This window comes from Leopardus geoffroyi, chromosome D2, assembly GCF_018350155.1.
Source record: "Leopardus geoffroyi isolate Oge1 chromosome D2, O.geoffroyi_Oge1_pat1.0, whole genome shotgun sequence".
Taxonomy (NCBI): domain Eukaryota; kingdom Metazoa; phylum Chordata; class Mammalia; order Carnivora; family Felidae; genus Leopardus; species Leopardus geoffroyi.
The window spans coordinates 27,270,988-27,559,345 of NC_059334.1; the positions used below are offsets into that span (position 1 = coordinate 27,270,988).

The window sequence follows — 288,358 nt, forward strand, 5'->3', positions numbered from 1 at the left end:
ATTTATGCTTTTTTCTTGTCTACAATAAGGCAATTCATTTATATTTAATTATTTTCCTTCTTGTGCATTTATTGATTCTTGGAAACTTAAAAATTACTTTAGCAAATTCAGAAAAAGAAAAAAAAAAACTGCTGAGCTTCCTAATCAGAATCACACTATATAAATACATTAATTTCAAATATCCATCACTTTTCTATATAATATAAAATGTCTCCAGCCAAATCCAGGCATGTCTTTCAACTTTGGCACTGAGAATTTTGTTGGAGTATAAGATTCTTTCAATAAATCCTGGCTCTTGATGGTATCTACAATCACATTGGTCAATACATAAATCAATTAACTATTTGAGCATTTAATTAATGTAAAGCTCTGGACTCTAAGAACACCTCACTAATGTGAAGAAAATAAATATACACATGAAAGTTTGATTGACATAAAACCATGCATACGACATTAAATGTTTGACTACTGGCAAAGGATGGGCTTAGGCAATTTAAAGCTACATTCTGAGGGAACACGGGAAAGGGAGGCCTTTGAATTAGGTATTTCACAAAAAATTCAGTGAAGTGTTGTTCTAAACTGGATTTTGAAAAAGGATAAAATTTAAATAGGTAAATCAAAATGGAAGAAACTTACAGAATTGGGAAGGATATAAGCAACACTGTGGAGATGAGGCCTTAAATTTATTTACATCAATGGGAGACCAGTTAAACTATTGCAGACTGTGCATGTGAGGTTAAGAGATTGAGATTAGAATAGTATGTAGGTGTTTGCCTTCAGAAGTTTTTGAATCTAGGTTTATCCTGAGTATTAATAGTCAGTCGCTAAAATTTTAATTTATTTTTGTGAACGGGACAAAAGCATTATTTTGCAAAGAATATTCTGGAAGCAATGCTGGAAATGAATTGGATATAACTTAAAATGGAGGTGTGGAGATCAGTATTATTCATTCAAGCTGCAGTTGATAAGAATAAATTAAAGTGTTGGAAGTGGAAACTGAAGGAACAGATGTAATCCTTTCTGAAAGAAAAATTGGGCTTTAGTATTTTTATTAGAAACATTTTCTTTATTATGTACTCAGGTGTGTGAAAAGCTTATGGTTATGTCTGTCTGATGCCAAAACTTTAGATTTAAAATTGGCCAGACAGCCAGATATCATAAAATTATTTTATATGACAGGTGCTGGGAATTATAACACCAACCACATGTTAGATTTTCTAGAGTTATCATATCCAGACATCACATTTCATTCCCGCCCATGCCTCTGTCCCCTGAGATTTTCTCTGTCTGTGCATCCATGCCCAACAAATGCCTCATTCTTTGCTAGAAAATTAGAAAGTCACTCTTCAGGGCACCCGGGTAGCTCAGTTGGTTTCACTCCAGACTCTTGATTTCAGCTCAGGTCATGATCTCACAGTTCATGAGATTGAGCTCCTGATTCTTGAGATCAAGCCCCGCATCAGGCTCTGCACTGATAACACAGAACCTGCTTGGGATTCTATAAATAAATAAATAAATAAATAAATAAATGCCACTCTTCAATGGAAACTTTGTCTACTCTGAAAAATAGTTTTTGCATGAATATTAATAATATAATATATGTTGTTGATGGATTAGAACATAAAGCTGTCGAGCCACTCATTTCCGTGCTACTTGACCAACAGTAATCTCAGAAGATGTATTCATCCCTTGAATGCACCAGTACAGCCTGTAATCTCAGTTTAAGGATAATTTTATTCCAGCTCTCATTCTTTCATGCTGCCTATTTCCCTACATCACCATGTTTTTTTTCCAATCCAAGAGCTGTGATTCCCATAATTCAGATTGGAAATATAGGAAATTAGGTCGAGTCCTGGTACCCATCCAAATTCTATTAAATAGAATTACCAATTAATTTGGTAATTAATTAATTCTACCAATTAATTTGGTACCCATCCAAATTCTATTAAAATATACTATGCAGAAAGAAGGCATGAGGGAAGGAAAGGAAGAGAGGAAAGAGGGAAGGAGGGAAGAAACTGATACAACTTCAAGTCAGAATTTTTACTTTATCAAACATTAAAATTAGTATGTACACAAAACTCACCTATAAAGAGAAGAATTTGCAATGTCAGAGAGCTTGTGAGTCTTCTTTATTAGATTAGCTGATCAACATTTCTTAAAGACTATAGTTCTACCAAAAGATTCTACAATTTATAAGACTGCTAACTCCTTTGGAAGTTTTCAGGTATGTGAGATGCATGAGACTTCCAAAAATCTTCAGTTGTCAGGAAATGTAACTTACTGCATTCTTATGATTTGTTCAGGTTTGGGAGACATTTCCGCTGCATGTGGAAATTATCCATATGAATTCCAACCGCAAGCCTAGCCAAGACACTGATTTATTAGAAGACTTTATATCAACATATAAGGAAGAGTCGATTCAACCATCCAAAAGTGAAATAGAGAAGAGAATCTAAAATTGTCAAGGACAGCAGACTCAGCTCTTCTCCTTCCAAAGAATACATACCACTTATGTTATGCAATAGGGAATTGAAAATTAGAATATATTCACATTTCATACAGAATAATGACATCTCACTAGATGTTGAATGTATTTCCCAAAAAGAATGTAGGAGTTGAAGCACCCAACATAGCTTGTTCATTCCTATATGAGGAGAAAGTTATAATTATTTCTGAAGCAAAGTGAAAATTTTCCATTTCTTTTAAATGTATTGTATATATAAAACTTTTATTTTTCTGTCATACCCCTTTAGCGGCACACTTGGAAATATACTTATTGTACTAAAAATGTACCTTAAAAGATTAAATTTCTAAGGTATACTTTTTATTTCAATGAGACAAATTTATTTTCAGAAAATTCTGAATATGTAAGCAGGACGTTTCACTCCTCATTTAAATAATGGATATCTTAGTTATCATAAATCATCTTTCCAAGGAGTATTTTTTCATTAAAAACAATGGAAGGAATGACTGACTATTTAACAAGTAAAATTACATAAATAAAATTGATAATATAAATTTTCATAAACTATATATCTAAGGCATATTTGTTTCATTGACTTCTGTGAATTTTCTTCCTAAAAAAACAAAGTATTCAACATTTAAAATTATACAAAATAATTAAAATAGTGATCATCTCATTTTAGAGAAAGAAGAATGAGTATAATTGTAATTGTTATTAAAGGGTAAATTAATAGAGGGCTAAATTGAATGATGCTATATGATTTTACTAGTTCAAGATTATGTATGTTGATTATTTTACTAAAACGTTCATTAAACATGGACTGATAGCAGATAGGACAAAAGAGATATTGTAATTTGAGAAAAAGAAAGGTCTGCAATTACCAAGAACATATAGGAATATAGCCTGGAATGGTCCTATTGGCTTCCTATATAGGCATCCACAGTCAGACACCATGTTGTTGCATTTACTTGATCAGCCTGCATCCAGGGGGTTTCTGCATTCTTTAAAGATGGTTCACATTAACTGAGCTCTGAGTCTGATGAGTAACATCGGAATCCAATTTATTAATTTACAACTTAGAGTGTCTCTGTCACAGGGATCATGTATACCAATATGGAAAACCACATTTTATTCAGAAGGTTGTTTGACGGGTATGGGCTTAGAAGAAGACAATTCAGTTACATGATTCCAAAGTTTAATGCCATTAGTTATCCATTCCAAAATAAGGTCACCTGCCAAATCTTCTGCATTATGAATTTGCTTGGCAAGAACTTGCTCTCACATGTAGAATGTCCAGATTTCCAATACAAATGATGCCCTTGTGACTGTCTTTTTACTTGTTCTGTTGGCTGACAAAAACACTTACTGAGTGACACATATTTTTAAGCAAAGTATAGTGTCTTCAGGTTACAGTCTTTAGTGTGTATTAGGTATATCTGTACTCAATTGTATGTGAGACAATTTATTTCTAATTTAGTAAGGAAAATGTCAATGTGGTTCCAATATGTTAATAATAATATAAATAATGATGAATTCATATGGAAATGAGAATCAGAAAACAGATATGTAGCAAAAAGACTTTAATATTCAATTTTTCTATAATAGATAATTATTTTAAACTATATGTGAAGGTTAATTTGTTCAAAGTAGAAAAAAAAATGTATTTTTCAATGTACCAAAATTTCGAAATTCTGTTGAGATCCATGAGAAAATTTGCAAAATAGCAAACATTTTAAGTTTAAATATCAATATCTCTGCTCCTAGCATTCTTAACCATAACTGGGTTCTTCCCTAGCCATCTCCCCCTGACTCCAGGCCCCACAACAATATCTAGGGATCAATCTCACCTTCTCTCTAGAGCTTTTGCCTAAAGACTTTTTCAAAGCCAAAAGGCCCATCCATGCCATTTTCCATCACCCACTTCCAAAAGTAAATCTACTCTGTTCAGGAATTGAGAACCTTGTAAATAACTATTTTGCTTTCGTAGCAATTTGGTAGCAATTGTATTTGCACAGAAATACAAACAATTGTAACAGAATATTATGAGAACTAATATACGACAAATTGGACAACTTAGAAGAAATAGATAAATTCCTAGAAAAATATAAACTACCAAAACTGAAGCAGGAAGAAGTCAAAAATTTGAACAGACCAATTACCAGCAATGAAATTGAATCATTAATCAAAAAACTCTCAAAAAAACAAAAATCCAGGACCAGACAGCTTCACAAGTGAATTCTACCAAACTTTAAAGAAGAGTTAATACCTATTCTTCTCAAACAATTTCAAAAGCTATGAAAGGAAGGAAAACTTCCAGATTCATTCTATGAGGCCAGTATCACTCTGTTACCAAAACCAGATAGACACCACAAAAAAAAAAAAAAAAAAACAAAAGAGAACTACAGGCCAATATCTCTCATGAATATAGATGCAAAAAACCTTTGCAAAATATTAGCAAACAAGATCTAATAATGTATTAAAAAAATCATACACCACAATCAAGTGGGATTTATGACCAAGATGTAAGCATGGATCAATATTTGTAAAACAATTAACATGATATGTCGCATCATTTGAAGAATGGATAAAAAACATACAATCACATCAACAGATGCAGAAAAAAAGCATTAGACAAAGTACAATATCCATTCATGGTAAACATCCTTGCAGAGTGGGCCTACAGGAAACATATCTCAACATAGTAAAAGCCTTATATGAAAACCCACAGCCAATATCATAATCAAGGATGAAAAACTGAGAACTTTTCCCCTAAAATCAGGAACAAGACAAGGATGTTCCCTCTCACTATTTTTATTGAACATAGTACTTGGAGCCCTAGCCACAGTAATTAGAGAATGTAAAGAAATAACAGACATACAAATTGGTAAAGAAGAAGTAAAAATCTCACTATATCCAGATAACATGATAATATATACAGAAACCCTAAAGACTTCATAAAAAAAAAACAGCAACGACAACAACAAAAAACCTACTAGAACTGATAAATTCAATAAAATTACAGGTTGCAAAATCAACGTATAGAAATCGACTGAGTTTCCATACACCAATAATGAAGCAGCAGAAAGAGAAATTAAGAAAGCAATCTCATTTAGAGTTGCACCAAAAACAATAAAATATTTGGGAATAAACTTAACCAAAGAGGTGAAAGACCTGTACTCTGAAAACTATAAACACTGATGAAAGAAATTCAAGATAATGCAAAGAAATGGAAAGACATTACAAGTTCATGGATTAAAAGAATAAATACTGGTAAAATGTCTACAGTGTCCAAAGCAATCTACACATTTAATTAATCAATCTTTCTCAAAATTCCAACAACATTTTTCACAGAAGTAGAACTAGTAATCCTAAAAATTCAAAGTCAAAAGACCTTGAAAAGCCAGAGAAATCTTGAAAAACAAAAACAACACAAAACTGAAGTGTTACAACTCCAGATTTCAAGTTATATTACAAAGCCCCCACAAAAAAAAAAGAAAAGAAAAAAAGTTATATTACAAAGTGATAGTAATTAAAACAGTGTGGTACTGGCATAAAAATAGACACATAGATTGGGACACCTAAGTGGGTCAGTTGGCTAATCATCTGACTTCAGCTCAGGTCATGATGTTGCGGTTCCTGGGTTTGAGCCCCATGCAGGCTCTGTACTGCCAGTTCAGACCCAGGAGCCTGCTTCAGATTCTGTGTCTCCCTCTCTCTCTGCACCTCCCCTGTTCGCTCTCTGTCTCTCTCTCTCTCTCCCTTTCTCTGTCTCTCTCTCTCTCTCAAAAATAAATAAACATTTAAAAAAAAGTAGACACACTGATCAATGGAATAGAACTTAAAACCCAGAAATAAAGTCACAATTATATGGCTAATTAATCTTCCACAAAGGAGGAATGAATATAAATGGGAAAAAGATAGTTTCTTCAACAAATGGTGTTGGGAAAACTTGATGGCCACATGCAAAAGAATGAAACTGGAGTGCCTTCTTTCGCCATACACAAAAACAAACTCAAAATGGATTAAAGACCAAAATAGACCTGCAACACTAAAAATCCTTGAAGAGAGCACAGGCAGTAATCTCTCTGACATCAGCTGTAGCAACATTTTTTTCAGATGTATTTCTGGAGGCAAGGGACATAAAAGCAAAAAAAAAAAAAAAAAAAACTATTGGGCACTACATCAAAGTAAAATGTTGCTGCACAATGAAGGGAGTAATCAAGAAAACTAAAAGGCAACTTACTAAATGTGAAAGGATATTTACAAATGACATATCTGATTATATATATATATATATATATATATATATATATATATAGGATTTACACAACTCAATACCCAAAAATCAAGTAATCTAAAATAAATAAAAATGGACAGAAGACATGAACAGGCATTTCTCAAAAGACATCCAGATGTACAGTACAACAGACACATGAAAAGGTGCTCAACATCACTCACCATCAGGGAAATACAAATCAAAATTACAATGAGATATCATGTCACACCTGTCAGAATGGCTAAAATTAACAACACAAGAAACAAGAAGGGTTGGCAAGGATGTGGAGAAAAAAGAACATTTGTGCACGGTTGGTAGGAATACAGAATACAAACTGGTGCAGCCACCGTGGAAAACAGTATGGAAGTTCCTCAAAAATTTAAAAATAGAAAAACCCTGTGATGCAAGAATTGCACTACTGGGTATTTACCCAGGGAACACAAAAACAGTAATTTATTGGATGCATGCACCCCTATGTTTATTGCAGCATTATTTACAATAGCTAAACTGTGAAAGCACCCCGAGGGTCCACTGATAGATGAATGAATAAAGAAGATGTGGTATGTATATACAATGGAATATTATTTAGCCATAAAATAATGAAATCTTGCCATTTGCAACAACATGGATAGAGCTGGAGAGTATAATGCTAAGTGAAATAAGTCAGGGAAAGGTAAATACCATACGATTTCACTCATATGTGGAACTTAAGAAGTAAAACAAAGGAGCAAGGGAAAAAAAAAGAAAGTGAGTCAAACGAAGACACAGACTCTATACTGTATAACTATAGACCACAAACTGATGGTTACCAGAGTGGGGTTGGATAGGGGAATTGGTTAAAAAGGTGATAGGGATTAACGAATGCACTTGTGATGAGCACCGGATGTTGTATGGAAGTTGAATCACTATATTGTACACCCAAAACTAATATAGCATTGTATGTTAACTAACTGGAATTTAAATAGAACTGGAATTTAAATAAAAACTTAAAAAAATAAATAAGAATAAAAGATGTGAAAGATAACAGTATTTATTGCATCCTATTTAGTGTGACATTGTATTAAAATGGGATCTTATTATTCTACATAGTTTAAAAGTTTTTCCACCAAAATGATATTTTATTTTATTCATTTGGTATTATGCACTAGTTTTGATGGGCTCCCTTTATTATTTGTAAAAGGTGAAAAAGACTAGTATTTTATTAATCTAAGATTATAATGTGTATATACCTTTTTTCAAAAAGATTTGAAAACTTTTATAATGAAATAAAATCCAACAAATTATAGTGAGTCTTCACTGAGTAAGGAATCAAGAAATTGGCATTTGATTCATATTAAAATCGTTGTATATAGCTCATTGACAAACTGATGCATTCAAAACATTAGCAAAACTATCTCAGGTCACGTTATATCACAGCTTTGGAGTTCTTCCAGGAAATTAAATGTTTACTCAGAAAAAAAAATTAAGGTGAGTATAAGTCATGCTTCCAGTGGGTGATCAAAATATATCAGAAATATGAATATTTTGATTCCTTAAGAAGTGAAGTTGAACTAGCTTCATTGTTTGGATTGCCTATAAAATGTGAATACATTTTTGGAAAAGTATGCCTGCTACTGTGTGAGATTTAAACCAAAAGACACAGCAAATAGAAAAAAAAGAAAAAAATCATTACGTGTAGCTCTACATTGGGATATGCAGTCGTTCAAATTCTGCAGGTAAGTCATGTTTACCAGCAGGTTAAGTTAAACCTTTATATTTAATATTAATATGAAGTAGCTCAAGAGTATTCCCTAGGGGGAAATGGCATGGAGAAGATAAGTCCACTCCATTTTAATGTTACTTTAGATAATATTTCTTATTTTCTCCAAAATAAGGAAATTTAAAATACTGGTGCAAAGGTGAATTTACTCAGCTCCTTATCATTTATTTTTATATTTAGGAACATGGGTAGTGCTGAAAAAAATATTCTTAGTGAATATTCAGAAATAAATGATGTGATTCTAGAGCACTGTCATTGCTACCTTTGAAATTAAACAAAAATTACAGAGCTGAACAAAACCAACTGTCATAAATTCACCTAAGATACCTGAAAGCTCAAATATCAGTAACTAAATTCCAACCAAAGCTAATAAATAAAGCTCCATCCTGTATGACTACAGAGATTTTAAAGGCAGTTCTTCAGGATTCAGGATTACAGCAAGACGATCTTCACTTGATCTTAATTTCCCTGAGCAACCCATATAAGTCTTCTATGCAGAAAGTGCTCTTAAAGAAAGAGCAGCAGGTACTAGTGAGAATATCACCAGAATGAGAATTAGGAGGCTATAAATTTTATCTCTATGACCTTCTTTCCTCATTTGTGGAGTCAATTCTACTTCAGTGCTGGGAGCACTGGGAATCACAGGTAATTTTTCTAAAGCACTGCCCATCTCTGGATCAATTGAACACCTGTAAATGGAGTAATGTCTTAAAGACCCAAATACCACGGGGTTCCTACCATGAAAACAACAAGATCTAGGTTGCACCTAACTACTGAACATTCCAGCACAAGTCACCTTCTTCCTGTGAATTCAAGTAGCTTTTGATCTAATTTTTTCATATATAGCTTCACAATTTACATGTCACTTCTTGACAAATGCATTATTCTCATCTCAGCCAAAATAATGCCTTCCTGAGAGCTGGTATTCAGCAGAAATTTATTTGCATGGATAAATGAAAAAATAAGTGAATGAAAACACAGATCCTAAGGTCTGGCAAAAAAAACAAAAAACAAGAAACAAAAAAAAAACAAACCTTTTGAGAAAGAAATATGACATAGTTAGAGAGTCTTATAATAAGTATGAGGTACTCCCTAGATTATGATATAAATCTTAAGAGAAGAAATTACATTGTATGTTGGTCCCATAGAAGACAGTCAAACTCTTATTGAGTGAACGAGAAAGTGAATGAGTGAATGAGTGAATATAATTCATTATTATAATATATGGAAAGCTTAGACTTTGATTTTTATATAATGTGAGCTGCAGTAATTAACTGCTATATCCCACAATCAGTTCACAAATATTACTTTAATAAGCTATATAACATTTGGCTCATATGTTTGCTTTAATTAAAATTTAAATCCCATTTCATTTCTCTAATTTAACAATGCAATATTGTACACAAATTATTGGAGAAATAAGTTTATGTTTTAGAACCAAATAGAGAAAAATAGGAAAAAGAAGTTCAAAACATTTAATCTGGTGGAAAAATGTCAGAGCACTCCTTTCAAGAATTATGCAGAGAAAAAACTGTAGTATGAAATGAGCTCAAATATAACATCTATTATTCAATATCTGGATCATGCATATTAATATGGTGCTAATGGTAGCTTGGGAGCAAAACCTTTGGCCCCTATAATCCCAGAGGTCTGAATTTAGGTAAATGCTGAAATGAGAGATATAAATATTTAGAAAAAAATTAAAACAATATTTTACTTAATATCTTAGTATTTATCAATCTGTATTAACTATGCTTTTGTTTGTTTGTGACTAGGACGATTGTAATGGCTGTTCACAATAAAGCATAGGATCTGAAAAGGACAAAAAGTTTAAATTATATTCACTGTGTTACTGATAAAACATTCCATTATATTGTGTTTCTTTGAAAATGGATAATATTCTGGGGCGCCTGGGTGGTGCAGTTGGTTAAGTGTCTGACTCTTGATCTTGGCTTAGGTCATGATCTCACAGTTTGTTCTCTCTCTCTCCCAAAATAAATAAATAAACGTAAAAGAAAAAAAAAAGAAAATGCATAGTATTCAAAATATGTACATATATTCTCACAAACATAAAATCTTGATTGCCAAAGCATAGAATTTACCAAATATGCTTGAAAATTAAGTTGTCTTTATACACAAATAACTCCTTCATAGGCCTATTCCCAACAGAAACGTTATTAAAAGAGGGTAGATTCAAACTAATATAAATATTCTAAGATCACATAGTAACATTCTCTGAAATAAACCTTCAAACATAATCATGTGAGATTTTCAAATATTATAGGCAAATTAATTTTTTATATCAACACCAGAGGAAGCAAATTCTAAGTGTAGAATATCCTGAACTTCTCAATACAAAGGTGCTTTCTAAAACAAGAAAATTTCTTTTTTTATTTATTTTTATTTTTTTTCAAATGTTTTCATCTATTTTTGAAGGAGAAAGAGAGAGCATGAACGGGAGTGGAGCACAGAGAGAGGGAGACACAGAATCTGAAGCAGGCTCCAGGCTCTAAGCTGTCAGCACAGAGCCCGACGTGGGCCTCGAACCCACAAACCGTGAGATCATGACCTGAGCCTAAGCCACCAGACACTCAACTGACTGAGCCACCCAGGCGCCCCTAAAACAAGACAATTTCTATCTTCACGTTTAAATAACTGTATTCTAATCATGCTAGTGACATTCAAATTAATAGTTGCATAGCTTGCTATGAGTGTAAATATTAATAAGTACTTGATACTTCCAAATGCTGATCATAATTGGCACTCACTGAAAACCGTAGTTAGTTTAATGAATAATTCAGCTATTTCTTAATTTGGAAAGAAAACCAATGTTTCTGAGATGCATGTTCTATTAGGACTTTTACAGAAACACACAGACCCAGAGTTTTCAAAATATGATTCCCAGACCAGCTGTATCAGCATCATTTGTGGACTTAGAAATGAAAAATCTTGGGATCCATCCTAACATATATATAGAATTTTCTGTAGGTAGAAGCCAGAAATTGGTGTCTATGAAGTCATCCAACTGGTTACAATGTGGACCAAAGTTTGAGAACCACTGGAATCAACTTGTCCATAGTTAATATCCTTTAACCTCTTCTGGTAGAGGAAAGTGATGGCTGTCATAAAGCAGGCTGTATCTCCTGGTCTCACAGAGCTCAGGGCAGTCCCAGCAGAGGAGGGACAGGTGCCAAGACAGTCAAGGTTTAGATAGTGTGGGAGGATAAAAATGGGCCCATATTTTGGAGGGGTCTTGAGGTCAGAGCTGGAAAAGGAAGTCTAACCAAAATTATCAATTAAGGTAATTAGAAAAAGGATAAGGAAACTGAAGCCTAGATCCAGGCACAACAAAGGAGATCAAAGGGCCATAAATTCCAAGAGAAAGTAAACTATCATAATCAGATAAAATAGTGGGCTTGGACACAGATTAAGCATATTTGCAACCTTAAGAAAATCATTTCAGCTCTCTAAAACCTCTCCGTCTTTGAAATGATAAATATAATACTACTTGTAGAATGATCATAAGATTTAATAGCAACAGTTGCCATGAAATGAGCACCTGCTATGTGCCAGAAATTTGGCAAGAGCTTTAACGCATTATCTCCATTAATCCATAATTAATTATGAGATTGTCATAATTATCACCCCGAGTCTACAGAGCAGGAAACTGCAGTTTAGAGAGACTGAGTAGCTTTCCTAATTCCATATGGCTGGTCAATCATGGAAATGATATATAAACAGAGGGAAAAGTACTGGCATCTATTCTCTGCAGATAAAGTACTAGTACATTTTCATAAAACAGAGTAAATCCTCTAAAAATTGGGGAAGGAAAAATGTGCAAGACCATCTGGAAGAATCAACTAATAAGACTAGAAATGCCTTCTTACCCATCAAGGTTCAACCTATTTCTATTATCTATGTTTATTTTTAAAGACAAAGATGAAATGGGAAATTAATCTGGATGCTATTGTATTTGTTCTCTTTAGTATCATTCATATTTTGAAATTTCTTTCACTGCATTTGGAAGATTACAACATAACTTATAATTAAATAGTTAAATAAATACTAACCTGCTGTGACAATATACAGTATATTGGACTTGAATATCCATATCTAAGAAAGTGGTTGCCAGAGCTTTAGTTTTGCTTAGTCAAATTAAAAACATGGAAACCAAGAGGCAGAAATAGAAAGGGAATACCATAGAAAGTACAGCTAAATTAGAGGTCAGTAAGGGAATTACTGTTTCTCATTTTTATCCTAACTTTAAGTCAAGAATTTGTAAGACACTGTGCCTCCCTATGTCATACAACTCTTTCCTGATGAACAAAATATGATGCAACCAGATCCAGTCAATCATATTTACGATTAGCTCCCATGGATTAGACTACTGTTAAAGTGAAATGTGCCAAAGATTATTTGGGAATTATTTACCAGGATGAGGAAGATAACTTCCAACTCTCTGTGATGTGTGTCACAGTACTTGAGAACAGCTGGACTATATTTAAAAACAAAAAAGTGGCGGGGGAGGGGGGGCTCCACATAGGAGAACCTGAAATCTTCCTGAAAGAATGTCTGCACAGGAAGTCTGTACAGAAGAGGGCGCTGCTCCCCTGTGACACAACAGAAAAGACCGGGGGCTTTTCACTAGTTGCCAGTGGAAATTGGGCCAACAATTCTGAGGTGTCTTTGGCAGAAACACTTCTTGCCGCGTCTACTGCCATTGTATTCAAGAAGCAAAATCAGAATTTTGATGACAAGTTGGCAATAATTTGCACAAGAAAAGCTCCATAATTTACCATCCTCCTCCACCCACCTCTCCCCCTTCTCTTACTGAGGGAAAAGTACTCGGGGGAGTGTTGCTCAAATTCACAAATCCTAACCTAGATGTGATGCTTACTTCTTCTTTAGCCTTTGGCAACTTACTTAATCTCTTTCTGTCTTGTGTTTCTCATTTGAAAAATGAGGATAATAATACGTTCTTCTTTCCCAGAGTGGTGGTAAAGATTAATGCATTCTGAGGAACTTTGAAAGCAAAAAAAAAAAAAAAAAAAAAAACAAAACAAAACAAACAAACAACAAGCCAGTCACGTACAACACAGTATTGTTTTCCTTTTCATTTAAAAGAATAAAAGAACTTTCTGCCCAAAAGCACCATGAAGAAAAGATGTTTCTGGGCTCCTACTCTTCAGCGGTATTTTTATGCTCAACTATTTGGTTTAGGGGCCAGAGATCTACACTAACAAACAAGGTTAGTGAATATTTGCTGTTTGTCTTGGCTACCGAGCATCAAATTTCTCTTGTTTTCCTACCTGCACTGGGGATTTCTTCAGGGGAACTGCCACTTTCCTATCTTGCTCTCTCAGTGGTGCTATAATTGAATGTGTCCAGCATTCTTTTCTCTTAATGTAAGGCAATCTGATACTCTCTCCTTAAGTACTTTGAATGAATGTTATTCAAAGTTAATAAAAAGCTAATTAAAGAAAATGGAACTATATAAAGCATACACCCAGTTACTTTCTGAATTTTTCCCCTAGTTTTCCAGCTAACTCTGAAATTAACCAAATATCATTCCAATCAAAAACTTGTTTAAGTTAACCAGCATCAGTTAATCAATTTGTATTATTTGAGAACTAAATATTCATAGAAATAAAGAAAGCTCTGGTTATGGCTAATAAGCAGGGCACTCCTAGGAGCAAAACTTATTAACATTCTACAAAAGTAAAAAATATATATAAATTAAAAAAAAAAAACAGTTGGATAAAAGAGGAATTTGCTGAATTGCCAGAATAGAGTTGTATTTCTTAAACCAGCTCCCATCCTTGATTCAGTTCTACAAATGCAGATAGCCACTAAAAAAGAAGTTGAGTGATTCTGAAGAAGGACATTCGTATAAAAATACAAATGCACATTGCCAATATTCTCATCTTTCTCTCCGATACCTATGGCCATTCTCGTATGTTCATGTGTCCCGAGCAAGGAGAAAAGCCAAGTCTTTTAAGAACCACTGGGCTTGGATCTAAACACTAATCCCGGGACAATCAGTGTGCCACTGTGGTTTCATTGCCAGGGCAGGAATTCAGGAAAGTAAACTGACTTTAGCTCTCATTTATATCTTGTGATATCCAATAGGATCAAAACTCGTGTGAGATTATTTTTCCAGTTACTGATGATGGAGTTGAAATTTATAACTTCAGCAACAGGGAAGATCCTTCCAACGAATTCCTGACTTGTGACATTGACATTAAGGATAAAGTATTTATTGAGCACAGATCATTGCCATGACAATAGAGTTTCAAACTAGTTGTCTGAAACTTGAGAGTGCTTCAAAATCACTTGGTGGGCTTCTTAAAGTACAAATTGCTGAACCCACCACTAGGGTCTCTAATTTAGTAGGTCTGGGTGAGGCCCAATAATGTACATTTTTATTTGATGCTCTTACTGTTGGTTCTGGGGACCATATTTTGGAAACAGCTGTGCTAGGTCACGTTCTTGGCAATTTGAATTCAGTTGCGAATTTTTTTTATTCTTGTTGAGCTTACATTCTAATAGGAAAAACAGAAAAAGAGAAAAAATATAAATGTACAATATGATGTCAGGTAGTACTGAGCATTATAAAGGAAAAACAGCAGAGTATGGAATAAACAATAATAGAAAACACAGTGGGGGTGCCTGGGTGGCTCAGTCGGTCAAGCGTCCAACTTTGGCTCAGGTCATGATCTCGCGGTTTGTGAGTTCAAGACCCACGTCGGGCTCTGTGTTGACAGCTTGGAGCCTGGAGCCTGCTTCAGATTCTGTGTCTCCCTCTCTCTCTGCCCCTCCCCTGCTCACACTCTCTCTCTCTCTTTCAAAAATAAATAAACATTAAAAAAAAAAAGAAAACACAGTGTTTGAAAGCATGATCAAGGGAGCCACTCTGAGAAAGTAACATTTAAGCAGAGTTCTGAATTAAATAGAGGAGTAAGTCATCGAGATAAAAGATTTCCTGAGGAAAAACACCCTAAAACAGGAAAGATAGTGTTAAAAAGAGCTGAGTTTCTAACATAAGACAACAGTGTTCTAGCTAGTGCCTTGAAAGATGCACTAAACATAATTATGACTCTATTGTCATTCAAATCTCCTGATTGATTGTGATCAGAACACCGGGGGATCTAATAGAATGATATTTGATTCACATAAGCTTAGTAGAGCGGTAAACTGCTATTCCAGATATGTTCTCCTTATTGCAGCAAATCCAGACATCACCTGAAAACAGATATACTGCTAATGATCCATCAAATAAATTATTCTCCATTCTAATGCGAGTGTGTAAATAAATGATGAATATAGGTGTGGCCAAAGATAAGACTGTAATGCAATGTGTGTTGAAGGACGAACATCATTTAAAAAGCTACAGACATCTTAACATGTGACAAAAGTTAGCACAGCAAAACACTTCTATTTCCTTTCTTGTTCTTTTATTTATATTTATACATATTTTAATTAACTTTGTCCCTCAATTTTCTTTCTTTCTACTGTATCTAAAGTGTGTTGGTGGTTATTCAAGCACTCACCACTTAACCCATAGAGTGGAGAAAACACAGAAAAATGAATTGGGTCAAAAGTACAAGTGAAATGGACAGCTTCTAGACATAAAGTTCTCTATAGTAGCAATATAAGATTTGTCTCATTTTGAAAAGAACCTGGTGAAAAATGGCTCCATTATTTTTGGATGAGAACATTGTGGAAATCATAAGTGTAAGAAGGAAGGGGATGTAAGGCAGCACAAAGGAAAGGCACAATGAACATGGGCTATTTTTGGCACATTCCTAAAAGATACCAATTTTCTTTGGGATAATTATCTTTCCCCTCTTGTGTGCTCAGAAGTCAGGTCACTGTGCTCTGCCATAATGGAAGCCGATATTGTCCCTAGAGTATGCTTCTGCTAGATACCTATTCTCACTTGGGTATGGCCAAGAGGCTGCCTCATAATCCATTTTTGTAAGATGGGACACCTTTTCTCAAGTGGAATGGCAAAAGAATGGAAGAAACTATTGGAAACTATTATTTCTTTCAGTGAAAGAACTCAAGGTGAGTTTCTTTAAAAGATATTCTTAATGCAGATACTGCATTTTGCTGTCCCAAGACTGATAATTCCTCTGCCCTTTTTGCAAAGCCTGTGAGCAGTTTTTCATCTCATATCTTCTCAACAATTTTCTTCTTAAAGTTTTTATGTGATGTTTATAATAAAATTACTATAATTTCATTTGAAAATTATTTCAAATGTGTATTGCCATTTATATTTATTATTTCATGAGTTGTTCACCGTAACATTTGCCTATTTTTCTTATATTCTGTTTTACCTTTTCTTGTTGTTTCAGGCTAGTTCTGTATATATTCTCAACACTAAAATTTATATTTTTATTTCTAAAAGACTTGTTTTTAAAGTTTATTTATATTTGAGAGACAGAGTAAGTGGGGTAAGGGTGGAGAGAGAGGGAGACAGAGGATCCGAGGCAGGTTCTGCACTGACACCAGAGAGCTGGATGAGGGGCTCCAACTCACGAACTGTGAGATCATGCCCTGAGTCAAAGTTGCCCCCTTAACGGACTGAACCACCTAGGTACACCAAAAATTTGTCTTTTTAAATGTAGCAAGTATATTATCCTTGTCTGCTGATGAAAAAAAATGTTTGTAGTATAGCTTTCCTTCAGAAATCACAAGTTCATGACAGTATAAATAAATATATATTTAGACAAATAAATATATATTTTTAGATGTTATAATTTTTAGCCTTTCAACATACCAATGGAAATATTTTTCCGTACTTCTAAAACTTTTGTAGTTTTGTTTTTATACTTAGCACTTCATAGGAAACATATACAATGCGAGGCAGACAAATTTTTGTTTAAATAGATGGAAAATTTTCTCAGCACTATTTTTGAATAGGTAACACTTTCCCAATTGACATAGGATTCCACAGTTTTATCATCTCTTGCATTTATTTCCGCAATAGCATATTCTCCTAATCTTATTTATGTACTTATCTACTTACTATCATTTTGCCCCAAGTGGAATTCAAGCTTCATGAGGGCAGTGAACTTATCTGTCTTCTTTGACACTTCATTTTCAGAGTCTACAAATTGGTGGCATAGTAGCTAACAAAAAATATCTATAGAAAAATTTTTAAAAATACCCAACTGAGCAATTACATTTATTTGAGTAAAGTTTGAATATGTATATACATAGATGTATATACGCATACACAGACACACGAACATCACTATGTATACACACATATGTGCACGTACATACACACGTTTGTGTATATATGGGTATATTATTTAGTCAACTGCTAAATTTGAATATATTTGATCTATCTGGAGGATGAATTAAAACCCCTTAGTGCTATTTTGTTTTTCTCAAGATTCTGTTTTTTTTATAGGCTATATATATTTAAATATATTATATCATTAGTTGCTTAAGAAATAACAATGGTTGGGACACCTGGGTAGCTCAGGCAGTTAAGCATCCAACTTTGGCTCAGGTCATGATCTTGTGGTTCTGTGAGTTCAAGCCCCACTCTGGGTGAGTTTGAGCCCTGCTCTGGTCTCTGAACCCTTCCCCACCCCCTGCACCTCACTCATTCGTGTGCTCCCTCTCTCTCTCTCAAAAATAAATATAGTAACTAATTAAATAAAATAAAAATAAAATTGTATTAAAAAAGAAATAACAATGGTTATTTTTTTTTGAATGGTACCTATATCATTAATACACCTATGTCTCATTAAATTTTTGTCTTAAATATATTACATAATTTACTTCGGTTTCAGGATTTTTTGAGTTTTCTCAAGCCTATATTTTTGGTACTTCTCTGTCACTTTGTTATAGATCGTGTTGATGCATACTATTGCCTGATGTAGGCCGGATGTAGATAATGTTGAATAAGTGAGTAACTACACACAATGTCACTATTCTATTCTGCAGATTTATTGGAAATTAATAATGCTTTCAAGGGTTTTCTTTTTTTATAACGGACTTCCAGCAATCCTTGACATATTATCAGTGAGAAATAGCTTAAATAGGAAGAACTGTGTAACATTTTTCAGTACCACCTTGGGGACTAACCAGGGGTAAAGGTAGGCTGCTTTTTCTGTGCCTTAATTACTATTAATGGACCCACCTACACTTGTTCCTCAAAAATAACATTTAGTCACAGGAACTTCTATCTTCTCATTACCTAAGAACAAACCTGACATGAATATTTGAGAGAAAGTGCAAAATAACAAAAGGCTAATATGTTTGAACACAATACATGATTTACATCCTGAAGGAATTTCACTTGTCGAATTAAGATTTGATGCTTTGATCATGTCTGGTATTATGTAATACTTTTAGTCATTTTTTTAAGTCAGCTCAATCCAAACCATGTATAGTTTTACATGGGTATTCATATTTTAATTCTGAAGTAACTTTTTCAGAGACTTTTCCCTGAATTATTGTGTTGTTTATTATTCAAATGGAAAGGCCAAATAATGAGAAAGAAAAAAATTCAAGGCATTGGTGATATTGAACATGGAGACCCGGTTTCAGGTAAAAGCAAAACTTTATTTTACAATATTTTCCAAGAAAATATTCATCTTTTCTATCCTCATTGTTATAATGGAATTTTGTTAAAGAATGTACTATTTTTTGTGAGGGAGAAGGCCAAAAACATTTTTGTTGAGAGAGGTGATTTTCAGTTAAAAGCATGAGTTAGATTCATTGTTTTGTGGAGTGAACAGTCTCATAAAATATGATGCGAATTATTGTTTGCTTTCAGCAATTTAATTAAAAGCTCAAACAAGTAAAGCCCACAGGAGATTTCTACCAAAGGCTAATTTATTGCTAAATGCTATTCTGAGTAGTACAGCACAGAAAGTAGAATGTCTGCTGTAAATTGCCTGATTTATGAAGGGAATTGATAAATTTAGCAGTTCTTAGAAGGTATACCTTTCTATGTTGCCTGATCTCTTAAATATTCATGTTAGGTCTGTCCTCAGCTAATGAAAGGATGGGAATTCTTGTGATTAAATGTTGTTCTTGAGGGACAAGTGTAGGTGGACCCATTAACAACTTTAACTTTAACTCAGTCTTACACCATTCCACCATTCTGTCAAGCCAAGATGGTGGGGAATATAATGAGATCAGTGAATTACATGAGCCTGGGCCTCTTGCCACCATTCTTCTGGTGTGGAGTGAGCTCCTTGATCAGAAGTAATGCTTTGTGGAACATCACAATGCAGATAAGGTGTTCTGGAAATCCACAAATGGTCATTTTGGCAGAAACATTGCTTTCAGGGAAGGCAGATCCAAACAGAGAGTAAGTGTCTATTCCAGTCCCTTCTATGATGGCAGTGGTCCAGTTTAATCAATCCTTCACCAGAGAGCTGGCTGACCACACAGGGAATGGTGCCATATCAGGGACTCAGGTTGGTCTCTCCTGGTGACAGATTAGCACTCAGCAGGGGCATAGCCGGGTCAGACTTGATAATTGGAAGTCCATGTTGACGAGCCCAGGCATAACCTTCATCTCTTCCACTTTGTTCAAGAGCCTTTGGATGATGACACTAGTAGCTGCAGAAAGAAGCCAACTGGCACCCACAGAATGCGCCACACGATCCACTTGACGATTAAGATCCTCCTCAGCTGAGGTCACACTATGGTGCACATTCTCATAGTATTCAAATATCTTTATGATTTTTGCCCATTCAGAGAGGTCTATCCACTTTTGGTAGGTTTATTAACAGGAATGGAGAAAAAGGCATATGCCAAATTAATAAAAACATACCAAATACTGAGAGACGTGGTAATTTGCTCAAACAGTGAAACCACATCTGGCACAACAGCTGCAATTGGAGTCACTACCTTGTAAAGTTTACTATGATCCACTGTCATTTCCAAGGCATCTTGCCTGTCCTCACAGGTCTCACTGGGAAGTTGAGTGGCTATGTGTTGAAAATCACCAACCCTGTATTTTTCAGGTTCTTTATGGTGTTACTAATCTCTGAAATTCCTCAATACTGCAATCAGAATTACAGCATTGCTTTTGATCTACTATTTTCTCATGTAAAGGCAGTTCTAATATCTTCCCCTTGGCCTTTCCAATTACAGGGAAACAATGTGCAGATTCTGCCAGCTACTGAGTGTGTCCATTTCAATTATGCGTTCCAGAACTGGAGAAATAACCATCTCCAGTGGGATTCAGGAACCCACTGGGCCCACTGTGAGATGAACTAGCTAAAACTCCATTGATCACCTGGCATTCATATGCCTCTTCTCTGAGTAGTGGACCATAGTGACCTTCTGGGTCTCCTGGAATTAGTATCAGTTCAGAGCTAGTGTCCAAAAGTCTCCCAAAGGTCTAATTGTTTTCTTTTCTCTAATGCACAGTTACCCTGCTACAAAGCCATATGTCCCTTTGGAGAAGACTGGGAGGAAGACTATAAATTTTTGGTAATGTACCATGGTCCTTTTTTAAGGAGTTCTTGGTCTATAAGCTGGCTCAAGTCTGGAACTGAATGAGTATCATGGCTCTCTGTTTTGTTTTTCAGGTAAGGCTTTCATTTATTTGACCTAGAACTTGTATGCTTATATAGATCTTATTTCACATCTAAGAACACCATGATCAGCTAGCCAACTTTATGGGTCTGGGTGTTTCAGACCATTGTGACTGCAGCTTTGAATCTACTCTCCAATACAGTAACCATGCACACCTTGGTTTAACAGTTGAGTGCTGTCTTTGGTGCCTGCACCCTGAGATTCGATAACTCCTGTTGCATTTGGGTTTTTTATTAAATAACTGCAATTCCTTTTGTAAGGTCTGACCTACAGAGAAGAGTGATCACAGGAACTTTTAAGAATGCTGAGGCTCTCCTCACAACTTTATTTTTTTACATTAGTGGTAAAAGGTATGTTCTAGACTCTTTCAGCATAGGTGAGTGCCCTTAAATGATATGTCCTAATATTCTTATTTCCCTAAGCCTTTGAATTCCTTTCTCTACGTTAAGCCAGAGCAGATCTAGCATTTCTAATTTGCTCACTGTGGATCACCTCTCAGGCCATGTTTCAGCTAACAAATCAAATAAACTGTTAGAACTCTTTCTAACTTCTCGAACTTCAACATTAAATGCAGAAGCTCTAGTTAGTGAGCATGTATCACTAGATTTGGCCATATCGAACTTTACATGTTTCTTACGTTTATTTTTGAGAGAGAGACAGAGAGACAGAGAGACAGAGTGTGAGCAGGGGAGGGACAGAGAGAGAAAGAGACACCTAATCTGAAGCAAGCTCCAGGCTCGGAGCTGTCAGCACAGAGCCCAACGAAGGGCTCCAACTCATGAGCTGTGAGATCATGACCTAAGCCGAAGTTGAATGCTTAACCAACGGAGCCAGCCACCCAGGTGCCCCTCGAACTTTATGTTCCTTCCACCACTATTCTATACCCTTAATATGCAATTCCACACATGTTCCCTGGATTTTTGTCTGAATGAATTAGAAAACACAAATAGTCCTTTTGTATTGTAACACACCTCCTGGTGGAGTACGTTTTGTACCATACCTTTAGTGATCTGATATGACCTCAATCTAGTTATGGTCCAGAAGCAAAAAGAACTACTGGAGGTGGGCCCTATGGAAAATCTGCATTGTTTTGCATGGTAACGGGTGGCCATCACCATTCCCTCAGGTAAAGCATGGTTAATTCTCCCCAGTGTGTGTAAAGAGGCTGCCACCACTGGGGTGGGGGAGGGGAGCTGCTTTTACTGGAAAGGTGTAAATCACTTCTCCAGGGGGTCAGGAGATTGCTTCCACTAGGGGTAGGGAGGCCAATTATTCCAGATAATTTCTCACATCTCATTGAAATGTTCTGTAAACATAATTTTAATGTTTGAACACTATCTCATTGTATGGACTAAACATGATTGTTTTAATTATGCCTCTATTGTTGAAGATTTTATTTCATTCTTAAATTTTTACTATATAAATAATGCACTATCATAAATCTTTGCCTGAGTTTTGGGTAGCTTTCCCTAAAAGAAAGTTATTCAACTGTAATTACCGGTTCAAAACAAGAGAACATTTTAGAAGCCTTTGGCACACATTTGTAAAGTGCTTTATGAAAAAATTGAATACACTTACTTTCCAACAGGTGGTGGATGATAACCTCACACATGCCAGCCAGCATTGAGAGTTATGCTTTGGCTAACATTATAGTAAAGATCGCACATACTACTAATGAAATTGAATATATTTATGAATTATCAGATTTTGTGTTTTCCCTTTCCAGGTTTTTTATTGGGCTCTGCATGTCTGATGGCCTTGAATGACTAAGTTAGTGATTTTCCATACCTGGTTCAAAGAAACGGATAATAAGACATTTATTCTGGCCCACTGTGTTAGCAATTGATTCAGAAGCATGAACACTGATAGAATGATTTGAGATAAAGAAGTAGGATCCAAATGTAAATATTTTCTTGAATTTCTAGGAATGTTGAGGATCCTGCTCCTTAGTACTTACCCTATCTGAGGATTCCCACACAATTTTCCAAGGGAAGTTTTATCAGTAGCTTCTCAACAAAGTAGGGAAAAGACATATTTTAATTTAATATTAGGAAGAGAATTTGAGTGATTAGATATGAAAAAAGGAAGATGCAATCTTCCCAGGAACTTCTTATAATAAATATTTATGATTATGTAACTTGATGGATCTGAAGCACTTTCATATTCACCATTTCATTCAATATTTATAATAATCAAGGAAGGCGGAGAAAGATATCAACAGATAAAAATCATACAAAATAGGGTGGATCCATCCAGCATATGAAATTATGAAACATTCCATTTCCTATGTTGTGAAATAATAATGGTTCTAGAAGATAATAGCACAATGAAGAGAGATAAATAAAAGACTGAATATATAAACATGACAACATCTGTCTTTAAATCCAATGCTGTACCCTCTTCCTAAGAGAAAAATCAGGTAGGGAGGGAAAATGTTCCCTTGCATTTCACAAGACTATTATTAGCCAGGATGAATAACCAGAGATCTATGCATTGGAAAGAGAGGCCAGTGGAGACGATTTTATCTCAGAGCATCACCCGAGCCAAAAGCTGTTAAATCCCTGCTTGGCTAGTTCTCATATTAATAATGGTGGGACCACTCCAACTTGATGAGGACTAAAGTGATGTGAGTGATGGAGGCTTAACAGAACCGGTAAAGCAAAGTCTTTTGCTGTGGTTGGCACCTCTATAGAATCTACGGAAGCTAGTGGCCCAAAGTCCTCGTTTGGTTGACTCCAACAGGTAACAGTAACCATAACTTTGTTCGTGGACGGGGATAAGGTACTCCCAGAATTATTTGGAATTGCTTCCGAAATTATCTTGGACAGAGGAACTCTGTAAGGGGCCAGTGTTCCAGCCAGCCAGAGGCCTCAAGAGCCATTACAATTTCAGTATCATAGTAATCACTTCATAGAGGATATGCCCCACTCAAAATTACGCCCTTAATTTCTCCTTGCACACATAATGGTTTACCTTAAACCATGGTTTCTTTTTGCTAAGTGGCCCCACTTCTTAGTGTTGATTGGAACAGAGTAGACATCTGACACAAGCTTGGCAGATCATTGAAATGCAAATAATGTAGCCAGGAAACTGGGAGGTGTCCACCTTTATTCACTGTGTGAACTTTGGCTACCTGGATCCCTAGGATCCTGACGGCAATTCGACCCTGGTTCTGGCCTCATTGTAAGTCATCGGCATCCCTGCTCTTGAAACCTGCTATCTTTTGGTGACTTCATCATTTTGGTTTACAGTCTATCTGGTCAGTTCATGATATCAGTTTTGATAAAAAGATATATATATATATATATATATATATATATAGTCCCAACTAATTATATATTGTTAATGTTATAAGAACTTGATGAAACTGGAACATTTGCATCGTGACCCATCATATTATTGGCTTTTGATTTTTTCCGTATCATCATCCTTTTTTACATGATGTGTTATAACAATTTATTTTTTATATTTTATCTTTATGTAATTATATAATATTTTAGTACACATTACAATTTTATTGAATTATCTTCTTGTAAAATAAGAACAACACCTTATATTCTTTAAGTCCATGTTCTGGACTTTATTTCTGAGAACCTAAGTAGTAGGAAACCATTTTATCTGGAATGTTATGAGGTAGTCAAACATTAGTTGGGAGGTGAAATATACAAAATTTAAGATCTGCGTGCCTTCTAACACTCTGGATCTGAAGGAACTACTGTATATCAGATATTAAGCTTTCAATTTTATTTCACAAAAAAAGATATGTGTTGTTATTAGCATTCTACCATAGGACAACTTGCAAAAATATAAACTCCCATAGAAAAGATTCAGTGTTTAGTCCCAGCATTCTCCGTGGGTAGAAGACAGATGAAGGAAAAACAACAACAACAACAACAATGTCTCTTCAAGGCGGGAACAAACATAGACAAGCTAACAGGCTTGAATGAACTTTGATCTGCTTCAGAAGCTTCCTGCAGTTCCTGACTTCACAGAGACAGAGGGGTAATGAGATTCCTGCAGAGGAACACAGCAAACTAAAGGTAGATTCATTGAGCCCAATGTGGTTGCTGTGCATTAATTTTCAGATAATGGAGCATAACTAAAATAGATGCAGGCTGAGGGCTGCAATGTAGGCTTCGACTTTAGAGGAAGTCAGTGGGGCATGAATGAGTGTAGATGGTCCTCCTTGCCGGTGACTTCAAAAAAGAATCCAGGGCTGATGTTATTAGAATCAGATGTGCCACTGTGGCTTATTAGCTGTGTTTTAGGAAGATAAAATTGTATGATTCATTTATAAAAGGACATTGAATATAAACAGAAACACTACTTTGGTGTAGCGTCTTGAATGTTTTCTGATGGTAATTTTATAGGATGTTTATTCCTTTACTCAGTGCATAAATACAATTAAATATTTGCTATATGTCAGGCCCTGTGCATAGAGAGATGCACAAAACATTGTTCCTATCCTCTAGGATAGGAGTCTGCTCCCGTTCAGAGACTACTTAGTGAAGTAAAACACCAGAAGAAAGTGGAGATGCTTGTAACATGCGTATGGGTGTACAGGGTGATGGGTATGGAGGGAATGACATCACTGGGCTCACACAGGGGAAGGGGTTTCCAGAAAAGATTTTTTCATGCCATCTTTGGCCTCAATGTTTCTCATAGCAGGTAAAAACATCTTTTTTTTTCTACTTTATTGCACAGTTGAAATCTGAGAAGTATGATATTTCTAACTTATGCATGTTACTTAACTTCTATGAAACTTATTTCTAGTTCATGTATATTTACTTCAGTGCAATATTCTTGGACTCTGTAGTAAACTCAAAATTATTTTTTAAGAGAAGTAGATACCCCACAAAGGATTTATAGTTGTTTCTCTGTGGCAGCCTTAAGGATTAATAAAAAGGCTTCTAACAGGGGCGGCTGGGTGGCTCAGTCGGTTAAGCGTCCGGCTTTGGCTCAGGTCATGATCTCACAGTTCGTGAGTTCAAACCCCGCGTGGGGCTCTGTGCTGACAGCTTAGAGCCTGGAACCTGCTGCGGATTCTGAGTCTCCTCTCTCTGCTCCTCCCCAGCTCACACTCTCTCTCTCTCTCTCTCTCTCTCTCTCTCAAAAATAAATAAGCATTAAAAAAAAAAAAGGACTCTGGATTATGTCAACTGTTCCTGGATTATGTCAATTGTTCCATGAGATAATTTCCGCAAATTTCAGTGTACCCACATAGGTATGTCAATGTGTGTATATATATGTATGTGTATGTCTGTATACACCCATACACACTTATATATATATGTGTGTGTGTGTGTGTGTGTGTATGTATATATATATGTATACATATATATATGTATACGTATATATATATGTACGTATATATATATATATATATATATATATATCCGTACACACCCCCACACACACACACAGGATATTGAAATTAAGATGCATCTGAATATTTTTTTTCCAGGCCATATACAAGGTAGGCTTGCTAGAAAGAAGTGTGTCATAGTGACAGGTTGTTTTGATCCTCCTGCCCCTTGGAGGTGGATTGAACATAAGATGCGTTCCCAAGGAATCAAGTTTAGGAACGGAAAAATGGTGACTTTATAAGGAGAAAACTGGCAAACACTTACTTAACCAGTGATGTCGTGTGGATATCATGTACACCCTGATGTAATGAGATGAGAAGGACACTTCATTTCTTTGATACTTTTTCTAAAAAACCAGAACCCCTATTCAGTAGTGAGATAAATATTAGACAAATCTAGAGTGGAGGACAGTCTACAGGGTGTGTGGATAGCACTCCTCAAGAATGTTTTTCAATGTTTCCTTGAAAAACAAAGAAAACCTGAGAAACCATCACAGACCAGAGGAGACTGGTGAGACACGATTTATAATACAATGTGGTGTCCTGGATTGGAGCCCATAAGAGAGGGAGGACTTTAATGACAAGATCAGCAAAATCTAAATAAAGTCTGAAGTTTAGTTAATAGTCATTACCAAAGCTGGTTTATAAATTTTGACAAAACTTAGTTTGGACCACAACAATGTAAGGTGCAAATAAAGGGAAAAATTGAATGAGATGTATTTGTGAACTTTTCACTATCTTTGTGATATTTCCATAAATCTAAAAATTTTCCCCTCAAATTAAGAAAAGTCCACTTAGAGAGCTATCTGATAGTGATAATGTCTAATTTCTGATATATCATTTTTTAAGTTTTATTTCAAACCAGTCCAAGAAATGAAGCAGAATGTGTTGTTATTTTATTTAATGAGAATGTATGTTGTTGAGATTTTGTAGCTGTGTGTCAAAAAGAACCCATGATAATAAGTGACAGAAATTATTAATACCCACAACTGAACAGATATAAGCAATCTCACTGAAGTGAAATGTGCCTTCAGTGCCTTCAGGGTTTAAGGGTTTTTTGTTTGTTTGTTTGTTTTGTTTTTGTTTTTGTTTTTTTCCCATTTCTTTTCCCTGTAATTAGCTACATTTAGCAGGGAGATAGAGATAGATGACAATCTACAAAAGTCATTTAAATTTATTACAGAATTTTTTCAGACACCCTTCAAATACTGTCAACCCAACAAATTAAAAAATAAAGTGATATGCACAATTATCCCAAATTTCTGTATTTATATGGGCTGTATTGTCTTAATTTTTTAATGTTTATTTATTTTTGAGAGAGAGAGAGAGAGACAGAATGTGAGCAGGCAAGAGGCAGAGAGAGAGGGAGGCACAGAATCTGAAGCAGGCTTCAGGCTCTGAGCTGTCAGCACAGAGCCCAGTGTGGGGCTTGAACCCACAAACTGCAAGATCATGACCTGAGTTGAAGTTGGCCGCTTAACTGACTAAGCCACCCAGGTGCCCCCTTTCTTTTTTTCCTTTTAATTTTTTTAATGGGTTGTCTTGTCTTAAAAAGAAGATTGGATTTATATGTTTTTTCTTATTGTATATAGATAGTAAACAAAATAGGTTACAAAAAAAATTAACCTATACTGAAAAGCCTGAATGGTATAATTTCATGCAGTTGTACTGTTATATATTTTGGATATATATAATAATATACAATGATATTATATAATATTGTTTATATTATATGTTATATTCTATATGTATGTTTTATTTTTTTAATTGTTTATTTAGCATGAACTGGGTGGATCAGATAGAGAGGGAGAGAGAGAGAATTTCAAGCAGACTCCATGATGCCAGCTGCAGAGCCCAACGTGGGGACTGAACCCAAGAACTGTGAGATCATGACCTGAGCCGAAATCAAGAGTTGGATGCTTAACGGACTGGGCCAAGCAGGTGCTCCTCTATATGTATGTTTTAAATGAACACTTTTGAGATAGAGTTTCTTTTTTCTTAACTTTCTTAACTTCAAACCCTCATTTAAAGCCTCCTCACTATCAGTACTTTGCAAGCATTTTTAGAGGCATCAATATCCAAATTTTTGAGGCTCACAATTGTCATGCACAACTCTATAGACTCTTTCTAGTTTGTTTCAGCTCATGGTTAAAGTCACAGCGTGGATCTCATTATCACACTCTTCTCTTGGACCACAGCAACTAGAAGAAGGGTGCTGTCATAAAAAGGAGTGAAAGAAGATAGTAAGTTGAACTTTTTGAAAGCACTGATATCAACCAGTTTTCATGAAAACAAAAATGGCAATTTCACATGGTCCAGCCTAATACCCAAGTATTATAGCATTATTCTCCTCATATTTTTCTACCGTTTTCTCACCTACTGAAACTGCCTTTATCTATCCTGCTATTTGACTTCTCACTAATCTCAACCTGAAATTAATTTAGAATTTTTTAGCCAGTGTAATGGGAGTATAAAATCCTAGAGTCATGGCTGTTCTTTTCATTTGTGGTATAATTTGGTAACACATTTCTCTGGCTCCCTAAGCTCAGTTTATTCACTGGGAAAACTTTCTCTCTCTAGGCTCTGGGGTCACCAGCAGTCTGAATCTCAAGGTCAACCATTACAACCATTACAGGTCCTCATTAGAAATCATTCTTTTAGCAAGTAATTGATAAGTCCTATGTTTCTGGCACTATGTAGTATTCTGATGATAATTGGTAAAGAAAAAACATTGACCCTCATTGAGCCTACTGTTTAATAAGAAAACCTTTCAGAAAATGAGTAAATAAATGCAAGAAAGCAGAATTGAATTAAACATAAGAGTTTTGAAGAATGCAAACAGGATGCCCTAGAATGATAGACTATTAGTGACTCTGTAGAAGGGGGCCTCTCTCTCACTCTTTCTCTCCCTGTGTTTATTTTCCCCATCCAACCTCTATTTCCTCACTACTGCTTCAGTGTTGGTTAATTTTGCTAAAGAAAGTCAAAATACATGACTGATTGTTTTAATTATAATAGATTCTGTTTGACCTTTATGGCTATTCATGAGCCCTAAATTAAAGGACTGTTAAGGAGCAAAGACATTTTTTAGTGATGATTTAAATATTCTTCCATATTTAAACAGTATGGTTTGGAGAGCTGGTTCACTTCATTCAAGTTCCTTATTTCTGAGGGACTGTTTTGAAGAAAGAGTAGAGGGGCACCTGGATGGCTCAGTCACCAACCTGACTCTTGGTTTCAGTTCAGGTCATGATCTCACAGGTTCATGAGTTTGAGCCCCACACTGGGCTCTGCTCTGACAGCGTGGAGCCTGTTTGGGATTCTCTCTCCTTCTCTCTTTTTCTGCCCCTCCACTGCTTGCTCTCTATTTCTCTCTTAAAAGAAATAATAAAAATTAAAAAAAAAAAAAAGAGGGGAAGCAGAATATGAGAAGAGAGCAGGTACCATCAAGAAAAGGAGATTTGGACATTGCCATAGAGAGAATTGGGGTCTCAGAGAGCCCTCAAAACAACTAACCTCTTCTTTGGTCTATCATTGCTTCCTGCACTTTAAGGGCCACCCCACCCTCCTTTTGCTCATTTTACTTGGTTTGCTTGGTGGTTCTCAGGGAACAATCTTTTGAAAGTTTGCCTTTCCATTATTCTCAGCAGCTAAAATTTTCTTTTTGTTTGGGCATTTGACAAAATACAGCATTCTTTCTTGATAAAAAACCCTAAAGAAAGTAGGGATCGAAGGATCATATCTCAAGATCATAAAAGTCAAATATGAAAGACCCACTGCTAATATCATCCTCAATGGGGAAAACTGACAGTTTTCCTCCTAACGTCAGGAACACGACAGGGATGTCCATTCTCTCCACTGTTATTCAACATAGTATTGGAAGTCCTAGCCTCAGCAATCAGACAACACAAAGGGGAAAAAAATAGCATCCAAATCAGCCAGAAAGAAGTCAAACTCTCACTCTTTGCAGATGACATGATACTCTATATGGAAAACCCAAAAGATTCCACCAAAAAACTGCTAGAACTGATCCATGAATTCAGCAAAGTCACAGGATATAAAATCAATACACAGAAATCGGTTGCATTCTTATACACCAACAATGAAGCAACAGAAAGAGAAATCAAGGAATTGATCTGATTTACAATTGCACTAAAAACCATAAAATACTTAGGAATAAACCTAACCAAAGAGGTGAAAAATCTATACACTGAAAACTATAGAAAGATTATGAAAGAAATTGAAGAAGACAAAAAATATGGAAAATATTCCATGCTCATGCATTGGAAGAACAAATATTGTTAAAATGTCGATACTACCTGAAGCAATCTATCTATTCAATGCAATCTTTATCAAAATAACATCAGCATTCTTCTCAGAGCTAGAACAAATAATCCTAAAATTTATATGGAACCAAAAAAGACCCTGAATAGCCAAAGGAATCCTGGAAAAGAAAACCAAAGTGGGAGGCATCATAATTCCAGGCTTTAAGATGCATTGCAAAGTTGTCATCATCAAGACAGTATGGTATTGGCACAAAAATAGACACTCAGATCAATGGAACAGAATAGATAACCCAGAAATGAACCCATAAACTCATGGCCAACTAATCTTTGACAAAGCATGAAAGAATATCCAATGGAATAAAGACAGTCTCTTCAGCAAATGGTGTTGGGAAAACTGGACAAAACACGCAGAAGAATGAACCTGGACCATTTTCTTACACCATACACAAAAATAAACTCAAAATGGATGAAAGACCTCAACGTAAGACAGGAAGCCGTCAAAACCCTCGAGGAGAAAGCAGGCAAAAACCTCTTTGACCTCAGCTGAAGCCACTTCTTGCTTGACACATCTCCGGAGGTAAGGGAAACAAAAGCAAAAATGAACTATCAGGACCTCATCAAGATAAAAAGCTTCTGCACTGCAAAGGAAACAATCAACAAAGCTAAAAGTAAAGTCATATGATATTTGTCTTTCTCTGACTAATTTCATTTAGCATAATCCCCCCTAGTTCCATCCACATTGTTGCAAATGTCAAGATCTCATTCTTTCTGATTGTCAAGTAATATTCCATTGTTTATATATACCACATCTTCTCTATCCATTCATCTGTCAATGGACATTTGGGTTCTTTCCATATTGGTTGTTGTTGATAGCGCTTCTATAAACATTGGGGTGCTTGTGCCCCTTTGAAACAGCACACCTGTATGTCTCGGATAAATACCTCATGCAATTGCTGGGTCATAGGGTAGTTCTATTTTTAATTTTTTGAGGAACCTCCATAGTGTTTCCCAGAGTGGCTGCACCAGTTTGTAGTCCCACCAACAGTGCATGAGGGTTCCCATTTCTTTACATCCTTACCAACATCTGTTGTTGTCTGAGTTGTTAATGTTAGTTATTCTGATTGGTGTGAGGTGGTATCTCGTTGTGGTTTAGATTTGTATTTCCATGATGATGAGTGATGTTGAGCCTTTTTTCATGTGTCTCTTGGCCATTTGGATGCCTTCTTTGGAAAAGCGTCTATTCAAGTCTTTTGCCCATTTCTTCACTGGATTATTTATTTTTCAGGTGCTGAGTTTGGTAAGTTCTTTAATCTTTTCTCTGATATGTCTTTTGCAAATATCTTCTCCTATTCTGTTGGTTGCCTTTTAGCTTCGTTGATTGTTTCCTTTGCAGTGCAGAAGCTTTTTATCTTAATGAGGTCCCGATAGTTCATTTTTGCTTTTATTTCCCTTGCCTTCAGAGATGTGTCAAGCAAGAAGTTGCTGCAGCTGAGGTCATAGAGGTTGTTGCCTGTTTTATCCTCTAGGGTTTTGATAATTTCCTGTCTCACATTTAGGTCTTTCATCCATTTTGAGTTTATTTTTGTGTATGGTTTAAGAAAGTGGTCCTGTTTCATTCTTCTGTAATGTTGCTGTCCAGTTCTCCCAGCACCTTTTGCTAAAGAGACTGTCTTTTTCCATCAGATACTCTTTTCTACTTTGTCAAAGATTAGTTGGCCATACATTTGTGGGTCCAATTCTGGAGTCCCTATTCTATTCCATTGGTCTATGTGTCTGGTTTTTTTGTCAATACCATGCTGTCTTGATGATTACAGCTTTGTAGTAGAGGCTAAAGTCTGGGATTGTGATGCCTCCCAATTTGATTTTCTTTTTCAGCATTACTTTGACTATTTGGGGTCTTTTGTGGTTCCATACAAATTTTAGGATTGTTTGTTCTTGCTTTGAGAATAATGCCAGTGCAATTTTGATTGGGATTGCATTGAATAGGGCCTGACCCTTCAGGAGGTGTTTTTGGAGTGTGTTACATTCTGTCTGTTGTTGTGACTCTGGTTGCTTTATCTCCCTACTTGTAGTGGTGGTTCGGAGCAACCCTGGAAAAAAAGTTAAAATGGGGGGGTCGTGGAAGAAGCTTTATCCCATATAAAGAAAGAAATGACAGGGGCGATGAAAAAGAAAAGAAAATTGACCGGGCAGAGAAACTACACAGCTTAATCCAGAGAGAGAAAGGAAAATGAAGAAGGAGATACAGAAGGGTGTAAAAAGAATAGATTAAGTACGTCTGCTTAAACAAACCAACAACCAGAATAACCAGACTAGAGAACGTAAGAAATAAGAGGAAGAAAAGGAAGAAAGAAGAAGAAAAATACACACACACACACACACACACACACACACACACACACACACATATCCACACACACACATAATAAAAATTGACCAAGAATTAAATCAGAAAATGCAAAACCACTGGGTGCCTTAGAACCAGTGGCTGCACTGGTCTGGGGGAGGGGCCGTCTGACTCAGTCAGTGTCAATCTTGCTCTGTTATTCGTGCAGTTACCGGGCGCAGAGGGGCGTGGTTTGGTGTAGGCGAGCCCCACCTCCACTCTGGGCCTGCTGTCCCTTTCCTGAAGCCCCACCTTGTTGGTGATGGAGAGAAAATAGTGACACCCCAGTCTCTCCTCCCTGGGCAGGGTGTCCCAAACCACTGTGCTCAGGCTGTTTTCACAGTGCTGCGCGGGCATGAGCAGGCTGGTTTGTTTCGCTCCACAGTCTCCCTTGTCTCTCGGGCTCTTGGCTGGGATTCAAACCCCGACTCTTGAAAGATCTCACTCCCTGCTTCCCAGGTCTGGGTAAGTGCCACTCCGCCCAGCCAGCCGACCTCGGGCCTCCGGCTGGCTGGCCTGTGCAAGCAGTCTTTTGTCCTTGGAACGGCCTTTGCCTCCTTCCCACAGCACTCAAGGCAGGGATTGCTATCTCCCACTGCGGACCGCACCTCTGAGCCAGTTACTGGGCCCGGGGCTGGCTCCTCTCCTCCCCAGGTGTGTGAACAGGGCAGCCGGCCGCGTCCGGAGAAAGCCCCACAGTTAGAAATCGGTTCCTTTTCCGTGTTTTTCTCTTCCCGGTCCGTGATTTTTCTCCTGTCCAAATAGAATCCTACACTTCCACAGCCTCTCTCCCTCTTCATTTTGTCTCTCCACAGAAGATCTCCCCCCTCCATTCCTACCCACCCATTTTCTCTCTCCCGGTTCACAATCACGCACCTATGGCCAGGTACGTTGTCCCCATGGGCCTCTGGAGATGTCTCTGTCACTCTGCAGCCGGGACCCTTGGGATTACAAGTCCTCTGGCCTCAACCCTGCTGTGTTTGAAGGACGAGGGACCTTTGGGTCCCCCTACTTCTCCACCATGTTGACCGGGGCCCAGTAAATTAAAAAAAAAAAAAAATTCAGAAAAAAACCTTTCAACGTTGAGCTGCCATTGCTCAGGTAGAGATACCATTTCCTCCACAAGATTTTACCTCTTTGAGATCAGTGATCATATTTTGTATGGCCACATTTCTCCAAGTGTCTGTCATGTTGCCTTATGCAAGATACACATTCAAAAGGGTGTGAAAGAATACACTTGAGGGGCACCTGAGTGGCTCAGTGGGTTAAGCTTCCGACTTCGGCTCAGGTCATGATCTCACGGCTTGTGGGTTCAATCCCTGCTTTGAGCTCTGTGCTGGCAGCTCAGAGCCTGGGGCCTGCCTTGGATTCTGTGTCTTTCTTTCTCTGCCCCTCTCCCGCTCATGCGCGCGCTCTCTCTCTCTCTCTCTCTCTCTCTCTCTCTCTCTCTCAAAAATAAATAGGCATTTAAAAAGAAAGAAAGAATACATCTGATACAATAAATATTTATCATAATTCTTTACTTTCTTCGCATCAGTAAAAGACAGCAATCTACACCTGAAATTAGTGTTTTCTATATAAAAGAATCTTTAAACTTTCCCTAATAAAGATGCTTCGTTCACGTGTGGCTCTATGTTGAAGTACATAACTTTTAAGATCTCCAATATAGCTACTTTGAGGAGAACATATTCCTCACAAAGTTAAGACTTGATTGCAACAAAGGAATCTTTCTCTGAAAGAACTATAAAAATGGATAATGTTCTTTAACTAATAAAATTAATCTGGACTTGACTGGAAACTACTCCTCAGGTTTTTTATACCTAACTGGTTTCTGAAATAATCAATATGTACCTGTCTGAACAGTGGTTCTCTGGGTACTTATTATATGAAGAGACAGATATGTATCCCTGTCTCCAATGTACCTACCACTTGACTTTCCTCCTTCCTTCCTTTTTGATCCACTTTTTGCTTCCTGTCTCTTTTATTACTTCATTTGTCTTAAACTTGTCATTGGGATGTATGGGGGACATTGCTGTTTAGGTGTACCTTGTTTATGGACCTTCAGTCTGAGTGTTATAGTTTAAGAATACACTTGGCAGTATATTCCTGGTCCACAAAGAAGAATGATCGATAAGTTTCATTTAGGTGCTCTGGGACCTTCTGAAAAGTACTAAGACAATTCTTTCAACACCCTTGTTGCCCTCATTGCTGTCATTGTGGACACCCAATATACTCCTGAACAAGGCTGAAGGATAGATATTATTTGTCCTGTGTCATCAGCTTGCTCTGGGGTAGTATTTTCCTAGTTACAGCTGTGGACATTTTTTGGTCAGTGACTCAGGATAAATAACTGTCCCAATTTATCCTAGTGGAAAAAATTGGCAAATACATCATACACTACCTTTTCCCCCAAATTAATATGAGGCAGCTAATAGAAACATTTATGTAAATGATACACATTAGCAGCTGACCTTGAAGAATAATAGCATTTCCCACATATAAACAAGTCTCCACTTGGCACTTTCACTCGTGATAATGATCCAGAACAGGTGTTAATTCTCAGTTTGCAGGTTCATTATGGATCCGTTGAAGTTTAGAAGTTGAGCATTTCTCTCATGTGATTCCAAATTTTGCTATTTTCATCTATACAGTGGGTTTATGTTCTCTTCTTCCCAAGGAACATATGCTCTGCAATGGTAAAATGTTCCGTGGCATATTCAGTGTTACATAAACATTCTTTGTCTTGAAGCATTTATCTACAAATGTGATATATAGTGAGCTCCCCTCCTCATTTTCAAAGTTCATTCAGATGAAAAACTATGGATCAATTTTAATTTTAAGGTTTTTTTTTTTACTTTTTTCCAATGTACTTCTTTAAAACTTTGTACATATTTTTATCCTGCATTCTCAAGAATATTTATTTCCAACAGCACAGGGAAATATATTGTTGTTTATCTGGATTTTGTGTTTTGTGTTTTATGAAGGAGGGAGCTGTCTGAAAACAAAGTTGAATTAGTTGTAAAACAAAGTTGAATTAGTCACAAAGTTGAATTATTCCATTTACCAAAAATGGAAGTAAGTCACATATTCATAAATTCGTTGTTACACTTTGAAATGGCCAGCAGTAAGCGCAAATCTTATTGAAATATGAATGATAAAAATGTGTTAAAAGAAGGTGTTTCAAAAGAAGTCATGGAAAGCATAATAAAGTTATCTGGTGAATCTTCAAAAGGTTGGAAACTAGAAGCCTTTAATGGAGTTAGTGAGAGAAATATTGGACCCAATATGAGGTGCACTGAAATGTGAGGAGGTAAGTGTATTGGGAAATATAATCAACATGGAATAGAAACAGAATAGGGTAAGACATATGACAAAGCCAAGAATATTAATATAGATATCAAGTCTGCAATACATATAAGTAAAACTCAAAAATGAAATAATTTTTGATTCAGAAATAATAGTATTATAGTTAATAATGAAACATTTGGGTACTTGAAATGTTCTCATACATTTTCTTATTTTAAATCCATTCTCAATATTTTAAAATCAGAGTTTACTATTCAATTAAAGGTACAGGAGAAGGCAGCATGTTTTAATAAAAAAATAAATAAGAAAGGTACAGGAGAAGTTATTTCAAAAATGCACGAGCAACAACAGAAGAAATAATGCTAACTTTTATTAAGTGCCTACTGTGTTTCAGATACTCTGTTAGGAATTTTCACGTAAGTTTTTCCAGTCAATTATCACAAATAGTCTGACAGGTTAAAACATTGTCGTTTCACAGCCAAAGCAATTGAAAGTTGAAAATTTGTACCTCAGTGCACACAAGCACTGAGCAGTGGGGTCAAGAATCAAACTCATTTCATACTATTGTCAGAGAAAGCTTAGTGACATCCAGTTGTGCAGAAATATATGTGCTTGCTGATAGAAAGGATCAGAACCTGCATTAAGGAACAGTCTGAAGCCATTCATTTGGAGCAGCCATAAGGCAGAGATATTAGATTTTTTGTGGTTATTAGTTATAGTAGGAGAAAGAGCTGCTGTATTGCAAGAGGTTTAGTTCAGTAAGAGCTGCTCATGGCTGAAAAAGAGGAAACAGTGCAGGAAGAGTCTGCAGACACAACATGAGTGCTTGTTTCCTGCACATTTGACTCCTGGATAAAGGCTCTCATCGATGGTAAAGTATGAAGAACAAGTAAGACTTACTTATAGCCTGAGGACAGGAAGGAGATGTGACACCCAGTTTTCACATCCTCTCACAATTAACATTTGGGAAAAGCACATTTTAAACATGTTTGTTTGCGCCCTTTTTTTAATTGAAAATAGTAAGTGCAGAAATAACCTTGAACTCCATGATCCGCAGCCTGAAGATTTTTCTAACACAAAATAGCCTGAAGCCTTTTTTCTCACACAAAAGCTGACAATGCTTATAAAAAATATAGGCCTGCTCCTCAAATTTATTACAGGATGAGAGTTATGAGGTTAACAGAAAAAAGAAGTTTCGATGATAAGCAGTGAATATTAGAAAACTGATTATAAAACAGTTGAGGTCTTACAAAGGTGGCTTACAAATGTCCTACCTCTGGGACTAGGAGGAATCTACTACTGTTAACAAGGCTATTGTCACAAATTCATCTTCCACCTGCTGGGCCATTGGCATCAAGCTTAATGGAAGATGATTTTCCCATATAATCGCTCATCTCATGGAGGGGCGAAAAATTATTTGGAGGACATCTTTTAAAATTAAGACATTTGTGAAATTTCTTTTTTGAGAAATTTGGAATTCTCCAGTAACATCAAATATTTCTATCTTTTATGAGCAAGCATTTTCACACTTAGTTATGTATGCTTCAGAAAAACTCAAGCGCATAGACATGAGGAAAAATATTCCTGATAGTAAAACTCAGAAAATAACTTAAATGACCATAAGCGGGAAAGTGGGTGTATTTATATGACGGAATGCCTTACAGCAGGTAAAATGAATAAGCTAGACCTTAACTACCAAGAGTCGAATCTGAAAAAAACAAAATGTTGAATGAAAAAAATTATGTGGTGATGTTTGATGACACTTAGAAAATTTTAAATGTGCAAAATTATATTCTATATTATTTATAGATATATATTTAATATACATTATAGGCTTCTAATTTACATTCTTTATAATGCATCATTTACATCATAGATATACTTAGTAATATTTATATTTATATGTAAATATTAAATGTGTTATATACGGACACAGATCTCCTTCAGGAATGAACTTACCTCTGGATGGAACATAGATGGGATTAAAAAAGAATATGAAAGCGGATCTCAATTGTATCTGTAAATGTCGCGGTGTGTGTACAGGTTGGGGTCTTTGGGCAACGAACACTGATTCGATATTTAGAGAGCAGAATGTTGACTGAGAAGTGTCCTTGTGTTCCATATCTGTTGAAGGAAGAGAATAGAAGCAAGAGCAACGGAGGGCAGGAGGGGAAGTTAAAGTGTGCCCACTGACAGCCTCCATGACTCCATGAGCACCTCGGCCACTAAAATGGCTCACCAGAGCTGTAGCACATTGGGACCAAATCCTGGGCTTTTCACACCTCAACCCGCATCCATCACTGCATGTGGCCATTGCGGAAGGGCTTGTCTTACACAGAGCAAATGAAGCAGAGGCTGTCTATGAGGGGGCTGACAGCTGAAGACTGTCAACACACAGCACTCCCAGCCGTGCCTGGATCAATAAATTCTCCTTCGAAGGGGATATGGGCACAATTATATAAACGAAGTCAAGAGACAAATGAGTAATAAAACTGGGAATAAATATTTGCAAAGAACATGGTTGACAAAGGAATAATATCCTTAGTCCATAAATATTTCTCACGGCTCATGAGAAAAAATAAATCGAACGCTCGAATAGAAAAATGAACACAGAACATAAACTATTCACCCCTGCCACGTATGCATACGCACATGCAGAAAAACAAAAGAAAATGACTTTTAAACAAATGAAAAGATGATGTCTCTTAAGAACAAAGAAATAGCAATTTAACGTATTAATTAATTTGAAATATTTGCTTAATTAAAAAAGATAGTTCTGTTAGCAAGGATATGTTAAACACCCCAGTGATATATTAATAAAAACTGTTTAAAATATATGAAGAATAATCTTGAATATGTATCAAGCTTTTTTAAGTCCAAACATTTTGTCCCAGAAATCTCCTTTTCAAAAATACATCAAATAAATATACCCAAATATATGAACAGAGACTTTTTATTTGATCAAATTTTAAAGCATAAAACACTGGCAATGAATGACCAAACCTCTAACAACATGGAATATATTAAAGCAATTATTCTAGGCCCACACAACAGACAATACACAATCATTTAAAAACAGTATATCTCTTTTGGGTGCCTGGGTGGCTCACTTGGTTAAGCGTTCAGCTCTTGATTTTGGCTCAAGTCACGATCTCACAGTTCAGGAGTTCAAGCCCCACATCGGGCTCTACGCTGGCAGCACGGAGCTTGCTTGGGAGTCTCTCTCTCTCCCTCTCTCTGTTCCTCCCTGCCTTGTACTCTCTCTCTCTCTCCCTCAAAATAAGGACGTAAATTCAAAAAAGTAAATACATAAATAAATAAATAGTATATCACCTTTTAAGTTATAGAATAATTCAAAGCTGAATTTTTTTTGTAAATAAAGAACAGTAAAGAACACTATATATTATAATGCCACCATTTATGCTCTTTCTTTATATAAACACTTATTCAACTCATCCACACACTCATACATGCACAGACACGCACACTCACACTCTATGAATGTTTGTGGTAGAATCTCACTGGAAGAATTCAGTATAGAGACATAACACTGTTAAGGACAGAAATCATGAAACTCAAGGTCAGGGAGAGAAGACTTACTTTTCAAATTTGTAATCAATTATTTTCCCGATGAATTCATGTCTCATTAAAAATCTCAGGTTTTTCAATGACCAAGAAATAAAACAAAAACAAAACAAAATGTGTGAAAGAAATTTTAAAAATCCATAATTGACCTAATTTCTTTCTTATGGTGGTTCAGATTATTTGTTGTTATTCTTTCCTTGCAATGGACATCTTACATAAATATATAAGAATATATTTATGAAAAAAAACATAATTTTTTTCAAATATAACCAATTTTATAGTTTTAGGTATTAGAGAAGGAACCTCGAAGTTTTGCCTAAGTTTAATGTTTCCTTACATTTTATTTCAAAGCATGTTTTCTGTATCACCTGAGGCACTTATATGATTTCTTAATGCAAACTAATAGAACAGTTATAAAATACAGATGAGGTAAAAGAAGGAGAAATGCAAACTTTCACGATATCCACCAATAAGAAATGACTAAAGCATTCATGTTTTTGCTGGCAATATCTTGTGATGTACACATGTATGTATTATACTCATTTTTAAATTTCTATTTTTTTGCATATAATCCACTATGAATATTTCCATATTTTCATATCTTGTGCTCATACTGTAATCAATATTTGCATTTCCTTTTTAATAAAATTATACTTTTGTTTATTTTTTATTTTAGAAAAATCAAATAATTTTGTGTCTCATACAAAGATGTTCATATTTAAAAAGTAGTTGATCATTTTACATGCTTCAAAAGAAGGTACCTCTCACATTTAATGACAACTTCCTGCAAAGGCAAGCACAAGGTAACAATACATGATTGTAATCACTTGAGAAATGGCCTAGAAAATTCAGCTCAATATTAGCAATTGCAAAAATCAAAGTCTGAAAATGTTTGAAGGTAAACAACTCTTATAAGGAATCTATAATGAAAATCACTGTGTAACAAACCTTAGTAATCTTTGAAAATATACCAACAAAAGCACTTCGGAACATTTTGAACTCATATTCAGTGTAATGATTTTGTCTCTGAAAATGAGCAATGCATACAGAAGAGTTTAGGGACTTGGTTTGCATTACAGGGGATGTGCTGATCTTCTGCCATGAAAAGCTTTTGGGCATGTATTCTAGACATTAAATTATGGTAATTGAAATGGGAAAATGTCTGCAGCCTTTCTCAATGTGTTTGGGTTAGTTGCGCATGAACATCTGCTTTCCCGTTATAACCCGAGACTGGAGAATAGCATCAATTTGCAGGCATTAACAACTTCTGCTCACAAAACAGCAGACAACTCTCTGTTGGAACACCACACCATCCAATGTGCTCAGGGAACAACCTCTAACTGCTTACACCAACATCAAGCCAAATAACGCACTTGCCGCAAAAGAAAGGGATCCATGTTCAGCCATTTTGTTTGGATTTTTCCTTCTTTCTCTTTCCCTCTCTTCTCATCCTTGAGTTGATGCAAGGCTTCATATTTTTGCCATTTTGAATCACAAATGGCAAGTTATGAAAAGTAAAGTGTTTGTAATACATTGAAACAGCTAAAAGTTGTCCCAACCTTTTCATCCTATTCCCTACAGAAATCCATGGTATTTTTTTTTTATTCTTTCTCTCTCTGTATACATTAATATATTATTTCTGTAACTGGATTTTCCATTTGTATATATTAGCATATGTGTGATAAATGTGAAAATAGTATATTGTTTCAAGAGACACATACTATTATATCTAGAAGCATAAAATAATTATGTAACTCGTGTTCTATAGAACACAGTTGGCCAATGTGACCAATATTACAATTTTTCAAATGCCTTTTAATCTATCTACAGATGGTATCTACATGATACATTTTTAAAAATTAAAATATTGAGTTAAAGATATATGTGTATTTAATTTCTATTGATATAAATTTTATTCCAACAATTAATTAATTGGCATTAATTAATACTTTAAGTTATGGGCTGTGAGAGTACCTACTTTCAAACATTTCTGACAAAATTCGTATTACCACACATTTTGTTAGATTTGCTAATGTAATAGGAGAAAAACGAAAGTACACTTTTTACATTCGTATTTCTTTGAATAAATTAGGGGATGTAATTATATGGATATTATCCTTTTTTACTTTTATCGGCCTCTTATTTCATGTTCTTTGTCTATTTCTAATTAGTATTGATATAATTAGAGACAGAAAAACTTTGAACATCATATTACTGAATTTTATTCGGGTCATTTGTCTTCAAATTTCTTTAATGATATGTCATAGATGTTTCATAGTGCATAGTCTCAGTTGTTTATTTTTTCTTTTTGAAATTTCAATGGATTGTAAAACAAAACCGTCTTCCATGCTGTGCGAATGTATATGTTCTCTGTGGCTAGTTCATTTATTCATATAATGTTAATAAAATCATGCTTATTATACATTTAGAAAACATTGGTGACAGAATTTTGTTTATTTTCCTGCTTAGGAGACTGGTTGTTGATATCCATTTTTTTAATAATGCGGGTTTACCTCACGTATTTCAATTTTTCTTCTGTTTTATGACAAGTTTGTGTAACACATTTTCGTTACTGCTGCATGTTCTATTCTGTTTCACTGACTTATACTTTTTGGTTGGTTTTTATTTTGTTTTGATATAGTCCTTGATAATGCATTTCCTGATCCAGCAGGGCGACTCTCTTCTATTGCAAACTGCTTGGCTTTGAAAGTAGAGAGGTGAGTTGTTCTTACCATAAATTAAAAGCATAAAAATCAATGTCAGCTCCTATAAAGCCCCTATTTTATCTTGGATTATTTTATTCTATTCTTTTCCCCTTTTATTCCTCCTCCCCATTTTCTTGACTGTTCATGAATGTCCTTACAGTTCTTTCAAACAATTTATTTTGAATTGTTTCCATTCTTTAATATATATTTAGTGTGGCTACTTATACAAGTTTTTTTTTTTTTTAATTTACGTACATTGTATCTTGTTACAAATCTCATCAACTTCTGATTATTTTATTCAAAATTATGCATTTGAGTTGCATCCATGCTGCTTTATGCAAATCTACATTGTTATTGCTGACCTCTGTGGAGGAATCCATTTTGGGTATATTCTAGGTTTTATTTCATTTTTTTATATATTTTTTTCTAAGTTCATTTATTTATTTTTGAGGGAGACAGAGAGGGACACCGGCAGAGAGAAAAGACAGAGGATGCCAAGCAGGCTTTACACTGACAGCGCAGAGCCTGATGTGGGTCTCTAACTCACAAACCCTGAGATCACGACCTGAGCTGAAGTTGGATGCTTAACCGACTGAGCCACCCAGGTGCCCCTCTGCATTTTATTCCTGATGCCTCCGATGATTTACACAAAAGTAGCCCTCAAATCTTTGTTGTGGAAATAGCTGAATAAAATCCATTCTGAAAACATATTTTGAAAATATGTTAAGGATGTTTCTGGTATACCAAAGAAATTGCCAAATCATGGATTGTATGAAGACATATACAAGAGTCCTGCTAGACTGGTTTGAAATTTTTCATCATCACTGAATGAAAGAGGTTCTTATTGTCAGGATTTGGATTTTGGATTTTTCTCTATTTTGGATCAATGCCTAAGATTCTTTGTAGACCAGTGCCATTTTTTTTTCAAACATTGTGTCTCAGTTTCCTCATTTTTATAGTGGGTATACCGATAGAACTTATTGCATAGGATATTACAAGTATCTCAAGACAAATATATTCCAGTTATACACAAAATTTGCAGAGTAGAAAGGAAATGCCCCTTAACATATGTTAGTAAGTCAGAATAAATATGACAGAGACATCAAAAGAAAGGAAAATTAAAACCCATCTCTCATAAACACGTAAACAAATTTCCAAACATCATTACTTCTACTCGACATTCCACTAATGTGGGAAGCTCAATAAGAAAAGATAAACAAAATAAGTGAATAAGGATTGGAAATATTTATTTTTGTGCACATATCCAAATAAATCCATAGGTAAACTCTTAAAATTCATAAATAAATTTAGCAATTTCACAGGAAAATTATCATTACACAAAATGATCATATTTTTTCTCAAATCTATTTTTATATACCAGCAACAATAAAAAAGAAAATTTAATTTGAAGAACCATTACACTTTTATCAAAATTATCAAGAACTCAGGAATAACTCTAAGTGGATGACATGAAAACTACAAAACATTATTGGAAAAAATTGAAAGAGCCCACGTAAGTGTAGGGATATGCCATGTAATTAGATTTAATATTTTAAATACATCAATTCTCCCTAAATTTATCTTTAGATTCAATGCAATCCAACTACAATGCCAGTAGTTTTCCTTTTTTTTTTTTTTAATGTTTATTTATTTTTCAGAGAGAGAATGGGAGAGGGGCAGAGAGGGGGAAACAGGGGATCTGATCTCTCCATGCTGACAGCACAGAGCCTACTACTGGGTTCAAACTCACAAACCATGAGATCATGAGCTGAGCTGAAGTTGGAGGCTCAACCAAATGAGCCACCCAGGCACCCCAGTGGTTTTCTTTATTACTATTATTATTAGTAGTAGTATTAATTGGTAACCTGAGTTTAAAACATATGAAAACACAAGGGACAAAAATTAGCAATGGATTTGTTATTTTTCTATTCCTCTTCAAGTTCACAGGGCCCTAACCTACCTCTGACCCCACACTTGGTGCTAAGACCTCCCTTGCTGCCTGGGTCCAAGGGTGTGGGAAGTGGGATATGGAGGCATGATCATACCAGCATGTTTAGGTTTCCAGCATCCAACCCCTCTGTGCTTGGCTTTCACCAAGAGGGGTACCTACCTTTTCTCACTGCCTTCTTTGGAAATATTTTGTGCTGTGGTCCCTTCAACAACCAGATCTCATAGTCTGGTATCTTTCAAAGAGTATTTGTAATTATTCTTCTACTTTTAGGTTTTCACCTAGAGATTTGGGATGGAAAGGGCCACCTGCAATGGGTAGTCTGCATTTTAATTCAGTTCTCCTAAGTTGGCATTTTTCCTTAGAAACATTTGAAATGAAAACTACATGATGAATACAGTATACATAAATCTCAACACAACAGTGTCCTAAAACAACAGGGTTATTGAGTATTCAAATTAGTAAAATAGTATACTTTTTTTGTCAAAGCAAATTTAAGGCTATAAACAACATGTTGTGTGGATATCTACAGTAATACATCTCAGTGATTTCCCTGACTTCTCTTCAGCTTCAGTCCTACATTCATCAATACTGATGACTTTCTTAAGGACTCCCACTAGACTCACCAAGTAGCTGGCAAAATCTCCAGCTAATTTGAAATAGAAATGTGATTTCCATGATGAATTAACATAGAAATTCAGTTTCTAAAATGAGACTCTAGGCTCAGTTAAAAATATTTTTCCTGAGTCCTATAAATCAACAATCTTTTTGGAAAGAAATGGCTTATAGTTCCAATTATTAGCTTCCCGAGGGCACCAAAATAGTCAGTTTTGCTTTATCAGTTTATCAACTACTTTCTTTTGCATATATCATTTTTATATGTGTATTACTTATGAACCAACCATTTTTTAAGACACTCTGATCCATAAGATAAGTTACATTATAAAGTACGTATTAGCAGTGGGATATCTATCTAGAGAGAAAAAAATTCTTAGAGGTTTAGATAGAGCTTAAATTAAAGAATGTTAACAATATGTCTCCTTTATTAAAGATAGCTCAGAAATCACATGTCAAGGAAAAAAAAAGTCAAAGAAAAGCACAGTAGAAAGAAGAATAATGTTCTGAGCATTAACTGAAAAATTTGAAAGTAAAAGGCAAAAGGAAACTTATGTAAAATGAATGTTTTCAATTTTTGAGTGTATAAAAGAAACGATGAAAATATGTCATCATTCTACATGACTAAGTATAACTCATTTTTACTTGCATGACAGAATTTATGGTCACTTCTGTAAACAATTGTGTCATCTAATGTGTGACTGACAAGCATTTTCCCCTTTGCCAAATTAGAATAAACATGTATTTTAGCTTCAGTTAATTGTACATTGGGGAAAAGATAAAGAGACTTTTTAGTCGTTTCATGTTTTGGCTTCATTTTGCTTTGTTTTTAAATCACAGAACTGCTAGGGTGCCTGGGTGGCTCAGTCGGTTAAGTGTTGGGCTCTTAGTTTCACCTCATGGTCATGGGATTGAGCCCTCCATTGGACTCCATGCTGAGTATAGAGCCTGATTGGGATTCTCTCTCTCCTTCTCTCTCTCCTCCTCACCCACTCTTACGCACTATCTCTCTCAAAATAAATAAACATTTTTTTTTAAATCGCAGAAGTGCTAGTCTTAAAGTAAAAACTGAATAAGATTTCATTTGTAGCTTTCTTATCTCAACAAAAACCATGAAAACAGTCACAATTATTTTTCTGATAATGACAATTTTGCAGGTATGTTATAACCCCAAATTTTAAGTTCCTACTTTTTTTTCAAATTTACTGTTTCTTCAAATACATCACCATGATGATCAATAGGTTTTATGTATTATCAATAGGATAAAATGGAGAATATTTTGGTCTTATAATGCATACATTATTCATCACATGTCATTTCATTTACTCTTGAGCAAAGAAGAATGTGATCTTAATTTTTAAGGTAATGCTGACTTGCTTCAACAAAGAGTACCTATCAAAGTTAACTGTCATCCATTAGGTATAACTTTGTAAGTTACTACTTTTTTTTTTTTTTAGAAAATCTCCAAAAGTGTTTTTTTTCCAATTGTGGCCATGTAATTAACAGATTTTGCTAGAGAAATAAATGCAGTTTACGCCAGAGAATTAAGATGGAACATTCTAGAACTCTAGGTATTACCAACCCTAAATTTATACTGAAAATCTGTCAATAAGTTCAAGTATATAGATTTGCAATTCAACTTACATTACTTTAGTGATAATATAGAATCTAACACAATTCACAAAGAATCTTTACTGAATACGTACACACATGCTAAATTATGTCACTTCATACTTTAAAGCTTCATACAGTAAATATATAAAATTCAGTTTCACATAAAACTTCAAGAGGTTGTATACTTGCGTGGACACAAATATAATTGATAGTACCATGAATCCAGTGTGAGAAAAAGTTAACAACAAGGCATTTACTTTTTCGATGTCAGTAGACCTGTATAAAATTCAACACTTCAAGAATGTTGTGATGAGTGAATTATGATAGTCTCTACCCTTACCTCTTGGCTCCTCCTTTTCAGAGAAAAGGTGTCCCTTCTTAGAGTGGCACCTATCTGTCCACCTGTGCTTGTACTCATATATGACATTCTCCTGGCACCTATAGATCACTGTTTCTTCAGACTATCTTCTTCTTGTCTGTATTTTACCCTATCTTCACTGGCTTCTGCAATAAGATCATAAACATGACAAAGTGCTGAAGTCTTCTGTACTAATATGATTGCTATATGACTATCTCCAATAGGTTTCCTCTGAAGCTATATCCTTTTTTGTACCCTTTGCTTTCCAAATTCTTGGGGAAAAAAAACTTTCTCTCTGTTGGTAATTCCCACTTATTTTTTAGTTTTGTTTTTTTTTTTTTTTTTTTTTTTTTTTTTTTTTTTTTTTTTTTTTTGCAGAATCTACCCCTGAAATCTCATGGTACTGGATTACAGCTACCAAATTTTTTTTTTAATTTTTTTTTAACGTTTATTTATTTTTGAGACAGAGAGAGGCAGAGCATGAATGGGGGAGGGTCAGAGAGAGAGGGAGACACAGAATCGGAAGCAGGCTCCAGGCTCTGGGCCATCATCAGCCCAGAGCCCCACACGGGGCTCGAACTCACGGACCGTGAGATCGTGACCTGAGCTGAAGTCGGACGCTTAACCGACTGAGCCACCCAGGCGCCCCTACAGCTACCAAATTTAATGAATCCTTCAATTTTAATATTGCTCTATCCCACAAGGCATATCCAGTCAGAAACCAGCTCTTATTCTACCTCCATCAAACCATCTCGTTCTCAGTCTTTGCTAGTGTCTGTGTAGTGTATCGGCTTGACTAGGGTAAACTACATTTCCCAGAGCTTCCTTCTCTGTATATTCCAACCATCATGGGTCACAAGAGACATTTTAGAGTTTAGAAGACAAAATATTAAACACAATCAAATATATATATATCTTTTTAATGTTTACAATGTTGGTACGGGGGAGCAGAAAGTGTGATAACTCATGCATATTGTCACTTACCTACTAGCTTGCCTCATTGGCTTGGAGCATCAATCACTCCACCTTCTCTCAGATATTTCTCCAACTCCTTACCCAAGGGTTTGTTTCAGTTCACAAGGAAGAGCATTATTTTCTCCTTAGGACAGCTACATCAAGAAGCTGGTAGCAGTAAGGCACTTAAATAGGTTCCAATCTGTCCTTGCAGGTTCCAGCCCCTGTTCACATTTCTGGTTTACCTTTATTCTCCCCACGCTAATCCATCTTCCCTTTCTCCTGCTTGCCTTACACCTTCAGAGCTCTAGGATCTCATGTGAAGACAACAGTCTTACATACTCTTCAATCCACTCCCACAATTGTGCAAGGACAAATCCTTCTAATAAATTATGTAAGTATATTTATCTCTACCTCAACTACCTATTTCTCCATCTATCTATTCATCCTTCCATTCATCCTTCTTAGTGGTTCTGCTACAATAATCAAACCTAGACTTATAGAATACCATAATCTTACATTTTTAAAATTCTTGTCTTTTTTAAGTTTATTGCAATCTCCTAACTGGTCTTTTTGTCTCCAGTCTTTCACCTCTTCCAAGCATTCTCCACTGCTGTAAAAGCTAAAAATTATTATAAAAAATCTCTTAGTGTCACTTCCTAAAGTAAAATCCTTTAGTGGCTTTAAGTTGCTTTTATAGCACAGTACGGATGTGTAGATATGATCTCCAAAGTCTTATGAGTTCTGGCATTTCATTATTTCTTCACTATTGTTGTTTTTCACTTCAACCTCATCGCCTAGAAGCATTATTTATACCTTTTGAATCCAGCCATACCTAAATATTTTTAATTCCTTAGGCCCTTATTGGTTTTCCACATATTCCTCCCTCATTTCTGTATTCCTAATGAATATGTACTCATCTTCATGACTTAGCTCAAGGAACATCCTTATGGAAAAACTGACTGATCACCCTTTCCAGTGGATAACCTATTCTTCCCTAGTTATTTGACTGTGGATGGAGATTATGTAAACCCTCCCAATGGTAAAAGGATAACTTACTAATATCTGTGATGCTTTACCTTTCTAGTGGTGACCTCTTAATACATTAATTGAATTGGAGGGAGTGTGTCAGAGAAGTAATTTAGAGTAACTTCTCATGCTACCCCTTAGTCAATCAGTGCAAGATGCAGAATATGTTGAACTCCATGCTGGGTGTCTTTCTGTCTGACAAACCAATAATAGTAAGTACACTTTGCTACACTGTAGTCAGTATTTCAGTTCCTTTGATCAGTGCTTCTGACTCAATAGTTTTGGTTTTATCCATTTTTATCCATTTTTTAGCTTCCTATTTCCTATATGGTAACTATATGACAAACACTTTTTACTAACACATTTCAATGTTGTTTTGTTTTGTTTTGCTTATTTACTTCTTTGACGCTTTCTCTAGATTCATAGCTATCACATTTCACTCTGTACACTCAACATAGCTCCAGCAAATTGGATTATGTGCAAACATACGAAAACAACCACAGATAATTTATGTCCCTGTCCTGCAACTACTCACAGCTTGAGCTCTAATCATGTCAGGTGATGTACATAAAGCTTTGGGATTCCATGTCACATGCCGTGACTGATGCCCAAGGTGAGGGGGTTTCTGTCAGAGGTGTCAACTATGAGAGAATCAGTAAAGGTAAGACAGGGCCTTATTCACTAAGATACTTTAGAATTGTGGCCCTAAATAATGTTAGGATTGACTCTTTTTCTCACAATACGCCATATGGCATTTCAATATAGAAAACTGGTGCCCATTGAGACAGTGGAATCTCATGTGAAAACACAGGGGCTGAGCCAGACTGTCTGCTCTTGATTCCTGGCTCCACTGCCTACTTACCTATCGTGTGACTTGGGCAAGTGTTCCTCTTTCCCAGAGTTTGAAATTCTGCATCCAAAAAGTAGGTATAATAATATTACCTACTTCAGAGGGTCATAATGAATAATTAAATAGGTTTGATGCCAAACTTAGAATACTGTGGAGAATGAAATTTCCTATAAAGGAAAATGAAAAGACTGTGACCTGGAAATCCCATGATCTGTTATTTGATAAATAAGTAAGTAAATGAGTCCTATGAATAGTTTCCCATCCTTCCTCTCTTCCTCCTCCCTCCCTCCTCTTTTAATTCTTTCCAGTTAGACATTGCTCTGCCTTTAATATTCATAAATGTAAAAAAAGTGTAGCACGTTACTGGAGACACTTACCTGAGACCCGGGAAATGGGGCAAATCAGTTTGCTATTTTTCCCAGTAGGTTCATTGGACAAATCCACAATGGAAAGATTCAAGAGAACTGTTTCTTTGGTGCCTCTTTGTTTTCCTTCTTTCTCTTGGTCCCTTATCTCTGGGCATCACCACTCTCCCCAAAGGATCCTTCTTTTCTCTTAGCCTCTGAGCTTCTGCAGTATTATCTTCTATCTGGTTTCACTTTAAATATGTGTGTAGACATGGGAGGGTTGAGAGCTTCACAGCCACTGAATGGGTGTAAAGAAGGTGGGAAAGATGCACTCCTTCTTCGACCAAGAGAATAGTCTACAACAGAAACAAGCATTTCTAATGTTGAGACTTAGTACCATAGAACAACTCCAGTTATTTGGGGGGGGGGGGGATGAAAGGTTCTCTTTCTTCTCTCTCTTTCCAAAGCTCTTTAATATTACTTTATTTTTTATATGGCCCAGAGTACCATAGTATGAGTATAAAACTTGCCTACGGGGTAGAGATGAATTATCCTTCCTTATCACTTGTTGGTTTGTTTCTGTGTTTGTTATTCATTTCTTTCTTTTGTTTGGGTTTTGCCTTGATGGCAAAGGCAGAGGGGAGAAAAATGTTTCTATTGCCTCTAGGCAGGATATTTGTTTATGGTGGACATGATAGTGAATGTTCAAGGACAGATATGCCGTATGAGCATGAGGACCACCTTCAACTTCTAGGGCTTAGTACAGAGCATTCAACAAGGTAGGTATTAAGTAAATAATCATTTGACAACTGAATAAAGTTGGCCTTGATGGGACATTGATGACAGTGGTAGCCAAGTCAGTACCGTGTTGCTGAAAGCAGCAATCCAGGCAGCACTGATGACTTCTTTCTGGTCCACTTGGAGCTACTGAAGCTTCTAAGTGTCCACAGTGATGGCTATGACTGACTTGACCAAGACTACCCTAACTCTCCCCTCAGCTTGACTAAACTTCATGCAGATTTCTTTCTGACTCCAGACCCCTGAAGTCCCTTTGCTTAGAGCATTTACTGTAGAAAACTTGTAATTATAAATGCTTTCTCTGCCCCTTTAAAATATATGTAAATATTCCAGGTTCTTGCAAGTTTCACAACCCAGGACTGTGTATCTCAAGAACCTGGGAGCCATTTCTTGAAATGTAATCATCAAGGAAGATGGCACCCCCATTTCTTTCTTTCTGTGCCTCTTCCCAAGTTGTAAAACTACCTTTCGTCATGAAGATAAAAGAAAATTTACTTTTCCTTTGGGTAAAGCCAATTAGAAAATACAGATGTCCTAGGATCCCACTCCTCCCACCCCCACCCCAGCCTCAGCTTTTAAAAATTCTGCAGCCTTTCAGGTCTGGGGAGCTAGGTATTCAGACTCGGTCTGTGCGTCCTCTCCTATCACTGGCAACGCTATCAGAATAAAATTTGCTCCTGTCTTCTCATCACGGCCAATGCAATTTTTTTCATTAACAGAGCCAACCAGGAGAGCGTAATGTATACAACTTACTCAGTTACAAATCTGTCTTCAGGAGCAAAAGCAGGTGAGCAAAGCATCTGAAGCAGCCGCAGACATAAACAACAGATAGCAGAGAATTACGTACACACATTTATAACTGGTGGAAAAGACACAGGTAAATAGGATTTATTCAGTTAAACTGCATGTGGGGTAAAAAGAACCAGATCTCCTGAGAGTGCCCATATGCATATATTTCTAAAAGAAGGAGATAATTGGAGCTGGATACTTAGAAGAGACCCCTCCTGCCTGTGAGAACTCCAAACTGCAGAATAATTTGGAGTTCTTAATGGGAAATATATTGGGCAGCTTTTTATTCACAGCCTCAGCTTGCTGTTAGCTAAACAGGAAATCTCCACTTTAATTCTATTAAACCTTCACAACAAAATCTAGGAGAACCTTCTGCCATGCTTCCCTTGCCTTCTCTTCAATATTTTAGGCCTTGGCATTTTTGTCTCCTGTTCTCCTGAGACTGCATTGCAGAAATTTTATTTTTCCTCTTCTGTCATTCACCTTACTCCCCGACTTGCTTCTCAGTCTTCAGTTATTTCTTTTTTCCAATAAAAACAGTCTCTGCAGGATTTTCTTCTGTGACTGCAATTTCTGGGGCAACCACAGAATTAACTAACTTGGAAAGAAAAGAGAGAGAGAGAGGAGAGAGGAAGTGTGGGTGTGAGGCTAGAGTTATAAATTGACCTAAACTTCAGATCGACAGAGGGCGTGAGGCAAGTAGGGGAGAGACACACACGTGGACCAGTCCGTGTGAACAAAAGCATAGGCATAGACAGGGAGGTTGCTACTTTTGGAAGACGGCAGAGGCATAGTTCAATGTCAGCTCCCATCGACTGGCCCGAAGAAGTTTATAAGCATTTAAACAAACTTATTCCAACCATACCTTCTTTACTCAATGAAAACATAAGGCTTTTGTTTTGTTTTGGACTAATCAAATCCTTGCCTCAAATCTTCGCAAGATGACTAAAGAGAGTGGGGTTTCAATTTTCAGTATTATCATGTTCAAAATTGGCAATTGAAATAGGTTTTTTAAATGTAATATTCAGGGGCGCCTGGGTGGCGCAGTCGGTTAAGCATACGACTTCAGCCAGGTCACGATCTCGCAGTACGTGAGTTCGAGCCCCGCGTCAGGCTCTGGGCTGATGGCTCAGAGCCTGGAGCCTGTTTCCGATTCTGTGTCTCCCTCTCTCTCTGCCCCTCCCCCGTTCATGCTCTGTCTCTCTCTGTCCCAAAAATAAATAAACGTTGAAAAAAAAAAAATAAATGTAATATTCAGTCAAAAAATAGGAAAAAGTCTTCATCTTGCAGAAATTCAATTTCCTAATGCCTTCCTGGCTTCTTTGCAGGATGGCATCTGGGTGTATGGAGGATGGGGAGAGTGTTTTTGCTTTTGCAGTGAAAGCTTGAGGCACCTGGGTGGCTCAGTCGGTTAAGCATTTGACGTCATGATCTCACTGTTCATGGGTTTGAACCCCACGTTGGGCTCTGTGCTAACAGCCCCTCCCCTGCTTATACCCTCCCTGCCCCTCCCCTGCTTATACTCTGTCTCTCTAAAAAATAAATAAACATTTAAAAATTAAAATAAAAATAAAGTGGATGCTAAGACTCTATGTGTTAGTGGTTGGCAAAGCTGGGTTACAAAGTAGGACCGAGGTGACACGCTTTGTCCACCTAGTTTTCTCTTGCCTGATAGCATTTGCCATTGAGGCATGTGGCTTTATGACCTTCAAGTGTGGAACTTTGTTGGTAGCTCAGAGCTCAGAATTGCTTCCTGACTTGTGGCTACTTTGGTCCTGCTCACTGAATAATTCAGTATTCATTTGGATACATGGCATGCATAGATATCTAAAGAGGTATGAAAAATATTGCCTAATGTGGTGTTTTGTGTTCAGGACTTTGCTGGCTACATGAGATTAGTGGAAAGATGTTTATAAGATGTAATAAGCTTCAGGAGGGATGGTTGTTTCTAAATCATGAAACAAATTTGATTTACATGTGCACCTGAGTTTGCAAAAGAGACAATGTTACAAAGGCATAACCAGAAGCTTTAGTTATAGATATTTTTACAGCCAGATTGCACTAACTTCTCCATTGTTTAGCTGTCTGTCTTTAGGTAACTGACTTAACCTCTGGCCTTCATTCTCCTCACCTGTACAATGAGTATAATTTTAGTACCAATCACATATGATTGTAATAGAGATTAAGTATGTTTTGTACAGCATTTAGTGCCTTTCATCTTGTAAGTGATCATTGTTAGCTACCAAATTCTCCTCCTCATTATCACTGTTATTGTTATTATCTTAATTATTATGTCTCAACTCGTAGTTGAAGGACAAGGAACTCAGAAGGATTTTCCTTGTGTACCTTTCCACGTATGCAGAGATCACATATGACCAGAGTAGTGAAATATTTAAAGTAAGCTTTTGAAGACTAGTGGGCATCTGCTTAGAACCCTCAATTTAAAAGCCAGACTCCCTTGCCCATACTCAGGTAAACATCTATAGTGTGTTAATTCTTGTCCTCGGGAAGAGATAAAGAATTCAGGGTAACCAGTAGTGGACTGGGGAATGAGAAGTTGTAAATCCAGACTGATCCTGCTTCCTGTTAATTGAGCATTTTTTGGAACCTTCATGAACCCGAGTTATTTTTCTCAGTAAAATGACTATCTTCCCTGCCACACAATTTTGATAGGATCAAGTGAGATGATGTATGATTACCTATTGTAGATGATAAAGTCCTATAAGGATTGCCAGTATTCATTTAAAAATCATTCATAAGGTTCTTACTTTATTAAACACTGAGGATTATTTTTTATGGTTTTTTTTTTCCTTCAACACAATCTAAACTGTTAATCCTATTTACTTCTGATGAGATTTGGTAATAAAGCTTTAAAGAGAAAAGATCCTGAATTCTTTCTTTTAATTTTTTTTAATGTTTATTTATTTTTGAGAGAGAGAGAGAAAGACAGAGAGAAAGAAAGAGAGAGAGAGAGAAACAGAGCACAAGCAGGGTAGGGACAGAGAGAGAGGGAGACACAGAATCCGAAACAGGGTCCAGGCTCTGAGCTGTCAGCACAGAGTCCAACGCGGGGCTTGAACCCACAAACGTGAGATGGTGACCTGAGTTGAAGTCGGACGCTCAACCAGCCGAGCCACCCAGATGCCCCGAAAAGATCCTGAATTCTTAAAGGTCGTGGATACATTTTTATTAAGCAAAGGAAGAAATTTATTGTCGGAATTTATCAGCAAGCTTCATGAAGCACAGAAAACCACTTTTAAATCAGGTTTTTCATCCTCAGCCTCAAATCTGGAATACACAGAAACGGAAACAGACAGAATAAGCTCTTCAGAACTTGCTCTGTCCTAAGGGGGAGAACAAATTTGTTCTGGTTTGTTTGTATTTTCCTGGAAATCTGCATATAATACATGTTTTAATAGGGTACGGAAGGATTCTAAGAGCCTGTTACAAAAACAATGCTGGTAAACTAAATCTTGCTTGTTTCTCTTCTATGTGTGTGATTTATGTGAAATCCTAGGGGTTTGTGGTGGTTGTTATTGTTGTTGCTGTTGTTTTAAGAATGGATTTTCTTTTACCTTGTTTCTGGGAGTCTTTCACATAAAATAAAGAATAACATGTATTCAACGTGTATGGCAAAGTCCTGTTCCTTTTACAGGGGGCAGACTCCAAGACTATGGATTTTAAGATTGTGCACACACGGCTATTATGTGGCATTTGAAATAGCTCAGTGGCTCTAAAGCTCAGTAATTCTCGGGACTACATACCTCCCATATACAACTTTGTCATCCGCGGCATCCTGGTGAGAATCTAAATATCCAAAAACTGCAGTAAGAATAAGAGTTACAATAAGTGGATGCAACACACTCCTTTCATTTATCAGAAAATAGACACCCATTGTGAAGTTTTTTAATGTTCTGGAGATCAATAAAATATTCTTATAATGTAACATTAAATCAAATAAAACCTAAAAGTGGTTTTAAAAATTAGTTTGACAGAGTTTATTAAAAAAAAATAAAACCTAACAGTCCCCTGTGCCCCCCACCCTCCTTCTATTGTTTATGTAACATGCTCCTACTACTGAGTGGATTTTTATTCAAGTGTTGGCACCATCTACTAATTTTGTATTTCATGGTTTAAATACAATAACTATTTGCCATTACCCAGATTTTCATTTTAAAATATATACCTAAGTTGTGTTAAGGTTATGTCATATGTCACTAGATATTTCTTATTATTTTTTTTAATTGTTAAAGTTTATTTTTCTTATTCAGAATGGGCTCTGTTTATTTCTTTTCTTTTTTTTTTTTTTTTTAATTTTAGAGTGACAGCAAGAGAGAGCTCAAGCAGGGGAGAGGGGCAGAGGAAGAGAACGAGTACTTTAAAAAAATTTTTTTAACGTTTATTTTTGAGGCAGAGAGAAACAGAGCATGAATGGGGGGAGGGTCAGAGAGAGAGGGAGACACAGATTCAGAAGCAGGTTCCAGGTTCCAGGCTCTGAGCTGTCAGCACAGAGCCTGACTCGGGGCTTGAACTCACGGACCGGGAGATCACGACCTGTCCTGAAGTCGGATGCTTAACCGACTGAGCCACCCAGGCACCCCAAGAGAATGAGTACTTTAAGCAGGCTTCATGTTCAGCTTGCAGCCCAACATGGGGCTCGATCTCATGACCCTGGGATCATGACCTGAGCGGAAATTAAGAGTCAGACCCTCAACCCACTGAGCCACCCAAGCACTCCTGGCTCTGTTTATTTCCAATTCCCTTTTCTGCTATTGTTTTCGTCTGTATGTCATGCCAATTTTTTTTCTCAAGTATCTGGCAATCTTTGGTTGTCTAATAAATTAAAAATGAAGCACTGAAAAGCTGGTTGGAAACTCTTAGTATATGGAAAGAATTTCTCAGTAGCAGGTGGCACTTTAATTTGACAAATCTTTCATGAAATTGTTGAACGATGACTGATTTTCAAAATCTATAAGTTCTTTTTCCCTTGGACTAATAAATTCCTCAGAGAGAATTCTCCAAGCTCAGGCTTAAGAGAGAGAGAGTCTTGTCAACATTCTGAGAGCAAAATCAGGACAGGGCTGTGAGCCTTGAGGATTGGAATATAGTCTTTCAATTAATCCCCCTGTTTCAGTATTGCTTCCATGTCCTAGTAGTAGTGGGTGTCCCTGAATTCAATTTCTTGGGTTCAGTAACTTCAGAGAGGAAGCTGCCAGTACTCTGCTGAAGTAAGGATAGGCTAGTTCTTTGCTATGTAGATTGATGGGAAGAGATCTGTTAGGCTAAGTGCTTGCAATTCCATTGGCACTCTCAGAGCTATTTGGTATTTGTTAGTATTGAAACTTTCCCGGTTTCTGCAGGTAAAGCCATCTGATAATTGGAGTTTTCTCCACTATCAGCTTTGGTTTCAGATTTCTTTAGTTTTGCTAAGTCACTTAACACCTTTCCATCTGCTTTTCAATTTGTTGCTTCTCCTTTTCCTTTTACTACGGGCATATTTCCTTTGAAAATCTCTTCATCATCATTTAGCGTTTGAAAGGCAACCGAAGCAAACATTTTTAATAGAGCACGTTTAAACAGAAGTTCACCAAGCCCTGAGATCTACGCATGATCATTCAGGAACACTATGGAAGATAGACATTTCCAAAAAAATTTAAAAGTTACAAAGCAGAACTACCTTATTTTGGTCTCTAAGTCTTAATATTTTGAAAAAAACTTTTTGCCATGTCACCAGTAGCAAATATATCATTAGTTTTTACTGTCTTCATCTAAAAAGTATTCTGCCATTTCTATTCACACAAAAAAATATTTTATACAAATCCCAGGTATGATACTAATTATCAAATTATTTTTATGGACTCAGAGTATCTACTCTGATGTTGTATTTAAGGGGTTGCCTTTGCTACTCGAACTGACTCACTTGTGCTCTATTTTTTTTTTCTTTTCCTAGACTGTGAAACTAGTACTCCATTATTGAACCATAAAAGACTGTGAATATTTGTTTATTAATTTTAAAAGCCACCGGTTAATCCAACAGAGAGACTCAAATAAAAACTTGTAGAGAGGGTTTTTCTACTCCCAGATTAGATGACAGGTACTAAAGTCAAGGAAGTGTAAGGCAGAGAAAGAGGACGGGAAGATCGAGTCAGAGGAAAGTTCGAGACCAGTAAGCAGAGGCCATCTATGGCGCCCATCTCGCTGCTGCCTGGTAAGAGGTGCCCATGGGGCATGGCCAGAGTGCCACTAGCCTGCAGTGACACTGATCTGTGAGGAGTGACAATCCCACATCAGTGGCTGATGACACTCAAGAGACTCCTGGAACTGAGATACCATCATGTGTTATACAAAAACAGCGTATATGGACACTGGACAGGGACCAAAGCACTGTAAATGCATCGTTCTGGCAAAAACTGTATTAAGAATTAGATTCTTGGGGCGCCTGGGTGGCTCAGTCAGTTGAGCGTCCGACTTCAGCTCAGGTCATGATCTTGCAGTTTGTGAGTTCGAACCCCACATCAGGCTCTGTGCTGACACCTCGGAGCCTGGAGCTTGTTTCTGATTATGTGTCTCCCTCTCTCTCTGCCCCTCCCTCACTTGCTCGCTCTCTCTCTCTCTCTCTAAAAGAAATAAACACTAAAAAAATTTTTTTTCTTAATTTTTTTCTTTTTTTTCTTGGCTACTTTCTTCCAGTGACAGATTCCCAAAGTGTTATTCATGAACTCTGACATCAAAATCATTTAGTGTCGTCTAGATTGTTAAGATATATGCCCCTCCATCCCACCCCAGCACAATCCCTGGTGGTGGGGCCCAGAATACCCTTGATTAGTGTTATGTTCACTAAAGTTTTAAAGCCTCTGCTATGATTATTTCTACCTTGAATTATTTTCAGGAGGAGGAATATCACATTAATTAGTGAAATTTTAAATGCTTCTGTTTGTTGTTTGATAGATTTTTACCCCACATTTGCATTAAGGGCCTTCATCATCTGGCCTAAAATTTAATCCCCTATAATTGACCTTTGTTATTCCTAAATACATGTCTATTATCTAATCATCCATCCACCCATCCATTTGTCCATTTATCCATCCATCCATTCATTTATCCATCTATCCATCTTTCTCATTAATTTGTTCATTCATGAATTTTACAGCCGTTTATTGATCAAAATTATGTAGTAAATATTTTAGTAGATGGTGACCTCAAAAAGATGAGTTTAAGAAAATCTAATATAAAAGATAGAGTTTAAATAATGCATACCTGGATATGAATCCTAGATATGTTATTCAGAAACTGTTAATTTAGACAAATTAGTTTAATTTCTGTATGTTTATATCCTCAACTTCAATAGAAAAATGATTTCTACTCTGCAGGGTAACTGAAAATAATAAGTCATACCGTTAACACAAAATATACAGTATATTGTATAACACATAGTGATAAAATTTGTTAGTTGCTGTATTATTATTATAATCATTATAAGCCTTACCCTGTACATCTTGTATCATCTCCCTCTATGCAGAACTACATTGTGGCTGAGGATTTAAGCACAACACATCTTGAAGGCTTTTCCCTGACAGGGATTTGTCCCAGGTGTGGAGTGGAGAGTTTGAGAGTAATTTCTGGAAGGGACACACTATTATATTTTTACTTCGGTAACAAGTAGACATTCAGCAATTATTTTTCAGTCTCTCAACAGTCAAGTATGAAGAGCAAGGTAATGTGTAAAGCTAAAAGCATTGGAAAACAAGGGCATTTGTGGACAATGAGATTCAAAATGATAAAGATCAAAGAAATTCTCTGAACTTAAATTTCAGTATTGGTCATAAGTTGTGTGTGGTGCCATCAACATGGTAGAGAATGGAGTAGTGATGAACAGAACACTTTTCTGGCGTGCTGAGTGGCTCCATCGGTTAAGCAACTGTCTCTTGGTTTCGGCTCAGGTCATGATCTCATGGTTCACGTGTTTGAGCCCCGCATCGGGCTCCACACTGACAGGGCAGAGCCTGCTTGTGATTCTCTCTCTTCCTGTCTCTCTCTGTCCCTCCCCTGCTCACATTCTGTCTTTGCCAAAATCAATCAATCAACCAATTAATAGAAAAGAACACTTCCTCTCATGTTTGCCCAGTGAAAGGAAAACCCATGGAGATGAATAACTAATCCACCACTATTCGAAGTATGATGAAACTACGGTAGAGAAAAGCTAAATTTAAAGACTGTGGATATTTTTTTTTTAAAGATTGTGGGAAAATGCCTATGGTAGAAATGTTAGCAAACTTATTTTCTAATCTTTGATAATACTTTCAAGGCTCAGACAAGAGTACAAATTGAGGTCTTCCCACCATTGTCTAAACATTTAAAAGTTTAAATCAAGCTAACAAAGTTTTACAAGCATCTTTGAAATCCCTACTGTCAAAAACATGGACCCTTTTAACAATATTGAAAGTCAAGTGTAAATTTAACTTAGTTCATCTCCAGTGAGTTTCCTATGGGAACTTGGCGGGACAGGAATAAAAGTCCCTGAGTCACAATCCAGAACCCCCTTTTCTTTTACTACCCCAGGCTTTCTCTAGCACAGCAAAGACCTACAGACATTTCAGACCATCTTCATCACCCAAAGACTCCATGCCTTTGCTTGTACACACCACTGGGTCAAGACCTTAGGGCACGGGAATCTGGATTTCTGGAGATGCTGTAGAAGTGAGGAGGACATGGGCTCTGGTTACAGAATGGTCCCATCCAGAGCAGGGCTCTTTAAAACATAGACCTAGGGCAAGGAACCCTCTTCGTTGGGCCTCAGGTCAGTTTTAAGCAAATGCTCCACAGAAAATGTAAATATTGATGAGATAAATTACAGACCAGAAGAGCAGACAAGAGCTTATCTGAAATAGAAGACAAAGACTTTTCTGAAGGGATACAATGGCGTGAGCGGAGGCACAGAAATGAAAAAGAAAATGGTTTGTGTGGAATAAGTTAACCTGACAAGTGTCGCAGCAGAACGCTGCCTACTCCACAGCAGACTTTGTACACAGCCAGTGCCCTGCATATCTGAAGAGAGGTGGACTCAAGCATCCCAACCCTTATGTGTGTCTACATTCCCAGCCCTGCACTCCATATACAGGCCTCTCATGTGAGGATGGGGAGAGGGATGGTGGGCCTTGGCTGAGATCCTGCTAAGACACCTCTGCTTCCTCCTTAAAGAGGAGATAGGTCATAGCTGGAAAATGCTTTATTCTGACTCAATTCTCACTACCTTTCCACACCTAGTCCCCCTTAATTTCCTCCAGCCTCTGAGTCCAGAAAACGACAGGAGCCTCTGTTGGGGACTTCCTGGTTTCCCCGGACAGTGTTCTCAGTGGCGGGGATGGTGTTGTGCTCTGGCCCCATCCCTGCCCTTGCCCCAGCTTTCACATGCACCTCTCACCCCTGGCCCAAGCCAGCAACCTGACTAAGGAAAATGCTTTGGTAGGGATTCTTCTGGCTTCTAGGACTGGTGAATGCCCTCTTTACCTCCCCCCAATCTCGTCTCTCTTTGCTTGGTAAGAAAGTAGTTGTATGTTACAACATGTTAAAGAGGAATTTTCTTCTGTGTGTTGAGAAATGCTTAAGAAGGAGCAGAGCCTAAAGAAACTTTAAGGATTACTGAATCAACAACTTTCAACCACAGTCTCTGTGACCTCACACCCTGCTTTATAGAAAAAGGCCTTTGGAGAAAACTCATTCAAGTGTCATTTAATGTTCAAGGGGAAATTCAGTAACCAAAGGCTGGTTTCATTTAAGTGTTAATATAAAAGTAAGTGCTATTGCAACTGTAGAAATTAACTGCTCACTATCTTTGTAAAATATAAATAAACAAACAAATAAATAAATAAATAAATAAATTGCTTCACTGTAGAAAAGATCAAAATTTTTATTTTGAAATAATCTTGTGTTGTTCATCGGTAAGTCTGCTCTTGTCTGTTTTTATGGGTATAAACTATAATGAAAACTAAAGGCCCTGATTTAAACATGTAAGTTTTCTTCTGCCAGAATTATTTTATGCTTATTAAAAGTTCCTGATAATAACTAAGCGCCAAATTTTTCATATTCTCATTTACGCTTCATTTCTCTGACTTCCCATCTGCTCTGGTTTCTCTAGTTTGGCAGTATAATCAGCTTTTTTTTTTAACTCACACTCTGATATTCTGCCTCTGTCCTAGGATCTGCAATATACACTCTACCATAAATAAGTGTGGCTTGGGATCATATCCAGTGTAGGCAGGGGGGGAGGAGAGATACGCATAGGTCTACCTAAGAAAATAGAGGCATAACACCCTTAATCTGGACCTCTTGGTTCCAACTTGGCTGACTCAGAGATTTAGACACAAGTTATACACACAAGATCCAGGTGCCAGGGATGATGGTATGTGGGCATAGCTGGGTTTTCAAGGCCAATCTCAGAGTGAAAAATCAGAGAAAGAGGCAGGATGCAAAACAAATGGATCTGGCATATGGGATAGGGAGAAGGAAGGTTTGTAGATAGGAACAGAGGTGGCTCAGGGTCTGCTGGGTTTATAATCCCAAACCAGCTCTCAATGTTACCTATAAATTACATGAGAGAGCTAAAATGTAATCGAGCTTGGTGCTGTTTAGAGCAGTGATCACAAACCCAAAAGCCTACAGAAGACGGATACATAAATGAATGAGGCAGATCCTACATAAGAACATTAAGATCACATTGGATAATTGGTGAAAATTGGCAAAATAAAGAGTCCTTGCATTGTCTAGTGAGAACAGCTGTTACTCAGGTGCTTGCAATCACTGCCATTTAGAAATAAGGCCCCATGTTGCCATCTATATAGATTTACGAGGAGATGTATATCTGCAATTTAAGTGAAATTGCCCATCAAAAATGTTGGCAGAAATTAAGAAAGGAAAACCCATACTCTATTCAGGGTAAGAAAACTAAGTCTGCACTTGGATGTGGACAGCGAGTTTGAGAGATCTACCTAGACAATAGGAAAAACTGAGCTGGCAAGTCAAAGTTTGATCCTGCCCATCTTGGAAAATCTCTGTGGGCATTGGCCTAAGAAAGGCTCAGTAATGTTGAAAGTTATTGAACTCCGTTTTCAGAGTAGGATGGCTTTCCCCCACTCTGGGAGTTTCTGTATGAACAGAATCTTCTTAAATGCACTCCTGCCTTCTATCTGTACCATTACTCACCTTGCCCCAAAGGGTTGTAAAGTGAGATTTGGTGAGTAAGGGGGCAAGAATGTGGTATGCATCACTCTGCTCTTCCTTTCTGTCTCTTGAAGATAAACTGCTCTCAGGGAAAACTTAGTTGCCACTCTTCCTCCAGTATTCTCTTTAACTGAGAAAATTGCTTCTCCAGACCAGTATGGCTTGACACAAGCAATTGAAGAGTTTGCCCAAATTGGGGCTGCTGCCCGGTCAAGACTATTTGTCCATTGTACCCAGAATCATATTCTGTGCCCCAAACATTCTACAAGTTAGGTTTTGCGTCCATTTTCTCCTCCTCCAGTTTACGTCTCAAATGAAGTCATTTAGGGAAGAGACACACTATTCATCAGTTGCTTTTGGAGGGACCGAAGTGAATATGTGCCAATTTTGCTTTATTACCAAATGGCACTTTATTTGAATATCTATTAACATATCATAGAAAACTATCTTTAAAATATTGATCTTATTCAACATCATTTTGTATATACAAAAACCCAGAAGCCAGTATACTCATTTACATAAGCATACCTGGAAATTCTTGTCAAGTCCATGGTCAAAAGTGAGATAGAATTCTAGTTTCCCATCTGGCATGTAAAGAGCTTGGATGTCATCATTTCTGTCTTTACAACAGGAAAAGTTAAATAATTTGTAAAATTATAGCTCTTCTTAGATCCATCAGAGAACTGAGGTCACAGAGTAAGCTGCTACCCTAAAGAGAGAGAGAGAGAGAGAGAGAGAGAGAGAGAGAGAGAGACAGAGAGAAATATGGAGAATCATAGCTTATCAAGGAGTAGGAACCAAGAAGCAGGCATTTATCCCTGAGGACAAGACCAGTAGAAACACTTAAACTGTGATTGATGAATTGTTCAGTGTGGGCAAGCCTGAGCTACATTCTTCAGGAAGTTACATCCCCTCCTCCCTAACACACACACACTTTGATGGGTTTTACCTCCAGGAACCCAAGCAGATTATCAGGGTAAAGATTGGCTATATATATATATATATACACACACACACATATATATATATATATGTGTGTGTGTGTGTGTGTGTGTGTGTGTGTGTGTGTATATATATATATATATATATATACATGTTTATGTGTCCATCACGGAATCACAGGGAGGTGGAAAGTAGCCATTTTCAGTTGTTCTATGAACATTCTGTTCTTCTTAAGAAAAGCTTGCCCTTTTTTTCAGAATTTAAGGAAATTCTTTTGTGAGACTCTAGTTGATGAGTTTTCTCAGAGCAAAAGTCATTCAATAGAGAAAGGATAGTCTTCTCAACAAATGGTATTAGAACAACTGAAATTCCAATGGGGGGAAAAGAATTTAGACACTTTTCACAAAAAGTAACTTAAATAGGTGATAGACATAAATGTAAAATGCAAAAGTATAAAACTTCAAGAAGATAACAGGAGAAAATCATGAGTTTAGTGAAGAGTTTTTAGATATATACCATAAACACCATGGAATAGAATACTGATAAATTAGACTCCATTAAAGATTAAAATTGCCTTGCAAAAGAAATTGTAATGAAAATGAATACACAGGCAATAGACCGAAAGAAAATATTTGCAACACATATCTAATAAAGATTTGTATCCAAAATATACAAAGAACATTTAAAACTCAATAGTAACAAAATAGCCCAATTTAAAAAATGGGCAAAAGATCTAAACATACACCTTGCCAAAGAAAATATACAGATGGCAAATAGTGTATGAATTTGATTTCATTTTTTGGTTTTCTGGTCAAGAATTGCTGTCTATCATAGCATAAACACAAATAGCTACACAACACTCCCCAACAATAATAAAGTGCTAGCCTTTCACAAAATGACTGTAAGACTTCTATTCATTTCCTGATAATAAACAAACAGACATGAAGCATTGTGATGGGCAATAAGCTCTACTCAAAGGATTTTAACTATCTTGTATATCCCAGAAGTAAAATCAGAACTATTCTCTTGAATTCAGGTGCATTTTGCAACCTTTGAGAAAATCATGGCTATATTGAAATCTTTCCTTCAATTTCCATCCTACCTAGGTCACATTTTTCACTTTATAACCTATTTTTTTAAGCTTTGCCAGGCACCATGCTGAGTATTTTTAAGCATTATCTTATTTTATCTTCAAATATTCCATAAGGTAGGTGTAATCATTCCTAATTTCCTGATTGGGAGACAGGATCATAGATATTAATCCAAGATCATCCAGTAAGTGATAAATGTTTAATATGGAGCCAAATCTTTATAAGTCCAAAATCCATACTCATAATCAGTATGACTTACTGCTTCTTTGTCACTGTGCACCTTAATTATAGTACATTTCATATCTAATGGAATTTCCATTACTGAATGGTGAGCCTTCCTATTAAGGAAAATTAAGAAAAAGAGAAAGCTAGAACTGATGGTTGAATATGGAAAAAAAAATGAGGGATGATATGGTCTTTTCCATGAAAATTAGGGCAGATACTGAAAGAGAGAAAATAAGGAAAAAAATAAACTCAGATTGTGAGCACTTTTTTCCTAATTCTGTTTGGTAAGACGTGCACACATCTGTTTTGATAATGCTGTCTGGACTTGCATGGCAGAAGTAAGCATTTATTGTCATAAAGCCAGTCACGCTTTGAAATGTTCACTTATGGACCAGTCTGAAAAAATATTTCCTCTTAGTGTATACTTTGTCTTCAAGGAGTATTGATTTACAAATATCTTGTTGCAATTATAAGAGAGATTCCAAAACCCTGATGTTAAGAATGAAAAAAAAGAACCATATTGGATAAGCTATTACTAAACAAAAATCTAGGAATGCCACTTCTTAGTGTGTTAAACTTAATTCTCTTGCGATGATATTCTTATTCTTTTATTTTTGTGTAAAATAAAATTATAATAACTTTCTTAAAGTCACCGTTGACCTGATTTGTTCTTTAACCTTAGGAGTTAAAATCTTCAATCCCAAGTATTTCTATGGAGGGATTTCCAAAAATTCAATAAACCCTACTAGAAAGGAACGACAATTGCGACACATGAAGGAAAGGAGACTTTAGATGTCATAGTCTGATCCATGAATGCCTTCTGTGATTTTTCCAGAGAAAATTGGCCAGAGGCCACTTATTTGAGTTAGTGACTTGCTCTCTTTCCAGTTTTCTCATGCTCTCATTCAAAGCCATAATTCTCACTTGAGACTGCTGCTTTCCTCCTCCTTGGGCATTTTGTTACCTGTTCCCACCTTCTCAGCCTGCTTTTCTCACCCTAACCCTTTCTCCTCTACCAGACCCATCAAACATGTCCCTTCTATTTTCCTTTCCCTAGAATCTTGTTCTAGAGTTAAAGTAACTTTTACAAAGTTTTTAACATTGGTTTATGATTTCCATAAGCACCCATTATATTGGGCACATTTACGTTTTTATAAATACTTTTTTTTTTCAACGTTTATTTATTTTTGGGACAGAGAGAGACAGAGCATGAATGGGGAGGGGCAGAGAGAGAGGGAGACACAGAATCGGAAACAGGCTCCAGGCTCTGAGCCATCAGCCCAGAGCCTGACGCGGGGCTCGAACTCACGGACCGCGAGATCGTGACCTGGCTGAAGTCAGACGCTTAACCGACTGCGCCACCCAGGCGCCCCTATAAATACTTTTAAATCATAAATCCTAGAAGGTGCCTTTCCCCAAAATTATGGAGTTTGGGGCTGGAATTTGGGGCATGTCAGTTTGAAAAAAAAATCTATGCATGGGGAACATGAAGCAAAGATTGGACATAGGCATTCACTGAGGAACAACGAAGATCTCCCTTCCAGAGGAATTAGAAAACAGTAATTAAAGGGTACTGTAAAATATAAGATTAATGGTCATACGTGTCATGAATGCAGTCAAACCATCTAAGCAGTCATTTTTCAATTATCGTATTTTATTTCTTTTACTTCCCCTACCACTTTCTGAAATTATTTATTATTATTTACTATTAATGTAGCTTCTCCAACTCCAAGGCAAGCTCCGGGAAAACCAGAGTATTATCTATCTTGCTCATTACTTTATGCCCATCACCTAGAACAATGTTTAACGAATTTGAGGCATTCAATATGCATTAGCTTAAACATTAAAAGAATGATACTACTAAAGGGGGGGGGGGATAATGGGGGAAAAAAGCTCCAGGGAAAATACTAAAAAGCTTAGTGCCATACAAATTGTCTAAATCATAATCCTAATACTTTAGCCTGACAGCCAAGCCTCCACAACCATATATCAAAATGTTTTTCCAATCTAATGAAGGCCTTTTATACTTTAGCCATTTCAAACTAGTCACTACTATTTAACAAGTTCCCTCCTATTTGCTGATGCTATCCCTTGCCTCTGTTATGACTTCACACAGATTTCTTCTCTTTAAAAATTTACCGATTCTTAAGTGTCCATCTTAGGTACACAGCCTGTGTAAAGGCCATCTCGCCAGCTGATGTGACTCTATCATTCCCTTGGGTTTCCATCACATACTTGTTTCCTTCCCTGTGTGTTTGTTCTGCTCTGCTTGTTTTCAAGTCTGTACCCATAGGAAACACACTCTTGCAGTTGGGAACATGGCCATACCGCTCAAATTCTTTCTGAAAGAAAATGGGGTAATAAGTTATTCTTATTCATCTTCACATCTCACTTCTATACTAGCATAATGAAGAACCTCAGTAAATGTTAATTGATTTAAATGATTTAAACCCAGACATTTGAAATTCCCCTACTCCTACAAAGAGAGCAACAGAGTGTGTATAGTCACAAGTTACAAATAATAACCAAATGTCTGGCGTTTTTCAGAGTAAATTATCCATCAATCTCTGTTTCTACTAAGCGTATCTCATTTCCACTTTTCCCTTTTCTCTTTCCCTGGTGTTTACTTTTCAAACTACATCAAATGCCACAGTCTTGGGATGGGGTTGAATGCTCTCTATTTGAATAATGTAACGGCCACCTTAACAGAATGCCATTTCCCCCACTGGAACTGAGATCTTTTGAGTAGGCAAATGGCTAATGGCATTTCAAAATGACCATTGCTGTTTCGTGGCCTTTTTCTTTTTCAGCATTGAGATAGCTGTCTCACTCAGTTTAAGCTCATGCAATCTACAATTTGTAGTTAATTTATTAGTGAGGGATTTCATTATAAAGAAATTAAATGTTGAATGTTCAGTTTGGGGGCAATCTAATAGAGCTGATCTATTGTGGTTGCTTCTTAATAAAGATATTAGACTTGATGTTTTCCTCCAGCTATCTTTGTTAAGTATCCCTGAACAGAAAGACCTTTCAATTGTACTTTAAAGTTTTTGTGTTTTTATTGTTGTGTTTGGAAAGTGTTTGAAGCATTCTAACACTAATGAAAAATTGAATGAGAATAACACTGACTTTCTTGCTCCACAGGTATGGTTTAATCCCCCTTTAAACTAACCTTAAATTTCTTAAGTTATTAAGTCCTTTTCCTTAGTAAAATTTGATTTTTGAGCATTCAAATATGTGTTTTTATCATATAAGGACTTTCAGATAGTTGAAGACAATGATGATTGCCTAAATTTTTGCCTGTAATTATTTTCTCCAAAAATAGAGAACAACAGGAAGGAAAAATATAACACTACAGAGAAAGCTCAACATAATTTCAAGGAAAAAAAAAAAAAAAAACACCAAATTGCTTGAAAGTAAAATAGGAAAAAAAATGCCACATTTTAACCCATCCCTCCACCATCTTCCCCTCTGTTAACTATCAGTTTGTGCTATATAACTAAGAGTTTGTTCCTTGGTTTCTGTCTCTCTCTTTTTTTCCCTTTCTTCCTTTGTTGGTTTCTTAAATTTCATATATGAGTGAAATCATATGGTATTTGTCTTTCCCTGACTGACTTATTTCACTTATTACTTGTCTATCTGTATGTTGTCGATTTATTATTTATCACTTATCACATTGTCTATCTCCATCCATGTTTTTGCAAATGGCAAGATGTCATTTTTTATGACTAATATTCCATTGTATATATACACCACATCTTCTTTATCCATTCATCAGTCCATGCACACTTGGTCTGCTTCCATAGTTTGGCTACTATAAATAATGCTGCAATAAACATAGGAGTTCATGTATCCCTTTGGATAATTATTTTTGTATTTTTGAGTAAATACCCAGTAGTACAATTACTGGATCATAGGGTAGTTCTATTTTTAACTATTTGATGAATTTCTCTACTGTTTTCCACAGTGTCCGCACCAGTTTGATTCCCACCAAGAGTACATGAAGGTTACTTTTTGCCACATCCACACCAATTCTTGTTGTTTTTCATAAAGTATTTTATATATAACCAAAATGTCCTTTAAATACAAAGACTACTGGGGGGGGATCAGTTTTCAAAATACCTAGGGAATTCCGCATCCCCACTTTCACCTCGAAGTATCCACTAAAGGAAAAGCTTCATCCACCCAAAAGATGACTAAAACAAAGGAAGTACAAACATTGAATTTATTTTTCTGACCAATCTTGGATAACATAGCAACAAAATAAATAATGACAACAATGGATTATAACCCACAAAATAAAATAAGTATCCATTAGTCCATATTGATATTGAATATATATAATGTATATTATATCTTACCTAGATATAAGAATAAAAACATGCATAATAGATAGGAACAATGATTCTTTACAGCAGACTTGTAATTCATAAATGTAGAAGAATTAATGGAAATAGAAAATCACTATTCGACACTCACCACTGCAATAATTTTCCAGGAAAATATCATGAATGAAACCTGTGATTAGAGAGTTAAGATCAAATGAAAACAGATATCTATCTGAATGATATTTAAAGTATCCCCAGTAAAATATTTATTAAATACAAAAAAAAGTAACTTTAGAGAATCATGATAATGCTATGTTGTATGATGAGGGATGTTAAGAAATCAAAGTTAACATCCCTCATCATAGGACCTAGCATGTATCTCTTGAAAGAGTGCACTGAAAGACAAAGCAAAGCAAAACAAAATGCCATGTAACTTTTTTGCTGTTTAAAAAATGTATAACCTCAACCTAATCATGATACAACATCACACTAAAATTAAGGGACATTCTATGAAATAATTGACTAGTTGTCTTCAAAAGTATCAAGGTCATTACAGACAAAGCAACACCAAGAAACTACAATGGATTAAGCAGACTAAGAAGTCATGATAACAAAATATCATTTAAGTTTCAGAACTAGATCTAGGACCAAAAATACAACATTAGTGGAATAACTGACAATATGGTAGTAAGTAGTAAAATTAGTAGCGATAACTGGAAAAATCCATAAGATATAGATAGTTAAAAGTATACCACCAATATGAATTTCTAAGTTTTGACGACAAAAATCTTAGTTTTGTCAATAACATTCTCTGAGGCAATTATGGAGACCTCTCTGAATTGACATTCACATTTGACCCACTTAAAAAATTGGCACAGGGTTCAAATTATCACCACTATTGCTGGTAAACCAAGTGGGAGATCATTGCTTGGGTCTGTCACCACTTTAAAGATTTCTAGAACTCAGGCCTTCCTTAGAGTTTCCCTGAAAAGTTGAAATTTCTGAGGAGTGCCTGGGTGGCTCAGTTGATTGAGCATCCGACTTCGGCTCAAGTCATGATCTTGGAGTTGTGAGTTCAAGCCCCACATCTGGCTCACTGCTGTCAGCACAGAGCTTGCTTTGGATCCTCTGTCCCCCACTTTCTGCCCTCACCTGCTTGCACGCTTTCAAAAATACATAAACATTAAAAACAAAACCTTGAAATCTCGTAAGTGTTTGCCCCTTTTCTCTCCTGGTGTTAGAAGGCAGAACTGGACCTAATTTTTGTGCTTCTAACAAATAAGAATTATCCTGTGTCTCAGCAAAATATCTACAAAAATAGAGCTCAATAGAAGGGATTGGCTCAAAAGGTCATTTGTTTTCCAAATTTTGCTGATGGGATGAGTCACTTTACCTTGTGGAGTTACTGAGTAAGAGGAGTAAGGAGTAAGGCCAAGTACTCTCAAGAAGATACAATGTATAGGGGTTCCTGGGTGGCTCAGTCATTAAGCATCTGACTTTAGCTCAGGTTATGATCACATGGTCTGTGAGTTCAAGCCCCACATTGGGTTCTGTGCTGACAGCTCAGGGCCTGGAGCCTGCTTTGGATTCTGTGTCTACCCCTCCCATGCTCATGCTCTGTCTCTCTCTGTCTCTTGATAATAAATAAACATTAAAAAATTGTTTTTAAAAAAGATACAGTGTATTTTTTATCTATTAGCAAGAACCTGGGAAGAAAACTGTTACATGTACTTAAATTGGCCATATATCCTGGTTGTAACTCATTGCACAATATTATATCTGGTGAAGACTGCTTTCTTTCTCAAAAGTGTCCTAATTTGAACAAATAAATAATATGGTTACCCTACTCATATATCAATACCCACAGGAATGATAAAATGTCCAATGTTCTGTTTTTGTTTTTCTTTAGGCAGTTTCTCTACTTTTTGCTTTATCTGGAACTTATGAATTTTAATTAACACTAATCAGTGCGACTTATTAACCAATGGTGAAACTTCTTGTCTGGAATAACAATATGACTGAAAATAGTCATATTTCCCCCTGATTCCATACATGTAGTCCATAAGTTGTTTCCATGCATCAGAAAATATTATTGGTTTAAACAATAGAAAACAAAAACAAAAACAAAAGCAAAAAACTGGCGAACTTAGGCAGACAATGAATACAGAAGAGGCTGGAGTAAATTGGAAGCCTGGCCAGGACTGGGAGGCTCCTAAGGGTCCAAACTAAGAACCGCAGCCCTAGAAGGAAGAGTTTGACTTGGATGCTGTTGCTGCTGCAACATATCATTGGTACAGGACACTCCTACTGCTTCTGCGAATGCAACCTCCATCTGTGCCCACCTACGAAGACGCACAGTCCTTATGGGAGTACGTGAAGGGGGGAGACTGGGTTATGCCCCTGTTCACCTCAAATGTAAATGGCATCTGAATGTTGAGCAGCCAAAAACATCAAACGTTCACTGTAATACAAACGTAAGAAAACACACTGAGATCTGGAAAATAATCAGATTTCAAACTGCATGTACTTATCGATATAACTGGTATGCTTTCCAAAATAGTTCTGTTAGCAATTTGGGTGGGAAAAGATTTCATGTTAGGTGTGGGAAAAACTATAAAAGTGATCAACTTCAGGAATTCTTGTCTTATCCCTGTTTCATTTTGTTTGTAATTTTATTCAGCTAGTATTCGTGGAATATCAACTAAGATTCAAAGCCTTGTTTAGGGCCTGGGAGCAACACATCAGTAAACAAATCTGACAAAAACTCTACTATCATGTTTTTATTTTGGATCTCTTTGTCCGTTATATACTCCAATAGATATGTACATACAAAAACACATACATGCCTATGCCTAGTTCTTTTTATTTTTTCTGGTCTAGATATTCCTTTTTCTACATCAATCTGATCTTTCATTACTGTATAACTTACTGTCTGAACCTAGGTAAGTCATTTTCTTTTTATTTCCAGAAAAGTTAAACCAGAATCTGGGGGGGGGGGCGGGGGGGCAGGGAATGGTAATGTAGGAGAACCCACATTCCTATGCCCTACAAAGATCAATGATTACACAGGTATTTATGGACAAAAACTGTTCCAGGAAAATTCTAGAGTCCACACAGGAAGGTTTAGTGATACCATGGAACAAAAAAGCTGAAAAAAGTTGCATAAGAAGAGAAGGGAGACAACTTCATTTTGCTTGCATCATCCTATCTCCCAAGCTGGCATTGTTCAGTACCAAGAAGGAACTTCCCGGCTAGAAAGATTTTTCTCTCTATAAGAAAAGAGAGGGACCCAGCCTCTCTAGCCTCCCAGTGCATTGCTGATGGTCCCACTTAGGTTGCACTGCCCAGACTGGCAAAGCTGAGGTGTATCGAGCCAGCTAGAAACAAGGAAGAAAACCAGAAGGGGCTATTAGCAGATAGACAGCAGGAGTGATCTCACTTCACAGAGACCTGCTTTTCAGGCAAACTCAGTAGATTTCTCCAGTGATGAAGCCTAGGCCAGCACAGCTACTGTGGATTCTTGCAGATTTTACCAGCTTTCACCCCACAAGGATTTGCATTCACTGATGCCAGCCACCTGAGTCCCTCTCTAGCATCCCCAGAGCCTGGGAACCAAGCTTGCAGCCAACTCCAGCTTCCATTACTGCAAGACACCAGCCTAGGCCACCTGGCGTGCCCCCACCTCTGTGCTCATGACTGGGGCTAGGTCCTCCAGCTGTACACCTGCATGCCCCCCTCCCGACCCCCTGAAACTAGTCTCCACTGCAGTGTGTAGGCCAAGGGCAAGACGATGAAGCTATAGGAGACAGAGGATGCTGACAGCCAGGGCCCCTGCAGCTACCAATGAGCCCAAAGTTGGTCCTGGCTCTTGCTATCTGCTCAACATCACTAATCATCAGGGAAATGCAAATCAAAATCAGAATGAGAAAACACCTCACATCTGTTAGAATGGCTATCCTCAAATAGACAAGAGTTAATACGTGTTGGGAGAATAAGACATGGAGAAAAAGGAACGCTTTTGCACTTTTGGTGGGATTGTAAATTGGTACAGCCACTATGGAGACCAGAAAACTTTTAAATAGCAGTACCCTGTGGTCCAGCAATCTTGCTTCTGGATATCCAAAGGAATTGGAATTGATATCTCACAGAGAGATCTGCACCCTTGTGTTAATTGCACCATTATTTGCAATAATGAAGACATGGAAACAACCTAAGTGTCTGTCAACAGAGGAATGGGTAAGAGGGGATTCACACACACACACACACACACACACACATATATATATGTATATATATATATATATATATATATATATATATATATACATCTCCACAGAAGTCAAGAGAAAGCAGGAAATTTTGCTGTTTGTAACAACTTGGATGAATCTAAAAATACCAAACTCAGAGAAACAGACAGTAGAGTGTGAGGAAATGAAGAGATAATGATCAAAAAGTATGAATTTCCAGCTGTAAGATTAACAAATTCTTGGGATCTAATGTGCAGCATTACTGCAATACTGTATTTTATGCTTGAATGTTGCCAGGAGAGTAGATCTTAAATGTTCTTACCACAAAAATTAAGTAGCAATTATATGATGGGATGAAGGTATTAACTAACGCTATGAAAGTAAATATTTTGCCATATATAAATGTAGAAAATCAACACAGCATGCACCTTAAACTTACACAATATTATATGTCAATTATATCTCAATAGAGCTGGGGAAAAAGAAAAGCTAAGCTAACTTGGGGTACCTGGGGGGCTCAGTAAGTTAAGTAACCAACTATGGATTTCGGCCCAAGTCATGGGTATCACAATTAGTGAGTTTGAGCTCCTCATCTGTGTACAGCACCTCCCAAGCCAGAATCTGCACTGACAGTGACAGTGTAGAGCCTGCTTGGGATTCTCTCTCTCTCCTTCTCTCTGCCTCTCCCCACTCACATGTGCACACACACTCTCTCTGTCTATCAAAGTAAATGAATAAACTTAAAAAAAACACTAATTTGGGGTGCCTGGGTGGCTCAGTAGGTTAAGCATCCAACTTCGGTTCAGGTCATGATCTCATGGTCTGTGGGTTCGAACCCCACATAGGGCTCTGTGCCGACAGCTCAGAGCCTGGAGCCTGCTTTGGATTCTGTGTATCCCTCTCTCTCTCTGTCCCTCCCCTGCTCTCTCTCTCTCTCTCTCTCTCTCTCTCTCAAAAATAAATCAACATTAAAAAAATTAAAAAAAAAACTAATTCTGTAGGATCTATAGGGTTCTAATGATAACTAAATTGCACTAGACAGGAGGAAGTGTCTTAATAGCATTTGGAAAATAAGTGCAAAATAATCATATCCATGCCATAATTAAAAAGTATTATTCCATGTGTGTTATATCACATGTGCTAGGATTCATTGATAACTAAGGCACCCATGGTTCTTATAGTATGTGGTTGCAATTATTCTGAACATTTTGGGGCATAATAGAGACAAAGGGTTTGGTGACTTCATAGGAAAAGAAAGAAACACTGGGAGGAAATTTGACCCCACATCAAGTATATATTTGTGATCAAACAGTGTTTAAGTAGGGCTATTTGGTAATGTAATTATATAATTTTGGTTAGTGCTGTCAAAACAATGGTAATCAAGATGCATAAAGGTTTATACTTTTGACTATCAATATTATGGTTGAGGATTTGAAGGTGTCTGCTTAATTTGGTCATCTACCTGTCACTAACTATCCTTAACCTATCATTAACTGAACATCATCCACTAACATCATCCACTAACCTATCATTAACTGAAAAAATAAAATGAGAAAATAAAATTGAGGATTAAAAATATTTCTATCAATGTATTGAAATGTTCATCTCAATACATTAGAAACAGAGAGAGAATGTTGATGATTGAAGCCACAATATAGGATGAAAACTACATATAATTTGTCAGTCTTAGGCTTAAGTATACTTAACTACATAAGCATAATGATACATTAACATGTACATAACAATATGGCAATATTAATTTTCAATCATAATTGACAGAGAACTTCCCATACCAAACTCAAGCATGAACAAGAGTGGGCTCTGTTGCATTTCTAGGAAGATTTATTTCCTCACATTTTCCAGATTTGAATGACCTTTTCTTGTATACTTATCTCTTTTGTTTTCCTTGTCTTGCATTGTTTAATATTAGAAAGAGCACTGTGTTATCAAAGTCTGTGTTTGCTCTCTTATTGTACAGCAAGAGACTTTAACCTACTTTTAATATGTGAAAATTAACCATAAGCCAAGAAAGACCACAAAAAATATTTCATACATATGTTGAGAAAACAGATGGAACTTTTAAAAATAAAATATTTCTAATCTCTCATAATTCAACTTTTACAGCCTCGGGGCTTTGTTTCATGAACAGCTATCAGTCCCACAATGAAATTTGAAGTGTTTATTTTGTATGTTTAAGTAGTATTTGTTATTATTTTCTTCCTTTATAACACAAGCAATAAGCTACACAGATTCTGGCTATAGCAAAAAGCAAAGCCTACGAGTTCATTTCCTTCCCTCCAAACCACAGCTAATCACTAATTTCCTACTAGTATTGAGCAGAAACATTAAAAAGTACAACAGAGAATATTGACTTCCAGAGGGGTATCTTGAAGACCTGAATGGACCATTCTCTGAGAAAATATTGGCAATGACTAAAATTAACTATTTCTGGACTCTGAAAATTAACAAATGAAATATAATAAACTAAATCCTTTCAAGAAAACCTATCAAATCTTTGTAAGAAAGCATTGTTTCTGGCATTTCAACTTGGCTATTCCCATGGCTATTCCCATGCCCTTTCAAATTCCCCTGTTACCCCATCTCTGAGGTACAGTAGCTATGAAAAACTAGTAGTATCACAGCCAATGGTGAGCTGATGTCTTTTGAAGCTCAATTGTAAGACCCACCACCAAACAACAATGAATATTTCCACTGAAATCCATATCCAATGTGTGTGGCTATTTGGCACAATTCAGAGTTCATCTCAGTAGGAGAAGAAAATAAAAACTTATCCCCACATCATTACTAACAACTATAACAATCACCCTGCAACATCAAAATTCTCTAAGGCTGTGATTTCAGTTGTGGTAACCAAGAGTCTGGCACTCCATCATCAAAAACATTGAAAGAAAATGCAATGAACTAGATGATAACAGGATATTTAAAAAGCGACAACATATTCTTTGAAATCTAGAAAGCTACAACTATGTGGAAGATTATGTACATTTCTAATATAGAACTGGGATAGGAAAAGGTCAGTCATTCACCTATGGCTGACTTTGAGACCATACCCAAGCAAGAAGTGAAAACTAAGGCTGTCTTAGAAACTGCCTGAAGTTCATAAGTGTGTCTTCACACGGAGATGTGTTTGACAAAAGATAAAAGGCAAGGCTTTTAAGAAAATTATCTGACCAATTAATAACTGACCAAATTGTGGTAATCCAAGGTAAGCCCTACAAAGCCAGTCTTAAATAAAATAAAACAAAACAAAAATCCTACAAATATTAAAAAAAAAAGCTAGAAGAGTCTCAGTCACTGCATACTACCCAAAATACAGAATCTACAGAAATCATTCAGAAGAGTGAATAGAAGAAACAAGAAAAATAACAATAGTGATAAATATTAAGGGAAGGGAATATGAAGGGAAAATCTATCTAAGAACAAATCTTAGGGGGAAGTGATCTGATAACTAAAATTGGTAAAACGTATTTTCAAAAAATCCAAGTTAAAAAAATTATAAGATATTCAAAGAAACAGGAAAGTACACTAAATGCACAGGAAAAAAAAATAGCCAACAGATGTCCCCTAAAGTGTCCCAAATCTGAAAGTTCATCAATTATATTTTTAAGATGGGAAAATTTTATGGCATTTAAATTATACCTTAATAAAGTTGTTAAGAATATGGTACAACAAATATATTTGGATATTCATACTAGACACAATACACTGCCACCATTGCATCGAATCACAAACATGTCTAAACTGAGGATGGCCCCTGTTATAAAGAATATAGAAATTTACAAGGGTTTATGCAGGTTTTAAAAATTACAAAGTTATAAAACAGATGGATGTACACCAACCCTTTGTCTTCTGCCATCTAGGTGAGCATTTCAGTTGATGACACCTTTCTGCTTAGTTATTTTAGTGATTTTCTAAGAAAGGAGTACATTAGAATGCATTAAACACTGAATATGCATTTCTAGGTCTAGCAAGGGTTAGTCACCCATTTTGTATCTTTAGTTTTATAATAGATTTTTTTTTCTGTACATGAGTGTGGAAAATTAACACACAATTTTGATCCACTTGTTTTTGTGTGTTTGTTTATTTGTTTTTAGAGAAATACATCAGTTGTAAAATGTGCCACACTCTGTAAAATAGAGTGAAATCATGTCTCGGAACAATTACCAAACTTAAAGTTTGTGGAGTTATATTTTCTGCTGATAAAATGACATTGAAAGAGTTAGTAAAATGTAAGAGAACAACAAGAGATAATGTAACATGTTGTAGGTACATTGTGAGAAAATTTATGTTCTCCTTTCACCTCTGCCATGTAGTCGGTGATTAGTGTATCTATCTATCTATCTAACTATACTAATCAGAGCCATTTGTCCAAAAGGCAAGAAGTCGACTGAGGTGAACACATGCCAACCTGCAGAGGTGTAATCATAGTGAATCCAGATAATGTGCTACATGATGCATAGTTATTCAGGAGCCATTAGGACAAACGAATAACTTCTTTAAAGGAAAGAAAGTCATTAGGTTCACTTCTAAATTATAAAATAAAAATTGAAGCTTGATCCTTGCATTTGAAAATATCAGAAATTATTTCAGACACCTAGAAGTCAGACAAAAATATACCACAATTCTCCAGGAGTACTGAGCAAGTATTTGTAAAATGGAGGCAGCAGTTTGCAAGATATCATTTTAATGGATTTGTAAAAGCTCATGTCTCTAAGGGACATTTCTTTGTTCAAGAAAATGTCATGGAGATGTATGTCTCAGACACTGTTTATGAACAGTAGAGTTATTCATAGTTTACTTTGTGTAATTCCTGTGGTCTATGTGTCAAACTGCCTGTGTGCATTTATGATAGCTTCCTGCCATATGAAGCCAGGCTGACTTAATATATATAAACTTGTGTTACTCATACAGTTTTCACCCACCAACTCACTGAAAAGTGTCCACAGTCCAAAAGGATACTGTATAGTTATTCAATTAAAGTTTATAAGGAAAAAGAATAGTAAAACCTTGGTTTGAGAGCATAATTCATTCCGGAAACATGCTTGTAATCCAGAGCACTTGTATATCAGAGTGAATTTCAAGAGCCATTGGCTCAGGTGGAATCATGTGACATTTGGTGTCACGTACTACCGGTATTACAAGACATCACTCGTTTATCAAGTTAACATTTATTAGAATTGTTTGCTCTTCTTGGGCAACACTCCCAGAACAAGTTATTCGCAATCCAAGGTTTTTCTGTACTTTAAAATCAGCCATGGATTGAAAATAAATGCATAGCTGCAATTCACTCATTAAGCTCTTCTCTCTGTTGCCCTCTTGACAGAGTCTGGTGGTTGGATTATGGGGATTAAAAAAAAAAGACTATGTTAATTTGAGTAGAAATGTGTTGATAATTCACCTGAAATTAAGTACAAGAGGAAATAAGAGACAGAGGGACAGAGAAGCAGCGAAAACCACTTAGTACCATGATGGCTTAGATATGCTTCCAAAGAGTATTACTTGAAGGACTTTGCCTTCAGACATTTATGAGGAAAGAACTTAGCCGAGTAATCTCACTGTTAAGACCTACGAGTCTTAGACAAATTCAGTTTGATACTTCTTTCTAATATTTATTAAGTGAATAAAAATTTAACATTTATTAAATTTATTTAAATTTATTTAAATTTCTCCTCACTTCAGTCATTAATAAGATTGTGATAATAATGTCCTACCTGACATCATAGTTGGATGGGTTAATAGAGGTTTGTAAAATCATTGTTAACAGTACTTGACACATAGTAAGTTCTCTAGAGGTGATTGTTATGGTTATTATTAAGATAATTCACCCTTATGTAAGGTGTTAAAATAAATGAGGTTTGCCCAGGTGTCCTCCTATCTCCCTTTCTATCAGCCTTTTCCTGTCTAGTTCCTGCTCCTTCAGCTTTTCTTTTTCATTCCTTCATATTTATTTCAAAGGTATTGGTTTCACTTCCCTTATAGTCAATAAAATTACTTCCTCTACCACCAAAATAATTAAGAAAGCAATCCCATTTACAATTGTATCACAGAGAACAGACTATTAAGGAATAAACTTACCCAAAGAGGCAAGGTATCTGTACACTGAAAACTACAAAATTTTGGAAGACACAAATAAATGAAAAGGTACCCTGTGTTCATGGATTGAAAAAATTAATATTGTTAAAATGTTCATACTACCCAAAGTAATCTACTGATTTAAGAAAAGCCGTATCAAAATTCCAATCGCATTATGGCATTCTTTACAGAAATATATATATATAAAAATATTCTAAAATTTGTATGAAACTACAAAAGACCCTGAATAACTAAAGCAATCCTGAGAAAGAAAAGCTAAGCTGGAGGCATCATATTTCCTTATTTCAAAGTTAGTAATCCAATCAGAATGGTACTATTATAAAAACATACATATTGAACAAAGGAACAGAATTAACAACCTAGAAATAAACCCATGCATATATAGTAAACAAGAGTGTCAAGAATACAAAATAGGAAAAGGATAATCTTTTCAATAAATGATGTGGGAAAAACTGTATGTCTATATGCAAAAGAATGACATGGGACCAATATATTACACCATACACAGAAATCAAGTCAAAATAGATTTAAACAAAAAATTAAAGATTTGAAACTATAAAACTCCCAGAAGTTCCTTGACATTGGTCAACTGTAAAACACATGGATGAATGTTAAGGACTTTATTCTAAGTAAAATAAGCCAGTCATAGAAGGACAAATATTTCATAATTCCACTTATATGTTATCAAAAATAGTCAAACTCATAGAAACAAAGAATGCTAGTTTCCAAGGATTTAGGATAGGAGAAAATGGAGACTTGCTAAACAATGTAAATAAAATTTCAGTTACACAAATGATATTTTTTGTACACACTTCCCCTATAGATAGCAATATTACATTACACACCTAAAAGTGTATTAAGATGGTAAATCTTATGTTAAGAATTCTCATAATAAATAAATAGATAAATAAATAAATAAATAAATAAATAAATAAATAAATTTTAAAACTTAAAAAAATTTGAAAAAAAAATCTAGTAACATTAAAGAACTGCACATAGGGCACATGATTGGCTCAGTTAGTTGTCAGTCTTCAGCTCAGGTCAAGATTTCCTGTCCATGAGTTTGAGCCCCACATCAGGCTAATGGTGAGGGGTCTGCCTGGGACTCTCCACTCTCTATCCTTCCCCTGCTGGCTCACACACACACATGTGCTCTCTCTCACACAATAAATAAATAAACTTAAAACAAAAAGAATTGCACATAGACATGGTTGAATAGTGGTTGAGAGATTCCATCTATGTATTGCAGCAAAATAAATACTGAAAACAAACTGAGGGTTAATAGGGGGTGGGAGAGAGGGGAAAGTGGGTGTTGGGCATTGTGGAGGGCACATGTTGGGATGAGCACTAGGTGTGTATGGAAACCAATTTGACAATAAATTATATTTAAAAAATAAAATAAAAATATAAAATAAAATAAAATAAAATAAAATATTCTGTGTGGTCCTAGTTAACTCTTAATCTTTAGTAAGTCATTTAACTCATATTTCTTCATCTAAAAATAGCATAGAAAAGATGGATTATCTAAGCCCTATTTTATTATAAAGTGAGAATTTGTAAACATTGTTTTTGAAAATTTAAGTACAAATAAGAATCAGAACAATCCTTTTACAGAATATGTTTCCTTGATAACAAATGTTGACATTTTTTAATATTGTTACCAAATACTTTTCTAGAAGAACAGTTGTAGGTAAAGATAACTACCAACCTAAGGCACTATTTTAAAGCCAAGTGAAGCACATTTTCTAAGTTAGAGACCTTTCAAAATACCACTAGGAAAAAATGTGATTTTTTAGTCAGCACGGGGAATACTGAGTATTTAGCAACATGGGAGTTCTCTATCCTGTCACAAGAAAATCCTAGGATAAACAAATAAGGGTAGACAGTAAGTGGCAATTATTACTAATACTGCTAATGATTCGACTTCCCTTCTTTAGTTTATATAATTTCATCTTTTGAAAATGATGATGAACCAGTGAATCTTTCTTGTGTTATGCTTCAGTAACAAATAGCTTCATGTTTTCAGTGTCCTACTAAACAGCAGCTTTTTTTTTCCCCACCCCTATAATATGTCAGATTCAATGAATTGGATGTGGATCAGATTTACAAATTGAGCAGCCTTGATCTTGGACATACTGATCTTGTAGTATAGGACAAATACAAGGCAGATGACAGAAACATGGGTGGCTCTTAATGCTTGTACTTGGATGCTGATTATATCATGTGTGCTCGTGAACTGTTGGCCAAAGTAAATCATGAGGCTATGCTCAATATCAATTGGGTGTCTCATTAAAAAGCACTACAAAAGACATGGCGATAGATGGATATGACCCTTTCAAGTATTCACCTAATAATAATGATCTACGTGGCTGCTTTTTCCCAATTCAATCAATATTATTTATTAAAGGCACATAATTTCAATGGTATCTCATGCATTATTTCATAGGTATAATTTTTTTTGTTTATTAACTTAAAAGATACATACTTACAATATGTACTTAATTTGAAATTGTGCTAATATTGCTATTTTGATATAAATTCAGAAATTTGATGAAACATGTAGTTCTATGTTTAAATATTTATTTTTTAAGATATTTCTGACACACATTTGTGTAATTGACCTATTAGAGAAATTTGTGTATCCCAATTTTGAGGGTTCCTTAAATTTTGTATACTTCAATTTCTTTAAATGGAAGGAGTAGTGTTTGTTCTTGAGAGTGAGGAATGAAGATTAGAACCGAAGAAGAATTTGAATCGTCTCATTGATTGATTGATTGATTGATTGGTTTTTTTAATATATGAAATTTATTGTCAAATTGGTTTCCATACAACACCCAGTGCTCATCCCAAAAGATGCCCTCTTCAATGCCCATCACCTACCCTTCCCTCCCCCCCCCCCCATCAACCTTCAGTTTGTTCTCAGTTTTTAAGAGTCTCTTATGCTTTGGCTCTCTCCCACTCTAACCTCATTTTTTTCCCCTTCCCCTCCCCCATGGGTTTCTGTTAAGTTTCTCAGGATCCACCTAAGAGTGAAAACATCTAGACCCTCATTCAATTTAAAAAAAATAAAGTGTTGAGGTGCCTGGGTGGCTCAGTCAGTTAAGTCTTTGACTTCAGCTCAGGTCATGATCTCACAGTTCATGAGTTTGAGCCCTGTTTCAGGCTCTGAGCCTGGAGCCTGCTTCAGATTCTGTGTCTCCTTCTCTCTCCTCCCCTCCCATGCTCACACTCTGTCTCTCTCTCAAAAAAAAAAAAATAATAATAATAATAATTTTTTTAAGTAAAGTGTGAATAAAAGAAACTATATCCTGGAAATATATGCTATGAATAAGAAAGTAATACATCAGATTTTCATGAAAATTATTTTAATAAGAATCAAAGAGTTAGTGAATTCAGTTTATATTTGCTTTTTTTTTTCCTTAAGGCAATCTCACAGCAGATACTTAGAGTTGTAAATATTAGCCTTAAAGTGTAAATTTCCAAGCAGAGCATGACCAGTTAGATGAATGGATTCCATTAATGTCAGTGGAAGCCATGGAGTTAAATCCTGTTTTCATTTGCCTCAAAAATGAAGCTCTAAGCAAGTTTGTAAATGGCAAGTTTTTTCAAATGACAAGAGAAATAAGTTTAGTCAGAAACCTACCGCTTTTAGTGTTAATGTATTAATTCATTATACCAACTCTTTCTCTGACTAAAGTCATTTTCTAAATGGTTTCTAAGCCCAAATATCTGGCATGATGAAAATCTGGATTTTGGTTGTTTTCTTTATTCCCCTTTCTAAGGCAATTCTTAGAAACAAAATCCTATATCAAATATTTTCCAAAATAATTCTTCCAAATGTATGACAGTTTTATTATTTAATAATTTGCGTTTTATGATTTCAACAAAAGCTGACTGAGCAAAAATCCACAACTGAGTGTGTTACAAATCCTAAGAAAATGCTGATTAAATCAAGTCACTTAACTTAATAGATCTAGAACAGATATTAGTAAAGTCTGACCTGCAGCTTGTTTTTTAAAATAATGCTTCAATTATTTAGATATTAGTTGTAGCCTCTAGCTTCATGGTGCAATGGCAGACAGGAAAACAAGAGAAGAAAGGAAAAGAAAAAAAATACCCAAGGGCTCCTTTGTTTCCGTAGGGCACAGATACCTGACCAATTTGCTAGATCTGAATTATGCAGCAATTCCGTATTCAACAGTCATTGTTTTTCTTTCTCCCCAGATTCCTACCATCCCATAAGATATTGGAATTTCAGCCATTTAAATAGACAGAAGCTTCCACTCTTCCATTCATTGTGCATTGCCTTTTTCCAATTAAAAAAAAAAAAGGCAGGGTTTCAGTCAGCCTGCCCATATTGCTCTTTGTTAAAATCCGAAATCTCTGTTTCTTTGACCATTTGGGGGACACACAGTCTGAGATAAGATCTTCATTGTGGCTGATTTGGAAAGTATCCACTATGAAGAACCAAATTTTCCCACACGTAAGTCCAAAGGTTAATATTGAGGGATAATAGTATTGAACTTGATTTTGACCTTCAGTCCAAACCAAGTTCTTCAATGCAGCTCTATTAGTAATATGCAAAATAGCTGATGTTTTGATTCCTATCAATTTTTATTCAAATTACTCAGTTGACTGAAAATTTAAAGACAAGGAAGGAATGAATGAATCCCTTTCTTTAACTCCTATACTAAGACTTTAACACCAGGAATCGTTCCTGTGCCTCATGCTTGGCAAGGAAGAATTCTATTACCAATTGACCAACGCTTGGTAAACTCAATGTTGCAAGTGAACAAAATTTTGTAGAGAAGAAAAATGCTTCTATTCCTATAGCATACACTGTCCAGCCCACAGAATAGAATTTTATTTTGAAACATTGAGAATATAACTGCTGTAGTCCATCCTATCACTCATGTCTGCCCAGGGGAGTACTTTTTCTTAGTCAGAAAGGAAAAAAAAAAGGTCAGTATTAGTGTGTGGCTTAAGACCTTCCTGGCTCTGTCTTAATGATTTGCTTTTCAGCTCATAGAAGAGATTCTCCTTTTAACTCCCCAATTATACAAACTTTGGTCAGGACACAGACCAGGCCTAGGTACCTTTCAAGCTCACTTGGGCTCAAGAGCACACTATATTTGATGAACAAGAAGAAAGTCAGGAATCCCTCTGTGGTGGCATTAGAAATGCAATCTCCTGACTTACAGATTCTACAATTTATTTAAGGAATGGGGTGACAGGGCCAGTTTCATGGCTGGATGACCGATGCAGTTGCACAGGGCCCCAGGATTAGAGGGGCTCAGTGCTTGGCTTAATGTTCTGTCACCATCTTAAAATTCTTAATTGTTTTACTTTTATTTTGTTAATGTTTATTAATTCATTTTGAGAGAGAGCGAGAGAGCAGGGAAGGGGCAGAGAGAAGGAGGGAGAGAGAGAATCCCAAGAAGGCTCCATGCTGACAGCATAAAGCCTGATGCGGGGCTCAAACTCATGAACCATGAGATTGACCTGAGCCAAAATCAACAGACACTTAACTGACTGAGCCCAGGTGCCTCTCTTAATTTCTTTTTAAACAAGAGATCCTGTATTTTCATGTTGCACAGAGACCCACAAGTTATGTAGCTATCCAAGGGAGAGGTTTTAGAAGTCATATTCTTTTGTCAAGTTCAACCAAAAATAAAGGTCATTTTGTAATCTGTTTTTTTTTCTTCCATGTGTATTTCCCAAGTGCTCCATTAGTCAGTTAGAAAAGACTCATGTTTCTCCCCCACAGGAAGAGTTACCCAGAAATCGCAAGTTAAGCAGCTTGTTCAAGCAGATCATCAAATATCTGTCAAGGAAAAGCTTCCCATAGACTCACATGTGCACAATTACAACATGTCTTTAGAAGTAAAACCCGGTTATTCCCTATATGGTCATTCAAGGACCTACATTTCTTTTTCTTTTATTTTCTTAGTGTGCCATCTCGTAAAGAGTTGTCCTTGATCCAGTGATGAAAGCTGGCACACTGCCATATACACATTCCTGCCCATGGGATAGAAGAGAATGTCTAAGGCAAGAGACTTCATTTTTTTTAATTTTTTTAAAGTTTCTATTTATTTTTCAGAGAGAGAGAGAGAGAGAGAGTGAGAAAGCCAGCAAGCTGAGGAGTGGCAGAGAGAGAGAAGGAGACACAGAATCTGGAGCAGGCTCTAGGCTCTGAGCTATCAGCACAGATCCCAACACAGGGCCCGAATCCACGAACCGTGAGATCATAACTTGAGCCGAAGTTGGACGCTTAACCGACTGAGCCACCCAGGTAACCCAAGAGGCTTCATTTTTTTAAAAACAATTTTAACAATTATTTTTGAGAGACAGAGCGAGACAGAGCATGAGTAGGGAAGGGGCAGAGAGAGAGGGGGTACACAGAATCCAAAGCAGGCTCCAGGCTCTGTGCTGTCAGCACAGAGCCCAATGCGGGGGCTCAAACTCACAGACTGCAAGATCATGACCTGAGCCGAAGTCAGCTGCCCAACAGACTGAGCCAACCAGGCGCCCCAAGAGGCTTCATTTTTAAAGAGATAACCTATAAATCGCATGCGTGACTTTTTCACAAGATATCATTTCCCCAACTTAGTCATGAGACCATAACTATGAGGGAAATTAGCACCAGGATTCCTGTGTCTAACTAAAGCTCAGTGAATTGTCCTAGGAGAGACAGAGACAGAGAAGCAGGGGAAGAAAGAGGAAGAGGAGGAGAAAGACAAGGAGGAGAACGGGAAGGCAAAAGGATATGGGAAAGAGAATGGGAAAAGGAAAGAGGAGGGGGAAAAGGAGGAGGAGGAGGGTTGGGAAGAGGAAGATGAGAAACCGGGTTCAGATTATAATCACTGCTACAATATCTGAAGTGTTTACTGTCAATGGAACACTGTTGTAATAGGGTCCAAAACGCACAATGGGTTAATACATAAAGCATCATAGTTAATTCTTAACTAAACTAAATTAAAGTAAAAATTAGAAATAACTGGCTTGACATCAGTCTTTTATCAAGTTGGCTGCTGACAAATAGAAAAATATTGCAATGAATGTATTTATTCAATATAATTTTGTTCCTTGTTCTTAAATTTGCATTCTTCCAAAAATTTCATGTTAAGATTTTTTTAATATAATGACAATCCTATGCTAGGTCTTGCTTATTGCTGTTAGTTCCATATTTCTACAGTAGAAGTTGACAATCTCGATCTCAAAATCCTCGATTTAAAAAATAAATAAATAAGGATGAACGGTACATATGAGCCAAACACACGGGTCCAATAACATGAGGAGTAAATGGAACTTTTTTCTTTATGATGAGTTTATGAAAAAATATAAAATCATATATCTTTAGAGAATTAAGATAAATTAAGAATCACCTAGTTAAGAAACAACATAGAAGCCGTAAGGGATTTGCCTATGTTACAATTTAGTAAAGGCATTGCTGGCCCAAGATCAGTGGCTTCACGCTCTTTTTTTAAATTATTCTTTCATAATAAAAGTAATGTTTGTGCTAGAATAGCATCATTCAAAGTACATAATGTGGAACATAGTTCCACTGGGCATTATTACTTACAAAATAAATTGGATATTATGTCCAATAAATTTATGAAAAGGGTATGATAAAAATTAAAGAGAAGCTGGTAGGGCTTTCCCCAGTCTTTCCTAAATTAAGGAGATTTGTGAGTTGAAAGAGAGGGACAGAGGACAGAACATTTCACACAGTCCCTGCTTTTGACTTAACGTCGCCTCATCTTTGCTTACGGAGAATACTTTGAGAAATGTTTCTGTCTTGGAAATGATTTTAAGCAGGCAGTCAATAGATTTTCAAAAGCCCATTGTATCAATACATTTCAAACTCACAAAAGCCTTAAGATATGCTACACAACTTGCGTATCATGCATAGCACATGGTGGTACTATTAATTGAAAATCTACAGACACAAGCTTAGGATTCAAGGAGTACAAAGCTGTATCTACTTTTCTGTTGTTATGGAATTCTAGTACTTCAGTTCAAAAATATATTGATTCAAAAACAGTCACCTTTAAGTTTTTGAATAGTATTCACATTGTCATGAGGGCTAAAGAAAGATGTTGCGTGACTCACTTATGAAATCATCTCACTTTGGGCTTTTAAGATTCATCCTTAGGTATTTTAAAACACTAAAGGCACATCTCCCCTTGTTGGTTTATGGAAAACAAAATAAGACAAACCATACACATTGGCACACACACACACGCACACGACACACACATTGTGCTAAGAGGTGATTGGAACTATAAAGACAATTCATAGCATGTAATTCTTCTTCCATTCGTCCACATGGTTGTCTACTTTTCCTGATTGTTTTGTGTGTGTGTGTGTGTGTGTGTGTGTGTGTGTGTGTGTGTTTTGTTTTATAAACTGGGTTCCCATTTTCTGGGACACCTGGATAGCTCAGTGGTTGAGCTTCTGTCTTCGGCTCAGGTCATGATCTCACAGTTCCTGAGTTCGAGCCCCATGTCAGAATCTCTGCTGTCAGCGCAGAGCCCATTTTCAGATCCTTTGCCTCCCTCTCTTCCCTGCTCCCTCCCTCCCCTATTCTCTCTCATTCTGTCTAAAAATGAATTAAAAAAACATTAAAAATTTTTTTCAAAAATAAACTGTGTTCCCGATTTCCAATGCTCTTCATTCTCCACTGACTTTTCTCTTCCCACTCTGCTACCCGTAAACATAACTCATTCTAATTGAGTCACAAATAGCTCCACGGCAGAGAACTATCTTAAAAAGAACAATTTTGAAGACCAAATATTTTTTAAGTCAGACAATTAATATTTCATATCTGGGCTTCTTTCACATTTTACCAGAAGAGAGATGACTATGTGATCAGAGTCAACTAATGAGTATTTTTTGGAAGGTGGTTTGGTGGAAGCTTCACATCTCATCTTAGCAGGCTTGTTTAACATTAAGAAAGTCCCACTACTAGGGTCTGTCTGATGCTTGTGTCATGATTGGACTCAGGTGCGTGTTCCTGGGAAGAAGGCCACAGTAAAGTCCCATCTTCATCTACTTATATAAAAGGCATATATTATCAAGATGACTTAATACAATTTATGTTCCCCCTGCGTAGTGTTCGTGAGGTCTAACCACTTGAAAGTTATCCCTCCCCTTTTTTCACAGTCTATTCTTTATAAAGAAATCACCATTTAGAGCCCATACCTAAAGAAGTGGGGTTCATGCTCTACCATTTGGGTTATAAGCCAATAATTATTTATTTCGTTGTTCGACTTGTCTCTGTTTTCACCACTGGAAATTCTTTCAGCTGGTTTCTGTATCTTTTTTGATATCATTGTGGTGTTTGTGGGATTTTTCCACTTGGTTTTTGTTTGTTTCTTTTTGCACACCTTCTTATTATCTGTTAATAGAAATGCTCCAGGCACATCTTGTACATCTCTGTACAAGATGCCCAGTCCTAGGGTTCATTGAGAATAGTTTTAGAAACCAAGATTTGGGTGCTATATATCTGAGCATTTTTTTAAATAAACCTACTTCTTCCCTACTTGATATCCCATGCAAATATTGCAATAATGATAGATAGCCTTTGATTGAGTTGTTTCTGAGTGCTCCACAGTTTTAATTACTACATATTACTTCACTTTGTCTTTAAAATAATCCTTTAAGGTTGAGACTATTGTTTTCTTTATCTTATCCATAATATGGCTAATTGCTAAAGGTCACACAAAATAATAAGCTGTGTGGTAAGATTCATACCCATGCAGACTAACTAAGGTCACTCTAATCCAAAAATGCTGGACATTTACACCTTTTGTAAGACGTATAATCCTTTCTCTCATTCATCATAGTATTTTGTATTCACACGATCGCCTCCTTTTATCTAGAAAGTAAATTCTAATGCTGTGGAAGCCTTCCCTAAAAACCTAAGTAATAAATGGGAGTTAGGCCCTTTTCTTCTGTTTGCAATAGCTTAGAACACTATATTATAATTGTACACATTTAAATCTCTCTTTACCAATTAATAAACTCTGAAGAGCTGGAATTCTGTCTTTTATGTCTTAAAACTTGTCATAATCTATCAATACATTTTGATGAATGCATGTTGACTTTTCTCCATCAGGATATAAACAACTGGTATATTTGATTCAGATTAACATTTTCAGGACTAATTCATAGTCTTTGGGCCACATTGTAAATGTCGAATAATCACCGAGTAAATGAATTTGGACTCATGAAATAAGTCTTACTGCTCCTCGCGTGGATGGAATTTGGATTATTTTTCAAACACGAATTAAATACAGAAGGGCTAGATCAAATTTCATGTAAGTCTTTATGCTAAGAATTTGCTGTTCCAGTGTGTGATCCTTTTATCATTTCAAATTGTTTCAAGGTTCATGAAACTTTGTATTATTTTGTTTTGTGCTGGTTTAGAATGAATAATTCTTTATTAAGTGAATAAACACAATACTTGACTTCTTGTATATTTTACCCAAGGCGAAAGAAAATATGATTTAAAAAAATTAGGTAAAATGGTGAATTTTTTAAGAGTTATAATACTGGAACAGAGGAGAATTCTTTTTGGACGTAGATTATTCATAATTTCTTGTTTCTGGCAGAAAGAAAAGGAGGGGGATATAAAATCAAAGAGGACTTAACCCTTTACCTTTATTCACCAAATTCAGTGAACAGAAAAATATGAAGGATTTTCTAGGAAAATATTTTGTTATTTTGGAAACATTAAAAACAAATCAAAAGAAAAATAGTTATTGACCTAAATCTATCCAGTGTTAGAATTTTTTTCCCATTAATCAGAATCACTTTGCTAAAATCTATTTAAAAGTTACTAATTTTTGAAGTATTTTTGAAGAATTCATTTTTGATACAACTGAACCAATCCAATATTATTTTAACCTACTGGAAAAATTTAGAGAATTGTGTTTATTAGATTTTAATCTCTGTATGGGAAAGAATTTCTTACTTATCTTTCTGCCAATTCTTACCCCTTGTTCTTGAACTGAATAAATATTTATCGAATGCCTGCATAAAAGGCTGGTTAATGGGCGCCTGGGTGGTTCAGTCCATTGAGCATCGGACTTCAGCTCAAGCCATGATCTTGCCATTCATGAGCTCAAGACCTGCATCAGGTTCTTTGTTACCAGCATGGAACCCCCTCGGATCCTCTGTCAGTCCCACCACCCATCTCCTGCTTGTGCCCTTTCTCTCTCTCAAAAATAAATAAGCATTAAAAAAAAAAAAAGACTGGTTAAAATTGTGTTTTCCAGGAATTTTCTCAGAGGAAAAACTCTGCTTTAAAAATACTAAGTAATCTAATCAAAATAGTTAATAAAATAGTAGGTATTGAACTTTAACATTATTCTATCCTTTATCAGAAATAAATTATTTTGTTTAATTTACTTATGTAACTACTATTGCATTCTTGCTACTTGGGGGAGGGAGTAGCAATTGTAATATGCAAAGAAGTTACTTTGACAGGAAACAAAGGACAGATGGAGTCATGTGGGTTTGTTTTCTAAATTGCATTTGGAGTTTTATTTTCAACATTAATAATGACATTTATAAGCATAGGCAAATGAGTCACAAATAATACTCACATTGTAGCTTATTAACAGTGATGTTGTCTGCAAAATTCTTAGGATATGTCTGTTGCACAAATAAAAAGAGTAATTTGGAAATTTCGTAGTTTATTCGTGCCTACAGTTGCACAAATTAAAAATATACTCAGATATCCTTATATGTTACCACTATGGATACTTTATCTCTAAAATGTTAATTTCATTTTAAGTCCCAGCACACACTCCGCTAATTGGGACATACAAAATAAATATTTGTTGGATTAAATCTTATCCTACATCAGTATCACTTTGGGTAAGAAGGATGATCTACTAGAAATTAAAGGATATTAGTATCATCATTGAATTCTAATCAAATTCTATGCATCAACTTTTAAAAATCATTTTAACCGAACTAAATAATCAAGATATTTTACCCTCATGTATTTTATATTTTTAAGTTTTTATTTTAATTCTGGGTAGTTAACATACAGGGTTAAATAGTTTCAGGTGTACTGTGTAGTGATTCAACACTTCCATACATCACCCTGTGTTGATCACAGAAAGGTCCTCCTTAATACCCATCACCTGTTTTAGCCCCCCCCCCCCCACCCCCAACCAGACCCTCATGTATTTTAAGTCTTGTTCTGGAGACTAGTCAATTCAGTAAAGGCTATTGCTTCACAATCCCAATAAATAAGTTTCCTTGTTTTAAAAAGAAAGACTCTAATTTTTCATACAGATTTACACTCAGTGAAAATCAACAAATAAATTCAATATATAAAATTGTTTCTTGACAGTGTGCCCAGAATGTTCTAATATTTCATTTGTTATTTCTTCCTGTGAGTTGTAGAAATCTAGTTTTCAAATTATTACATTGATTATTAGCACATTATGAGCCTCAACTTTTTCCATCATGCATGAAGAAAAAAACTAAAGTCTTAAAATGAATGCATAAATATGTTTAAAACAATGACTTTGGGAGGAGTGACAGAATTTGTGATTTTGTAAATAGTCCACTTTATGACAATAAACCAATCTTAAATCAATCAAAAATAATTTAAGTTTATGCTTTCTTTGTGCCTAGCATATATATGCATAATATGTGACCTTTTTCTCTGGCTATATATAGATATCTCAGCTATTACAACAATACAAAATGGTACAGATTAAATTCCAACACCGCCAAGTGGCAGGGGGATTTGGATTGCAAGTATGTTATCACACTGGGAAAGAACAGACTAACAATTTCATTGAAAGTTGACTAATTTTAGAAAATGTATCAAATCTGCATATAAAGAGAAGGAGCCAATAATGAAAAACAGGGGCTAGAACATGGAACTATCCCTTAGCCAGACGTGATAAACTATTCAATGTTGAACTGACAGTTTAAGGATAGTTTGAAACAGTGGTTCTCAAACTTTTGGCTTTAGATTCAATTCTAAAAATCATTCAGAATCACAAACAGCTTCAGGGTGCGTGGATGTCTCAGTGGGTTTAGCATGTGACTTCGGCTTCTTGATCTCATGGCCCAAGAGTTCCAGCCCACATCTGGCTCTCTGCTGTCAGCGCACAGCCTGCTTTGGATCTTCTGTTCCCCTCTCTCTGCCCCTCTCATGCTCTCTCTCTCTCAAAACCATATAAACATTTAAAAAAAATCACTAACAGCTTTTGATTTTGTAGGTTAGATCCACTGATTTTTATCATAGTTTAAATTAAGACTGAAACACTTTAAAATATTGTTTCAAACGGGGTGCCTGGGTGGCTCAGTCGGTTAAGCGTCCGACTACCGCTCGGGTCATGATCTCAGGGTTGGGGGTTCAAGGTTCAGGTCATGATCTCACGGATCGTGGGTTCAAGCCCTGTGTCGGGTTCTGTGCTGACAGCTCAAAGCCTGGACCCTGCTTTGGATTCTGTCTCTCCCTCTCTCTCTGCTCCTCCCCTCCTCACACTCTGTCTCTCTCTCAAAAATAAATAAACATTAAATTTTTTTAAATATTGTTTCATTTAAATACAACAATGATAAGCACATTTTATATTAATAAAAATAACATTTTAATGAAAAATACTATACAATTTCCACAACAAAATATAATTTTCATGAGAACTGTTGCATTACATATTGGCCTTTCTCTTTAACATAGAGTTTAAGACAGCTAGATCTACATAGCAACTTTTTCATTTAATCTGTTGTGATATTTTGTTTGCTTCAAGTATACAAAGAAAATTTAGACTCAACACATCTACTTAGGAAAAGGAGAAGGGAATATTTTAATCATCTTATCAGATAATTGCAAATAATATAATTTGATGTTACATTAAACTTTAACAAATGGCAGTTTCTTAAAGTTTAGTTGCAATTTGGAATCCAAAATCATATCAATAAACTCATATTCTGTTAAATTCCATTGGTACATCTCGTACTTAAAACCGATTTTTTTATTTTTTTTTTGTAAAATAATTAGTCATTTCATTTGGAAAATTTTACCGGGCAACATAAACTTCCCAAAGGTTTACAGACTTCTTCAAATCAAATTAATAGTCACGTGTTAGTATCACCATGGAGCTCATCAGAAAAGTTTGTTTTTCATATATTGAGAAGCTATCTGGCTCATGGTGGTAGATAAAGATTTTCCAAAATTCAAAGTGCCTCTTGATATTAAAAATATGTCATTGGCAACACACACTGCTAGTTGTTTTCCTTGAATTAGCAAGCCCTGTTTCTTCACTTTTGAGCAAATTTCTCCTTAAAACCAAATTCTGAATAGCAGCAGTCATTGTTTCTCATAAAAATGGTGTTTAATAACAATAACAAAGAGCTGGTTGAGCTCACAATTCATACAACTGTACAATTGTTTGTCTCCGCTACAAACGTCATACTGAGGTTGGGAGTAGAAGTGTTTTATACGTACTTCCCATTTTCTCACTTAAGGCAAATATCTACTAGAATTAAATTTTCTAGGACATTCTTAGGTGAAATAAATATTGTTTCCACGTGTGTGCAGCAGGGGAAAAGATTACTTTTTGTACATTTTGGCACCACTGTCTTGATTCGTGTTAAGACATCGGCTATTTTATACGCACTTTTGCTTTTGTACTATCAATACAAAGGTCTGCATTTTCAAATATTATCTCAGTATTGTTAAGAAAATGATTTTCCTGCATCAGCTGAAAAGATCTCAGTGAAATTTGAGGGCTAAAAGTCACACTATGATAACCATTGCTCTAAAAATATCAACTCAGAGCTGATGGTATTCTAAGGAATTGAAAGGAAAGTTACCATTGACTAAAGAAATTTTTGAAGTGAAAGAATACAGTATATTAATATAATGACAGATAATATGAATCTATATTAGTAATTGATTTTTATGTTATATATATACATATATATATAATAATTTTAATATTATTTGTCAAGAAATACTAAAAACCTGTGAGTGAGTCACTACTGAACTTAGAGATCCAGAGAATTTTATCAATCACTCATAGGTTTTTGTTCAGTACATAGTGGCTTTAATAAACTCATAGCCAGTTTGATAGTAAGCTATGATATTATATCACTTTGGCCAAAAGGATAGGAGAAATTCTAAAATTTCTAAAAATGTTTAGAGCAATTTCATAGGTTTTATATAAGCATAACTAAGCAGGAGTATCTATTACAATGTAGGGATTTGGGGAAATATACATATTTTTTCTCTATTGTATATAATGTTGAAAAGGGAACATCCATAGTACTGAATATAGTATAAACTAGACATACTATTGTCCTGGTGCTTAATATTGATGGATGATTATAATGAACTATTTCAGAAAGTGTTTAAATTTTAGGGATCAGACTTGTTGGCTATAAGAAGAAAATAGTAATTTACTAAATATGTAAACAGTATTTTAATGACATAAAAGCAACACAAGTAATCGAAAATAATGGGCATCATTATCAAAAATAATCGAAAATAATGGGCATCAAAGGCAGCAATTGACATCAGTGCTGTCAATAGCTATATTATATTATAAAATAAAAATAAAAATCACAACTTGGAAATATAAGACCACATCTTCTCAGAAATCAGAAATACTGAGAATAAACTTTCTTCAAAAGGCTCAGATGTTAGCCAACCTAGATTTTAAACTTGACTAACGTCTTTTTAAACAAAGAAACTTCTCTCTCAATCTATTTGCAACAAACTTCATCTAAAAGTAAATGGCGCCAATTTCTCTGTTGTGACATATATTGTTTTTACTGTATTATTCTTCTATACTTCCATGTATTTTAATTTTGTATAATAATATTTTACTTTTATTAAAAAATGATAAAACTCCAAGCAAGTACACCAAGATTTTAAAAAGTTGTTTATCCTGAACAACAGGAATTCAAAAAATGATAAGGTTCTTTAACTTTTCTGTATTTGTTTGCATTTTAATAATTAAAATGAAATTTATTAAAGTCATTAATCATATTGTTATTAAAAATAAAAAAAAAATTTCATGCATGTGATAAGCCTAGGCACACTATAAACTTTTATACTTATTAAATACTCATAACAACTCTATTCAACTGAATATATTATTATCCTTTTTCAACAGTTAGCAAACTGAGCTTGAGAGATTAATATCTCCTCTAAAATTGTGTTACAGATAAAATTAGAACATAGATATGTTTATTTTCTCTATGAGATTTGCACTTCATCTGTTCCATTGAGTAAAGGGACCAATTAATTCATTCAAAACCAAATCCAGTTGTCTGCTCTGTACAGAGCCTTAGGGTTATAAAACTATTTCTATTTGTAGCCCGTTTCCAGTAAATAGAATTTCCTTTCTCTTTTATACATGCTTAACAAGAATGAAGAAAAAAGGGTTTGGGGAAGAATATTGAGGAAGTATTTAAATATTAGCGTTGGCTGAAGTAAGTGAAAAGATCATAGGAAACATCTAGGTGTGTTTTCACTTATAATGCCTAGAAAAATCGGCCCTGGTGGTTTCTGTGTAGAAGTTAAATACCGTTTCATCTCATCTGGCATGTGTGAATGATTACGGTTAAGGAATAAGAAATTATTTTAGCTAAGGGTGCCTGAGTGGCTCAGTCAGTTAAACGACTCACTCTTGATTTCAGCTCAGGTTGTGGTCTCGTGTTAGTGAGATCGAGCCCTGGGTTGGGACTCCATGCTAACAACTTAGAACCTGCTTGGGATTCTCTCTATCCCTCTCTCTCTGCCCCTCTGTTGCTCTCTCTTTCTCTCTCTCTGAAAAATAAATTAATAAACATTTTTTTAAAAAGAAATAATTTTAGCTCAAGTCTTACTTTTTACAATGGATCTTACACCCTATGAGATCAAGCTTTTCTGCAAAAGAATCTTCTTTTTAACTTTCCCTTGGTATTCTTTTTCTACTCTTCTACTTTCTGAGCTCCTTTTCTTCCTCTGAATGGGTTTAGTCACTGTGATCTTTTGCTCCTAATAAAGGGAAGGACTGTAAGGGTAATCATAATGTTCAGAGCTTTTAAACAGAATCAAGTTTGCACCATTTTGGTTTCAGTGAGAGTTAAGCCTGAATAGGTTTTCAGTCTGTGATCCATAGTCCGTTGAGAAAAGGACATAATGTGGGAATGGTGATTAATTTCTCATAAAACATTCTCAAGTCAAGGTTTTCTTTATGGCATAAGTGAACCAAAAAAGATATAACGGCATTTTCATTTTCTTTATATGTTGTCACATTTCACTCCCACCTCTCATCAACAGAGTTCATGGTCTTCTCATCCAGAAAAAAAAAAAAAATCCTGGGGCGCCTGGTTGTCTCAGTCAGACAAGCGACCGACCCTTGAGTTTGGTTCAGCTCAGATCTCACAGCTTTGTAATATCAAGCCCTGCTTGGGGATTGTGCTGACAATGTGGAGCCTGCTTGGGATTCTCTCTTTCCCACTCTCTGCCGCTACCCTCATTCATGCTCTCTCTCTCTCTCAAAAGAAACATGTAAAAAATCCTTTTATTTAGGGGTGACCTGGGTGGCTCAGTCAGCAAAACATCTGACTGCTGCTCAGTTCATGATCTCCCGGCTTGTGGGTTTGGGCCCCACATAGGGATCTGTGCTGACAACACAGAGCCTGGAGCCAGCTTCGGATTCTGTACCTCTGTCTCTGTCTCTGCCCCTCCCCCACTCACACTCTGACTCTCCTTCAAAAAAATAAATACACATTAAAATTTTTTTTAATTTTTTTATTTAACTTGTTCAAGGTAGCAATATGTTTTGAATCTGCATTTGAAGTGTCACACATCATCTTTTAAAAAATTCTTCCAGTTTAGTAAAATATAATGGATGTATTGTGTAAGTTTAAGGTATACGATGTTTTTATTGATTCGATGCACTTACATATTAAAAAACGATTACCATTGTAGTGTTAGCTAACACTTCCATCACTTCACATAATTACCATTTCCTTTTTGTGGTGAGAACATTTAAGATCTACTCCCTTAGCAACTTCCAAGTACATAATTCGGTATTGTTAATATAATCACCATGTTGCACATTAGACCCCCAAACCGTATTCATCTTTTATAAAATTTGATTCCAGTATAGTTAACATAGAGTGTTTGTTATATTAGTTTCAGGTGTATAATACATTGATTCAACAATTCTACATGTTACTTAGTGCTCATCAAGATAAGTGTACTCTTAATTCCCTCCTCCTATTTTCCCCATCTCCCCACCCATCTCCCCTCTGGTAATTCTCTACAGTTTATTCTCTATAATTAAGAGAGTGTTTTTGGCTTGTTTCTTTTTGTTGTTGTCGTTCATTTGTTTTGTTTCTTAAATTCCACATATGAGTTTAGTATATGGTATTTATTATATGGTATTATATGATATTTATCTTTTTCTGACTTATTTCACTTAGCATTATATCTCTAGATCCATTCATATTTTTGCAAACAGCAAAATTTCTTTCTTTTTTATAGCCGAATAGTATTCCATAAGATTATATATATATATATATATATATATATATAATCTTTATCCATTCATCTACCCATATTTTCACTATTGTAAATGCTGCAATAAACATAAGGGGGATGCATCCTTTTGAATTATTGTTTTCATATTCTTTGGACAAATAATAGTATGATTACTGGATCATATGGTACTTCTATTTTTAATCTTTTGAGGAACCTCCATAGTGTTTTCCACAGTGGCTGCACCAGTTTGCATCCCTATCAACAATGTCAGCCAATGTCTTTTAACATTCTCTTTAGGTGCAGCTGTTTGGCTCAGTCTGTAACATGTCCGACTTTGGTTCAGGTCATGATCTCGCATTTTGAGAGTTGGAGTCCTGCACTGGGCTCTGTGCTGACAGGTCAGAGCCTGGAGCCTGCATCAGGTTCTGCGTGGGTCTCTCTCTGCCCCTCCCAACCTGTGCTCTCTCTGTCCCTCTCTCTCTCTTTCTCAAAAATAAGTAAACCTTAATTTTTTTTATAATTCTCTTTAAAAAATTTTTTTAACTCTATAGACTTCTAGTAGATTTTTTATAATTTTCTTTTTCATCCCAAGTCAGTAAAAGGAATGGAAGGGGAAAATATTAAAGAAAGAGAGGGTAAAAAAAGGAAAGGATACAGTAAGGAAAGTAAAGAGAAGAAAGAAGTCAGAAGACAGACCGCTAACTTTTACTCTTCATTGAACATAAGACCAGATATATGTGTTAAGTCATTTCATGTTCATATTTATAATGGTTGGAAGAATTTCTACTTTGTGATATGTTTACATAAATGTTTGTATTAAATCTTAAGTTTTATATTTTGAAAAAAAAATCAGGTTTCTCAGCATATAGCTTTCACTATTTTCAGTTAAAATACATGATTTGGTTATGCATACTATATATTAAATTAAATTATTCCAAGAGGCTATTTATCTATTTTTTATTTTCAAAATACAATCGCCTTATTACAATTTGACATCATTTTATGCTACTTCATTTTCAATGGCTCTGTTATTAGATCTTCTTACTCCTTAATGATTAATATTTTAAATAATTATAATTATGCATTATCTTCATTCTTTCATTTTCTTCTTCAAATGTTGCTTGATGTTTATGTTGCTGTTTTAGAGATAAACTGAAAGTCAGGTTTTGCCTGATATATAAAATCTTCGAGCCCTGCCTGGGAGGCTCAGCCAGTTAAGCATCTAACTCCTGATTTTGGCTCAGATCATGATCTTCCAGTTCGTGAGATAAAGTCCCATGTTGGGCTCTGTACGAAAAGTGCAGAGCCTGCATGGGACTCTCTCTTGCCCTTTCCTCTTGCCCCTTTCCCACTTGTTCTCTCTCTTTCAAAATAAATAAATAAACTTTAAGAAAAATAAAATAAAATCTTTGAGGTTATGTTTTTTTTTTTTAATTTCCATTGAAATTGGCTGTACTATCTAGATCAGTGTTTCTCAAACTTTTATATGGGAATCATATTGAATGCAGGTATGATTTCCCTGTTTGGATTGGGACTAAGTTTCTGCATGTCTAATAAGCTTCATGGTGATGGTGATTTTACTATCCTGTGGACTGCATTTTGTGTACCAAAGACTCAGACAAAAACGTGCTGTATTTGAATTCTCATATAAAAGCAATCTCTTGGGACGCCTGGGTGGCTCAGTCGGTTAAGCGTCCGACTTCGGCTCAGGTCATGATCTCACGGTCCGTGAGTTCGAGCCCCGCGTTGGGCTCTGTGCTGACAGCTCAGAGCCTGGAGCCCATTTCAGATTCTGTGTCTCCCTCTCTCTCTGCGCCCCCCCCCCCCCCCCGTTCATGCTCTGTCTCTCTCTGTCTCAAAAATAAATAAACGTTAAAAAAAATTAAAAAAAAAAGAAAAAAGAAAAGCAATCTCTTATTGTGTTTTACTCATTGTATTTTTCCTTTAGTCAATTGATTTTTAAGACAGTGTTTTTTGGTGTGTGTGTGTGTGTGTGTGTGTGTGTTCTTTTTTTTTTTTTTCATTTTGTTTTGGTTTTGGTTTTTAATATGGAACACTTCATGAATTTGCATGTCAGTCTTGCACAGGGGTCGTGGTAGTCTTCTCTGTATCATTCAAATTTTCGTATATGTACTGCTGAAGTGAGCACAAAACAGTGTTTTCAATATTTAACTGATATTGGATTTGATTTGTCTGATTATTCTTTTGATTAGCAATTTCTCTCTTTTTAATTTTTTTTTAACGTTTATTTATTTTTGAGACAGAGAGAGACAGAGCATGAATTGGAGGGGGAGGGTCAGAGAGAGAAGGAGACAGAATCAGAAGCAGGCTCCAGGTTCTGAGCTGTCAGCACAGAGCCCAACGGGGGGCTTGAACTCACAGACCGCTAGATCACGACCTGAGCCGAAGTCAGACGCTTAACCGACTGAGCCACCCAGGTGCCCCTCTTTTTAATTTTTTTAAATTCTCATAACATGTCTCAAATAAGCATGCAGCAAAAAATTACTCATTATCTAAAATTAAAATTTAACTTGTAACCTGAGTTTTATCTAACAAACATACTTTAAGCTCTTTTTTAAAAATTATTAACGTTTATTCATTTTTGAGAGACAGAGCATGACCTGTGGGAGCTGGGGGGGGGGTGGTGGCAGGGCACAGAGAAAAGGGGAGACATAAGATCCGAAGCAGGCTCTGGGCTCTGAGCTGTCAGTACACAGCCTGATGTGGGACTCCAACTCACAAACCGTGAGATCATGACCTGAGCTGAAGTCGGATGCCCAACTGACTTTTTTGGTCTCCCCTCCCTAACTCTTGCCATGATATAGTGTGTTCTTTATGTTTTAATGGCTTTAATCAGAAGTTCTATTTCATTTATTATTAAGCTGATAATATTCCTTTTCCTTATGTTTGAGTACGACATTTACTTGTCTAATGATCCATGATAATGCATTCTTAGATTTTTGAAGCTATATTGGCCAGTATACAGCATATCATTATTTTAAGTGTGCATAGGCTTTTTTTTACTTTTAATGGTGGAATTTGTATAATTTATGACTTTAGCTATATTGGCTTAAGTTTATGTCATCTTATTTTATTTTTTCTTAGCATTACTGCTTTGCCCTGACCTTATTAGGGTATTATTAGCGTAAACAGCATATTTGATTTCCTTTTATCTTTTAAGTCAATTGGCAAGGTACAAGCTTACTTAAAAGTTATAATGAACTTTAGGATTTTCCTATGTTTTCCTATTCTCAGGTAATCAGAAATAACTTTGGATTTGGCTATATTCCAAACAAGCAAGTAGTTGTATCCTTTTTTGGGATGTGGGGGCTTCAATGTGTCCCTCCTTTACCTACATTTGCCCATCTCTATCAATTTAACCCCAAATTCAGAAACTCTTTTTCTGTGGTCTTTGTTCTCTTTAAATTCTGTGTCTACTAGCATTCAATAATTAGTTAGATATGTAAAATATAACCTACCCTTGTTAATATTTGTCACAATATTACAAAAGATCACATCTCAAAACTAAACAGCAATATATACTTTAAAATAATTCATCCGAATAACAGAAAACAGTATCCAGAAATTGTTTAATGAAAACCTTGTATATACTCAAATACTTTAGAAGTCGCGAATGGCTTTTTAATTTTTGTTTACAGAGGTAACTTCTGATTGTTCACAACTTTCTTCTCTGACAGACCTTAAAAGTGCTGTTGCATTGCGTTTTCATTTTGGTACAGTAAGAACTTGAAGCTACTCTGATTTGTACATTGTATTATGTCTATTTTTATCTACTTACACTTACAAAATCATATTTCAATATATTACCGAAAAAAATCAAAGGATATATCATATACAGACACTGATTTTCCATTGATCATTTTAATTGGAGCTCAAAGAGTTAAAGTTCTAAATTCAGAACTCATTCCACCAGGTGAAAATTTATTCCACAATATATTTTCAGATGAGTTCCATGAATCTTCTTCTATGTTCTTCCTCAATACAATTAATTGTTCCCATAATAAAGTTCTAGGTTTATTTTATATCAAATATATATTGTGGTAGTACCTTTATATCTATATAACACCTTGATTGAATTTTCTCTTTTGTCATTTCTGCATTTTACTGCTTCCAACATTACCCTGTTAATACATTATTCCATTAATGTATTATGTTTCGGCTTGAAATATGCATCTGTGTGTTCAAATCTACACAACTATTTTTCTCTAATACTCATGGAGCAAGGATTAATATTAGATATTCTTGTTCTATTTTGAGGAAATGTATTTAAGAGATAAATTTATTTCCAAAGACTTATATTCAGAACAAAAATTCATTTGAGCTATACAGCATTTGCATTAGTGTTTATTTTAAACCATCTTCTATAGGGGCACCCAAGTGTCTCAGTCAGTTAAGCATCTGACTCTTGGTTTTGGTTCAGGTCATGACCTCACAGTTCTTGGGTTTGAGACCCAGATAAGGCACTGTGCTGACAGTGAAGAGCCTGCTTGAGATTCTCTCTCTCTCTCTTTTTCTCTCTTTCTCTCCTTATCTAAATAAATTAATTAATTTAAAAAATAAAATGCTTTCTTTAATAAAATGTTTTTAGTTTTAATAAGTTGTCTGTACTGACAGCTGAAAAATTCCTTCATTTTGATGATTATATTTGTATGTTTGTGGAAGAAAAAGAAAGGGTTTGAGGCAAATATTGTTTAACATGCTCCAATGTTGAATGCTTCTTATATACTTCATATTAAACAAAAGTGCTACTGCATTGCATTTTCATCTTGTTACAGCAAGAGCTTGAAGCTACCCTGATTTGAACATTCTATTATGCCTGTAACTGTAAGTTACAAAGTCATATTTTAAAATATTACAAAATATAAGAAAATAATTAACAGAAAATTCCTACCAAGTAGTTCAGACAATTCATCATTCCAAGACAGTGTGGAGTTACGAGATGAGATCAGGAAATGAGGGAAGATCTCGACTATGAGCCTGGCCATTTTTATTTCACTTTTTTTCCAGAGGCTCTTTTATTCCAGAGCCTTCTCTAGAAGTAAGAACAAACTAAGAAGGGATCAGTACTAAAATCATGGCTGAACTTGCAATCATCTACACTTCTAATTGGATTACAATGATCATGGATTGATGAAATTCCTCTGCTAACTGAATGCCAGAAAAAAAGCATACATTCTTTGGAGAAAATAGAATCAATAGAAAACCAATAGAAAAAGAAAATATAATAGAAAGTAGACACTTATATTATTTTTACCTTTTTTATGCATCCTGCTTGAGTTTCAACATCAAATAGCCAGTCAGAAAAGAGAAAGATAATAATAAAGACTGAGAGAGAGAGAGAGAGAGAGAAGGAGAGCGACAAAGACAGATAATAAAAACAGATCTTTAGGAAGTTCAAATGATGAGATTATCAGACAAGCTATGAAATCAATATGATTAATTTGTGAAAAAACTTAAAACACAAAGTAGAAAATTTTGCCATTCAACTTGGAATTGCAAAAAAGGGAAGTAACTGTTTTAAAAAATTACAAAAAGATAATATCTAAAATTAAGAACACTTAAGTTTAATAGCATAATTGACAGAGCTGATAAGAATAGGAGAGCTGTGGGGCGCCTGGGTGGCGCAGTCGGTTAAGCGTCCGACTTCAGCCAGGTCACGATCTCGCGGTCCGTGAGTTCGAGCCCCGCGTCGGGCTCTGGGCTGATGGCTCGGAGCCTGGAGCCTGTTTCCGATTCTGTGTCTCCCTCTCTCTCTGCCCCTCCCCCATTCATGCTCTGTCTCTCTCTGTCCCAAAAATAAATAAACGTTGAAAAAAAAAAAATTAAAAAAAAAAAAAAAAAAAGAATAGGAGAGCTGTGAGATAAGTCAGTATAATGTATCTAGGCCAGCGGGACAAAAGGAAGGAAAACAGACAACAGAAAGAAAAATAGAAGATTCAGGACAAAGGTCAAGCACAGGGGAACCAAGTGCTAAAGAGGTGAGACTGGGTTGGACTAGAGATATATTTGAGGAAGTCATGACTGATAACCTCCCAAGGTGATGAAGGTCACCATCCACCAATCAAGAAGTCCACACATGTGTGCAGAGTGCACATGCGTGTGCACACAGATACAGTTGGTCAAAGGTAAAGAATATTGCTCCTAGTTTGTATTTCTCAAGACACCACAGAATACACTTTAAAACATTTTCAATCCAGCATAACACACATTGAGTCCACACCTTAACACAGTAGTTTGCCTCAGAACTTTTTTGAAAAATTATATTCTTCAAGCAGTCTTATATGGTATAGAGACAAGGAAGATACACATTTGCTTTTCCAGTAAAATTGTTTGCCAATAACATAATTATTTCTCTCTTTCATTAATAATAATCATTTCGTTAGCTCATTTTTTTTAAATTTAACGCTTAATACATTTTTAAATTTTTTTTAACATTTATTCATTTTGAGAGAGAGAGAGAGAGAGACAGAGCGTGAGTGGGGGAGGGGAAGAGGAATAGGGAGACACAGAATCAGAAGCAGGCTCCAGGCTCAGAGCTGTCAGCACAGAGCCCAACGCGGGGCTTGAACCCACGAACTGTGAGATCATGACCTGAGCTGAAGTTGGGTGCTTAACCGACTGAGCCATCCAAGCACCCCTGCTTAATATATGTTTTAAAAAACGTATTCATTTTCAGCTAAGAAGTTACATTTAATATGGAAATAACTGCATCTGAAAATTTCTACAATAATATGGTTTCATCAACCACCTCTTTCAAAGAATTTTATTCTGACCTTCTAAAAATGATTATTTCTGGATACCTATTATAATCTTACATTCAATTACTTTTTCTGTGACTATATTTACCTATTTTTACAAAAGGCTACTAAATATGATGCAATTAAATAGCATTTCTCATCCAGGTTAAAAATTCAGCTGGTCATATAACTGATCGAAACTTTTGATTGGATCAAATCAGGTCATCCGCTTTGGTTTCTTGTTTACTTTGTTAGTTTCTTTGTTTTTGAAACAGTAATAAACTCAGATTTCAAAATTCAACAATTATTAAAAAGAAAACAACAGGTGCATCTGGGTGGCTCAGTCAGTTAAGCATTGACTTCAGTTCAGGTCATGATCTCAAGGTTGGTTGGTGGGTTGGGGCGCCTGGGTGGCTCAGTCGGTTGAACGTTGGACTTCGGCTCAGGTCATGATCTCACAGTTCGTAAGTTTGAGCCCCGCGTGGGGCTCTGTGCTGACAGCTCAGGGCCTGGAGCCTGCTACAGATTCTGTGTCTCCCTCTCTCTCTGTCCCGTCCCCACCCAAGCTCTCTGCATCGAGCTCTGCGCTGACAGCTTGGAGCCTGGAACCAGCTTTGGATTCAGCGTCTCCCTCTCTCTCTCTCTTTCCCCTCCCCCCCATTTGTGTTCTCTCTCTCTCTCTCTCTCAAATAAATAAATAAGTAAATAAATAAATAAAACGTTAAAAAAAGGAAAAGAATAAAAATCAATTCACTTGAGTCCTCCGGAAATGCAGTCACCTCTCAAGACACAAGCAACGTTACAAGATTTTTTATTTCATTGGAGAGATACTGTGCATGGGTGTGTGAATGTGTGTTATGTATAATATAATAAATATAATATAATATGTATAATTTTCCTAACTTTTTGAGAAAAGTGATATCCTGTATTACATCTTTCTCTGTTTCAGAGACCTTTTTCATGCCTTTCACTGGCTTCTAAGCAACTTGTTATACTAGAATGAAACTCATTAAAACTAGTCAAATGAGAAGGGTACATTCTTTCAAGAGTTCCTAACAGATTGCCATATATTATAGTCACAATTTATAAAGTATTCTGTCCTTACTTTGTTCATATTCTGAAAGGTCCCTTTTGTTCCACTATTTACTTTTGCTTTCCACAGTTGAGTTTGTTATACTAAATTACAACAGAAAACAAGGCAGGGTACAGACATCAAACAGAGACAGGATGACAAGGATTTGCAGTTATCTGTTTAATATTTCTAATGTAACATCAAATTTGAGTATTAAAATCAATATCCTTGTGAAAGATATCACCATCTGGAGTGAATATTTGAAATTTGTTTCTTTATCCTCTATAATTTACTAACATCAGTTTTGATATATATGTTACTTCCTTACACACATACTCTTTATATCCTGGAAATATAAAGACCCCTAAATGAAAAATGAGGATGGGATAAGCGACATATTTTAAAAACCTCTACCCCAAACAACTATGGAGATTTAAATAGTGACATGGGGATAGATGAGGTTATTTTAAAATATTTTTAAATATGTGTATTCTGATAAGCTTTTAAATAATTAAAATTCCTCAGAGTAACTATTCTGGGCATCACATGAGCAAATGTGTTTAAGGATCCAGTGGGAAAACAATGAAGCTTGTCTGTGGTTGCTAGCATGGCATAACACAAAACACGCTAAATTCTTAAACAAGCTACTCAGATCCAGCATAGTTTTTCCATGTAAGAGAAAGGAAATACAGGTCTTCTGCCACTGTAGATTTTCTACAGAAACCAGAAATTCAGATTGGTATTGAAATACTCTGATTTCTACATGTCTCCCAATTTAGCTGATACTTAATGATGCGTGTTTCAGAATATATAAGGTTTATTCTACTATCTCAGTAGATTCTCATGACACTCCTATACATCAGGCAAAGAAAGCAACTGAGGATCAGGAAGTATAATTTGTCCAAGGTTCAGTAACAGCCAGTAGTTCAGCAGTAATTCTTGATGCCTGAATTCTGATAACACTTCTCCCATTTGATACATCAATTTATGGTGAGTGAATAAAGAGTCCTTCTGATTTTCTCTACTCTGTCTGAAAACTCCAGCAGGGATTTTTGTTGTTGTTTATGTCCCTTTGCAACAGGTGTCTTTCCTTCATGCTCAATAGTTATTTCAATTAAACTGTCAGGATATGTTTCACACTCACCCAGACCTGGCATCTTACAGCAGTGTGTGCACAACCTTTTACAAGGAAGTTTGGAGAGTTCTCAATGAATGTACAAATGGCTTCATATAAAAGTCTTCTGATCTCTCTCTGTATAGCACTAAACAAATCCCTAAATAGGTTATTGTTGTAAGAAAAATCAAATATTTGGTTCTAATTACACGTAGATTTAAAACTCAGTTTCTACAAGGACTGAAAGTAAAGGACATTAAGTTTTGCTTTGTAAGCTCTTCTAGGAATGAATTGCATTGGCCTCTTGAAATGCCTCCTAGTCATCATTTTCAAAGGCATTTAATGGTTGTACTAGATCTAAATCATAACTTACATGTGCATTGATACTTGGTAGTTGTATTAAAGGCCTGAGTCAGCACTGGCCATGGCCGAGCAAGATCAGTTTATTTGGTGGCTTCCACCCAAGTGGAAAAGGTTGCAGCTTTCACCATGACTGTGATAAACCACTCCGTCTTGTAGCCTGAGAGAGAAGATTCTTCGAACTTATTATATTATTGTCTTCTTGGTTATAAATTTGATATAAGTTGTAAATTTAAATATGGCTTTTCATAGTTAAAAAAATCATAATTGTAGAGTTTTGAATTTGAAGGCAAATGAGAGAACACAGCCCAGTCCCTTATTTTTAGGACAATGAGGCACACAGCAGGATGACTGCTCCGGGTCATATAGCTTGTTAGCAGCTAAGTTGGAATGAGAACACAGGGCTCCAGAATGTAAGGCTAATATTTGAATTCCTGTTCTACGTTGTTAAGTGCTAGGATTTAGTATTCAGCCATGCTGACATAAATGGAAAGAAGAGGAGAGGTGGGAAGTCAGACTTGGAAACAACACTGATATTCTTTGTTAAAGATTTCCTACAAAATGTTTCACAGAGGCTATAATGTTTTCTCTCTTACTGAAAAGCACCTGAGATAATCAACAACTCCACAAAAAAGGCAAAACCACACAGATTTGAAACAACCATGACATTTCACAAGCAAGAATTTCTTCCTAAAGTTATTTATTTTAATTAATCTTTTGATGCTCTTTTGCATTCAAGCTATTCTTCTAGGTGACATGGGCGTAGACAGTTCCCATACTATGAAACTTAGAAATGACACAGTGCAAAATAATTCTTCCATCAAGTGTTATTTAGGATCAGGAGGAAGTGATATCATCTCTGATTAACATATCCAGAATAGATTTATGGAGATAATACATGTGATTTGTCATGAAACAAAAATAAACAAACACTTTTCAACGGGTAGTAATGAAAGCATCAGTCCCAATACAATTAGTTATGTATATTCCCAGCAGAGGGAGTGACAAAATAAAGGTATTGACCTACATCAAGAATGTAGCAAAGGGTACAATTTGACTGGGAGGTAGTATATTTCAAAGATAAAAGTTGAAGATAACCTTGGTAAATAAAAAAATCTTGAATGTTATACTATTGCACGTAGGTGTTATAAATATAGTAATGAAGAACTATAGAAGATGTTTAAACAGAGAAGTGATGATGATTAAAACGACACTTTAGAAAGATCATGCTACTGATAGGATGGATAGCATAGGGAAGGTACTGCAAGGAACGAGAATTTGAAGACCTGCATTTGGATGGAGCAGTGGAAATGTATGATACAGAAGCATGTGACTTTCTTGAAATAAAATCAACATATCTTTATAATTAATTCAATGGGGAAAGTGAACAATAGAAGCAAAAAGTTACCATTGGGGCGCCTGGGTGGCTCAGTTGGTTAAGCATCCGACTATTGAAATCAGGCCATGATTTCACAGTTCGTGAGTTCAAGCCCTGCGTCAGGCTCTGTGCTGACAGCGCGGACTCTGCTTGGGATTCTTTCACTATCTCTCACTCTGTCCTTCCCCTGCTGGCACTCTCTCTCTCTCTCTGAAAATAAATAAATAATTTTTTTTTAAGTATCATTAAAGATTATTTAAAATTTCACAACTTTGAAGAATATGATACAATAAACAAAGATAAGGAAGTCAGTTAAGTGGAACACATTTTGAAAGAAAGGTAGTGAGCTTTGTTTTGAATCCTCTAATTTTAAGAAGACACTAGTCTGGCCAGGTGAATTTTTATTGAAAGATTTAGATATGTGAATATGGCAGGCATCCTTCAAAATGTGATATTGGAAACAAAGGGAATGAAAATCAGCAAAAAAAAGTGAGAATTTCAGGAATACATTCAGGAATATAGAGAAGGTAGAAACAGTGATCCAAGCAAAAGAGTCAGAGAAGATATAGTCAGAATGTATGAGGCAAACTGGTGGGTGCTGAATGATAAAAATAACCAAAGTGAAAAAAAATCCCGGATGAAGTTGGAAAAGATGAGTAACTTCTATTTTCTTTAAACTCTGAACCCAAAGCAGACCTTAGAACACAGAAAGTCTGTAAGTCTTACCACGGAGTGTAAAAACATTACATATATTTCTTATTTGAAAATAAATAGCCTGAGATTTAAAACACCTGTCACACCGTCAGAGTGATATGTGCCATTTTAACACATTATGACATCATTTCATGTTGAAAAGCCTTTTTCTAGATTTTGTTGACTAGATTATATGATGCCTGTCAAACTGACTGAGTCCATCACTGACACAGATAAATGTACATTACGAGAAAACACAGTATGTTTGATATGTGAGTGAAATGTCAAGGCAAGTCTCCTAGATAATCCACGGCTTCTTCCAAAATAAGCACTTCTTTATCTGATGAATCCCTATGAGTGAGCAATACTTTGTGTGTTAAAGTTACATAATATTAATTTTTTTTATAACAGAGCAATGCATGTCTCCAAAAACTAAAACACAGCATTAGGAATTTCACACATTTTTTTTAAATAGTTGATAAAATGACACATTTGGTTTCAAATGACACATTCATTTTTCCCCATTACATTCTTTACTCTTCATTAGCATTACATGAGACAATTTTCCAAAATAATATTTATGAGCAGCACTTTCTAACAAGTAGAAAACTTTTTAAAATAAACTTCACTTCAGGAATAGAGAATTTCGTATTCCAATTGCTTGCTTTTATTGAAGTGATAATAAGTGTATTCAAAAGAATAAAAGGCTACTCTGATGTGTTGAACAATAGTAAGATTGTTCTACCATTATTTAACATTTTGTTGTGAAAAATATTCAGAAAGTTATACAAAATCCATGGTTCGAGTCAATAATAAATAAATGTGACCTGATTTTTCAAATATAAGACAAAGGATATTAAATTAAAAAAAAAAACTGTTGAAGAAAGTTGTATACACCTTTTTGTTCAAACACACACACACACACACACATAACACACCACTGTCTTTCTCCTTATATCATTTGTATCAGAGGATTTTAGCTTTCCTATAAAATAAGGGTTTGGATTTTTGTTTCCAACATTTAACTGGAAATATACTAAAACTTCTCTGCTACAACTCTCTTCAAATTATTGGAATGTGTGTATTTAAAATTGAGATGATGAAAAATTAGTGCAGTTTTTCAGATCATGATTTTTTTTAAATTATGAATCCATAAAAATAAAATGGCTTCAAAAACAGAATTTGTGTTGATTTTATCTACTGAGTTTATCCCTGGCTACTGGAGACTGGGATTTACCAAGTAAACAGGTCAAATGACAAAGCCAGGGCTATGAGCAGAAAAAAAGTTTAAACTGGAGCATCCAAGTGGAGCTAAGACTCCAAAATCACAAAATCCTCATAAGTGGAGCTAGACAACAGGGAAAACACACATGTCCAATTTGGGCTCTGGGAAGAGCAGGGGAAAAAATTTTGTGAAAATTTTTAACCATGAATGTCCATTTAGATTTGGGGTTAAAATCCACTTACCTTTATGATTGGAAACCCCAAAGCAAAAAATCTGAAGAAATTTCTGATTGGTAGGATGTTTAACTCCATGACAAAAACAAAGACAAGAATGTTTTAATTCAAGCCTCAATGTCTTGATTAGCAGACCTTAAGTTTTGAGAAAGTTTATTATGAATTATTCAAATTTGCTTAATTTCCAGTGTTTTGCATTTCCATATACATTTAAATTATATTTAAAATAAAATACACAGTCTGCTTGGATTTTGACTAAGATTACATCAAATGTAACAATATTGAATCTTAAAATCAATTAACATGCTTTATATCTTCAAATTTAGGTCCTTTTTGTTTTCTCTCATCAGGGCTTTCTAGTTTTCAGTATACAGCTTACACACACATTTTGTTCAATTTGTGCCCAATATTTTATTTTTTGGAGCTTTTGTAAATAGTATTTGCTTTATAAATTGGATTCAATACTTCACTGCTAGTATACAGAAATGCAATAGGTTTATTTGTATTATCTTGCACGCTGCAACCTTGCAAAATTCACATACAACTAATGTGTATTTATTGCAGTTTCTTTGGATTTTCTGACAATGATTTCATCTGTGAATTGAAACAGTTTTATTTCTTCCTTTCTAATCTGTATGAATTTTATTTCTTTTCATTGCCTTTTGCATTGGTTAAAACTTTAGACACAATGCTGGATGCCAGCCTTGTTCTAATCTAAGAGGAGAAAGGATTCAGCCTTTTAGTATTTAAGCATCATGATAGCTATAAGGTTTTTGTTGATGTCCCTCATTAGATAAAATTGTTCCATTCTACTTTTAGTTTGCTGAAAATTTTTACCATGAGTGAATATTGAATTTTGCCAAATGCCTCTGCATCTATTAAGATGACCATAGCATTTTCCTCTGTTAGCATGCCGGGAAACGTTAAGATTCATAGAAAATATTATTTTTCAAGGTTATTCTTTTTGTATATTGCTAGAATAGGTATATTAACACATTGCTAAAAATTCTGGAGTCTAAGTTCATGAGTATTTCTGCCCTTATAGTTTCTATTTTTGTTGTTTCTGTGTTAATTTTGATATTAATGTGACCTCACACTATTTGACAGAAAGTATATCCTTCTCTTCAATTTTTCCTTTTTTCTTTTTCTTCAATTTTTCTGGAAGTTTTTGTGTGAAAATACAGAATTGTTCTTTCTTAAGTGTTTGAAAGTTTCTCCAATAAAATTTTCTGTGCCTGAGGTTCTTCGATGGAAAGATTTTTACTAAAAATCCACTTTGTTTAGTAGATGTAAGACTATTCAGGTTATCTATGTCTTCTGAGAAGTTTTCATAATTTGCATCTTTTGTAGAATTAGTCCATTTCAACTATTTGTTGAACTCATGAACCCAGAATAGTTTGTGGAATTCTCTCTCTCTCTCTCTCTCTCTCTCTCTCTGTAGTGGGAAATGACTTTATTTCTTACACTGGATTCCTCTTTTCCATAATCCTTGTTTGTCCTAATATATGGCCCTAATATATTATTTTGGTTCTAAGGGTAATGACAGGCAAGATGAAGAAACTCCTTAAGGGATAAAAATGATTCATTCTGCAACTATTCATGCAGTCCTTGGCATACCTATTCCCTGAGTTAAAGAAAGAGCTTCTTGGCAAGAAAGTGATGTCTAAGGCCATTCAGGAACCGTCCATGTAAAAAAAGTACAGCTGTGAAAGGAGTTGGCCCCAGACCACAGACTGTTGATTAAAAAAAAAAAAAAAAACAAGATTACACTCCAATAAACTGTTTTTCCTTTCACATTTGAGGGATGTAGCCATGTGGCATAAATGTTGAACCTATAGCTACATTGTTGTTTTGAAAGACCAGGAACTAGAACAGCTAGGTGTTTTCTCAACTTTATTGTGGGGGGAGGGGGCAGTCAGGAGGGAGGAGGTGTAGATGTGAAGGTTTTGGGTTTTTCAATGCAAAATAATTTATCTTGTGTTTGATACCAGATGAGACGATAAGAGTCATGGTCCTCCTTATGCCTATATGCCATTTCCAGGTGAAATGTTCCAGGCTTCTGGCCCTGATGCCTAAGAAGGGAGGCCCTTCTAGGCCTGAGCTCTAAAGACTGCTTGTGATTCAGTTTGCACATTACGTAAACAGTCACAGACTTGCTGAAGGGGATGGTGTTCTCGATGCTGCCACCCCCGCTCAAGGGGGATTTTGGAATGCAGGAACGGGAGTTGCAGGCCAGCAGCAGCCTGCATTTCATGGGCATGGTTCCGTCCAGGCAGTGTGGGAGACGTACAGCTGGGTGATAAGCCGGTGGAGCCCTGGCCCAGGATTCCCGAAGTCTGCCAGTTTAGGATGAATCATCTGAGCCTGGCCATCTGGATATAAGATGTGAACCTTCGCAGTACTCTGAAGATCCTGCACATGTTCTAGGCTTGCATCAACATCCAGGGCCACAACCAACCCAGATGTAAACTGCAAAGCGATGTCTGACTTGCCCACTGGCAAGTGGTGGTGGCTGAAGCTTTGTGGATCTGCTCTGGAAGGGGGATGTGCAGGAAGGTACTCTGCCACAGCATGGTCTGTAGAATTTTGACCACTTCTCTAGGTTTGGATGTCATGAGTCAGGGCATAAGGTCAAGAAATTTATCCACAAAGTTGTCCTGCAGGTCGGGCAAATCAGTAATAAAACACCTCTGAAAAAAGTCCACATCGTGTAAAAACTTTGCACACATCCCAAATAAGGGTCACCTCCTCCAATTGTCCATGCTGCTACTATAAATTGCAGTGCTGTGACTTGCAGCCTCATGTGATGTATAATCACCACGTGTTTATCTTCCACACCACTGTACAGGAACTCCATTTTGTAGGTCTCTTCCATGATCTGTTTTGCTGCTGTTGAGGCCAAATCACTCTGTTTCAAATACAAAAGGGTGACCACGTTCCACACTTTTCCTTGCAAGGCCTACACAGACAAATCAGGAGAGAACAGAACACAGAGGTTGCAAAGATTGGCATATCATTTGAGATTTATGTGTTTGTTTTGCTTTTGTGTGAAATCTCTTATGTAATGGGCAGAAATACCCCCTCTCAATGAAAAAAGTCCACACCCTAATTCTATCTTAAACTAACTTACAGGGAAAATTGACTTGACCAATGTGATAAAATTGAGGATTAAGATGGGGAGATAATTTTGGATTATCCAGGTAAGCCCAAAGTCATCATAAGGACCTTTGTAGGAGAAAGAGAAGGGCAAGAGAGTCAGAATTAGAGAAGGTGCTATGATGGCAGAAGTGGTGAGAGAGAAGGCAATATGAAAATGGAAGCAGATGTGAAAGGGATGCAGGTCCCAGTAGAAGATGAAAATGGCAAGGAAGCAGATTCTTTCTTAGAGTCCCCAGAAAGAATGTCATGTGGCTGACATTGATTTGAAAATTTCCAACCTCCAGAAATGTAAGAAAGTCTATTTCTACTGTTCTTAGCCAATAAGGTTACAGTTATTTGTTACAATAATAAACTAGTATCTTATTATACCTTTAGTGCCTGTGTGGTCCACATGGTACCCCCTCTTTTGTTTCTTACATTGGTAATTGTGTCTTCTCCACTTCCCCCCTCCTTTGGCTTGCTCAGTTTGGTGGGAGCTCAATTATACTGATTGATTTTTAAGAAGCCATCTTTTAATTTCACTGATGTTCTCTATTCTTTCTCTGTTTTGATTTAATCGACTTCATTTCAACTATTTAACTTATTCTTCCCACTTGTTTTGGATTTAATCTTCTTTTCTTTCTCTAGTTTCTTAAAATTTTCTTATCTTATTGATTTGAGACATTTGTTCTTTTCTAGTCTATGCAACTGAGAGTCAAAAATTCCCTCTAAGCAATGCTTGAGCTGAATTCTAAACATTTTGATATTGTGCATTTTCATTTTCATTCACTTCAAAATATTTTTAAACTTGTTTTGAGAATTCCTCTTTGACCCATGAGTTATTTAGAAATATTTTGCTTAAATTTTAAATAATTGGGAATTTTTCAGTCATCTTTCCATTATTGATTTTTAACTTAAACCTCTTACTTATTATCACATAGAATACACACTGCATGATTTTTATTCCTTTAAATTTCTATAAGTAGTGTCCCAGAAAAGGATTTATCTTGGTTAATGTTAAATGCACTTGACCAATGTGATTAAATTGAGGATTGAGATGGGGAGATTATTTTGGATTCTCCAGGTGAGCCCAAAGTCGTCATAAAGACCCTTGTAAGGAAATGTATATTTACCTGTTACTGTGGTGTGTTCTATAAATATCAGTGAACAAACAGAATCAATTCAAAGAAAATCTCTCCTAAACATATCATAATAAAAGTGACAACAAGATAAAGTAAAGAAAAAAAAAAAAAACCTTTAAGACAGCTAGAGAGAAATAACACAATGCATGATACATGGGAACAGTGATTCAAGTAACTGGTTTCTCACCAGAAATATTAAATGACAAAACTATGGAACAACATTTTAAAAGAAAAGAAGGAAAACACAGAGTTCTATATCTAATACAAATACCCTTCATATATGAATGACATTTTCAAGTGAAGGAAAACTAAGAAAATAAACAGCAAGCAAACTGGCTATATACAAAAATGCTGAAAGGATTCTTCAGGCTGAAAGGAAATAATGCTAGTGGGCAACATTAATGGTAACTAGCTGGATAAATACAAAATACTAAAAACTTTTTCCTTAAGTTCTTACAATTACTATATATTTAAAATATGTAATATAGGTTGGTAAGTTTTTAAATAAAGGTGTATTAAATACACATAACAACTATAATATAATGGTTGGTGGGAGTAAAAAAACCAAACTATTAACAAACTATTTGTCTTCAACCTTTCTATATTTTATGTGAAGTGACACAATATTAAGTCTAAATAGTTTGTGAAATCTTAGGTCTGAATGTTTCAATTTCTAGAGCCACTTCTAAAAAAATACAAAAAAAGGCAAAAGTAACATAGGTAAATTAGAAAGAGGTAATAAGAAAATTCTAAATAAGCTAAAAGGAGCCATGGAAATGGAAACAATGACAATAATAACAAAACAAATGGGGCAGACAGAACACAAAGGAGAAAATGGTGTACTCAAAGCCAACCACATCAGTTGTTGCATACCAAAAGTTAATGATCTAAATACTCCAATTAAAAAGAAGAGATTGGCAGAGTTCAATAAATAATAACCACAACAGTATTTTACTACATGCCACTTACAGGAGATAAGTTTTAAATGTAATGACACAGACTGGTTGAATGTGAATGATGGAAAATTATACACCATGCAAATATACACATGAGAGGACCAGGGTAGTTATTTAATCAATGATTTAAAAGACTCTAAGACTAAGAGAATTACCAGACATTATATGGATATTTTGTAATTTAAAAATGAGACAGTTCATCAGGAAGAAACAATTATAAATATGTGTGTCCCAAATAACAAACTCTCAAGTTATAAGAAGAAAAAAAAAAAGGTAGAACAATTAGGTAATAAAGGAAATAATGAACAGCAAGTGATCAATGAAATAGAAAATAGACACATAATAGAGAAAATCTACAAAACAAAAACTGGTTATTTAAAAAGATTGACTACATTGCCAAGCCCATATCTAGATCAAAAAGAAAATTAGGGAAGCAACACAAAAAAACTTAATATCAGGGATAAAGCAAGAGATTTTTCACTACAGATTTGACAGAAATTAAAGCAATAGCAAGATAATACTATAAATAATATTATGTCAAGAATCTGATAACTTCAACAAAATATACATTATACATTTCATTAAAAAATTACAATTTATTGAAATTAACACCAGAAGAAACAGATTCTGGGAAGCATAATACCTATAAAAATAAATTGAACTAATGACAAAGCTTTTACAAATGGGAAAGCTCTTTTCCAGATAAGTTTACTAGTAAATTCCATCAAATATTGAGGAACAAGTTAATACCAATCTAACATAAACTATTTCAGAAAACCGTCAAAGAAAATTCATGGCACATTTCTCTCTGGTCACCCAGCTTCATTGGCATAATGTTTTTGAGGGCAATATAACCCTAATATGAAAACCTAACCAATATATTACAAAAATGAAAAGCACAGGGACACCTGGGTGGTTTAGTTGGTTAAGGGTCCAACTTCGGGCTCAGGTCATGATCTCATGGTTCATGAATTCAAGCCCCGCATTAGGCTCTCTGCTGTCAGTGAGGAGCCTCCTTAGAATTCTCTCTCTCTCTGTCCTCCCCCACTGGTCCCCTTTGTGTCTCAAAAATAGATATTTATAAATAAATAAATAAATAAATAAATAAATAAATAAACAAACAAGTGAAATTTTAAAAAATGAAAAGCACAGACTAATAGCACTCATGAGCATAGATGGATAAATAATAAAATATTAATGAATCTAATTTCAACATAAAAAGAATAATATATCAAAACCAAGCAAGTTTTATTCAAAGAATGTGAAGTTTGTGTAATGTCTGAAAATCAAATAATGAAATTCATGATAGTGACAAAATAAAGGAGTACTACATAATCTTTGTTACAGATTCAGAAAAATCACTTAACAAATTCAACACCTATCCATTGAGAAACAAACCAAAAAGAAAACCTCTCTGAACAACTAGAGATAGTAGGGAACTTACTCAAACTGATAAAGAACAGACACAGAAAACCTTCAGTCAACATCATTCTTATTTTTGAAAGTCCAAATTATTTCCCCATGCTTTTTATAAAAAAACAAGAGTACCCTTTTCCACCACTTTTACTCACATTTTCTTAGGTTCGATAGTTATTTGCAATTAGCCAAGAGAAACTAAAACATCAAGAACAGAAGGAAAATATAGTCTAGATATGCAGCTAATATAATTGTTTTCCTAGAAGATCCCAGGAAACCGATGAAACAAGAGCTTGTAGGCAAATTTAGCAAGATCAGAGTTTACATGGTTACTATACAAAAATCAGCTAGTCTTTCACATTAGCAGAAAATAATTGGAAAAAAAATATGAAAAAGAAAATTCAACTTTCAGTAATGCCTAGAAACAAAATGTTTAGAAATAAATCTAGCAAAAGGCATCAATGACCTCTATACAAACATTGTTGCATAATATTTTTAAAGACTTAAATAAGTTTGTGAGATATACCATGTATATGGATTAGGAGATTCAATCTACCTTATGATGTCAATTGTCTCTTAATTGGTCAATACCTTCAAGTATCAATCAAAATTACAGTAGGCTGTTTTGATAGAGATTTTTGAGCTTTTCCTGAAATGTATGTATAAATGAAAAAAAAAAACAACTAGGATAACTATAAAAGCAGTTTTTAAAATAAAGAAAAAGTGGAAAGATTCACTATATCAGATTTAAAGCCTTACCTCTAAATATGCAGGAATTAAAACACTTTAATAACGGTGGAAAGATAGATATGTAGATCAATGTAGCAAAATACATTATCCACAAATGGGTGGCAAGGCAATTCAATAGGAAAAGAAAGTTTTTAACAAATGGTGCAGGGTTAACTGGGTATACTTGTAAAAATAATTGAGGATTTATCCTAATTTCACACCATATTCATCTTATTTATATTAAAATAGTTTTAACTATTTCATAATTCATAACTTGAACTGGAACTAAAAATAAAACCTAAATAGATTAAACCATTTTATTTCAAGTTGGTTATTTCTGGAACAGAGATGGAAATTCTTTTCATAACAATCTCATATTCTACAACCTCTCTTATTGGTACAAATACTATGTCTGCTTATTTTCCTCTATTTTCAGCTACAAATATGTATTGGCTCCAAATAATACTTATGTCTCTTCCCTACAAACTCACACTGTAGCTCTCTTTTCATGCTATTATCTTATCATGCTATTATTATATTTTTGACAAAATATTCTAACGTGATATTAAATAAGAAAATAAAGGCAAATATAGGCACCTTTGCCTTATTAAATGTCTCTCTATTATTTGGTTTTTGCCTTAATAAAACAAAAAAGTTTTAGCATTAATTATAAACTTCATTACAGATTTTGGTGAAAAAAAATAATGTTATGGAAGTTCATTTTTATTCCTTTATTTTCTAATATGCTTATGACAAATATTGAACATTAAAAATGTTTTTTGCATCTATTGAGATGATAATCAGTCCTTTCTTTAGTATTTTAGTGTAATGCCTAATGTTAATGGATTGTCTACATTTAATTGTATTTACTTTCTCTGGATAAATCTAATTCTTATCTAATTCTTTTCTGAAATGTGTTTACCTCAATGCATCTGTACAATATGGGCTTATTTTCTTTTCCAGTACCATGTTTATCCATGTTTGATGCTGAAATTATATATATTATATATTCTTCCAATTTGAACTTATACATCCTCCCCACATTCTGATTTTTTTTCTTTATTTTTTTATGTTTATTTATTTAATATTTTGAAAGAGAGAGAGAGCGAAAGAGAGAAAGCATGAGCAAGGGAGGGGCAGAGAGAGAGGGATAGAGAGAATCCCAAGCAGGCTCCAAGCTATCATCACAGAGCCTCATGGAGGGCTCGAACCCACCCTCCCTGAGATCATGACCTGAGGCAAAGTCAAGAGTCGGATGCTTAACCCACTGAGCCACCTAAGAGTCTTTCTTTCTTTCTTTCTTTCTTTCTTTTGAAATGGAGCTACTAAAGTTACTAAAGCAAGGAAGGGGCATTTTATGAAGATTATTAAGATATCAAAGTCCAGAATGAATTCAAAGAAAATTATGCTACTAGAGTCAGGAAAAGCAGTTAAGAGAGAGGGGTTTTTGTTGTTGTTATTTTGTTACCAAACTGTTAGATTCTTCCTCTGAGGTGTGTGAAGACTTAACAGAAGATAGAAAGGAGAGGGGGCCCCAATGAGCTGTGAACAAAAAGTGGAAAGGAAGAGGATGCACACCACACCGGGTGTTAGCCAGGGTGAAAGAAAAACAAAAGTAAGAAAACCTGTTGCAACTATACCTTTTGACCATTGTGCTCAGATGTCCCTGTTGCCTCACCAAGGACCAGCCTGGAGTCCTCTACCCTTCTCAGGTGGTCTTTGTCCTAAATATCCAGCCTCAAGTGGGAGATGTCTCTCACTCTCCCAAGAGTGAGTCCTAAACTTGTTGCCACTTGTGAGTTTTTACCAATCACCTAGGAAACCTGTTCTGTCCATCGCTGTCCCTCTCATCCATGGCCACTGTCACATGGAGATGATGGTCACAGAAAGGGCAAGCTCAGGCATGAAGTAGGATGGCCCTTAGAGACCTCCTTAGCCAGTGATCCTCAGAGGTTCTCCTCTGGTCCCAACAATGTGACAGGAGTCAGGTGACTCTTGGAGGCCACTGGAGGTCCTCCAAGCTATTGGAGGACCAAGGCTGTCTAGGCAAGCTCACCAGAATTTGTTCCTAGAGTGATAGGTTCTTTCCCTACTCATACCATTCACCAAAAAGTCAAATAGTAAAGCAGTCTTTGACAGCAAGTGGGTAATTTATTCAATGGCTATAGAATGAAGAAGGGAAGCTCATGTTCTAAAAATGCCTTCTCCCCAGTTAGGTCTCATAGTATGGGGTTTTTGGGGGTTAGAGTAAAATGAAGGGTCTGGTAAGTAAGCTGACCTTGGAGTTTTTCAGGGAAAGGGAACAGGGTTTCTTGGAATCAGTCCATCTCTTTCCTTCCTTTAAATACCTCACTCCATTCTGTCAATGTACTGGTAGGTGTGTTTCTTGTTATTACTATTAGACAATTGTGACCTCAAGTTCATCTGGAAGGTTAGCAGGATGTCTGAACTGGACCAAACCTGTGAAAACTAGGTCATGTGGACTTGTTTGGAGCTCATGACTTAATAGGAGCTTCGTTTCTGTTGGCAAACAGCACCTGTAAGCAGGGCTGGAAGACTGGGTTATTGTGGCTTGTTAGCAAGTTCTGGTGACAACAGTTTTATGTTTGTTTGGCTTTGGTAATTTGAGTTTATTTTTTTAAGTTTATTTATTTACTTTTGAGAGAGAGGGAATGCAGGTGGGGCAGAGTCACAGAGAAAAGGAGAAAGAGAATCCCAAGCGGGTTTAGTGTTGTGAGCACAGATCCTGATGTGGGGCCCGATCCCATGATCGTGAAATCATGACCTGAGCTGAAATCAAGAGTTGGACGCTCAACGAACCAAGACACCCAGGTGTCCCTGGTAATTTGAGTTTAAATTATGAGGCAGCAGAAAAAGATAAAGATCTAAAGGTTGTCAGTAAGAAAACATGAGATCTATATACTATAGTGGCCATTAGATATGTGGGGCAAGAACTAATGAAGTTTGGGAACCTCTATGATAAATCCATTGCTTGGAGAGTATAGGACAATATCATGGCCACACAGATGGTCATGATAACTTTGATATGCCTATGGCAATTGATAGCCATTTAGAATTTATAAGTATAGGGCTCTGAAGAGAATTTAATTTTAGAGATTCCTATCTAAGAGGGGCTAGAGGTCATGGTTGTAGCCAGAGAATGAAAATATTCAACCTTCAGTAAGCAATTCGGTAGAAAGCAAGAGTCCTGTGAATTGAGCGCATATTACAGGAGGGTTATGCAAACTAAGATTCAGCCTTCCTTTTTTTTGTTTGGTTTTGCCTTAAGCATGTTACATACCTTCCCTTGAGCTGTATTCCAGACTCAATGCAGTGGCTCCAAATCTGAGGCCTCGAAATTAGGGAATTTAGAGAGTCACTCAAACTCCTTACATCCGAGGGATAACAGCTATTAGACTGCAGTCTGCCCTCCATACTCATACCCCTGGATTTCAGGCTACAAAATGGCACCTTAATAGACTAATTAAGCACCAGTGCTATAGGCTTTTCTTTCGCAGCCCCGATGTGTAAATTTGGACGAAAGTAGTTTTGGAGGGTATGAAGAATTCCAGTCTAAAAGAAATATAAATGCATGATCTTGGTTAGGATTCCCTGCAGCTTTGTACCCCACCAGCTGTCCCTCCTAGGATTGTGGTGTTAGCAGGAAAGTAGAGTGGAGCCTGAGCAAGGCTCCACTGAAAGCCTACGTTAAAGGGCTTAACACCTTGCTATATAAAGAGAACATAGTCCCCATCTTTCCAGAAACGTATCCAAGCAATCCTTGTTCTTGTGCAAGTGAACACTGATGCTTTTATTCTTCAGATTTCACCTACAGAAAAAGTATCATGTAAGTCCCTTTCATTCCCCAAAGTGGCTGCTATGGAAACAAGTTCTGATGCATGCAGGGAGGGAAACCTAGCTGTACTGTGCTTAAACAAAGAGGAGACATTTCCACAAGATTTCCAATTCTATGTGGAGCCAATAAAAAAGCAACTGGGAAGTACATCGCACAGCAAATCTAAGGAAAAGATTGCTAATTCAGTTTTGCCAGTTATACTTTCTCAAGGCCCATAATTAAAAGGGAGCTTCAGGGTACTAGCAGAGAAGTCAGATTTGCTAGGAGCCCGAGGGGCTTATAAATTGGCGGCTTTTGCAAACTGCTTTCACCCCTATAGGTTAAGAGGGGAAGAATTAATGCCTTTGTGTGATGGAATAAATGCTCCCCTAGTGGCTTGGAAGAAGAGATTTGCCTCTCTAACCTTCTAAGATTACATAGACAGGGAGAATTGGCTTTGGACGAGTAGGTTTGCTGTGAAACGTTACAAGAATACTAGATTACAGCACTGTGTCTCGTGTTATGGTCACATGACCCCAGCGTTGTCTTCCACATGCTCTTTACCGTAACCATATAATTGGGAGCTTAACAAACACATTTATTAGGTTTATGTTTAAAAGTCTAGGTCAAAATATCCTGCGGGCAGTAGAAGTTATCTGTACATTCTCATAAAAGAGAGGTTTTCTCAAAATCCATGTATATTTTGGAAAAAGTCTCGGAATCTCTTTCCCTAGGATATCACAGCCTTGGTTTAAATCTAGTCACATTAATATTTATAAACCATGTTTCCAAGGTTTTCATCCCCTTCTGATATAATGGGATCGCTAGCCTCAAGCGATGTTTTACGTGTGCTAATAAACAATGCCTACAGACTCCCACAAAGTCTACTCCTACCCTGGCCTACTTTCCAGATGTCCCTGACAAATACTGCAGGTAGCTCTTGGCTGATGTTGGTACCTAGAATCTAAGGTGCTTTGAATCTGGTGTTGCTAAGGACTGCTGACAGACACCAGTGCCTTACAGAGTCCCAAAGAGCCAAAGTGAAACGGAGATGCCTGTGAGAAACTTGTGTGGCAGAAGCCCTTCATGATCCGTGGACAAGTGGGGGCAAGGTTTCTCTCCCAGGTTACAGTTATATGCAAATACATAATGAAATTGAAGGGAAGCACTTATATTGACTCAGTGTCTATCCAGCACTCTTTCTGAATCCTCCTGTATATAATCTTATTTAATCCTCAGAACAGCTCTATGATGCAGGCTTTTTTTTTTTTAATAATTTAATCTACGTATCTATTTGTTTATTTTAAATGTTTATGTATTTATATTAGAGAGAAAGAGAATGAGAAAGCTGGGGAGGGGCAAAGAGCCAGAGGGAGAGGGAGACACAGAATCCAGAGCAGGCTCCAGGCTCTGAGCTGTCAGTGGAAAACCCAAGGCAGTGCTCAAACCCACAAACTGTGAGATCATGACCTGAGCCAAGGTCTGAGGCTTAACCAGCTGAGCCACGCAGGTGCCCTACCCCAGTGCAGGGTTTTAGGTAGTGGGGGGATGGGTTCAGTCAGAGGGAAGAGATGTGATCCTTGCTCTTCAGTCTCTCCTTTCTGCTGTCTCTCAAATGTCTTAGGTTATGACGAGTTCTCTCCCCTCTGGGATGGAAATGTAATATTTGTCAGCATTGCTCAACTTTGAATGTTTCTGATTTGCTCTAACCCCACATGCCCGGTCTGGATTACCCCTCGCGGGGTCTCACCTTGAGCACCTGTAGCTCAACTTTCCACCAAAGATTCTTGAGAACCCCCCCAAGTTCTTCCAGAACTCAACCTCTGCACAATTCTCTCCTCCATGCTTGCCATCGTGCTGCAGAGCCTCTTTAAAAATCCTGAGCTAATAATTAGTGCTAAACTTGGGTGATTGAAGCAGTTGGTTAGGAAATTTTCCTATGCAGATCATCTGACCAATAGCAAGGCTCATCTTGTGAATGTCCCTTTTATTCTGGAATCCTGTCTAGTTTGATCTAGTTTTCGATGCCTCCGTATTTACCTCCTATATTTTCTCTATTTTACAAATTGTGGAATTGTTAGTCCATTACCAGTTAGTCTTCCTTGGCTGGAACTATAGTCTCTTAATTACATGATAAGAAGTAATTATCCTGAAATTCCCCACCCGTCCCCCCCAAATTGTTGGAGGAATGAAAGGTACAAACTGGGTCATCTGTTAAGGTCTCTGCAGTAGATGCGAGTGCCACGTGGATGCTTCTAAAAGCATTTTTATTTAGGGGGGTGCTGGGTGGCTCAGCGGACTAGGTGGCCCCCTTGATTTCAGCTCAGGTCATGATCTCACAGTGAGATCAACCCCATGTCTGGCCCTGCACTGACAGTGGGGAGCTTGCTGGGGATTCTCTCTCCCTTTCGTTCTGCCCACCCCCCTTAAAATAAATAAATAAGCTAAAAAAAAAAAAAGGATTTTTATTTATGTTCTGTTTAATCATCCAAAGGATAGGGGCTAGGATGTATATGTTGTCAACACCCCCATCTTGGCACAGAGCTCAGCACATAATGCCGCTTAACGTTTGGTGAAAAATTAATTGAATATATAAGTACACTTTTCTCAGATTTTAAAATGTAAAACAAATGTTAATATAATAAGTTCTGTAGCCATTATTTGGAAATAATACTTTTTTTCGGAACTATAAGATTTTCTACAAGATTTTCTACAAGACTGAGGAAGGCAGAAAATATGGCTAAGTGTTAGAAAAAATATTTGGAGTTATTTTCACAGTAAAGAATGCTAAGGGAACTACAGAATCCAGAGAAATTTAAAATCAGAGGATTTAAATCATATTTCCATATTAGGGCTGGAATTGGAAATACCTGTGTAAAGATACACCCCACGTTTTATATATATATATATATATATATATATATATATATATATATATATTTTTTTTTTTTTTCAAGTTTACCTCCCTGTAGGAGATACAAATCAAAACTACAATGATATACCACCTCACACCTGCGAGAGTAGCTGAACGTAACAAGGCAAGAAACAAAAGGTGCTGGCAAGCATGTGGAGAAAGGGGAACCCTCCTGCCCAATTGGTGGGAACGTAAACTGGTGCAGCCACTCTGGAAAACTGTGTGAAGCTTCCTCAAAAAGTTAAAAACAGAACTATCCTGCAATCCAGCAATTACACAACTAAGTACTTACCCCCCCGCCCCCACCAAAATTCAAAAGTATTAATTCAAAGGGATACATGCACCAAAAAGAATGAAGTCTTGCCATTTGCAGCAATGTGGATGGAGGTAGAGAGAATTATGCCAAGCGAAATAAGTCGGTCAGAGAAAGACAAATACCACACAAATTCACTCATATGTGGAATTTAAGAAACAGAACAGATGAACATAGGGGAAGGGGAAAAAAGGAGGGAGGTAAACCATAAGAGCTCTTAACTATAGAGAACAAACAGGGTTGCTGGAGGGAAGGTGGTGGTGATGGGTTAAATGGGTGATGGGGATTAAGGAGTGCACTTGTGATGAACACTGGGTGCTGTATGCTAAGTGATGAATCACTAGATTCTATACCTGAAACTAATATTACATTCTGTTAACTAACTGGAATTTAAATATAAACTTGGAAAGAAAAAAATAACAAAGTTTACCTCCCTGTAGACTTTATTTTCCTTTTATTTTCAGTATTGGCTACAGTTATTTTTTAGAGAAAACTTCAGATTTTTAATATTTCTGTTTAACATTTTTATATAACCAGGGTATAATATTTAATTATTTTCTCACTATATGACAGTATCATTTGAATCGATTTATTGATACCGCTAGCTTATGTTTGTTGAAATTGGTTGGGGCTAAGGTCCTAATGTCCCTAGAATACTGTCACCAGGAGATCCTTTGAAGATGACCCCTGGGGTACCAGATACTAAGACTAAGCTTTAGCAGAACTTTTGTCAGTATGAATATGCAAAGGAAAATGAAGACTTGCCCAAGAAAATGCTTAAGTTTAGATTAATTATATCTTGTAAATATTCAATGCAAAAATAATTCACTGGATGATTACAGTATTCTCTATTTTGTTCAGAAATGTGAAGCATTTACTCTAACACATATCAAGATTTAACTTTTAAAGGCATTCAGCATAAGTAATATCAAGAGTCTACTTTTTGGGGGTGCGGGGGTGGCTCAGTCAGCTAAGCATCTGACTTCAGCTCAGGTCATGATCTCATGGTTCATGAGTTAGAGCCCTACATCAGGTTCTGTGCTCACAGCTCAGAGCCTGGAGCCTGCTTAGGATTCTGTGTCTCCCTCTCTCTCTGCCCCTCTCCTGCTCACGATCTCTCTCTCTCTCTCTCTCTCTCTCTCTCTCTCTCTCTCTTTCAAAAATAAATAAACATTAACATTTTTTTAAATACATAAAAGGTGGTAGAAAGAAAAACTCACTAAAATATTTTAATTTTTTTTTAAATTTCATTTAAGCATTTTGTTTATAAAGGCTCTTTCAAGAGGCTGTAATTGAGACCTTTAGTTAACATTTCCATGAAGTGTATTTGTTTTCTTTACATATTCCTAACAAATTTCCTCTTCCAGTACAAAGCAGATCTAAATTCTATAAACTGGGAGAGTAGAGCATCAAGGTATTTAATTCAACCTGCCTGATTATATTAAACCTCAACTTAAATGAAGTTATTTTCCTGCTCAGTACTTTCCAGTGGCTTATCACATCACTTTTAGGGAAAGGCAAAGCTCTCCTAGTAGCCTGCAAATCTCTATACACACATTTTTCCTTTAGGCATTGCAGAACTTTTGGGCATAAGGACAATATTCTCTATCTTCATTAGGTCCAAGTTACTTGCATGATTTCATGGGTTACAATTCAGCAAAAAAAATTTTCAAGACACATTGATTCGTATGCTTTAAATTCATATGTTTTATTATATAAGCTATATCTTAATAAAATTGAGTAGACAAAGTAGAGGAAGGTTGAGGAGCCCACCAAGCTCAAATACAATTTATTTGGCATTCCCAATGAAAGGTAAAACTTGCCTTTTTATTCAGAGATTCTTGAATAACAGGTAAGAAGGTATATATCAACTTATAAAAGGCATTGTGGACAGTTTGAAAATTGTTAAGAATTTATACAGAATAATATTGAAGTCACACAGCGACAAGCTATTTAAATTTGTTGTATTTTACTTTGATTTTTTTCAGTGCTTTTACTTTCATGATTGTAATGATTCTAAATCTATGCTATGTTCTACTCTTTTCTCCTTCATTTTAGGATTTTTGTATCATTCACAATGAACAGGAGAACACAGCTCTGGAAAACTCCGAATGATCTCCACTTGTTGCCAGCTTTACAAAATATGGTACAGATTGCAATCTGACCACTCAATAGTTATAGAGACCCACTTAATAATCATGAGTACTCATGACTACTCTTCTCCAATTACAGCCACTGGCTATTATCAGATATTACTGGGAAATTGTAACCATCTCTCAATCAACAGCAATATGAAGTTTTGACTTGAGTCTAACGCAAATTCTTTGCATTTGGAAACTCAATCTCATCCTTGGATTTTTCTCTGGAAATTACCCCCCAAAATCTGAGCTATTACCTGAGAGTAAGAGGAAATCCTGCTACTAGCAAGTATAATAGTGAGGAAAGAATTCAGAGAAAACATATACTTACTTTTATTTCTCCGTATTTCCCAAACAGTACGTCTATAACATTTTCGGTTATGGAATCTCATTGCGTTCATCCATATACTAGAAAAGTTTATAGCAGAATTCGACTATTATTGTGATACGGTTTAATTTTTACCAAAGAATTCTAAAATTTCTAAACTAAATCTTTAAATTCTTAATGTATTTTTCTTAACAGCAATTTCTACACATGTTATATAAACACATAATTAAATGTTTATTTTTCAAATAAAAATGAGTGCGTTTCATAGTATATTCTGATGATACTTGTTTTGCTAGAAAAAAATATCCATCTTATACATGGTGTAAACCAGGGAAATGTGAGTTACTGCTAAATTTACTTACATAAGAGATCTTATCTAGTTATAACTGATTGCTCCCTTGGGTTTCCAGTGATTAATATGTCTAATTATTCAGTGATTATTTGGAAAATCACATTTGTTTCCTTTGAGAAGGCAAAGATGGGGGGTGGGGGAGGAAGTTTTCTAGAGTGGAAAAAAAGTAGGAGACAGTTTTGAAATCCTTGAATCCATAAAGATGGAATAAAAATTCCATCTATGTTTTTCTTTTTTTTTTGTTTCCAGAATTGTTTTGCTACCCAAGTACAATAAAGGAAAGAAGCCACTTTACTAAGGCAGACTTACTTTAATTGTGTATCAACAGACTTCTGTAAAATTGGGAGTCGCATCGTGGAATTCCTATTCCCAATGACACTGATGTTTAAGGCGTGTCTAGGCTACCTCAGAAACCATTCTAGAAGGAGGTAGGCATATAGTAAGAAAAATAAGTCTGCCGCCATCAGGAAGATTTACATTCTTCCCCAGGAGATTTCTGTACATTGTAGCAAGTAGCCCGGTGGAAATGAGAACCAAGGTCTTCCAATTCCTTAGTCTCTTTCTCAGCCTGTTTTACAGTGGTATAGTCAAAGCCACTATTAGAACATGAAGGCATTCTAAAGGGTGGGAATTCAGAGATGCCATTAATTCAAGCAATTAAGGTAGTCAGTCTGGGGTACCTGGGTGGCTCAGTTAGGCATCTCTTCATTTCCGCTCAGGTCATAATTTCAGGGTTCTTGGGATCAAGTCCTATAGTGGACGCTGCACTTACAGCAGGGAGCCTGCTTGGAATTCTCTCTCTTCTTCTCTCTGCCCCTCCCCCACATCTCAAAAATAAATAAACTTAAAAAAAAAAGTGGTCGGTCTACCACAGCTCCTTTCTCCCTCCCACTAATGGTTAAATAAGTAGCCCTCTGTTCAGTTATTAAAAGTTTATTCCAAAATATCAAAGAAATGACATATCTCTGAAAACAGTCTGGTGTGAATAGCTGGAACAAATATATAAATATCTTAGTGAATTATTTCTTTGTAATATTTGATATGTGCATATTTCTTAGAATACCATCTCTACCTAAAGTCCATACTTAATAAATAAAACTGAATTAGATGTTTCCTGAAAGTCTTTCCTAATTCTAAAATGCTATGACTTAAAAACCATCAAAAAAAGGGGTGTCTGGGTGGCTCAGTCAGTTGAGCATCCAACTTGGGCTCAGGTCATGATCTCGCCATCCGTGAGTTTGATCCCCACGTCGGGCTCTGTGCTGACAGCTCAGAGCCTGGAGCCTGCTTTGAATTCTGTGTCTCCCTCTCTCTCTGTCCCTCCCCCACTCACACTCTGTCTCTCTCTCTGTCAAAAATAAATAAATATTTAAAAAAAAACTCTTACCTCTAAAATCCATCAAAAAAGTATTGAGAAAGAATTGCTAGTCTAAATGCAATTCCATTAGTACAGTCTTATTAATTAATAAACTTTATATTTTAAGGGCAGATTTTGTTAACAGGAGAAAAGAGAGAGATCCCATATACTCCCTGTTCTCACACATGTACAACCTCCCCCACTATCAATGTCTCAACCCACTGTGGTACATTTATTACAATTGATGAGCCTACAATGACACATTATCACTCAAAATCCATAATTTATGTTATTTTTCACTCTTATACATTCTATGGATTTCGACAAATGTATAAATACATATATCTACCATTTTGTAGAATAGTTTCAGTGCCCTAAAAAAATCCTTTCTGTTCTGAATATAATTAAGTCTAGATGTAATTAAAGCTTCACTGCAATTCCATTAATAAACTTCATGAATCACACTTTAATTATATCTTAAGTTTATCTTATACATTGACACTGAAAGAGTGAACTCTTTAATGTTTGAGCCCTACTATTCAAAAAAGTATGCAAGAGCTTGATAATCCTAATTAACTTGTGTTATATTTAATCATATAATAATAGTGCTATGTAGATGTTGAATATCAGATGGTGAACTCAGTTCACTAGACTTAACACAGCAGCTATGCATTTCAGGCTCATTAGCTATAGCTTGAATACCAACAAAAGGAACAGCTATCATTTTTTCCTCACATAAAATGTTTTTAATCCTCAAAATTTGCTTTCTAAGAAATTATATCCAATGTAGTCCAATTAATTGATAAACTGAAATAGCTTGGAGTTTGCTAATTTTGAAGATGACATAAGTCCAGCTCTTAAGCCATTTGATTGTACCCTGGCTATCAGCCAAACAATGTTATAGCTTATCTACAAGTCAATAATTCTAAGTCACCATCAATTCTTCTTTTGATAATATTAGTAAATAAACTGTCAGGAAACAGGATATCTGTAAATAAAATAATAGTCCCTAGTATTCTCTCACCAATTTCTTTCCCTTCCCCCCCCTCTGATCTTTCCTGTATTTTATTACTCATTGCCATAGTGTAAGGTAAGTCTACATCAAATTTAACCTAAGGAAACTAAATATACTTAGGATATTATAATATTATGGTTTTGACAGCTCTCTAATCAGAGTTAGATCATTAACTCATAGTCTAGAAACATGGCCTAAGTATACTCACATGAATAATGAGAATCTCAGGCTCTGATATCTTTTTTAGTTGGAAGCGTACTATTCAGAAAGGTTGGTTCTAGCATCAGATCGCCTGGATTCACTTATTAGTGGATTCACTTATTAGTTCCATCACTTGATTGCTTTTTACACTTGGGGGAATTATTTCCACCCTCTTTGACTCAGTTTTCTCATCAGTATAAAGATATGATCATAATAGTACACACTTTATAAATTCTCTGAACATGAAATTAGTTAGCATACATAAAACTCTACCTGTCATATCATTGTATAAGTTGTAGCTAATATTATTAATTTATTCAAAAGTTAGAGAAAGCATAGTTTGTTGTTCTGCAAGTTTCAAGAATTCACTATGGAATTAGAGCTTAATTTATTTTTTGTAAGTCAAATATAGGGTTCTGGATATCTCCTGAAGTGCAGGTTATAATTAAATTGCTAATTACGGAGCATTGCTAAAGGTATGCTATGTGAAGTCTTCTTTATCAGTTCTGGATTTTTAGTGTCAGCTACAATCCCTCTAAAAGAGTTGAAGTCAGCCTTTATTTTAAAAGCACGTTAAACGTTTCACTGAAATAATTTAATGTATGGGTATTAATGGAATTCTCATGATACAGAAGAATAAATGGGCTGTTAAAAATATTGAAAGAATTAGAGGGCAGTGGATTTAAAATGCCTTCTTCAACTTTCCTCAGATATTATAAATGTAACCATTAATATGCAGTTTCCTACTAAAGTTCAGCATACTTGAAAGATCTTTTTTTTTTCTTTTATGACTTAGAAATGGTGGTTAAAATATGTTGAAAGAATAAGCTTTGGTTTTTTTTTTTTTATATATATATGAAAGCACTCTGAAATCATAACGGAGACAATTTGTCCTGTAGCTCTAAATTATCTATTTAATTTAAGACCGGAAGAAATTGGCATACAGAACTGGTGTAGAAGTGTCAGTAAATGTTAGAGTGGATTTTGGAAGTCTTTCTGGTATATAATTAGTAAGTATGTATACATTAGGTTGCTTTGGGAGGATATAATACCTTAGAACTCTATCCATAATAATAACCACCACTTATTAAATATACACTATATGTGAGACTATAAAATGTTACATTTTAATCTTATCTAATACCTCAATAATGAGCACTGAGTTGTCCCATCTAAATTCTCCCCAGCTTCAAGAAACACTAGGAAATTGACGTTCATCAAAATAAACAAAAACATCGAAAAGTTTCTTAGCAGTAGTTTAGGATCAGTGGCCCATTTATATCTGTTGCTGAATCATATTCTATTGTATGTATACCACATCTTACTTTCCTGTTTATCAGTTGACGAGCTTTTGGATTATTTTCATTTTTTTATTGTAAATACTGCTACTATATAAATTCGCATAATGTGTTTCTGAGGACATCTTTTCTCTTGGTCAAATTCTTAGGAATAAAATTATTGGGTCACATGAAAAATTTATGTTTAACATCTTAAAAAATGCAAACTATTTTTCGAAGTGGCTTTTATGTTTTTACCTTCTTATCTGAGTTACATGAGGATTCCAGTTCCTCTACTTCTTTGCCAATACTTGCTTTCATCTGACTTTTTTAAAATTTTGTTTTAGAAAGAAAGAGAGTGTGGGTAGGGGAAAGGAGCAGTGGGAGAGAGAGAATCTCAGTCCCACAAATGTGGAGATCATGACCTGAGCTGAAACCAAGAGTCAGACGCACAAACAATGGAGCCATCCAGGTGCCCCTCCATCTGACTTTTATTGTAGTCGTTCTATTGGGTAACAACTATTATTTCATTGTTGTTTTAATTTGCATTTCTCAGATGACTGATAATAGTGAGCATCTTTATTGGGCTTATTGGCCATTTGTGTGTCTTTGATTAAATGTATATTCAAATGTTATGACTTTTGTTAAATTGTTTATTTTATCTTCTTGTTTTTCACATTGTAAAAATTATCACATATCCTGGATATAATTTCTTTACCAAATATATTATTTGAAACTATTTTCTTCTTCTCTATCACTTGTGCCTTCATTTTCATAATGGTGTGCTTAGAGGGAAAGAAGTTTTCAATTCTGATAAAGTCTAATTATTATTTTTTTTCTTATATGGATTGTTATTTTGGTATTATAACTAAGAATTATTTGTCTACCCAAGGTCATGAAAATTTCCTCCTAATTTTTTCATTTCCAGATATTTTTTAATAATTACAGCACTTACATATAGGTGTCTGATTCATTCGTAATTAATTTTCTATATGGTATTAAATACAGGTGTCATATTCGTTTTATTTTATTGTATGCTATTTATTTTGAAAAATGTATTTATTTGAATAAAGATACATAATTTTCCCAGTATCATCTGACAAAACGACTGTCTTTTCCTTATTGTATTTATTTCTATACTTTTAATTCTGTTCCATTAGACTATATGCCTCTCTTGGTGCCAAAACCATATGATGTTGATTACTATGGTGTTATACTTTTTATTTCCTCTTATCATTTAATATATTATGGCTATCATCTCAGGTCAATATATGTGACTTTGACTAGCTTAATAAGTCTTTCTGATATTTTTATAATAATAAACAGAATGAATAAATTATAGTTTTTCAAATAGTCTACTATGGTTTCATAAATATAGTTTCCTATGTTTTCTTTTAAAATCTTTATCACTTGGCATTCAGATGTAGTTTCTAACATTTGGAATTGATTTTTTCATAGTGAACATTAGAGGAATGATAATTTTCCCGTGAGTATATAAATGCCTCTGAATCGTTACTTGAAAAGACTATAGATTTCTCATTGGTCTGTAGTATAAACTTTGTCATAAATCTATTGCTTTGGACTTTTAATTGTTTCATTATATTTTGATAGTTTTTATTTTTTGAACTCATGTTCATCTTTTGTTAAATTTATTTCTAAGTGCTTGATATTTTTCAGATTATTGTAAATTATATCTGTTGCTTTGTAGTTCACTTTGGAATATTGCATTATTAATCAGAAACTTTGATAAACTTTCCAATTAATTCTAAAATTTAATCTTTAGACTCCATTGACTTTTCTAGCAAATACAATCCTATCACACATTGAAAGACTCTGTATTCCCAATCCCTATAATTTTAATTTATTTCAATGCTTTACAACATTTTCCAATATTGAATAGAAGTGGTAATTTCAAATAATTTTTCTTGGCTCTGATTGCATATGGAAACATTTCAATGTTTCACTTATAGTATGGGGTTTTCTATAGTTTTTTTTTTTTTTTTGTCAGTTATTTTTCCTTGTTTATTCGTTGTTGTTTTGAGGGAAATATTCTTTTTCCAATTAGAAATTTCTATTATATTGAAGTAAGAATTTTATGAAACATTTTTTCAATCTATTTAAATAAATGATTTTTCTTCTTAGCCTAGTAACTTGATTGCCTTTATTTTTTTATGATAAATCGTGGTGATGTTGAATCCTATTTATATATTGGTGTGCTATGTTTGCGAATATTTTCTTAAAGATTTTTTAATCTAATGTTTTTTTCATTTAATTCATCCGAAATTGTCAATTATTGTCAGTTTTGGTATCAAGGTCATGATTGCCATACAACATAACTTAAAGGGTATATTTTCATTCTAGTCTCCGAAAAAATTTATTTAAGATTTGAGTTTTGCTCTCTTCAAATGCTAGATTTCTGTACTGAAGATGTCTGATCATGGAGTTTTCATTGTAGTAAAATATGTAATTACTAATCTGATACCTCTATTAGGTATAAGATCATATAAGCTGCCAGTTTGTTTCTGTATGTACATTAGTTGGAGTAAGTTTGCACACATCTTGTTGTCTTGTCTATTGGGCCTAAAGTGAAGCACTAGATTCCTTATTTATTTTTGATATCAGTAATAATACTTCTTTCTCTCTTTTTATTTATTTTATCAGGCTGGCCAGAGTCTTACGATTTTTTTTTTTCTTGGAAGGCAGGAAGTTTATTTTACAACGGTGGGCTTAGAGGAGATCATTTTCCACAGGTCTGAGTCCCAAGCATAAGCAGCGGGGACATTTTATAGTCTGTTAGAGTGCAGCAAGCAGGGTGGGAAGAAAACCCCGGAAGGGGAGTCTTCAGGCAGGGACTGGAATTTCCCTATCAGTCCTGTAGGCTGTCTTATAACAGATTCTTCTTTATCATTCCCCCCTTTGCTGTCCCTTTAAACAGATCTAGACTGTATTAGAGGGCATCATCTGTATTTATTTTGGACTGGTCCTTTCTCTCACTTCCCTGACTTTGGTTGTGACTATTCCCGACTGGTTTATAAAGCAACGGCATTCTTTCCTGAGGAAGATGCAGGTGCCTCTTTTCCCAGCAGTGAGGAGGTCAAGTGCCCATTTGTTCTAGAGGGCAACTCCTGCCAGGGAACTTTTTCTGGCTCTGCAGGGACACTAGGGAGTCGGCCACTCGTTAATCCCACAGAAGAACCTATGCCTCCTATGCCAGTCCCTATCCCCGTGGCTATCCCTGCCCCTAACAAGACCGGTAGTAGCCTGGACCTTAAGGCTGAAGGTTAATCTAAGCACCAACTTTCATCTTGAGAATGATTTAGTCTCTTTTTCCTGAAGCTTGAGGCACATAATTACTGCAAGCACTTCCCCCAAATGACATCGGCAACCTCCTTACTGGCAAGGCAACCAGCAGGCCGAAAGAGGTTACACCACATTTAAGCTTTTAAGCCCCCCGGATTCTTCCACTGAAAGTGCCCTGCTCTTATAAATGGGGCCCAGATTAAAGGCAATTAATACCAATAAAACATCCCGTCCATAAGAGGAAGGTGAGTGTGAACAGGAACCTCTCACTGTTTCCCCAGCTTTCTGGGGCAGAGTCTTATTAATTTTATAGATCTTTTCAAAAAACTAATATTTGACCTTGTTTTGTATATTTATTGTATCCTCTCTTTTGTATATTTATTTTCTATTTTACTAATTTCTTCTCTATCCTTTATTAGTTTTATATTTTTATTTGCTTTGTATTTATCTTACTATGCTTTATCTAACTTCTTAGAGTAGGTATTTAACCTTCTTTCTTTGCCCTTAAGTTTTTTCTGCTTTTTCTTCAATCACTGTATTATACTGTTTATTAACGGTCAAATTCTCCCACTGTAATTGTTAATTTGTCTACTTTTCTGTAGTTCTATTCATTTTTGTTTTGTGTACTTTGAAGCCATATATTTGGGTCCATATTTATTTAGCCTTGTTGTATTTTCCTGGTAAATTAAATATTTTGTTTTGTGAAATAGCCCTCATTATCTCTTGGCAATATTTTTTAAGCCTTCTATATATAGGGGAAAAATTCAAAATTGATGTTTATAGACAAAACAGAGTCACACCATACCTAAAGTTCCTTCTTTATGTTATAACCAATGTTGTTGAGAGTGACAGCTTTAACATCCAATTATATTTTGTGTTGTTCCTTCTCAACTGTGGCTGGCACTTAGTGGGAATCTTTCTATGTTTCTGACAAAACTATTAAAAAAGCAGAAAGCATGCATGATTCAAAATCATAGAATCTTATGATTTTATTTACTCCTGTAATTAGAACTCATATAAACTAGTAAAGGGCTGATAAATTAACTTATCTTTTGGGGGTGAACAGCCTAAGTCCTATTTTGTACTTTGCTCTCTTTGTAATTGTTAATATATATATATATATATAATATATAATATATAATATATTATATATATGTGTGTTAATATATATGTGTTAATATATATATGTGTGTGTATGTATATATGCATACATACATATATACATACACACACATATATATTATATATATATTATATATATAATACATATATTGTATAATGTGTATATATATGTATATATATATTGTACATATATAATGTATATATATAATACATATACACACACACACACATATATATATGTGTATTAATATATATATATGTGTGTGTATGTATATATACACACATATATCTATCCAGGGTCACCTGGGTGGCTCAGTCAGTTAAGGAGCAGACTCTTGATTTTTCCTCAGGTCATGTTCTCACAGTTCGTGAGATTGAGGCTCACCTTGGGCTTTGAGCTGACAGCATGGAGCCTGCCTGGGATTCTCTCTTCCCCTCTCCCTCTGCCCCTCCCCCACTCGTTTACACTCTCTCTCACACACACTCTCTCTCTCTCTCTCTCTCTTTCAAAATAAATCAATAAACTTTAATAAAGAAAAAGAAATCCAGTGTTCACAGATAAAGAATATTTTGATACATGGGGTGAATTTTACCTTAGCTCAACAGAAATTAAGAACAATGTCTGATGACCCTAAAATGCACCTTCAGTCCCAAGAAATGTGTATGCATGTGTGTGTCTATAATGATTGTACTATTAAATTATCTAGCCACAATTTTTTAACCTATAGAAAAAGGCTATTTTTAAGATGCTAGTAGAACTCATATTTTACAGATTACAGTAAGGGGTCGTTCCCCTAAAAGGAAAATTAGTGTGTATCATTTTCATTGAAAAAAGTAAGTTAAAAAGATTAAGTGAGAAGACATTGGCATAAAATTTGTGAGGCTTCATGGGACAGAGACTATCTCTAGCTTCTCCCACAACTTAATTCTTCTATACATTAGAACAACTCTATATCTTTGGCTCAACTCTACCAACATTTTTTTAAAGATATGAAATGAAAAGAGTTAGTAGGAATAATACTGAATTTCTATGACTTGGAATTTAGCAATCATGACTGTGTTTGCTTCACTGATTTTAAGTAATTTAAGTGTATATAAATCAAAATGTACAGCTGACATGAATCTAAAAATTTGTTAGGAAATCTGCAGAAGGCTTCTTACTGAATTAAAGAATTCATGAAGAATGGAAAAGTACTGTAGCTTAAAAACATAAAATAGCCTATGCAGTTTGAATTAACCTTGTCACTAATTTATTTTGCCAGTTTCTTTAATATTATCTGAAATATAAAATAGCAAATATGGACTATTAATATATAGTTAGTTAGCTATAGCTGTTATGATTAGTCATAGATATAGTAGTGTTTGTTGAAAAATACATGGAAAATAAATTACAAAAATATGAAGAAGAAGAAAAACATAACTATGAAAAATCAGAGGCAGATATTATTGTTATCATTTTAATATAATTTATTTTAGTCTCAATCCTAGTAGTGTGTGTGTGTGTGTGTGTGTGTGTGTGTAATTTTACCATGTAAAATTAATGTGTTGTCTCTTTACCTAATTTATTAAATATTTCATTAAACTTTTTAAAAACTTTCAGGGTGGGTGCTGGAAAGATGGCAGAGTTAAGAGGACCCTAAGCTGACCCATCCCACACTTAAAACTAGATATCACCCAACACATCTAGGTCAATGACCCAGAGATCAGTCTGAAGACTGGCAGAAGAAACTCCATTACTAAATGTAGAGAGGAAACCACATCTGAGAGGTTAGGAAAGGCAGACACAGTGGTCTCAGGAGATGCCGACAGGAGGAAGGGACCTGAGGTCAGAGAGAGGAAAGCACTAAGGAGCCCACACAGGGAAAATAGCATCCCCATAATGTCTGGCCCTGAAAACCAGATAGTCTGGATTCCATGAGTTTGCATAACCAGCCAGTGTTAGAGCCTGGGGTCGCCACCCTTAAAGAGAAAACAGCCTGGGGGGAGGGGCTGAGATGGTGAAACAGCATGGAAGGGTTTTTTTGTGTCTCTCATCCCTGAAATGCACCCAGATCAACACTAAATCATCTTGCACACTTAGAAAACTGATTTGAGGATTTACACAACAATCTGCAAAACCTGAACCACAGAACTCTGCAGGTATCCACTGCAGAGAGGTGAACTGGGGAAGAGAGAAGCCGCGGAGTGCAAGGAGCTGTTTTTGCTTGTGGAGAGAGAACAAAGACAGGGGAAGAGTATGGGAAAAAACACCCACCCCCCAAAAGCACCTGAAGAGAAAAAGGAAAATAAGAAACAGCCACAATGTCTGAACAAAAAAGGGAGAAAAGAGAGGGTTTAAATTCCATTAAGACTCTATAAACATGAGGAGCGCAGAGTCTGAAACTCCACGGCTGGAGGGCTGGCAGTATTCTATTGGGAAGGGTGAATCCCCGGGAGCAGAGAGCGAGGACCCCTCGGGTCACACGGAAAGAGGTGGTTTCCTTGCTGGGAGGACATTTGTTAGAGGATGTGCAGCCACCCCACAGGCAAAGGTCCCAGCAGACCATGGAAAACAACCACATTTGCTGGTGCTGGAACAAGGATATTAAGGGTGAAGCATGGTGCCAGATGTGTGTTGTGATTTACCATAAACCCTGAAATACTGCTGCTACATGATCACACAAACATTTTGTGGCGGGCTGGCACTCAGCCACAGTCTCTGGACATTGGCAGCAGCATGGTCTCCCAAATGCACCAGGGGCAAGGCCTGCACCTGGCCATTGCTCAGCAAAACCTTCCCCCCAGAAGGTCTGAGTGGGTCAAAGCTACAGTCCCTCAGAATTGAGGGGTTGGGAAACACAGCCCATCTTAGATAAAACTCAGGGGGAGGTGCTGCCTGGCAGTCTGATGGCTTGGTCACAGACAGCATAGAAGCAGGGAGTGGACAGAAGCTGGAGACCAAGGAGGGGTGCTTGATTGCTGGTCGGGGAGAACACAGAGTTCTGATACAAGAGACTGTGTAGCTGGGTGATGCCATTTTCACCCCTCCCACACTTGGGCATACATGCCTACGCTATGTCACAACAAACCACCCTAGTAAGCTAAGCAGCACCATCTAGTGGCGAATGGAGCCGTTACAATAAGCCCCACCTAACTGGGCAAACAGTGCTCTTGACAAACACCACATGTCTCTCTGCTGGCTTAGTTTATGGACTATAAAGTTCTTCATAGTTTGACTTCTACAGGAAACTAGAAGGAATTTCAATTGTATTTCATTCTTTTCACTTGCCCTTTTATTCATTTTTTTTTTTACTTTTTCTTTCATTATTCTTGAATACAGAAAGAGAAAACATTTATTTCTATTTTCCATTTTTATTAAACAGGTTTTTTTTAAAAAAAAATTCTACTTAGGTGTAAATTTTTTGAATCCTATTTTACTTTAATCATTTCACTTTATTCTATTTTATTGTATTCATTTTTTCAAATTTTCAAAAGGTTTCCTGTTTTCCTTTTTTTTCTTTTCTTATCTTTCTCTTTGTTCTCTAATCTATCAAGCTTCTTTCAACAACCAGACCAAAATGCACCTACGATCTAACATCCTTGATTTGATTTCTTTGTGTTTTTTTCAATTTAATTTTTTTTTTACTTTATTAATTCCTTTTCTTCCCTCAAAATGACAAAATGAGGGAATTCACCACCCCCCAAAAAAGAACAAAAAGAAATGACAGCCAGGGACTTAATCAACAGAGATCCAAGCAAGATGTCTGAACCAGAATTTAGAATCACAATAATAAGAATACTAGCTGAGGTTGAAAAATAGCATAGAACTTCTTTTGTGGAGATAAAAGAAGTAAAAGCTAATCAGGATGAAATAAAAACTACTATAACTGAGATGCAATCTCTAATGGATGTCACAGTGGCAAGGATGGATGAGGCAGAGCAATGAGTCAGCGATATAGAAGGAAAACTTATGGAGAATAATGAAGCAGAAAAACAGGAAGAATAAGGCAAAAGAGGTTGAAATAAGAATTAAAGAACTCAGTGACTCATTAAAAAGGAATAACATCTGAGTCATAGGGTCCCAGGAGATAAAGAGAGGAAAAGGGGTAGAAAATTTATGTGAGCAAATCATAGAGGAAAACTTTCCTAACCTGGGGAAAGACACAGATATCAAAATCCAGGAAGCACAGAGAACTCCAATTAGATTCAGCAAAAACCAACCATCAACAAGGCATATCATAGTTAAATTCACAAAATATACACATTAAGGAAAGAATCATGAAAGCAGCAAGGGAAAAGAAAAGTCTTTAACCTACAAGGGAGGACAGATCAGGTTTGCAGCAGACTTATCCATGGAAACTTGGCAGGTCAGTAAGGAGTGGCAGGATATAGTAAATGTGCTGAATTGGAAAAATATGCAGCCAAGAATTCTTTACTCAGCAAGGCTGACATTCAAAATAGAAGGAGAGGTAAAGAGTTTCCCAGACAAACAAAAATTAAAGGAGTTCATGACCACTAAACCAGCCCTGAAAGAAATTTTTAGGGGGACTTTCTTAGGGGAGAAAAGATGAGAAAACAAACAAACAAACAAACAAAAAAAGACGAAAAGCAACAAAGACTAGAAAGGATCAGAGAATACCACCAGAAACTCCAACTCTACAGGCAACGTATCTTTCAGTACTTGCTGTAAATGTCAATAGACTAAATGCTCCAAATAAAAGACAGGGTAATAGAATGGATAAGAAAACAAGATCCATCTATATACTGTTTACAAAAGACCAACTTTAGACCTAAAGACACCTACAGATTGAAAATAAGGAGATGGAGAACCATTTATCATGCTAATCATCACCAATAGAAAGCTGGAGTAGTCATACTGATTGTATCAGACAATCTAGATTTTAAAATAAAGACTGTAACAAGAGATGAAGAAGGGCATTTTATCATAATTAAGGGTCTATACACCAAGAACACCTAACAATTGTTAACATTTATGCTCCAAATGTGAAAGCACTCAAATATATCAATCACTTAATCATAAACATAAAGAAACTCATTGATAATAATACCATAAAAGTAGGGCACTTCAACACTCCACTTACATCAATGGATAGATCATCTAAACAGAAAATCAACAAGGAAACAATGGCTTTAAATGACACACTGGATCAGATGGACTTAACAGATATATTCAGAACATTGCATTTTTAAAGGAGCAGAATACACTTTCTTCTCGAGTGCACATGGAACATTCTTCAAAATAGATTATACACTGGGACACAAATCAGCCCTCAATAATTACAAAAAGATCGAGATCATAACGTGAAGATTTTCAGACTACACGTCTATGAAACTCAAAATCAACCACAAAAAAATTTGGAAAGATAACAAATACTTTGAGACTAAGGAACATTCTACTAAAGAATGAATGGGTTAACCAGGAAATTAAAGAGGAAATTAAAAGTACATGGAAGCCAATGAAAATGATAACACCACAATTCAAAACCTCTGGGATGCAGCAAAGGCAGTCATAAGAGGAAAGTATATAGCAATCCAGGTCTTTCTAAAGAAGGAGGAAAGCTCTCAGATACACCTTACACCTTAGATAAACTAACCTTACACCTCAAGGAGCTGGCAAAAGAACAGCAAATAAAGCCCAAAACCAGCAGAAGACAGGAAATGATAAAGATTAGAGCAGAAATAAATGCTATTGGAACCAAAAACAAACAAACAAACAAACAAACAAACAAACAAACAAAACCCAGTAGAACAAATCAATGAGACCAGTAGCTGGTTCTTTGAAAGAATTAACAAAATTGATAAACCCCTAGCCAATTTGAGTAAACAGAAAAAAGAAAGGACCCAAATAAATAAAATCAAGAATGATACAGCAGAGATCACAACCAACACTACAGAAATACAAAGAATAATAAGAATATTATGAGCAATTATACACCAATAAAATGGGGAATCTGAAAGAAATGGACAAATTCCTAGAAACATATAAATTACAAAAACTGAAACAGGAAGAAATAGAAAATTTGCACAGACCCGTAACTGGTAAAGAAATTGAATTTGAAATCAAATATCTCCCAAAAAACAAGAGTCCAGGGCCAGATGGTTTCTAGAGGAATTCTACCAAACATTTAAAGGAGAGTTAAGACCTATTCTCTTGAAGCTGTTCAGAAAAAAAAAAAAAAAAAAAAAAAAGAAGGAAAACTTCCAAACTCCTTCTATGAAGCCAACATTACCTTGATTCCAAAACCAAAGACCCCACGATAAAGGAGAACTACAGATCGATTTCCCTGATGAACATGGTTGCAAAAATCCTCTGCAAGGTACTAGCCAACTGGATCCAAGAATACATTAATAGAATTATTCACCACAACCAAGTGAGATTTATATCTGGGATGCATGGCTGGCTCAATATCTGCATAACAATCAATGTGATACATCACATCAATAAAAGAAAGGACAAGAACCACATGATCCTCCCAATAGATGCAGAGAAAGCATGTGACAAAATACAGCATCCTTTCTTGATAAAAACCCTCAAGAAAGTAGGGATGGAAGGATCATACCTCAAGATCATAAAAGTCATATATGAAAGACCCACTGCTAATATCATCCTCAATGGAGAAAACCTGAGAGCTTTCCCCTTAAGGTCAGGAACACGACAGGGATGTCCACTCTCGCCACTGTTATTCAACATGGTATTAGAAGTCTTAGCCTCAGCAATCAGACAACACAAAGGAATTAAAAAGCATCCAAATGGACTACGAAGAAGTCAAACTTTCACTGTTCGCAGATGACATGATACTCTATATTGACAACCCAAAAGATTTCACTAAAAAATGCTAGAAGTGATCCATGAATCCAGGAAAGTCACAGGATATAAAATTAATGCACAGAAATCGGTTGCATTCCTATACACCAATAATGAAGCAACAGAAAGAGAAATCAAGGAATCAATACCATTTACAATTGCACCAAAAACCATAAAATACCTAGGATTAAAGATAACCAAAGAGGGCGCCTGGGTGGCGCAGTCGGTTAAGCGTCCGACTTCAGCCAGGTCACGATCTCGCAGTCCGGGAGTTCGAGCCCCGCGTCAGGCTCTGGGCTGATGGCTCAGAGCCTGGAGCCTGTTTCCGATTCTGTGTCTCCCTCTCTCTCTGCCCCTCCCCCATTCATGCTCTGTCTCTCTCTGTCCCAAAAATAAATAAACGTTGAAAAAAAAAATTTAAAAAAAAATAAAGATAACCAAAGAGGTGAAAAATCAACACTGAAAACTATAGAAAGCTTACAAAAGAAAGTTGAAGACACACACACACACACACACACACACGGAAAAATATTCGTGCTCCTGGATTGGAAGAACAAACATTGTTAAAAGGTCAATGCTACTCAAAGCAATCTACATATAAATGCAATTCCTACCAACATAACACCAGAATTCTTCACAGGGCTAGAGCAAATGATACCAAAATTTGTATGGAACCAGAAATGGCCCCAAATAGCCAAAGAAATCTTGACAAAAAAAACAAAACAAAACAAAACAAAACAGAATCTGGAGGCATCACAATCCTGGACTTCAAGATGTATTACAAAGCTGTAATCATCAAGACACTATGGTCCTGACACAAAGATAGACACTCAGATCAATGGAACAGAATAGAGAACCCAGAAATGGACCTACAAACATATGGCCAACTAATCTTTGGCAACCAGGAAAGAATATCCAATGAATTAAAGACAGTATCTTCAGCATATGGTGCTGGGAAAACTGGACAGCAACATACAGAAAAATGAACCTGGACCACTTTCTTACACCATACACAAAAATAAACTCAAAATGGATGAGAGACCTTAATGTAAGACAGGGAAGCCATCAGAATCCTAGAGAAGAAAGCAGACAAAATCTCTTTGACCTCAGCTGCAGCAACTTCTTACTTAACACGTCTCTGGAGGCAAGCGGAACAAAAGCAAAAATGAACTATTGGGACCTTATCAAAATAAAAAGTTTCTGCACAGTGAAGAAAACAATCAGCAAAACTAAAAGGCATCCGACAGAATGTGAAAAGATATTTGAAAACGACATATCAGATAAAGGTTACTATCCAAAATCTATAAAGAACTTGGCAAACTCAACACCTAAAAACCAAATAATCCAGCAAAAAAAAATGGACAAAAGACATGAATAGACACTTTTCCAAAGAAGACATCCAGATGGCTAACAAACACATGAAGAAATGCTCAACATTACTCATTGTCTGGGAAATACAGATCAAAACTACAATGAGATACCAACTCGCCTCTGTCAGAATGGCTAACATTAACAACTCAGGAAACAACAGATGTTGGTGAGGATGCAGAGAAAGAGGATCTCTTTTGCATTGTTGGTGGGAAGCAAACTGGTGCAGCCAATCTGGAAAACAGTATGGAGGTCTCTCAAAAAATTTAAAATAGAACTACCTTATGACCTAGCAATTGCACTACTATGTATTTACCCAACACATATAGTTGTGCAGTTTCAAAGGGGCACATTTGCCCCAATGTTTATAGCAGCACTATTGACAATAGCCAAAATATGGAAGGAGCCTAAATGTCCATCGATTGATGAATGGATAAAGATGTGATACATACATACAATGGAGTATTACTTGGCAATCAAAAGAGAATGAATTCTTGCCATTTACAACTATGTGGATGGAACTGGACGGTATTATGCTAAGTGAAATTAGTGAGTCAGCTAAAGACAAATATCATATGACTTCATTCATATGATGACTTTGAGATACAAAACCAATGAACATAAGGGAAGGGAAACAAAAATAATATTAAATCAGGGAGCGGGACAAACACAAGGGACTCTTAAATACAGAAAACAACCAGAGGGTTGCTGGAGGGGTTGTGGGAGAGGGAGATGGACTAAATGGGTAAGGGGCATTAAGGAATCTATTCCTGAAATCATTGTTGAACCATATGTTAACTAACTTGGATATAAATTAAATAATGAATAATTTAATTAATAAAACAATAAAAGAGAAATCAGCCTGAGGACAGACAACATAGAAGTGACAACTCATGGATTGGAAGTACAAATATTCTTAAGATGTCTATACTACTTAAAGCAATAAATAAATTTAATGCATAATTTCTCTGGCATCACCCATAATAACATTTTTCTAGATATGTCATTTGAAGCAAAGGAAATAAAAGCAGAAACAAACTATTAGGACTACATCAAAGTAAAAAGCTTCTGCACAAAAAGGAAACAGTCAACAGAACTAAAAGGCAACCTACTCAATGGGAGAAGATGTTTGCAAATGACATATCTAATAAAGGGTTAGTATCCCAAGTATATAAAGAATTAAGCAGCTCAACTCCCAAAAAAACAAATGATCCAATTAAAATGGCCAGAAGATATGAATTGACATATCTCCAAAGGAAACATACAGATGGCTAGCAGACACTTGGAAAAGATGCTCAACATCACTGATCAGGTGGGAATGCAAATCAAAACTGCAATGAGATATCACCTCACACCTGTCAGAATAGCTAAAGCCAAAAACACAAAAAACAAATAATAGTGAGAATGTGAAGAAAAAGGAACCCTCATGCACTGTAGATGGGAATGCAAAATGGTACAGCCTCTCTGGAGGACTCTCAAAAAGTTAAAAATAGCAGTAGTCTGTGATCCAGAAATCACACTACTAGGTATTTACCCCCAAAATACAAAAATCCTAATTACAAGGAATACATGCACCCCTATGTATATTGCAGCATTATTTACAATAGCCCAGTTATGGAAGTAGCCCCGTGTCCATCAATAGATGAGTAAAGAAGTGGTATATATATACACAATGGAATATTACTCAGCGATAAAAAGCATGAAATCTTTCCATTTACAACAACATTGATGGACAACAAAAAATAAGCAAAGGGAAAAAGAGAGAGAAAAAGATAAACCAGGAAATAGTGTACTGACCCTTGGGTGATGTATGGAATTGTTGGATCACTATATTTTAACCTGAAACTAATATGACGTTGTATGTTAACTGTATTGGAATTTAAAATGAATAATAAAATTTCAGGGTGTTTCCATTACTTTCATCACAATAATTAATGTTGAAATGTTTTATTGTTTATGTGTGAACATATGTAAATATGCATTCACAACTTTGCCAGTGTTTCTGAATATTTCCTTTGGATATTGTCATTCATTTTTTTTTCCCTTCAGCTAATTAGAAAGGTATACCATCTTTTTATATTCTAAAAATTACATATGAGATAAAATTACTAGTACAAATCTTGTGAGCATTCTTAAGAATCGTGTTTTAGTCAGTGTGATTTCCAGAAAGGTTGTACTAAGTTTCCCTCACACCACCAATATCTATAAGTGATCATTTCATTGTCCTTTTACAGAATGGAATTCAATTAGTATTTGTATTTCTATTGTTTTATACAAAATGCATTTTATTTACTTGTAGATCGAATGTTAATTAATTTTCTATATTTCACCAGTGACTACGTTAGACACTGGAAAGATAATTAGTAGACAAATATGGCATGGACTGTGAGTTTCTGAAATTTATACTAGAATGAGGAAGATTGAAGTGAATCAAACAATCCCATAAATAAATGTAAATCTATAACTGTGGTCAGTGCAATGAAGAGGTGTACAAGGTGATATGAGATTATAAGAGGGAAGTCAAACCTCCTTGTGGTTTATGTAAAACTGCCACAGTGAACTTGGAGCTAAAGGAGGAATAAGGGCTTCTGGACAAAAAAGCAAATGTGTATAAAGAAAATGTGTATAAAGTCTCTGTGGTAGGAGAAAACATTGTTTTTTGGAAGCAAGACCAGTGCACTTGAAGCAGAGAGAGTGAGATTTGACCATTTTTGTGCATATGAAGGTGGAGAGATAGATAGGTCAATACAAAAAATTAGGTATTACCTAACTTCTTTTCTTGGATCAAAATGAGAAGCAATTTGAAGGGATTTAAAAACAGAATGACAATGTTTGATGCGACTTAAAAACAGAGTCGTGTTTTTCTTTGTTTTGTTTTGTTTTGTTTTGCTTTGTTTTGTTTTGTTTTGTTTTGTTTTAATGTGGAAAACAGATTGAAAGGAGGCCCTTGTGGATTCACGGAAACAAAGTAAGAAGATTTTGACATAAAAGATGGAAATATTTGGAGGTAGGTTTGATGGGAGTTGGAGATGTCTTGGGAATTTAGGATGAAAGAAAGGGTGGGGTTGAGGATGACTCTGTTTTCTGGATTTTATTGTGAGATGGATACAGATGAGGAGGAGGACAAGTTTTGTGAGTGATAGCATCATAGAATTTATTGGATGTGTTTCAATGTTGTTTCACCATTAAGAAACTATGAAAACAAAACAGTTTTCAAATTAGCTTGTTTCTACCCATGCAAAATTTGAAGCATAAAGGACACTTTTCAGGAGGAGATACAAAAATGAAGTAATAACTGTAATAACTGAAATCGTGAATACAAATGCATATATTTAGGGAGAATTTGGGAATGAAATGGAGAGTAGTTCATGGGCCACAAGGCAAAATAATCACCAATGACAACACATTATGTACTTTATTAGCAATTTTTCATCTTTTCCTGAGAACACGTTTTAAAGCCTTTGTTCATTTCTCTATTGAAAATTTAATGATTTTCTTATCAATTTTTAAATGTGCTTAAATGTCTTAACTATTATATATAAATCAAATATTTGTTTCTGACATTCTATTTAATTATACGTTATAGTGCATATTTCCTTTAAAGTGCACAGTATTAAAATTGTATGAAATCATATCGTTTGTCATTTATTATTTGAATAATTATGATTTATTAATAAATTATTTTATTGTATCTGTCTTATATTATTATTCTACCAATGTTTAGAAAAATTTTTATTAATACTTACATAAACATTCTCTTTTCATCTTAAATTTTCCCATTACTTGGTTTGCAAAATGCATGATGTGAAATATGAATATTAATTAACTGATATTAATTATCAAATGCCTACCTAATTCTCTCAACTCAATATGTTGAGTAATCTAACTCTTAGTCACAGAATTTTATTTCTACATTTTATTGATGTGAAACTTTTATATATATTAAAGCTGTTCTAAATTATCTGTTTTGTATCACTGATTCTGTTTGTCTGTATTTTCACTTACCTTATCACTTTTAGGGGATGAATGACCTTTGAAATGTGTGTATATTCATGTGTGTATATCATTTTTCTCAATTTTATTTTCAGTGAAGTCCTTATTAATGGAACAATAACTCCACAAATAGAAAAATGTGAAGCAATTTGATTAGCTAACTGTATTTATAGCATTTAATATACTATTTGTTATTTATAAAAAGCAAAAATAAAATATGGAATATTTAGAATTTTAAAGATAGTAATACAGCATAACATATGATTTATTAAATCTTCAAAATTGTCATAAACAATTTAAGCAGAAGAAAGTTTCATTTATCCAAGATTTTTGGTGAATGCTCGTGGTCATGAATAGATTTGCTAACTATTACTGCATAACTTCTGATAAACAGAATTGTATGTTTGCCTATATAAGTGAGTTCTTTAAATAGTCATGGCATCAGATTATACTTCTACTTAAGAACATTTTTGGAATGAATACCTTCTAATGTCTTTTAAAAATTGATTTTCAGTGCAGAAGACACAGATGGACATTTTTCCAAGGAAGACATATACATGGATAATACACACATGAAAAGATGATCAACATCACTTATCATTAGGGAAATTCAAATCAAAACTTTGATGAGATATCACCTTACATCTGTCAGAATGGCTAAAGTTAACACAGGAAACAGCAGATGTTGGTGACGACAAAGAGAAAGGAGAACCCTCCTACACTGTTGGTGGGAAAATACAAACTAGTGTGGCTACCCTGGGAAACAGTATGGAGGTTCCTGAAAAATTCAAAACAGAACTACTTTGCAAAACAACAATTGCACTACTAGGTATTTACCCAAAGGGTACAAAAATATTGATTCAAAGGGACACATGCACTCCAATGTTTATAGCAGCACTATCAATAATATCCAAATTAAGGAAAGAGCCCAAATATAATATCCATAAGCTGATGAACATACAAAGAAGGTGTGGTGTGTACACACACACACACATACACACACACTGGAATATTACTCAGCCATCAAAAAGAATGAACTCCTGCCATTTGCAATGATATGGATGGAGCTAGAGTATATTATGCTAAGCAAAATAAGTCTGTCAAAGAAAGACCAATAGCATATGATTGCATTCATATGTGGAATTAAAGAAGCAAAACAAAAGAATATGGGGGGAAATAGAGGCAAACCATAAAACAGACTCTTAACTATAAGAACAAACTGAGGGTTGCTGGAGGAGAGGTGGGTGAGGTGATGGAGTAAATGGGTGATGGGTTGGGATGAGCACTGGGTGTTGTATGTAAGTGATGAGTCATTAAATCCTACATCTAAAACTAATATTGCACTGTATGTTAACTGACTGGAATTTAAATAAGAACTTGAAACCAAAAAAATCCACACACACACACACAAACCCAAAAACAAAAACAACAAACAAAAAACACTGGGAACTCTGCCCAGGCTGGAAATAGATGACAGTCACACACCTTTGCTTAGGAGTGAGTTGTCTTTCTCTCATGTTAAATCATCTAATCAAAATCATGGAAGCTTTTACGTTTAATAAGAGTCCTTGGTGGATTAAATTTTCTTTTTCCTTTCCAGTCATAAAATTAATATTTATTAGTGAACTAATCAGTTACTTTTAACATTTTTAGAGTGATTCAATTCTTTTAACTTTACTGAAAGCAGTTAGCTAACCAAAACAAAAGAACATTTAATCAGTTAAGTGAAAAAAGCTTTTGTGTCTATCTTTTAATTTATCAATTAATTGACTTACTTCTTTTAATTTTTTTTGGACAGTTGTGGTGCTCAGATAAGCACAGATTTTCCCTTCTTTTAGTTCTATACACTATAACATGAAATATTTTGTTCATGCTTTGTGAATATTTACAATTTTATACGCCTTACTGTATTAATTTAAAGCAAAAAGTGATTAATGCTAAGGAAATTAAGTTTACAAAACAACTAACAATGAACAGTTTATTATAGTCTTTAATCTCATTCAAACTACAGCTTTTATTTTGGAATTCAATTATTTTTCCAAACTGAATGATATCTTTTAGAATAAGCTTTGATTTTGTTTTATTGTTTCATGATATTTCTAGCTGTTCTGCCTTCAAAACATTCAAGAAAAAAGGAATTTCTAGTGTATAATCATTCTGTTTCAAGTCTATAATCTTATAAATTACTCTCCCACATTCTATGTTAGAGAAATATTGTTAGAAAGGAATAATTTTCCTCTAACTTTGGTTCTGAAGAGTGAGGATTTTGGTAGCTGAGTGGTGGCCAAGAATGCCTTTGCTGAAGTTACTAATGAGGTTATCATTACCTATAGAAGTCTGATGACAACTGTCCTGTGCCCTCACAATTCTCTGTGATTTGAATCAAAACCCAAGAATATCTAATTGCTGAATAAAACACTCATCTCAAAGGAATAGGTCCAGAATTTAACAGAAAATCAATGTGATCTCCTTATGAAAGTGTCTTGGTGTTAAATGGTACTCAAACAAGACAGCAGGCGTGTTTACCCCGACCTCTGTAATCATTTGTAGGGTACTTAGAATAATATAAGCATTCATTCTCTAACCTGAATCTCTGAAGTTGCATTCTGTGACAATGAGTCCCAGATGTCTACATTTCTTTAAAACTCTGTCGAAAGATGATTCTAACACAGGGTGTCATTAACACAAGGAAATGAGTAACACAACACAGCTAAGAGTGCATATCTTTTTTTTTTTAACGTTTTTTTTTTTTTTTTGAGAGAGACAGAGCACGAGCAGGGGAGGGGCAGAGAGAGGGGGGTGCAGAGGATCCGAAGCAGGCTCTGTGCTGGCAGCAGCGAGCTTGATATGGGGCTCAAACTCACAAATTGTGAGATCATGACCTGAGCCAAAGTTGGTGCTCAACTGACTGAGTCACCCACGTGCCCCAGAATACATTTTTTATTAGCATTTAAAAATTTTAATTGAAATTACCTGTTATTTCATTAGCAAGTCTTAGAAGAAATAGGGAGAGTGAGTGTGAAAAAAACTGGCATGCTAGAAAGAGCCCTGGACTCAGCGTCAGAGGACTGAGGGTCTTCCATTCCCATTAAGTGTCTAAGTTCTGCTTTGATTCTGTGTCCCAGTCCATAAACACAAGAGTACACTAGATAATGTAGCAGACTTGTTTGCCTTCCACATTTTCCCTTTTCTTTCCCAATAGCCTTAGACATCTTACAATCTGCATAGTTCTGGGGGAGTTGACCCCGCTACCAGCTCAAGGGACACAGTACAGCATCTCTTCAGAGTCAGTCAGTATATTCAACCTCTCTTGGCCACACGTATCAGCATAAGGCCCAAGCCAGACAAATCAGAATCAATATTTAATATCCTGCTTCAAATGTTAGGGAAAAAGACATTCTGTATTTGTTGAAGAATGTAGCATACGCATAAAAATGCCTGGGATTGAGTCAGGCACGTTTGCTGCTGATAAAAAACTAAATTCAACTGAGTAAATTTTAAAGATCTCAAGTGGCTTTACTCAGCAATTCATAAATTGGGCGGCATTTGATCTAGCAGATAGAAAGGAGCTCTGAGGAGCTGTGCAAAAATGAAGGGCCTTCCTAGGCAGAAAGAAGCAGAAACAAGAAAGTTATCCTAAGCAAAAATTGGGTTGCTTGTTGCAGTTAACTTTCTTCCAGGGGATGACACAGGTCAGGCAGATTACCTAACTAGGGCTGATCAGGCAATTCCTCATTGACTAGATTCCACTTCTGGGAGAGCCAAAACTCCAACTGTTAAGTCTCAGGTTGGTGACCAGATGCCTGTTATCTTGCTTTTAACAGTACCAAAAGAGAAGTCGCCCCAAGAAGAAAGCCAAAGCACAAAGGCAAGACCCAAAGGATTATAGAAAAAGACCTCTCGGTAAAACTCTATGTGAAACCCACTCTACCTCCAGACCAATGATTGCCTTTTATTTTTTAATTCACTTGAATTTGTCTCCCTATCAATTGTAATTCTTGCAACTGAATTGAGTTTGATATAGCAATCCTTAACACCTCTTCCAGATTTAATATTTTTGCTCTTATGATATTTAAAATTTAAAATAATTAGTACCACACGATTTCATTTTGGTCCAGATTAACCTGGAATTCTGTCGCATGCATTAAAAAGTAGGCAATATGGCATATCTTAAAAATTACTAGACCAAAGAGACACATTTCCAATAGATGTGTGATCTTCATATCTTCAGGGAATATGTCAGAAGCAATTCTGAAAAGAATAAAACAATATTTAAATATTCATTAAATATAATGATAGGTTAAGAGGTTTCAAAAATTGCCAGGCTTTCACGCACAGTATTCCTCATCTCTCCAAAACTGTGCATATTTGAAGAACATGTGTAGACACTGTTCACTCCTGATGGGCCCTGCTCACCAGTACTGAGCCCTGAACCATCAACCCTGAGTTTTAGCTGGAAGTATTTGAGTGAGTCTAGTCCAACACTTTGAGATTCCAAGCCATTTTTCCTGTAGCTAATATACCTCTGACTTTGTCTATTTTACACGGGATGTAAGTCCAACTCCCAGACTCTTCCAGGGTAGTCCTAAGTTAACACTGGCCTGACACCGGGATAGAAAAGGGCAGCCTCTTTGCCTTCTGGTCTGACCAACTCTCTGGGGCAATCTGTACTCCTGAGTCCCCGTTGCATCAGGTGGAGGCTAGTGTCCAATACAGATTATGCTCTTTCTTAAATAGTTTCCCCTGCCGGGGCACCTGGGTGGCTCAGTTGGTTAAGCCTCTGACTTTGGCTCAGGTCATGATCTCGTGGTTCGTGAGTTAGAGCCCCATGTCAGGCTCACTGCTGTCAGCATAGAGCCTGCTTCATATCCTCTGCCCCCCTCTCTCTTTGCCCCTTCCCCACTCACGTTCTTTCTCTCACATATAAATAATAATAATAATAAAAGTATTTTCTCCTTCCTTACACATCTTCTTCCCCAGAGAGCTCTCCCTCAATTAATCATGCTAATGGGAATCTGCATCTCAATTCACTTGTAGGTAACCCCTGCTCTCTGTTTTTCCCCTGGTGCAAATCTCTACCCGGGCAACATGACAACTTCTCTAATCCCCTGAAAACTATAACCACTATTGCACTTAACATTTTCTCGTCAGAGACCTAAGGTTCAGAATCTGGTGACTTATCACCTATTACCATGCTTTCCCATGTGTATCTCTGAAACTCCTCGCTTCTGAGTTCTAATTTATCAGTTGATATTTGCCTTACATCATGAGGTTGAAAGATAGGGGAATGTACTAAGAGAGGCTTAGTCCAGAGGAGCCTATTTTTAAAAACATTTCAAATGCCAGTCTGTTCTCTTGGGAAATCTCATTGGTTGTAATATTGAAATGGTTGTAGGTGTAGAGGTAAAGCAATAGATATTTAAACACCGAGATTGCTCTATCTAAATTCACTAACTTTCCATCTGCATATCACATGTTGAGAAAGGCACTTTCCTTCTACTTGGCTTTGTATGGGCTATATACTAGACACATACTAAATGTTTGTCTCCTCTCTGACACCGTTGGTTTTTTTAATTAATTAATTTATTTTTTAATTACTCAGCTTCTTATAGTTGGACTTAGAAAGCACTGAGAGCAATTGCCTGTCTGGGATTCTTCATTTTGTTTGTTTGTTTTGTTTTCTCATTGTGTTTGTATTCCTTTCTCAACAGGACATAAGGATACAGATCGGCCACATGCCAGGATGCTGGGTAGCTGCATTCCTTTCTGTTCTTGCTTCATTTAAATCCAAGATGTGAAACATTTGTAGGAAATAAATGTAGGTCAGTGTAAGCCATAGCTATCCAGTCGAGTGTTTCCAAATTGAAATAATTTGTGTGGGGCAGTAGGTAGGAAAATAAGCCAACATTTAAGAGAACTACAACGAAGGGTTTAAGCCATTTGGAGACAGTGCTGGACTAGATGACCCGAAGGCCCCTTCCAATTCTGAGAGCCTATTATTCCCTAAAATGATAGAGAGTAGAATGGTGACGATTCCAAGTGGTAAAGCATTGTTATTTTTATTTTAAGTTAAATAAATTCTGAACATTTCATCTTTTCATCTTTTATGTTCCTGACAAATAGGAGAGATTTGGTGACATTTAACTTTGACCCAAATTTCTTAAATCTTTTTATATTTTTCTATCATATTTAAGATTTTTTTCTTCAATTCCACGAGGAAGCCGGAACGTTTCTGATTATTTTTCACTTAAGGAATGATGTGCCGGTTGGTGTCTTGAAAGTTCTAATAGAGTGTCTTTCTAACCCTGTTGAGTGTTTTTTTTGAGACAAGAGTTCCCTTTTCATCAGTTCTCCTTGCAATGAAAATGATTGTTGTTGCTTACATAACACTTTGCTACCTACAAAAAAATCTAAAATCAATATAGTTAGGTCACTCTTTTTTTGTTAAGTCACAGTTAACCATTATTTTCTTTTTTTTTAATTAACACAACTGAAATACAGATACATTAAGTGACTTTGTGAGAAGCCACAATAAAATGGGTAATGAATTAAAAAAATCTAACTCATTGCTTCCAGTTACCCATCAAGTTACTTTCTAGGATTAAAATGTGAAAGCTAAAATTCATGTAGGTTTTAAATTAGGCAAAAGACTAATAAACTATACTTTATGTATAGAAAAAGGGTTATTTAATTTGTTCACATTGTGAAATTTCTAAAACTTAATTTCCACTTCTCACTTATATTGGCACAGCATTTGGTTCTATAAATAAATAAATATAGCACGTAAGAATAAACAATCTTCAAGCTATATTACACGAAGTAACTTTTTAATTATAAAATTCTTCCAACCAATATATTATAGTAATAGGAATAACATTAAAAATTGTAATTACTTGGTAGTTTAGAAAATTGTTTTATTTGTTTTATATGTCTATAATATGGGTATTATTTTTCTTTTCCCCTTTACAGATTAGAAATGAAAAACTCAGAATAGTTAAGAGACTGGCATGAAGTCACATGAAATCACCCTCAAATCCAAGTTTTCCCATTCAGTTTGTATTCATTTACTCAAAAATCATATTTATTGAACACCAATACTGTTTCAGGCTTTGGACTAAAGTGTTTGAGGTTACAAAAAGAACACTGTATCTCTTTTATACTATGCACATGCAACTAGAAGTTACAGAACTTGGAAAATAGCAATTTTGACTTCTAGAAAATTTCCAGATGAGTCAAGAAAAAAAGATTTGTAAAAATGAAATAATGAGAAAGGTAATTTATCTCTTGTCCTCATGGTCAGGGCCCCTGTCTGATCGAGGACTTCATGATCACCATGTGACCTATTAAATAGGCTCGTGGTTTGTTTTATTTCTTCTTTTGTATCTCCTATGCAGCTCAATCTTCACTCACAACTCAAAGTTACGTTATTTTTAGAAAAATTAGTTTCATCATAGCACTCCTCTACTCTTGATATCAATCGTTATATAAATTCATTCAGGTAAAATCTTTTAAACTCATTACACACTAATCTCCATCAATTTTCAATACTTTCCTCAAAGAAATGAAGTTGACCTGTTATGATATATATTTTGACTTAAATGACAGAAACTGATCACTAATACTCTCTTTCCTGAGGCTCAGCCACGACAAAAATATATTTTAGATAAAGAAGTCATTTTAAATAAAGGCTATAAAATGCTCTCCAATTAAGTAATATTTATTCTCTTTAACTTTTCTTACGAGTTATCTATAGCATTTATCTTTATAACATAACCTTGCTATCAACAAAGGATATTAGATTTCTCTCCATATTTTTCGAGACAAATTATAATTTGGGAATTATATTGATTTTTATTTACTTACATGTATTAATATTTGTATTCACACATATAAGTAATAATTGACAGTGTATTAATATAAGCATTTAAATTATGATATACAAAACAAAACAAAAAGTTAAACTAGTTCATTGGTTGCCAATATGCAAGACAAAACTGGATTAATGGGAATCAGATCTTTCGACTTCCAGCAATCAAGCAGGAAGCCTTCCTCTTGCTTTTATGAATTTTGTACTAATTTCTTTTTTGAGAAGAAATGTCTTTCTCTTGAAATTACCATTTCTGATGGAAAGGGGATTTTGTTATAAAAAATGTAATTGAACGTATGCAATGAGAAGTTATAACGTAAGAGATAGTTGAGGTTTCCTGCACAGAAGATTCTGAAGAAGACCTGAGTATTCCCAATAAGGAATACAGCAGGGTCTTTGCAGCCTTGGGAAACATACCTTGATTGTTTCTGGCAGACCAGGCCATTGTTTCACCCAAGCAGAGCCTGGGACTTTGCTGAAGCTTGATTGTGTGCTTACCTTTCTGTCTTTCTCAGTCTTCTCTTCTCCACCCCTCACCAGTCATCCCTTGAGGCAATTCTTTAATACATCACTTGACCTTAAATCTCCCAGTCAGAGACTGCTTCCAGAGAACTGACCTAGAAAAGAGCACTGGCAGAACTTAACCCTGAGGAGAAGACAGATGTAAAAGGAAAGAAGAACAGGTTTGAAGGTGACACTGCGTGGCTTTTGAGTGTGATCGTAACCAGTAATTAGTAATTGTGTCCTTCTTCAGGTAAACAGCTGTATCTACATTTATTTTTGACTTCTATGAACCTAATGACAGGATTACATTTGTATTGTTGTTTTTTGGCTATTTGGTGTCTGTGTGTTTTATGTCTCACATTTGTATCAAATTTGTATCCAGTCTGTATCCTTAACTACAATAGTTTAATGAAAAGGGATTTTTTTCCCCTTTATGTGGGGAGCAGCCAGAGTGTAGCAGGTGGAGGTTCATGGGCCTTGATTGTGCCCCTTAAACACATTTCTCAAAATTATCTGTTGTTCTAAAACTGAAGAGTATAGTAAAGGTATTAGAGGTGGTAATTATTTACAAGACCATGATGAATAGTGATAAGGGTATCCTCTCATCCACTGGACAGTTGTACAATCCAGTGCCCCATCTTCTACCCCTGGCCCTGCTGTCCTGGACTTCGTTCTCAGATATTAGAAGATACCAGAGGCTCTGGGAAAAGCCATGTGAAAACTGGGGACAACAACTAGGGAGAGCAGAATTTATGGTTTTTACTATCGGTCCATGTTTCTACTTATAGCCTCCAAATTTGCTAAAACCTGACACTCCCCCAAAGAGATTATACTCTAATATTCTAATTCTAAATCAATTAGTATGTTAGAAATTAGTGTAGTTTCTAGGAAAGTATACTTCACATTGAACGACATTCAAAGAAAGTTGAATTGACCTTCTATTGTGGCATCAGTTTTCAATTAATGGGTTAATTTATTGTGTGTTTATGTGTGTGTGTCTGTCTGAGCTGCCTATATAAATGAATAATGGATAAGGGTAAGTGACAGCAGGAGGATAGGAAGACAAAGACTTCATGGAAACAAGCTTGAGTCTTGTGATTGATGTCTTGTATTGAATCCTAGCTCTGTTCATCTTGTCAGATTACACTAACCAACTGTCTTGACTCTCTGAAGATTTGTTTCCTCCTTATCAAATGGAATGTTTCCTTTCATTCATCAATGTAGGTATGAATTTCTATCTGGCATCTCATCTTTAGCCTGAAGGACTTTGTTTAGCATTCCCTGCAGTGCACATGTGCTGGTTGATAACCTCTCCATTTTTATTTATCTAAGAACATATTTTGCTTTAATTTCTGAAGGATATTTTTACTGGTTATAGAATTATGGCTTGAGATGTGTTTTTTTTTTTCCTCTTTCAGCATTTGAATATTGTTAGCCTGTTATCTTCCAGTCTTTATTTTTTTCTGATGAATAGTCAACTCTCATTTGTATTATTAATTCTGTTTGTAATGTGTTTTGTGTCGAAAATTTCTATTTACCTACAGTTTCTAGCGTTTTGACCATGCTTCAGTGTTATTTTTGCTAGTTTTATCCTGCTTATATTTGTATTTTCAAGAAATTCTTGGATTTCTTGGGGTTTTTGTTTGTTTGTTTGCTTGTTTCTGCCAAACGTAGTAATGTTTAGGCCATTAATTTTTCTGTCATTTTTCATCTGCTCTCAATCTGAGATAAAAATCACACGTATTTTAGACCACTTGATTTTTTCCCCAAGTTTTTCTTTTTTAAATGTTGTGTCCATTTACCATGTAGGATTATTTCTATTAATATATCTCTAATTTCATGAATCTTTTCTTCTGCTCTCTCCAACCTGCTGTTAAGCTAATAAAGTATTCTAAATTTTCAGTTATCATTTTCTGCTCTAGAATTTCTGATTTCTTTTTCCGTTTTCATTTTCTGTTTAGTTTTCTATATTTTTATTCATTAAAATATTTTATCCTTCATGCTTTTGCATAATTTATCATAGTTGGTTTAAGGTCCTTCTCTACCAAGAACTTAATCTGGGTCATCTCAGTGTCAATTTTTGTGAATTGCTTTTTACCCTGACTATAGATTATATTTCCTCATTCCTTTGTATTTCTAAAATTCTTAGACTTTATATTAGATACTATGAATGATATTTTGCAGATACTCTGCATTTTGTTATCTTCCTCTGAAAATTGTTAATATTTTTCCAACATGCATGCAATTAACATCTGTGGACTTAAACACCAAAATCTGGCAATCGTGTGATGCACAGGAGCTACAATACTTCATTACTTCCAGAATTTCAGCTGTGATTTTCATGTGCATAAGCACTTTAGGGGAGATAATCCTGGGGTTTAGTGTAGGCACACACCAATTATGGAACTCACCTGTCTGTAAGTATGTCCTTTCTAAGATTCCCCCACCTTCACATTGCCACTATTCTAGTAGCAGTTAGATGGGGATTTTTGTTTGTTAATATGAGTCACCTTGCACTGTGAATGCTGGCATGTATTTTAAGGCATTAAGTCATAAAAATGCAAAATTTTGCCTGAGGTAGCACCTTTTCATAAATGGTCAGTTCACTTCTAGTTCCTGTCTGCTTTTGTGCACTCTTAAATGCTTTCAAATATGTGTTTTTGTATTTTGCCCAGATTTTATAACAGTTTTCTATGAAAGTTAAGTTCACCACAAGGAACTCCATCTGAAAACCATTGTGATATTTTCATATTAACTTCAGCAACACAAAACCATAACATTAATAATCACTATTCAAAAATATGTATGATTAAAAATTTGATTGCAAAACTCTAAATGATTAAAAAACAGATTGCAAAACACTAAACTTAAGTATCTGGATTTCCTTTGGGAAGCTGTAAATATTTTAAAATACAGAGCAGAATGAGGCAATTGAAAAAATATTTTACACTCTAACTGAGATCATTCAGTTGGTTAATAGCATAAAAATTAGGTGAAATACTCACCTCATGCAGGAAAGTGTGTTTACTGGAGGACCGTAAAGAAATATAAATATTAGTGGGCTGCTCTTCAGACTGTTTACATATGAAATATTCACTTGTCTTTGATTATTTCTTTAATTTAAAAGTTTCATTTTGGCAAATGAATCTCCTATGAACATTTCAGGTCACTATTAATATAATAATATAAACTGAAATTATGAAAACCAAATTTTGTGTTGCTCAAGTGAGTACTGCCTTATATTAACTGTAAAGTATTATAACTCCTGAACTGTGAGGACTATAAGAATTATCACATTTGTACCTAACAGGTTTTGAGCTACCTACATTAGCTCATTACATCAGGTGCATTAGACTTAGAGTTTCTAACAAACCAAAGTACCTCTGAGAGTTGACTTATATTGCAACCTGATTTACCTTAGAATATGATCTGCAAGGCTGGATTTAAAAAAATATATCAAATAATCTTACCAGGCACTATCATATTAAAACTAATTAACTATCATCTAGAGAGATATCATAGTATCTCACATGATAAACCACCAAGTGGATTAAATATGTATACATTTAAATTGCTTAAATAAATCAGAGTATATATGCACCATTTTATTACATAATAACTTGCATTATTTTAAAATTTAGTATATTCTTGAAATGTTCTTTAACTTCTGAAGGTAGTATTATGAATGTGGAAATACACAGAAATGTGTTATGACTGATTTGTATTGATTTTCTGTGACCACACGTTGAAAGTTTTACACTAACATTTTATTTAGAATTCAGATTTATTAAAATATGTCTAAAATCTTCTATTTCACAGTTTTGAAAGTATCTATGCAGAATACATACATTTCTATCACTGTTACTGTTTAACATGTTGATAGACTTCCCAGACAATCCAATGCCAAAGCGGGGGGAGGGAAACAGAAGGAAGGAAGGAGGGAAAGAAGGAAGGAAGGAAGTATGGAAGGAAGGAAGGAGGGAAGGAAAGAGGGAAGGAAGGAAGGAGGGAGGGAAAGAAGGAAGGAAGGAGGGAAGGAAGGAAGGAGGGAAGGAAGGAAGGAGGGAAAGAAGGAAGGAGAGAAGGAAGGAAGGAGGGAAGGAAGGAAGGAAGGAGGGAGGGAAGGAAGGAAGGAAGGAAATATGGTTATATTTAAAAAGACAAATCTCTTTTTATTTCAGACAATAAGATTTCCTCTTAGGAAAAAACAAACAAAGCAAGAACACAAAAAAGGATAAACCCCAAACTGGATCAGGTAATTATCAAAATCAAGGCCATCCCCTCTAGCACACACATCAATTTTGGTTATTTATGTATTCTAAAATAAACTGTGAGGTGGAAATTTTAGGATACCATACAACCTAGGAACAAGGCAAAGGGTTATTCTACTACTACCTTTTTATTCATCAAACCACTTAAACAATACTCAGGCGTTACCACTCCAGTGCTTTTAACCCTTGGTTTGTATGTGTTTAACGCACTGTTTGTGCAGGTAGAGATTTTTGTTTTCCCCAAATATCTAAGTAGGTTTTGATCCTGAATCTTTAGATCAAGAATCCACAAAGTTTTATAGGTGAAGGGCCAAAGTGCAAATATTTGAATCTTCATAAGACATTAGGTCTCTGTTGCAACTACCCAACTCTGCTGTTAGAGCATGAAAGCAGTCATAGACAATATGTGAATAGTGGGCATGACTGTGTTACAATAAAAATTTGTTTATAAAAACAGGTGGCTGGTCATAAAGTGTGCCCACTACTACTTTAACGAATGAAATAAGAGAGATTTTTGATGCCAGTACAACATCTACTTCCAAAGGGTTCTATGTATTTTCATCATCACATCTTTTGATGTAGATAAATTAACAGGAATCATATCCAATTGCTATTTCACTCTTATTCACTTATTTCACTTTTCTTTAAAGGCAAGGTTAATAAGAAAGGCTCTTGTTCTTTTTTAGTTCCAGCCCAAATCATCAAGATGGAATCATTTTGGGAAGGAGACTTCTCTCATAGTCTTGACAAATGCTGTAAGGATTCATCTGTACCAGACTGTGGTATGTATCTGAATGAGAAATGTGTCCAAAGATCCTAGTGTATCTTACCTACAGACTATATTGAGTAGGCAAAATTTGCCAAGAAAATATATAGGCAATTATACAAATTGGGCTTCAGGTCATTAAGGAAGAATTTTACCAAGGGTCCATCTGAACAAAAACTAATAAGAAAAGCCATCAAGATGAGTATCTCCAAATTAATACATTTTTTGAAATAGCAGCAGTTGTTATTACTGGGGAAATTTTAAAATTCATAGTAACAAAGTTATTTCTAAAGGCTTTAAAGTAAACCTAGGATGTGCAAAAGTTATATAAATAAAAATATGAAAATTGACTAGTAGATGTAAGATGTAAATAATGGTAAGATATATTTTTGGGGTTTTTTTTGGTGGCATTGTATCAATATTGAAAACATTTAAATTCTTAAATGTATTACTTAGATTTAAACCACCAATAAAAATCTCATTCAGATTTTTATAAACAGTTGACAAATTTACCTTAAATATTTGCATAAAGAATTTTGAGCATTTGGGGAAAAATGAAACAATAATGGCATCGGTCTAATCTAAAAGACAGCTAAACATACTACAAACATCAAAAATAGAAAAATATATAAAAATGAAGTATCCACAACTCTGACTCATATTTTCACAGTAAAATTCCAATTTATTAATGAACAAAATAGAAAATCATACATAAGAGGTTAATTAATTACATGGAGGTACTAGAAATCTCCAGAAAACAAAAAATATAAAGAAAAATGTTTATTCCCTCAAATATTATGATGCTAATATGATAAACTATTTCAGATATTGTTAAAATGCAAATATAAAACTTGGAGAAAATATTACCAACATATATGAAAACAAAGAGCTAACCTTCAAATTATTTAAAGTATTTTCATAAATGAGTAAGGAAAAGAAAACTAATAGAAAAAAAATGGACAAACGTGAAAAAACAATTTACATGGAAAAAATGGTCACAAAATTTTAAGGAAAAAATACTCAAACTTATCAATCATCATTTATAATAATGAGATAATATGCTTCACTGATTTGACCCACAAATTAGGAAAGAATGATAAACTCAAACTTCTCTTACTTTTGAGATTTCAAATTAATATAATTGTGTGCAGGATAATTTGGCCCTATCAATCAAATTAAAATTTGTGTGAAACATTAAATAATTATTTCATTCCTCTAAATATCTGCTCTAAAAGTAATTAAAGGTATACAAAGAGATATGGCAAAGAGGATTGCTTCAGCATGGGATGTAACAACATCAACAGGGACATGGTTAAATGAATTTTACATCTATCCTGTGGACGGCTACGCAGCAGTTAAAACTATGTGTGGTGACATGTATTAACTAGACTTATATGGTGATCATTTTGCAGTATATACCAATAATGAATCATTATGTTGTACACTGAAACTGATTTTTCTATTATGTTTCTTGTCAGTTATATCTCAATAAAAAGAGTAACATAAACTAGATCTTTTTTGTATTAACATGAAAACATCTCTACAGCATAATATAATATGGAAAGCTAATCATCCTGAATATATATGACATAATTTCTTTGTTAAACAATACATCTAGGGGCGCGTAGGTGGCTCAGTTGATTAAGCGTCTGCCTCTTGATTTCTGCGCAGGTCATGATCCCAGGGATGTGGAATCAAACCCCTCACAGGGCTCCACACCCTCTGCCCCTACCTCGCTTTAAGATTCTTTATCTCTCTCCCTCTGCCCCTACCTCGCTTATACATGCGTGTGCATGCATGTGCTGTCTTGCTCTCCCTCCCTTTCAAAATAAATAAACAAACACATAATATATCTAAAACATATTTCTGCAATTGTGTCAAGTTTTATGGAGTACTACGAATACTAATACAATCAGAACTGATTACATAATTCAGTTAAAAATAATACCATTTTAAAACTTAGAGGGCAAAAAAAATCATGTAATATATCTTATTTGTATAATATCTTACAAAGACTTCATAGAAGAAATAAATATGCAGTCACTTCATACTGTCAAAGACACACAAGTCATTGTCATACATATTAGGCATTCTGAGGAAATGCATACACCTTGGTGTTATCATTCATATTTTACAATCATATTTGAGGTCTGAGTGTTCTGATCTTAATACAAGTTGCTAAAATTGCATTTACTGACTCCTGTGTTTATGGAGACACAACTCAGAAGCTACAAGGCAACCAGAAGAACCTATGGTACCTTTTTTATATGTGGGTATACAACAACTTACAAAAAATTTTCAGAGCTACATCTGTCATGGTAATGAAATATATACCATTGGGTATTGAGTTGACAAGGTAAGACAGTGTCTGGCACTTAATATTAACACCATATAAACGTTTTTATCACTATTGTTGGAGGAAGTCATCAAGATGACACGACCACTGGTTGACCTGCAAGCTGGACCCAGGCAATTAGAAGCTCCTCGCCCCCTCCCCTGTCCTTGAAAGGTACATTCTGCCCACTGTTTGCACAATTGGGGCTGTTTTCAAGGGTGCAGTCTTAAGAGAGCAACGTGTTGTTGAGACCATCTGTATGTTTTATGTGACTGAACCTAGTTCAAGCCTCTAGATAAACTCTTAAGATTCTGGTGGTGGGGGGCGCCTGGGTGGCGCAGTCGGTTAAGCGTCCGACTTCAGCCAGGTCACGATCTCGCGGTCCGGGAGTTCGAGCCCCGCGTCAGGCTCTGGGCTGATGGCTCAGAGCTTGGAGCCTGTTTCCGATTCCGTGTCTCCCTCTCTCTCTGCCCCTCCCCCGTTCATGCTCTGTCTCTCTCTGTCCCCCCAAAAATAAATAAACGTTGGAAAAAAAAAAGAAAAAAAATTAAAAAAGATTCTGGTGGTGGGTGAGATGTACTCATCTTGCTGCTGCCCAATGTGTAAATTCCCTTTCTTGTTAAACTACCACCTTCCAGTCTGGAGTGTCCTGTCTCTTTCTTCAGTCTTTCCTTCCCCTCATGTACAAGGGCCAAGTTTAGTTTGCACCCATGCAGTGCACAAGTTTGCAAGCTGACAGTTACCTATATTTGCATCATGATCATGATCATCAGTTACATTAATATTCCTAAAAGGCATCAAGCGAAATTGACTATATATATGGATGAACTATTCAAATCAAGAAATAACCTTCGCTTTTTTTTACAGCAAAAATATTTAAGCATATAAATCCCATTATTACCCATTAATTGTGGTTAATCTGCTGTGTTCATTTGATTTAAGCAAAGCCAGAAGTGACTTGAGATTTCCCGTGCTTTGAACTCGACTCTGGTTTGAAAAATCCCGAGATGATTTTCTGCAGAAAAGTGCTTTTGATCAGTATCAGGAATGTTTCCAGCAAAATAATAGTATGTAAAATGAGGTCTCCTTTTATTGTGAAATTCTGGGGATTTTTTTGTTTGTTTGTTGCCTCATTTGTTTGTTTATCACAAAGAAGATACAAGTATTTACAGTGAGGAGGGACACTATGATTTTCTATTCTGAATTTATTAGTATATGACCAAAATCTTGAACAGATCGTTGTTTTGTTTTTTGTTTTTTGTTTTTTAAGTATTCCATATTTAGCCATTCAACAATCTGGTTTATTTCTTAGAGAGTTTCTATTAAGACTGCCAGTATGTTCACCCAACACATAAACATTCTGTAAAGTCACTAGCAATACAAATTCCTCATTTCACCTCCTTCTATATCTGTGGCAACTGCAAATTCCATTCTCATTGATCAAAGTCCAAAGCAAAGAATAATCCCTAGTAATTGCTTACTTATTCAATTTGCTTTCTAACTCAATGTTCTAGTGAGATTCATTTTGAAAGGTCAGCAACTTGTCTCCAATTCATTTCATTAAATATGAGAGGGAAAGAAAGGAGCTTTATATTATTTAGTAAGGACAAGGTGCGTAATCACAAAGTGAAAGGTGTTAATATCTATTCTTACCCAAAATGGATTACAGCAGTTTTCATCTTCCATCAGAACTTTAATTGGCATTTGAATGAGAATATCTTATAAAGCCACTGCATGGTAAGGCAGACAATAGTTAGCAAGAATCCCCATTATTGAAGAATTCTTTTCAACATCTGAAAGTGGAAAAGGCTTAAAATAGGTTGTTAAATGGCTATGGTTATAGTTGTAGCAGACCAAGAAGTTATTAAAAACGTTGACTCTTATTAGCAAACTCTACCTAAATTCGATTGAGAGATTAATAAAATTTTATTCATATATTGCTTTTTTTGAACGGGATACAAAATCTCATTTCTATTTTTATCTCAACACCAACCATATGCTCCAGCAAGCACTGGTTAGTGTTCAGAGGTTAAGATTTAGATCTTAGATCAGACCCTTTCTGGCCACAAGATCTTATCAAGTTGTGGGGAATAAATTTAGAAAATTCCTGGGCTTACACCAATGGGTTAACAAGGCATAAAGAAGTACAAAGCCATAGGTTGCTCACATCCAAGTTTGGGTAAATAAGATTAGGTGAATAAGGATTGAAGGGAGCCGCTAAAGCCCCCAGAATAGAGAGGGGGCAAAGGTCTCCAATACAAAGGTATATGAAGTAAGCAAGATTAGGTATTCAGGGCAAAAGTGCCCCCCCCCCAATTTAGTACTATAGCAGAAAGCTTCTTTTACAGGAGGGAAGGACCAAGTTAGGTGAACAGGTGAATAAGGCTATAGACCACTGTGCTGCAGGTGAAGCTGCCCACAGTAGAGATGATTTACAAAAGAAAAGGTGCCTTGTTAATGCTGAGGTTATTCCCCCTGTCTTATCCCCTAGGCTAGCTAAATTAAACAGACATTGGAGCCTCCTGTCTGCTGTTAACAACCATCTGCCCATCCGATTGGCACCAGGATTTTGTTTTATATTGACCCAAACCCCAAACATTGTATATCTTCAAAACCCCCTTTCCCTCATGCCCATGAGTTAATGTTCACATATTCATTGCCTCTTTGTGCATGCTCACCGTTTATAAGCCTTCTGATCTTAATAAATACGGAGCAAGGATCCTTATTCGGGGCTCTTGTCTTTTCCCGGGCTTTAGCCATCACTTGTTTTTCATCCTGCGTCCACTCTTTTGTTGGCCAAGAGAGAACTTTAGACTTAGAGCCTACAACATCAAGTTATTTATCCTCACTGAGCATGGATTTTCTTATACGGAAATGAGATAATGAAATGCACTCTTGTACCTGTTTCATAAAGTTGTAGTGAACACTAAATCATCCATGTAAACTGCTTTGCACAGGCTGGTGATGTAGTCATCATAAAGATGGAACTTATTAGCATTGTTATCCCATAAGCACATCTTTTTTCAAAACTTTCTTCTATGCTCATGATGATATAGAAATGGTTTCCTTGAATGCTCTGCCATGCCTCTCCACTCACACAAATGTTTTCAGCTCCTTTAGTGAATACCTATCTGATTAACCCGCAGTGTTTGTATTATCAATATTACATTCTTTGCAGTCTTAAAAGTCTCTCTCTATTTGGATAGTTTCTCTTCCCATATACATTTACCTATTTCTCTACATTATAACTTTTAAAACTTTCATTCCTTGGAGCACCTGGGTGGCTCAGTTGGTTAAGCATCCAACTTCAACTCAGGTCATGATCTCGTAGTTAGTGAGTTCGAGTCCCAAGTCTGGCTCTGTGCTGACAGCTCAGAGCCTGGAGCCTGCTTCAGATTTTGTGTCTCCCTCTCTTTCTGTGCCTCCCCTGCTCATGCTCTCTCTCTCTGTCTCTCAAAAATAAATAAACATTAAAAAATTTTAAAAATAAAATAAAAATTTTATTCTCTTGTCTTTTAGTTTTTGTTGACAACTTGATGAAAGCTGTGAAATATTTTTTTGGAAAAATGTATCAAAAACATGTATATATGATATATATGTGAGATATATATGTATGTTATATATATATATATGTATATATATATATATATATTTGTACAAGCACACATACATAACTTTTTGCACCCAATTTCATGGGAGTTCATAACCTATATCACATCTCAAATCCATCTAGAAGTCATGTAGGGGTCCACGAGCTCAACCTTAAATATTGTTGTGAAATCTCTTGATTTCTAGAGTTCTTCCAGTGGAATACATCTGATTCTGGATTAGAAGGCTCCAGTTTTTTTTTTGCTTAAAATTACAGAAAAATGCAGATATTGTATAAGATACTTGGAAATTCAATGCAAAGTCAATTTGAGACCAGAGTGGAGTCGATATTGTCTTTAAAAGAGGGAACTAAAGTCTTACAAAGGAGCTAAGGGATGTGAAGATATAGCAAGTACAGACAATATTGTGCAAAGGTTTAAGGTAAGTGAAAAAAGACATACCAGTACCTTGTTCAGAATGGAGATACAAAAGGGTGCCTGGGTTAAACATCTGACTTCGGCTCAGGTCATGATCTCACAGTGCATGGGTTCGAGCCCCTCATCAGGCTGTGTGCTGACACCTCAGAGCCTGGAGTCTGCTTCAGATTCTGTGTCTCCCTCTCTCTCTAACCCTTCCCCACTCATGCTCTGTCTCAAAAATAAATAAACATTAAAAAAAAAAGGAATGGATATACAAAGAAAGAGGGGTCCACCATGGATGCCCAGCAGAGGAGATGGACAGGTTTGGGGATGTTTGTGTGTAGGAGGGAAGCTATCGAAGGGTAATGAAAGGTAAGCATATGCAATCACTTTTCCGTTTCTGTATGTTGGGCCAAGTCAACAAATTCCAACTGTAACTGTGGGCTAATGCATCAGTGGAGATTTACCAAGACTGTTAACTCTTTGGCACGTGAAAACATGTCTATTGGTGGAGATGTTTGCTGAAAGACATTAATTAAGCAAATATTATCCCTCATTTTACTTCTTTTTGTCTGTCCTAGCAACCAGTACATATGAATGCTCATTAACTATTTGTTGAGTGGTTTTACTAAATAGACATGTGCCTGTGCAAAAACCTGGCCGGCTCCACCATATATTAAAAGTTGTCCAGCTTATTTTTGCTTTACAAGAATCTTTCTCATCAAAGAGAGGCCCAGGCTTCTTGGAAATCAGTGTGGAAAGACAGTGAAGAGCCAGAGAGAGTGAAGGAGTAAAGTGCCCCTATGTCTAATGCACTCATGTGGAAAATTAACTGTTCACCATCTAGGTCATTAGAATGACTTGGGAAGACTCAGGTAGGCTTACTGATTAGGCCGCTGTAGTAGGAAATTCAGAAACCTCAATTTTGTTACTAGCTTTCTGCCTTTTGACCTTTTGAAAAAGTAATTTCAGATCTCATTTTCTCTGGCTCTTAAATAGAATCATACTTGTCCATAAGGCAATTTTAAGATACTCAGATGAATGATGTTACACATGTTTAAATGCAATTCTCTACTGATTCACTGGAAGACATATATTTCTTTATTTGGAAAGTGTCTTATATATTTTCTTAGCTCTTGCTATATAAAAACATCTGACATAGGCTACTGGTAGAATCCCCACTTTGCCGATATGTAAACTGAATTATAGGAGTACAGATAAAAGTCTCAAAAATCAGAATCTGAAAAATCATACTTTGTCATTTATCCCCAAAATGACAGTGAATAAAAAACTTTGATAAATCACAACATTGAACTCTGGATAAAATGTCGTCCTGTCCACTATACCTACTTAGGGTTAATAACAATAGTTAACACAAAGCAATGATTATATATGCAGGCACTGCTCTGAGTATTTAACATATATTTAGTCAGGCACTCTCACAAGAACGCCGCAGGATATATACTATTGTTATTCTCATTGTCCACTTAAGGAATCTGAGCCACAAAAGAATTATCCAGTAAATTTGAGATCAATAAGTGGCAGAGCCGATATTTGACCCTGGGAAAAAGGATTCAGAAACTGGCCTCCTACCACTTTGTGCATCTATGCATCTATGCATCTAGCTGGATTGCTTTCATAAATTGTTAGGTCACAAATCCAAAAGTTATTTCTATTTCAACATTGCCTACCAACTCACTTCAACTACTTTAAAACTTGGTTAAAAATATTTTTTTTTAAGCATGAAATAATTTAATTCCTACAGTGTGTAAGGGGATAAGTTGTATATTGACTGAATGAAAAGGTAAATAAGACAGTGTTGATTTCTTGATGTTTTCTACATCCTAACCAGAAGCAAAGGACCCCACTATCAGCAGGAAGAGAAGATAATAGCAGAGTCAGATATTTACTATTAAAATGGACCAAATTACCCCATCGCCCAAGATTTATTGATTGATATAATAAGACTAGGGTGTGAAACTTATGAAACATATTAACAGTTCCATGAATATTTTGTTTTGTTTTGCTTTGGCTTAAGACTAAGTGTTTCGGGGTGCCTGGGTGGTTCAGTTAAGCATCCGACTTCAACTCAGGTCATGATCTCGCGGTTCGTGAGTTCGAGCCCTGCGTGGGGCTCGGTACTGACAGCTCAGAGCCTGGAGCCTGCTTCAGATTCTGTGTCTCCTCCTCCTCTCTCTGCCCCTCCCACATTTGCTCTCTGTCTCTCTCTGTCTTTCAAAAATAAATAAACGTTATAACAAACAAACAAAAAAACACTAAGTGTTTCAACGATTTTCCTAAGCTCCACTTACTTAAGACTCACATACATTTTAAGGAAAACTATTGGAAGTGACACTTTGCATTTTAGAAATATGTGACAATAACCCCAATATTTTAATTGCTGGTGTGTTAATGGCTGATTCAAAACACAGGTGGCCCAAACTTCTGTAACAAATGAGTGTATAATCAAGCTGACTTAGAGAAAGCGTGTTTGGACTCACAGCTCTCAGCCTATAGCTCATCCACTGCCACAGGCCAACTCTACCTAATTAAAACTTGGTTTCAAATTCTGTAAGGTTTGCCAATAGATTTGAAGGAGTATTATTTATGTGAACACATCTCAACAAGTTCTTGTAAATTTGTTTCTTAAACGAGCCCATGACTATCCTTTATTAAAATGCTCATGGAGGGGCGCCTGGGTGGCGCAGTCGGTTAAGCATCCGACTTCAGCCAGGTCACGATCTCGCGGTCCGTGAGTTCGAGCCCCGCGTCGGGCTCTGGGCTGATGGCTCAGAGCCTGGAGCCTGTTTCCGATTCTGTGTCTCCCTCTCTCTCTGCCCCTCCCCCGTTCATGCTCTGTCTCTCTCTGTCCCAAAAATAAATAAACGTTGAAAAAAAAAATTAAAAAAAAAAAATGCTCATGGATTTTCTTTTTTTTTTAATATGCTAATCATAATGGGTGGCTCAAGTTGCTTCATAAACCATATTTTCTAAATCACTTCAGCAGCTGAGAGGTCCTGCTTATGTATAAAACAGTGCATTATTTTCATGTGTTTACTTTTGTTCACAATAAAAAAGATTTTGAGGAAATAATTTCACCAAAATTCTTTTTTAGCTACCATACAAAGTGCATACATTATTTTAGTTTCCAAACTGTGCCAAACTATATTCCTTGGCTTTCCATTTTGAAATCTTGTGTGCACATAAAAATTCTTCTACTTTTTTTTTTTGTTGTTCTATACAAATTATGTGCAGCTATTTACTTGAAATTGTGTTCAACTTGTTAGGAATGAGGTATAATGAATATAATTAACTGAAATTATATGCATATTTTTTCTCTCAATGGCTACAATTTGTGTTTAGGATACTACTTATGTAGTCTGGATATATTTATGTGTTGCTTCTTAGAGGAAAATGAGAGAGCGAGCACCACAATTTCTAAGCAACTTAGATTACAGTGTGAGACAGGTATTGGTCTTTCTAAGATAATGTGGTATATGGTGCATGACCAGTTAGTCTCTTACTTAAATTACAGACTAATCCATATGGCATAATGCAATGGAAGTAGAAGACTTTAATTCAAAAATGGTAATTGTAGAGTACAGGTTGTAGGGGTTACACTCAGTAACATAAAGGCAAATATCAGCAGGGAACACATTATTTCTGTTTTTCTTTAGTAATATCAGATGCAAAGAAATACAAAGCTTTGTGTAATAAACACTCAGTGCCTATAAATAGAATAATGTAATAAGGCAGGTGCAATAGACATAGGTCTGTAATTTAAATAAATAGGAAAACCAATTTGGATATCTGTCATGGAATATAGTTTTGATTTTACAAAGATTGGAGGAATAAATCTTATGTTATAGCACAAAACCAAATAACCATAGAGTCTAAATTCTTAACTGGATTCATAGTTGAAGCAAATTGTTACTTCCACACTGTGAATAAAGACATGTCAGAGTTTTCTATACTGAATCTGGGGAAAGTGGCACACCTTTTCCCTCCTATTAGATGTTACAGCCTCGTACTAGTGGAACAGACAGATGTGCCTTTTGTGGCTTTCCTCTGACAGAATGAATACTATAATAAATACTAATAAAGGAGCTCAAACCAATTCTTTATGTTCCTTATGATTTCCACCATTACAGCTTATCAAGTCTCTTGTTCTTTCAAACTGGATACTACTAGACCCTCAGAGATAATACAGCAGTGTTCTCAATCTGCCCTTTGAATGGGTATATTGAGCAATGTTCCATCAACCACCCTGAGTTATATGGGAAAAAAATTACCACTTCACACAACAGACAAGATTCTTCTTTTGAGACCAATGTATGGGGCTGCCAATAGACCTCATGCTTCTTTGCTACTTGTGCCATTTATTTTATTTCATTTTTTACAAGATGCTTCTGCAATTATCCCATGGGCAGCTTCATTGCTGTGCTACAAATATAGAGTGATGCTGCACAAAGAATGGGCATGCTCAATACAACTGTGTTAAATGTGTTTGGTTAGCAGTTCAGAAGAGTTACTTGAACTTAAGGCACGTGCATTCAAGTCCAGTTCTGCCACTTTAAGCAATATAACATGGGCTCATTTATCTCATCTGCACGAAAAGGATAATGATGCTTAAATATGTTGTTACGATGGCATGATGATAAATGGGGTAGTATACGAGAAAGGGGCCTTGTGAACTCTAACGTGGATCTGAATTTAGCTACTTAAGTGCCCATTTTAAATTCTACATGTAATTGTATTTTATAAAATACTTTGCATTCATACAAATTATTTCATCTATGAGCTGCTTTTATTCATGAACATCATAAAAAGTTTAATTTTTTAATATAGAAGCATCAGTCAACTCTTCCAAATTTTTACTAAGTCAGGAACCAATGAATTTATATAGATTCACTTTGTCTCCAATTTTGTATGTGCAAAAAACCAACAACATTAGTCAAGAGTATTTGTGATTGTAAAGAGCCCAAGTATTAAATGAATTGTTTTCAAAGTGTTAATTCGTTCTAATATAGCGTTATTAAGTTCTTCACTCAAAGAACAAATATGCATGAATAAAGAGACAATTTTTTGAACCATTCTCTGTCACAGAGAATTAATTTTTCAAGACATAAAAACTATTAGCACAGTAAGAAGCAGTCAATAGTCATCCTAAGCCAGATAATACGGCATTCTAAAGAACAGGCAGAATCGTTTACTTTACTTGTTTCTATGTTTCAAGTAAATGTGACTTTGGCCATCACTGTCTTGTTTTGAAACTACAAAAGAAAATAGTGGGCATCACTTATTCTGCTCAATGGGTATTAACTGTAGAGATATCTGTATTTGAGAACAGGACGTGAATTGAACTATTCAATTATCTGGGGTTTAACTTTTGGTTTCATTTTAGTACTGAAGGAATGCATTCAGGCAGAAAGACGATTTATAGGTCTTATAGGTGTCTTGTTCTTAGGACTAGTAGACTCGTATCCAGAGGCAAACGTCTTTTTCCTTGTTTTAAAAAAATATATTGCAATAACCCTGTATGGCGACAGATGGTAACTATACTTGAAGTGGTGAACATTTCATGACGTATATAAATGTTGAATCACTATGTTATACACCTGAAATAATATAATACTGTATGTCAACTATACTTCAGTTTAAAAAAAAACACATGCACATAGTATAAAGAAAAATAAACAAAAATATGTTATTTTATATTTTCCTTACTATTCTTCTGACATTACACGCACACATAAGAGTAAATACTCTGCAAAATTATTATGTGGCAAGCATTTTTTCCCTCCTTCATGCTACTCCTGACTGCTTAGACTCTTCACTACAGTGATATCTTTAGTGTGTCGCTCTACAGAAATAATTCCTGAATCAGGTCCTTCCCACCTTGTAAGTACTTGTCGATCCTGTATCTCCTATTCTGTGCATGGAAAAGAAAAACGATAATATGACATGATTTTTTTTAATTTATTTTTGAGGCAGAGAGAGACAGAGCATGAACGAGGGAGGGGCAGAGAGAGAGGGAGACACAGAATCGGAAGCAGGCTCCAGGCTCTGAGTCAGCCCAGCACCCAACGCGGGGCTCAAACTCATGGACCGCGAGATTGTGACCTGAGCTAAAATCGGATGCTTAGCCGACTGAGCCACCCAGGCGCCGCATAATATGACATGATTTTTAAGGAATGGATTCAAACATTATACTGCTCTGGCACGATTTTTTAGAGGATTTCAACCCTTTCTCCAGTGATCACCAATGTAAACGTGATAATTTGGCAGGAAAGTCAAGGAAATATTCTTGGGAAGGAGGATATATGTTTTTAAAATCTTAATGAAAACACTATCATATATGTACATATCAGTATCATATCTTCTTCTTTCCAATTAAATAATGAACCATTGATCGTAATTTATACTTATGAAGAACAAAGGTTAATTGGCAAATAAACCTTCGCATTGTTAGCTACCCACTTTAATAATACTGGCACAGATTTTTATAAATCATAGATTTTAATTACCATGGAGAGGAGCTATCTAATATTTCGCACTACTGAATATCTTTCCTTTATGTTTCAGAGACACTTTCTCTTTTAGAAGACAAGATACTATGTTGTATTTTAAGTTAACCAGTATCTCACATGGCTCTGATTCATTTGGAATGATTGTACTGAATATGGACAGAAGAAATGCATTAAGTACCCATTTTTCTCTCTGAGTAAATATAATTCAAAGAACTTTCTTTACTCTGTTATCTCTTACAAATTATTTTTGGTGATTTACTATAAATATTATATGTATAGGAGCTATTGTGGTAAAAATAAAAAAGCTATAGTCTGTAGGAAAAGCTAGGAGAAATATTTTAAAATTAATTTTTGAAATCATAGTCTGTGTCATTGATCATCATTGACAATGAAAAGATTGAGGTGTAAAATGTGGGACTGGAAACTAATTTCTAAAGTTTCAATGAAATCCTGGAATCTTTATGGAAACAACAGACAAATATTTGCCATAAGAAGTATATATGTGGCCATCTCAATAAGTATCTAAAAGAGAGATCTCAAATCTAAAAAAAGCAAAAGAAGCCTGTCTTTTTTTCCCACAATGTACATGTTTTAATAAATATTATGGATAAAGTATTATGGATAGAATAATGATCAAATTTTCAGGTATGAATCCTAGTTTGAAATTTCCTATGCACCCAGACGTTTTATGGAAAGGGAAAAGCAAAGGGTGGATTAAGTAAACAAACATACAAAACAATGAACAAAATCAAATGGAAAATAAACAATAATAAAAAATAAACAAATTACCTACCTAACTCAAATTCCTATCTTATTGTTCACTCCCCTTATCCCAGGAGATGTCGTAACAGAATTCTGGAGATTGGTCAAGTACAATAAGATTATTGTATATTATTAGATGCACGGAGGAGATGGTCATGCCAACTATTAGAAGATATAATCCCTGTTATATTGTAGATTAAATTGTTTTGGAACATCTGTTTCTCTCTGTTGTACCCTGGAAATGACAGTGTGATGCAGAAAACACTGTACATGATCCTTCATAACTTCTAGATGAATACACAAGAAAAAAATTGCAAACACAGAAATGTATTTCTCTACCTTTATTTTATTCTATCATGCCAAAGAAGCTATGCAATGAGTAGAAGAAAGTAGTTATAAATACCAGTTATAATACCATAAATACCACCTATGACCATGTCATGAGTTACAGAAAGGTGGACTATAGTAGTTTTGATTTAAGTATGTTTGTATATTTATTAACCAAATATTTTTTTCTTCTCTCCCATTGTCCTCCTACCTAACATTGAATTTTTTATTTTTATTTTTATTTTTTTTTTTAATTTTTTTTTCAACGTTTATTTATTTTTGGGACAGAGAGAGACAGAGCATGAACGGGGGAGGGGCAGAGAGAGAGGGAGACACAGAATCGGAAACAGGCTCCAGGCTCTGAGCCATCAGCCCAGAGCCTGACGCGGGGCTCGAACTCACGGACCGCGAGATCGTGACCTGGCTGAAGTCGGACGCTTAACCGACTGCGCCACCCAGGCGCCCCAACATTGAATTTTTTAAATGGCATTTGTTTATATATCAGTATTTATGTTACAAATATCAAAGAGGAAATGTGAATCAACTAAAAGAATGAATGAACATCACCCATCCACAAAACAAGGACTTTGTATACATTTCTCAGGGAGTTGTTATCATTTCCACATGGTAATTGAATCATGTTAGATGTAAGCATGACTTTGTTGTCTTTCTTTGGAAATAAAACATATTCTAAACATAAATGTATTAGTACAAATTTGATAATGGGTGTAGTGCAGTGACTTTGTCATATATTCACTAGACTAGGCTGAATTGTGTTTCTTAGATTAATTCTCTTTCCTTTAATTTTCCAATTAGGAGCAGAAACAAACAAAAAAATTGCCCGAGACTTGGAAAATGGATAATTCAGGGCAGTTTATGTAGACCCAGTAGGGTAAAGCTATCTGGATTCCCAGTGGATTGGCTTATTGGAATAATATTCACAAGCTCCAGAGCATTCAGGCTAACCATAGTTGTCTGAAATGTGGTCCCAAGGTGGTTAAGGTACAATGGCCCAGAATGTGAGAGTTCATTAATGAAAGTGGTTGGAATATGGACCAAACTAGTTACCCAAGAAGGGGAAAACATCCGCCTCTAGCCAGTGGCTCAACACGGAGTCAAGACAGTATTAAAAACAAAACAAACAAACAGTTACACTGCAGTTGAATCCTTGATGTCTTGAAATCGAATTTTAGCTTGAATATTTGGGATATTTGAGTGGCCAAAATAAGACAGGAGACTTTTAGAGAATAAGGCAGAAGTTGCCTTAAACACCATGGAGAACATCTTATTTTGAAAGTAAAAAGGAAGAACACAACATGTAGAAGTATAAAGAGTCTTTGTAGTCCAACCCATTGCCATGGAAACATTTATACAACACTAGCCAAAAATAAATAAATACCAGATTTAAATTTTTATGGCCTCAAACAGTATCTTGATGGAGTTGTAATGTGTTTAAAGTAGGAGTTAGGCATTTATGATAATAACATATTGGTATATTCCTTAGATCGAGGTCGGAGGTCTTGCAGCTTCATTTTTAGAAGGCATGAACTAAAAGTTCAGTAAAGTATATGTAAAAGCTAGTTGTATTCATAACCAAGAGTAAGGGGTACATGTAGGAAATAGGCAGAACCTCTTGATAGCAAGCAGGAGGGGAGTAGAAGAAGACACAAAGCGATGGGAGGTCCTCTCGTCAAGAGGCTGAGAGATATGCCTATATGAAGAGATTGTTGACTCGGGAAAGCAATAATTTCCACTTAATTTTAGAATGGCTCAGGTAGTGGCAACCCGTGTAAGATTCTTCTCTTAGGCATGGAGCAGAGTGTAGGGGTATATGTTCTGGAAGAGTGCAAGTTTCATGGGCTAAGCAAACAATGAGCTCAAGAATCAGAATCCCTGATATCAAAAGAAGAGAAGCAGTAAATGCAGTAAATGTCTTGTGTCCAAATTTTTCAGTGTCTTAGAAGAAGCAGTTTTGGATTAAGAGAGATTAAGAGCCAGTTGGTGGGTTATTTTTTTTTTGTTTGTTTCTTTGTCTTTTTGTTTTTTTTGTCTTTTTTTCTAAGTTGTTGGGAAGCCAAGTAGGCATCTCAATCAAACTGGATGCGTGGGACCTACTGGAGAAATAAAAGTTCTATTGAATGCCTTTTCCAAGAGCACAGCATTGTGTATTTTGAGAAGTGAAATGTGTGCATGGGCACTAAAGTTCATTGATGTCTGAAATGCTGAAGAATATAGGTAGAGTCCTAGTGAGTCCTTGTATTGTCATCTGACCATATATGGAGACATTTGTGACTTTGATTTCTATTTTGGGCATTGTGAGACAAGAGATTCCCAGAATTCCTTAACCTGAAGGGGACACCTCTTCTCTTAAGCTATAGTCAAGAGTTTGTACAAATGTGCAGATTGCACCATTTGTGCACAAAAGCCTTCAGTTGTAAGAAGAATTCCCAAATTTTCACCAGATGTGCTGATCTAGGGTCCCATCCTCTATCAGGGACACCCCAGTTAAGGGATGGTAAGCTGCAATATTCTACTGAACTATATAAATTATGATGGCAGAAATATCATTGGTACAGTATATTGACTGATTGCTATTCACTCAGTTTGTTCTAAGGGGCCTCCCAAGTAGCTAAGGGGTCTGGGGAAAAGTGATCTCCAGCACCATGATATTTGGCAAGGGACTGAGGACAGGGAAAGCCACTCCATCCTACAGGTGGAATATACCAGTGGCTTCAGATGTGGCTCTGTCCTATTTAAGAAGGCTTTGTTAACCTTGCCAAGCTTGTAAGGTGCAGTTTTCATGACCCAAGGAATAATGATGGAAAACTAGGTAAGGAGGGTTACAGTCTCAGAGTGTGTGACAGCCTCTTTTCAGGACAGCCCAGGCTGTTGCCAGCAATCTGCACTCTAATGGTGCCAACAAGGGCAGTTGATTTTTGTTTGTTTTTTTTTCTTGTTTTTGTTTTTGTTTTTTTGCCTCAGGACCCCATATGCAATTTATGGCCATCATAGGTGGTCCAGAGACTCTACGAGGCAGACAAGGAGGTTGCCAACGTCTTTACAGTGAAGAGTCTCTGAGAGCACTAATGGGAGTGACTGTTGATTTTGATTTGGATGGATTCTAGAGCCTATTTTTCAAGGTAGGTTGATTTGTAAGTAGCACCATTAGTGAAATTAAGTAACATCTGTAAATGAGGAGTATAGTGCTTTCAGTACTCACAAAGAGTTTTTAATGAATGTGACAAATGCATTTCCTCAGTGGAGGATATCATCAATGTGACGTCATATCTGTGCTCCTGAAGAAAAGTGGATGCAGTTAAGATCTTGTCTGCAAAGATGGTGTGCACATACACTATAGGGAGGCTAGTAAAGGTGTGTGTGTCCTCTGGAGGTGAAGGTTAACTGCTGCTGAGAGGTTATTAAGTAAGGATGTAGTAGAACATAAAACATATTAGCCCAGTATGTAATAGCAAAATATTTACTGGCTACTGATGAATAGGGTTAGTAATTTCAATACTATTTGGTGTTGGGGACTTAATGGATATGACCACAGCCTTAAGGTTGTGGTAGTTTACCATGACAAGCCATTTAATCTTTCCTTGTTTAAGAACAGGCAAAACGAGGCTGTCAAATAAAGAAGCAATGGAGATAATCACCCATTCATTAATTAGGTCTTATATAATAAATTCTGATCTTTGAAGACCCCGTTTTGATTTATTTGGGGATGTATTAACCATTCTAACTAGGGGCTCATGGGGTCCCATTTTATCAAGCCAATTTGTAAGTGTCGAAGGCTTAATTTAATTTAAATTTATTACTCAATATGTCAGAGTGTTTATGTCTAAGATGAGCTATTTCAGGGCAAAGGGTACTATGACTATGGGAAATTTAGCCAAGGTTGTAATTAAAATGAGCCATGGCTATTTTTTTGTCTAACTTATATTTAGTTATTTTCCCAAGATTATTTGGGATACCATGTTTAAATTTAGTGGGATCCCAGGTATAACTATAATTTAAGGCCCAGTATTGATTAAGTCCATGAATCCTTGTCATTGATGCATTTTAGCAAATGCAGTTAACCTAGAATCTATGTAGTAGAAACACAAAAACCACTTCCTATCCTTATATATTATTGCTATATACATTTTTAAAATAAATTTTGGATTTTTAATTGGCTCACATTATGGATTTTTATTTTAATGAATTTTGTGCATGTGTATTCTGTTGTTAGTTCCCCCACAAGTATCTTGGGTTTTGGTTCTATTTAATCCCTCTCCCCTATTTTTTTTCCTGTTTTGAACTTCTAGCAGCCTAAAGCCACATTGTTCAGTTTCTGTCTGTCTGCTAAGTCATAGTGAGGACTTTCTGTGTCATTACAAGAAAGGGGAAGGAGAATGGTAGCCTACCTCATAGGCAGCCATCTTTTGTTCCCACCCTTCCCAGTCCGCCTCCCAGGGACTGGGGTCTACACTTAGAGAGGTGCAGCTGGCTCTCCTTGGGACAACACAGCCCCTTATCCAAAGTGTCTGTCAATCCACATGTTGACATGGTGTGGCACTTCGTAAAGCACAAGTACACTGGACAATGCTTTTTTTTTTCATTATTTATGCAATTGGGTAACTTTGGCAGCTGCGGGAGGACAGAGGTAAGATATTCAACTCTGGTCTAAACATTGGGCCACTGACCTAGATGCAACCCACAATACCCCTCAGGATCTGGGCAACATGAAGTTAGTTGACAACAGCAAGGTGTGTAGCAGCACAGAAGATGGGCCATCTAAGCAACATCAACAAAAACAGAGTGTCATTCCTCCTACTCTGAGGAAGTCTGGTCGATATCTTCTTCCACAGGAGTCACCAGAAGTGCATGGATAAACCAGAGTTCTGCCTCAAATAACAATAAAAAAAACAAAAAGAAAAACAAAAACAAAACAGCACTGGTGTTGAAAAAGTGACAAGACCCTGATATAAGCCTCTGCTAAATGTAGGAAATGACCAGGAAGATACTGGAAAACTGCCCCCAGAAGTGCAGCTCAAGTGATCCATCATTCCTACTGCCCTAAGGGAGGACCTCACCTTGGCTGGTATGCAGCCAGTCCCCTGAGTTTAGTCAGTATTTTGAATATTCCATCACCAAGGACATTTGGGTAAAGAGAGACGTGGAAACCACCAATAGACACAGATTAAGTTTTTGATGGCAGGACACGACACTGACACCAAGATAAATGACAGGCAGGACTCTATTATAGACATGTCCAAATGAGAAAATGGTGTCAGTCAGGGTCATACAGAGGGTGTACCTGGGGATGGGGTAAGAGAAAGGTGGAGCTATAAGCGGCAGCTTATGTACGGTAAGTGGGGTGGGGTGGCTAGGTTTCTCTGCCTCTTCTGAATTGGTTTGTTTGAATAAATTTTCAGTTTCTGGGTGTCAAGGCTGTCCCTGGGCGTCTGACACCTGGCACTAGGTCAATGAGCTCAGGTACATAATGACCGAGAGTGTGAAAGCCTATGAATGCAGGTGGTTGGAGTGTGGACTTAACTAGAGAAACTGGCTGGCTTCTAGCTAGGACCTCAGAACTAGGTCAAAACATATTTAAAACAAACAAACAAACAAAAAATTATATTACAGGCCTCATCCAGTCCTACTGAATCACAATCTGCATTTTGATATCTCCAGAAGATGCCAATGCACATTCAAGTTTTAGAAACATTGCTGTATACCATGCCTTTTCAGGAACAGTTGAAACACTGGAAGTATTTGACTTGGAAAAGAACAAGTTTGAGTTGGATACTGAAGAGTGAGTCAAACCACTTAAAAAATTTAAATATATAAGGGCTCTCATGATATGAAGGATCCCTTAGTAAAGAAGGGATATTAATGACCAGTTCAAAAATATAGATTTTGTTAAGGTAAGATCATGGTTAACTGACTGTATTATTTGGTGACCCTGTCTATGGAAGAATTATACACCCTCATTCTGTTTACCTTATGGCCATATAACTTGTTCTGGCTAAGTGTGGAGGAAAAAGACATTTGTTATTTCTAAACTTTAAGAAGTAGTGAATATTTCACCATGATTTTCCTTCCTTGCTTCTGGGAGCATGGTAGCACATGCCAAGATAGAACTTCTCACACCTTATATACCTCAGGGAATGTCAGAAGCAGTGTCGTGTCATGCTGCAATGGGTACATAGGGTGAACAAGAAATGTTTTCGTTTTAAAGGCCTACTTTCCTCCCCTATTTTTAAGCCTCTAAAATTTGGACGGTATTTGCAATTGGTATAGTATAAGTTAGGATGACCTGACTGATACAATGAGGAACTTTCTAAAACAAGAATTATACAAAAATGCAATGCACTTTCTTCAGAGGAATGAGATTAAGGCTGGGCAATCAATTAGACGTGGATTTAAATCTCAGCTCTTTTGTTCCCAGCTGATTACATGTATATGGTAGGGCATCTCATGGATATTTGATAAATGTTATTTTCTCTCCATTAATGCAATAGTTTCCAAATAATCCTATGGAGTTCCATATTTCCAAAGTAGTGCCTGAGGGATCATAGCTCTGAGGGGATGCTAAAGGTACAGAGTTGCGGGTCTTCTGTCACCTATTTAATCAGTGTGACCCTACTTGAATATTTTTACATACCATAGTGGTATTTAAATTTAGCTGACTAAAAAATCCCTAAGGGAGCATAGAATGTAAAAACTGCTGCTCTAGAGAATTCCTTGTGAATGGAAATGTTCTAGGCATTTCAGGTGACTGTAGTTGAGCATAGCTAGAGTGGCCAGATGTCCTAGTTTTCCCAGAACAGGCCTGATTACTTCATTAGTAATCACTCCCTAATTTAATTTCAAAGGTTGCCCAGTTTGGATGATAAAATTATATGGCCACCCTAATAAAAAAGTTGAGTATAATGATATGAGTAGATGATGAGGAGGACAATGAATAGTTAACATTAACATACAAGTTTACAATATACTACAGATTTATTTTTAAAAAGTGATTTTTGGGGCCCCTGGGTGGATTGGTCGGATAAGCATCCGACTCTTGATTTTAGCTCACGGTCTGATTGAGCCCCTGGTGAAATGAAGTCCACGTTGGGCTCCACACTGGAAGGATGGAGCCTGCTTGGGATTCTCCCTGTCCCTTTCTCTCTGCCTCCCACCACTTCCACGTGATCTCTCTCTCTCTCTCAAAATAAATAAACTTAAAAAAAAATTAAAATGTGATTTTTTTTAAAAAAAGCAATTCTTTTCTGTCTGATGAATAAGTGGGCTAGATGTACTTTAAAACATGTTTCAAACTTGGAGATTCTCTCATATTATACATATTAGAAATAACCTAGAATAATCCAATCTCTTTAGAGGATGAAGCAATTCATTGCTAAAAATAACACATTTTGATAACACCAAATAAGCAGAAGCCCTGAGAGACATGAAAATTTCAACTGGACATCATTTTCATACTTGAAAGTACTACTTGGTTCTAAAAGAAGATGTGTCTTACAAGGATGCAGGATTTCATCAAGGTCCAATATCTTTAGAGTTGCAGAAGAGAGTCAATTACATAAGAGCAACAGAAACAATATCCTAACAAAGAGCCAGAGCCATCAGGCACTAAACATGGGTCCCAAATCCAAGGGGCATGTTTAACTTCACCGCTTCCATCTTTTTGTGATGGAGTCACCAACAATTTTAAATAGCGTTCATATGTATCCTTAGTATTGCAGTCAAGGGCTCAGCTTCATCCTAACCAATAGTCCTAGTTCTTAAATACTCAAGAAATCAAAAGGGCAGTTCCAAAAATATTGCTTTAGGAAAGCAGCCTTCCAAGTTGTGTAAGTTGGTATACTTGTGGTGTCAGTGGTAAGCATTTTAAAATTTTATGAAAGTTTAGATTCACACAAAATGTAATTGACTCTATATTATTATATCAGATTAGAAAATCTAAGCTTGTACATTTATATTGATATTTTGACTGTTTAGGACAATATGATCTTTAGAAAAATGTTTTCGATATATAACTCCAATTTCAAATGTAGAAGCGGGAGCTTAGATTTCAAGTTAAAGTCTTGCTAAATTTAAAATCAATGTTGGAGTGTTTAAGGTAACTTTGAATCACTCCATTAAAGACCTAATGTATTGCAATTTTAAGGATCACCTAAGTGTTTGCCAACCAAATAATGGAGGAAGTTAGGAAGGAAATCAAGTATTTCAAAGTATCTGATTAGTAGAGGGACTACATGTGGAACCTATCATAGTTTATTTAAGTAACTCACATTGCCACTTAAATCCTGTGGCCATTATAAATGGAATTTAGAAAATTCATTCTTTTGTAAGCAGCTTTGTTAGTGGAAGAGAAGGCAATAATCAAAAGTAGTTCAAGAGATATCAGTGTGCATTCTTCTAAGTAGCCATGCATCAATTTTGTTTCCTGATAACTTCCAGTCTTACTTTACAGGTGTAAAAATAATGGCATGTGGCCCACATAATAAAGTTTAAGTATTTAAATATCATCATAAAATTGACAGAATAGTAGCCTCTTGTGAGCAATAGGGATTTGGGAATAAATCTAATCTTCTCCATGTAGAACATTATCTCTATATTTTATTAATGGAAATAGACAATTTTCAAGGATTTTCAAATCATAAATGCAACCCAGTATGAAAAGTCTAAAGCTCAGACCTTGAGTTTTTATCCAACGGAAAGTTTAATCATGAAATCAATATTTTGTGAACAAAAATTCTAGTGAGCTCTGTGTGCCTGGGGAGAATATTTTCATGGCTCAGTGATGCTACTTAGTAAGTGAAAATCATTGAGGCATAACCAGAGAAAGAAATTTGTGAAATAAAACATTCAGCTGTTTTTACAAGATATTGGGCAATGCAAATTATTTTGTCTAACCACGGTGATTTTTTAAAGCTTGCTGATGCCTATATAATGGCCCATCAGGGCACTATAACTCATAGTAGTGTGCTTTTCATTCCCTTGAGTTTATTGGTACTTAATGCTCCATTGTAAGTCATTCTGCTTAAAGTTCTTAGAAGAAGAGATTTGGGGTGGAGAATAATAGTGCATCATTTTCTCTTCTCTACTTCTCTTCTTCTCTTCTCTTCTCTTCTCTTCTCTTCTTTCTCTTCTCTTCTCTTCTCTTTTTTCAAAGAGGAAGAGACTAAAAGAAGTTGCTCTGTGTGGGGTCATGTAAGCACTCACAAAGCACTGGGGAATCTATGGGGAAAGAATGGGAAATGTAACCAACACCTTCCCATCTGCCATAAAGCTCTACAGTGATGACTCATTTGGTTGTGCTCAATGTACTTGAATGGTGATTTCCTTAATTCTAGAAAACTAAACAGAGCAAGCAACAGAAAGATGTTTCTTTCCTTGTAAGAGTGAAAATGATGAGGTTAAAAAAATGAAGGAATGAATATGAATATAAGTAAGCAATATAAATGTAAATAATAAATATAAATATAAATAAATATAAATACAAAAAATACAAATATAAATATAAGGGGAAGTCTGGTGAGACAAGATGCAACTTACACAGGGGAAGATAAAATAATTAAAAACTTGGTTGATGCTTTCTACGTAAATCAATGGGTATGTTGATCTGTCACAAGCTTCATTCATCTTTTTGTTTTGGGGTTTTCTCTTTTCTCTAATTGTCCTCACTGTCGATGAATTCATGGTTTAGGTTTCTCTGGTGGGGAAGTAGCACAAACATGTGATGTAACTCACCAGAAACAGAATCTGCGTCAAGTCCCCCAGCAGTGTGTGTATATCATTATCTCATAGAACCTAAGCCCAATTCACTTCTTTTCAAATACAGCTGGTTAATCTAAGTGTGATGGACAGGGGTGTGAGCCACCTAGATCTCCTGCAGAAAGGACAGCAACCTGTCCCTAGTGACCTCAAAGATATATCAAAAACAGGAGGAACCAGAAAACCAGGTAAGCAGAGGCACAGAAACAATATTTTTGAATAATCAGAGGCAATAGAAATATAATGTATTAAGATGACTTAAAAGTCTTTCTCAAGTCTATGTGAAAAACAAAACAAACAAACAAACAAATAAAAACCTCAATTTTGAACTTGTGACTCACAAGTATTTGGAGAACTACGCGCAAGTACATATACTGTTTCCCCATTTTTCATATAGAATTCCCTGTACTTCAGAGCAGTTCTTCAAAGCAAGCTGAAAGACTGTCTCCCAGGCTGTAGTCCTCAGTAAGACGAGGAATAAAGCATTTACTCACCTACTTTGCCATTGACTTTCTCTCAGTCGACACTCCTGAAAACACAAAGACTTACCCAAAACAAGCATTCTAAAATGCAAAGATCCTCATAGCTTGGTAGGCTAGAAATCTTTGCAAATGTTTGGAGGGCAGGAAAGTTTCCCTAGAATCATTTTAACACCCCCTTAGGAGGCCACTCATTCTATTTTTTTTAAGTTTATTTTTACTTATTTTGAGATACAGAGCAAGCTGGGTGGAGCAGAGAGAGAGAGAGAGAGAGAGGGAGAGAGAGAGAGAGGAAGAATATCAATCAGGCTCTGTGCTGTTAGCACAGAACCCAATGTGGGGCTCAAACCACAAGATCATGAGCTGAGCAGAAGTCAAGAGTCCAATCCTTAACTGACTGAGCTACCCAGGTACCCCACTGTTCATTCTTTATCAACCATTTTATCAATACAAACAGAAAGAAACATCAAATAAATCCCTATGAAAAGACAAATGGTTCATTTTTGATAATATATATAATTATTTTAAAACCAACAATGTGTCAGATACTTTATTAAATTATATATATTCATTATCACTAATCCATTCATGGATCAATCTGTAACTTTATATAGATAAGGAAACTGAGGCTCAAAAGAAAATGAATGAATGAATAAAGAGTGTAGCAAAGCAAAGACATAAGCCAAAATATATATCTGAATTCCAAAGCCTATGATTCTGGCTTTTGAGCAAGGGGTGGGGGAAAAGGATAAAATTTGAGAAGAGGAAATAATACTGATACAATTACTAGTTTACCCAGTGGCTGAGAGCAGAGGTAGGCTAGAAAGAAGGAGAAATGAAGTTAAGAGGCCTAAAAGAATTTCACAACTGTTTTCCTTCGAAGTTGCCGTAACCAATGTCAAAACTCCATCAAATTACTTTTGCGTGAAGTTTGACATAAAATAATATAAATAAAATATTTTAAATTGGGCTCCTTATTTGTAAACTAAAACTTTTAAAAATGTAAGGAAAGATTAATATAGTCCTATCAAGACCTTTGATAATCACTGACTAAACGTATGAATAGAAGCTCAGCATCATCACATATTTTTGTGAGTCTCTGGAAAATACCACGTGAAACACAAAGGCGCATTACCTTGATAGCTTTTATTATTTACATGCAGTCAAGGTTTTCATATATCTAATGATAAACTCCTAAAGGCAACACACAACAGGATGGTTACCTTGGCAACTGAGCCTGGCCAACCACAGAAACATTTTAATAAGGCAGCCGTACCATCAGGGATAAAACAGTCCCAGTTTGACAGGGGAGTAAAATTGGCACACTGAACCTGAACAGGGCAGGAACACACATAACATGGGCACAAGCAGATGCTGTAATATGATGTGTTCTAAAATTCCACTTGCAACAAAAATCATTACTGCTCAAAAGCTACACTAGTTACTGAGGAAAGCTTAATATTCTGCTGTGCACTGAGTTCTCCAAGGTTGAGATTTTGGTCTGCCAATATCTTTAACATCATACTGGATGGTCTCAGTCAATTGAGTCTAAGCACACAGATGATATTTTGAATGGAGCTTGCAAGGACACTGAAAAACTTGGTACTGTGCTCCATAAATGCCTTTGAAATAAATAGATTTAGAGATAACTCTAAAAGATCTAGAGATAACTCTAAAAGATCAAAGCTTGGGATGCCTGGGTGGCTCAGTTGATTAAGCATCTGACTCTTGATTTCAGCTCAGGTTCATGATCTCATTGTCATGAGACCAAGCCCTGCATCAGGCTCTTCTGCACTGGGCATGCAGCCTGCTTAACATTCTCTCTCTTCCTCTCCTCCTGTCCCTCTCCTGTTTCCATGTGCTCTCATGAGCTTTCTCTCTCTCTCTCTCTCTCTCTCTCTCTCAAAAATAAAAAAAAAAACAATAAAGGGCCAAAGCTTAATTCACTGATCTCACCTATTAAGTAAGTAGGTGTGGAGCACTGGGAAGTGAGAACTGTGCTCTTCCTCAGTCCCTTCAAGCATATCACATGGGCATTTCCAACACTCTTCCTTTGTAAGTCTGAGTTTTAGTGGATGGTCTTCTGAGAAAGTTAATTGGAATGTTATTTTTTATAGACCTGACTAATACCCTACAAATTCGCTTTGGCACCATAGGATAAGGTAATTCAATACATAGGTAATGCGCCAAACAGAGGAACCCAAATCCTACACTATTATTTCAGTATGTACAGGCAGCTGGGTTGCAAACACCACGCTGTAATTAACATATTCACTCAAAAATATTTCAACTGTTTAGGCTGAATGAATATGTGCATAATATCTTCCAAAAAATGTGCTCTATATTCCTTGCATTGAATCAGTGGGCCCTGTTAGAGGTAGTGAGACTTCCAGTGTGTTCTCTGACCTAACTCCCAAGGCTGCATTGGGTACCCATTTTCCACCTGCTTAAAGAACCCTATAAATAATACTATTTATCACATTATTTTGAATTTTTGTATGCTGGCTTGTGTCTTCTTTTAACTGAAAACTCTTGGAGAATAGTAATCTTATTTGTATAAACGTATATCCCCAGGACTTTATCGGTATCTGGCTCAGCATAAGTGTAAAGTAAATGTATTTTGACTGAATCAGAAAAATAGGAGAGAACACATGTGAATATAATTCTCCTTGCTAGTGGAACCCCTGTTGACTTCTGATCTTTCCCGGATGCAGTTTCCTCACACAGTCACTTGGTAACTTGGGTTTTCCTGATTTACATGGAAATAAATGCAGAGTGAGAGGACAGCTACTATTTCCCCCCTCTTTGTTAGATTAGACTTACTCTGCATTATCGGTTATCTAGTCTTACCTGCTGGAATTTTTCCCTGCCTGAGTACCCCAGATATAAATCTCAGAGTTAAGACCTTACTTTTCAATGTGTCACATATACTGGTGTCTCCTCGTGCTCCCTGTCGACTGGCTGCTTCTCTAAGAAGCAGCTGACTAAGCCCACTTAGGCTGTCTAATCATAGCCCCTGAACTGTGTCTGCCTCCAGAGCTGTTTAACAAATTATTAACATGATGAGCAAGGGTTTTGCTTTTTACATTTTGTGCATTGTCTTTTTGCCAGGAAATGCCTAGATATTACATTTTGCCCTCATGAAAAGCCAATCACATGTAAATGAGATCATACAGTATTTGTTGGTCTGTGACTGGCTTATTTCACTTCTATTGCTCTCCAAGTTCATCCATGTTACCACAGGCTCCTAATGCTATAATCCGTATGAACATGCAGATGTCTCCCTGAGATAGTGATTTCATTTTACTTGGATATATACTTCACTGTGGGCTGAATGTTTGTTTCCTCCCCCAAATACACATGTTGAGATCCTAGCCATTAGCGTGATGATATTTGGAGGTGGGATCACTGGGGGTAATAAGGTCATGAGCGTGGAGCACTCGTGAATGGGATTAGTGGCTTTATAAAAGAGACCCTTAGCTCCTTCATTTTATGTGAGGATAAATCGAGAGGAGTGTTACCTGGAAGAAGTCACTCCATAATGGCATCCTGATCTCAGACTTCTGGCTTCTGGGATTGTAAGAAATAAACGCTGTTTGTAAATCATCCAGTTGGTGACATTTTGTTATAGCAGCCCAAACAGACGAAGACATACACAGAAGTGGGATTGATGTGTCATATGATAGCTCTATTTTCATTTTTTGAGAAACCCCCGTACTGTTTTCCATCATGGCTGTGCCACTTTCGTTCCCCCCGACAGTGTGTAAGGATTCCCTTTCCTCTACCTCCTCACCAACACCTGTCATTTTTTTTTTTTTTTGTCTTTTTGATAGTAGCCATTCTAACAGATGTGAGGTGATATCACATTTTGGTGTCAGTTTTGCATTTCCCTCATGATTGGCGATACTGGGTACCTTTTCATAGACCTGCTGGCCATCTTTATGTCTTCTTTGGAAAAATGTTTATTCAGGTCTTTTTCCCACTCATAGAAGCAGAGAGTAGAATAGTCACTGCCAAGGGTTTGGGGTGGGGAAAATAGTGAAATATTGGTCAAAGATTACAAGTTCAGATATGCAAGGTGAATAAGTTCTGGAGATCGAACGCACAGTGTAGCGACTACAGTTAATGATATTGAACTGTATACCTGAAATTTGCAGAAGAAGAGAATAAATCTTAATTCTTCTCACCAAAGGAAACAAAGCTAACTTTGTAAAAAGTATATGAAATGGTGGATATTTAATTTGATTGTGGTGATCAGTTCACATTATATATGTATGTCAAACATTATATCGAAACATCATGTGTGCACCTTAAATGCACACAAATTTATTCATCAATTATACCTCAATAAAACAGGGGCAACAGGCCTGCCAATCATCTGTTCGAAAACAGAGTGTATAGGCTCACTATTCCATCTTGATCTTTTAAATTTTTTTCAGAGAGTAATATTTACTTGAAAGGTATCATTCAATCTTTACATTAAAGTTGTTGCACATAAGATTAATATTATATCTATTTTTCAGGTAAACAAACTGAGACTGAATGGAAGTTGTGTGTGATCTAGAACTACATAGAGTCTGGACAAAAATCCAGGTTTACTTTCTCTCTGAGAGTCCTCCAGGCTCTGCAAATAATATCCCATCTCAGAAAAAGAACCTAACATGTTTACGAATTCCATGTGAGTCACAAGAAGTATTGTATTATTCATATTGTTCTTAAAAGGAATGCTATGATAATTTGAGAGGATTTAAATATAGTGGTGAAAACTTAGGTGCACGATAAGAAACAAAAAGACTTTTGTATATAATTTGTCAAGCTATTGTGTTGTGGAAAAGTAGAAAAGGCTTTGAGGAATATTTCTCTTTTTAAAAATGTGGCATATATAACTTTGTCCCTGTTGTATATGGCATGGTTTGTATGTGGGAAAGGCCTCCTATTAGACATCTAATAGCTCATTTGGGGGCCACTGTTATATTAGAAGAGCTTACCTTTATATTTTTATCCATTGTCTCATTTCCCTTAGAAATCTGTGCAGTTTCCTTTCCGGGAAAAATATAATCTGATTGGATGAGCTAAGAAGCTATTTCATAATAGGCTTCTTGATAGATAGACTTAATAAACATTTATTTAGACTTACGTCATAAAGACCAAACAAATGTCATATTTTTGGAAAAAAATACAAGATGACCTTTTGAAACAAGGCTAACAATCTCCTACCAAGATGCCTAAGCGATATAGCTAATGTTACATCTCATTTGTCATGATTTACAGCCACACAAATGACATTTGTATTTGAAAAGGTCAGGATGGATGATGTTATTGCTCAGTAAGAGTAACACCCACTACAATTTAAATTAGATATTTTACAATTGCATTACTGGAAATTTTTAATGGCCTCTGGGGACAATTGATGATACTTGCATCTGAAATTTCCCCATTTGAAAATTATCACGGCCGTGTGTAATTATCTGTGATCGAGAGTAGTGAAGATGTTAGGTCTCAGAACTTTTCTTCTGGGTCGTATCTTGGGTCTACGTAAAAATCTCTTTGGGTCCACCTCTGCAGAACTTGCATGGCCCGTGCTTTAAGTGTGTGTCTTAACTTCTAAAGTATCATCACAAACTCGTCTTCCAGTCAATTGATTGTTAAAAATTTAGGATCGATGGTGGGCAAACTTTTCCTGTAAAGCACTAGTTAGTACATTCTGTACGTTTTGTGTTATTCATCTCTAGAGTTGTACTGTGAACTACACAAACAAATGTGTGTCTGTGTTCCAGGAGAACTTTATTTGCAAAACCAATGGTGGCTGCACGATCTGTGTTTTGACTCCTGATGGACTATCAGAATTCTACATAAAAGTTATTCTGAAATCTTAATGTGCAAATTGCCAAATAATCTACCATGAACAAAATTATTCTTAGGGCTTTTTTTTTAAGGAAAGACAGTCCCTCGTTCCTCTTTACCCAAGCTTTTTCTGAAGAGCATAGTATTTCTGTGAAATATCGTTAAGTAGTTTTGTGGTAAGTTTGTGATAATTTCATGGTGAATTTGGGAAATATCGAATTAGAAAAGCATGACAGGTTTCTCTGGAGGAGAATGTGCAGGAACTTTTAATATAATGAAACGGACCATAGAGCAAAAGGAGAAAGGAAAATTTTTTAAAACTTATCTGGTGTGTGAGCCTTTTTCTTTTTTTTGTTTTTAACAAAAAACATTTTTCACTGAATCATCAGTGGGACACAGTTTGCAAGAAAATTAACTTCAGTTTAATTTGTGAGAGAGTAGATAGTAATTTAATTATTTAAAATGTTACCTTAAGGTTTTTTGGTTGATGTTTCTTTATAGAATTGGCAATTATCCATGTTAGTTCATAAGAAAATTGTGAGGTAACTCACGATATCTGTCATATAAATCTTTGCCTTTAAAGAAGGTTTGGAAATAAGAGAAAATAAAAGAATCGAAAGGAAAATTGACATTGTTGTCTTCATACTAATGGTAACTTCACAAGTAAAAGCACCCTACTGGTTCAAAGGACCCCTCACAATTACACTTCCATGTTATAATGTTTGGGGACATTTAGGTAATGGAATCTCTTTATACCTTTTCATTGCAGCCTGTTAGTGAAAACAATTTTAATAATATTAAAAATAATGTGATTTAATGAAAGTATACCCAGAAATATTTAAGTAAATTTTTCTTTTGTTAACTCAATCTCTAAACTTTTAATTTTTTTTAAATGTCATTTTTATTAACAACACAGTAAAAAATAGATGTTGACAAGGATGTGAAGAAAGGGGAATCCTCTTACACTGTTGATGGGAAAGCAAACTGGTGCAGCCGCTCCGGAAAACAGTATGGAGGTTTCTCAAAAAGTTAAAAGTAGAACTACCCGGTGACCCAGTAATTGCACTACTAGGTATTTTTTTTTAATATATGAAATTTATTGTCTAATTGGTTTCCATACAATACCCAGTGCTCATCCCAAAAGGTGCCCTCCTCAATACCCATCACCCACCCTCCCCTCCTTCCCACCCCCCATCAACCCTCAGTTTGTTCTCAGTTTTTAACAGTCTCTTATGCTTTGGCTCTCTCCCACTCTAACCTCTTTTTTTTTTTCCTTCCCCTCCCTCATGGGTTTCTGTTAAGTTTCTCAGGATCCACATAAGAGTGAAACCATATGGTATCTGTCTTTCTCTGTATGGCTTATTTCACTTAGCATCACACTCTCCAGTTCCATCCACGTTGCTACAAAGGGCCATATTTCATTATTTCTCATTGCCACGTAGTACTCCATTGTGTATATAAACCACAATTTCTTTATCCATTCATCAGTTGATGGACATTCAGGCTCTTTCCATCATTTGGCTATTGTTGAAAGTGCTGCTATAAACATTGAGGTACAAGTGCCCCTATGCATCAGAACTCCTGTATCCCTTGAGTAAATTCCTAGCATGCACTACTAGGTAATTATCCAAGGGATACAGGTGTGCTGTTTCAAAGGGGCATATTAAGTACATATTAAGTATAACCAAAGGTCCTAAATAATTGAAAAAATTAATGAACTTGAGAAAAAAATATGATTGCACTTTCTTACAAATGATTCTTTCATATCTCTTGTCCACCACCCATCACACACTGTCAGCTTCTTTCTTCCTTGCTGGTGATTATAGCATAATGCTATCATATTCCATATTATGCACAAACTATATGTTCATGTTCAAATGGCTCTTTACTTATACATACGTACTTTTTTTAGTTCTGCTGATATTTTTTATTTGTAATAATTGTTTGACTTATTTTTTGTTTAGGATGAGATGTATTCTATTTTTCCATAAAATTAATAAAAGTATATTTCTATTAATGATTTTTATTCAATATATTTCTATTAATGGCCTTTATCCATTGGCAGAAGAAAATATCAGAATCGTTGGACTGAGGGATAGATGTGATATGTTTCGTTTCTATCAGTGTTTGTCAAATATTCCTAGTTAAATTGAAAATTCTAGGGGCACCTGGGTGGCGCAGTCGGTTAAGCGTCTGACTTCAGCCAGGTCACGATCTCGCGGTCCGTGAGTTCGAGCCCCGCGTCAGGCTCTGGGCTGATGGCTCGGAGCCTGGAGCCTGTTTCCGATTCTGTGTCTCCCTCTCTCTCTGCCCCTCCCCCGTTCATGCTCTGTCTCTCTCTGTCCACCCCCCAAAAAAATAAATAAATAAACGTTGAAAAAAAAATAAAAAAAAAAAAAAGAAAATTCTAAAATGCGGCTCTTACATCTTCCCAAGGACATAGTATTATGCTGGGTATTTGGTAGACTGATGAGAAGAATCCTCCTCAAGGCGCAGCTCATGAGGCTTTCCTGGGGATCACAATTCTTGAGGAATTTCATTTAGAAAAAACAATCTCAATGAAAAGACTTCTTTATAATGAAGCATTGTTGGAAATTACAGCAACAGTAACAATATGCAGAATGCACAAGGACTTGACTTTAAGTTCTGGCCATTGTGGTTATACTAGTGATATCACCATTCACAATTTAGTTAACTTTCCCAAGCTTCTTTTAGTTAATCTTCTAAACGATAATAATAGGACCAATTTTTCAATATCACTGAGAAACTTAAGTGAGATAATGAAATTACAGAGGTAGAGGAAAAATGTGTCATGTTTCTATGTCCCAGATGGACAAAACAAGCACAAGTCAACAAATAAATACATGAAAAAATTAGTAAATAAATAGCAAACAAAGTGTCAAAGACCTTAGAAGAGAGAAAATTATCTTTAACTAATGGATGTCAATAAAGAAGGAGGTGGTGTAAGAAGTGGGTATCCCTTTACTGACTGTTTTAAATAGAAAACAATGGAATATATATCAAGTATAAAAGAAAATATCTGTATAAATGCAGGTGGGCATGTGATGGGTAGAGAGAAAGACACATTAAGGAAGAGAAATTAGGCATGTGTGGCAAATCAGGAGAGAGTGTTTTGAAGAAAGTTGTAAAGGTAAATTTACATAGATCTGAGCTGATCATGCTATCATAATATTTTAAATTTCATTTAATAAAGATAAAAACTGGATGGTATCAGCTTCTAGTAGCAGAAGCTCTAGGATATAATGATTAACTGGATGTGCATTAAAAGAAGGTAAAATTGGGGCACCTGAATGGCTCAGTCGGTTGAGCGTCTGACTTTGGCTCAGGTCATGATCCTATGGTTTGCGGGTTCAAGCCCCACGTCGGACTCTGTGCTGACAGCTCAGAGCCTGAATCCTGCTTCAGATTCTGTGTCTCCCTCTCTCTCTCTACCCCTCCCCTGCTCATGCTCTCTCTCTCTCTCTCTCACACACAAAAATAAATACTAAAAAGCATTAAAAACTTTTTTTGAAAAAAGAAGGTAAAATTGGAGTAAAGTTTTCTTCAGTGTTGCCTGGGATATATGTGATAGTAATAACAGGAAAGGGAGAACAGTAAGAGGTGCAGATTTTAGTCCCAGAACTGGAAAAATAAAGATTAATATAGAATAGCATATATATATATATGTACGAAACCAAATAATTTAAAAAACACATAGAAATTGAGTAAAGTCATATATTGGGACTTGCTTATTTTTGAATTGGCTAAGATCCTTTAATTATAAACACATTTTGTAATTTCAAGTTTATTTACCCAATGAGATAGCATTTAAAAAGCAAAATAAAGGGGCGCCTGGGTGGCGCAGTCGGTTAAGCGTCCGACTTCAACCAGGTCATGATCTCGCGGGAGTTCGAGCCCCGCGTCGGGCTCTGGGCTGATGGCTCAGAGCCTGGAGCCTGTTTCCGATTCTGTGTCTCCCTCTCTCTCTGCCCCTCCCCCGTTCATGCTCTGTCTCTCTCTGTCCCAAAAATAAATAAAAACGTGGGGAAAAAAAATTAAAAAAAAAAAAAAAAAGCAAAATAAAGCCTTGGTTAGTTGACCCAAGTGATATCTGATGGTAATCCACTGTGTTGAATGGCTGACTCCACCGTATTCTGTTTTGTTAATTACAGTAAGATAACAGCAGCTTTTAAATTTCTATCTCTGAAAGAAGTTAAACAATCACAAAACTGTACAGATGAATTCTCAATCATTCAGTCCCAATTCTTTATTTCACAGATGCCCAGATGACTTACTGAAGGAATCAGAGCATGCTCTCCAAAATGTGAGTTGGTAATCTTTTCAAAACATGATTTAAAACTATTTCATTTTCTTGTAGAAAACATCACAGTATATGGTGATAAAGTGCATAAAATCTGTTAGCATTAAGAGAATTCAGAAATCTTTCCTACCTCCCCAGTGATCCCTTAGGCAGGTTTTCAATGCTGTACCCAGGGTTTATGAAGTTTATGCACTTACTAAAAGACTGAAGTTATGAATGTGTCAGTCTCTCAAAAAAAAAAAAAAAAAGCATCAGTCTCTCTTTAGAGAGTAAAAATCCAAGAAAGAAAATTGGGAAGAATTTTAATGATAAAAACAACAGTGTATATGATTACTTTATGCAAAATATATATGCAAAAATGAAAAAAAAGAAAAAAAATCTGAGTTATCAAATAATCTCCATGGCAAAAAAACCCACAAAAAACAAAAAACAACATGCTCACACATACACACACAAAACAAACAACAACAACAACAAAACCCTGCTAACCTGATTTTAAAATGGGCAAGGAATTTGAATAGGTATTTCTCCATAGAAAACAAACAGGTATAAGAAAATCTGCCTAATATAATCATCAAGGAAATGGATATCAAAACCACAATGAGATATCACCTCACCCTGTTAGGAGGGATACTATCAAACAAAAAAACATGAAAGACAAGTGTGCACTAGAATGTAAGGAAATTGGAATCCTCTACACCTTATTGGTAGGAATCCAAAATGGTATAGTCACTAAGGAAAACAATATGGAGCTTCCTCAAAAAAATAAAAACTAAAGCTACCATATGATTCAATAATCCTACTTCTGGGCATTTATCCAAACAATTTAAAGAGATATTAGCACTTCCATGTTCACTGTAGTACTATTCACAATGGCCAAGATGTGGAAACAACCTAAATATCCATCGATGGATGAAAGGAGAAAGAAAATGCAGCATATACATATAATAGAACATTATTCAACCTAAAAAAATAAAAAGGAAATCCTACCATTGTTACAGTATGGAGCCATCTTGAAAACATTATGTTAGGGGCACCTGGGTGGCTCAGGTCATGATCTCGCGGTTTGTGGGTTTGAGTCCTACATGGAGCTCTGTGCTGACAACTCAGAGCCTGGAGGCTGCTTCAGATTCTGTGTCTCCCCCTCTCTCTGCCCCTCCCTGACTCATGCTCTGTCTCTGTTTCTCAAAAATAAACAAACATTGAAAGAAAAAAAAAAAAAAACGAAAACATTATGCTAGGTGAAATAAGCCAGTCTTAGAAAGAAAAATAATGTGGATTCCCCTTGTAAGAGGTATCTACCATAGGCAAATGCATAGACTCAAATGGTGTGATGTTAGTTACCAGAGGTGGGGGGAGGGGGTTGTGGGAAGTTGCTAATGACAGGTATACAGTTTCAGTTATAACAAGATAAATCAACTCTAAAGATCTTCTGTACAACATTGTACCTACAGTCAACAACACTTATTGTATACTTAAAAATGTGTTAAAGGGCAGGGGCACCTGGGTGGCTCAGTCAGTTAAACATCTGACTTTGGCTCAGGTTATAATCTCATGGTTTGTGGGTTTGAGAACGGCATTCTGCTCTCTGCTGTCAGCATAGGGCCCAGCTGGAATCCTGTCCCCTCTTTCTCTGCCCTTCCCCCACTCTCGCTCTCTCTCTCTGAATAAATAAACATTAAAAAGAAAAGATTTATAAAATGTGCTAAAAGGGCAGATCTCATGTTAAATGTTCTTACCAAAATGAAATTTTAAAAAAAATTAAAAAGGAGTTACCAAATAAATATCTCCATTTTGCAATGAATACTATGTAGAACGTTCACTCTCTTAAAATGGCTAAAATTTGGAGCTATTTAAATGTACTTAAAAAATAAAATGATGCGTAAGAGTAGATCCAAAATTTTCAGTGTAATACCAGCAATGATAAGTAAAATATGTTATCTGTTTTACAATGTCAAATATTTCTTCTAGCTTCATGTTTATCAAATTTTTTTCAATTCATGACCTTGGAAATATATAGACATTTTATTACTAACCTCAATTTTATATTAAAACAATAACCTATTTAAAATTCCATAGAGTTTGGAGGTGCCTGGGTGACTCAATCAGTGTCTGACTCTTGATTTCAGCTCAGGTCATGCTCTCATGGTAGTGAGATTGAGCCCCACATTGAGCTCTGAGTCGGGCTTCGCAGTGGGCATGAATCCTGCCTAAGATTCTCCCTCTCAATCTCTCTCTGCCCCTCCCCCATCTCTCTTTCTCTTTCAAAATAAATAAACTTAAAAAAAATTCTTTACTGTTTTCCAAAGTGGCTATAACAACTTACATTCCTATCAACAGTGCATGAGGGTTCCTTTTTTCCAAATCCTCACCAACACTTATTATTTCTTGTCGTTCTGGTTTTAGTCATGCTTACAGATATAAGGTGATATTTCATTGTGGTTTTGATTTGCATTTCTATGATGATTAATAATGTTGAGCATCTTTTCATGTGTCTGTTTGGCCATCTGCATATCTTCTCTGGAAAAATGTCTATCAGGTCCTCTGCTCATTTTTTAATCGTATTTGTGTGTGTGTGTGTATGTTGAGTTGTATAAGTTCTTTATATATTTTGGATATTAACGCCTTACCAGATACATCATTTGCAAATATCTTCTCCCATTCAGCAGGTTGCCTTTTTGTTTTGCTGATAGTTTCCTTTGTTATGCAAAAGCTTTTTACTTTGAGGTAGTCCCAGGAGTTTATTTTTGTTTTTGTTTCTCTTGCCTCAGGAGACATATCCAGAAAAATGTTGCTATAGCCAATGTCAGGGAAATTACTGCCTGTATTCTTTTCTAAGATTTCCGGTTACAAAATGAACACAACACAAGAATAAAAGGCACAGCACAAGGAATATGGGCAGTGATAATATCATAGCATTGTATGGTGACAGATGGTAGCTGCACTTGTGGTGACCATAGCTTAATGTATAGAGAAGTTGAATCACTATATTGCACACCTGAAACTAACGTAACATTGTGTTTCAATGATACTCAGATAAGAAAAATAAATAAATCAAATTCCTTAAATATTATTTTCCTTCCAACCAAATATTCCTCTCTGGATCTTTTCTGCACTGGAGATATATGGATATAACTATGTAGGAGAAGATTTCCTCAGGGATGAAATTCACTGACTTAGTTGATGGGACAATAACTAAATTAAAGAAAACCTCAGGATATAAGGTAATTTACAAAATTCAATGATATTTCTGTGGGTCAGCAGCAAAAATTGAGATGATATACAATTATTGGAAAATAATAAAAAAATGTTTAACATAAGATACTCAGGAACAAATTTAAAAAAGAATATTCAGTATTCCTACACTAAGAAAAACAAAATATTACTAAAAGAATTTGAAGAAGATCCGAATAAAATATACACACATAATATGTTCAGTGATTAGAAAACTCAAGGATTTGAGAGATGCATTCTCCTCAGTAAGGATACAAAGAAAGTGCCATCAAAATCCCAGTGGTTGTGTAAAGGTGCACATGTGTGTTGGTGTGCGTGCACTTGCACACATCTGAAAATTTGGGCGGTAATTAAAAAACGCACTTGGAAATGCAAAGGATATAAAATAGTGAAGAGTAAAGATGGAGAACTTAAACTACTTTACTTCAAGACATAGAATAATTAAAAACATGTGATCAAAAGAACAGAACATAAAGAAATAGACCCACACATACGTAGTCATTTAATCTTCAACAAAGGCACAAATGTCATTAAATATTTAATGTTTAGTATTTTCAATACATGACGCTGAACAACTGGATACATATCTATGGAAAGACTCTAAGCTTGACCCCTGCCTAACACCATGCTCAAAAACAACAACAATAGCAGCAAACACTTGGAATATATTGTAGACCTAAAAGAAAAGTAAATTACATTGAAATTTAAATCTACTCCTCAAAAAATACTATAAAAAAGAAAAAGAGTAAGTCACAGACTAGGAAAATACATTCATAGTTCATATACCAAACAATAGATTTTTAAACATAATATATAAATACCTCCAATAATTCAATAGTAAAATCAACAAGCTTTCAGACGAGTGAAAAAGACTTGAGAAGACATTTCATTAAAGATTTATGAATATCCAATAAGCTCTTTGAAGTAAGCTTAACATAATTTGTAATCAGAGAAGTGGAGATTTCAAACACTTTGATATATCACTAAAATCTCACTGCATGGGCTACATTTAGGAAGATTGACAATATCAGGTGTTGGTGAGGATGTGAAACATTTAAGACTCTCTTGCATTGCTGCTCAAACTATAAAATGGTACAAACACTTTGGAAATGAAGTTTGGCAGGTTGTGCATAGCTAAAGCACTTATCATGGGAGCGACCAATTCCACGCCTAGGTGTTTTCCCAAGAGAAAGAAAGTATTTTTCATACAAGTATTTCATGTGAATTTCAATAAATCTTTATTTACAATAACCATTAGTTGGGAATAGAAATGTTTATCGCCAACAATATTTTAAAAAAATGTCAGATACTCTCATCACTGATGAATACCAAAGACATCAGTTTAGATAAAATGTGGTTAGGTGGTTGCCTATAGTATAAAATGGTTGACAGAATGTAAAATGCTGCAGTGGAGCTTTCTGGAATGATGGAATGGTTATAATGTCAAGTGGAATAGTGGTTAAGCGTTTCATTTGTCAAAACTCATCAGATTATACATTTAAAATAGTGTGCAATTTTATAGGTATAAATTATATCCATACAAATGCTAGAGAAAATATAAATTGAATGCTATATTACTTTTATATAAAGAAAGTTTTATAATTATGAGTTAAAATTAGATATAAAAAAGAAAGAAGTGATAATTTGGACTTAGTGATGCTGAAAAAAAAAAGCATTGCAGACAGGAGCATCATAAGCAAATAAAATAATAACTAAAGAAAAATAATTAAATTTGTAATAGTTAATAACTTTTTGTCTATGTATCCACTTATCCATTCATCACTTTCTATCATCTACTTAATATAGTTATAAATGTTACATACATGTAATCAGAGTGGTCACAAATAAATATAAGTGAAGTGGCTCCTGATCACATAAAAGATGCTCAACTGTACTTGAAAAGAATTTCAAAATAAACTATGAAGAGATATATATGTATCACATTGGCAGAAATCACAAAACTTGAAAACATATTTATGTTCCTATGGAGAATAGACACTCTACAGATTGCTGTGAGGAATGTAGTAATCACACAGCACCCATGGAAGTGAATCACACAGTACCTAATAAAATTACCTATACATCCAAACTTTGATACAGTGATCCCACATACAAGAAATGTCTCCTGTAGATATACCCAGAAAAAGTTGGAAAGACTTTTCCAGAAAGCTCTCCATTCTAGTTTTTCTGTGCTACCAAAAAGACCACAAGTAGCATAAATGTTTGCCAGTAAGAAACAGTGTAAACATAGTGCTATCCAAATTCTATGGAGTAATCTCCAAAATATATTGTAAGAAAACCAAAGAGGTGTGCCTGGGTGGCTCAGTCGGTTAGATGTCCAACTTTGGCTCAGATCATGATCTCATGGTTCATGGGTTTGAGCCCCATGGGTTTGAGCTGACAGCTCAGAGCCTGGAGTCTGCTTCAGATTCTGTGTCTGCCTCTCTGCTTCTCCCTCGCTGACGCTCTGTCTCTCTCTCTCTCAAAAAAAACATTAAAAAAAATTAAAAGAAATATTGTGCCCATGGTTATTAAAAAAAAGAGAAAGGAAAAAAATAGGAAAAACAGTAGAAGCCAAAGAGAGCCTATATTTCTCTAACTATACCTTAATTTGTGAAGTTGACTTTATAACTTGTAAATACATATATGTATGGATAGATAAAACTATGTGGAACATTTATGACCTCAAAGTCAAATACAGATATAAAAATTAACATATATTTCAAAAAATTAATTGAATTTTAAAATTAAAGCCAAAATGAAATAAATATCCTGTGTATCAAGATGGCAAAAAATCCCAGAAAAGAATATTTCAAATGATTTTACAAAATAGTAATTTGTACTCCTCCTACTATGCACTATTTTAAGAACAAATAACTGGAAAAAAGTTTTTTTTCTTTCTTAAACATTTGCTTAGCTATTTAAAATCCTTTGTACTTCCAAACAAATGTTTTAATTATTGCACATGCACACACGTGCATACACACACACAGGAATACACACTGCTGTTGGGATTTTTATGACATTTCATATTATCTTTATCTTTCACTTTATTAACGTCTCTTTACATAATTAAAATTTAAATGTTTAGGTTATTATGTCATATATCGTTTTACTAATTATCATAAATTTCATAATTCAATGCAATATTATCATCATTAGAGAAAATAGATGCAAACTAAATCAAACATATCAAATACAAAACCCTATTCTCCCAAATTTAATCTTGAGATATAAGTATGAATTTAGGGTATATTTTCTCCAAAACAAACACAAATAGTAGCAAAGAACACCCATAAACCAGACTACGGTATCTGAAAAACTACTTCCCAATAAAAAATACAAAGATGTATGAAAAAAATGGCTGATTCCAAGAATGGGGGAAGCACGCAAGATAAGCCTGATCCCCATAACATGGTGGATTAGAATGCAAAGTAGTTATGAAAATCGACTGAGGGTCCAGGAACAAAGGTAAAGAGACTACTATTGGCCAAAAATAGGACTACTTAGGAAGCAATGAAAGTAAGTCTTAGAGTGAATTGTATCAAATACATCTAAATCTAACTATTTATAATAGTTTGCAGACCAAAACAAAAAACAAAAAACAAAAACAAACAAAAAGAACACCTCATTGGCTACTTTCCTAAAAAATAGTACTTATGGGAGGAAAAGTCGAATTTTTACCCTATCTGTATTGTATGACCTCTGACCTCAGGGTGTTTAAATAGTTAAGTTATTTTTTTTACAAAAAATATTCATATAATAAATTAAGAAAAATAGTTGAATTAATATGTCACAATTTTGTAAACCCCAGCAAAATAATGTAATGGCAACATGGTTTCTTAATGACAACAACAACAACAACAAAGTACAGGGAAAACAAAACGGTAGGGAGTAAAAATGAGATTAAAAAATATTTAAAGTGAGAAAATCTTGATGAGATCCTGATTCAAAGAATCCATTTTTGAGATTTCCGGAGAAACCTGAATCTTCACTGACTGTTAGTGATAATTGTTTAGTGTGTTTTTAAAGATATGGTTATGGTATCATTTTTATGTTGTTGTTAAAGTCTCATGTTTTATTGATACTACTGAACTATTCACAGGTGAAATGGAATGGAAGCCTAGGATCTCCTGGAACACAATGCCTTGCCAGGGAGAAGATGGTATGGGATGGCCATGGGATAGTAGTTGTTGAAACTGGATGATGTGTCCATGGAGAAGAAAGGCTCTATTGCATTCTTTCTCTATTTTTATGTATTTGAAATCTCTCAAAATATTTCTTAAAGTATTCTCTCTCCTTGAAGATAAGATAGTCTGTCCACCCTAGTGCCAAACTCCGTAGATAGGCGTGTAGCTCCAATGTGCTAGTTTTCCATGATGACATGTAATTTGATTCATTGTTACTGATTTTATACAATTTGATGGCAACATTATTTATATTTTTGGCTCTATTCCAGTTTGTTATTTTTTGAGAGAAAGAGTGCAAGTGGGGGAGAGGCAGAGAGAGAGAGGGAGAGAGAAAATCCCAAACAGGTTCTGTGCGCGGTCAGCGTTCAGAGTCCAATGGCAGGGCTCGAACCCATGAAACCATGAGTTCGTGACCTGAACCAAAATCAAGAGTCAATCGCTTAACCAACTAAGCCACCCTGGTGCCCCAGCTATATTCCAGTTTTTACAAAGAATGTAGTATACTAGAAAGAGCAAGTGCTTTGGCTTCAGGCAGTTCTGGGTATGAATCATGGCCCTAACACTTACCAGCTATGTGATTGATTTTTCAGAGTTTACTTAATCCCTGAGCCTCTGTGTGCCATCTGTGTAACAAAAATATAATAAATGGAATGCTGTATGTATTTTGGCAAGATTTCCTAGCTTAACTTCACCTCTGGTTTCAGAAAAATCTGAGAACATATGTGTCTGTCAGTTTGGGTTGCTGTTACCAAAATACCATAGACTGGCTGGCTTCAACAATACACAATTTTTTCTCACACTTCCAGAGGCTAGGAAGTTAGACATCCAGGTGCCAGTAGATTTGATTCATGGTGAAGGCCCTCTTTCCAGATTGTGGATGCTGGTGGTCACCTTCTTCTATAGCCTCACGTGCTGGAGAAAGGAAGTCCTGGTATTTTCTTCTCTTTTTCTAAAGGCTCCACCCTAGTGATGGCATAAAAACTTAATTACTTCCCAAAGGCTCCACATCCTATATCACCACTTTGGAGATTAGTGCTTCAATATGTGAATTTCAGAGGGACACAATAATTCAGTGCATAAAACTATGAAAAATAGAACAGTAGTACATCCAATTTCCTTGCAATGGAGGGTTTGGAGGCACTGCTAAAAGAACATGTTCTTCGGGGAGAAAGAAGTAGCTATGCCAATAAGGGCACTTCAGGTGGCTGGTTGTTGAAGAGGATGGAATTCAGGATGCAGAGAATAGTGGCGGTATATTGAGAGGTCTAAACCTCCACCATTGACCTGGCACATGTGTAAGTAATAACATGATCACAGAAAGAACTATTTTTTTTTTAATTTTTTTTTTTCAACGTTTATTTATTTTTGGGACAGAGAGAGACAGAGCATGAACGGGGGAGGGGCAGAGAGAGAGGGAGACACAGAATCGGAAACAGGCTCCAGGCTCTGAGCCATCAGCCCAGAGCCCGACGCGGGGCTCGAACTCACGGACCGCGAGATCGTGACCTGGCTGAAGTCGGTCGCTTAACCGACTGCGCCACCCAGGCGCCCCCAGAAAGAACTATTTAACGGAAATACTCTCTGACCTTGAGAGCACAAGATGTGATCTTTGAGATCTCCTCTGCAAAACTGTAACACTAAATGAGCAAGAGAGGAAATTCTGCCCACTTTGAAACAAGGTAACTGGCAGTCAGATGTCTTGAGGATATTGATGCGATTATAAAGTGTGATGGCAGAAAGGGGTTGCTAAATGGACCTCATGGTTTTTGTCATTTATTTCACTAAAAGTTATATTTTTATACCTATTGCATACCATTATATTTGTAGTCATAGTGGTGATTTTGGTAGGCTAGAAATATGAAGACAAAAGGTGGCTTCAACCTGCAAAAGCTTACTATTTTACTTGTTATTTTAAAATATTATATCACATTTGAGAAATATTTCTTTTAATGTCAAGGACAAGGATACTATTATACCGCAGGTACTAGTCAAGCAATTAAGAAAGAGACAACATAATGGGTAAACATTTTAAAAAGTTGACATAAAATTATCATTAGTTTTCAATATTTTTGTACGCTTGAAATTCTAAAAATAATTACATGTAAAATTAGTACAAAAAGTGAGATAATTTTGTGAAGTGGCTAGGTATGAAATTAATATGCAGAAAAAAAGAGCCTGCATGATTGTAAATAATAATCAGGAGTTACGATGGATGGAAAACAAGACAGTTTCAAGTACCTAAGAATAAATTTAAGAAGAAAAGCAGAAAATCTGTATGAAGAAGAATGTAAAATACCGATCAAGGGCAAGAAAAAATATCATCATAGGAATGGAAGAGCTTGGAGAAGACATAAAGCTCCATGCATGTGGAGCTCCATTCATTGACTCCATTCATATGACTCTCATATTATTCCAGTTCTCCAGAGAAACAGAAACAATACAATACGTGCCTAAATAGGAGATTTATTGTAAGTAATTGGATCATGTGATTACACAAGTTAATGAGTACAAAATACACAGTGTGAGTGAGCAGACTGGAGATCTAGGAGAACTGATGAAGCCAACCAGCTGTTTTCTGGAGAATTGGGAGGCTCGCCTTTTTGTTACATGCAAGACTTCAACTGATTGGATGAGGCCCATCCACACTATGGAGAATAATCTGCTATACTCAGAGTTCACCAAATTAAACATTAATGTCAACCAAAAAACACCTACTAGGTGGACAAATAAAATTAATCATAACTTTGCTCTCTCTCTCTCTCTCTCTCTCCCTCTCTTGAGAGAGGGGAGGGGCAGAAGGAGAAGAGAGAGAATCTCAAGCAGGCTCCACACCCAACACAGAGCCCAATGCCAGCCTCAATCTCAGGACCATGAGATCTTTCATGACCTTAGTGGAAATCAAGTGTCAGATGCTTAACTGACTGAGCCACCCACGTGCCCCTCTCAGTTTTTGAGTACTTTCCTTTTTTTCAGTGTTTATGAGATATATAATACTGCATAAATTTAAAGTGTACAAAATGTGCTGAATTGATGCACTTAAATGTTGTGAAATGATTACAACTATAGCATTAGCTAACACCTTGCATCAACTCACACAATAACCTTTTTCCTAATGATGATATATTTAAGATTTACTCTCGTAGCAACTTGCGAGTGTATGATACAGTATGGTTAAGTATAGTCATCTGACTTTATATTAGATCCCTGAAAGTTATTCACCTTATAACTAAATGTTTTACCCTTTGACCAGCATCTCCCCCTTTCCTCCACCCCCAGGTTGGCAACTATATCGTGCCCTCTGCATGTAGGAGTTTGGTTATAATTTTTTTTTTAATTCGTGAGAAAAGATCTGTTTACCAACATGATTCAGTACATCTTATTTCACAATTGTAATAGTTCTTTCAAAAGGTGGGAACAAAGACGTCTGTTGTAATATAATCTTGTGAAAAATAAGATGAGAGTAGAAGTCATTGGAAGAGCCTCCTAGGAAAGTCCTTTGTAAGAGAAGCGCCTCTCACTGGCATGCCCTTTCACTTATTCCTAAAATGAAGATGGTGGTGGTAAAGCAGCTGTTATGTAACCATGAGGTGGCAAGATGGAGGATATAAACCACCATCCCAAGATGACTGAGTGGAGGTTTTGACAGTACAGTGTCACTGACCACATTCTCAAACCACCATATTGGCCCCAGATGAAATACTTTTCAGTTCTTGTTACATGAGAAAAATTAAAATCAATTTAGATACGATCATTACTTAGATCTTCTCATACATTCAGACAGGTTGATGTCTAATATAGAAAATTGCATTGCCTTGTTTTAGTTACCTTATTTAGTTAGGTCAATTGTCCTCAACTATCCCTTCTCCATCCTCACCAAGGTTGTCCCTTAGGACGGTCTCAGACAGTCCAAGTCATGGTGACCCATGGTCACCCTGGTAAGTAAGGGAAAGACTTCAGAGTGTGTGCCCCTGCATGTTCAAGGCAAACCTAGACTTATTTCAGCAGTATCCATTTGAAAAAAAAAAAAAAGATTTGTAAAAATCATACGAATTTTTACAGCTTATACCAGGATACTCCTCTGTCCTTTTTTTTAGAGTCTGGAATGATGACTATTGTTCTCATCCCTTCTCCTGTTAAAATTTTCTCCTGGCTGTAATTCAGCTAAACCAACATAGCATAGCTATTTTTAGTTGGAATCGCTTTTATGTGATCCCCCCCCTTCTTTTCACAATGAACACATTAGTGTCCAAAGACACTAATATTTAGGAAGTTTTTCTAAACATTTCACATTTTTCTCTCAGCTTTAGAATAGATGGGAGCCATTCAGAGATTGAGAGAAACCAAAGTTTTGCACATTTTCCAACAAAAGAAATTATAATAAAAAATTGTTATGAGCAGAAACATCGTTTCTTGCCTGTTAATTATCCATGTTCAAATCCAGTTAAAAATACCTCACCCACTGTATTCTTTATTCCTTATTTTTATCCAGAGAATAATTAATGTTGTAATATGCTGTAAAGAAAGGCTGCTGTCCTATACCTTTTTGAAGGAATGAAAGCTGAAAACAGGGGGTGAAAATGATTTGTTTACCTCGGTTCGAGGTGAAATTGCTTTAATTTTTCCAGCTGCATTGCTGCAGTAATTTAAAAGCCTGAGCACGTCTCTCTGTATCATTAAAACAAAACTGGAATTAATACACAGCCCACTCAATCCATACCATAAAGCAGTCAAGGAAATGCTGATGGTGGTTGAGCTATTGATACCTGGTTAGGTTTTATAAACTAATAGAGTATATATCGTCAACAATAATGCTGATAATGAATTGATGATGTTACGCTTAAACAAAGAAAATGGCTTGCCTGAAACATTTGCTATTTGAGAAATCACTGTTTCTTTCACTTCATGCCTAAAGCATGGATATGGGCGGGGAAAATAGTACCCACGAGAGGAGATACTATCACATCAGTAACCTCAAATGCGAAATGTGTCAGCCAGATAGAACATTTGGGTTCTACAAAAGCATTGTTAGAAGATACCTTTTTCTAGTGGGGATGTGTTAATTTTAAGTTCTCGGCATTACAGACAAAGCTCCCTCTCTACAAAACTATCTCTGTTTTGAATAGTGTAAGGAGCCTTGTAGTGTTTTGTACACCTCTCCTTTAAGGTGTGTGTGTGTGTGTGTGTGTGTGTGTGTGTGTGTGTACAACCCAACAATTTCAATTCTATAGATATCTATAGATAATCTGGCATGGGTGCATAGAAGACATATATAAGAATGTTTGTTGTAATATCTAAAAAAAGTGGAAACAGCCTAATGTCATCAATAACAGAATGATTATATTAATAGTCATACATTCATTCAATGAATAGTATGCACAGTGAAAATAAATCAACAAGCCATGCGTGTCAACCATGATGAATCCTAAAAATGTAATATTAAGAAAAGGAAGCGAATTACGTTTGAAACTTTATGGTATTTTCACAAATGCATAAAGTTCAAAAGCAGACAGTTAATACAGCTCAAAAGAATGCTCGACATGAATTTAAGGAGAACAGCTGCTTGTAGGGAGCAACTGTAAGGGATATGATGAAAGGGGTAGAAAAAGGCTTCCAAAATACAGTAAATATTCAAATTTTTTAAATTTTTTTGGTGGAAACAGAAATGTTTCTTACGTACAAAATGGAAATCATATATAAAATGTAAAACACCGCTATTGGCTCTCTTTTCCTCTCTTTTCATGATATCATGAAATAAATTTTCACAAAGTGCCATATATTACTATTATTCCATTTTCTGTAAAGCCAAGCTTAGGCACATATTAATATTGCCAAGGTCACAGAGAGTGAATTACTTAAGGTAACACAGCTGGCAGCCTTCAGAACCCTGATCCAGACCTTCCTAATTTGAGGGCAGAGCAAATGCCTTTAATGCCATGATTATAGACACTCTGCTCTCATTGCCACATCTAAGCACATGCATGATTTTAATGTGGTTGCAATCATGTTACATCCTGAATTTTAGGTAACATTGCATTCAAGAAAGTAGTCTGCATCATGAATAGCTTTTGAAAATATCCATAATATTGGTTACACATTATTTAATCCTGTCCTGCCATACTTTATTTAAATAACTTGTTTATTTCCAATGCCTCAATATAATATTGTTTGGGGGACATCCTTAAACATATCCTCTATTTTTACAGCGTAATTTGTAGAAATGTAATTACAGTAAAAAATACATAATTTTAAAATTCTAATTGCTCTCTAAAGAATCTGTTATCAGTCAGTATTCTCACTAGCAGTTTATGAGAGAACAAGCATTTCGAAAATTTGAGGAGCCTCTGGGTGGCTCAGTTGGTTGAGTGCCCAACTTAGGCTCAGGTCATGATGTCACTGTTCCTGAGTTCAGCCCCGCGTCTGGCTCTCTGTTGTCAGCACAGAGCCTGCTTCAGATCCTCTGTCCCCTCCTCCCGGCCCTCCCCCATGCGCGCGCACGCGCGCGTGTGTGTGTGTGTACACACGTGCGCACTTTCTCTCTGTCTTAAAAATATTTAGAAAAGAGAAAATTTGACACCTCATGATCACATAGTATTTGTTTTCATTTCATCTGCATACATTTAATAAACAACGATTTGGAATTTTTATATTCTTACTGATTCCTTTCTTTTGATGATCTTGGACTTCTTTCTGTAGATGTATTACTATTTGCATTTGTGTTTGATAAGACAATTTTCCTTAAAAAAGATACTAATTCTTTTTCATGGTTGTCTAACTGTTTTGCTATTGTACATATATCATTTAATTTTACTTTTGACTTTGTGTTTTTATAATCTTTAAAAATCTATGTCGCTTTAAAAGAATTTTGATATGTTTAGGAAATACTTTCCTTCACAAAATTCCATATATAGACACATCTTTTTCTTTATATTTTTTAAACTATAAGTTCAGATATAAGATGTGAATGACATTTTTTATATTATTTCTTAATTTTTTGACAATGTTTTGTGCTTTTTTTTTAATTTTATTTTAGAGAGAGAGAAAGTATGAGCCACAGAGAAGTACAGAGGGAGAGAAAGAGAGGGAGAGGAAGAGAATCTTAAGAAGGCTCCCTGCTCAGCATGGAGCCTGACTTGGGTTTAATCCCATGGCCCTGGGATCATGACCTGAGCCAAAATTAAGATACGGATGGTGCAACAGACTGAGCCATGCAGGTGGCCCAAATTTTCAGCAATGTTTGACTATTACTGAATTTAATTAATTTGGGTATTTTAAAACTTATGCATATATATATATATATATATATATATATATATATATATTACATACACATTGGTCAATTTCTGAGCTGTCATTCTTTTCCACTATTTTCTCTGTCAACTTTTGCCCCAAGGACCTTTAAATCGTCAACTCATCTATCCAATACTATATTGTTTTTTAACATATTGGGAGACCAAATTATAATTCTTTGGTAGAAGATTTTATATTTCTAGAATATTCAGCATTATAAATTTAGTAGCATCATCAATTTGCACTGCCCTCCATTTTCAATTCTTCACCTAGCAGCCAGGGTGATCCTTGAATAAGTTGATCACATTTCTCAGTGTAAATATTCTAGCATGTTTTACCTCATTTTACAATTTAAACTATGCGTAGGTTACACATCTTCATGGGATATGACCACTCCACTTTGGCCCCATTTTTGGACCTAATTCTCCTTTCTCTCATTTTGCTATAGTCACTCTGGCCTTCTTTGTATTCTAGTGACAAACTAAGTATATGTCTTTCCATACAAAATACAGTTGAAATTTCATAGTTTTCAGTGTGTCTGTGCTTATGGCAAGAGTAATTTGGAGGAGAATAAACCAGCTAGCTCTTTCAGTACGTTTTAATCAGAAAATACTTCACAAAATTTATAGATCTTAAACTGATGTTGGCATTAATTTAAAATAATACTACTGTTGTTTTCCAGTATTCCATGAACTAAATGTGAAACAAATTTGTAAACAGATAATAACTAAAGTCCCTGGGTCAAAAACTGATCACAAAAATGCTATGGAATTTGGGAGTGACTATATGCCCAGTTGATAATCAGGGACAGGAGAAGCTCAGAAATACGCCTTAGCCCAAGAATTTTGGAGATATTAGCTATATCACACAGGTCTCACCCTCAATTTTGTTATGGCAAAACCTATAATGCAAACACATCCAATAGTCATATTCTATCTGTGAATGGCTCTGTGTGGATTAAGCAGAAGTCACTAGCTAGCCCAAACAGTTAGAATTTTGTTTTTCTTATTAATCTTCAAAACAAATGGAAAAGGAAATTATTATCAGGCTTTGTTTATAGATGAAAAGCGTAACAAACAAATTTTCTATGCCTCAAGTATCTTTATTGGGCATAAATTTTCCTAAGCAAAACCTCAGTTCTTTAAAAAAAAAAAAGTTGTTTAATGTTTATTTATTTTTGAAAGAGGGTGAGCAAGCATGAGTAGGGGAGTGGCAGAGACAGCGGGAGACAATCCAAAGCAGGCTCCAGGCCCTGAGCTGTCAGCCAGAGCCCGAAGCAGGGCTGGAACTCAGAGTCTGTGAGATCATGACCTGTGCCGAAGTCCGACATTTAATCGACTGAGCCACCCAGGAACCCAGCAAAACCTCAGCTTTTAAGAGACATTCTCTTTTTTTTTTTTTTTTTTTCATTTTGATTAACTGAAATTCATTTGTAATTCAGGCTCTTATTCCACCAGAAGAAAGTAATTTAATCTAAGTTAGTTGATTTTTTGTGTGTATCCAAGGATCCACTCTCACAATATCTCCTTTCCTCGGGGCTCATATATACTTCATGGTAGGAGTAGATTACAAAAAGGGCATTTTATCATCATTATCCATGTGGATATGGGCTAGGCACCCAAGTCCACATCGGTTCTGAATTCATGAGGCCAGGCAAATCAAAGCCGTGATATTTGGTCTTAATTACGTGGCTACTTTAGAGCCTGCAATTTTTCCGTTACTTTGATGGTCCAGTAGAGGACATGAAAATGATATGTGACATCAAAAGCTAACATTAAGTGTTGCCATTGGTTGCAGCCGGAGCAGCTAGAGGGGTCACGGGCAACAGCAAACACACCTTCATTGCCATCAAGACCAGTGGGGTCCAGCACAGCCTTGTTAGGGAGATCAAGCGTTTTCAGCAAAAAGGATTCCATTTCATTGCTATGAGATTAATTGAGACTTTTTAAGGAACACTGCATTGACCTAAAGAACTGACCATTCTTTGATGGCCTGGTGAAGTCCATGCAATCAGGACCTGTGGTTGCCATGATCTTAGAGGGACTGGATGTGGCAGAGGCAGGCTGAGTGATGCTCAGGGAGACCAATCCTGTGGGCCCCATGCCTAGTATCATCTGTTGAAACTTGTGCATCCAAGCTGGCAGGAGAAGCTTATCCATGCAGCAATTCCATGGAGATTACAGAGAAGGAGATTGGCTTGCGGTCTCAGCCTGAGGAGCTGGTAGATTACAAAAGCTGAGCTCACAACTAGATCTATGAGTGGCAAGAAAGCAGACCTCAGTGCTTTGCCCATTCCATTCCCTGTCCCTTCCAGGGACAGGCTCTAGCAAATCTGGTTATTTTTTTTTTTTTTTCAACGTTTATTTATTTTTGGGACAGAGAGAGACAGAGCATGAACGGGGGAGGGGCAGAGAGAGAGGGAGACACAGAATCGGAAACAGGCTCCAGGCTCTGAGCCATCAGCCCAGAGCCCGATGCGGGGCTCGAACTCACGCACCGCGAGATCGTGACCTGGCTGAAGTCGGACGCTTAACCGACTGCGCCACCCAGGCGCCCCCAAATCTGGTTATTTTTGATAGCTTCCTTATAAACTGGAAGGGGACTCTTGGAGCTAGAAGTACTGCCTGTATGGTATTATGTGCTACTGTCAGATTAAAATGTTCATCCCAATGTTAAAAAAAAAAAAAAAAAAGCTAATGCTTGATAAATTTTGTTTCTGAATTTTTACAAAGTAGGGATCCATTCTGGGAGATGGGAAACAAGTAAAAGGCAAGAAAAATTATTGAGAACAAAAAGGAAATTCATCAGTCTCCGTTTGAAATGAAACTACTGAAGAAAATAAAAACAAAGATGAAAGCTATTGTTTTTCCAATTTGTGGTTTATGGCATTGAATAAAACTAGCCTGATTGTAATACAAGTGGCCAGAATGTCAACTGAACTGTAGTTGTACTTGCCACCTTTTGAATTTATCTACCTATGTAATCTCAACCAAGTATCATCTTGGATATATGATATCATATATGGTTTCATATGTGGATATATTAATAACCAACAAATATCTACATATAAAACTGACACATCTGAAAATCAAATGAGCTGAAAAAGTAGCTCTCAATACTCAAGTGCCCTTTGAATCCTACTGTCTTTCCTCTAATATCAAGTACATTTCTAAATTTTGTGCTTATGATTCTTCTGCTTTTAAAAATAGTATTACTGGGGCACCTGGGTGGCTCAGTCAGTTCAAGTGTCAACTTTTGGTTTCAGCTCAGGTCATGATCTCATGGTTTTGTGAGTTCAGCCCCACATCGACCTGCTTGGGGTTCACTCTCCCTCTGGCTCGCTCTCTCTGCCCCTCCCCTGCTCATGCTGTCTCTGTATCTCTCAAAAAATAAATGAATATAAATGATAAAAGTATTAAAAATAGTATTACTATAAATGAGTGTTTTTAAATATAATACTGTTACATTTTGTATGTGTTGAATTTTGTATCAGTAATATTATACTAAATGGATTATTACCTTTTGCTTTTTTCACTCAACACTGAAAATTATTTTTTCAAGTTTTATTTTTTAATTTATTTTTAGAGAAAGCGAGCATGTGAGAGGGGGAGGGGCAGAGAGAGAGGGAGAGAGAGATTCCAAGCAGGCTCCATGCTCACAGGGCAGGGCTCAATCTCATGAACCACAAGATTATGACCTGAGCCAAAATCAAGAGTCGGCTGTGTAACTGACCGAGCCACCCAGCAGCCCAACATTGGATTTTTTTTGACATTTATCTGTTATTTTACACATATCTACTCGATCATTCTCAATGCCATAAATATTTCATTGGATGGATATTGTACAATTTTTAAATCTATTCTAACATGTTCTGCATGATATTACTTTGGAACTTTTTTGAGATATGCTTTTTATCTAAATGCAAAAAAATCATAATTTAGTTCATAAGCAGAGGTACTCTTGGGCAAAAAAATGACTGAATTGACTATTACGGATCAATGATTCTATGAATTATAACCTACTCATCTTCCTTCTCTGATTTCACGTTCTGGAAGCAACCTTATCTGTTTTCTTCCTAGGTAGATGTGACTATGGGGAGGCATCAGTCCTGCCGTCATGAGGATCCCAACCTGTTTGTCAGAATTACTTTTCTCCTTGTAACCAACAAATGGAACTTGTACTTTACATGTCAGTCTCTTGTGAATCTCATGATTTGGGGCTGGTATAAGCTTGCTCCAGAGATATCAAATCCATTTTCTGGAATGGCAAACCCAAGGATCAAAACCCTGGGTCTAAAGTAATTTTGTTTCTGTAGTAATCCGTCCATCTCCCTTGTTACTTTGCCGCACAATTTGTCAGAGTTTTCCTTCCCTGAAAATTACAGGAACACTGACGCTAGCTTTATGCACAGAACTCAATTGCATAATTAATAAAGTGGTATATATGACCAAAACAAATTAATAAAAGTCTTCATTAGGTAATACATTGCACTGTCTTTATTCTTACAAGATTTAGGTCAGCTTCAATATGCATTAACACACAATGAAAATTTCTTTTCTTCTATTTATTTTTTTTTGTTTCTTCTTTTTTGTTTGTTATTTTCCTCTCTCATTTACTGTTACTTTAATTGGCTTTCTGTGTTGATAATTGAGAAAAGTTAAGAAGATTTACATTTACATTGTGAAGGGAAAGCAGTAGAAAATAATCATATGCTATTTTAAAAATTAATATGTATTGTGCTAATTCATCAGATAAAGAGTGGCAAAAATCTGTTGAAACCTGAGAAATAATTAATGTCATTCAAAGATAATTGGTGTGAGCCAAGATAATTCCTAATTAATAATTGACAGTTAAGTAGAACCAGATAAAGTAAAAAAGTATGTTGTTAGTTCAAATTCTGAAATAGGATTTTATCCAAAAGAAGCATATTTTGACTTCCAAAGCTTAGATTTTCTCAGAATTTTTTATCTTTGAGTGAACAAAAGTTGAACTTCCTTGTAGATTTAAGGAAAACAATTACATAAATATGATGCCAGTTCTTAATGAATCTACTTTTCAATGGTTTGCTTTACACTATCTTTTGTTTGCCTAAGGATTATATTTGGATGTTATCACAGTAGCCTTGCTTATTCTGATACTCATATCAAGTCTATTTATTCATGCATATTAATGCTGTATATCAAATAAATTGTGTCATTGCCATAGGCAAAATTGTATGAACAATGGAAATCTCAAAGGAGACTGTCTCAGATCACATTAATATTGTTTTGTGTCTGTCTCATCTTCCTTTTGTCTGTAAGTAAATATTGAGAATGTAACTTTGAGGGTGATTTCTCCCCCACAGAATTATTTCCCAACTATTATGAAATCAAGTGTCGTAGAAATTCATATTTCTCCTTTTTTGCTAACCTCTCTGTATTTGCACACTTTCCTTTGTGAAATAATACATAACAAAAAGTGACTATTATTTAGTACGCCCAGACTTTGATCACTCAAAGTCATTTCATGTTCATTGAGAGTAATAGTCTATAGTAATATACTTTATAGATGAAAAGTAACTATTGCTTAATTATTACTAGTGACAAGTTATGGCTTTTTCTATTGCTGTTCTCTTTGTTACACTTAAACATAAAGCTAATAAATCATATGCAGGTGATGTTTAAATTTGGAAGCTTATCCTTATCATAAATATAAATTCAAGTATTTAAACATGTATTCTCCAGTACTAATATTGTTGGATTCACTGTTGGTTTACAATGTATATGTCAGACTCATGTCATACACGAGGTAATATTAAAATTAAAAATGGTGAGGGTTAAGATAATGTTATGTCAATGAGCAACATCGTTACAAAGCCTGAAGCAAAAAAGATAAAAAAGAATTGAATATATAGTTGACTTCTCTTATTTTTGAACAGGCAAGATACAGAAATTATACTGCTTATGGACAGTATTTTTTTTTTTACTTGCATGAGACCAAAAGCATACATAAGACAGCATAGTAAAAGTAAGAGCATGACTTGGTAAATCCTAACTTTGATGGTCTTGAATCTTTGATGATAGGTTTCCTAAAGACATTTCTTTTCTTGAGCCAGAACATTCATAGAAGCACGGCTGTCATTACCATTCCATCTTATATGAGGACCTCTGAAAGGCTCATGCATGAAATGTGAAATATTGTTGGATTTAAATAAATTTAACTTAAAGATTATTATTGGGCGGACTCCTGGTGGCTCAGTCAGTTGAGCATCCAGCTTGTGATCTCTTGGTCATGATCTCATGGTTCGTGAGTTTGTGCCCCACGTCAGTCTCTGCATTGACAGTGCAGAGCCTGCTTGGGATTTGCTTTCTCCCTCTCTCTCTTCCTCTCCTTCCCTCTATCAATAGAAGTATATAAACTTTAAAAAAAAGATTCTTATTTGATAAGGGAGAAATATGAATGCTTCATCTATGAACAAGGTGTGTCAAATGTACCAAACTATCACTTCATTAGCAAAAATGTCAATTTATTACTGGTTAGGTTGAATAGAGAGATTCAGAAATAGCCATAGGAAAAAATTCTAAAGATATGCAACTCTTTAAAAGAATAACTATGGTTATTCACCACTGTAAAACAAATTTGACTATTTCTGTGGAATTGATAGCTAATAGAATCACAATGTTCAACTGCAGACAATTTAATATACATGTAGTATCAAATCAGTCATTCTCTAAAGTCACATATGTGTGTGTGAAAGTGTGTAATTATACGTATTCATTTTAAAAAATATAACACTGCTTTTGTGGCACCAAATTAATATTCCACTTTTTTAAGCTCTTTTACAATTATATTTCTATTGTTCAAATTTTGCTAATTAGAAATGTTTTCTAAGTTGTATATGGCATGGCATGATATTTAGAGTACATTCAATATTTATTAAAGTTATTATTTAAAGATCATTTGATTTTTAAAGGTAATCAATATGTTTAAATTGAAAACAAGTGTGGTAAAATATCGGGTCTAAAATAACAGGTAAAAAATGTCTTGTGAGTCATGCCATAAAGTCTGGGCTTTGTCCTAAGAACAATGTAAAGGGACAAACATGTTTTAAGTAGGGAAAATGTAGCATGTTTAGATTGCATTGTTCAATAATGATTCTTTCTAGAATGAGGAGATGAAGTTAAAGAAGGCAATGGTTTTAGTGGGAAAAACATTGAATGAAGTCAGCCTGGGATCACTGGGGTGGATGGAGAATTTGAGGATAGGAGAGGTGAAATTGACAAAGCTCGGTGACTAATTGTATGAAGCTGGGTGAAAAGAAAGGAGATGTTGAGGATAATTTAGGTGTTTCTGGAATGAATGAGTGGGTAAATGATGGTGGCACCCCTCAATGAGACAGAGAATATTGGAATGACAAACCATTTTAGGGGAATATTATGCATCCGGTATGTTAAGTTCAGAGCACCTAGTATGCAGTTTAATTGTGGGTCTGGTACTCAAAAATTAATCAAAGCTGGAATTAAAAACTTGGAAGTTGTTCGCCTATAGCTGAAACTGGAAATCACCGGAGTGAATGAATTTGTTTAAAGGTGATATAGAGTGAGAAAAGGAACTTATTGAAATTAGAGGATTCGGAACCTCAAGCACTTGACTGTTATGCAAAGAAAGAAGAATAAGCAAAACGGACGGAAAAGAAGTTGCCAAAGAAGTAGAGGAAAACACGAGATTATGGCGGTATAGAAACTAGAAAAAGAAAACTCAAGAGGATTTTTTAAAAATTAAATGGTGTCTGAATTGCAGTAAAAGTTGTTTAAAAATTATTCTTAGGAATCTTTAGATATGAAGCCAGAGAGGCATGTTGAGAATCTGTTGAGGTGAGAAATGTGTAGACGATGAATAAACAGGTAACTGAAAAGTTTGTAAGAGTTTTAAAAGGGGGAAGAAATAGAAAAGATAGTAACTAGAGAAAGGTGTGTTGAAAGTATGTGGAAAAAATAATTTTTTAAAGTTGAATGTTTTTTTAAGTTTAAAGAGATCACGCATGCACGTGCACGAGCAAGTGGGGGAGGGGCAGAGAAAGAGTAAGAGAGTATCCCAAGCAGGTTCTGTGCTGTTAGTGCAGAGCCCCACGTGGGGCTCAAACCCCCATGAGATCATGAGCTGAGCTAAAGTCAGACATTTAACCAACTGAGCCACTCAGGTTCCCCAATATTTTTTTTAATATGGGTTTCATTTAAGCCTGTGCAAGTGCTGCATAGAGTAGTAAATAGAGGGTCTTGGGGGCCTAGAAGGAAGACGTAAGGGTACTCAGGGAATATTTCATGGGAAGGTAGGAGAACTAGGCAGTGACAGTGCGGGTGCAAGGCTGCTCTTCCTGGGAGCAGAACACAAGTGAGAGACTCATCTCACGACCTATGTGAAACTATCTCAAATAGATAAAATGATTAAATGTCATCTGGGAACTTGTTAGTTCTCAGGTTTCACCTCGGAATTAGCAACTCAGACTCTTCAGATGTGGGGCCCTGCAATCTCTGTCTTAGTGAGACTCCCGGTGGTTCTGCACACACTAGAGTTCGGAATCCACTGGAATACACCATTGAAGTGGCCACACAGAGATCTGGAAACATTCTGTTACCACAATTCAAAAGAGAGAATCTTAATATGAAGGCAGCAGAAAATTGTTATCAATTTCTGTCCTTGACTACATTATAAATAAAAATACAATGACATCCTGAAGATGTAACTTGATATCAACTACATGGCTCTAAAATCAGGTTCTTTCTTTCTTTTACTGCTGCTAGAGTTCTCAGGAGATAACCCCCTATAAAGATTTAGATTGTAGAAAGATTTAGTCAATCACACATAATAACATACCACGTGTGCAATAATGCGATGTGTCACACGCACACTTAAAACACATGCTTATGCACAAACATTAAGTCTTTACTGAGGCTACGTGATGGCAGGTATTGCCTCAGACTAGTAAGTTCAAAATTATGTATTTGTGCTTATGCTACAATAAAATATAGAAGGTATTTTAAAAACTACTTATCTCAAGGAAAAAACATATAAACATATTAATATAGCATTCTTTGCTTTCTGAGATTCTTTGTAGATGATATAAAGTTCCTTTATATTCTACAAATATTATTAATATGAGCTCTAGAACAGGGAAATTAGAATAACTGTAAATACTCATAAAAAATTCAGATGCTTAAAACAATAACGGAAAAATATCTAGAGGTATAGAAAACAAAACTACATCTTGGAGATTTTAATAAGAATATCATTTTTATGTGTTGAAATTTTCCCCAAAGAACACTGTCTTCAGAATGAAACACAACAGAACCTGCTTAGGTAAATCTGTTCTAGATATCATCCACCACTGCCAATAACTTATTTTTTTAATATTGAATTTGTTTTTCACAATCTCCATCATGCCACCAGAGACTTATGTGATGAAGCCAAACCTTAGCAATCTCTTGGACAATAAGCCAGGTTCTCTTGTGACTTTATCCAGGTTTTAAAAATGTCTGGTGCAATATTATCAGCCTCAAGTCTGGATACTCTAAGTGACTTCTTGAATGTCCTCACATAGACCTCAAGGTAGAAAGAAGACCATTTAAATGAAAGATAGTGGAGTTAAGCCAGGAAAGTCTAAGGTTGCAGGAAGCATGATGATAACCTTGTCTTTTTTTTTTTTTTTTTCCAAGCTAATTGCCTTTCTCTCATGGAGCTATTTCATAGGCAAGGCAATAAAGACTAGTTTGAAGGAGATGCATTTTCTCCATTTTTCTCAAAGGATTTAACAGTCCAAAATTTAGAATTGGAGAAAGCAGAGCTACATAGTGTGTTTACAGAACAAGCAGCTGTGATTTTGACCAAATTTTAATAATTCCAGTTTGAAAAATATTGAAAATTTGCGTTCACAAATGAAGTGCAAATTCCACTGTACTTTTGAGATGTCTCAGCTTTTTGATTCTGAAATGGACCACTTTGATCCAGTTTAAGGAATCATCTTCTATGATTTTACTGTTTTTGATTCTCTATCATCAAGTTTTGTCCAGAGCTTGAGATCTGCCTAAAATGTTAGTGAACCTATATCCCGAGTGATCATAATTCAAACATAGTTGTAATTCTTAAAGCCTCCCAGAATTGCTCTGCCAACTAATCCAACCCTGAACCTTGTTGTATATATAAAGGACAGACTCATGACATGAGAAGACAACAAAATTGTTATCTTCAGATGGTGAGCATGAACACATTTTAATGGATTTGAAGGAAACTTCCTGTTAGAGCAAAACTAAGAGCATATGGTTGAAGCAAAATTACCTATTTGTTTAGGTACAGTGCATTGACTAGTTCAGGACACTAGGAGACATCCAAGTAAATTCTGTTATGGAAAATTCCATGGCCAGAGAATGCAACTATCCTAATTAAAATGGTCCAGTAAATATAATGGGCCCAAAGCTAGAAACCTATTGCTAAGGGTTGCTTCTTTTTTTTTTTTTTTTTTTTTTTTTTTTTTATTTTTATTTAAAAAAAAATTTTTTTTAACGTTTATTTATTTTTGAGACAGAGAGAGACAGAGCATGAACGGGGGAGGGGCAGAGAGAGAGAGACACACAGAACTGGAAGCAGGCTCCAGGCTCCGAGCCATCAGCCCAGAGCCTGACGCGGAGCTCGAACTCACGGAGTGTGAGTTCGTGACCTGAGCTGAAGTCGGACGCTTAACCGACTGACCCACCCAGGCGCCCCAAGGGTTGCTTCTTTAGTAGAACACGAAGCAACACTACTTTCTAGGATATCACTAATTTAATCAGGTTTTTCATATATTTTAGGGCAGTGCAAGAGCAGGTAAGAATGGAGAGAAGGGGGACAAGGGATGAAAACATCTTCAAACATGAAAACATATAATTTAAATTTATTTTTAGAGCTTCTAAAATATTAGAATATATTTTAATAAGATGACGAGGCCCGTTAAGGGTATTAGTAGCAACGGGTGGTAGATAAACATGCTTAGATCACTTCCTGTAAGTTTTTGAAGTTGTAAGATGTCCTCCATGTTTGCATATATATATATATATATATTTTTTTTTTTTCTTCTGTGAAAACACAGATTCTTCTGGCTCACTGGCTGATTTTGTTTCTTTTGCTTTGGGGTTTGTTTTGTTTTGTGTTTAGTAAAATACACAAAAGAAAATTTATCATTAGCTATATTTAGTCACAATGTCATATGACAAGGACCCCACTAGGTTCAAGAACAGTTTCATCCCCTCAAGGGGAGCCTCATGTTCATTATGTAGCCACTTTCCCTTCCTCCCTCCTACTTGCTCCCAGATGCCACTACCTTGCTGGTTGTTTCTATGGCTCATTCTATTCAGACATTTCATATAAATGAAGTCACATAATGACTTTTGTGTCTGGCTTCTTTCACTTAGCATGTTTATAAACTTTATTCATGTAGTAGTATGTACGTGCATTTCTTTGATTTGTATCGCCAAGTAATAGTGCATTATATTTATCATTTCATCAATTGATGGATATTTGAGTTTCCGACTTTTGACTATTAGGAATAGTGCTGCTATGAACACTTGTATATAGGTTTTGTTTGAGTACCTGTTTATAATTTATGGCTCTCCAGTAATTCTATGTTTATTTTTTTAATGTTTATTTATTTTTGACAGAGACACAGACAATGCAAATGGGTTGGGGGCAGAGGGAGAGGGAGACATAGAATCCGAAGCAGGCTCTAGGCTCCGAGCTGTCAGCACAGAGCCTGACGTGGGGCTCGAACTCACAAGCTGTGAGATCATGACCTGAGCTGAAGTCGGACGCTCAACCGACTGAGCCACCCAGGGGCTCTAATTCTATGTTTAAGTTTTGAGGAACTGCCTATTTACCAAAGTGGTTATACCATTTTGCATTCCCATCAGTAGTATGCAAGGGCTCCAATTTTTCCATAATTTTGGTCAGCACTTTTTTATTTTTCTTATGATATAACAAATCTTAATGGGTATGAATTGGTATCTCAATGTGGTTTGATTTGTATTTCCCTAATAGCTAATGGTATTGAAAATGTTTTCATGTGCTTCTTTTTAATTTGTAAATCTTCTCTGGAGAAATATTTACTCAGGTGTTTTGTCCATTTTTTAATTAAGTTGCTTTCCTTTTTTTTGTTGCATTGTAGTAAGTCTTTTTGTATTCTGGATGCTAATTCTTTTTTTTTTTTTTAATTTTTTTTTTCAACGTTTATTTATTTTTGGGACAGAGAGAGACAGAGCATGAACGGGGGAGGGGCAGAGAGAGAGGGAGACACAGAATCGGAAACAGGCTCCAGGCTCTGAGCCATCAGCCCAGAGCCCGACGCGGGGCTCGAACTCACGGACCGCGAGATCGTGACCTGGCTGAAGTCGGACGCTTAACCGACCAAGCCACCCAGGCGCCCCTGGATGCTAATTCTTTATCACATAAGTGATTTGCAAATACATTCTTCCACTTTGGGTTGTCTTTTTATTTTGTTAGTAATGTCCTTTAGCGCACAAAAAATATTTATTTTAATGAAGTCTATTATGTTTCTTTTTATTTTTTTGCTTGTGCTTTTGCTGTCATGTGTAATTAATCATTGCCACATCCAAAGTTACAAATATTTACCCCGATGTTTTCTTCTATGTGGTTTATTATTATAGCTATTGTATTCAAGCCTTTGATCCATTTTAACTTTTATATATGGTTTGAAGAATCCAGCACCATTCTCTTGAAGGCGGATGCACATTTATCTCAGCATCATTTGTTGATAAGACAATTTTTTCCCCACTGACTAGTCTTGACACCCTTTCCAGATTTACTTGATTGTAACTGTATGAGTTTATTTCTAGACACTCAGTTCTTTTTCACTGATGTATATGGGTGATGCAAACATCAAACTGCTATGATTATTGTAGCTTTATAGGAAATTTTGCAAATTGTTTTGGCTGTTAGAAACACTTAAAATTCTACACAGTTTTTAGAGTAGTCTTTTCCATTCCTGGAAAAAAAGAAAACAAGGTTGTTGAGATTTTGATGGCAAGTTCATTGAAGTATAGAAAGCTTTGAGTGGTATTGGCATTTTAACAATATTACGTCTTCCAGTTTATTAATAGAGATTCCTTTTTATTTATTTATTTTTACTGGGGCTCCTGGGTGGCTCAGTCAGTCAGCATCTGACTCTTGATTTGGGCTCAGGTTTGTGAGATCCATCTCCCCTACTACTCGGTGCTTACAACACAGAGCCTACTCGGGATTCTCTGTCCCCCTCGTCCTCTGCTCTGCCCCTGCTTGCATGCACATGCACGCTCTCTCTTTCAAAATAAATAAATAGGGGCACGCGGGTGGCTCAGTCTGTTAAGTGTCCGACTTTAGCTCAGGTCATGATCTCTCAGTTTGTGGGTGCAAGCCCCATGTTCGGGCTCTGTGCTGACAGCTTGGAGCCTGGAGCCTGCTTCAGATTCTGTGTCTCCCTCTCTCTCTGCCCCTTCCCTGCTCGTACTCTGTCTATCTATGTCTCTCAAAAATAAATAAACATGAAAAAAATTTTAAATAAACATTAAAAAAATGTTATGTCTTTCAGTCTATCAATACAGACTCCCCTTTATTTCCATTTATTTACTTTCATTTACTTCAATAGTATTTTGTAGTTTTTGGTGTGTTATTTTTGTACTTCCACAGATAACTGTATCCTAAGTATTTTATAGTGTCTGATGCTGTTACAAATGGAATTGTTTTTACTTCCATCAAGAGTGTATAGAAATACAACTAAATTTTTCATGTTGGTCTTGTACTCAGTACCTTTCCTGAATTCTTCTGTATATAGGATTTTTTTTTACCTCTTTCTTTCCAATTTGAATGCTGTTTATTTCTTTTTCTTGCCTTATTTCTCTTGAATTTCTAGTATAACTTTAAATAACAGTGGTTAAAGTGGGATGCTTGTCTTGTTCCTGATCTTAGGGGTAAAACTTTCAGTCTTTCAATATTTAGTGTTTTGTTAGGTATCGGTTATTTATTATTATTTATTTTATTTTTTAATGTTTATTTATTTTTAAGAGAGAGAGATACAGAGCATGAGCAGGGGAGGGGCAGAGAGAGAGGAAACAGAATCTGAAGCAGACTCCAGGCTCTAAGCTGTCAGCACAGAGCCTGATGCAGGGCTCATACTCATGAACCATAAGATGATGACCTGAGCCTAAACCGGATGCTTAACTGACTGAGCCACCCAGACACCCCCAGTTGTGGGTTACTTATAAACACTCTTTATCATGTTCATGAAATTTCTGTATATATCTACTATTTTCTGTTTTTATAATGAGCAGATACCAGATTTTGTCAAATGTGTTTTCCATGTCAATTGATACAATTATTTCAGTCTTCCCTTCATTATGTCAATGTGGTATATTATCTTGATTTTCATATGTTAAACCACTCTTGCAATCATGAAAAAATCCATTTATTCGTGGTGAGTATTTTTATTATTCTATAAATTTAGTAAGTTACTACTTTGGTGAGGATTTTCACACCTATCTTCATGTGTGGTCTACTGTTTACTTTTCTTGTGGTATCTTTGTCTACTTTGGGATGACATAATGTTAATCTTGTAGAATAATTTTCAATTTTTGGAAGAATTCAAGAAGCATTGATGTTTTCTTTTGTTTTGTTTTCAATCTCTGGTAGAATTCACCAGTGAAGTTGGGGTGTCTGGAACTGTTAAGCATCCAACTCTTGACTTTGGCTCAGGTCATGATCTCACTGTTTGGCCCTGTGTCCCTGTGTCAGGTTCTAAACTGACAGTGTGGAATCTTCTTGGGATTCTCTCTCTCTGTCTCTCTCTCTCTCTCTCTCTGCCCATCCTCTACTCTATCTTTCAAAATGAATAAATAAATGAAAGAAAGAAAGAGAAAGAAAGAATCAGAGAAGTAACCTTGACCTGGTCTTTTCTTTGTTGTTGTTTTTTTAAATTAATGAATCCGTCATTTATTTTTATTAATAAATCCATAAGTGGTTGGATTTTCTGTTAATTCTTGAGTTCATTTCAGTAATTTGTATGTCTCTAGAAATTTGTCCATTCTATCTAGTTTTTCTAACTTGTTAGCATACATTGTTGATGGTATTTTCTTATATTTCTTTTCAATTTGTGGGATCATTAATCATAGCTCCACATTCATTTCAGATTTCAGTTATTTCTGTCTTCTTTCTTTTTTTTATAGTCAGCCTACCTAAATATTTTTTCAATTTTGTTGCTTTTTCCAAAGAACCATCTGTTGATTTCATTGATTCTATCACTTTTTATTCTCTATTTAATTTATATCCACTACAGTTTTTATTATATCTTTCCTCCTGCTAGCTTTAGTTTAGTTTGCTCTTCTTTTTCTAGTTATTTGAGGTACAAAGCTAAATTATTGATTTGACATCTTTCTTCTTTTTTAATGCAGGCATTTATAGCTATAAATTTCCCTCTGAGCACTTCACAGAGTATAAGAAAGTGTTCTATAGTGTTATGATTAAACCTCAGACTCTTAGTAGGCTTCTTTTCAAAGGCTGTGACCTTCAGAAGTCACTTTTCTTTTCTTTCCTCTTTCACAAGTACTTCTCTCTCTCTCTCTCTCTCTCTCTCTCTCTCTCTCTCCTTTTTCCCCTCTTCTCCACATCTTAGATGAGACAGGAAGGTAAGAGCTGGGTAATTTTGGCACCTGTCAGCTCTGTGAGCCTGACTCCATATTGTGTTGTTTCTAGATTCTCACAGACTTGCTTATGGCTTTCAGGAAACTGACTCCTGCCTTACTCTGTGTTTCAGCCCAAGTGCCCTGAATCTCAAATGATGCATGTCAGGCAGGCAGAACAACATCCATAGAAGATACTGTCCAATAATTGGGGAAAGAGAAGTTTTGGAAAATAGGAAATATCGACATTGCCAAATGTGCTGGAAATAGAAAGAAATCATGTCCAAGAGGTTTGGTCACACACACACACACACACACACACACACACACACACAGCAAATGGTTTTTACAAAGTGTGAGAGACTATAATACTGGATACACAGATGGTGGTGTCATTGCTATTTAATTAGATTTATTTGATATGTCTAACTTTATTTTTTGTTTTAAACCTGAAGAAATTAGTTTCTCCTCCTTTGAATGTGTCTGTACCTACAGTATCCACTCATTTATCCCCAATTTCAAAAGTAAAAAGATTAAAAAATAATGTCTCAGCAAAGCAAAGGAATAGATAGATATCATATCGTAATTCAAAGTAAATGACTACTATCATTTTCCTTTTTTAAAAAAAGAAGTTAAAAATCTTATGAAAGATGGTATCTTTGCATTGAAAAGTGACTTTGTCCATTTTCTCCCCAAAGCAGCATCAGTTCAATTGAGAATACATTATAGAAAACTGTATAAATACAGTCAGAATGCACTTTATAGAGATTCTCTTAAAAGAACAACATCAAAAAAAAAAAAACATTAAATTACACTTTCCATTAGAGCTGGCACATTTCTAAACCTTTACAGGTGCTCACAAATGTAATATCACATGTATATTTTTCAATGTCATAAGTTGAAAAGTTAGTGGTAAAAGGAATTTTAGAAAACATCATGATCTGTTAAAAGTCTTAATTTGCGCAGCCCTCATTTAACCTTTATGTTCACTGAATGACTGGGTTCAAGCTCAAATAACAATGAAATCCCTCAATCCCAGGGCATATAAAGAAGCAAAGTTCTGTAGCTATTTTCACAAGGATGCAGGGTGACAGGTAAGATAGGCTATAATTGATGCTAATTGGTGCTCCTGATTGCTGTGGCATATCATCTTTATAATAGTATGTGCAGAATAGCTTGGTACTTTTCAAAGCATTAAAAACATGTCTTGTATGGAATAAAACCACAGATATCTGTAACTGAATAGCAAACATTGTAGCAGAAAATGGAGGTGAAATTCTGAAAAATGCATTATTGGTTTAAAAAAATATTCAGAAGTAATGTAGGAATACTGTAGATTATATATAATATATTCTTTTTAAAGTAACTTTTTCATTATAATATTCGTTAAAAGGCAAACATATATGTTAAAAACTATTCTATCTGAAATATATTCAGTCATGTCTACTCTTCCTGATGTATGTAGTCCCTTCAAGTTTTTTTTTTTCATAGTGATAGTTAAACAATTGAACTATTACATATGATTTTATATCTGCTTTTTATTCCTAATGCCTTCAACTAATAAGCATTTTCCTGGTGCACTCCATAATGTCACCTAATCACAATAAGCATTTTCAATGGCTGCATACAGTTTTATTAAGTAGATTCATCACCATATTCATACTTTCCCCCTATGTTTGGAAATGTAAGCTATTCCTAAATTCTGCTTTATAAAAACACTACATTTAAGATTTTTGGGTGTATCAATGCTCCCAATTAATAATTTCTAGAGTAAACAGCTGTATAATTTCTTGGATAGGCACAGAAACATTTTAAAATGCCTTGATACATGGATTTATGTTGACAAACTGCTTTATAAAAAGATAAATCTGTGGGGGCATCTGGGTGGCTTAGTTGGTTAAGCACCTAACTCCTGATTTCAGCTCAGGTCATGATCTCACCGTTTCGTGAGTTCAAGCCCCACATCGGGTTCTGTGCTGACAGTGTGGAGTCTGCTTGGAGTCCCCTCTCTCTCTCTCTCTCTCTCTCTCTCTGCTCTTCCCCTGCTTGCTCTCTCTTTCAAATTTAATAAATAACACTTAAAATGATAAATCTATGACCACCCTCAAAATAAGGTCATATGAACACTTACCAACGTAGGTAATTTTTTCCTAATTTTTATATCCGCTTGTTACACCTATACCTAAGGAATTACCAGCTCATTGCCTTTACTTTGTAATCAGAGTCACAGTGTTTGCATCTTATTGCTGTGTACGTGACCCTTGTTTAATAAAATATGAATATATAAACAAATGTATTCCCTATTTTTGATGGGTATAGTTTGGTTACTATTTTAGATATGCCAGTTTTAAATTTTTATAAAGTGAAAATGTGTCCACCTTCTGCTTAATAATATCTTCCATTGTTTGAATAAAAATTAATCTACCTAAAGCAATTCCATTTTTATTCATTTATAATACTTTGCTATGTGTTGTAAGATAGGGCTCTACTTGTATTATTTTTCCAAGTAGTTAACCAATTATCTCAACACTATTTAATTTAAATTCCTTTCTGACTTGATTTGTGCTTTTTCTTTTATCTTAAAATAAGCAGGTATGTAATTGGTCTTAGTTCCTAGCTGTCAATTCTGTTTCACTGCTCTGTTCCTCTAATTTTACGTCAATTTTTTTATTCGGTTAAAATTAGGTCTGGGATGGCTAGTGCCCTCTCATTGACCTTCTAGAGTAAAATTCTTTTTGCTAGTCTTGTCTGCTTATTTTTCCTGATAAGCTTTAGAATAATTTGATTGAGATTCAAAACAAACTTTATTGGGGTTCCTAAGAGAATTAAATCCATTAATGGATAGGATGTAAAATTTGTCTAAGAGTGGTTTCAACCCAAATTAAGGAAGCTAATATGGACCTATCACTGAAACTCCGGGGATTAGCAGTCAAAACCACCTTGGTCAATATTTCTTCATCATTGTGCTCTAAGATTTTTAAATATCACTGCTAATGCATAGAATTCAGCATTTCTAATTTATTCAATGTTACCATTCAGTGTCTGAGGTTAGTTAAATATGCAGGAATTATGGAATTTTAGGAGTCATCTCATGATTTCACTAGTCAGGACCCTGGGCATGGGGAGCAAGTAGGCACCGAGATGTTGTAGTGAATGTTGAAGCAGACTGAGAGCCCTGCGAAATATTAATGAGAAAAATGCAAGGGTCACAGTCCAATGCTTACTGCTCCTGTTACAAGAATGTTACATATTTTCCCAGCAAAGTGGCAGTAGAAGAACACTGAATATTTGCAAGGGGAGGAAATATTGTCTCTTCTTTCTATACAAACACTAGTAAGAATGTCAATTTCTGAGCTAACTGGAGACTGCATCAGTATGCTATGTTCCAAGGTCCTTCTCCACAGAGTAACACTTGGATTCTACACAATATTCAGGTTCTTCAAAAGTAGCTTTAGTAGTAGAAATATTGTCTATAATATTTATGTGCATTTTCCCATGAGGGGTTTTATTCACAGATTCTTATTTCTGCAAGAAAAATTAAAAGGGCATTTGCAGTAGTTTTCTATCTTATTTATTCAATTATAGTCCACTTGACTTCACTTAAGACATGAGCGATCTTGAAAGGAATAAAGCAATTTTGCAGAAAAAAAAACCAATTTGATAAAAATCAGAGTCAGGAAAAAATACGAAAAGAAGACATGGTCAAAGGTGAGTAGCAATATAAGCTTTGTACATATTAAGTCAAAGTTCTACAGGATTAAAGTTGAACTGCAAATCTGGATTAAATAGAATAGATAAAGTTTCAGCTATGATTCACCTCATCCACCACACCCACACATAATGATTTCGCAGAGTCATTTTCTGGGCTTTTGTTAAGGAAGAAATTTCAGATGTGCATCTCATAATGGAGGAAAATTGATGATGTGAAAAGTGCTGGCAGTGATTTTCATTCACTAAACAGAATAAGAGGTTGTATGTAGTGTTGTTTTTTTATATTTCCTTTTTACAGTTATCTTCAATATTAGTCAATGTGGTGGTGCTAAAGTATTTATAATATAGGTTTACTGTCACCATTTGGGATGGGGAGGAAAACAAAGTGGCCAAAGTTCCTAGCCTTCTGGTCATTTGGCTTGATTTGAGAAAATAACAAGAAGATATGAGGTAGTTCAATTGTAAATTGCAGGCTGCCTTCCTTATAAATACATCAATTCTTTCAGCCTGACCTTTAACAAAAGTTAACATCAAACATTTTGAAATCACGATCTTTGGTCTGGTTTTATGTTGTTTATCACAGGGAATTTATATACTTTACCAATTATCTGGGAGAATAGTACAGTCTGTGTCCTCTCGTGAGAGTATAGAAGCTGACTCCAGCCATCGTGTGTCTAGTCATTCTTCCTTTGAGAAGGAAAGCCGAGGATATTTTCTTAAGAGAATGAGCTCATTCCTCCATTTGTTACAATTGTAGTTGATGTTGTGCATTGGAATTCCGCTACGGTTTCTTATTTCTTAGTTTGTTTCTAATATTGATAACTTTATTGTTTTAGGGTTCCATTGGATGGAGATCTTATCCCGATATGAAATTACCAGTGGGCATTTGCTCACCTTTTATTTATTTATTATCAGAAAATGCTACCTGCACTGGTGTTGACATAATCTGAAATCTCATCTGTAAGCATCTTCATTTATAAGATGCTCCACTCTTCAACATCTGCTCATTATCCAGGTGTTTGCTTAACTTTCAATTTCTGAGACAGAAATCATAGACCCCTTTGGCCAATGAATCTTCCCACTCACTCTCTAACCTACCACTGGCTTTCATATTCTTCATATTTCTCTCCCCAGTAGAATGCAAAACACAACAGGAAGAACTTTTAGAACTTAAAACAGACTCTAATACACAGTAGTGTATCAATGCATATTTGTAGATCAATGAAATAAGGAAAGATGAATGAACACATGCATAAAATGTTAATGTATTAACATTTATGTTAATGTTATGTATAAATGTTAATGTATTAACCTTTCTAATGCTGAGGAATGTTCCTTCTATCCCTACTTTCTTGAGGGTTTTTACTAAGAAAGGATGCTGTATTTTGTCAAATGTTTCTTCTGCATTTGTTGAAAGGATCATATGGTTCTTATCCTTTCTTTTATTATTGTGGTGTATCACATTGATTGACTTGTGAATATTGAACCAACCCTGCAGCCCAAGAATAAATCTCACTTGGTCATGCGAATAATTATTTTAATGTACTGTTGAACTTTACCTGCTAGTATTTTGTTGAGAATTTTTGCATCCTGATTCATCAGGGATATTGGCCTGTAATTCTCCTTTTAGTAAGTTGGGGGTCTTTGGTTTTGAATTAAGGTAATGGTGGCTTCATAGAATGAGTTTGGAAGCTTTACTTCCATTTCTATGTTTTGGAACAGTTTGAAGAGAATAGATATTAACTCTTCTTTAAAAGGCTAGTAGAATTCCCCTGGGAAGCCATCTGGCTCAGGACTCCTATTTGTTTGGAGAATTTAAAACTTTTTTCAATGTTTATTTTTGAGACACAGAGAGACAGAGTGACAGCAGGGAAGGGGCAGAGAAAGAGGGAGACACAGAATACGAAGCAGGATCCAGGCTCTGAGCTGTCAGCACGCAGCCCTTTGTGGAGCTCTAACTCATAAACTGTGAGATCATGACCCGAGCTGAAGTCAGATGCTTAACTAACTTAGCCACCCAGGCGCCCCTGTTGGGAGATTTTTGATAACTGATTCAATATCTTTGCTGGTTATTGGTTCAAAATTTCTATTTCTTTCTATTTAACTTTTGGTAGTGTGTGAGTGTGTAGGAATTTGTCCACTTCTTCCAGATTTCCCAGTTTGTTGGCACAAAATTTTCACAATATTCTCTTATAATTGTTTGTATTTCTGTGGCATTGGTTGTGATCTCTCCTCTTTCATTTGTAATTTTATCTATTTGGGCCCTCTATCTTTTCTTTTTGTTAAGTCTGGCTAGGGTTTTATTAATTTTATTTATTTTTCAAAAAAAAACATATTTTAGTTTCACCGATCTGTTTTTTTTTCTATATGGTTTATTTCTGCTCTAATGTTTACTATTTCCCTTCTTTTGATGCATTTAGGCCTTATTTGCTTCTCCTTTTCTAACTCCTTTTGGTGGAAGGCTAGGTTGTATATTTGGGACCTTTCTTGCTTCTTGAGATAGGCCTGAACTGCAATGTACTTTCCTCTTTGAATTGTTGTATTTTCATTTTCATTTGCTTCATCATCCTCAGTGGGGAAAAACTTAGAACTCTCCCCCTAAGGTCAGGAACATGACAGGAATGGCCACTCTCACCACCGTTGTTCAATGTAGTACTGGAAGTCCTAGCCTCAACAATCAGACAACAAAAAGAAATAAAAGGCAGACAAACTGGCAAAGAAGAAGTCAGACTTGCACTCTTCACAGATGACATGGTACTCTGTATGGAAAACCCAAAAGACTACCAAAAAACTGCTAGAACTGATATGTGAATTCAGCAAAGCTGCAGGGTATAAAATCAATATACAGAAATCATTTGCATTTCTAAACACCAATAATAAAACATCAGAAAGAGAAATCAAGGAATCAATCCCATTTACAAGTTGCACCAAAATCTATAAGATACCTACAAATAAATCTACCCAAAGAGGTTAAAAGATCTGTACGCTGAAAACTACAGAAATCTTATGAAACAAATTGAAGAAGACATAAAGAAATGGAAAAATATTCCATGCTCATGGATTACAAGGATAAATATCATTAAAATTTCAATAGTATCCAACGCAATCTACACATTCAATGCAATCCCTATCAAAATACCACCAGCCTTCTTCACAGAACTAGAACAAATAATCCTAAAATTTTTTTTGGAACTGGAAAAGACCCCAGATAGTCAAAGTAATGTTGAAAAAGAAAACTAAACCTGGAGGCATCACAATTCCAGACTTCAAACTGTATTACAAAGCTCTAATCATCAAGACAGTATGGTACAAAAACAGACACATAAATCAATAGAACAGAATAGAGAATTTAGAAATGGACCCCCAAATGTATAGCCAACTAATCTTTGACAAAGCACAAAAGAGTATCCGATGGAAAAAAGGCACTCTCTTCAGCAAATGGTGCTGGGAAAACTGGAAAGAAACATGCAGAGGAATGAAACTGCACCACTTTCTTATACCATTCACAAAAATAAATCCAAAATGGATGAAAGACCCAAATGTGGGACAGCAAACCATCAAAATCCTAGAGAAGAACACAGGCCAGCAACCTCTTTGAATTTGGCCACAGCAACTTCTTACTAGATATTTCTCCAGAGGTCAAGGAAATAAAAACAAAAATGAACTATTGGGACATCATCAAGATAAAATCTGCACAGTGAGGGCAACAATCAACAAATCTAAAAGGCAACTGACAGAGTAGGAGAAGATATTTGCAAATGACATATCAAATAAAGGGTTAGTATCCAAAATCTACAAAGAACTTATCAAACTCAACACCCAAAAACCAAATAACCCAGTTAAAAAACGGGCAGAAGACATGTATAGACACTTTTTCAAAGGCAGCCAGAAGACTAACAGATGCATGAAAAGATGCTCAACATCACTCATCAACAGAGAAATATAAATCAAAACCACAATGAGATTCCAATTCACACCTGTCAGAATGCCTAAAATGAACAATTCAGGAACAACAGATGTTGGTTAGGATGCAGAGAAAGGGGAACCCTTTTTACACTCTTGTTGGGAATTCAGACTGGTACAGCTGCTCTGGAAACAGCATGGAGTTTCCTCAAAAAATTAAAAATGAAATTAACTTATGACCCAGAAATTGCACTACTAAGTATTTAACCAAAGGATACAAAATGCTGATTGGAAGGGGCATATGCACCCCGATGTTTATAGCAGCACTATCAAAGATAGCCAAATTATGGAAAGAGTCCATTGACTGATGAATGGATAAAGAAGTGGTATGTATTTATACAATGGAATACTACTTGACAATCAAAAAGAACAAAATCTTGCCATTTGCAAAAACATAGATGGAACTAGAGTGTTTTATGTTAAGCAAAGTAAATCAGAGAAAGAAAACTATCATATGATTTCATTCATATGTGGAATTTAAGAAAAAAAACTGATGAACATAGGGGAAGGGAAGGAAAAATAAGATAAAAACAGAGAGGCAAACCATCAGAGACTCTTAAATACAGAGAACAAACTGAGGATTGCTGGAGGGGAGAGGGGTGTGGGGATGGGCTAAATGCGTGATGGGCATTAAGGAGGGCACTTGTCGGGATGAGCACTGGATGTTATATGTAAGTGGTGAATCACTGGGTTCTGCTCCTGAAATCAATAGTATATGGTATATTAACTAACTTGAATTTGAATACATAAATTTAGAAAGATATTAGTGTAAATGGTGATGTAGAAGGAATCTTAATTTTAAGATTGAATGGTAGCTACAAGTAAAAATCTTTTAGCACACTAAAATGTTCACCTCTGTTTTCTCTAATTATTACATGATGTGAGAATTGAATTTTATCACAATTTTAAGAAGGAGGTTACTGCATTACTTATTTGACCTTTCAAAATAATGTATTTTACTAACATATATCCCAACATTCCTTCCATATTTGTGTAAACCGTTCCTAGAGGATCATCTTTAAATATACTTTTGAGTTCTCCATGTTATTATTTCATCACCGATTTTGCACATCTAAACTTCACAATTTTTAACTCATCAAATATGTCAAACATAGACAGACTCATTGTTAGCTGCATGCCTTTCAAAAATATAAAAAATCTCCTTCCTTGACCACTTTCATTTTTTCTTTATTTTTGTGTAAGCATGAGCTATAAAAGGTCTATAAAAAGAATAATTGTGCTATTTTAAGAGATCAAAATTTTATTCCTTATGTTAGCTCATTTGAAAGCACCACTAATATTACATTGTATATAAAATATTTTCCTAAATATCTGTTTTAAATGAATATTTGAATTTATACTGAATAATTTTAAGTCTATTGAAAATTAATTTTTAATCAAAGAAATATGCTGTATATGTCATTTGCACAAGGTGTGTGTGTGTGTATGTGTGTGTGTGTCCAATGTAATATCCATTATATTACTTACCTGTCAATATACCCAAGAAAAATTTGGGATATCTGCAATGGAAAGTTAAAATAATAGATATTGACACATAAGTAGCACAACTATATAAATTCTATAATATTATACATAGATGTGTCAACCACAGGTACATTTATCTTTGTACTGGATGCAGTGTTATTTCTTCATGCATATGTGATAACACTAAGAAGACCTTAAGGAAAATGACATTTGAGTTATCAGCGGGAAGAACCAAGCCAATCTGCATTTGCACCAGAGGATGAGACGGTCCTCAGTCTTTGTGTAAATAATTTATTTTGGCATATTCCACAGTGCTTATCTATGTTCCTACCATGACAATCTCTAGTACTGTGTTTATGCTAATCAACTGCACCGAATATAGGACAGAAGTCTAGTATACTCAACCAGAGTAATAAAAGTTTCCCTGCCTTTTCCTGCCTGAGGTAATGTTCAGGGGAAGAAAAAATTCTTCTTGTATGATTTAATGGAGAATCAGTGATCTCTAAAACCGTAATAAGTTATGGCCAGCGTATATATTACCTCGTGCTTGTAGATGGGCTAGAGAGAAAAAGAAAATGAAAACCCTTTCTTTGAACATTGCAGTTTGGAAATAATCTTTTATTGCACACCAACTTGGCATACCTGTTAAAAGTACAGTTGAGAAAGTTGTAAACTGCAGTATTTCTCCACCATCTTACTGAACCCAATAAACATATGGAAGCATGGGGAATTAAAATGATTCAGGAGATACTGGGAACCTGCCTTCCTACCACTACCTGTCTCTCTGGCATTGGAAAAGGAAGTTAACCTCTGCTTCCATTTCATATCTCACTTACGTGACGTGATGGAGTTAGCTGCAGAGCGGAAGCTGGAAACCAGTGTGTAACCAGAGAAAGTGCTTTAATTAGATTTCAAGTGATTGAAACATAAAACCTCTCCCCAAACACCTGCTCTCTCTTTGCAGATGAATGTGTTTTTCTACAGGACACGAGTTCATTTGAATTCCTTTTTAAAAGCTATGCTTCATATGCCTATTTTTAGAGTTTTGTTCTATTAAGGAAATTCATTCAAATCTTGTATATCTATGTTTTGAAATGACTGACTTCTCTCTCATGAATTGTCTCCCCATGCAAAGAGTAAATAAGTAAAAATAGAAACTACATAAAACTGACAAAGCTAAGAAAGAGCTAAAAACCTCATGTATAGATTAGGCGTCAGTTTCCTTCTATATGTGAGGGGATCTAGTAAATAAAAGTAACTTATATATTACAGTCTTTCAACTGTGAAACGGCTCGCTAAATGTGAATAGAAATATCTACTTATAGTACGTAAATTCATGGCAATACATGTAGCTATTTCATTAGCAAAATTCACAGTTCTAGTTCATCCCATGCTATTTATTGAAAATAAAGCTTCTTCCTTTTTTAAAAAACTTAAACCTGAAGCATTATGTTAAAATCTTCCGTGGGGGAGGGGAAGGGAAAAAAAAAGTTACAGAGAGGGAAGGAGGCAAACCATAAGAGACTCTTAAAAACTGAGAATAAACTGAGGGTTGATGGGTGGTGAGAGGGAGGGGAAAGTGGGTGATGGGCACTGAGGAGGGCACCTTTTGGATGAGCACTGGGTGTTGTATGGAAACCAATTTGACAATAAATTTCATTAAAAAAAAATCTTCCAGCAATAAAACTTCTGGAGTTTCGCCCCCATTAATGGGTGCTCCAGCTATGTCTGAATTACCCAGAAGAAGACCTCTGAGCTTTGACTTCTCACCGTCACAATATTGACCATGCAACACAGAATTGAGATATTGCCACCTTGCTGCTCAGAGCTGTGCTTCATTAGTGACTGCTGTGTCCCTTACACCGATCACATGTGCCGTGGTGAGGGAAGGGGGCGCGGACACTGTGTGTGATCAGATGGCACACTTCTCTCTCCATTGCTCGTATGCCTCCTAACTTCCCACAAAACAACTTAAGGTATAAAATTAGCAAGACTTTACCAAGAATTTGAGGATAAACAGGAATATCAACACACACACACACACACACACACACACACATGAAAGAGAATAACCTAAAGCTGCTACATAATAAGCCTGCACCACATTAGAAGGTCTTATTTCCCTATGTTGCTCCTTGCATCTCAGACCAGAAAAACTACTCCAAACCTTAGAAACCTAGATAAATTGATCTCAGGCCCCAGATAGAAGAAATATTTAGTTCAAGCACAATTTTAAAGCTTGCCTTAGGTCTTATTTTCTGCCCCTCACATTTTTTTTCCCAAGCTACTTGGCATCAGTATCATACATTCCATGGAGGCAAATCTCCACCCTTGCATCATGCGTGCTTGCTCCGTGGCCCTGCCAAAATAATTATGACATAGCCCAAAACTGATTCATCTTCTAAGGTCTGGATTATTTACTAGTCTTTAGCAATCATTGTATTGCAGTTTGAAGATTAGAATATTAGTTTATAATGTTTGCAAAATAAAAATGGTAAATAAACATTGTATCATTTTATAGTACGTAAATCTATGAACAATTTAAAAAACATAAAAATCTTTAACGTAGTCCCAACCATGTGATTGCTGCTATTTTTTTTTTTTATTTTGGGAACACTGATTTATTTGTTTTCACTGTCTACAGCAATTAGATCATAGAAAACTTGCTCTTGTTTACTAGATAGGTACAACCTTGTTTTAAACACCTTCAGGAAATCTTGATAACGTAGCTATATAACATAGCTATCTAACATAAATGATAAAGTTATGTGGGGATTTTTAAAAAAAACTTACTAGGAGTTTCAAGGTATTACTGTTAATGATTTCATTCAACAGACCTACGTGTGGTGGGTGTGTTTTGCAAAGCTCAACAAGCATATACCAGAACAAGAAAGCTTTATACACTGTAACTTCTTAAGGAAGGGTTTATATTTCTCTGTGTAGTTTGTACCAACTTTATTTTACCTAACAAAAGATGTCAGAAAGATAATTCTAGTAACATTCCTATCTAAAAATCTTTGAAGGACTTTTGGGTTTACAGAAACTCTGAATGTTGCTACAGTTTATAGAGAAATACAACATTTTTTTAAAATAAAACATGAAGTTGCAGGTATAAGTGATGAGCTCCTAGATCATAGTGTAAAAAATTGAATTTTTTTCCAGTTGATTCTTACGGTGTTTTTGCAAAACTATTGTGGGCAAGGCAGTCGTGCTGTGCTACAGGACTCTTGAAAGATCTAAAAACAGCATCAGCTTGGAAAGAAGTTTCAATATGGTGGGAATTTGGTAGAAGAATGGTGCTGGGATTAGGCATGAATGTGAATAATTATAGGTAGAACATGTAAAATGTTCCAATATATTAGAAGGTTTTCATATAAAGAAATTATGACCTTTCATTGGAAGACTGGGGCAAGGATGGAGGAAATATTTGTATTGTGAGGACGATGCACTCTTTGAAAAAAATTACATTTAAGAGAGGTGAATTAGATGTAAAAGGTGAGTTTAAAAATGGAATTTAATTTTCTTTTTTATTCTAGAAATAATTAGCAAAAATATTCATGGCTACAACTCCTGGAGTCATAATAAGTGCTATGGGCTGAGCTAAGCATTTAGGGGACATTATTTTATAAAGTTATAACTAATTCTTTAAAGGAGAGCATACCTTATTATCCCCCCATTATATAGGTAAGGAAACTGAAGCTTACAGAAAGAAAAAAAAGGATATTGGATACTGTTTGGAAAGACACACAATTAGTAAAAGGTAGAGTTGAGCTCAGGAAGCAAAATAAAATTTTGTTTAGTTTTAAAGACCAACCATTCTTTAAATTAAAAATGTATCATTTCTCCAGATAATTGGTGCCAGAATATGGCTTTGGCCGTTAGAACATCACAGGCTGGCTTGGCCCCAAACAGCAGATTCCAAAAAAGGAAATGGAAGGATTAAGGTTTATAAGCAGAATATGTGGTTTCTGAGTGTCATAATATTTTTAGCCTTGATGAGCTCAAATGTGTACTCCAAATAAGAATGAAAGTTATAAAATAGACCATTTGAAATATGCATTTAATTAGCTAACTATAGTTATGTATAATGCTTCAAGGTTTTATCTGTTCATATTATGATACCATAACAATTAAACAATTTTTAATTATTATATCTCAAAATTATTTTATGTCTTTCTATCTATTTGTGTATGCCTTTTACTTGTTTTTCTTGCCTAATTGCTCTGGCTAGATCCTCCAGTATAACAATGAATAGAAGTGATGAACAGAAGTGGTAAAAACAGGCATTGTTGCCTTATTCCCGATTGCAGACAGAAAACACATTTGGTCTTTTACCATTAAGCATAATGTTAGCAGTCTTCTTTTCGTAAATGCCTTTGATCATGTTAACGTCCTTTATTACATATATAAACATGCTGACTATTCCTAATTTGTTCAGTGTTTTTGTCATAAAAGTGTGTTAGATTTTTTTCAAATGCTATTCTGTGTCCATTGAAGTGATCGTGTGGTTTTGTACACTAATCTATCGATGTGGTTTATTACACTCATTAGTTTTATGTGTTAAAACAACCTTGCATACTTGAGATAGATCCAATTGCTCCTGTATAATTCTGTTAATATGTTGCTGGGTTCAGTATTTTGCTCAGAATTTTTATGTCTATATTCATAAGAGATACTGGTACATAGTTGTGTTTTGTTTTTTTCTCCTTGTGATGTATTTATTTGGTTATGATATAAGAATAATATTGGCCTTATTTTCTAGAAAAGTTTGTAAGAAAAATTTATAAATTCTTTTAACATATTTTGTAGATTTTATCAGTGAAGCCATTTGGTCCAGAGCTTTTCCTGCAGAAAGTTTTATCATTACTAATTCAATTCCTTTCCTTGTTATAGGTCCATTCAGATTTTCACTTTTCTTTTGAGTCCATTTCGGTACTTTGTGTCTTTCTAGAAATTAGTTTGTTTCATCTACACCATCTAATGTTTTGGCACACAGTTGTTCATAGTATTCTTTTGTGATTCTTCTGCAAGGTTGGCAGTGATGTCCTTTTTTTTTATTCCAGTGTTAGTAAGTTGAACCTTTTCTCTTTTCGCAAGGTCAGTCTAGCCAAAAGTTTGTTGATTTGTTGATCTTATCAAAGATTTAATTTTTGAGCTCATTGATTATTCTCTGTTGTTTTCCATTGCAATTAATTTCCATTTCAATGTTTATTATTCCATCTCTTCTACCGCTTTCTATTATTTTTTCTTGCAATGTATTAAGATGGAAGATTAGATGACTGACTTGGAATCTTTCTGCTTTTTAATATGGGCATTTGTACTCACAAATTCCCCCTCTACCCACCGTGTTAGCTGCATACAATACATTTGTTAGGTTTACCTTTGTTTTCACTCGTATTAAAGTATCTTCTAATGTGTTTTGTGATTTTTTTCTTGCACCATTTGTTATTTGGGAATATGTTGCTTACTTTCCACATATTTGCAAATTTCCCTGAGGTCTTTCTGTTACTGATCTCCAGTTTCACTCCATGATGATCAGAGAACATATTTTATATGATTTGAATTCTTTTAATTATTATGTTTTTTTTTAATTTTATGTTTTAATTTAGCATACAGTTTATCCTGGAAAATTTGCCATGTGCACTTGAGAAAAAAGTATATTATGCTGTTGCTATGTTGAGTGTTAAATAAAGATCTGTTGGCTCAAGTGGGTTTGTAATGCTGTTCTAGTATTCTATTTCCTTTCCAAGCAGCTGTTCTATCCCCTATTGAAAGCAAGGGTATTAAAATCTTGAGTTATTATTAGATTAAATACTTCTTACTGAGATTTTGTCAATATTTTCTTCATGCATCTTAAGTCTCTGTTGATGGGTGTTTACTTACGTTTGTTTATTATTTATAACTGACTTTACAATTTGTAATTGAAAATATTATAAATCATGTTTACATTTATTATATATTCTTAATATATTAGCCTATTTATCATTATTAAATGTCCCTTTTTATTTCTAGTAACATTTATTTGTTTTACAGTCTCTCTCTCTCTCTTTTATTTATTTATTTTTTTGGTCTGATATTAGCACAGCCACTCTGCCTCACTTATGGCTTGCTAACTGTTCTAAACACATCTCTTCTGCAAAGAGGAAACAGTAGGATGCTGATTGCCTCTCTTAACCTTGCTGGCCTTGTAACACACTTTCAAAAGAAAAACTGTCTTTTTAACTGTAATTTATACTGCATTACGTAATCTACTGCTACAATGAACATGCAGAAAGTATTTGCTTAATTTGGAATTTGGGGACTGCCGAGGTTGGACCAATTAGTGTGACAAAGCAGAAACCACTTACTTCTGTTAAACTTCACATTCCACACTCAATACTTAAGCAAAATTTTTCAATGTGTCTGTTTAACAATGTTACCTCCTCTGCAAGTTGAGTCCTATTAATCACAGTTTTGATTCCCATTTATGAAAACAAGCTCTCTTTAATGATTCATATATATCTCAACTTCTGCTATAGGTATTCCATAGTAATAAGCCATTTCCGTTTTTTATAGAAGATGAGCAATTTAATGACTTTGATCAATGTTGTTTGCCTTTTTGCATTCTTAGCTAATAAAAAATGATTGGGATGCTACGTGTTTGTGTGTGTGTGTGTGTGCACTTCTATATATGTATATATATTTGTATATATGAATACTTTAATATTAATATTTTCATATAATTTGTAGGTAATCATTAGTCCTTTTTTTAAGTTAATCTACTCTTTAATATTTGTGGCCAGTTACCTAAGGGATGTTTCTTAGAATTTATCTTCGTTATTTCCACTGGATTAATTTGTCAAGCTGCAGATTTTAGGTCATCTGTAATTGGCAAAAGAGTAAGGAAAAAAAAAACATTATTTGGGCACCTACTAATAACCCAAACCCTCAGCATCAATAGCTAGCCAGGTAATACTGGAAACCTCAAGATCTCAAATCATTAACAGCAAATCAAGATTGACAATAAGGAAGATTGCCTCTCGGTTATCCTCCAGGAAGTCAGGGCCCCGGCATATATTTCCAGAGGTTGTACACCATCAGTATTAAGGAGTTCTAGTCACATAATAACTTATGGATATCAACGACCTTCAGTTTAACTTCATTGACTCTTTGCTCTCAGAAGAGCCAGTCAACCAGATTCAGGCAGGGAGTATTCCATTTCTCTGAGGGGGCTTGTTGTCCATAGAATAGAGATAGTCTCCTCATTTCTGCTTTCATATCCCGTCTTATGTTTTACTGCTCTACCTTAATATCCATTATTTTCCAATCATGAGGTACCTCATCTGAGTTAGACCTTTAGCTCATTATTCTTTATTATCATTACATAATTGGAAGGGATATCAGAAGATTTCTTACCCAGGAGTCAAAGGATTTTTAGGCTGGTTTCAGTACTTTTCTTTGAGATATTTGGTTAATTTAACATTGGGCCCTGTTCCCATCTGGTTAGTAAAGGTAAGTCTCTCCTATTTCTGGTGAATTTTCCACCTTTTAATCAGTCTTAGCTGCCTTATGCTCAGTTCTCTGAATAAGTTTCCTTTTTTTCCTTTAGATTGAACAAAATATAGATGTACACACATAATTTAAATAAACCTCTCAATAACCCTAAAGAATAGATGTTATTATCCCGATTTTATAAATATAAAAACCAAGATTAATAATTCACTCAAAGTCAGGCTACTGATAAGTGGTAGAATTCTATGCATGTTCTACTTTATTCCACTATCTAAACTTTTCTACAGCTTAACAATTCCTCAAGATTTGAATTATTGTCCCTTTCCATCTTCCATGACTCTTACACTTTGATCTTGTTTGGCAAGCTTGCATAATAATATTTGGTTTTAATATCTTTTTCTTTGAAGGATGTGTATTCTCTTATCATTTTTCTTCTGCATTTTACATAAACATCACATTTTGTTTGCTAAAAGGACTGGATTATAAACATGCTGGAGTCAGGAACATCTAAAACATTTTTTTTAATAATTAGCAAGATTTAAGGCAGTACCACAAAATAAGAGTAATTTTGTGACCTTGACTTTCATCAGGAGACAGCATTCCAAGAAACAAATCTGATTCATAAAGCATTGTGCTTTCAAATGAGGGATGCCCTGCTCAGTGAAAAGTCCACTTTAACCTCCAAGTTTCTGCATGCCAGATTAAAAACTGCTTCTTGCAGATTAAGGTGTTTTAAGGTAAGGACATTTGTCATTTTACAGAAATGAGAAATTTGAAATTTTTGCAAATAACATATTCTTCAAATGACAAATTCACTTACATACCAATTAAGAAGTCTTGCTTTGACAGTTTATTTCACTCTGCTTAGTAGAAGAGATTGTACTGGAAAATTAAAATCTTTGAAATAATAACTGACTTCAAATCTTATATACAGGGTGATTATCATTCTCATGTTCATTTCAGCATTATTCGCAATAGCCAAGATACAGAAATAACCTACATATGCTTTGATTGATGAATGGATAAAGAAGATGTAATACACACACACACACACACACACACACACACAAAGAATGAAATATTATTTAGTCACAAAAAAATGAAATATTGCTGTTTATGGCAACATGGATGAACCAGGAGGGCATTATGCTAAGTGAAATAAGTCAGACAGAGAAAGACAATTACTTTATGATCTCACTCAAATGTAGAATTTAATACACACATACACAATTTTATAGAAATAGAATAGAAGGGCACACACTTTCAGTTATAAAGAAAATAACTTTTGAGGAGCTCCTGTACAGTATAGTTTTTATAGTTAATGACACACTATTGTATATTTCAAAGTTTTGGAGAGTAAAGCTTAAACATTCTCACTATAAAAAAAAAGTATGAGTTAAATATGTAAGGTGTTGGATGTGTTAATTGATCTTGGTAATAATTCCACAATGCATTTGTATATCAAACCATAACATTGTGCACTTTAAATATATTCATTTTTATTTGTCAATTATTCTTTAATAAGTTTAGGAGGGGGGAAAGAGAGAAAATAGACACCCTGCAGGTATGATGAGAACCAAAGAAAATAGCCCACATAGTTTATGCCAGTTAATTTGAATATCAATGTGAAATAAATGTTTCTGGTAAAATAACGATTGCTATTATCAACTCAAGAAATGTACAAAAATATATATCAAAATAAACAAAAATTAATTAGAGGACTTCTGGGAAGATGGCAGAGAAGAAAGATCCTAACCTCATCTCATCCCATGGACATACCTAGACAACAGCCACATCAGTGCATCCAACCTGGAAAATAACCAAAGACTAGCCAAATGGACATTCCACAGTTAATACTAGAGAAAAGGACATATCAGAAAGGGTAGGAAGGGTGGAGATACAGCCAGGAAGCAAACTCCTGGAGAGACTAAGGACAAATGAGAGGAACACCACAAGCATCAAGAATAGAGAAGAGCAGAGCCCACACCAGGCAACCCAGACATGGGGGACCTACCCTGGGAAGATGAATCCCTATAATTTTTGGCTTTGAAAACTAGTGAGGTTTAAATTCAGATACTTTATTTATTTTTTTAATTTTTCAACGTTTATTTATTTTTGGGAGACGGAAAGACTGAGTGCGAGCAGGGGAGGGGCAGAGAGAGAAAAAGACACAGAATCTGAAGCAGACTCCAGGCTCTGAGCTGTCAGCTCAGAGCTTGATGTGGGACCCAAACCCACAAACCGTGAGATCATGACCTGAGCTGAAGTCAGACACTCAACCGACTGAGCCACCCAGGTGCCCCCAGATACTTTAACATCAATGGGAACTACTCTGGGAGAGCCAAGGAACAATAGGAAACTCAGTCTCTGCCCCTAAAGGGGCAGCATAACAAACAATCCCAATGAGATACAGCATAGAAGCAGCGGTTTGAAAACTGCCTGAGCTAAATAAATGTAAAGGAGATTTATTTACTAATCCCAGAATGTGTGATGGAAGAGCGAGGATCTTTGGGAGACTTCCCCAAGAACAAAACAGCTGGCAGACACCGTCTCTCCCTCCCGCCACCCACCCTAACCTAGATTGTTGGACACCTGCAGGAAAAACACTCTATCTACCTTGCTAACACTGCATGTCCTGCCCCCATGTTCTCCTTCAGATCTGCTCCATCTGACTGGGCACACTCAGCAGGAGCCTCTCCAAAGCAGCTCCTGCCATGTTTCATCCTGCAGATGGCCCTGGTAGGGACTAGTGCTACTCCAAAGTGATTCCTATCCTGGGGAGAAGGGAAGATAATCATACACCACTATGCTTGCAGTCCCAGCAGCTGACTCTTATAACTGTCTGTGCAGAGAGTGCTCTGCTGATCAGTGTCCCTGCAGACTTGGGCAGGCATCTGGCCTGGACTGCTGGCCCCACCCACCAAGAAAAGCTTCTCGGGGAGAAAGGCAGGGAGAACACGCTGCAAGTGAAGCCACTGCAGCGCCAACAGATAGGTGGGGGACACAATCTGGTCTGACTGCTGAAGCTGCCAAACTACAAGCCCACAATAACCTTAAATTGACTTCTTAATGGCATAGGTATCAAACCCAGCCCACAAGAGACAAAGTGGGCAATTGTGACTGACTGGACTGAAGGCAAACGAGGTTCAGCCACAATGGTAGGGTGCACACAATACACACGTGAACAGGGAACATCACACTATGGGGCACCACAGGAATTGTTCTTCATAAGGCAACTCCCTACTTTCAAGATCAGGAGACATTATTGGCATTCCTAAAACATAAAAGCAAACATAGAGTTAGATAAAATGAAGAGAGAGAAGAATACGTTCCAAATAAAAGAGTAAGACAAAATTACAGCAAAAGACCTAAGTGAAATGGAAATAAGCCATATACCTGATAAAGAATTCAAAGTAATGATCATAGAGACACTCACTAAACTTGAGAAAAGAGTGGAGAATCTCAATGAGACCTTAAACAAAGATAGAAAATATAAAAAAAAGAACCAAACAGAGATGAAGAAGACAATAACTGAAATTAAAAAGACACTAGACATGTGTGTGTGGGGGGGGGGGCGGTGGGGAGGTTCCTGAGTGGCCCCGTCTGTTAAGCATCTGACTCTTGATTTCAGCTCAGGTCATGATATCATGGTTGATGAGATCAAACCTCAGAGTAGGCTCTGAGCTGACAGCACAGAGCCTGCTTGGCATTTTCTCTCTCCCTCTCTCTCTGCCCTCCCCAGCTCCCTCTCTCTCAAAATAAATAAATTAACATTTAAAAAAAGACACTAGAGAGAATAAAGGGGAACTAGAGGAAGCAGAAGAACAGGACAGTGAGCAGGAAAATAGTATTTGGAAAGCAGCCACGCTGACCAGAAAAAAGAAAAATAATAATAAAAATGAGCATAAGCAAGGGAACTCAGTGACAACATCAAGCACAATAACATTCACATTATGGGGATCATAGAAGAAGAGAGCAAAAGGAAGATAGTAAAAATATTTGAATAAATGATAGCTGAAAACTTCCCTAATCTGAGAAGGAAACCAAAATCCAGATCCAGGAGGCACAGAGAGTCCCCCAAAAATCAACCCAGGGAGGGTCACACCATGGTATATAATGATAAAATTATGTATGTAGTAATATTTACATTTCAATTAGGTTTGCAATAATTAATAAAGAGAAATTTTTGAAAGAAGCAAGAGGAAGGAAAACAGTTACATAGAAGAAACCCCTTAAAACTACCAGTTGATTTTTCAGTAGAAACATTGCAGTCCGGAGAGAGTGTCATGATAAATTCAAAGTGCTGAAAGGAAAAAAAAAAAACAAAAAAACAAAAAACAAAAAACTACAACTACAATTGATAGCAAGTCTATCAATCAGAATAGAAAGAGAAATAAAGAGTTTCCCAAACAAACAAAAATTAAAGAAGTACATCACTGTTAAACCAGCCCTACAAGAAATGATAAAGGGAATGAAAAGTCCATAATCAGCAGTGGAAAGAAAAGCCCATAGTCAGGAGTAAAAAAAATTAGGAAAGGAAAAAACTTACACGTACATTGAAATATAATACAGTAAAATTTTGGTTTGCAAGCATAATTCATTCCAGAAACATGTTTGTAATCCAAAGCACTTGTATATCAAAGCGAATTTCCCCGTAAGAAATAATGGAAACTCAGATGATTCATTCTACAACCCGAAAATATTCATATAAAAATGATTACAAGTCTGTATTATAATACAAAATAATAAAGAAAATATAAAATAGAAAGAAAAATAAATTAGCCTGCACTTACCTTTGAAAACCTTCGTGGCTGGTGTGAGTGAGATAAGAGAGGAGGGTTATTATGTAGGATGACTTTCATTATCACTAACAGAATCACTGTTGTCTATTGGCTCAATGGAATCTTTTTTCTTTTCATACAATTTTAACAAGCAACCTGTGTAACGACACTTGCTTTTGCCTCCTTTTGAGGATTTCATGGAAATGTGAAATTGCAGTATCATTAAACAGACTCATTGCGCTGCTACAGCCTTATTTGAGTGGGGCTTTTCTACAAAACTTTAAACTGTTTCCCACATGTTACACATCTCCCTAATCTCATTTGAAGTGAGAGATTCCTCTGTCTTTTTCTCCTTCTCCTCTTCAGATGAGATGCAGTTGTAGATGTCTTATAAAAATCTTGCAATTTCAGCAACTCACATACCTTGTTCATACTTCTGGATGATTTCCTTCTAAACTTCCATTGTAAGCATCTCCTTCTTCTTACCACTTTTCTTTTCAAACTTTTTCTGCATGGGGACCATTGTATAAGCTCACACAGATGTTGACTACAATACAGTATTAATATATTCTTGCCATACTATATTTAATGTAACTGGCAATAACGCAGCAGAAGAAAGGGTCTATATCTGCAGGCATCCTGACCCACAATGTAGCAAAGCATTCTTAAGCTTACTCTTGTGTGGAAAAGCAAAGGACTGTTCATAGATGTTTTGAAGTTAAAAATAGTACACTAGTGCCAATTGTGGGCACCTTCCAATGTTCTGCAAAATCACTGATTTATGCCAAACACCACAGTCTGAGACTGAGCATCAAAACATGGGAGACGATCACCCACAATCCCACAGCGAGAGAGAGAGAGAGAGAGAGAAGAACCATTGACTCTATTGTGATCATGTGATGCTCAGTGTTACATGCTACTTGTATTGTGAGACATCACTCATTTATAAAGTCAAAATTTATTAGAGACATTTGTTCATCTTGTGGAACACTCTCAGAACAAGTTATTCGCAATCCAAGGTTTTGCCGTAAAAGTAGTAGATTAAAGTACAAGCATAGTAAAATCAATTATATCTATAAAACTCAGTACAGAGATTTATAAAATAAAAGATGCAAAGTATAATATCATATACATAAAACATGGGTGAAGGGGAGTAAACATTTAGTGCTTTTTGATAGGTTCAAACTTAAGTGACCAATAAATTAATATTGACAGCTATATCCAGCTATATATTTTTTATATTTTATGTATATTATATTTTATATTATATTTATATATATATATATATTTTTTGAGCCAAGTGGTAACCAAAAAACAAACAAACAAAAAAAAAAACTATAAGAGACACACAAAAAATAAGGTAAAGGAATTCAAGCCTATCTCAAAAGCCATCACACCACAAGGGAAGTGAACAAGAGAATAAAGTAATAGAGTAAACCTACAGAAACAATCACAAAACAAGTAAAAAAAAAGGGGGCATAAGTACATATCTAGCAACAATTAATTTATATGTACATGGACTGTATGTCCCAATCAAAAGACATAAGTTAACAAACATATAGAAAACCAAGATGTATCCATATGCTGCCCAGAAGAGACTCGTTTCTGACCTAAAGACATGAGGATTGAAAGTGAAAATCATTTACCATGTAAATTAAATCTTTTGCTGAAGGTAGTAGCACTTGTTTCAGACAAAATAGACTACATAACAGACTATAAAAGAGACAAAGAAGGACACAACATCATGAAAAATAACAATCCAAAATCAGGATTTAACAATTGTAAATACACATACACCCAATTTATGCACCCATTTATGGGAGTACCTAAATGCATAAAGCTACTGTTAACAGACATAAAGGAAGAAACTGACAGTAATTTAATAATAGGAGGGGGCTTTACCACAACACTTATATCAATGAATCAGTAAATCATCCACATATCTAGACAGAAAATCAATAAGGAAACAGTGGACCAGTTGGACCTTACAGATACATTTAGAATATTCCATTCAAAATCAGTGGGACATACATTCTTTTCAAGCAAACATGGAACATTCTGCAGAATAGATCACATGTTAAGCCAAAAACAAGTCCCAACATATTCAAAAAGATTGAAACGGTATCATGCATCTTTTCCAGCCACAATGATATAAAACTAGAAATCAAGCAAAGAAAAATTCTAGAAAGAAAACAAGTATGTGGAGGTTAAATAACATGCTACTCTACAATAAATAGATCAATCAAGAAATCAAAAATAAAATAAAACATACAAGGAGACAAGTGAAAATGAAAACACAATAGCTCAAAATCTTCAAGATGTAGCAAAAGCTGTTCTTAAAGGCAAGATCAAAATAGTACAGGCCTACTTCAAGAAAGAAGAAAAGTTTGAAATAAATAACATACATGTATATTTAAAGGAGATAGAAAAAGAAGAACAAACTTATCCCAAAGCCATTAGAAGGAAGGAAATAAATTAGAGTAGAAATAAATGAAAGAGAGACTAAAAAATACGAATTAAAAAAAAAAATAACAGAGCAGATCAGTGAAACCAGGAACTGGTTCTTTGAAAAGTTCACAAAATTTAATAAACCTTTAGCCAGACTCATCAAAAGAGACAGACAGAGAGAGAGAGAGGGAGAGAGAGAGAAAGGAGAGAAAACTGAAATAAATAAAATGAGAAATGAAAGAAGGAAATAAGAATCAACACCACAGAAATATAAACAATTTAAGAGGATATAATGAAAACTATATGCCAACATTTAACAACTTAAAAGAAATGGATGAATTCCCAGAAACATATAACCTTCAAAAACTAAATTAGGAAAAAATAAAAAATTTGAACAGACCAAGTACTAGCAGAAGAATTGAATCAGTAATCAAAAACAAAAACAAAAACAAAAAAACAAACAAACCCAAAAACAAACCAAATGGCTTCACAGATTAATTTTACCAACACTTAAAAAGAGTTAATGCCTATTCTTCCCAAACTCTTCCAAAAAGATTGAAGAGGAAAGAAAGCTTCCAAATTTATTCTACAAGGCCACCATTACCCTGACACCAAAACCAGATAAAGACACTACAAAAAAAGAAAACTACAGACCAATATCTCTGATGAAAATTGATATAAAAATCCTCAACAAAATATTTGCAAACTGAATCCAATAATGCACTTAGAAAATCATCCAAACAATCAAGTGGGATTTATTCCTGGGATGCAAATGTTGTTCAATATTTGGAAATTAATCAACGTGATACATCACATTAACATAAGAAAAGATAAAAACATGTTATCATTTGAATGGATGCAGAAAAACATTTGGCAAAGTACAATACTGACTAATGATAAATACTCTCAAGTGGGTTTAAAGACAACATACCTCAACATAATAAAGTCTTTATTAAAAAAAAAAAAAAACAGCTAACATCATAGTTAATGGTGAAAAAATGAAAGTTCTTCATCTAAGATCAGGAACAAGACAAGGATGTCCACTCTCACCACTTTAATTCAACAAAGTACTGGAAGCTGTAGCCACAGCAATAAGAAAAGAGAAAGAAATAAAAATCATCCAAATTTGTGAGGAAGAAATACAACTTTCATTATTAACAGATGACATGATACTATATATAGAAAACCCTAAACATGCCACCAAAAAATACTAAAACTGATAAATGGATCCAGTAAAGTCACAATCAGTAAAGTAACTAAATTAATATACAGAGATCTGTTACATTTCTATAAAATAATAATGAAACAGTATAAAGAGAAATTAAGAAACCATCACATTTACAACTGCATCAAAAAGAATAAATACCTAGGAATTAAATTAACCAAATTTTGGTGTAAGATCTGTACTCCAAAAACTATAAAACATGATGAAAGAAACTGAATATGACACAAGAAAATAGATACCTTTTGTTTATCAGGAGAAGGAACCTACAGGTTTAACGCAAACCCTACCAAAATAACAACAGCCATTCTCACAGAACTAGAAAAAATAATACTAAAATTGGTATGGAACCACAAAAGATCTCGAATAACCAAAGTAATCTTGAAAAAAAAAAAAACAGAACAAAATGGAGGTATCATAATTCCAGAGTTTAAGGTATACTACAAAGCTGCAGTAATCAAAACAGTATGGTGCTGGCACAAAAAATAGATACATAGATTAATGGAACAGAATAGAAAGCCCAGAAATAAACTCACAATTATATGATCAGTTAATATATGACCAACAGTCTCTTTGGGCCACCTGGGTGGCTCAGTCGCTTAAACGTCCGACCCTTGATTTTTGGCTCAGGTCATGATCTCACAATTGTGAGACTGAGCCCCGTGTCAGGCTCCACACCTAGCATGGAGACTGCTGAAGGTTTACTCTCCCTCTTTCTCTGCCCCTCTCCCATTCACATACTTGCTCACTTTAGCTCTCTCTCTCAAAAAGTAAATATATATTTTTTTAAAAAATCTCTTCAACAAATTATGTTGGAAAAATTAAAGAGCTATATGCAAAAGAATGAAACTAGACCACTTTCTTACACTATATACAAAAATAAAGTCAAAATGGATTAAAGACCTAAATGTGATGCCCAAAATCATAAAATTCCTAGAAAAAGAAAACACAGGCAGTAATTTCTTTGACACCAGCCATAGAAACATTTTTCTAGATATGTCTCCTCTGGCAAAGGAAATAAAAGCAAAATTAAACTATTAGGACTATCCTAAAATTATAGCTCTTGCATACAAGAAGGAAACAATCAACACAGCAAAAGGGCAGCCTACTGAATAGGAGAAGATATTTGCAAATAATATGTGCAATAAAGGGTTAATATGGGGCACCTAGGTGGCTTAGTTGGTTAACTGTCCAACTTCAACTCAGGTCATGATCTCCGGGTTCGTGAGTTCAAGTTCTGTGTTGGGCTCTGTGCTGACAACTCAGAGCCTGGAGCCTTCTTCAGATTCTGTGTCTCCCTCTCTCTCTTCCCCTTCCCCACTCGCACTCTGTCTGTCTCTCTCAAAAACAAATTAACATTAAAAAATTTAATTATGATAAGGAGTTACTATCCAAAATATATAAAGACACTATACAACTCAACAACAACAACAACAACAAATCTAATTAAAAATGAGCAGAAGACATACTAAACATTTTTCCAAAGAAGACATACAGAGGAACAGCAGACACATGAAAATATGGTCAACTTCACTATCAGGGAAATGCAAATCAAAACCACAATGAGATATTACACCTGCTAAAATGGCTAAAATCAAAAACATAAAAAGTAAAATGTGTTGACAAAGTCATGGGGAGAAAGCAATGCTTTTACACTATTGGTGGTAATGCAAGCTGAATCAGCCACCATGGAGAAAAGTATGAAGGTTCCTCAAACAATTAAAAAGAGGGGCACCTGGGTTTCTTAGTCAGTGAAGCATCTGACTTCAGCTCAGGTCATGATCTCACAGTTCGTGGGTTCAATCCCCATCAGACTCTGTGCTGACAGCTTGGAGCCTGCAGTCTCCTTCATATTCTGTATTTCCCTCTCTGCTCCTTCCCCTGCTTATGCTCTGTCTCTTTCTCTCTCAAAAATAAATAAATATTTTTAAATTAAAACAAAATTAAAAATAGAATTACCATATAAGTCAATTATTCCACTACTGAGAATTTACCCCCCCAAAATGAAAACATTGATTTGAAAACAGATATGCATCCCTAAGTTTGTTTCAGCATTATTTACAATGGCCAAAATATGGATGAAACCTAAGTGTCCATCCACAGATGAATGGATCAAGAAGATGTGGTATACATAAAACATGGACTATTACTCAGGCATGAAAAATGGGATATTTTTATTTGCAACAACATGGATGGACTAGCAGACATAATGCTTAGTGAAAGGAGGAGGGAAGATGGCGGCGTAGGAGGATGCTGGGCTCACCGCGCGTCCTGCTGATCACTTAGATTCCACCTACACCTGCCTAAATAACCCAGAAAACCACCAGAGGATTAGCAGAATGGAGTCGCCGGAGTCAAGCGCAGACGAGAGGCCCACGGAAGAGGGTAGGAAGGGCGGCAAGGCGGTGCGCGCTCCACGGACTGGCGGGAGGGAGCCAGGGCGGAGGGGCGGCTCGCCGGCCAAGCAGAGCTCCCGAGTCTGGCGGGCAAAAGCGGAGGGACCTGACGGACTGTGTTCCGACAGCAAGCGCGACTTAGCGTCTGGGAGGTCATAAGTTAACAGCTCTGCTCGGAAAGCAGGAAGGCTGGAGGACAAAGGGAGGGAGAGCTGCTGAGCCCCCGGACGACAGAGCTCAGTTTGGTGGGGAACAAAGGCGCTCGCCAGCGCCATCTGCCCCGCCCATCCCCCAGCCAAAATCCCAAAGAGAACCAGTTCCTGCCAGGGAACTTCCTCGCTCCGCGCAAACACCCAACTCTGTGCTTCTGCGGAGGAGCCAAACCTCCGGCAGCGGATCTGACTCCCTCCCGCTGCCACAGGGCACCTCCTGAAGTGGATCACCTAAGGAGAAGCGAGCTAAGCCTGCCCCTCCTGCCCCTGTGCACCTTGCCTACCCACCGCAGCTAATATGCCAGATCCCCAGCATCACAAGCCTGGCAGTGTGCAAGTAGCCCAGACGGGCCATGCCACCCCACAGTGAATCCCGCCCCTAGAGGAGGGGAAGAGAAGGCACACACCAGTCTGACTGTGGCCCCAGCGGTGGGCCGGGGGCAGACATCAGGTTTGACTGCGACTCCGCCCACCAACTCCGGTTATACACCACAGCACAGGGGAAGTGCCCTGCAGGTCCTCACCACCCCAGGGACTATCCAAAATGACCAAGCGGAAGAATTCCCCTCAGAAGAATCTCCAGGAAATAACAACAGCTAATGAGCTGATCAAAAAAGATTTAAATAATATAACAGAAAGTGAATTTAGAATAATAGTCATAAAATTAATCGCTGGGCTTGAAAACAGTATAGAGGACAGCAGAGAATCTCTTGCTACAGAGATCAAGGGACTAAGGAACAGTCACAAGGAGCTGAAAAACGCTTTAAATGAAATGCAAAACAAAATGGAAACCACCACGGCTCGGATTGAAGAGGCAGAGGAGAGAATAGGTGAACTAGAAGATAAAGTTATGGAAAAAGAGGAAGCTGAGAAAAAGAGAGATAAAAAAATCCAGGAGTATGAGGGGAAAATTAGAGAACTAAGTGATACACTAAAAAGAAATAATATACGCATAATTGGTATCCCAGAGGAGGAAGAGAGAGGGAAAGGTGCTGAAGGGGTACTTGAAGAAATAATAGCTGAGAACTTCCCTGAACTGGGGAAGGAAAAAGGCATTGAAATCCAAGAGGCACAGAGAACTCCCTTCAGACGTAACTTGAACCGATCTTCTGCACGACATATCATAGTGAAACTGGCAAAATACAAGGATAAAGAGAAAATTCTGAAAGCAGCAAGGGGTAAACGTGCCCTCACATATAAAGGGAGACCTATAAGACTCGTGACTGATCTCTCTTTTGAAACTTGGCAGGCCAGAAAGAATTGGCACGAGATTTTCAGTGTGCTAGACAGAAAAAATATGCAGCCGAGAATCCTTTATCCAGCAAGCCTGTCATTTAGAATAGAAGGAGAGATAAAGGTCTTCCCAAACAAACAAAAACTGAAGGAATTTGTCACCACTAAACCAGCCCTACAAGAGATCCTAAGGGGGACCCTGTGAGACAAAGTACCAGAGACAACACTACAAGCATAAAACATACAGACATCACAATGACTCTAAACCCGTATCTTTCTATAATAACACTGAATGTAAATGGATTAAATGTGCCAACCAAAAGACATAGGGTATCAGAATGGATAAAAAAACAAGACCCATCTATTTGCTGTCTACAAGAGACTCATTTTAGACCAGAGGACACCTTTAGATTGAGAGTGAGGGGATGGAGAACTATTTATCACCTTTAGATTGAGAGTGAGGGGATGGCTACTGGAAGCCAAAAGAAAGCTGGAGTAGCCATACTTATATCAGACAAACTAGACTTTAAATTAAAGGCTGTAACAAGAGATGAAGAAGGACATTATATAATAGTTACAGGGTCTATTCATCAGGAAGAGCTAACAATTATAAATGTCTATGCACCGAATACCGGAGCCCCCAAATATATAAAACAACTACTCATAAACATAAGCAACCTTATTGATAAGAATGTGGTAATTGCAGGGGACCTTAACACCCCACTTACAGAAATGGATAGATCATCTAGACACACGGTCAATAAAGAAACAAGGGCCCTGAATGAGACATTGGATCAGATGGACTTGACAGATCTATTTAGAACTCTGCATCCCAAAGCGACAGAATATACGTTCTTCTCGAGTGCACATGGAACATTCTCCAAGATAGATCATATACTGGGTCACAAAACAGCCCTTCATAAGTTTACCAGAATTGAAATTATACCATGCATACTTTCAGACCACAATGCTATGAAGCTTGAAATCAACCACAGGAAAAAGTCTGGAAAACCTCCAAAAGCATGGAGGTTAAAGAACACCCTACTAACGAATGAGTGGGTCAACCAGGCAATTAGAGAAGAAATTAAAAAATATATGGAAACAAACGAAAATGAAAATACAACAATCCAAACGCTTTGGGACGCAGCGAAGGCAGTCCTGAGAGGAAAATACATTGCAATCCAGGCCTATCTCAAGAAACAAGAAAAATCCCAAATACAAAATCTAACAGCACACCTAAAGGAAATAGAAGCAGAACAGCAAAGGCAGCCTAAACCCAGCAGAAGAAGAGAAATAATAAAGATCAGAGCAGAAATAAACAATATAGAGTCTAAAAAAACTGTAGAGCAGATCAACGAAACCAAGAGTTGGTTTTTTGAAAAAATAAACAAAATTGACAAACCTCTAGCCAGGCTTCTCAAAAAGAAAAGGGAGATGACCCAAATAGATAAAATCATGAATGAAAATGGAATTATTACAACCAATCCCTCAGAGATACAAGCAATTATCAGGGAATACTATGAAAAATTATATGCCAACAAATTGGACAACCTGGAAGAAATGGGCAAATTCCTAAACACCCACACTCTTCCAAAACTCAATCAGGAGGAAATAGAAAGCTTGAACAAACCCATAACCAGCGAAGAAATTGAATCGGTTATCAAAAATCTCCCAACAAATAAGAGTCCAGGACCAGATGGCTTCCCAGGGGAGTTCTACCAGACGTTTAAAGCAGAGATAATACCTATCCTTCTCAAGCTATTCCAAGAAATAGAAAGGGAAGGAAAACTTCCAGACTCATTCTATGAAGCCAGTATTACTTTGATTCCTAAACCAGACAGAGACCCAGTAAAAAAAGAGAACTACCGGCCAATATCCCTGATGAATATGGATGCAAAAATTCTCAATAAGATACTAGCAAATGGAATTCAACGGCATATAAAAAGAATTATTCACCATGATCAAGTGGGATTCATCCCTGGGATGCAGGGCTGGTTCAACATTCGCAAATCAATCAACGTGATACATCACATTAACAAAAAAAAAGAGAAGAACCATATGATCCTGTCAATCGATGCAGAAAAGGCCTTTGACAAAATCCAGCACCCTTTCTTAATAAAAACCCTTGAGAAAGTCGGGATAGAAGGAACATACTTAAAGATCATAAAAGCCATTTATGAAAAGCCCACAGCTAACATCATCCTCAACGGGGAAAAACTGAGAGCTTTTTCCCTGAGATCAGGAACACAACAGGGATGCCCACTCTCACTGCTGTTGTTTAACATAGTGCTGGAAGTTCTAGTATCAGCAATCAGACAACAAAAGGAAATCAAAGGCATCAATATTGGCAAAGATGAAGTCAAGCTTTCGCTTTTTGCAGATGACATGATATTATACATGGAAAATCCGATAGACTCCACCAAAAGTCTGCTAGAATTGATACATGAATTCAGCAAAGTCGCAGGATACAAAATCAATGTACAGAAATCAGTTGCATTCTTATACACTAACAATGAAGCAACAGAAAGACAAATAAAGAAACTGATCCCATTCACAATTGCACCAAGAAGCATAAAATACCTAGGAATAAATCTAACCAAAGATGTAAAGGATCTGTATGCTGAAAACTATAGAAAGCTTATGAAGGAAATTGAAGAAGATTTAAAGAAATGGAAAGACATTCCCTGCTCATGGATTGGAAAAATAAATATTGTCAAAATGTCAATACTACCCAAAGCTATCTACACATTCAATGCAATCCCAATCAAAATTGCACCAGCATTCTTCTCGAAACTAGAACAAGCAATCCTAAAATTCATATGGAACCACAAAAGGCCCCGAATAGCCAAAGGAATTTTGAAGAAGAAGACCAAAGCAGGAGGCATCACAATCCCAGACTTTAGCCTCTACTACAAAGCTGTCATCATCAAGACAGCATGGTATTGGCACAAAAACAGACACATAGACCAATGGAATAGAATAGAAACCCCAGAACTAGACCCACAAACGTATGGCCAACTCATCTTTGACAAAGCAGGAAAGAACATCCAGTGGAAAAAAGACAGCCTCTTTAACAAATGGTGCTGGGAGAACTGGACAGCAACATGCAGAAGGTTGAAACTAGACCACTTTCTGACACCATTCACAAAAATAAACTCAAAATGGATAAAGGACCTGAACGTGAGACAGGAAACCATCAAAACCTTAGAGGAGAAAGCAGGAAAAGACCTCTCTGACCTCAGCCGTAGCAATCTCTTAATCGACACATCCCCAAAGGCAAGGGAATTAAAAGCAAAAGTGAATTACTGGGACCTTGTGAAGATAAAAAGCTTCTGCACAGCAAAGGAAACAACCAACAAAACTAAAAGGCAACCAACGGAATGGGAAAAGATATTTGCAAATGACATATCGGACAAAGGGCTAGTATCCAAAATCTATAAAGAGCTCACCAAACTCCACACCCGAAAAACAAATAACCCAGTGAAGAAATGGGCAGAAGACATGAATAGACACTTCTCTAAAGAAGACATCCGGATGGCCAACAAGCACATGAAAAGATGTTCAGCGTCGCTCCTTATCAGGGAAATACAAATCAAAACCACACTCAGGTATCACCTCATGCCAGTCAGAGTGGCCAAAATGAACAAATCAGGAGACTATAGATGCCGGAGAGGATGTGGAGAAATGGGAACCCTCTTGCACTGTTGGTGGGAATGCAAATTAGTGCAGCCGCAATAGCACTGCTAGGAATTTATCCAAGGGATACAGGAGTACTGCTGCATAGGGGCACTTGTACCCCAATGTTCATAGCAGCACTCTCAACAATAGCCAAATTATGGAAAGAGCCTAAATGTCCATCAACTGATGAATGGATAAAGAAATTGTGGTTTATATACACAATGGAATACTACGTGGCAATGAGAAAAAATGAAATATGGCCTTTTGTAGCAACGTGGATGGAACTGGAGAGTGTGATGCTAAGTGAAATAAGCCATACAGAGAAAGACAGATACCATATGGTTTCACTCTTATGTGGATCCTGAGAAACTTAACAGGAACCCATGGGGGAGGGGGAGGAAAAAAGGAAAAAAAAAAAAAAAAAAAGAGGTTAGAGTGGGAGAGAGCCAAAGCATAAGAGACTGTTAAAAACTGAGAACAAACTGAGGGTTGATGGGGGGTGGGAGGAAAGAGAGGGTGGGGGATGGGTATTGAGGAGGGCACCTTTTGGGATGAGCACTGGGTGTTGTATGGAAACCAATTTGACAATAAATTTCATATAATAAAAATAAAAAGAAAAGTTAAAAAAAAATAATGCTTAGTGAAATAAGTCAGTCAGAGAAAGACAAATACCATATGATCTCACTTATGTATGGAATTTAAGAAACAAACAAACAATGAAAAAAAGAGCAAAAAAACCAGACTATTAAATACAGAGAACTGGTATTTGTCATTGGAGTGATAAATGAGGTTATGGGTGACATAGATGAAGGTGACTAAGTGTACACTTATCTTGATGAGCACTGAGTAAAGTATAGAATTGTTAAATAATTGTATTTTATACCTGAAGCTAATAAGACATTGTACGTTAATTATACTTGAATACAAAATAGTCAAAGGCCTCTCTGTAGTACTCAGGGAATATGTAGTTAATATACTCTTCAATGTGTTCCATGATACAGAAAAAAAATTTAGAAAACTGATTCATTCTATGATGCTAAGTTATGTTGCTAATACAATGATTAATGTTTACCCCAGAAGAAAAGTATATACCAATTTCATTTATCAAATTGAAGAAAAATGCATAAATAAAATATTAATAAATAATAGTCAACAGTTATTAAAATTAATACTTTATCCCACATAACAAGGCATTATCCCCCCCAAAATGCAAGGATAGTACAAATAAATTATTATAATTTATGACACTGTCAAATGTATTTATTTGAATAAGGAGCGACTATTTTAAAGTCTGGGAGTAGGAGGATGTATTGAGATATTCATGAAGATCACCAAATGACCCAAATTTTGGTGATGGTGCATGAATAAGAAATGTTTGTCAGTATCATTTTACCAACAAACACCCCTACGGATCAAGGTAGATTTTACTTTTGTTTCAGTCATCTATCACTGCATGAAAAACTACCCCAAAACTTAGGACCTTACCACAAAAGTAATGTGTTTTCTTTTTTTCTCATGACTCTGTCATCTTTGCATGGCACAAGTGGGTAGTTCATCTGCTCTACAAGGTTTCTGTTGGGGCTAGAAATACCAAGTTTCCTATATTAGTCAGCTGTGGCCAACATAAAAATGCCACATACTGGGTAGCTTAAACAATAGAAATATATTTTATCATAGTTCTGGAAGCTAGAAGTCCAAGATCAATAATACAAAGAAGAGAACATTATCCTTGTCCAATGACTAGGGAGGAAGTATTAATGATGATCAATAATAGAAGTCAGCCCAATTTGGGAATTGCAATAGGGCAAAGGTCATCTATAACAGAAATGGTAGCAAGACAACGTGAAGTAACAATTCCCAATCTCACAAGAAGCAGTAACCTAGGAAATAATGTTGGCAAAAGCTTGCACCACTGATATTGGATGCACAATGACATCATACTAGCCCCTCATCCCATTTAAATCACTCATATCTAATAATGCATATAGGGTAAAAAGTAAATATAAGAAGCCCTCTATCTTCAATCTTGAGTCCATGGGTGGACATAACATCACCAAAAATTTCTTAACAAAATAGTGCGAGGTCATTTCTCAAAATGGCTTCCTTTGGATTATTAGTAGAATCTAATATCCAACAAAATGTAAAACCACTGCCTTACTACATTATTTCTCACTGTTATTCCTATTATACTTTACCCTCAGTCATGATACCTGTAATTCCCTGAAAATGCTTTGTTCTTTCATATTTTCATGCTTTGCTTATTGTCTTTCTCTGAACTTGGACTCCTCTCTTTTTTGCGTTCCCTCAGAAACCATTTAATAAGATTCAGTGCAAGTCTACCTCCTCAGTGAAACATTTACTGATAATTCTTAGTTCTTGAAAATTCTGTCCTACTACATTGTGAGCTCCTTAATGGTATGGACCACATCTTACATTTATCTCCAAGGAAAAATAACAGTAAATATTTTTACATGATTAAGAGAATAATATAATTTCACATTTATGTTTTAAATGTAGAGCTCTTCACTGGCTCTCAGTACTGTGAAATTTTGATTTCGAAAAAACTTGGCAAAACCACAAATTAATCTCCATATGTTCTTCTTAGGATACATATGCATATTGAATCCCAGGGAAAAAGCTCAGTTTTACATAGGTTCTTAAAATAAATGTGCAAAGTAATCTTATAATAATCTTTTGTGGCATATGTTTTGGTCAAATAAAATAAACCATAGCAAATATTCTGCAAAAATTCTTTGGTTCAAAATGTCATTTAAGATTATATTTTCTTGAGCAAAGATAAATGTGATTCTAACAGTGTTGGCCAGTAAATGTATTTTTATTTATGCAAGTTGATTTTTTTTCTTTTGTAAACTAAAAGTTAATAATTTGAGGGATTAAAGAGAATGTAGATGATATCATTATCTAGCAAAAGAGAAATATAAAATATCATCTAAAAGAGTAGAGGTTCATAACATGTTTGGTATGCAGCCATGAAAATAATTTTTAATTTCATAGTGTTAAACAATTTTTTCTTCTTTGATATTAAAGAAAAAATAATAAAAGATGTTATTATCCTTTGGAGTGCTATTTCTGATGCAGGCTATCAAGTAGATACCAATGTATCTTTCCATATAAACAGATTGCTCTTTTGTAATCATCAGAAATTGACTTGATTTGCTTTAGCATAAGAGAAACTTTTTGGAAGAACATCAGATCTCACAGAATCACATGAAGACTAGCTAATCAGGTCTAAAATATAAACAGACTCCCTCAACCCTGTCTGTATTATTGCCAGTGATACACTTTAGACATTGATGTGGATAATTTCACATCTGTGCCTATGCTTTTGACTCAATTCTGAAGAATTCATGTCTCCAGCTGACCCAGCTTGATGGGGGGCAGGGATCAGAAATATTTTGCCTCCTTTCACTTTTTTTAAAATTAATTATTTTTTTTTTAATTTTTCAGTTGCAAGAGAGAGCACACAAGTGAGGGAGAAGGGCACAGGGGATGAGAGAGAGAATCTAAAGGAAGCTCAGCACCAATCTGTACATGGGACTCGACCCCATGACCCTGGGATCATGACCTGAGCCAAAATCCAGGGTCTGATGCTCAATCGACTGAGCCACCCATGCGACCTTCTTTTCACTTGTTGCAGCAAGTGGACCTAGGTAAAGAAGATTTCCCCAAATGTACAAAGTAATGTTGAGAAATGGGTAGCTTCACATGTACAAATACCTGGTATACATTTTTAATACATTAGGAGATGGAATATTCTACACATTTGGCTCTTTTCAATGATCAGTATTTGACACTCTCTCTATGTTCATCTGTTATAAAAAGTGATGCTTGCAAGCATAAGAGACTCTTAAAAACTGAGAACAAAATGAGGGTTGATGGGGGGTGGGAGGGAGGGGAGGGTGGGTGATGGGTATTGAGGAGGGCACCTTTTGGGACGAGCACTGGGTGTTGTATGGAAACCAATTTGACAATAAACTTCATATATTGAAAAAAAGTGATGGTTGCAAGAGGGCTATTATTTTATGGTCACATAAAATTTTCCTAACATATATCAGTGTATCATGGGAATAAAAATATTTTGCTATAGAATACGAAACTTCAGTTCTATTAATCAAACTATTTCTACAGACTAAGACAATAAGACATGAAAAAATGGTCACCAGAAGTAAGATTTTTGTCTTAGTGCTCTCTGAGTCAGTTGCAGAATAGGCGGGAATTGCAGAGAAGAGTATGTCATTTCTTAGATGAGAGAATAAAGCCATGCACACTATGATCCTGTGTGTTGATTCTTATTCTTTTTTTTAACGTTTATTCATTTTTGAGACAGAGACAGACAGAGCATGAATGGGGGAGGGTCAGAGAGAGAGGGAGACACAGAATCCGAAGCAGGCTCCAGGCTCTGAGCTGTCAGCACAGAACCCGACGTGGGGCTCGAACCCATGAATAGTGAGATCATGACCTGAGCCGAAGTCAGAGGCTCAACCGACTGAGCCGCCCAGGTGCCCGATTCTTATTCTTAATGTGATAGTAACAAAGTAAATGCCAGTGGTTATAATTCAGGGTATAAAGACATTTCTCATGGTACTGCTAAAGGCAAATTGTATCACCAAGAACAGTAGCAGGTGGTGTCAATAGGATGGAAACTATTAAGGAGCATGAAAATACTAGCAAACTGTCCCCAGTGAGGTTCCAGTGGCATGAGAATTGTCGAAACGGTGAAGACAGTCTGGAAAGTTCACAGATATATGTATCACAAGTGCTATTAACATTAAAAAACTATTAATCGAAATTGGGAGGAACCACTTGAACTTTAATGGAAGAAATTTCAAACAGAGGTATTGGGCATAGTTGAATATACAACACTCAAAACTAATATATTTTATATTAAACATACCAAAAATTAAAGGCAAATAACATATTCTTAAAATAATTTCAAGAAAGATAACAAAGGGTTAATATTCTCCATGCATATAAATTGACAGCTTTTTAAGATATCAATCAATTGATGGGTAAAGTCATAATCAGTGTCAAGAAGAAAGATATAAATAGCTAACACAAATATAAACATATATACACGTTCTCCAATATTTTTGTAAATAAAACAAATTCAATTAAAGATATTTCAGTTTGGAAATGTCAATTTTTAAATGACAATATGCAGGGGCGCCTGGGTGGCGCAGTCGGTTAAGCGTCCGACTTCAGCCAGGTCACGATCTCACGGTCCGGGAGTTCGAGCCCCGCGTCGGGCTCTGGGCTGATAGCTCGGAGCCTGGAGCCTGTTTCCGATTCTGTGTCTCCCTCTCTCTCTGCCCCTCCCCCGTTCATGCTCTGTCTCTCTCTGTCCCAAAAATAAATAAACGTTGAAAAAGAAAAAAAAATTTAAAAAAAAATAATAAATGACAATATGCAGTGTTCAAAAAGTACAATAGTAAAAGGGCACTTTTACTCATTCTTAGAGAAGCCCATACTAAGGAAGTTTTTGGAAAGGCAATATGGTTTTAGATATCAAAGCAATAACATGCATACACATGGACACAGGATTTTGAATTAAAAGGATTTAGGTCACTAGATTAAAAAAAATACTGTTGATCTCTGCTTTATATCCACTAATAAAAAAATGCTTAGCAATAAGTAAATGAAACAAACTACAATTAGATGAGCCATTTTAACAATTAAAAATATTTATGACATGTGCGTGGCTGGGTGGCTCATTCGGTTAGGCATCCAACTCTTAATTTTGGCTCAGGTTGTGATCTCAAAGTTTGTGGAATTGAGCCCCATATCAGGCTCTGCACTGATAGCACAGAGCCTGCTTGGGATTCTCTCTCCCTCTCTCCCTGCCCCTGCCCTGCTCATCCTTTCTCTTCCAGATAGATAGATACATAAATAGATAGATAAATAAACTTTAAAATGCACATATTTATGTGGCAGTTTTAGCCCCAAAGAAATAGTCACTCCATCATTACAACAACAACAAAAATAAAAGGAAATGTTAAAAGTAAAATATCCTAACAGAAATGAAAAATGTCTTTGATGAGTTCATTAGTAGACTGGACATGACTGAAGAAAGAATCAGGAAGAAAAAATATGGCTAAAAAGCAAAACAGAACAGAGTATCCAAGAACTGTGGATAAAGTTCAAAATGTGAAACATATGAAAACATGAATATCAGGAAGAAAATAAAGAACAAGCAAGAGAAATATTGGAAGTGATATTGACCAGTAACTACACAATTTTAAAATTGTAAATCACAGAGGTAGGAAACTCAGAAAACAACAAACAAGATAAAAACTACAATGAAGTAAACATATGTTTATCATATTTACATTTTAGAAAATCAAAGACAAAGAATCTTGAAAAAGTCAAGAGGATAAAAATAAGAATAGAAATTAAAATAAAACATTAAAATTTTTCATGTGAAACCATAATAGCAAAATAAAATAAAATAAAATAAAATACTTAGGTGTTAAATTCTTTATTATGGTTTTAGCAGTTGACTCATCAAACAGAAAACTAGTAAAGATACAGTTGACTTGAACGGTACCATAAGTCAACCTGATCTAGTTGACATTTATAAAATACTTAATCCAACTGCAAAATATGTTTTTTCCTTAAGAAACATGGGTGTTTAAGAAGATATATCACTCCTGAGCTATAAAACACATTTAACCTATTTGAAAATCAGAAATCATATAAGGTATGTTCTTAGATCAAAATGGAACTATGTGGAAAATTAATAACAAAAAATAGCTGAAAAATATCCAATTACTTGAAAATTTAAAAACAAGCTTCTAAATAACACATGGGAAAAATCTCAAAAGAAATAAAAATATTTTTAATTAAATGAAAATGAAACTACAATTTAGCATAATGTGTGGGAAGTAGTGAAAGCTGTGCCTAAAAGGGAATTTATATCACTACATGAATATCAGGAAACAAGAATGATCTAAAAAACAATATTTTAAAAATATTTATTTATTTTTGAGAGAGAGAGAGAGAGAGGGAGGAGCAGAGAGAGAGGGAGACTGAAAATCCCAGGCAGGCTCCACATGGTCAGCACAGAGCCCGACACAGGGCTTGAACTCACAAACCTGACTTTGAGATCATGATCTGAGCAGAAATCAAGAGTTGGACACTTAATTGAATGAGCCACCCAGGCACCCCTAAAAAATAATCTTAATCCACCTCGGGAAAACTTTTAGGAAACTAGAAGAATCAAGTCAGAAGAAAGAAAGTAGAAGAAATCAAGTCTAAATGAAGCAAAAGAAAATAAATAACAAAAGTAGAGCAAAAATCAATGAAATCAAAAGCAAGGAATTAATAAAGGAAATCAATGAAATAAAAAAACTCGTCTTGGAAAAGATAAAATTGGTAAACACAGAGGCAAATTACCCAAGAAAGAGAGAGGACTTACCAATATCAGGAATGAAAGGAATCATCACTGCTGATCCTCCTGTCATTAAAATAATAGTAAAGGAATACTACAAAAAGCTCTGCCTATCAGTTTGATAAATTACACATAAAGTGTCAATTCCTTCAACATATAAACCACCAAAACTTACAGAAGTAGAATTATGTAAACTGAATTTCTTATATCTACAAGAGAGAAAGCACCAGGCCCAGATGGCTCCATGCTGGATTGTACCAAACATTCAAGGAAGAAGTGATAGCCACTCCCCACAATCTGTTCCAGAAAATAGAAGCAGAGAAAACACTTCCTAAGTCATTCTATGAGGCCAGTATTACCCTAGTACCATTACCCTAGTACTATTAAAACCAGATCAAACCATTACAGAAAAGTAATACCACAGACAAATATCTCTTGTGGACATAGATGTAAAAATCCTCAACAATAAATTACAAATGGAATCCAACAATGTATAAAAAGAGTTATACACTTGGGGCGCCTGGGTGGCGCAGTCGGTTAAGTGTCCAACTTTGGCTCAGGTCATGATCTCACAGTTTGTGAGTTCGAGCCCCATGAGGGGCTCTGTGCTGACAGTTCAGAGCCTGGAGCTTGCTTAAGATTCTGTGTCTCCCTTTCTCTCTCTGCCCCTCTCCAGCTTGTGCTCTCTCTCTCAAAAATAAATAAATGTTGGGGCGCCTGGGTGGCGCAGTCGGTTAAGCGTCCGACTTCAGCCAGGTCACGATCTCACGGTCCGTGAGTTCGAGCCCCGCGTCAGGCTCTGGACTGATGGCTCAGAGCCTGGAGCCTGTTTCCGATTCTGTGTCTCCCTCTCTCTCTGCCCCTCCCCCATTCATGTTCTGTCTCTCTCTGTCCCAAAAATAAAAATAAACGTTGAAAAAAAAAATGTTTTAAAAGAGTTATACACCGTAATCAACCACATCAATACTGTTAAAAAGAAAAATCATATGATCATATACACTGCTCCCTCAAGGAAATGGAACATAAATCTTCACACCTTAAATGGTGGCTGCATAAAGCAACTTCCTTCCAGACAGTACAGTCTGGAAAGAGGAGAAAAGAGAATAACTTTATAGTGGAAAACGTTGCTAAACTTTACCTCAGTCAGGTGATCAAGGTTAACATCAACAAGTATAAGTTATATTGATAGTATGTACCTTTGATATGATATGATGAAAATGGTGTCTTCTCTACTCCAGTCTAACAATTAGGGAAACATGAGACAGATTTCAATTCAGGGACATTCTACAAAATGCCTGACCAGGACCCATCATACTATCAAAGTCCTCAAAACAAGGATCTGACAAACTCGTAACTAAGAGAATCCTGAAGAAGAAACACAATGACTAAAAATCATGTGGTATCCCAGATCCAATACTGAGAGAAAAAGCATAGCAGGAGAAAATTAAGTAAATTTGAATCAAGTGTGGACATTGGTTAATTACAATATGTCAATATCGCTTCACTGATTGTAACAAATGTATCATTCTAATGTAAGATGTTAACAGTAGGGGATAATGGTTGCCAGGTATTTGGAAACTGCGTACTACTTGGCAAAAATTCTGCAAATCTAAAACGGCCTTAATATATAAGGATTATTTTTAAAAATTTGTGTTTATTTAATAAAGGAGACATAGTATTAATAGTATTATAGTATTAATAGTACTATAGTATTAACTGTCCTTTGCTATGCTTGGGAAAGGCTGTTGCATAAGGGGTGATGCTTATTATCTCTTTAAACTTTGTACATTTTCAAATAATATTAAGAAAATATATCATATTAAAATATATAAATATCTCAGCTTTGAATGTTTGAAATTGCAAAATACAACACCCCAACACATTTTCTCAGTTTTTGTAATGGGGTCAATGTCAGGAAAAGAAAGAAGGAAAGAAAAGAAAGAAAGAAAGAAAGAAAGAAAGAAAGAAAGAAAGAAAAGAAGGGAGGGAGGGAGAAAAAGAAATAGAAAGCACAAAACAAAAAACAAAAACTCTGCTTATGCCAAATGTTACTATGGCGACATTCTAAATAATTAAAAATATTTTAAAGTTTATATAAGTATTTGGTAATTTAGAAATGTTCCCCATTTCTGTGAACTTAATTATCATGCCTATTTGAACAAATATGTCTCTCAATAAATCAAATGAAACAGTTTATTTTTGAAATTGAAACTAAGACCCTCTTACTTTAATCTACTTAACACAAAACAGAATTAAGCCAGTGAGGTACTCTAACAATTGCTGCAGACTAGAAATGCACAGTCAGATATTTCTGCATTATGCTTTATAACATGAATGTTTTGGACCCTTTATTGCACAGAAAGTTGCCTTTGTCACTGACTTACCCTGGGAATGGGCTTTCAGAGACTGTAGATTCAAAAACTAACAGATCATTTTGCCAAAATACAGTGCTTGGATTAGAAGATTTAGTATGAATAGAAACAAATTAAGTTTGAGCAGTAATATATTTTTTATGGTCATTGTAAAGCAAAGATCTGTTTGATTAAATCATTTCATGCATTTGTCTTCATGTTTGAGAAGCAGTGTTTGGGATGTTTTCTTTCTGAATTGCCCAGTGAAAGATTAGAGTGGTCCCAAGTCAAATATTATCACTTGTAAAGTGATATGTTAACTGGCTACTTATTCATACAACTCTGAAAAAAGTTACAATATACCAAAATTCGGGGGGAAAAAAAGGAATATGATATTGTATGGTCAACAACCAATTAGAATTGTTTTAAATTCCTAAGTAAACGACCCAAGTCTTTATGGGCTGCAGTTGACTTTCCTATAATAGATTTGGTAAAACAATGTCGAATTTTAATTGTCCTTTCTAACTATCAGCCAGAGAACTTAAATATGCTCAGAAGCAACAATTCATGTATTAAATGAATGAAGACATGTTACAATAATGTGAGCTGTATTTTCTTTGAAGTGAAAAGGAAGTGAAATGGTACTTGATATTTGTGAGAACACTGCTCAAGTGGAATTTGAATTTTCAAGATGCCTGAACATATTATTTAGAGGCAAAGAAGAAAAACTCATTTTCACAAAAACTGTATGAGAAGTATTTCAGGGTAGAAAAACTACAATGATTCTGAGAGGCCCTGGGTCAGCTATGGACCGTATTATTGAGGGTGGAGGAAAGTGAAGTTCAGCTCCTCCACGACTTTGACCTTCTTGGTGTTCCCTGTGTGCCCCGACCTGACCCGGGCCACTATGTCTTTAGTCTCTTATATTATTCATTTTTTTCTCCTACATTATTTATTTATTCTTTTTTTTCTGTTCTCTTAATGACTTCTAAGCTTGAAACCACAGAAATTCACAATGAGAGTTAAAGGTTTAATCAAAATCTTTGCCTCTAAGACTGCATTTTTTCCATTTTTAAACTTCCCAAGATGAAAGTAAATATTAAAATAATATGTGCATTTTTTTTATTTCAATAGAAAGCCAATGGAGCATTTTATGGTTGAGGTCTTTTAGGATATAGAAATATGATGTCCCCTTTCTTAAAAGTCTCTAAGTTTTACATTCTAATAGTTTAGCATAAAGAACTCTTGGAAATTTCAAAAACAATGGGAAAATTTCTTGTTCTATTAGTGGGGTGAATATCTATTTTTAATTTTAAAATATATTTTATTAATATATAATTGTATACAATAAAATATAACCATTTGAAGCATATGAATTTTGACAGTTTGTCATTGTATATTGATTTTGCATCTTGGGAACTTACTATCTTTACTTGTTCTAATAAATACTTTGCAAATTTTGTAGGATTTTGTCATTTAAAATCATGTCATCTGCAAAATAATTTTACTTCTTCCTGTCCAATCTGTATACCTGCTAATTTCTTTGTGTGTTTATATTGCACTAAGACCAATGCAGTGTTGAATAGAAGTGGGCATAATTGGCTCCCTTTCATCTTACAAATCTTACAGGAAGGCTTTCCTTAAATGTGATGTTAGTTATAGTATTTCTATCGACGTGTATTAGCAGAGTGAGGAAGTTCCCTCTTGTTCCAACTTCGCTGATTTTTAGCGTGAATGGTGTTGACGTTTTCAAGTACGTGTTTCTCCAACAATTGAGTTAATCATGTGGAGCTGGGCAATCAGGACAAGACAGACGGAAGGATTAATCAAGCCCTTATTCATTTACTGTGACAGCGAAAGCGAGAGGTTGAAAGAATCTCTAGCTCCTTTACGTCCCGTTTTTCGGCCACGGGATGGCCGCAGGCAAGGGTCCAAGTGAGGCAGCACAGAGGGACATCTGAACAAAGCCTCTTGCCTTTCTACGAACCATGGGTTGAGGGGAGAGAGAAAAGGAAGGGGTTGGATTTGAAAGATACTTAAAGTAGAAAAAAGAACCTCAGCCAAGGCCTCCAAGAAGGAAGCCTCCAATTAAATGGTCTAGGAGTAGGGATGCAGAAATCCCTATGGGCATGGCTGCGGGTGGGGATGGGGAGAAAGCGGAGCGACTGACTTGGAACTTCCTTCGGAAAATTGCAGCGAGTGGCTGCGTGTCCATCTGCTGGGGGAGGGCAGCCTTCCCCACGGGGCCTGCCGGGCAGAACCTTGGAACTGCCTGGGGTTGAGCCCAAAGATCCCACATAGGGTTTTCATGAGAAACCAGACTCTTCAAGCACTGGTTTTGTCTCCTTATTCTCTTGCTACAAACAATGTTTTAAGATTACTCTTTTTTCCCCTCTAATGTACGCGTTTAGAGTTTTAAGCCTTCCCCAGAGCACCACCGTTTCTGCATATCTTGTTATTAGCCATACGTTGTACTTGGTAGTTACTGATAGGGTTTACCACCTTTACATTTCACAGCCCACCTTCAAATAATATTGTACCACTTCACGCAGAATCCAAGTAAAGAGACAAAAATGAAAACAGGAATCTGTGACATATTTTTTGAAAGCACTTAGTTTCTTCTGAGGGCAGAACACCTTTTAGCAGGCTTGGTGGACCATGGCCTTAGGATACATTAAATGGGGAACTTCAAAAGTTCCCTTACCATACCTGATACGGAGATATGAAGGAGGTATTCAGAAAGGCACCACATGCCCAACTGAGATTGGCGCACATACATTCGGATCGGCACCAATATGGAAGGCTGTATGATTTTCTCTAGCAGCACTCAACAGCCTGAGTAATAAATGGAGGAAAGTGGGTTGGAGTTGAGTAGGACTGATGTGGCAGAAAGGAAAGCTCAGGGATTGATGCTGACAATAATTGATTGAAACGATGCATCATGTTCCCTAAACCGGATAAGAAAAGAAATGAATCGATGAATTAGGTGAAGGATTAGGACATGAAGAAGTTCCAGGTGCAGTCTAACATTTTATTTTCATGCTAGGATAAGTGTGAAATGGGAAGAAAATTTACCAAGAAGAGGAAGAGAGATATTGAGAGAAAGTGGGTGGAGAGAAGGAGAAGGAGCATAAGAAAAGTTTCTGATGTAGCAGAGTTTAATAATGATATAAAATATCTATTATTCCTTTTCCTTACATATATATATATATATATATATATATATATATATATATATACACATGCCTCCACTTGCCTCCAGATCCAATTTGCACCATTCTTCACTGTACTCATTACTCTAAGAGGCTAACTTGTGGGGAATTTTATAATCAATGGATTTCCTTGATCTCAAGATTCTTTCCAGGTTTGGATATTGAGAGGCACTAGCATGAAATCAAAAGACAAGAAAAAAGATCAGGGTGATTATTCTTCTTGATCCCTTTTTGCCAAACCACAGTTCCTGCCAGGATGCCCTTTTTGTCCAGCTCCTGTCTACAGGTTCTAGTATTTGTCTCCTTTGTTTGTCCTTTTAGAAATATGGTAGTAAGCAGATTCAGATGCTTCATTATCCCCTATTAGTTTTTCCAAATGCTGCTCATACCTTTGTAAATCATCTTCTCATTTTTTTTAATGTTTATTTAATTTTGAGAGAGAGAGAACACAAGTGGGAGTGGTAGGGGTGGGGACAGGGAGAGAGGGAAGGAGAGATTCCCAGGCAGGTTCAATGCTGTCAACACAAAGCCTGATGTGGGGCTCAAACCCACAAACCATGAGATCATGACCTGAGCTAAAACCAAGAATTGGACATTCAACCGACTGAGCCCTAAAACTTATTATTATTACATTTACACTGAACTTCCCAATTTGAGTGTGCCCTGTTTCCAATGGGACCCAGACTAACACACACAGTGTGGTGTCAAATTTCCTTCTGGTATTGACCTTCCTTGCTGAAAATCAGTTTTTTCTCTTGGAGTTGTTATACAAGTACACAGATACATAAGTGGAAAATACCGTCACTGAAGTGCTATGCTTGAGTGGACAAACTGTCTGACCTTTATGCCCAATGAATTTTGGTGTCTAACATCGTATCATTAGCCATTCTAAAAGAAGTTAATACATTTAAAATAATCTCCAACAAATATTCAAATGCTTAGCATGTGCCTGGTGCTGAGATAACAAAATGAATATGGGACTCAATACGCATCACGTGCACCACTGTGAGTGGCTTGTATGAATTATCACCTTTGATTCTGTCAACAACATTGTGAAGCACATCCTATTTCCGGTGAGTAAACTTAGGAAATTTAAGGTTAGTAATTCCTGCAAAGTAACCCAAAAGTCTTCAGTGAGAAATCTGGATTTGCACTGAGAAAGCTTAATCGCAAACAACCTACATGACGAATATCTCCATTATCTTGCATCTCAACCTTCTTAGAAACTACAGTTTAGAAGGGTGGCAGGTATTAATATGCCAATAATTATATCAGTTATGCCAAATAATTGATTTGGTGATAAAGATACAAGCAAACCGTGCAGATGTTCAGCAATCATTTAGCAAGAACTATCAGCTACTCAATAATAATAGTTCCACTCAAAACTGAAGATTATAGCGGGAGCTCAGCAGGTGAAAAATGAGGCAGTAGAATACTTCTAACAGAGAGAACTGACAGTGCAGAACACTGACGAGAGAGGTGTACTTTGCCCAACGTAATGACTAATCTTATTTTCTGTACTTTTCAGAGCCATACATGGAGGTTGACCACAAGTGCCTCATGAGTGAATCTAAGAAGATTACCTTTAAAGCTTAGGGGGTATAGGGTGCAGTATTAAATCCCAAGAGAAAGCACTCGTTTGATGGATGAGCTCTTTGGTCCTTTTCTCCTTTTCTTTTAAGAGGACTCATAGGAAAGAATTGAGTGAATATAAGCACAACTTTTCTCTCACCCTCCTCCTCTCCAGTTTTTCCATTTTGCTTCTTACTTCTTTGGATATGGGCTCGGAGAGCCCAAGGACATAACATACTTTTTTGTGTGTATTTAAAATCAAAGGTACTGACAGCCCGCAAGAAGTTAGACGGCAGGTAGCAAAGCTCCGAGTTCCAAAATGTAACCTTGTGTCTTTTGCCGAAAAGGAGAATTGACCCTCCCTGTAAGTCATAGCTTATGTACTATACACAGAAGTATCAAGGGCTTTGAAAGCACAGCATGTTTAATACAACAGTGTATACTCTGCTATGTATAGTAACCAATAGAAAGTAGGAGAATAGTGTGATTGATACAATTTCTTCTAGTCTTCTTGCTAAAAATAATATATCCTAAAGAGCTTAGATTGTTTTCTTCTTTGTAGGTAGAAGGAAATGTCAAGAGATACAATGAAAACATATAAAATGTGATTTTTGTTACCACTTAATCAGTCCTATTGTTTTTGAAAATTTCTTACACTCACTAGATGAGACAGACATGAGTGATAAGAAGGAAGGGTACCTCAAGCTTGAAGAAATAGCAGAACATAGATATAAGTCTGAGGTGAAAATCGGGAAATAAGGCTCAGGACAGTTACAGAACAATTGTAGCTAAAATACATTCCAAAGAATAAGGATGCAATAATAAAAACATTTTCATTTGTGACCCAATTTGAAACTTAAATCTACAGTAAATCTCCTACCACTGGGACAAAAGGAGGTGGTCAGAAAGTGCGAAGAAAGAGATTATTAGAAACTGTACATTAGCTGCTAAGAACATGGTATGAGGATCCATGAATAGGAGCTTCCTAAAGTTTCAAACACATACTATGTATATGTGTAAGTGCATGTTTGTTTAAAATGTCTTTTCTCAAATTCTAATCTAATTGTGTCTTTTAGTATTGATAAGGGATTGAGAGGGAGAAAATGTCTATGAGAACATTCCATAACAGTTGACATATAGTAGGGGTTTAAAATTAGAAGTCAATTTCTGGTGTTGGTTTCATCAGTATTAGTATTCGTATTGTATTAGTATTAGTATTAGTAATTTGTTTTGATTACATAATTTCCTCCTTTATACTCAAAAGTGTGAAAAGCATAAAATCGCATTAAAAGAATATAACAGAATGAAGGAGCATCTTGTTCCCAAGATATACTTAAATCTCAGAAAAAAGGATGTGATTGTTGTTGTTGTTGTTGTTGTTATTGTTGTTATTGTTGTTGTGTGTTCTAGGAAGCCAGCTGTGGGGGAGAAAGGTGAGGTTGGGCACCAGCCTTGAGAGGATAAATGATATGAGAGAATTTTATATTTATTGTCTGGATTTTTTTTTCTCTGGGATGGAACTTCATAAATAGAACCCTGTTCTCTCAGGAGATTTCTCCTCGTAGATATTTTGAAGGAAATATTTATTTTAAGGGTATTTTTTCCATAATTTGCCCAAGAACTGCAGAAGGTTCCAAAAGAAGGTAAAAAGGAATGGATCATCATTGGTCAACTCAGGTTATTTCCTTTTATTATTATATTTATTATTTTTTAAATGCTTATTTATTTTTGAGAGAGAGAGAGACAAAGAGAGGGAATATGCGGGGGAGGGGCAGAGAGAGAGAGACAGACAGATGATCAGAAACTGGCTCTGTGCTGACAGCAGAGAGCCTGATGTGAGGCTGGAACTGATGAACCATGAGATCATGACCTTAGCCAAAGTCAGATACAACTGACCGAGCCACCAGGTGCCCTGTTTCCTTTTATTATTAATACAACCCATATAAATTGAAAACCCAGTTTTGGTCAGCATTGCATATAAACAATGACTATTGATATCCAGCACTAAAAAGTAATCTTGTTTTTTCAAGTTTGTATTTAATTCCAGTTAGTTGACATACAGTGTAGAATGTACCATTCTACATTGAGACATGCTGTAGTATAACATTCAGGTGTACAATGTAGTGATTCGTCACTTACATACAACACCCAGTGCTCATCACATGTGCACTCCTAATACCCATCACCCATTTAACCTACCTCCCCTCCAGCAACCCTCAGGTTGCTCTGTATAGTTAAGAATCTGTTTGCTGGTTTGCCTCTCTTTTTCCCTCATTGTTTATCTCTTTTGTTTCTTGCATTCAGCTTCTGCACAGTGAAGGAAACAATCGACAAAACTAAAAGACAACTTTCATAAAGGGAGAAGATATTTTCAGATGGCATCTGTTAAAGGGTTAGTATCCAAAATATATGAAGGACTTATAAAACTGAACACCTAAAAACAAATAATCCATTTTAAAAAATGGGCAGAAGACATGAATAGACTTTTTTTCCCAAAGAAGATATACAAATGGCTAATAGGTACTTGAAAAGATGTTCAACGTCACTCATCATCAGGGAAATACAAATCAAAACTACAATGATATATCACCTCACACAGGTCAGAATGGCTAAAATTAATAACACGGCAACAACATGTGTCGGTGAAGATGTGGAGAAAGGTAAAATCCTTTTACACTGTTGGTGGGAATGCAAACTGGTGCAGCCACTCTGGTAAACACTATGGAGGGTCTTCAAAAAGTTGAAAATAGAACTACCCTAGGACCCAGAAATTGCCCTGGTAGGTATTTACCAAAGGATGCAAAAATACTGATCAAAGGGATACATGCACTTGTATATAAAAAGGGTTTTTATCCCTTTTTTGGTCAATAGTAGCATTATCCCTTTGTTTATAGCAGCATTATCAACAATAGTCAAATTATGGAAAGAATAATCTTTCAAAGGAATTCCAAACTTACATTTCTACAAAAACATTAAGGAACTTTAATTAATTATTCACTCACATACTTTTGTGACTCCTTTTCTTTCTTTGTCCTTTTTTCCCCTTTGTTCTAAACTACACAGTTCTGCAAAACCATCTACTTTCCAAGCCCCCAATATTTTCCTCAGTCTCACCCCATTCTTTGTTGCATGTTCCCTACCTCCATCCCTTTTTATCCTACTCCCTTGGATCTCACAGCTTTCTTGAACAGATTAACTTCTCTGTTTTCTCTTGCAAATTTTTTTCTGCTTTCCCCAAATCAAATTTTTCACCACAAATGAAAGTCTTGAAAGATCTCCCTAACCTCCCCCTAACCCCCCACTCTCTGGTCCTATTTCACTCTGCTAATCCCTCTTCTACATTAAAAAACAAACACAAACAAAATAAAATAAAAACAAAGAACAACAACAGCAAAACTAATTTCTAAATTGTCACCAGTATAACTAGATAAGGATCACACATTTTAAGAATTATGTCTTTTTTTTATGGGTAAATGTGGTATTAGTGAGTGCATGGTTAAGAGAGGAAGCACCCTAGGTATTTCAAAAAGGGAGAGTTTGGTGTGTGTGTGTGTGTGTGTTTGTGTGTGTGTGTGTGCCCGTGCACATGTGCATGTGTGGCCTATCATCCATCTATTTATCTATCTATCTATCTATCTATCTATCATCTATCATCTAATTATCTGTCATCAACTCATTTGGTAATGGGAATTAAAAACCTATAAAAGCATGAGAAGGGCTGGTGAGAAAAGGTTGAGAAGGCCATCACTAGCTCTCAGTTCTTGTGTTAGATGCCCAAGAACTAGGGTCTTGCAATGACTGAACAGGCCCTTTTTGTGTAATCTCTGCTCACTTCTGCAAAGAAGGATGTTGGTAGAGAATGAACCAGATACTGATGAAGACTCTTCTATTCAGTGAAGCCCACCTTCTAGCCTCCTCTGTTGATGAAAAAAAAATATGGCTCCTGTGTCTTTTCTGCTCCCTACTTCTCTTGTGGTTGTCTATCGTGAATGGAATCTAGCCCAGATCCCTGTAGGCAGGGATCCTAGGAAACATATTTCCAGGATTGCAGAGTATTATCAAGTACACAACATAACGGAGGTTGTGAAGTGTCACTAACGATCTGGTAGAAGCCATGATGCAGTCACTTCCTACTTTGCCTTTTTTCTTAAAACACCATTTTTCCATTCAAATATCCAAAGAGAAGAAATGGTCACAAACCATCATTTAAGTCTGAAGAGAAAAGTCAGATGTTTTTATGCTTGCTTAAACTCAAAATATTTACTTCTCATACACTTATCTTGATGAGCACGGAGTAATATACGGAATTATTGAATCCCTCTGTTGTACACCTGAAACTAATAAATGTTGTATATTAACTACTATATATATATATATATATATATATATATATATATATATATACCCCCCTTGGGTAATTTCTCAAGAAGCTACAGAAGGAAGGTCTCACCAAAGAGGGAATAAGCCAAGAAGATGTGGAACCCAGAAAGAAGATATCTATTACAGAACTAAAAAGAAGAGAATTTGTAGGATGTTGTAAGGCTCAAGAGATCACTATATATCGGTGTCTCAGAGAGCCCGCCCGTATTGAAACAGGATGATGATATGGTCCAGGAAAACTGCTTTCAAGAAAACCCTGCCCCCAATAAATCACATGAAGTGTTTAACCATATAGCAAGGTGATTTAGAGTCCTTTTTTCTTTTTAGTTCAGTTAGGGAGAAAGATTGATAGGCAAATTAAATAATCAAACTTGGGTGGAGAGTAGGGAGATGTCTAAGAAAGGAAATGTAATCATGGCATGGCATCTCAATTGTGAATAATACTATGAATTATTATGTATATCATGATAATGATGAAAATATATTGCACAAAATTAGCCCCAGAATTTGTTACAAGTACCTTTGGAGAATGTCTAACATATGACTTTAATGCAGAGGGAGTTGATGAGAGAGCCAAACCATGATTTTACATATTAGGGAGCCGGTAGGCAACATGTGTAATTAAAAAATCAATACATTGTATAAGCATGTAATTTATAAATACAGTGGCAAATACTTCTTCAAACAATTAGATGTGTGTTTTTCTCTGTAAGAATAGGGAGTTGGAGAGTAGTAGCTGGGCACTGCTGATTTTTATGTCTTATACTACAATGCATCTAAACAATATCTTTTTAAATCAAGGAAAAAAAGATAAATACATTTTTTAAGTTGTCTAGTGTTTTATCATAAGCTGAGAATAATATTTGGACAGCATGACCAAAAAAATAATGAAAGATAACTTACATCAAAGATACAAATTTCTACTTGCCTCTATGTTAAGTGAGACAGTGGGGAGAAAGATAAAGAACGTGGAAGAGTAAAGACCAGGTTGCATTTGTGCATATGAATGTGATGCCACGAGCACTTACTTTTGACGGCACATATGTCCCTAAAAATACACGCATACATCTCAAGATGCTAAGTATCTCCACTGCCATATGCATATGGAACACATTCACATCAAAGTTAATTGATGTGTTAGCGTTCTAAAAATAAGTGCCAGATTTTACAAAATTCATCGACCTTATGTATTGCCTACTTCTAGGCTTCGAGTCCTGATTGTGCCATTTGTCCCTTTATGCAGCTCCCACTGGGAGGAATATACAGTTTGGTCTGGCAATTAACAGCACAGATAGATAAAGTAGCATTCTCTCAGAACTTTTCAGCTCTGTGCACAAACTTTCTCACAGAACAATGCTTCTCAGCACTCATTCTTCAGAGAACATAAGACCACAAGTGCTCCTTAAAGAGTAGTTTTATGACAAACAATTTTGGAGAGCAACACATGTGACACTTTCATCTTGAATACTGATCAAGAGGGCCTTAATGTGCTCTTCGGTTTGACTAAACTTTAGGCAGGTTTCTTCCTGACCAGAGGCATCTCACCTCTGTTAGAGCATTTACTGTCAAGACAGGCTACTGTCAGTCTCTCTCTGTCACTGTGGAATATAAAGCTCTCAGTGTCTTGCCAGTGTTACAACACAGGAGGGTCTTGCTCAGGCATCGGGGAACCATCCCTATGAAACATAATTATCAAAAAATATAGAGTCCAGGGGCACCTGGGTGGCTCAGTCTGTTAAGCGTCCTACTCTTGGTTTCAGCTCAGGTCATGATCTCACTGTTTGTGGGTTCAGGCTCCATGTTGGGCTCTGTGCTGACATCGCAGAGCCTGCCTGGGATTCTCTCTGTCTCTAGCCTCTCTCTCTCAAAATAAATGAATTTAAAAAAAAAAAAAAAAAAAAGATAAAGTCCCTACTTCCAGGTTTCTGTGGACAATAAGAGCCTAACTTAGATAAATACTATTAGCAAACACAGATGGCCCCACCACAGCGACCGATCTCCCTCCATAAATCATCTAATCCTTTTCCACTGCTACCTCCAGTGCTTAAAACTCCTACCTTTTTCTTTCAACAGAGTTGTGTTAAATCTTTCTTTCCAATTTCAATTCTTTTTTTAAAAGTTTATTTACTTATTTGGGGAGGGGAGCAGAGAGGGGGAGAGAGAGAATCTCAAGCAGGCTCTGAGCTGTCATCACAGAGCCCTCTGTGGGGCTTGATTTCACAAACTGTGAGATCATGACCCCAGCTGATATCAAAGAGTTGGACACTTAAGAGGCTCAGGTGCCCCCCAATTTCAAGTCTTGAACAAAGTCTTCCTTGCCTGTATCATTCCATCAGGGGGCAGCACTCTTTGGTACTATTTAAAAGTGCATTTCATATAAAATGTTTTCATAAATACTGCAGAAGAGAAACCTTCTTAATGTTCTTTAATTTATGTGTCAATGAAAACTTTCACTATATTCTAACACACATTCCACTAAACCAGTAGTTCTCAAAGTGTGGTCCAAACACCAGCAACACCCACATCTTCCGGAAACACCTTAGAAATATAATTTTCAGCCCCCACCCAGACCTTTTGAAATCAGAAACTCTGGGGATGGAGCCCCACAACCTGTGGGTTAATAAATATAACAGGTAATTATGCACATTAAACTATTACTCTTTGGGGGAGGGGATAAGGTATTTTTTAAGTTTCTATTCAAATTCCAGTTAGTTAACATACATTGTAATGTTGATTTCAGGTGTACAACCATTGGTCTTCATTATCTACGCCTACGCTGAGAAATTCAATCCTAGGTAACAGCAATAGAGAAACAAAAATCAGCAAGAAAGAATATTCCTCAATTTATTTATTTATTTTAATAGTTGAAATTCATACTCAGACAATTTTTTTTGTCCTAAAATTTGGATTTCATAACAAACGAGTGTATTTACTTTATGATGAAAGGTTTAGTCTGGGTTTTCTCTCATCTGTCCTCTTTACCATGCATGCTTCCATCCTGTTCCACACAATATATAAATATGCTTTTATGCTATCGTTATTCTAAAACCAATATGAAAATTGGATCAAGATTCTGGAACTTATTTGCACTCACTATTGTCAGTTCTGGGAAGTCTTTCTCTTGTCATCTTTTCTGACTTTTTATGAAAATACAAAGCATTCTGCCAGCACCCACTGCTTTGTCTCTTCTTTGAACTCTAATAAAATGTTCTCTTTAAAAGCACATATCTTACATTTATATGTTAGCTGATATCATTGCTTAACTTTGTATTTCCCTGTCAATTTCAACTGAGTCAACTTTTATGAATTCTGAATTGTCTGTATTTTGCAATCTCCTTAATTTGCCACCAATCAATGAAGACTCATGGAATTTGATTTTTTTTTTATGTTTTTAGATTGTGCTTATATTTCTAATTGCCTTTTCTAAACCAACTATTATTTCTTGTGTTTGATGCATTTCTTTCCAAACGCATACATAAATCTTCTGCATGTTATGTTCAGAAGTAGCATGAAATCTGTAGAGAAAGCAGAATCCTAACTTAGAGGTGATACCCCTTACGAAGGGCTCACCTTGCTTACTTTTACTTTGCGTTAGCTGTGGAGAAATGGCCCTTACTACTCCTATTACACAAGGTTGAGTTTTTGCCTCCCTTACAAACAAGACCCATTCCCCACCCACATTTTAACATATGTCTCTAGACTTCACATTCTTAACTTTGACGATGGAAAAGGTAGGAATGTCGAAGTGGGGGTCTCTAATGCTTACATACTGAGGCATACCCAATGATCACAGTCATGAAAAGAGATTAAGTCCACTTTTTATAATGGCATCTGTGAATTTTTACATGTGCATACTAACCTTGAGCAATCCCCCCCAGGGATGTATAATCAATATTCAAAGACATGTATACATTTTCTTGCATTTGCATTAATGTTGGTCCTTTATTTGCATTGTCTCATCATATATCTGCTGGAATCCATGGACTTTCCAGTTAGTTTTGTTGGAGTATTTTCTTTTGTCACCGTATTACAGGTGAGAGAGAACCGTACCAGATATAACTATCACTAAGCGAGCTTCAAAGATTTTATCCCATTGGAAAGGACTAGCAGGTTACAAAGGCTACTAGTTCCCATTTTCCCAGAAAAATAAACAAGAAGAAACGGATGTCAACTGCTTACGGATTTTTGTTTTTTGTTTTTTCTGGATTCTTTTCCTAGAAAATAGTTAGTGAACAAGAGAACCACTTACCAGAGATTCCTTAGGGAAAATTTTGCTCTGAGATAGGAAAGTGTCTATAAGAGAGCCATTAGAACTCCTGCTGGACACGGACTCTGCTTACAGAAAATTCTTTCAAGTCAGAAGCTCAAGCTCCTTTTTGTAAACATTAATCTAGTTCATATTTTGGTAAATATATCTTCTCTGCTTTTTTATTTCCTCTGTGCCTTGAATGGGACCCCATTTAGGTTAAGAAATTGGTGGAATCAAGTATGCTGATGCCCCTGAGACATTGAGGTGCAGTGACTGTGCTGACAAACACTTTCTGTCCTCTCTAAATTCTCTGTACTACCATTTGCTCTCCTATTAGTCACATAACTGCATGGAGGAAAAACCTTCTCAGTTTTTAATTGCACTTGTTTACCGTAAATTACTCTTATGAAAATATTCCCATGTATTTGCCTGTGCAACTGTGCATGTAATTGCATTTTGGCAAGAGTGCAAAAATACATCCCTTTTGAAAATGAAGTCTAAGGGGTGCTTTTACAAAAGATGACATTTTCAGCTTGACTTTTAGTTGAAATTTCTTTTGTACACATAAAACTGACAAGTTGACAGTCTTGTCATCCGCGCTTCTCCAGCTACGAGATAGGTACAAAACAGATGCTTCTAGATTTTTTTCTGACATTGAACCTTTTCGGACATTCGATATTTAAGGGTAAAGAGGGATCTCTTGTAAACCCCTCACACCCTGCTGCAGGCATGCTCGTGTATCTCCCAAAGCCCATCACCTGAATCATATGCAAATATATTCCAAAAGATGCTGTTGCTAAAAGGGAGGCAAATTGGAGGTTTTTCCAGAATAGTGGTAGAAGGCTGAGCTGAAGGATTGCTGTCTGTATCTACTTATCCACAACTTATCAAAGGTGGTAACCCAGGCAATCAGCTCAGTCCTGAGCAGATGACAGCTGTCTAGAGTCTCTGGTCATCGTTACCAAAAAGGGAATTTCTGAAGTAAAAATGTAGGCTTAATAAACATATACTCAGCAAAAGAGTACAGAAAAATGGTATTTCTATAATTGTGGTATTATAAATATGCCATATGATTTATTTCTCAGAATAAGAAGTATTTGTATGTGAGTTCTAGGACTTTGAATGGTCTTTGTTTTCCCAGGTAGAGCTCGTCAGGCATTTTATAAGTTTAGGCCAAGCGATTTGGCAATGATAAATAAAATACTCGTAAAAGGAGAAAAATGGGGAAATTCACGATGTTTCTCCTTTTGGGCCTTAATCTTAATCTTGCTTTTGACATATTGATCTTTCTTTCTACAATCTAATCCCAAATTACCTTGCCAATTTTTTTTTTCTGCTGCTACCATGTTCTGATCTAGTCAAATATATTGTAAGTGTAGATTTATTCTAAATGTCTATCTCCTGTGACTGTATTTATTCTGTTCTATCATTTTAGAAGCTCTACTCGTGGCATGGAGGTGGACCATTGCTTTCCAGAGAGAACTCGTGCTCAATGATTCTTAATCCATTCTCAGATTCCATTTGTACTTGATTGAATGAATGTCTTTCACTCCATCTAACTGTTCATAAGTAAACCCCGCAGGCCTTTCAAGAGGTGTTTCCCTGACTTAAGCTTCTTTACATTTCTATTATGTTTTCCATAGAGTAGCTATCCACATTTCTTAATAGAGTGTTTTATAATAAGCTTACTGGCAGTGAGATTTAATAGCTAACTATTAGGAGGAATTCTCCTATCTGATTAAAACTCATGACCACCAATTATCAGTATCAAAGAGGGATTAAAACAAAGGCTATACAGGCTGATGTTAAAAAATAGCAAGGCAGTGGGAAAGAAATAGATGACTACTGGTTTAGCATACAGAATACTGGCATCATGGGTAAGTTGAAGGGTTTCTTGCAACTAGAACAGTAGCTATAAAACGAGAGGATGTATTTTAGAATCAAAGTAGATATTATTTAATTGCCCATTTTTTCCTTCTTGAAAATATATTTGAATACTGGGAAAAATAACATTGGATGTGGGAGGAATCAATGTGTGTCTTTTGGCAAATATCCCCAGATGATTTGGAAATATCCTCTATATATTTCATCCCACAGGTTGAGAAATAATAACATAAGGACATTGTGTAAGAGCCATAGACAGAGGAGACACAAGATTCATTTACCCACAAGACTATAAATGTGATAATGGCAGTGGTTGTATATAACTTCACCTTTGTAATTCCCAGACCTAGTACAGTAGCACAGAGCACGTGAGATAGTTTTTGCATAGTACATCTGTGTTGTTAAAAAGAAAGAAAAACAACTTTAGTTCCACAAGAGTTCCACAATAGGTAAAATGTAACTACAGAGTTCTGTAGTTAGATATATTTGGGAAATGTTGAATTAAATGAAGCTTGGCCAAGTCTTTCTCATCATCTTCTCAGAAATGTACACATGCTTTGTAAGTTTTCAAAAGAATGTGTATATTTTTTCCATACTTATTTAACCAAAGGATCCTATCCCTGTATTTATCCAGAGGCTCTAATGGAGTTCTTTTTCATGGAATAAACTATTGGAAACACTGATTTAATTACTTAGAATAAAAAAACATAGGTTGATGTTGAAAAAAGAGTCAAGCAATAGGCCATCTATGCTATGCTTTAACATTATTTCTCTGAAAGCCTTTATTATATACCGTATGATAGAGCTCAGCTGTTTTAAGAAATAAAGCTGAACACAGGATTCTCTGACTATTCTTTCGTTAGTAAAGTGTGACACTAATTCACATCTTTTTATGCAACCATCACATGTAGAAATGAAGATACTCTGTACACACAACTCAATTTTACATTCTGAAAGAACAAGGCCGTTCAATAAGTTTGCTTTGGCCACAATTTGAATTAGAACCTAGATGTCAACTTAACAACAGTCAGTCTTCATATATACTCCTTGATAGCACATTAATATCTCTGCTTTGATCTCGTATTTCAAAATTCTCTTCCGAACAGGACCATTGATATGAAGCTAATAACTTTGACACTTTATTTCATGTAAGCCTAACTTTAAAAACATTAATAATTATGAGATACTCCTGTCAATTAGCCTAAGTAGAATTACTGCTCCCAGGTCTGCCTTCAGATTGAATAACTTGCTCCATTAAAGTAGCCAAAGAGATCTCATTTCATCTATACTTATCAAAGAGTAGAAAAAATAGTGACAGAGATTTTAATACCTCAACAGAAATTTTAATGCTTTTCTATAGAAACAAGCCCTTGTTTTGCAGTCTTAAAACTTCATAAATATTTTAAAAATCGTATCAAAACTCAGATTCACAATAAATAGCTACCTCCAAAGTGACATATACACTATATATGACCTTCCGTATATTGAAAATCATTAAGAATTCACAGATGTTTCATGAAAAAATTAAATACAGAAAAGTAGAATCGTCTAACAAAACCTCTTGTACTGCACACTTCACCAACACCAACACAAGTACAATCTCGGGTCACCCCACATAGTGTATGCCCCCCCACTACTGAATTATTTTGAAGAAAATCCCAAGCATCATATTATTTCATCCATAAGTACTTTAGTAAGTTATGTAGCTTCATACAATGTATGTGTTGCATAAGTACAATCATTATTACTATACCGACTGTATCGTTTTCATTTTTTGTTCAATTTGACATCTCTCCCATGCCTATTCCAGTTTCCTAACATGGCTCCCCTCCAGTTTCTCCTAGGACATTCCTCTTCTTATCAGAATGTCAATTCTACATCGTCCTCGTCTTTTTTTTTTTTTTTTTTTTCAACGTTTATTTATTTTTGGGACAGAGAGAGACAGAGCATGAACGGGCGAGGGGCAGAGAGAGAGGGAGACACAGTATCGGAAACAGGCTCCAGGATCTGAGCCATCAGCCCAGAGCCCGATGCGGGGCTCGAACTCACGGACCGCGAGATCGTGACCTGGCTGAAGTCGGACGCTTAACCGACTGCGCCACCCAGGCGCCCCCGTCCTCGTCTTTTTAAATTAAATTGTTGTGTTATTATGTTTAGTAAAAATTCCTCTAAGTTTCGGGGAAATGGAAAATATTTGCCATCTTTGTAATAAGTCTGGGCTAAGGAATGGATAGGAATCTCCACTTACCCTTTTTTTTTTGTTGTTGTTGTTCAGAGTGCAGATCCTAATAGTTAAGAATGATTCAATTTCTACTATTCATTATAGCTTTAAGATTGTTTGAAATAAATCAAAAGTAGGTCAAAGAACTCTGAATTCTTTTTGGAGGTAGCTATTGCACTAAGATTTTAATCTGGAATTTTTTTCTGCCTTTTCTAGTATATATTTCAAGGTAACACATAACATGAGTGATAAGGAAAAGCTCTTCTTTACAAAAAACTCTGTCCAATAAATATACGGGCAGAAGACTTTTAAAATTCAACACTTTACTGTTCTTACTAAATAACGTATTCAAGCTAACACCATTATATTAAAAATTGATTAGGAACTGAATATTTACAGTGGCCAGAGTGTCAACAGGGGTAATATAAAGGTTTGTAATGGAAGAATTCGACTATAACAACTTGAAACCCCAAATTAATTTTATCCAACTAAGAAAGATAAAGACAAATAAGGTAAATAAGATAAATAAGATAAATGGATTACAACATGTCATGCACAGCCTTATCATTAACTTATTCTTGCCTAATTTTTTTAGTTTATTTGTTTTGAGAAACAGAGAGAGCATGAGCAGGGTGTGACAGAGAGAGAAGAGAGAGAGAATCCCAAGAAGGCTCAATGCTGTCAACATGGAGACCAACGTGGGGCTTGATCTCACCAACCATGAGATCATAACTCTTGAGTCAAAATCAAGAGTTGGACACTTAATCGGCTGATGCCACCCAGGTGCCCCTCTTACCTAATTTTTAAATCTTAATTTAGTCAAGTCCATACATCCAAATTTCTCTTTATATGAAATGTGGAAGATAAAGAGGTATGTAAAGACACTAACAGGATGCATTAGATACATCCAAAAAGTAACTGGACCATTGTCTCCGAATAACCTCATGACATAAAACATAAAGGGATGGAAGCGATATTTTAGGTTAAAAGAGATTTGAAAGACACAATATTCAACAACTTACTGTGGAAGGATGTTTCAGCAACAACTTAGGAAATTTAAATATGAACGGAATAT

At 35.8% G+C, this 288,358-nt stretch overlaps 1 non-coding gene across 1 annotated transcript; it reads right to left on the bottom strand.

Moving 5' to 3' along the window:
* Nucleotides 1-100,733: 100,733 nt before the first annotated feature.
* LOC123577577 lies at nucleotides 100,734-100,840 on the bottom strand. The gene has a single exon (XR_006701935.1). It is a non-coding gene; the product is annotated as a U6 spliceosomal RNA (small nuclear RNA).
* Between the last annotated feature and the right edge of the window lie 187,518 nt (nucleotides 100,841-288,358).